Raw genomic sequence first — 258,951 nt, forward strand, 5'->3', positions numbered from 1 at the left:
AGTCTCGACTCCTGGAGAAAATAGCAGATGTGTCCCACAGTACAGGCAAGCTCTTATTGAACAGTTTACTGATGATCTTTTTCCTTTGAGAAATGAGGATTTTCTCTACACTTGTTAGATTCTTGCTCCTTGACTGTCTCGTGCTGTCTGTTCCTTATTTGTACATGAATAAAACCCTAACACCAGTGTTAAAGGGTTATTTTAAACCTTTCTTGACTAAATAGACCTAGTAATCCAAATCTTGCTTACCCAAACAGTATGTGCTGTAAATTCAGGCTATTTTGTATCCATGTACATAGAAACACACTTATTACATAAATGTGCTGGCTGAGACGGGTGTGCAGGTTGCTAGTGATTCTTGCCAATTTTAAGCCCATTGATACGTATGAAAACGGGCAGTCGTACATATCATTTGCATCTGTGCAGAACAAGTACAGAGGTAAATCCCAAGTTAGCACAAAGTCACGTTTCAACATATATTGATTGGCATGTATGAAATACGGCATCTCCCGTCGCAATTCCATGTTTAATGTTCTTGTTCAGTAAACAAAATAGAAGAGATTCAACTATATATAAATATATAAATGTATGCCTAGATCTCTCTCCACACATATTTTTATAATAATGCACACAGTAAATGCACATATGGCAGAGGAAACCACAGTGTGTACCACAGACAATCTAAGAGCAATGAACGGTGCTAAAACTTAAGTATTTAAATACAAGATGAATACTTTCTAAACCCATGGGTTCATTTGTCAGTCTCTGTACTTCAGATATACTGTATGTATAGACACCTCCGTCAGATGGCATTGCACGATTAGAAGAATCTGGAATATTTTTATCAGTAATAAATAAATAACATCTTTCTGGGCACATAATGTTATCAGTATCAGTATCCTTCTCCTGCCCCCCTGTTGGGTGACTTGTTTGAGGTTGTTGGAGGCACAGAGTTTAAACAGTGTTCAGGCAAAATTAAGGAATTTCACATTGCTATACTGTGTGCATAACGACACTGAGTTGTGTGTGTGTGTGCAGAGAACAGACGAGCATAAAATGCTTACTTGTTTTAATTTCTATAAATGTGTGACACATAAGCATGCGGCCACGACTGCCAAAAGTGAAGCTCTCCTTACAAAGCATGTCCCACCCCATGACAGGTTTTATAAAAATTGTAACTGCACATTGCTGAAGGCATGGGCCAAAACATCAAAGGTATTTTCAAATACTGTTTTTAGAGGAGAATATCTCCTAATGGAAATTTACATTTTAAAAAGGGCTTTTTTTTTTCCTAACCAAAATACTTTTAGCCAAATGTTTAGTTAATTGTACTCAGAAGGTGACCGGCAAGTTATGCTGAGATTTTTCACTTGCCAAGCGGGATGTGGATTTGTGCCTTCTTTGCTCTTTGCACGTGCTTTTGCGTGCAGAGATCGTTTAATGCTGTGACCGCACAAATGGCGTATTTTCCCTGGCTACAAACACCTGGTGGGAGGAGGATATCCTGACGGTATTCCGTCCAGAAACACTGCTGTCGCTACATGGACCTTAATGAAACCTCAGTCTCATAACTGCAAATACATGGTGGTATGAATGAAAGTCAACCCCATTCACTTAAATTGTAATTATTAAGAGGGATGAGTGTTGTCAGATATCTTAAATAGGGGAAATAATTTAGGGAGAGATTATATACAAGCATTTACTGAATTTATCTTTTATCATCCTACTTGCTTAACTACTGTAGATAATAGTGTTCTCATAGCAGCTTACTGTGAGATTTCTACCTGATTAAGGTGTTCAGAAGTGAAGGAAAGCCAAGCATTCCTGAAAAAATGAGGAATCAATAAAACATAATAGATGAGTAAAATATAAATAAAAAACACAGTATCCTGACTGAAGCTGAGACGTATTCTAACTATCAGTTTAATGTACAGCTACCTATATTTTTGCTGAATTAAGATTTTTTTCTCTTTTTTTACTACCATGTAGTAATCTTAAACTGTGTCAGTGAGATGCGCTTGAATGCTCTCAGTTCTACAATGTAAAGCTTCTACTTTGTAGTTGACATGCTGTAACCTCCCTTGTATATATTTATTTATTTGTGAGGTTAAATGTCAAATATATTTAGCTCTATAATGACTGTTCTTGTTACTTTAAGTTTCTGCTTCATCATAGAAGAAAAGGGAAAGAATAATTTCTTATATATGTTTTTTCCAAACACCTTGTGAAAAAATTTACTGTAGTTCTATCCTACAAGTACGAGGAAACATGTCAGTGTAATTTGTAATACTAGTCAGTGGAATATAGTGTAACAGGTTTGAAGATGGACTAAAGTGGAAAGAAATATTTTCAAGTAAACATTTTTGATGTTAGTGTTCCAAATATTAAAGTCTTTTGATAGTGAATTGTTGATTTTTTTCTTTTTTAGTGTTTGATGGCAAAAAATACTCAGTGATATTCTGGAAAATGATCTTGTGTTTATTAAGTATGTGAGACAGGTACATGCCTAGCCAAAATGCTGGAAATAAATGTGCGAGACTAACTCCATCTCATCAGAGGAACACATTTCACAGAATATGCTTTCCCCTTTTGTGACTTACTCAACGCCACATTTTCTGAATGCTCTGAAAGTTATGCAAGTTCATTTATTTATGGTAACAGTCATGTCATAGAAATGGAAGTCAAGGCAACAGACAGTATACTGGGATGATCTTTTAGGAGTAATACAAATGAATAACCTAAAACTTGGGAGTTATTTCTGTTTATGTGTTTCTTTCCAGCTGAATGTAGTCCCTCATTATCAATAACTTGATTCCACTTGTAATCATACTTTGATCGCTGTTGAAATATTTTCGTTAATCACTTGATTAATACCAATGTATAAACATAAAATGTAACACACTAATGGCCTGCCTTTAAATGTTTACCTTTAAAGAACATGGAAACATACTGAAATGTGTCAGATCTGCTCCCCTGTATTTAAGATTCATCACAGAAAATGCACAGAATATGAAGATTTAGTGGTAATGGTTTTTAGAAAGCAGTCAGAAAAACCACATGTGATAAGTGGCATTTATTAATGAAGGTGCTGCGTGTGCCTGTGGACGGTCTCTCAGTATGAGTCTGTGGACAGTGAACACTACCTGTGAGCTTTATGCCTTGAACAGTGTGGGAGGACCCTCTGAGGGTTTTTTTCTCCAAGTAGGATCTTGGCAGATGCCAAACTTATAAGGAGTGATTTGCAGTGTTTGGGGGTGGATTTATTTTTCTCCTCATTTCATCACTTTTTAAATACCAAGAACAATTTTATTTTAATCCTCTACTGTTAACAGCTTCCTACTGTAACCCATTGAGTTATGTAAAATGCCACTTCATTTTATTACTTTTGAAAGGCTGATCTATTATCAGACACATCTATGTAACCACAGGGACAGCTACTGAGGTACAGGGCAGCAGTGTGTCATTCATGGAGCCATTATAAGAAGTTGTTATGCATTTACTATATATAAAGACACAAAACCGTATATGGGTCAGCAAATAAAAGGCTTAGAAGTTAATGTCAGCGAAACCAATCATGCAAACCAGTCTGTGGAGCAACCGTTTCATGCCCAGTGCACCAGCTGCTGCTGTGCTAAGGAGCCTTTCCCCTTTACCCTCTGCTTAGCCGATCTTTAGTTACTTGGTCCATTTAATTTTCAGAACTTCTGGTCCAGTCGTGGCACTCCCATCCTCAGGAAAATCATTTGCTGCAGTGCTATGGTCAGGGGAAAAAAAAGAAGAGAAAGGGAAACTGAATGGGAAAGAAGGAAAAGGGTAGTTGTCAAGGCCCGCTGTGCATCTTCTCACACTTTCCACATGATTTCTTGTCTCTTCCCCAGGATATGTCACCCTGACCAGTGATGGAAGCAGGCCATTGGAGTGTGTGGGAACACACTACCTTGGATATTTACGTGCCTGTCAATTAAGGCTGATGTTTTTGACCCTGCAGCTTTAAGCTGAAGATCTGCCATGGTTCTTCAAGGCAGTAACTCCAGTATTTCCATGCTTGGAGATCAACCTAGCAATAATATCTCTGTAGTTCAGGAAGATCCTAATGCTCCTTATGATGAGAAATCAGTCTGATAAGGTTCAAACACCACATGAGAAATAGCTAAATTTATGGAAACCTTTTCTGGAAACATAGCCCTTCCTCAGATATGTCTGCTCGCTCAAAGACAATAATGTTATTGGTCTTAGATTAAGCCAAGCTTTAGTACTCGTGAGGAATGCAAACTGTGGTGATGTCCATATAGATTGTATAACCACAGCCATCCAGCAGCAGTTTGAATGACATGATTTTCTCAAGGTGTGTTGAATGACCTACCCTACAAAATAAATGCCAGCTTGAATCTTTAGCACGCACCAGATAGCCTAAACTGAGCACTTTGTATCCAGATTCTTCTAGTGAGGGTTCTCGTAAGACATAGCTTTAGATAGAAAAGAATTTTCAGAAATCCCAACTGTATTCCATATGTGAAGTGTAGGAGAAAGAGCAAATGCTGATAACTCTGGTCTCATATTTACTTCCACTGTTGGGTTTTTCCCATTCTGGGAGCCCACCAAAGCGAGGGAAGAAAAAGGCTGGGGTAGGGGAGTGCATCCTGCTCTGCCTGATGCGTGAAGGGCTCCCACTGTCCCTGTCATTTTTCATTTCACGGGGTTCCAGTTCCAAGTGGAGTAAATGCAATAATATGCATTTACAAAATTCCAGTCTGGTTTTCCTTTCCACTCACCTGACACGACTGCTAGTGCTTTTCCAGCAGAGGGCAGTGGCATATTGCTAGTTGTAAAGCTGTTAAGTGAAAAATGCATCAAGATTCTCTCACATGCAAGCACGGACGCAGAGATAAGTAGGAGAGTTCACACCAGGTTTGTCTTTTATTTAGCAATCTGTTACATCACCGGATAAAGCAAACACTCTGTGCTCGGGGAAGTGAGGGGAAAGAGCTGTCTGCCTGCATTTGGGCATATTTAGTGGAAAAGCAATACAGTCTCTCTGTATCTTGCTCTTTGCTACATTTTCTCCCTTTTTGCACTGAGGGGATGCAATGGAATTAATAACTGCTACACGGCTGTCAGCTGAACAAACAGAGCCAGCTCACTATTTCAGGCTTGCACACTAGCTTATTCCAGTACTGGACAAATTATTTGATCTGCTCGGCTGCCATCCTGTGACTCAGAAATTCACTGTATGCATAATTGTCCAGGGAGGGAAAAAAACCCAGCAGCCCTCTGTTGACAGTGGCACACAGGCGCATACCTCCCTACCACTTTTTCCCTCAACAGCATAGGGACAGATCTGCTGTCAGCTGGCTCCTCTGCTCCACATACTCTTGCCCCATGGCACGTATTACCAGGTCAGCTTAAGCAAGGTGCAGAACTGCTCGGCTAATGCTCGGCTATACAGCTGCCCCCAAGGCCACTCTGTCATGGGGCAGGACTGGCCAGAAAGCTGCTCCATTGGAAAAATGTCACCATATTGAAATTAAAATGTTTCATCTGAAATTCTGGCAAGATCTTCAGGAAAAAAATTCTGAATCAGTTTGAATCCCTCCATCTGTGCTTGTCCCAGGAGTCTCACTGGCATGTCCCTCTCACCCCACACCTGCACCAGCACCAAGCTAAGGGGAAAAGGGCAGATAGGGTGGGGAAAACAGAGAAGGTCATAACCTGCTTTAGCTTCACCTAGGTTTTTTTGAGAGAGCCCATAGGTGTTGCTGCCCTGGCCGTGGGAAGGAGGAGCAGTGGCAAGGGAGGCTCAGGAACAGTCAGGACTTGGTGTACAGAGCGGGACACAAGACTAGTACAACAGACATCATGATATCATCACTTCTTCAAAATCCTTGTGGTGTTGGTCGTGTACAAGTTCAGAATCATGGCATAGCTGTGTTACTGGCACATTGCCTCTTGGTGAACTTGAATAAGCACAGCTTTGTGCAAGGCAGGAGCCAGCGTGAGTTCCCCGTTATTTCTCTCTGCTCCCTACAACCAACGCTCACTTCCCAGGAAAGCAGACATGCTGGCATGCCTCTCAATCTGGCTGAAATGTCATTTTCTAGAATTACCCAAGGTACAGGATGAGCTGGGCATTATGCAAATACTGACAACACTACCCAGATCACAGAGCTGCAATCAACAATTTAGGACAGTTTAGGGTGCTCAAGAAAGGAGGATTAGCGTGGGAAACCAGCACTTAAAAAGCTTTGCAGGGGCACTGGAGTAGAAGGGCTGAAATACTGTGGTTTCCCATGCAGAGTGCAACTCAAAGAGTCCTCAGAGTTTTGTGTGTGTTTAAAAAACTTGGTGTGGGACAGGCCCAGGCAGAGCTCTGCAGGGCAGGCAGCTCGAGGGGATACTGCTCCAGCAGCCTAGCTGGACTCCAACCCATGGATGGCTTTTTTACCATTTCTTTGGTGTAGCCTAGAGACGGTGGTAACTGTAGAGCAGGATTTGAAATAGTCAGGCTAAATCCACTTGGAGGTTAGCAGGATTTATTTAGGCAGACTGGGCCTTAAAATGGACATCCAAACCAGACCCCACCCCCTGGTCTGGTTAGTTGGCAGCTTTTACTGGAGATGAGAAGCTTACATTTACTTTGGCTACATTAGATGGAAGAGAAGCTGGGGTCAAGCCTGCAAGTTCCTGGGAGGTGGCTCTAGATATTACACTGTAGAGGTACTTCACTGGGTTTTCAAAGAAAAGGGGAGCCTCTTCAAGCCTCACACCACACACATCCAGATCTTTGTACCAGCTTCAGTTAGAGGTACAGTGAAGTGAGTTGGTCATGGTACTTCTAAGGTGGCTGGGCAGAACTAAGAGAAAAACCAAATGCACATTTCATTGCAGAAAAGCTCAACCTGAAAAACATCAGCATAGGCAGAAGCAGCCTGTCCCTGAGAGTGTGTCAGATACTGTTGCTGGGTAACAGTCAGCTGACTTTAATGCATCCCGCTCTTTTAACACATCCCGCTCTTTCATTCTCATTGATTTTTAATGTCTCCCCAAAATGGGTCTTTTTCACTTTGCCTGTTGTTTTCGCTCAAGCTGATGCATGCTGTCAGCAAATAAACAATCCTCTGACCATCTTTTATCCTACCATATGCTGTATATGATGTTTCCTACATTCAAACAGACATCCTCTCACTGCAGATTGGACATAGGGATGGTCTATAACTTTGCCTCCTGAACAAGGCAAAGGTGAAGGATATGTCCTAGCAAAGCACCAAAAGATTTTTAGAAGAGAGGAGACCCTCTATCACTGGAGGTATCTAAGAACAAGCTGAACCTGGGCTTCTTAAACCCACTAATGTGGGTGCCACCATCAACACAGACAGCGGTATCAGATGACACACAGGGACAACCTCCTGCTCCATGATCCTCTTTAATTTCATGTAACTATTTTTACTAACACAGTACATTGCATGAGAAGGAGGATGCTCCCACAATAAATTCACATCAGTACCCTATCTCCATGGCTTATCTTCTTCTCGCCCCCTAATTTCTCAGCTGTAAACCGTTTGCCCATAACAACTGCCTCATCCAACAAATAGCTTCACCCTCCTAAACAAGGACCCCACACTCATCACACTTCCACACTACCATTAATCAGCCCAGTCACCAGCCTCCCCCCACTGCAGCAATAGCCCCCAGCCCTTCACTTACCAAAGCATCTGCTGTAGATTTAAAGCAGAGATGACCGCGACAGCAACAGCTCCCAGGTCTTGAGCAGCCTGACACTGGGACAGTGCTGTGGTGCAGCCAGTCAGCAGTAACCTGCTGCGTGCAGGCCACATGTGTGCTGGAGGAGCAGTTGCAGGCACCGTCGCCACCACCACCTCAACCCCGGGCCCTTTTAGGGGTGTGTGGCAAACCTCTGGGTTAAGCATAAGTATCTCAGGGTTGATTTTGACATAGATAAGTTTGCCTCAAAGCCGGGAGGAAAATCAGACACCCTCCTGAGAACCTTTCTGGTTCCATTTTCCTTTTTCATTATTATTTTACCCAGATTAACATCAAATGTAGGCTTGTGGGGGGCTGTTTACACCAGAAACGAGGCTTCTGACTGGTGCCTTTATGGACCAGGTTAAATTTGTGCCAGAGCTTCAGGTATTTGTTTCACTCCTTAACCTTTGTGCTAAATTCATGCGATTGCCTGTTGTGAGCTGCTACCTTGAGCGTGGGAGCCTGCACCTCCTTTGACTCTGCTAGCTAAAATTGACAGGGCCTTTATTTCCCAGTTTAAAAAAATCCATCCATTACTGAAGATGCTGCAAAAGACGTTTTAGTGTTTTCTCTCAGTGTGGATGAAAAAAGAATGTGAGAAAGAAGCTTCAGGGATATTGTTAACGTGAAGAATTTTGACTCAAAGTGTTGACACTAGCCAGGAATGGCAAGGATTAGCTTCTCAAACACTTGGGCATGCAGGCGCAGGGGCTGCTGTGGTGCTCCCTGTTTAAGCAGCCATTTCAGCAGGTACTCAGCAGGCAGTGGGATGGGAAGGATGTAAGTAACAATGCATATTGGTACCACATGTGGAGGCAGGAATATCCCAATGCACATACACACATCCCAGGCAGGTCTGAAAAATGGGCCATGTGTTTCTTCTCTTCTGTTTTTCCTAAACTGCTGCATATACAATCCATTGCAAAAGCAAAACACTAGCTGCTATTGTCCCGAAGTCCAGGATACAGAAACTAACAGATAGTTTTCCAGGATATTTGCAAGTAAATGGATCAACCCAGTTCCACATTTAGGCATTTAATTAAATGGCTCGATTTTTGTTATTTTTCATACCACAGGAAAAAAAATTTCTCCCTTTGGCAGAGAGTCCTTCCTCCTTAGATCTCAATCTCTGCCTAACAGGGTTTCTGTGCGCACAAACCTTGAATTGTCTTGGCGCATACAAATCACGAGGTTTTGGCTGCCTGATGATAGGAGCTGCGGTGACTTATTCCCGTAAACCAGACATTTCAATGTGTGTAGAGCAGCCCTATGATTGTGATTGGCATGTGGCTACTTTCAACCAGCTTGCTTCTCCCATGGCTGGCACAATGCCAAGAGAAGCATTTTAATATTAAGGTGGTTGTGGAAAAGCAGCAGATGCAATAGCTGAGGAACAAAAAAAATATTGCTTTATGAAGTGTTTTGGCTCATTTACCCGTTCTAAATAATTACCGATGACTAAGTGCCTGAGTTCAGAAAACAAAGGTTGTTTGTCTTGCACAATTTCATTTGTCCGGTTTGGGATGGATAGAGTCCACTGAACCAACACCCACATGTAAGATAGGAAGCTCTCACAGAAGTAGGTTTCTTTGTATCAGCTAAAACAGGACAAGTTTGCTTTAACTCTTTTGCCATACACTTGTGATTTAGTTATTAAGCCACAATACTGAAGGAGAATGAGGAGCATCAATTTCACTCAGGCTGAACAGAACCCTCCTTCTTTCTCTCCCTAGATGGAGGGCTCAGACTGCGCCTAGTATTGTGCATAGCCTCCCTATATATTTTTTGGTTTTCTAGCATGGATGTCCTTTCAGTGGAGCTTTAGTGCAGTGGTTCTTCAGGTCTTGCTCACATATTGTAACAAAAATGCACAAACAACCGCTACAGATTATTCACTTTTCCATTTGATAAGGATCCGTTTAGCTGCCAGGCAGTAGCTGTTAAATTCAGGTAGTAATGTGACATAAATTTTCACTGAGACAGCGGCAGTTTAAAGACATGGGGCTGATGCTTCACCATGTGCAATCTCCTTGGATAGCCTCTCATACCCACAAAGTCTGGCATCTTTTCTCAAGCTCTCAGCTTTCCCTTTTCATAGATCTCAGGGCTTGCACATACAATCAAGTTATTGCTATTGAAAAAGTTTGCCCAATCCTCCTGAGTCATCGGAACTGCCAAGGTGAAGGTTCTTCATCCGCCTCTTTTTATCTCTAACTTGTTTTACCTTACACTTGCCACAAGAATCAAGCTAGCTGCTGCAGTCCTCACTCAGCTGATGCACATTGAATTACTGTAACAAAACCATGTGCCTGAGGCCTGAATGCACTGATTTATAGAGTGTGACGTGCTACTGATGTCTTCTTGTTGTGCCTACGAAGAAGGGTGTAACTAGATACATATTTATCATTTATCACTAGCAATGATAAATGATTACTTGTATTTGCAATGATTTTGGTCATAAGAATAAATTATTTTGGAGTGGTTCAATGAGGCGATTCTATTTGTACCCTTTATATCTGATGATTTCTATATGCAAGTGAAATTATCATTTTTAAAAGGCAGGAACATCAACTTACAAGACCATTGGTTAACACATATGTAGTGTTTAAAATATCTGTACTTTTTCTAGTAGCATGCATTATAACACGTGCAGGGGAAAAAGGAAGATAAATTCTCCATCATGCTGGATTTACCATACTTCTGTCAGTAGAAGAAATGTTGCTTACAAGTTTATGGTAGTGGAGTTTCAGATGAAAACAGATTTCAAAGTCCTGAATAAGGAACGGGGAATTGCAGCTGGTCAGTCACTGCATGAGAGTGAATCAACAGCACATCTTGCACTTCTTTATCTGGAGGGACAAAAAATCATTTGGAGGCACACTTACTGAAATATAAATTGACTGTCTCCACTTGCTGTGATAAATCTATCAATTGCAAGAAACTGTCAGATAGCTTAAGCCAAAAGCAAATTTATAGTTAGGATTCAGGAATGAGCCAAAGCTAAATATCAAGGCAAAGAGCAGCCTTAAATTGTGTCATTTGGTCTCTTGCAGACATGAAACTCAGGGGTAAAAGCCATCCCGAGTCTGGCCCATGAGACTGTCCCCAAAATGGGTGGTGGGTGACTCCTGTGACACTGTGCACCAGGCAAACAGTGCTCTGGGTCGCTGTGCTGGAAGAGCACCGGACGCAAAACAAGTGGTCCAGGCTTGAGTGTTGTCCTGGTGGGACAATTTGTATTTACCACTCAGCGAGGGGCTTGGCACCTGGCCTGACCCCTAAGAAAGGGACCTGCCAGGGCACCCATCTGAGCCACCCTTCCCCTGGAAAGCACGGAGTGAGGGAGAAGGGAGTTGAGCATTCAGTCTGTAGCCTGACATGTGGACACCATGTGCGCCCTTACTGGGGATCTGGGAGAGCTCCTGCGCATGAGACAGGCATCAAAGCACTACGAGGGCACCAGAGCACTAATAAATCCTGAGTCCTGCGAGCCCAGCTCGCTCTGCTCAGTGGGAGTCTTTCTGGAGCACCACAGGATGAGAAGCATTTCCCCCCCCAGGAAACTGCATTACAGAGCGAGACACTATCTCACCTTTCCCTCTCATTCCTGGCCCTTTTTATCTTGCAGTCACTACACCGCTGAAACAAGATCTTCCTCCTGACAGCAGCATTAGGCAAAGCTCAGTTTCTGCGAGTTCGTTAATCCAACTGTCATCTTGTCCTCAAACTCGCCTGGATCTCCTGGTGAGCACTCAGGCACTCGGAGCACACTGACACTTGGCAGTAGACACATGGGCAGAAAGGAGATAGTGCTTTCAGAGCACCCTGCTGGCACCCTGAGAGCCTCATGCTCTTTATCTCAGCCCCAGGCTTCCTCTGTGACCCTCAGCAGTGCTGAGTTTTTCGCTGCTTTCCTTTGGCAACAGTTTAGAGATAGCTCCAGTTAATGGGTCACTATTATTAGCTGGCAGCCCGGCAGCAGGTGCAGCTGTGGGCACAAAGCCCTGCGTGGGAAGGCTGCGGAGCCACAGCGATACTGTCCTGCCACACAGATCCAGGGCTTCAGGAATGGGCAGATGATTAAAAATAAGCTAAATCAGGCCCAGGGCACTGAACAATTAGAGAAAACCCCATCTAGAAATGTAGAGAAATAATCAGCAATAAGCAAGTCACAATAAACAATGTGGAAACCTTTGCCACCAGAAGCCATGCTGCTGGTTGCCAATGCAGCCGTGTCTGTGCTCGTTGTGCTCTTGTAGCCACAGCAGTGTCAGAAATTCAAAAGTGGAAGTTTTCCCTTTCTTTGAGCTGCTTGCTCTCTGTGAAAAGTACTGCTACACATGCTTGGCTCAATAAACACAGTATGGAGCAGCTCACGAAAAAGCACAGCAGGGGGGAAGCAGGGGAAGGCAAATGTAGCTGAGATTCACCAGTGACACTAAAGAGACCCAGACTCATGGCCAAAGGTGTTCCTATGAAATCCGTCGTGTGCCAAATGTTAAACTTCTGTCTGGTGTAACTGGCTTCAAATTCAGGTAAAGACGCGGACAAATTGATGCATAAGCTATAGGGCAACAAAGACGTTCAAGAGAAGTAAGAGAAAATGTTGGAAAACTTTCAAATATTTTTACTGGGATATATTTACAAATTATAACTTTTTAATTCTTCAGCATCTTTTATCATTTTTAAAACAAAATCTGTATATACAGACACTGGCAGATGTTTTCCTTCTATTTACTTTTTTATATATATATACTTTATTACTTATTGTGGTCAAAACAAGGGGAGTTTTTTTGTCAGAAATCAGTTTACATTCCACACTGGTTTCGAGCCTGTGCTTCAGTGTGTTCAGAGGAGCTCCTCTGTGCCTCAGCAATGCCACCTGATTGCAAGCAGTGCCAAGGACAATACATTTTTCCAATTATTCAAGAATTTCTAGGATTTTTTCTGCTTAATACAGGGAAGATCCACTGAAATGAGAATTCCCAGCAGAGGATCTAATAACTCAAGGCACCAGCATAAGTTTTTTCTGAACTCATCCGGCGCAGAGGTCTAACAACTGCGGACATTGCTGGCTACAGTGGCTGAATTAAAAATAGTTTTGCTGTCCTTTGAATGGGCAAGTAAGGTTGAAATAGTCAGTCTAAAAGCTGCCTCTACCTCCTACTGCCCCCTCGGGCAGTCTTCTGAATGATCTTGTCTATTTTATAGGGTTTCATATGTCTCTTTGCATTCAGGAACTTTGTCTCACCTAGTATCTACAGAATGTTGTACACACAAAACTTAACTCCCAACATGCCTGCAAGACATCCACCTGCATCCAACTTCCCCATAGCACTGGGGTCCCAGGGGAGAATCTGGCTTCTGTGTCAGCGAGATCTGCAAGCCACTCTTCAAGCTTGTCACCCCCAAAATACTGTTTGTCTTGTAAACCATTCTTTGAGAGTTGTGGGGGGCAAGTCAAACCCCTGGATGCTACCTGCTGTTGGATAACTGTTGAGCTCAGCAATATTGGGACATCCTCAAGAAAAATAAGAAAAAAGAAAAAAATAAATCCATGTGGAGGGACTGAAGGATAAATAGGTGCAGCTGAAATGCCTAATCAGTTGTAGCTGCAAGCTCACCCAGCTTTGGAGCACTTGGCTGTGAATAGAAAGGGCCTATAGCTACCTCAGAGTCAGTCTTTGTCTCTTTTTGGTAGTCTTAAAGAGTATTAGGCAGGCAAGAAGATTCAGATGTCTTTGTGATGTTTATTGCTCATGTGCAACAATCTTGGTCCCTTCACTGAGTATTTTTTCTATATTTACCTGGGCATTTTAGCATACCAAGTAGACTAGACTGTGAAGACAGGCATCTAGGTGTCAGAAAGGATTTACTTTTTTCCGTGCCCTGACCAGTGCCCACAAGAACACCATGCAAACACACAGCAAGGTCACACAGAGGTGCAGCACAAAACTGTTGTGCTTCCCATCTCCTATCTGAGCATTTCATTCCTCCAAGCCATTGAGTTTACCCTCTCCCAGGTTTGCACTCTGGAAAGTATGAGAAAATAATTGACTCTTCTCTTTCCAGAGCCCAGGAAAGACGTCTCTAGCAAACAGGCAATCGCTGTACGCTGGCTCAGCAGCAAAACCAATAACTCAGTGAACACTGGCAGATAACCACTGACAGTGAGCCATAAAAGTAAGAAATGGTTTGGTAGATTGTACATGCTGCTTCTTGTTCTATGTTTGGCTGATGAAGAGAATTCAGCCTCTAGTATGATCAAAACAGCACATACTACAATGTCAAACTGATCAGAAAAAAGTCCTCCCAAAAGAATAAAAAGTTTGTAATTAATTTTGTTGTGGTCATGGATTTCAATTCTTCGCCTTCTGGCCATTCAATCAAAGGGGTTTTCAACTATTTTGGTATGGAACTCTGAGAAAAAAGATATTTGCAGATCCTAGAATTAAAAATGTCTATGAATCTTTCTACAGGATACAATCAGTGGATTTCTCCAGATAGGCAGGGGGCAATTCAGTTACTACATTTGCTACATCTTCTACCATCAGACTCACCTAATATTTATGCTAAATACCTCTTACATTAAGTAATGTTTACTGTCTTTTGGCACTGTTTGAAGGATACACAAAAGCACAGGGGAAACTACCATTATACAAAACTCCTACCAAATTCTCAAAATAGTCTGAAAAAAATAGAAATAATTTTCTTTAAATACCGGAAAATTAAATAATAATACCAATAAGTTGTCTTATAATTGTTTTCTGCTTCTTTGAACAGTTAGATGCACTTACGTTTTGAAGCACTTCTCTGCGTACATGAGGATCCGAAATGGATACTTTCATTTTTAAACGCAATTAAGACAAGCAAACAAGCAACCTCAGCTTCAGTTGGCATAAATCAGCATAGTCATACTGGCAGAATTACAGTGTATGCTGAATTATTTCAGCTAATAATCACAGGTTCTTCCCATACATCTTTGTTTCACTCCATTTATCTCACATGCTACTTCTTTCCCAGCCCTGTAATAAATTCTAGATAATTAAGATATGAATGCTTACAAAGCAACGTGTTTACCCTGGGACAATCTGAGCTCTTTGCTTTTAACTACAACTGATGCCGCTACAGGATGGAAAGTTTGTCACTGCAAGATGTCTTCTCTTAGTGTCCATAAATTTAGTAAACTTTCTCAAAGCTTGAACAGTTAAGGTCTCACTCTGATCTTGTAACGCACCACAACGATTGCAGCATAATAGCAGTGCCATATGACATCAGGTTAGGTCAGAATTAGCCCCACAGGCTTCAGTGGCCTGATAAGCACCTGCAATGGTCAACCACACAGTCAGGAGCGTCAGCATCTCCATTTCTACCTCTCTGCTAGGCCTGCCTTGGTTTTGGTTGTCTTACTCCTCTTCCTCCTTTGCTTGTCTCAGTCAGTCTGGAGGGCAAGGTGGGTGGGGAAAGCTGCAGTCCCTTTGGTGTTTGCCTCTACAGACCTGCCAGCAGGCACTGTGGGCTCTGTGTGTTATTTTCTCGGTGGGAACCAGAGCTATTCCTTCCTCTCAGAAAAAAAAAAAAAAAACAACAAAACAAAACAAAAAAACCCAAACAGTCCAGATCTCAGACTGGAAGAACTGAAGATAAACCAATAGTCACAGATTTCTGTGGCCTTGGCACTCAGGTTTTGCCGTTTTTAGGGAGCTTGTTCTGGTTTTGCTTTCTATTTCACCATTGTTGGTCCAGGAGCACACCTAAGCGGTATAAGAGGCCTCCTCACAAAGTTCATTTTCTCAGCTTATTTGTTCTGTAACTTCAATTTGCTCGTAGCATTTTATAGCCACAAGTAATGCAACTGTTCAACTGTCTCTTCATGTATAGTTGCTAAAGTAGCAGAGCAGCGTTAAGTGAAAGGCCTATTTTACATTAGCCATAATCCCTCTTAAACTGAGTGTTTCAATTTGTAATTTCCTACCCTATACTGCTGGTGCTTATTTTTATTTAACCTTCATGTTGAAAATATCTTATTTCAGATATTTCAGCACAGTAATGATTCTACATAGGTTTAAAAATTCCAATTATAATATAATTTTAAAGAGTCCAATACTGGTTTATGGGCTGGCTCACTGCACCTTTTTTTTTTTTTTCTTGTTCTTTTATTCTTTTATAAAAAGGAAATTCCAGTTGTGAGTTCACAAGCTATAATAGAAAGGAAATAGATATCAAATCTTTGTTCTGGGCTCAATAAACTACAAATGAAATCTACAGTTTATGAAGGGGAATTCTTTCCATAGGGTTTTTTTTTTTCTACTTCACCAGACAGAAACAATTTTCTGATTTATTCTTCCTCCCTTTCCAGAGGTTCTGTTTCAGCAATAGACCAGGTTCCACTCACTGTCGCACAAGAATCGCAAAATGTTTGCAACCCTTAATCTTATGATTTATGCAATGTAATGCTTTTCAAACATGTGCAGCACATTCCAGTGTAAAACTAATGACAGCATCTAGGAGAAGAGCCTGCAGGAGAAATAAAAGTCAAGATACAGGAGAAAAGATGACCCTCGCTTCATGGTACTGTCTGGACAAGAGGGCACAGCACAGTACACGGTATCTGTTCCACTGTGGCTCTTCATATGCAGAGAGTGGTCTGGGGAAAACAGAATATTCTTTGTCCCTGAGGCATCACTCCTTGATGCCACCTTTTCATGAAACACTGTGCATGGACTATAGCAGAGGGAAGGGGAAAGCTAGGACATTTCTAGAGGACAGCCCTGAGTGAGGTCACGGTCCTCAAGTGGCCAGTCCCTCCCACAACCCTGCTCCTTCCACTGTCAGTGCTGGTGCATAAAGATCACTGCCAGACAGTTTTTGGTGTAGGACAGCTTGACAGCATCAGCCTGAAAGGCCCTGAACAAGGCAGTGATGATGATGCTTTTCACTTCTGTCCTCCGGAGAACCTTGAGCCTTCTGAAAATGGCACAGAAAATAACTTCTTAAAGCACCAGGGGAATTGAATAAATGCAAGAGCAATACAGCATCTGTACAGGAACACTTAGGAGTACTGGGAGAAAGAAACAAAGAAAAAAGGTTAAAACTTTCTGTGGCATTTACATAAATAGAATATAATAATCCATGCTAGATTTAGCCAGACTAGTATTAAAATTTATTTCTTGTCCAAAGCATAATTTTTGTCTGTGTCTCACAGGCTCAGAAATGAACTCTCAGAAGATTTAAAACATGACTTTTATGTATTTCCTAAAACAGAGGCAATCAAGTATTTACATATGCTTATATTCCTGAATCCTATCACCTTTGCAATGTCATCCACATTTCCTCTGCTTTTTTGATTGCCTGGTGTGAATGACACAATTTGTATGTATTGTCCTGTAAGTCTGTCTTCTGTCAACATTACAGTACTAATGGTTCAAGCATTTTAAGATAAAAATGTTCATCACTGAGAAGATAAGAAAGCAGAAAGCATTTAAAGTGGGTTCATGAAGTCTGCATTTCTTCCTATTTTTTCAATCAAAATTTCTAATCATGGCAAAATGCCACATGGGTTCAGACTGCAAATTCATCCAGTTTAGTATTTTGTCTCACCAACAGAAACTATCTGCAGGTACTTTGAGAAAAAGTATAAAAACCAAGCCATGACTGAAGCGATTGCTAGTATCTGATTTTGAACCCATTGACTGGATTTTTCATTTCACCCACCTCCCCATGCAGCACTTTACATTTCATCTATCATTTTAGTCCCCAGTCACCCAATACTGTGATATCACACTCCAGCTTCTTACTGTCATCTTTCCAGTTGAGTATCCCAAATCACCTTCAGATTTCATCACCTCTCTATTTTCCTCACAAATCATGTACGGGTATATTTAACAGTACAGCCTGCAGTAATGCATTTGTCATGGGTTTATATTAGTAACGTCATTCCAATACTAAAAGTTTTCATTCTTTGTCTCCTAGCAGTTTTTTTTTTTACCTCGAAGGGGCTTCTTTCCTAGTTGGAGGGGGTTTTAAGAGTTTTTATGCTTTTTAAGACCTCTGGCTAATGATCTTGCCAAAAGCTTGTAGAAAGTCCATATATACTACATGGATCTACAGATATTACTTACAGAGGACTCTAACAGCTCTATGAGGCGTAACTGACTTTGAAAACATCCATTTTTTCTGTTCCTTCCTGTACTGTATTATCCAGTATCTGTTTATTCTACTCATTATTAGTTTTTTTATTGATTTCCCAGAATGAAAAATAAGACCCATTGGTCTACATTTTCCAAGACCACTCTTTCAGTTCCTGAAGTTGCCTTTGTCATCTTTCATTTCCTTGGTATTGCTGAAAGTTTAAACTATGTGTTATTGCCACAGGTAATAGTTTCACAATTTTATGTTTGAGATTCTTTAGAACTCATGGCACCAGCATCATCTAGTCCTGGCAATCTGTAAAGTTTGTCCTACTTCACCCGAAAGCCTGAAATGTAAATACCTCCAAGAAATTCTGTTACAGTTTACATTGTAGCCTGACCTGAAAAATATGTGGAGATTTTTTCTGTTTTAACAAAGTCTTTCTCGTGGCTTATGTGTAAGGCAGTACACTCTCTTGCCAGCAAAAGGAAAACGCATCGTGTGTTTTTCTGAGATCCTCCCTTCCTTCAGACCGTGCTTCCATACATAGATGGCATCACCCAGCCAGCAGCTGGCCACGAGTGGTGCACAGGGGCAGTTCACCTCTGGGCCCCTCACTGTGTCTGGCCAGCCTTCTGTCAGTGGCCAGCACTTCATGGCATCAGAAGAGGAATAGTTTAATGGGCTTCTCTATTCATCTAATATATTTTTGTTTGGGGCTACAAAGTATACAGGAGAATGCCAGTCATTTAGCATTACACACCTAAAGATCTGTATGCAACCTATACATGCTGCTGCTCCAGCCACAGCGTGCACCGTAGCTTCAGTAAAATCTGTGTCTGTCAAGGCCTGTAATTGGTGCTGCCTCGTAGGTATTCGCAGCTAACTAGGTACTGAAGGAATCTTAACAGCTAATCAGAAAAAAACATAATTTAGGCATGCTCTATGGAACACTTAAGGTACAAGACATCAAGAATGATGGCATTTGAGGAGCATATGAACAAAGCTCTCATTTTTAAATGAGAAAGGGAGCCTTCTGCTGGAGCTGCGCCATGCATTCTGATGCAATAATCTTCAACTTCTTATCAGTTAAGCCCGGATTCCCCCTTTCCATGATCATGGCTCCTGAAAAGCAAGAGAGAGTAATAATTCATAGATATGAATTTAAGTGACGCTAGATGAGCCACCAGAAAATATCATGAGGGAGCCCTCCTGGAGTGATAACTCTGAACTAGATGGATGAACAAGATCTTTCCATCTCCAACTTCCATCTCTTAACTAAGATTTTCCATAGTTTACTAAGAGTGCTAATTCATGGCTTTCCCCCACTTACACACTCTTCTTTAGAAAATCTAATATTGACTATGTCAGGAGAATAGATGTCGGTTTCCCTGAATCTTTGTCCTCATTCAGGTTCATGCACTCCCTCTTCCTCAAAGGTGTGTAAAGCAGTCTGTAGCTTGACTATAGTTGCTAACTATGCATAGTTTTGAACAACATGAGGGAGCTCATTCTAGACTTTTTTCAGCTCTTCTCAGTATTTTCCCCAACTTCCTTATCATTTGTCAGCCCAAAATTATCTGGCTTTATTTTTAATTGTCCTGCAAACCCCCTAACTCAGGGAGAAGCAATCATTCACAGCTGGTATATTCCTTAGTGTCTTTGCCAATCAAAACATACAGCTTGCCATTTACTGGTAACACAGTTATCATGATTCAAGCCACTTGGCTTTTCTGTTAGGTCTCTCTGGCATGTAAAGGAAAATTCACACCAGTGAAGAAGCAAACCATCGAGTCATTAAATATTTATTTGAATATTTAAATCTTTGGCTGCAGAGAAGTGTCTAGGGAGAGTTCCATCTTTAACAAGGGGGCTTACTGAAACCACGCCTGCAGACAGCACTCTTGCAATTTGCTGACACATTTGCTGAACACCTCTCCATAAAAGAAAGGTGGAACTCTGTATTACAAGAGACACAAAAATATAAAAAAAAAAATCCTTTCTAATTTGGGACTGAAAGGTGATGCTGGTGAAACAGGAAAGCAAATTGCCAATGATACCACATGTGGTGATGAGGAAATTACTCTCCTCTTAGTCAGGCAGACTCTGGATAATAACTGGAAGTAAAATGCAATGATCCAGAGCCTGACTGGAAGTAGAGTGTGACCTGTTACGTCTCACACATTGGGCATTTTCAGACTTAGACAATGCATGTTCTTCAGGATCTTTGGGCTAGAGCTGAAGCTTAATCCTTTTCAGAGAAGCTGTGTTTGGAGCACAGTCTCAGCAGCTGAAAGACCACTTGACCAGTGTTGAAAGACCTACAGTACCTCTACCTGTTGCAAGTGCTGCCTGGTAACATGGTCCCTCCTTATCCCTATTCCTTCATGTAACTGCTGCAAGCCAAGGCAGTATCTTTCATGTGCAGTCTTATGACACTGTCTCCTGCCACGAAGCAGAAGAGACCTTGCAGTTATATAAATGAGTTAAAAATGAGAAAGGTAAAATCAAGAGCATCTACTAGATGTGCAGAGCAAAGAAAACCTTTTTTTTCCTTCTTTCAAGTGCAGCTATTGTATCATAAGAATTATTACAATATTAAAAAGAGAACTGAGAGAAAATCAGAACCCAGACAGGAAATACAGTGGAGGAATATTTTTTGATCCTTCCAAATGATTTCATTTTGAATGAGGTCTTAAACACACAAGGGCAGGCAAAAACCCATCAATTTTACAGTTGTATTTGTTTAGCAAACCAAATGGGCAAAACTCCTAAAAATAATATGTTCCTAAGGGAGGATCAAGTAAATCAGTCTAATGCTTGGAAAAGGAGGCAGTTTATTCAGAATTGGGAAGGTCTTCTTAGGAAGATTTCACTGGCTTGTCTAGATGAAAAAGAATAAGATTGTGATGACATAAACGCCTTTATTTTTTTCCTCTCTACCCATGTAAGTTCTAAAGGAAATTTTGTTTCTTATATGACTGAATGTTATAAATTTGTCTGTACAAATCTGAACTGACATGAGTGACAGAGGTCCCTTCCTGTGAAGTTGTACAAGATTCAAATCCCTTTTCCTAATGAGCATCTTCATATTAATGGCAAGGAAACAACTCTAATAGGAGAGAGCCATTCTCTGAAATAATCAATACCCATTGGTTACAGTGCTCAGTTATTCTTAGAAAATCAATCCTGATTTTCTAAGAAAATAGACCAGATGTTGGTCACTGGCACCACTGAGTTCTTGGTCTCACAGCTTACATTGCCCACAAGAATTGTCAGTTTTGTGTTAGACTGATTGGTCAAATAAAAAAAAAAAAGCACTATATGCAAGGACTCATTACCACACACTTAATCATATTCATAATGTCAGGCTGACACAACTGCATATAAATGCAAATAATGCCTTTCAAAAGCTAAGTTAAAATTTTTTAAAATCCCTCACTTAATAGAAGAATTTTTATTTTATTTTATTTCATTCTTGGCAAAAGTCTAGCCTTTAGGAGGCCAATAAATAAGTAAGTTTAAGTAAGTTAAATAAGCTTTCAGGATCTCCTTAGTTTCTTCATCATTAAGGGCATAACAAATTAAAATTGGAAATATTCCCCACTGCCCTAAAACATCTCATCAATCACAGACTTGTGTTTGTGTTGACATCTTTTTCTTTTCCCTCCAAAGAAAAGAAGTTGGCTAAACAGACCATCTGCCTAGAGCCAATCTTTCCCCCAAAGGAATCAGTGAAATGAAACTACTGGTTTCCAACAAATATTTGTGAGAGGGGAATAGGAATTAAAAAAACCCTTTAGCATAAAAATTAATTGCTTGGTCAATTTAAACACTTGCATAAGCTCTCCTCTTTCTCCAGAATGGCAATAATTACAACTTTAAGCCTTTTGATAGTAAATTTTTCTCCTTATTGCCTAAAAATTCAGATTAGGGATATAGATATGTTTACTACATATTCAACATATGTCATAAAAGAACTTCATCCCTGAAAATAATTTTCAAACACTGAGGGACCCCACTGGCAGAAATGAGCAAGTTTTATTCCATTTATCCATTGCACATGAAAGAGAACTAAACTCAATTGGAGAATGGAAAGCAAGGCTTAAGATAGAATGTATCTAGCTGATTTGAAGGACCAAATCCTGCTATGGGACTTAAGATCCTAAACCTTACTGCATTCTTCTATAATATGTTTTTAGGGTTAATAAAAAATATAATGTAAAAAATTTAGAGAAGGACAAATCCAGAATATGATGCCTCCATCTTTGTGCAGGAAAACAATAGGAAGTCAACTAAAAATCTTCAGTTGCCTCTTTTGAGAAAAGAGAGGACATACTTGCAGGCAGCACTAAGCACAGGTGAGACACAAAGGGATAGAGACTCTGCCTATCATTTTACATTTTCTTAGCTTTTGCCAGTTACCAACAGAGCCTCCAAATGTCTGCCCCTGGGCAGTGCAAGGCTCCCCAAGTCTTGATCATACTGAGCTTCCCAGCACCCACCTCATCCCCAAGCCTTCTAGGGTTCACAAAAGGGTTCACCCAGTCAGCGTGTGCCTGCAGGGAAACACGGAGGCATCCTCTCCAGCTTTTACTCAGTTTGGCAGTTAAAGCACATGGGAAACATAAGGCCGTGCTTCAAGGTCCTCTTGGTTTGGACGAAGTGAAGACCATTTCACCTGAACTGAACTCAGGCCCCATGTGAGCCATCCTCCCATTGCTCCAGGTTAGGAAGTTTGGGGGTTCTATATCTGATCCTGTGCTTTCCACGTCCAGTCCAGCAAAGTGGTTCATTGCCTCCCTCATTTTCTTTTCTCAAATTTGTTCCAATAGTCGGTTTGTCCTGTCTCAGTCTCCTTGCTGTTGTCGTGGGCTGCACAGTCCACTCATAACCATTGGTTTAGATTCAACATGCAGACCTGAGGATGGAGGGAGATTAATAGGGACAGACGTTCTCTGCTGCTGCTGTCAGTAGTCTGGTCCATGCTTCTGCTTTCTCTGCCCCACCAGTGCCACCTTCATCCCTTCAGTCCTTGCCCTGAAAATCCATCTTAATGGAATGGCTGTCAGGGAGCTGAGCTAACATACAGGCTTTCACTTATGAACTGAGTGCCCCATGAACATTTTATATTTAAAACTTTTGTCTGCCGACCCAATAAAGGCTGATGTGCAGAGGATTTGGTGAGGTTTGCTTATTGTGTACAGTGAGAGAAACCAGCACCACCCAGGGTTCACTTTCTTTTTGGCCAGAAATTTAAGCACAAATAAACCTCCAGCCACTGATAAACTTACTGAGAAGTTCTCCTCCACGTATCAGCATGTCCTGATAAAAATATCATAATTTCCAGGGCCAAGTATTTGGACAACATTATATTCTTTTTTTCATCTGCTATCGAAGAAAGGGGCCATCCCACTGCTCTGCGACATGAGAATGCACACCGTGTCGTTCCTCAGACCAAAGGATGTTAGTCTTGCTGAAGAGGAGGCCACACAACAAGTGTTTCAGACACAACTGAACTGTCCTACCCACAAGTAGACATCTATAATTTTTGTCTTTTCAAGGCCATATGCATTTGTTCTACAGGGAGTAATGTCACTTCTCATGTAGTTTGACCAAGAGGAGGTTGACACAATAATCATAGATAGCTGAAGGAAACCTGAAGGCACTCAGTTGTAGCCTGCATCTCAGAGCTGCTCTGGTGTTTGAATACTCTGTGCCTGTCTCTCTAGGACACACATCACACCCGTTTTCCTTGTCAGGGAGCACATCCAGACAGCTCTGGCCAGCCAGTACATCAAGGCAAAAGTATGAGTGGGTTAGTACTCAAATAACTGTTCCACCATGTAGTTTCATACCCTGATCATTAATTCTGCATGAGTAACATATTGCTGAGCTGTCTATGCAGCATATGACCTTGTCAGGGTCAGGTGAGTTGAGATTTCCAACCTTATGATCAGGAGCAAGCAAAAAGTGGTTGCCTTTCTGGCTGTGCTTTAAGCCAGCTTTGCTCACTTCAAAATTTAACACTGAGCATACCTACCTGTATGTTCATTTCTTTAGGCAGTATCTCTTCTAACCTCCTAGGATGCCCAGTGGCTTTCTTTGGTTCAGTCATGTTGCGGTCTTACAGCTACAAATGGTATCACGTGACCTTTTTTGGACACAAGTTGAAATACAGGAAATTCCAATGAAACATAAGAAAAGCTTTTTTTCACTGCATGGCTGACAGAACATGAGAAGATGTTGCCCGGAGAGGTTATGGCATCTTCATCCTTGCACATACTCAAAACGTGACTGGACATGGCCCTGAGCTCCCTGCTCCAGCTGACCCTGCTCAATTGAGCTAGATGATCTCCAGAGGTCCCTTCCCACCCTAGCTGTTCCAGGATTCTGTTTCACGTGAGCCATATCATGCACATAGGACACAAGAAAACCTTGTGATAGCCTTTCACAGTCTACAAAGGTCATTAAGAGTCACAGTTAAGGCTTTGCCTCATGTTTGGTATTGGAGCTGAGGGCTCAGCTGCAGTTACATACCAGAAGCAGCTTCTTAGGGAACAAGGATGGAGGACTGTGTGGCAGCACTGTAACAAAAACATGAAAAATCTTGATGTAGTGATTTTGAAGTCTCTACTACATCAGAATGCAAAGCATATGTTTAAGAAGTTTTAAATTAAAAAAACTTATGGATATTCACTACTTCAAAAAAAGGTTGATTTGTTTTTTCCAGACTGTTTTCCTGCTGCCATCAGTGAAGAATGCATTAATGAAAACAAATTTCCCATGGACCTTTGATGCCATCTGAAAGTAAGAAGAGAAATTGCTGTTCCTATTCAGATTTTGGTTTCCATGACGCAAGCTGTCACTGGCAATGATGTTATACCATTACTTCCACAGCGTATATTTTTCCAGCACTCACATATCCTGACTGGGTTGTAAAATTTGATTAATTCCTTCTGCATCCCATACAAAAATGTCAGTCACTTGCATTATGAGAACACAATGACAATTCCTTGCACATTGTTTGTGCTTCTATAAATGAAATGTAATTTCATTTATACAGCACTCTTCAAAATGTCCACAAAGATACTGGATAGTAATTTCATACACAATACAATATTTACATTATTCTAGGATACCTTCTGTAATGCTTGATTTTCAATGGACTGAAATTATTTGCTGTATTTTTTTAATTGTAAGCAAGTATGATCACCATTATAATAAAGAGCAGCAAATTAACCCCACTTACCACCTTAAGATGAGGAAAATATCTGGTAAACAATGTATTACCAAAGTCAAAGGAAACAGCTTTCAAATAGACATTTGTAAGTAATTTGTGTAACTTCATACTCATTAGCAGTAGTATAAAAGTTGAGAAAATCTGTTAAAATATACTTTGATAAATACATTTTCCCACAGCTGTGTTTTTTTTCCCTTGCCTACTATTTTTGATGGCTCTGGAAAATAATTCCCTTCTATCTATTTGCATCCTCATCTGTGAATCAGAATTGCTGATAATACCAGGATAGACTTTGGAACAAAGCTCATTAAATATTGCTAGCCTAAATCTGCAGTCCCTAAATGACTAAAATTTCTTTTAAAATTAACGTGAGGTTGCTCTGTGAGAGGTTTTAGCATTATTATTGTACTGCACTTTTCTTCATTGTTCCAGACACCATTAAGAATGGTGCACAAATATATGGGGAAAAACTGCAAAGCATGAGGAGAAAGTCCCTGAAAGCCACAAAAATACTGGTGATGCTTCACTCTACAACTCTAATAATCCATATAATGATAGAAATGTTGGTGGTTTGGAGTTTTATTGTTAGGTTTAGCATACATATAATCAAGAGTAATTTTTCTCCTTTTTAAGGGAAATGATTGCAGAAACAAAAGCGAAAAAAAAATCTAGAAATGATGTTATCTTAGCTATAGAGAGAAATAGTCCTTTGCCTCACCAGAATACGAAAGGTGACGAATGGGGCAGGCCCCACACAACGCTGTTAGAAGTAGAAAATGGGGAAGGATGAAGGACATGTTTATAACTTTACCTGGAGCACCCATAGCCTGCAGCATGCCCGCTCCAGTGGAGGAGAAACAAAACTTTCCATAGGTTTCTAGTGATAAGATGCCGACATTCATATAAATAGCCCGTGCCATTCCTTAGGTAGCATAACCTTTAAGACCTGATAGTCCTGATGAGCCAGGGTGTAATGCAGTCACCATCTGGGACAGTAACCTCTCTTTTTGCAGACTGTGGCTCATCAATGATGGCGTGCTTTGGTGTGAGGGGCCTCCCGATGCCAGCCCCTCTGCGGTGCTGGATCCAGCGGGGCCTTTGGAGCCCCAGTTATGACTGGCACAACAGGGATATGTCGGAGAAGAGCCTGCTGCGTGCCGGGGACTTGCTCACATGCCTCGGCACAAAACCCTGGCTGTGGGGGTAAAAAAGTCGTACTGAGGCTGAAGCCCCAACAGACAGCTGGTGGAGCAGCCCAAGGGAACCTGTGTACCCTGATCTGTTCTCAGAGCCAGGAATCTCTGCCCTGTCCAGCACCGGACCTTGCAGCCACCTGGCATCACAGGGAGGGGGCTATGGGGGCCATAAAGGCACCATGGACCTCTCCTGCCCTCCTGGCAATGTCGGATACCCTGAGAGGGAGACCACAGAGTCACCGCCTGAGGTTTTCCCAGTAGTTTTAAGACCTTCCTTGGACCACGTTGCACAGCCCTTAGACACAGTCTAATATGGGAATGTGGGTGTCCCTCTGCTGTCCTTTATCTTCTGCACTGTTGCCAGCTTGGGAAGCCCAGCTCAGATTGCAGTATCGCAGTCCCTGCAAGAACAAATGTTTTGTTCTGTGTCCTTTACCCTGGAATTGAGGTTTAAACTGCTTGGACACTATTTAGGCCTAGGGAATCTGGGCCACTTCATAGACCCGTAACTTACATGCTAGGCAGTGCATAATAAGAAAACCAGAATTATTTATGAGAAGAACAACTTGAAGTTTATTCTGTTTGATGATGCTTTTATAAAATGGCATGTTTTCATGTTTTAAATAATTACATGTATTTTCAATAATTAAATTACTGGACCTTTTTGTTCAATATACAATGCAAGAACTTATGTTCTAAGATGTGAACAGTTTGTTGAAAGTGTCTCTGTTCTAGAGTGGGCTCTTCAGTCCCAGCCATTACATTAAAAAGTAATTCTAAACCAAAGGAATTTGTCCCCCCATTCATATACTAAATTTCCATGTATGATTACTTTACACAACTCTGGAATTCATGGATGCCAGATTTAAAGTTTCATGGAAACTTCATTTTCTAAGTCACAATCTAACTGTGAGTTATCACAATGCCACAAAATATCATATCATAATTTGGCTTGGTTATGTCAACATTTTCTCTCCAACATGAATGACTAAAGAATCAATAGACATAGCGATCCACACCCTTTTTGAAGGGAAGAAAATCTTCCATTTTAAGAATATTGGTTGTTTAAATTATTAGTGGTTATATGCACTACCACTACACATAGAAATCTTCTAGTGACTTATGGATGAAATTTTATGTGGCAATCAATGTTGTTTTGTTTTCACTGTCCATGTCCTTCACATTCTACTGATTAATTAACATTAACTGGATAATATAAACAAGGGGGTGTTGTTTCTAAAAAATTATGTTTGCCACAGAATACATCTGATACACAGGTCTAGTACTCAGACAAAAATACCCAAAATATACATTTAATTTAAGGAGTTAATCCTTAAATTAAACTCAGGGAAGATACAAAAACTTTCTGGTTAATAATTAGAGCTTCCAATTAGTTCAATGCTACCACAGATGCTGCTTTATAGTAGATGCCGTGATGGATTTCAGACCATGTTGAAAGACATATAATAGAAGTTTATTCTGAAAATGTCCTACTGATCAAAAGGTCCAAGGCACAAGAAAAGGAATTTAGCATTCAGTATTTTTCTAACTGAAAGCTTTCAGAGATTGATCCAGAGCAGGTGAAAGCATTTGATGTCCTTACACTGACTGCAGAGGAGTTTGGATAAGCCTTTAATTATGGGTCATCATAGCTAAGATTTCTTTCAACTGAAAAACAACAGACTGGGGAATTAGAAGCTGAAAATAATTTGATTCTGCAGAGATTTTCTATTTACTTAAATAGGAAAATGCTGTTAGTAAATATTTACTTTTGTATCATAATACTTTCACATTGTATTACATCCCTATAATTCTTTTCACTTAAAAATATACAACTGCTTGAAAAGCATTAATCAAACAATAGAATAAACAATACAGAATCTCACTGTCTGCATCAGAGCCAAATATCTGATCTGAAAATTGATTGTAAAGATGGGGAGAAAGAGTTGTAACTAATTTTTTTTTCAAGTTCTTGAACTGATGCCTAACACATTTTGGACGTCAACACTAGTTTTGAACAGTTTTGGCTTTATGGTTACGTAAGTATGTTAAAAAAAAGAAAACGCACACTCTGCTAAAAAGGCTGTACATAGATTGAAAAATGGTATCGAAAGTTGCCAAATAATAAAGTCTTGGACCTTTTCTGCTTGGCAAGCTCACACATAATGTAAATTGATTTTTATCTGTTTGGAACAATTTCAGTTATTATCACTTTTAACAGTCACTTTACTAGATGGATCAATTTACCAATACCAAAAGCCGCTTGTGTATTGTTTGTGCATTTATTTGACTTCACTTTTAAAGATCTTCTTCTAACAAGACACTAATGAAAGTCATCTGTATTATGCAGGTGCTCTACAACGGGACCTGATGGGAAACAAAAGTGAGTTTCTGTGGCAGCAGGACAGCCAGCAATGCCAGGGCCTCAGGCACTCTGCCATGGAGACAGGTACCTGCAAGCCCACAAACATTCCTGCTAGCTGGAAAATCCACTTTTGGAAAAAAAACAGCCCTCTCTTTTTACCCAACTATTTAAAATAATGGCTGGCCACAAGAGTAACCTCTCTAGAGTAAGTTTCTCGAGAGGAATGAAGGTTTAGCAGAAACAGTGAAAATGACCAGGCCTAAAGACCCAGAAAAAGAGTCTTGATCAGTCCCTTCAAACTTACAAAATATGACAGTAGATCTTTACCTGTCCACACACTTGGTCTGGTACATCATAATCTCAGATATGATTTCTAATGTATAGTTTGAGGAAAATGGATTTGATAAGTAATGGCATGTGATAAAGTGAGTTTGGGGTTCTTTTTGCAGTGATTGCCATTGGAAAGATACCAATGTCTATTTGGATGAACTGATTCAAATTTTCATTAGGAAAATTCTAACACTCCTAAGATAATTAATTCCTTATCTCTCTCCTTTCATCACAGAAGTTAAGAGACTGGTAAGGAGTGATACCAAAATTACTGATTAGCCAGCAATAGTAGAACCAAATGACCCAATTGCAGAAGACATATTGGACATACGATGTTGATATAACAGTGTTTAAAAACCCAGTGCCACTGCAATTTCCCTTCAAACAACTTTCTGATTAAGCCAACTCACTGGAAGAGAATGCAGAAAGAACTGGGCACTGGTTTCCCAAAAGCACCTGCCATTGCCAATGGAAACCTGGCTTCTGGGAGCTTCCCCTTTCTGAACATCTCTGGACGTGCTCTCTCAAAGAGTACCTCTGGCTACCAGAACTCATCGTGTAACTTCAGAATGCGAATTCCCAGCTAAGGAATTGCCAACTTGCATTTTTTTTAGGTATGACCTGCTAACAGTGAAGCTTTTAAGGAGAGCAGAGGGTGTTCCTTAGTGTTTGATGCAAAGCATATGCTTCTGGAAAGACTCTCATTTAGAAACAGCCCATATAATCTAAACCCCCACCCTCATTAGCAGTAGATTTGCAGATGGCTTTGTTGCAAAAAAAAAAAAAAAAAGAAAACTAAAATTATATCTTATAGTTGAGTTGCTATGATGGTCTAAAACTTGCATTCATTGTACTTGATTCTTTATACACTCACTTCAAAGTACCTCTTCCAACTTCACTGGAGTTACTGCAAGGCTTTAAAATATGTGAATGCTAGGAGGAGCCATCCCAGTCTACTGGCATGGTGCTACAGAAAGATAACCCTGTGTTTTAAGATGTTTATTTCAAAGGGAACGTGTATGAAAAAAATTTTTAGCAGTCTAATCTCAGTCATTTCCATGAGATTATTGATGGATGTCTCTCACTGAGCATTGTAAAAAACAAAAGGTGCTGGCAATTTTCCTGAGAAAACATAATGCAGATCCAAGGATTCTTAGAAAATACATCTGGGTTAAAACATCTGTCAAAAACAAGTGAAATGTAACAGGTGATTCTTCAGTCTTGCTGAAGATGTGAATGTGCAGTGTTGAATTACAGAAAGGAAAATAGAAATGTATTTCATCTGTAGTAAGTTAGACTGGGAGCCTAGATCATCAAGTAACTCAACATGACCAGAATTTATGCAATGGGCAGTTCAACTGGATCTTGAACAGTCACTGTGGTGAGTAATGAGTTTTGAGCTGGAACAAAACAAACTGTTCTCAAGCAATTTCTCTTGTTCACCTGCCACAATTTCCCATTCTCTTTCCCCTACTCCAGGCAAGCTTCCCAACAGATTCCTTGTATAATTGTAGGTGCTATTGGTAGAATTCTCTCTATCAGATTCAATGAAAGTTATGCCCTTCACTTCAGAATAATTGGGATTTTCCCCTGGAAATGATGTTTGGATTACTGCTGCAATTTATATTCTTGGGCTGATCTGAGGTGATTGTTACTTCTTTTCTATGTCAAGGGGAAATATTTGCATAACAAAATTATTTTTATTGAAAGTGCATACTGCATTCTTGCTTGCTAAAGTATTTTTTAATTTCTTTGTGCGTCCAGTTGATGAATTTAAAGTGCACTGGTAAACAGAGTTGTAGAAAGCCACAAACAACAGCAACGTAGCATTTTGACCTGGCACACAATATACACAATAGGTCACCCACAGTGCAGATGCTCTGCCTTACAGTGCTAAACTGAATGGGACAAGAAAATGGCATGTGTTCACAAAGCAATTATTTGTGCCTGGCTGATTCAAGCTGACTGCAAAATGACTCTCTCAAGCTCTCTGTCAAGGCTGAGTACCGGTGCTGTACAATACAATGCAATATCTGGATAATGAAGAGCAGTATGGTTAAGAAGAATAAGCACAGAGATGGGAGTTGAACACTGCTAATTCCCATTTGGACTTGGATCTTTGTACAGCTTTTGGCATATTTCTTCAGTCCAGGCCTTAATTTCTTCAATGCAGAGGTAGCAGTTTTCAGCTATTCTATTCACCCAGTTGTCATGAGGAACATTTGATGCTTGTATCACACTTTGGAGGCATACTCACTTGTTTTATTTATGGTTTGTTGTTTTGTTTTGTTTTTTAAATAAAGCTTATGCTCAGTCACACTGTGCAGACTAGAATGTTTAAGTACCTCCTTGCCATAGTATGAAATATGTAAAGAAGACATCACACAGTCCTCTGGAAACCTGCCCAAGATTGGTCATAATATGAGTTCTCATGCAATAACTGCACTTCATGGGAGGCAACCTGAAGGGGACTGAGCGTTCTGTACTCCAAAGCTGAATCGAGTGAATGGGCCCCTTCTCCCAGTGTCTCCCAGCTTCTGTGGCTAGGAGAATGCCATGAGAACTACACAAGGAGATTGCTGCCTCTGTCTTGCATAGGCCTTATAAAGATGTGATAATCACAACATGCTTTATAGGGATCTGACAAATACACTTACCCATGTGCACATGTGACGATGTGCATACATGGTGAGAGAGAGGATCAGCTGGTCTTTCTGAAAGCACTGATTTTCTTAAGCAAGCCTAGCAGAAGATCTACCAGAAAACATATAGTCCTGCATTCAGATTGTGTCTTCATGATCTACACACACACTACAACAGAGGCAGAACAAACCTAGCTACTCACTAAGTCACCATTGCTGAAAACATCTGTGGAAAAATTGTATCTGAACGTGACTACCTTCTAACATAATGTGGCAGATATCAGGGGAGTTGAACTGAAGCTGAATGGTCTATCTCAGTTCTACCATTTCCAAAATTTTGCATGCTTGACTTTGCATTCTTGGTGTTTGAAATAATTTGCTTAGATAACATTATCTAGATGATTCATAGCAACAGACCCATCATCCGTATTTGTACTCAACATGTTGCCATAAGTGCTAGTTACAGGCAGCACTCGTTGCCTTACACTCTTACTTAAAGGTCAAAACAGAAGGAAGAGCATTATAATGTTCTTGCTGGCTGAAGTCAGATTTTATACTTTGCAGCTTCATTAGATGGCATTGCATCACAGGATACAGACAAGCAAAGCCTGAATTGATCCTACTTGACTGAATTCTAAATGAATGGAAAATGACTACATGGTTTGCCAAGGAGCAGCAATAATGGCATGATAAATCTATGATTTCTATGAAGATTTATGTCTTTATAGCACTTCTTTTCAGTTTATGTGTTTCAGCTGTGGTCATGGAACTTGAAAAATGAAGACCCTTTTGCAAGATGTTTTTTCAAGCAAACTGAAAAAATATATTGATTTCTCTGGTGTAATTGTAGAGTTTTTCATTTCACTTAAAGAACTGTTCCTTATCCCAAGCACAGAAACCTCATGGTATTTTGGAAGCTTATTTCACTGCAGTGATAATTACCATTTATCACAATGGCTTCTTCATCCCCCTTCTGAAAGAGGTGGGAGCAGAAAAAAAATTGGACATATATGTTGTAGGAGTGTATGAATCCTTTAATGAGTTGATATTCAGGACAAAGTGTTAGAAATCTGGTCTCGTGGACTTTACGTCAGTAAGATTTTGATTTGTTCATCTCACCTTTAGTTCTGATTTTACCCTACCCCATAAAATCTCATAGGAAGGATACTCTTGCAAAAAACATCTCCAGAGATTCTAAGAAACCAGCTTATTCGGAGGCTGTAGGGAAGATATGACATCTCAGTTTAACACTGTGGTCATCATAACAATTTGAATTTCTAAAGGAGTTCTGTGCAATAGGGAATGCACTGTATTTTTTGCACAATTGCTTCAGTGTGTGATTAACAGACAATTTCATTCTCTTTCACTTCCTTCCATATTATTTCAGGCAAACTCTGAGCACACAAAGTAAAAATAGTGTCCTGAAAACAGTTTTATTGAACACAACAACTGGGAGGGTAACTCGCAGAGAGTCATCTAAAAACACAGGTCTGTCTAGGAAAGGGCAGAATAGCCCTCTCTTTTGACAAAACATTTTCAGATAAAATCCCACCATTTCTCTCTCAAGGTGGAGAACAGTTTATTCTGGAATACAGGAAACAATACTTCTCAGCCATTTGGCATGGCAGAGGATGGTTTGGGAAAAATCAGGCATTAAGGAACCCTTCCATCGCCAAAATTAATGTGCTTGCATGTGCTGGGATTAGAAGTTCTACATTTTGTTTGCTGGTCTCTCTTCAGATATGTTTTGACCAGACTGGGTGAAAAGAAGGAACAAGATGTTGTCTTATCACATCCTGTGGGTGTGTTTTGAGTAGTGTGGGGTTTGTTAATAGAAGGTTAATGTTATCTCTTATATTAAACTGTCCTTTTTCCATTTGAGACTAGTCCATCTCCAAAGCAGATTACTCAACTAGCCAGACAAGTCTAACCTTGTGACGTGGTTGTATGCTTATAAAACAGAATCTGAGTCCACAAATCTGGCTATGACTTACAAAGTTTGTGTCCAAGAATAAATGAAGGGGTACCATGAACAGATAAGAACAATGCCTGCTCTGGAGGTGGAGAATAAAGAGCATGCCGAAAGGAAGGTGTCTAAGAATTACACTGCTCAGCCCTAGCACCCTGGTCTTTTTCAGAAGAGAGCCTGAAGAGGAGAAAGGAGTACAAATAGGTCAGTGGAAAAGAAATGAGAGTCATATAGAAGTAAGAAAAAAGGTTTTGAGTTATTAATAAGCAAGAGCACTAAACCTTCAAACTGCTGTAAAAAGTGTTGTTTTTCTTAAATACGTAAGAGCAGATAGAAGTTCAGTACTAGTAGGGGTTGGCACCAGACTGAAGGAATAGGTTTTGCTTGTAGAGTAATTTTGATTAGAAAACAGGTTATAAATTTCAGCCTAATTATAATAATTATTTTGGGCCTCTGTTTCAGCACTCTTCTGATAGCATAATTCAATAATGTCCATTACAAGAGCTTATTTCTGTGGCATTTGCATTTGCAGCAAAGAAGTCTTGAAAGGTTTGGGGCTTGGATTTGATTCAAGCAACAATCCAAACATCTGAAAGATTATCACATCTTTCTGCATCTTTCATTTCTTGAAAAAGAGAAAAAGCCATTCGAAATTTCACAAAGATAACCCTTCTCTGAGATTTTTGACACTTCTGATTCTGCTCTTAAATGAAAAACTGGAGGGGGAAAAAAAATCCATGTCAAATACATTAAAATATATAAATTTTGCTTCTTTACTTTTTCTGTAATTAATTCAAGTGAATGAACCCATTTTCAGTGTTGAAGACACAAGAAGATGTGGGCACAATCATCTGAAAAGACCCTGGTTGTCTGAAAACAGGAAGAAAGAAAATGAGATAAGGAACACTTATAAAGCAGGGCAGGGTGGGAGGTGTTAAGATCTTTTTCTACAGTAGCTGTAGTTCAGTCGTAAAAGAGAACCTTATTCAGGACTTTAATAGCAGATCAAAACCACTATGGCCACATGACATAAAACTGGATCTGTTATGAACTCACTCATCAAAATAGTCTGGTTATTCAGCTTGGTACTTTGGTACAGCCCTCACTTCACTCTGAGCATCATTTGTCCTCCTGCAAGGAGCCTGAACCTGGTGAAAAAGTTCAAAGGCAACACACAATCTGTATCATTTTGCACAACAGAAATTCAGCTGTGGACCAATGCCCAACCTGGATCCAAACCAGGTGCTATGGCAAAGCCCAAAACAGATCAGAAAATGGGAAAATGGACAAACTAAGGAGAAAAATGATTTGGGTATAAAATACAGAGTAGATTGCTAAAGTGGAAAAAACAAAGAAAGAAGTGTTTTCAAACTCTCTAATCAATTCCTCCAGCAATTCCATTTTCCTCCTATTTCTCCATCAAATAACATACTGTCTTGTTAGGAGATGTCAACAAGTCTGGAAAAGCATTACAAAGGTGTGGCATTGAATAGTAACATAGTTCATTTTCAAAGGTGATACAGACTGAAACCAAGAAGAAACTTGCAGATAGCAAGGAAAAGGCTTTTTAAAATAAATGAGAGATCTGTTTTTTTAACAACTGCTTAGCTTTCAAACAGAGCTACCTTTTCTGTGTAATAGAAGCAGAGGCGTATAGGCTCCTGTATTGGGTCTCTGCTAGGGCACTAGGATGCCATACATGTAGGATCGCCCTAGTGTTTCCAACAAATCAGCTAAAGATCTTATAGAAGGGGAAAAGAAGAAGGATAAAGTCCCAAGACCTAGCGGCTGTGGAATTCCATTTTCCCCACAGAGAATATTTTCCACCTTTCCTCATATAAAGAAGATAAAATACATTTGAAAAAATTTTAGTCTCTTATTATATTAAGTCATTAATATAGTATTTTTCCCCTTGCCTTTCCAAACTGGAGCTTCATCAAGCCTTAAAAAAACATTTGAATGATAAGGTACCAATGCATGCCACCAGTATATTAGCTTTACCATGGATTAAGTCCAAGTCTTGAAAGTTAATTTTTACTTGGATTAAGGTTCAGTGGCTAACCTATTGCAGCTCAGTTTCATAACAGGCAAAGTCATTTTTCATGAGAAATCCCTAACATTGTTTTCTTACTATATTTTGGAGATGTGTACTTCTCTTTTGCTGACATTATGTGAAACAGGAATGATTGAATGGTGAATCAGAGAAGCTGGTATTAAAATATACATTTAAAAGTTCTGGAAATAAATCCTTCAATACTTGGCTACAGGAGTCTGCCTGTGGTAGTGGTACACAACACCAATCCACAGAGCAAACATCTGTGCCAAGTTGTTTCATGCCTTGCTGGTGAGAAGGTGCTACCAGCGAAGTGAGATGTATTTCAGCATGACTAATGATTACAGGATCAGACCACCATTTATGAGATCAGACATACCTCAGCCTTGCTGGAACACTGAGCCACTGGTGATGGAAGAAAAAAAGCGCAGAGATCCTGGTGGTCTCCCACCCAGCAACCATCACTGGGGAAGATGGGTTTAGAAAAGCAGTATTGAGGCTGGGCTTTTTGCTGTTTTCTCCCTCCTCTTCTCTGACAGCAAAGACACTATGAATCATGAAGACTGTTCTGCTAAAGGTTTTCCTGATAGACAAGTCTCTGGCCACCACATTTTCCCACCCATAAGTGATTCTTCTGTGTTCCCTATCCCTACTCAGAACCTCCTTCCCACTCTCTCAGCATACCTCAAAACCCTCATTACCAGGCATCCCTTTTTTCTCCTCTGCATAGATACCAGATGGGCCTTTGGATGTCATTATGCTGACATCCAGGTATCCCACTGATCTCCCTTCTTCCTGTCCAGCCCTTCTATCACCTATCCCCAGCTCTTTTTTATGTTATTCTTTGTGCAATACACTCTTTGAATATGTGGGACTGGAAGGAAAAAAATCCTCAGCTGCCTATCTATAAGGAACGTTTCTCCTGAGCTGCCCTGTAATGTCCCACAGGTCATTAACCATGTATCCCTCCAGCAAGTTCCTGCAATATCATGGGAAACAAGGGATGGAGTGAAGAAAGAGCCTGTACCTCATCCTCTGTTGTTCTGTACTCTGCATATTCTCATAAAACCACGTGTCCTTTCCCTGTGCAGGACACACTGCTCTTGTCTCTAAACAAAAGCTGCAGTGCAACTCAGCACGAGGCAAGAATCCTTCTGGAATGCTAAGATATCTGGCATTACTGTATGAATCTTTGTGATACCTGAGTTAGTTTTTTAATTATTTCATTTCTGAATCCATAGTGATGTCAAAACTGAGAGGCAGCCTTTTGGGAATTTTCATCTAAAACATCACTTTTTTTGAAGACAGTGTTTCCCTTGACAGTGACCAGGATTCCTGCCAGCACAAACACAGACTTTTTTTTTGATTGGACAGTCTGTGTGTGATCCAGTGAAATGGATGCTGTAATCCAGAGAGAGGTTTAAAACATCAGCTATTGTGCTTTGGGCATTTTTGACATCTTTCAAAAGGAGTAATCTTGGGCTTAGATTTTTTTTACTTTTTTTGTTAATATATTCTAGGTGATGACCTGATTGCAAATTCTGGGCAGAAAAAAATGCAGAAAGGTCTTGCTAATTGTTTGAAAGAATTTTTAAGTTACAATTCCTTCAATTCTACAGTAAATAAGAAATATTAAGGTCAAAAAAAAAGTCAGTTTCAAAGGTGGAGGGCTTAAGGCACTTACAGTTCTGTATACTTCAAAATTTTCTGGTGATTCTGGAACAACGATAAGATTCACAGAAGTGAAGCCAGTAAGGGACTGTTCATGTGATGCATAAGGATGGCAAAGTCCATATGGCAATGGTGAGTATTGATTGATTTGGTGATTATTGCATCTTTTCTGGTCAGGAAAAAAAAAAAAAGATACAGTGCAAATTCAAAACCTTAGCAGTGTAAAAGAAGTAACAACATTATCTGGTATGAATACAGTCAGGGACTTCGTTACTGAGCAAAGTGCAGTAAATATAGTCCAGAAGTAATAATAAGGAAATATGGCTGGAAAATTAAACCAACAGGGGTGCTGAAGAGAGCACTAAGGAAACTATTGAAGCATAGCCTGTTCCATATAGGGTGAAAACTAGTTTACTCTTCCCAAGCTTTGTAGAGTTTACTGATTCACTGAATTAGGTCAGAAAATATATAGTTAGCTAAAATATTTCTTCTTTAATTTGTATTACATTAAACAACATGTATGTATTTCTTTTAGCTAGCATGTTTATTTTGTCAAAGGTTTTTTCTGGGTTACATTAATTTATGAACAAGACTCCCATGATGCTTGAGCACTTATGTTAACTGGCTTAACACAACCTTTGCATGACCTTTGAGCTTGGAAAGTATTTTTAAAAAAATTTAGCAGTCTTTCTTAGGACTTGTCAGAGATGATTCATGTATTTTGCACTTTTACATGTCTGCTTTTAAAATTTGCCAGACAAACACCATTTATGAAGATTTGTGTGTCTGGTACTTCAGTACTTCTTCATATAAGATAAACAGATGAGATTATCTCCTTCTTATAATGTCCTATAAATGGATATAAACATATATACATATATATATATACACATCCACACATACACATATATATGCTGAGCTTGCTCAGTTTCAGTTACTGACAATCCGTAAGTCCAGCGCAAGACTTGCCAATATATACTTAATGCGTTATGGACATCAATCAATAAGGCAATTGAACTACATAAGGTTAATTTTCTGGGTTTTTCTTCATACTAGAAATGACAGCCCATGTTATGGTGATTGTCTGACCCCAGCATATCCAGGCTGTAAAAGGTTTTCCTACTGCTGAGCTGTCTTCCTGAAATAAAAAATTAAAAATATTTTCAAGATTATTATAATACATGACAAACTTATCACCTGCCTTGCTAAACCACCCAAAGGTCTAACCATCTCCACTGATGGGACACACATCCTATTTCAAGACTAAATGTTTCTGTCTCCAGAGCCTTCTCATGGATCTAAATCACACTTAGGCAATATCTTACCACACTGCTATGTATGTTTAACAAAACACTGAAAGCAGTTTGACATATATAGTCTTGATGTAAGTAACTCTAATGTGTTATTAAGGTCATTTCTCAGCCTTCTCTTCAATATGTTGATGAGACTGAATAAATATTTACACCATGCAAAGTGCACAGTGCAGAGACCCCTAACAGATGACCATTGCAAGCACCTGCATGGCATTTGTGCTTGATGGAGGTAACAGCACAAGCTCACAGAAATCTAGCCACATCTTTGATTCTCAGCTCGTTAGTCTAGATGAAAGCATGCAGTGTTATCTCTATGGGGTCTGCATTTGGAGATCTCGATGTAACGGCTAGGTCAGCAGTACAACTGAGCAAGTTCCTTCACTTTACTATTGGAATCCAGGTTTGATCTTCCAGCACCATACCATTTTTTCAGCTCCCTACAATACCTCTACAACATTTTTTTAATAATGAACATTTTGAACAGAATACAATAATCTACACATAACCTACCATTTGACAAGCAATTGAGCCTGAGAGAGATCCCCACATACTGATGTTTCTCACAGGCTACTTGTAAGACTAGAGGAGGGTACCAAAGCATGGCAGGGCCCTGCACGTGACCAAACATCTCAGAGGGACGCTGTCATGATTTGAGCCCAGAGGGAAACTGAGCACCACACAGCCTCTCACTCACTCAGTCCTCCCCCCTCAGGGATGGGGAGGAGAAAATACAACAAAAGGCTTGGGAATTGACGTAAGGGCAGGGAGGAATGACTCACTGCTTATGGTCACAGGCAAAAGCCAGACTTTCTTGGAGAAGAAAAAGTACATCAATTTAGTTCAAACACCAACAACACCACTTAATTTACCAAGCAAACAGAGTAGGACAGTGAGAAATACAACCACATCTTAAAAACACCTTCTCCCCACCCCTCCCTTCTTCCTGGGCTCAGCTTTGCTCCTGATTTCTCTACCTTCGCCCCACCTGTGGTGCAAGGGGCAGGGAATGGGGGTTGCAGTCTGTTCACCACATGTTGTCTCTGCCGCTCCTTCCTCCTCAGGGGGAAGACTCCTCACACTCTTCCCCTGCTCCAGCGTGGGGTCCCTCTCACGGGAGACAGTCCTCCACAAACTTTTTCTGACATCAGCCCTTCCCACAGACTGCAGCTCTTCATGAACTGCTCCAGCATGGGTCCCTTCTGCATGTCGCAATCCTCCCACCAACAAACTGCTCCAGCATGGGTCCCTTCTGCATGTCGCAATCCTCCCACCAACAAACTGCTCCAGTGCGGGCTTTCTTCAGAGTCCCAGCCTTCTTTGCATTCAGTCACCTGCTCCAGTGTGGGGTCTTCCACGGGCTGCAGGTGGACATCTGCTCTGGCACACCTCCTCCCCACTCCTCACCTCCTCCTTTCTTTCACTGATCTCAGTGTTTGCATAGGTATCACTCTCACATCTCCTCCTCCTCCCAGGCTCCCCTTCTTAAATATGGTATCGCAGAGGCACTGCTACTGTCACTAACTTGCTCAGCCTTGGCCAGAGGCAGGTCTGACTTGGAGCTGAGGGAGCTTTGAGAAGCTTCTCACAGGGGACCGCCGCTGTAGCCCCCTCCCCTGCTACCAAAAGCCCCACGACATACACAAACCCAGCACAGATGCAAAGTGACAGAACACCCAGCAGGAGCAGGACAGAGTGGCATTTATAAATGTTTATAAGAAAAAATTAAGGTTAGATAAGGGGAAAGATATAGAGTTTTACATAGTAGTATAATCTTTTGCTGTACATACTTTTAATCCTTAATGTTTTGTTTGGAAGATACTGTTTGTGTGTCACCAGCAATTGATGGTGACAGTGATTCCAAAAGGAAACTCATCCATCTCCCACACTCAGATCAGTTTTCCATGTCAACAGGGTTTCAAATCTGCTCAACACTTTGTCATAATAATTTTTCTTCTCCAGTTTCCATGCAAAGAAATATGTTGTCACCCATGGCTTCAACTTGGTGATGGAATGAAGTCAACAACAAGATGAAGACATACAAACACAGATCCAGAGTCTAGAACTCGGTCACTCTCTTCTGAGCTTTATTCTTCTTCCTGTAAAACAAAGAAATGATTTTCCAACAGATCATGATCTGTAAAGGTGACATCCACCATGGAGCATTAGTTATTCAGAGTCACAATAAAAAGTCATTTAAACTAAGAGACAATAGATGAAAAGGCAATAGAACTATTGTATTTACTACTGAGGGTGCATTGTGGTGGTATAAAAATTTGTATGATAATCATGCAAGCTGAAATACTGGACACAAAAAAACTCTTCAGGCAGAAGCCCTTTAGGACTGATTTCCCCTGCAGTAGAGTAGACCCACAGCATCCCATAGCTAATGCAGCTATGACAGATTTGGTACCTGGGTACACAGTGCTAGATGCTCCCAGGAAGATATAGCTCAAGTCTAATTTGAATAGCCATAATTTAATTGGCGCTTAATAAATCTACTAAATCTACTGGAGATTTTTTTTTTTTTTTCATTTACTTGAGAAGCATTGTCAACTGAAATAAATCACTTCATCCTGTTAAGCCATTTCACAGCGAATATGCGCAAAGGGGAGTAGAGCCCATTTCAAAGCACTCAGCAATCAACCAAAGTGACATCTCTCTGACAGGTGACACATTCCTCCTTGCAAGTTTCGGAAATTTAACACAGTGTGTAGACTCTTGTTCAATAGTTATGTAATGTTCACAGCTCCTAAGGGAAAGACTAGGATATCACACAGAAGGAGAAGTTCTTGTACACATAAAATAAGCCAATATTCAGATTCTGTCAATATGAGTTGGTGTCTGTTTCCTAGTCTATTGTAGGAAAGAAAAATTATGCACACAGCCTCTTCTCTGTCATTTCTAGCCTCCCCCTTTTCAGCCAGTCAGCAAGGCCGTACCATATGCAGTGACCTGGATTAATAATTTATTTATGGCAATTGTTCTTGTATTAAGCAGTCAGAATGCTTAATCAGTAAGGTTGCTTCCTTCCACAACATGTTTACTGTCTGAATTAAATGGATCATAAAAGGAAAGGACAAAAAAAGCATAGTAAGCTTACATAGTTTCCCAATAAAGCTCTGATTCTCAAAGGCATTTAAGCATCTAATTCCCAGTGAAATAAGTGCCTTCTACTACTTACAGATACAGACTAAAGCTTTGGCACAAGTGACAGAATCCACACATACCTTTTTGGACCATCAGAGTAGCTCTCTTTTTAGTTTTTTAGTCAATGGGAATATAGTCAAGGAATTCTGAAGAGCAGTTTAAATGAATCAGATGGGTGTTTGTTAATATAAGCTCAGCAGTTCCTGCTGGAGAAAAGCAAGTTAAGAATGAATAGATGGAAACACTATGCCTCCAAAAGATGCCTTCTTCATATGATAAAATGTTCTCCCTAAGCTCCAGTTTGTTTCCCATTTCTGACTTCAGCATGGACACTGAGTGAGTCACTCCAGTTCTGCACTAATTTTGTCGTCCACCTTTCAGTTTACTTAATGTAGATTTCATCTCTCTCTTGGCTGAAGTGTCAAGCTGCTAAATAAATATCAAGACAGTATTTACCATGAAATAGTGAGAAATAATTAAGAAAGCCATTCTGTATGTAGAGGAAATACTCTGAAATCTGCAACGTGACAATGGGTCCTGAAAAACTCTTTTCAATTTTTTTTCCCTGGAGTCAGAGAAAAAAAGGAGCTCAGCCTGTTGTTTGGGCTACTGAAATCACATTCAGAATATGGAGTTAAACTGATCATTAAAACAGAGCACTTTAAGAGGAATAAAACAAGCAGTGGGTAATCAGAAGTCTTCTAACATATTAGGTACAATATTAGAAGCTCTTTTGTATGTTCCCATAGGCTTTATTCAGGCAAGCCAACTATTTGAACTGAATTTGTCTGCTTAGAATTATGTTTGATTTCACAGAGGTAGAATGCCTGCAAGACATACAGGCATATGGGATTCAGATGACTGCAGCTGTTGTCTTCAGGGACATTATTTTTAACCTTTTGGGCCATTTCAGCCTGGAGCAGACATGGATCCAGTGTTCCACAGAAAATGCTGGCACTTCAAGCACAGTGGCACTGGCTTGAGGCTGGAGAGTTTATTCGGAAGACTGTGTGCCCTTCTTTGCTTGATAAATTAGTGTTTTTATTTCCAGAAATAATATAAATTTCCCAAGTAGCTGATAAATATTCCTAAGTCAGAAAAGTCTGCGATGTGGAAAGGACTTTAAGATGCATAGGAAACTCCCTTTCTTCCCATGAGGCCAGCAGCCAGGAGTCCCAAAGAGGAAGCTCTCTGGGGTTGAGTTGTGGCTGCCTGATTGCTATTTGACCAAGGCTGTCAGGGAGGGTCTGCTGGCTTCCCGCATGCCTCAGTTTGTCATGTTTTTACTGGACTCATCATCTCTTTGCTGGCTTTGACTGCTCTGTGTTGACTGGGCAGACACATCGGGTCAAAGAGTTGCTTCTTGTTGACAATGCCTGGTTTGGTGCAGTCAAGAAGGAATAGCTAGACCGCAGCTTGGAGTTATTGCAGCTATGGCTCCAGACCTATAGTCAACATGAAATGGGGTGTAACTGCTCAGAACTTGTGGCTGACCTGCAGAATAAGTCACCAGGCCTCCGATAGCAAGGAAGTCAGAGGAGCCACCATGGAAAGGACAACAGCCTGCTGTATTGAAAAGGCCCTTGTGCCTTTTCCCAGTCCTGATAAATGTTTTCCATGTGTATGGGCACCACAGTGCTGTTCTCTCACTAAATGAAGGCACATGGCCAGCCCAGTCCAGCCTGAAGACCACTGACCAGGACAGTAGGCCAGCTGGTGTGGCTGGAGTCATCCAGGGCACCAACTCCACAGATTACAGCTGTGACAAATAAATACACTAAATTCACAAAGAGTGATTCTCCACATCAAAATAATGAGTTCTTAGGCAGGAACAAAGACTGAGATTTCCAGTGATTGAATTAGGTGGATAAATAAGGGAGTTATAGAAAACAGAGCTGGCTGGGTCACCTAGTTCATCCAACTGACAGCTCAGGACATCCAGGACAGAACTGCTGATGTCATAATGAGTTTGAATTAACTCAGTATAGATCAGGCAGATGAGCAGAGAAACAGACTTGGAAGAGTTAAACCTCAGGAGCAGCCAGGCACTCGAAAGATTTACTGTAGGTGGAATTTCATTACACAGAGAAACTCATGGCTAGAATAAGCTGCCAAAGGAAACAATAGAAGCTACTACTTTACTTTAAAGACTTAAGAAAATATTTAAAAGAAATAAATATTTGGTAGTACATCTGCCATCTCAAAGGATACCTAGCTTCCTTTCATCCCTACAGTATTCTCTATTCCAGCTGCAGGATATTTTTCCTCATTACACTGCTAATACTTTTTTTTTTTTTTTTTTTTTTTTAAGGTTTAAAAGCAGCATCTGCTACATTTTAAGTTGGTTCTCTATGCTCACCCAAGCTACCATTAGCCCCAGTCCCAGCAGAATGAATATAAAAGCAGCTTTACTCTGCCTTTTGGCCTCTCCTCAGCTTGAGGACAAAGAAAATGGCTGTGTCACTCCTCCCAGGCTATTTCCCAGCAGGCTCAGAGCTGCTCATTGCCTGGCAGCTATGGAGTATAGGACACCTCAACATCTGCTCCAGGCAGGAGAATACGCTGACACCTAGCCATCCCTCTCTGCTTGCAGTTTGACCCGTAATAATGGAGTTTGGCTTACTTGTTCTGCTGACAGGCAGTGCATAAGGCACTTCATGGGACCCTCTAAATCTCTTAACTTCAGCTGCAACAGCAAAAAAGAGTTAAAAAAATTCAAGTTCTGAATTTGGAAGTTATGATTAATTTCTGTGTGGGGAAGGAGAATTATATATGTATTAGTTTCACCATGTGAGGAACATATTTTTGCCATTACCTAAGTAATGAAGCTCCAAGGACAAGAAAAAGGAACTTGGAAGCCCTATTTTTCCCATTTTGATCCAACAGCAGCGGGGGTCGGTGCCTCCTATGTCAGCTTGTTATAATGAAGAGTTACTAAGAGGTTTTTCTACTTGTCAGCTTTCTGACAACTCCTGAATGTGGTAAAGGTGGGCTAAGAGATGATTAGTCACCACCTGCCTCTAACAAACAAGTTCTCTTGAGTAACTCATGTGAAATGTTTAACTATGAATAAACTCATTTAAAGTGCCAGCTCTCCTGAGGGCCATCTGATGGCAATCAGGCCCTGTTCTTCTTCCCAGGAGGTGTCTTGAGCACTGACCCACAGCACAGCTCCGCAACCACAGGCTCCTGTCCTGAGCGCCTCTGGATGCCAGTGGGAAGAAAGCCAGGGGAAGTGGCATGCAGTTTCTGCTCAGTGCATAAAAAGCATTTTGCATTTTGCTCCATATCCCATTAGGCATATTTGAATAATTCAAGAACATTGGGTGTAAGGACCTCAACACCGTTCCTTCACCCCAAGCTGCTTCCCCTGCAAGGGGAGCGCGTGCATCCCTCCTGCGTTATGACAGCCACAGCTGGGATACTGCCTGCAGCTGCCCTTCAGTGCTACACCTTGCTTCCTGAACGGTGCAGGGATTTCAAATGCTCTTCCTGCACGCTTTTGTGTCACTTGTGTTTCATTTATACATATTATGAATAGGAACAACAAAACCAATATGTATTATTTTATTACTTACTGTTTCCCTGTAATCCCCCTTCTACCGTTTTAATTGAGTTCCCAGCCTTGTGCTTTCTGTCAACTACACTTTTTCTCTTCTTTCTCTCATCTGCTTTATTTAGCCTCCCCATTCCCACTGTATATGTCAACATCAGCATATATTTTGCCCCCAAAGCCTAACATTAAATTTGTAGAGCACCTGCACGTGTACTCACACACACACAAAAGTGTGGAAAGATACAGCAAAAAGAAACCTTATGTCTGAAGAAGTCACTGCAGGTCTTTAGACTTCACACTTTTCTGACAGAAAATTGCTCCCTAATTTGTTACTTTTGTCTAATAGTAGCACACAGTCCAAAAGCCAACCAGCACAAAACACCACAGTCTGGGCTGCTAGTACCTGAACTAATTCTTTTGCTTGTTGTGCCTTGGGCTGTATTCAAAAACGAGTTTGGCAGCATCCTTTTGTCATTTAATTTGGAGTGTCTCATTCCTTTTCTCTGCTGGACTTGTCTTCTAACACATTTCATAAATATACTGGGCACCAAGAGAAAGTTGGCAACATTCATTCAAAAGACCTGCTTGAAGAGAGAGCAGATGATAGTTGATGCCTATGTAAGATGATGAAGAAAAGGCCTGAAGAGCAAACATGATGATAAACAAAAGAGTAAGTGGAATTAGCTGTAAAACCCAGAGATTAGCTGCAGTTGCTGAGACATCAAAAGCTCGATGCACCACCCTGCACAGCGATAACATAGCATCTTCCATCCACATTCATCTAAAGACTGAGGTAAACATTACTGTTGCCACTTCACAGGGAGGTGGACTCTGCTCTCCTCTAGGAGGACTTCTGGGACTATGTCCCCTTCCACATCATCCTGAAGTGTGATTGTGGGCAGCTTGTTATGTTTCCACTTACCTGTTGAAAAATAAATTTTGTGTAGTGTTTTCATTTCTAAGGAGCTGTGGGATGAGCTAGCAGGCTGCTATATAAACACCCAGATGTGTACTTGAGAGATGTAAACAGAGAGGGGAACAGTATTGTAGATCAGCTGTCAAATCAAAGATTGTCCACGTAACATTAGCTGAGAGATTTTCTTAGGTGAGAGAAACAACTGCCCAAGCATAGGTACCATTAAAGGAAGTCATACAGTAAGACAAAAGCGACACAAGTTTCTGGAAAACAGACAGACCAGAACCAATATTGGAATTGTAATAGAGACTCATATCCAGGTGAGTCACAGAGAGTTTTAGAACTTTTGAGAATAAGACCTATTTTAGCAAAGTGTATAGACCCACTGAATGTATGTTTGTTCATCTGACACTGGGAATGAATGGGTCTGCCCCTCGTCACTCTGATTTTTGATTCTCTCCCATTCACTTCTCATGTCTTTTCCTATACAATACTGAACAAAAACCACCTTCAAGGTGTTCACTTCACACTTCTCAGGGATCATATGGTTTCTTTTAGATAAAAACACTAGGTGATTTACAAGGGACAAACAAGTATCAAACACACTCATTGCATCAATGCCAATTCCTTTTGAAGCATATAAGCTGCTGTTTTAAGTTTCCACACGTGCTCCAGTCTGGAAGAGTGTTTTCAGATCATAAAGGAGAGTGAATCAGCTAAAGAGTAACTTATATCCTTTGGCAAAGACTACAGGTGCAGGATGGGTAGAAGCAGGGGCAAGGGGCAGAAAGTGCCATACAAATTTCTCCATCGTGCCTGGGGAGATGTCCGGTTTTATGCTAGCCCAGTCCCTGAAACACTTCCTCATGAAATATAGTTTGCCATCCATTTTCTGGGGAGCACTCTTCCTTGATCCCCACAGAAGTGTATACTAAAAACTTGGTAGTATAATTTTGCCTTTATATAAATTATCATGTCTCTCTCTAAAGAATATTTTCAGTATTTTCTGTATTCATTTATACAATGGTGTGGGGTTCCTGGCTGCTAAACTGGACTTTGCTGTCTGTGTTTAAATTCTGCAGGATGATTTATTTTTAAACAATCTATGTTGTATTCGTTCTATGATACATTGAGGCAGTTATTCATTTAAAAGGCTTTGGTTCCAGTTTTTCCCCCAGATAAGCAGACACAGCTGCCATTGAACTGTAAGGGCACATGAAAATGAAATGATCCTGACACCCACTCCCCTGTAATCTGTCCCCCATTATCTGACACAGGACAGTCAAACAATTGTTGAGTCCTCTCTGAGATTAATCAACTCTTGTTTTAACAGGCAAAATAGCCTGAGTAGCTTTTTCTGAGACTGGACTTTGTATTTTCTAATACAGAAAAATAAATCCATTCTGCTCATAGAAAACCGAGATTTTCTATGGTCAAAGAGATGAAGAAATATTCCTTGTACCAATTAAAACCATCTAATTTGCTGATTTGCTGAAAGATTCACAGATATGCTAGATAATCTTAGTAAGAGTCCACAGAGCCGTCTCTGAAAAGATGTATTAAATAAAACAATGAAGTACCTTCAGTGCTGGTGAGGGAGAATAATTTGTGCTTCTGCAAGCACAAATAGCTTGTAGAGTGAATGAGGAGCCCAAAGAGGGAAGGAAGAAGTAAATCAAGAAAATCACAGCTACACTGAATCCACAAAAGCTGTGCAGTTTATGGACACATGATGATTGCCACAGAACTGTCAATTATATTCACATTACCAACGATGCTTTCAACTATAAAGTCCTTATCTCAGTCCCAGTGTCAGTGAACTCTTTATGACAGAAGACAAAGAATTTTTTCAACACAAATATAAACTATCACATTGTCCTTCCCTACCAATACTTCCAAGGAAAAGAAAGAAAGGAAAAAAAATAAACAAAAGAAAGAAAGCCACAACAATCTGCATAACATTTTTGCTCTCTTCTGTCACTAGGAGTGAAAACTTTATGGAAGACATAACAAGTCTGCAGGGAACCTTGAAAAGGAAATAAAATTTAGAATTTCTTTGTATTCTATACATTAATTGAACTGCCTGAAGAGGAAGAACAGATTAAAAGAGTGGGTTTTATTGATGTAAAGGAAGGAAAAACCCTTGTTCTAAAGAAATTCTAGTTTGCAGATCAGAAGTCATCTTCATCTGACTGGAATTAGTACAGCTTGGCTGGTTGACTGAAACCAATACTACCTCAAGCAGAACTAAATCTATTATTATTGTTGTTAATTAAAAACTGTTGGTTTAAAAAGTACTTAATATAATTTCCCTGTTTCTTTACCATTAGAATATCTAAAGGGATTTCATGTTTCAATTAGAAATTTAATTTTCTTCAAATGCTTTTCATGTCTTAAAAAGGACTGCAGGAACTTAAAAGTAGCCACTAGATGAGTCTAGGTGTCACAACTACTATCTGTGAGCCTAACCCAAAGCCACAGACTTCAGCAATTTTTGCATCAGACTGTAAAAAGGACAAATCAGGATACAAGAACTCTAACCTAATCTAAAAGCTAAACCTCAATGAATACAACTGACTCTACACTATACAGTCTTATATGAATACTTCTATTGCCATACTCAAAAATAAAATAATCACAATAAATGTGCTAGAATACAAAGGTCTCTTTATTCTTCAGCACCCAACTGTATGCAGTACACAGAGGTAATGAATCCCTAGACCTTGATGCTAAGTTTTTAAATCACATGCCTACATTAAAAGTGTGCTATTCACCTCAATATATCTGAAAATTGCCAGAAAACTGCCCAAAGGTGGCAAACATGTAAACAAGGTCATTTTATTTCTTTTCGCAGAACGTCTCTGTGAAGCTGATTCAAAGTGGTGTTCTCCTTCACAGGTCCGGTTTGCACAGCAAAGTGATCCAAATTACATGTTGTGCAATTCCCAAGTTATTCATGTTCCCAAAAGAAAGTTACTTTTTGCCTTTTCTGTTTGTTTGCAGGTATGCTCAGAATGGTGAGGGAAAGATTTCTTTTTCTTGTGCAAGGAGTAACTGGACCCAAGAAACAAGCTGATGTGTCTGTGCTATGATAAGACATTTCCATGGCATTTCTCTAACTAAATAAAGAGGAGGATGGATGATTTTTCATTAAAAAAATCAGTGTGTCCAATCCAAGACAGGTAAGTAGTGATGGACCAAGTGTCAAGTTCTTGGTGGATTTTGAGAGACCTTTAAAATCATCTCAATTCATTATTGTGGACACAGTTTAAGCAATTGTGGCAAGAGAAACATTGCCAGATCAAAAACCAGTTTAACAACCCACAGGAGAGACCCTTTTAGAGATGAGTGGCTAGCTGGAGGGAACTGGGGAAAGGGGATAAGTGAAGAGGTCTGCTCTTCCTCCTTTCTTGTTATAGCTGTTTTGTGGATCAATGGAAAACCTTTTTCAAGTCTTGCCAGTTTGTCATTTGTCAACCTAAGTAAGCAGACCATTTAAAGAAACGTCATTGCATTGCAGGAGCCCAGGACTCACTATGTTCTGCTAGGTCTCTCCAATGCCAAGATTAACACCTGCAGTATGAAAAGTAATATAACCACTACACTGCATGTTGGCATTCCCACAAGCCCAATACAGTCTCTCTCTTGGTATAGCCAAGCGCTCTTTCTTTCCCTCCATCTCCCTCTCCCCAAGAAGGAGAGATTTTTTGAAGATTCAGAGGTAAAGACCTTCAGCTGGTGCAAACTGGTGTGGCTTCTCTGACTTTTTACACAAGATAAGGAACTGGTGCCAAGAGCAAAGAGTTATTTTCTGTAAGGAAGCAGGAGAATATAAATTTAATCCTCACACTCTGTTCCGCTGAAGCTGGCATGAGCAGCCACTGCTGAGTGACTGCTGTTTACGTGTCCCACTTCCAGCTGGTTTTATGAGCATATGTTATATCTACAGGAGATCTGTGTAGGGAGCGGAAACAAAGACACTATGGAGCTATCTGTCTTCATCGACTGGAGAAATGCTTAAAAAAATTATATTTTTTTACACATGGAATCAGGACTGCGCCAGTGCTGAGGAATGAGTTTCACAGGCAAATCTGAGGACCAAGGAGGCACCACCAGCAGTGAAACTACAGCGGTTCTGCTTGGGATGGTTGAGCAGAGCAGGGATGTCCTAACTCTCCCCTGTCAGGAGCCGGGGTCCTTCCATGGAAATCTCTCCATCACTTCACTATGGGCAGAAAGGACCAGAAGGTGTAGACCTTGAAACTGCAGGATCTGCCCGGATGGAGACCAATCACACCCTGCAGCTTGCTGTGGGACCACACTGACCCCAAAGTCCTTGCAAGCATCAGAGCTTGGTCAGCGGCTTTAAGCAACCTCCCTGTGGAGCTGCAGATGAGCCTGAGAAAAAAAGTACTTTCACAGTCGCTGAGGTTGTGAGCAGCCAGCAAAAAGGAATGTATTCTACCTCTTTCCAAGGTCAAAGCTTGTCCTCAGAAAAATCTCAGTCAGACCTTCACAAATCATATCAGCTGTTTTTCTTTCTCAAGCATTTTGTTACACGCTAGTAACGAGATCACTTAAGATTTCAAAATATTTCATGAAGAAAGGAAACCTTTTGTTTTCAATGCTGTTTGTCATCTGGCAACCTGTTACTCTTTATTGTGAGCATTTGATTTATGTTGTGACAGCATGAAGCACATGATGGAAAATAGGTAACTCACTGGGGATAGTTCATTTTCAATACAAGAGATCCTGCATACCTTGATAAGTCCAGATCAGCAGTTCCCATATTTCTTCAACTCTTATTCTCCTAAATCAGCTTCACAGGGACACAGAGATAAATCTTAAAGCAGAAAACGGTATTTATGTTACGTTCAAACAGTTGAAGACCACCACTGTGAAGCTTTACTAGAATAAGGAATAAGTCCTGCTATCTGATATCCAGCAGATTTTAGGAAAGAGCTTAGCTGAACTTATTACCCCAATGACCAGCTTTAACATTTGTGAGCAGGCACATAAAGCACATTTTCACCCCTTCCTCTCCTCCCTGACCCAACAGTGAAAATACTTTCAAGCTTTTCTCACACAGAGCTAGTTCAGGATTTTGAGGAGAGCTAGTGAAATGATTCATTGGGCAAAAACTCAAATGTAAATGCCTTACTTTAGGACAGATTTGCAAATGCAACCAGGGAACAGTATTCAAATTCCCAAATCAGTGCACTAAAAGAGTGCAAGGCAAGGAGAAGAGGCAGTTGCTGTTTTCTGACCTTGCTTTCCACTTGGGGGAAAAAACCCCAGTGCTTCCAAAAGACACAGAACTCCCACTCTCTATTCAGAAGATTAACGTAAGAACAGTTCTGACATATGTAGAGAAAACTTGCCAGATTTATCTTCTGTACCTTTCTAGTAATTGCTTCCAGTTATGTAGCATGGCTGCAGTATCTTGAAAATGAAGTCAAAACTAGCAATCAGTTCAACAAAAATCATCTCTAGTTAGAATGGTTTGTTACAGAATCCTCTTGCAGCAAGATACACATATCCTTTAAAATCAACCTAGATAAATGAAAACCCTGATCCAGGTCTTGCTTCAAAGACCTTTGAAATCCTATATTCAGGGCCTTTCAGTCTGAAATGCTTTCCCATACTCAGCGTATTTTCCTTCTTCTTAGGAACAACTCCAACATTTCTGTCTACACCTGCAATTATCTGAAATAAAATTCAACATGGAAAACTCATCTAGAGGGGAAGTATGTGTTTAAAATGTCTAACTCAGGTCATTCAAACACCAAATTTATATTCTCTAATATAATTATATAGTCACAGGGGACCAGACTTTTAAGATACTTTTTGGCATTTAGAGATCAAAAGATCTATTAGAAAACACCATTTGGCATCCAAATGCCTCTAAAAATGAACTCTGGCATCTACTTCTCAGTGAGCGCGGAGGTGATGCTTTTGCTAAGCAGGTGGCATAACTAGTGACCAAGGGCTTGATTTTCTAGTGCCCATAACTGACTTTCTCCAATGAAATGCATCTGAGACAGAGGTTCACAGTGACAGAAACCAGCTATCAACCTCTGATACATCAGCATTAGACTGTAGCTCAGAAGAGCTTAACTCTGAAAGATTATACATCTGTTAAACATCTTGGCATTTCTGAAAAGCTGGCTGAGCTGATTGTATTCTTTGGATCGGCTTCTAGGTACTCAACTCTTTTAACCCAGTCTGGGCAGCATGCTGAATATAGCTCATCTTCAATGAGATATGCTCAGATACTCAGGAATCTGATGGCAAGATGTGGGCCAAAGGAAAATAACATATCCTGCATTTCTCAGTAATTACTGAGAGGGAAAATTAAATACTTTGGAACTCTGTAGTGTTCATGTACTTCTTCCCTTTTCTTCTTTTTTCACGTACAACTTGCATGTAAAAATGTGGGCTGACATTCTCTCATGCTTCAGAATATAAATCACCTGTTGATAGACTCAGAAAGAAAGTTTCTCTAACAACAGCTATATGTAAATATCCTGTCAGGTTTCTTGAGCTGGAATTTGATGGTCTTATTAAAAACAGGTGAAGGGGAAATTTATATTATAACTGCTCAGCGGTGGTAAATTGTGACTAGGGTATGATGTGGCACAGAGGGAAAGAAGGCCCAACTGCAGAATGGGTTAAACTGGCTGGCAGTAAGAATGTCAGAGACAGTATGACTTCATGCAGAGGAGTGAGGTTTCCCTTGATGCTGAGGTAAGAAACAGACAAAGCATTGTCTTGTAGCTGTCCTGGAATGCAAGTGCCAAGGAGTCACCTTTGGGCAGCAGAGCTGGACTAGACAATGGGCTCAATGCCAGGCTGAGGCAACTGACGCTGATGCTTACAGGATTGGTGCTGGTGCAAGTGCATATAAGCTATCGGTTGGTGACACATGTTTGCAGACTCCTTGTAGATCCACTTACAGTGGTAGGACTCTGTCCAATGCATCATTCATCAAATCTTTATATTTAAGCACAAACTTGTGATTAATTTTCCTTAAGGGAGACAATGTGAATTCCTCAGCAGGTGGACACAAGATTTGTCCAGTTTAACAGCTCACATCTTGTAAGTCAGCTGATGGCCCTCGATCCAGCAATGTCCTTCTTGCACCTTTGCACCTTGCATACTCTGATGAAAAATGAGTTTTACTTAATCTTTGCATACCCACCTATATTGAAATCATACTCCATTCCATGTATTTTTATGGTGCTTAGTTAAAGCATGTAAATGGGAAAACACTGTCGTGATGAGAAATATGGAGAACTCATTAGGTTAAGACCATCATCCTATTTGATTTTCCACACATAAATCACTATATTGTTCATTTCTCCAGAACAGAACTTGAGTTGAGAGCTCTTAGATTGACCACAAGCAACTTGTAGAGGACAGGTGAAATCCTGGTCTTGCAACCTAAGCAAAAATACACACCATGTCGGGGAGGCCAAAATGTTACCATTATTTCAATTTCCATAGAGTCACCAATCAACAAGTCTTTCTTTTGTCTCTCTACTGGGGATTTTTACCCTGGTTTTCAGGACTGTGCCTTTAAAGTGCAGGGCAGAAAAATTATACCTAAATACATGAGAGTGAACTAAGGGGAATTTACACTACACTAAAGACTCTCTACTTCCCAGTGTCACCACTCTCAAACTCATCCCAGAATGAATTAAATACCTCCTAATGACATACCTTCAGTGTGTGGAAAAAGTCAAGAACCACATAGGTATGTGTCAAAGAAATTGCACAAGCACCATAAAGGGAGATACCTAGGATTAGTCAGTAGGAAGCACCAAGCAAGCCTGATGGTAGAATTTAGAATATCTGAACATGATCTTTAGAAGCATTAAACTACAAGTTGCCTACTTGACTTTCAAAGGAAACAAACAAGGGACACCTAGACTCTAGAAAATTCACAGATCAGCTTGCTCATCTGAATTTTGTGACACAAACAGACTCTTAGTCTTTGAGAGCTGGAACTGGTGAAACCTCTGTTACCCACATAGTTGCTCCCATCATCTGTCTGTACTAGAGTAAAAGGACTCAAACTCTACAATGTGTTACATTACTTCAAGATTTCCATCTTGCTGTCAAACTTGGTGTCAAAATTAGATGTACACAGATTGCTTTTGATTGTCCTTCATTACAGGGAGCTGGGAGAAACTGAAATGAGCAAAGTGTATGTCTTCAGACAACATAAACTAAAAGCTCAGACCTGTAGTAACTCAGTTGCTTGCAGTCATCTCTCAAAGCTCTTCACTATGATGAGACAATTTATTAAGCCAAGGAAACCCATTACAGTATGCTAGCCATTAAAATAAGTGTCCAGGATATACATTAATGTAATAAAAGACTTAATAACAGTTTCGTTTACTTTGCTGTACCTTAAATAATCATTTATAGAAAGAACACTCCACATCTGCTCTCTAGCTGTGCAGAAGAGCCAACAGGCAGGTGGGTCTCTCCCCAGTGGGACCACTGCTAGTGTAGTGCACATGCATTTTGGAAACCACAAAAATACAGGCAGGTTGGTGTGGTGTTAAAGAGATTTTAACACAGCTGTATAAACCCATAAATGGATGATTCAGAAGCGATTCAAGCAAAATATCTCAAACCTTTGGAGAAGGCCATCCCCTCAGTGTTTCCTGTATGTGAAAGGATAATTTGGGTTGAATCCTTTACACAGAAGGTAACATCTTAATCTTATCACTTGCAACTATCTACTGGTGACTGCTGCCTCTGTGGCCATGACCATATCTTCATTGCAGAATCAAGCCATCTGCCTTACAGTTAATGCCATTTGGGCTATCCTGGCTGGAGTGAGAGCACACTGTGAAATAACACCTGTACTACACACAGAGACTGCCTTGCTACACAGAGAGACTGGATTAGGAGCTGGGGAGCTGAGCTAATAAACTGTAGTTAATGTTCCCTTGTGAGCTCACTAATTTGAGTCAAAAATGCCACCCTGCTTGAAGTAAGGGGCTTCTGTGTAGAAAGGATTTGCAATGGTAGTAACATACAGGATATAACAGCAAAAAACTCTGTGACAGTTATTATGACCTTTGAAGCTCCAGGGAAAAATATGATTAATAAATTATATAAGCTTATAAAATGATCTAAACTAGAGATTATGTGATACACTTCTCTGAGTGTCACTCAGAGACAAGAAGTAAGGAGGAAGTACCTTTACACTGTTGTTAGACATCTGCAGATGTGCATCCAGCTTGGGAAAGAAAGGGGGCTTGGCAACCTCTGTCCGTGAGATACATCCACGTCTGCACCAGCCTCTCTGTCCCAAACAGCACAGATCCATGATGACATCCACTCCCTCCTTCTTACATGCCTCGGACACGAGAAGCCTGAAGATGAGAGCCTCAAGGATTACCCTTCTGACCTTTTCCTGCCCTAGAAACCGTATACTTACATACAAGTACAAAGAGGTTTTTCCAAAAACGTGTTTCAACATCTAAGTCTCCTTGTATACAGCAAAGCCAATTTTTAATACTGTTCTCTATAACTGGGGCCAGAAATATTTCTGTCTTCCAGGACCAGAAGTGAATGCCAGAAGACACTAGGAGTTGCACCTCTGGGATACATTGACAATCCAAGTTTCACTTTAAATTAAACCAGCAGACGAAATCCCATAGGACTATTCAAGTCTACACAGCACAATAATATGCACTATATAGAGCCCTGAACTGATGCCAACTGAGTCCAGAACAGAAGCAGAGCGGGGTACTTGGGGTGGCCAGCCCTAGCCTCCTGCTGACGGCGCAGTGCTGCCACAGCACAGCAGTTTCCAGACCTAATCTAGCATTGACCCCACAACTTCGGGCCAGGATCAGAGTACAAAGGATTCAAAGGATGCAGGATCAAACCCACTGGGCCACTTTTGGATCACTATACCTGTGTTGTTTCTTAAAATTCCTGAAAAGATTGTTTTTACCCCAGATACAATATCTTGCTGACCTGGTATCAATACTGCATCTGTTTGCAGATAGAGGATATGGTGCAAAACTGCAGGTTTTCTAGAATTAAGACATGCAGGGAATGCTCTTTATGATCTTGAGTGAGGCCTAAGTTGTTTCTAGGTTGTGATTAAAGCATAAGACAGTTCAAGAACAGGAAAAAGTCCAGCAATCTTGGTATGCCTACCCTTTCTTCACTTAAATTTTTATTGCACTTTTTTGCTTTTTATCATAACCCTCACCTCATCTCTTGTCCAGAAATAAACTTAGGTGATTCTTAAGATCATTTATGATCCTTGCTTCAATTTCCTTTCTTGGTAATTTATTCCATATGTCGACTGAAATTTTTGAATTCTAACATTCTCAACATTTTGGAGCAATTTATAAATTTTAGGTGTGGCCACAGTAGTGGAAGTCTCACCTGAAAAGGGAAAGCAGGATCTGATATCAAACCTTCAAAGTATGTTTTTCAGTTTGACCTGCTTCCCTTTTGTTCTCCAACATATGAAACTTTTTGTAATAGCTGTTGGCTATGATGAGCCTATGGCTTTTTTTAAAACCACATGACCGTTCAGAGGCAAAAATACCAATTCGGTAATGAGAGACGTTATGTAGACGCCAGATATTGCAGGCACAGTCTTGGGTTATTGTTCATGTTTCCAAGAGTAAAACGTAGGTACCGCTAACACTTTCTCATGGAACTGTATATTGTTACATCAGTGTAATTTAGAGGCTGCTTCCTCTGAAGGAAATGCAAGATTAGGATTTGCAGATCTCTTCACTTTCCATGTCTCCAGGTCTAATCTCTTAAGGTAAAGTTGGCTCTTGGGTTCTCAGTAAAGCTAATCCAAATACTTTCAGTGATATTTTTTATATCTAAAATTACCATTCTGCTAAACCTAGAATGTTTTGTTAATCAAAAATGTTTCCTATAGCCTATCACAGAAGAATGAAGAACAGTCAAAAGTGTTATTTATAAGGTCTTCACCTTACCAGGAGCAGCTATTGTTTTCCCATATGCCAGGTTAATGCCAGGTTCATCTTTTGACTGTTTTCTCTCCTGCTTCTTTGCTGTTTGTTATTGCTAAAAGACTCTGAAATTCCCATTTTCATTCCACCACATGTGGACCAAAACCAAATTTCAAAACCTCAGAAATACTCACCAAAAGAAACTGCTGTATTCTGGCCAGGGGTAATCAGCAATCTTCACTACAAATACACTTAGCACAATAACCCTATACAAAAGAAGGGGAAATCTCACAGAGAGTGTAAACATTCTGATGCTTGCAAACAAGTCCCAAATGTATTTTGAAATACATTCCTTCGTCATTGCTCGGGATGCTGCCTAATAAGTTGACAGCAAGCCAGTGACAGTCTAGCACAGCAAAAGTTTAGTGCTTCCTTTTTTGGACATTCAAGTATTCCCTATTGTTTTGAAACCATTAGTAACGCCGCTTCTTTGCCTTTGCCATCCAACAAGTCCTTCTCTAACAGTGACTCACTCAGGTTCTGGCACCATGTAGGATAAGGGAGAAGACTTAATAGAAAACGTTTGGTGACATAGATAGGGGGAGAAGAGGAAGGAAGACGAAAAGCAGAGTTCTGGCTCAGTCACGTTTTTTCTAATTTGTGGAGTTTTCTACTGGTTTTGGAAGCTATAGATGCTGGGGGGTCACCATACAGCATTCCCCGGATATGCAGAACACTGAAATCACAGAGAGCATAAGTTAGTGAACACCACTTTATTTCATGTTGTTCCTATTAAAAAGATCATTTATTTCAATGGTCTGTGTTAATTTTGTTCTCCACGATGCATGTTCGATTACTTCGCCGTCTCTTGTACCGTAAAGTTTCATAGTTACAGAATACTGGCGCTGCTGAGCAACACTGTTTTTCCAGGGATCTACCAGCCAGTTCCTAATCTGTAGTGATTTCACCTGACTGGGATGGGCAAAACCATTACTCTTCAGATGAGACATGACTTTGTGCAAAACTCTCTCACATGAAAGGCAAGAGGGAAACTCCGGCTGCCTTTTCCTGTGCCAGTATTTGTCTCGGTAAATTTTAATTTTTTTAGAGCTCCATAGGCTAGCTGGCATCTTTTTCCTCTGCAGTTTCAGAACTTTTGGCAAGTTAGATGGATATGACTAAGAACACAGACTGCCTTCAAGAGTTTACCTTCATTTCTTTTCATATTTTCTCCATGTAGTTAAAGAATTTAGCTCATTGTCTTCTGTTCCCACTTTGGTTTCACATAGGACTAGCACTTCTGTGTTAAAGAGGTATCTCTAATCTGTGAATTGAAAGACTCTCCAAAATACTGGTGGGACAAAATTTTTCAGATAATGTGGACATGGTTCTCCTTCTTGATATAGTGCCAACATTTTAATGAAGTCCTGTAGCTAATGGAGTAATATAACCCTGACATTAACAATCTAAAATTGATGCAAGAGGAGAGTCAGGTTCTGTATATTTTATTAGCTCTTAAAACTAAACCAGTAAAAGTAGTTTTGAAAAGAGACAGAGAGGTGAAGAGGTCCTAATAAAACTGAGAGGAGACTAAATTCGGTTTATTTCTCATGTATTTCTTGACTATATGTCACCTTGAACTCCTGTGAAAAGTATGCTTTTGTGTACTATTGTAGCTTTTCTCATTTCTCCTCTGCAGTCCCTTGGGACACCCTCTTAATGAATGCCGGGGGGTGGGGGGTGGAAGGGGGGGGAGCTTAAATATTTTAAATCTATTAAATAAAATTACACTTTTGAAATACTAAAACCATATGGAAATATGTTTCCCCTCATATGGGAATTCAGCTGTTCCCAGGAACAGCCTGGGTGTCAGGAGACCAGAGCAGCATATGAGGAATGTATTAAACAAATGATGGAAGGGGGATTGAATAGCTCGGGGAGCTGGAAAAATATTACATAACTTTTCATCTTGAGTCTACCCCAGACTGACAGTGCAAATGAAAATCATTAGACTCTGAAGACGGTTTGGTGGTCCATGTGGAATCACTTGGTGGTTTCTCTGGAGTTACTAATAGACAGCTTTCGACATCACAGAAACTTCCATACATTTATCACCCTTTTCAGCGATCTTAGTGGAAGCCAAGAATAAGGGTTTAAGAGAGAAAAACATTTAAGCATATGCTTAAAATTAAGCACCTGCTCAAGTACTTTGCTGGATGAGAACCTTAAAAACTGCACTGCTAATACATGTGGTAAAAATATGAAGAGCAGAAAGGAAAGCTGGGGTGTTCATGCAGTACTTGTTCTGGAAAAGATTTTATTTTCATTAAATAGCTTTTAGCAACATCACATTGTATTTTAAAAAAGGGAAAAGAAAAAGAATCAAGGCTATATTCCAAAGGCTATCTCTAATGTACCATCAGAAAGGAGCAAGTGTACCAGTATTCTGTGCTGTCTCACCAAGTTGAATCCCCTCATGTACTTGCATTTTGATGTAGATTCAATTAACAGATCCCATCATATTTTCCATTTCTCTGCACTGGGCAATGTTACAAATACTGAAGCAACTTCCAGGTAAGTCAGTAGAAGTACATAGCAAAGTGCAGTGCCAAAGATCTGGATTCCTACCAACCAATACAGTTTTGCTAGCACAGTGCAGGCACATCTACACTGCTTCCAGCTTTGAAGCCAGCTGAAATATCACAGAATAGTGCTGTATTGTATGGGACAGATATACCTTCCTCTTCCATCAATGCAGGGAATAGAGCTGCTCAGGGGGTGACTGTGCAGGGCCTCTTCCTCAGTGACAGAAGCAAACTGCTCATCTGTCCCATTTTAAGAGCCTGTTTTTTTCATTTATTTATCACATAACCGCAAGGAAGGCTGAATGCACCAATCCAACCTCAGCAGGGGAACATTGAGCAATGTTGGTCATACTTGCTTCCAGTGCAGAATTGACACTAACGCCAAGCTGAAAAAAAAAATCTAACAATAAATGAAACTTAAAAGTGTTATCCTCCTTATCTCACCCAAAGACTGCACTTAATTACACTCCTGAAATAAAATCGAAGGGAAATAATTAATTAGTCAATGATTATTTTTTGACTGCACTGAAACTTCATCATGAGTATTTGAAAAAGTGTAAAAAGTGTTCTGTATTAAAACAGTTTTAATTTTGCCAATAGATGCAAAATTCTTACTAGCAATGTGGCAGACCATTCCTCTACCTAAACTCTCTTCTTTCTACAAATTAACTAGAAACCGAGGAGATATATTCACTTCCACATGACTGCTAAGTTCATATATTACATTATACAGTTATGAAGTTATACAGTTAAATACACTTGTGATAAGACAACCTTTGATCAGCTTTCCTTACTTTCCCTGACAAAAGGCTTTAAGAAACAGAGAAGCTACCACATTTTGACAGTCTGAAACGCATGGAGATATTGAAGCATGTCTTGATCAGCTGTTTTCATCTGTGCCAGCCGTTAGAAATTACCTTAATAGAAACGTCTCTGCTACAATTTTTAAATTCTTTAAGAATGATAAAAATTGAGAAGGTAAAACAAGAGAACATGTTTATTTCTTTCATTATGTGCTCTTTTTTTATGATACCACTCTAAAACTAGCCTACTCCAGTATTTGCTGAGATTTATGACCTAATGGATTAATTACATGGCAAAGTAAGGAACTGATGACAAATTCTTCAGCCATAAAGTATGGTTTTTACTTAAAAATACATCATGACAAAGCAGAAAAAAAATACAAAGGTTTGTTCAGGCTCACCTTTCTGATTTCACTTTTCACCCTACCTACCAAAGTTAACCTACTCCAATTCGGGCAAATTCTCAAACATGAAAAAAGCTGAAAGCATGGTCTTGCATCTTGTCTTGAAGAACAAGTCTGAAAGGTATTTGAAGACATGGTGGGGTCAGCACACAGTCCTCAGGTCCCTTTACAGCTCTAGGGACTGGAGCACCCCTGAGTAGGTACACGCTCTTCTCTTTTCCATCTCAGCACAACCCGCTCAGCCCAATGCCCTTTAACTTTTTCCTTTTGCACTTTGTTTCCTGACCTCTTCCCTGACAGTGCCCTGATCCACTCACTGGTTTTCTGGACCCAATCTTCTTCCCAAATCAGAGATAATCCCAGACCCAGAATAAGACTTTCTCTCTGGTCCCCATCTAAACTCAGTCTCTCCACACCCTCCCTTCCTGGCTTCCCCTCTCAGTTTCTTCGCCAGCTCACGTGTCCCCACCCAGACGTCCCCAATGACATTCCTCCCTCCTTAGGTCAGCTTCCCACTTCCCCTGACTTCAACTACTCATTTCACTACTCTCCATGTCCTTATCTGCCCTTTCCTCTCAACTTAAATCACACGGTTCCCTCCTGTCCTACTGTCCGGGCTGACCACAACAGGGGAATACAGGGGCAAAGGGCAAATGCTCGGGGTTTTGTGTCCCACCCTCCTTGGCACGGCGCAGTGAGAAGCCGTCTTTGCAAGGGAAGCTCAGCTCTTTTGCTTGACTGCAGGCAAGATCTTTCCCGGCTACTCTCTGCAGCTGCAGTGTTATCAGCCACAGGCACTGAGAGGCTCCAACCTGCTCGCTGAGCCTGCAGTTTTCAAAGCACTTACTTGAATTTTAGAAGTCTGTAATGAGCAGGTATACAGAAATTTTCTTCTCCCAAATCTTGTAACTTCTTGTAACTTTCATGGGGGTTTTAAATGGCATTGGGAATGAGCACATTGTGAACAGGTTAGGAGCTGCTGATGAGAGAGTCATGTAACAGTAGGTCATGCTACTGATAACCCATTCTGGTTTGGTTGGTTATACTTTCTGCTTGAAAAATGTTGCCTGAGTCTAGGGAAACTCTACCAACCTGTCTCCTGCTATATGGTTTCATATGTCCAAGTGTCCAAGCACGTACATAGCCCCAGTCCTCACCAGCTTGTAGTTTATCAAGGAGATACCTAGCACGAAATTCTAAGAGAATCATCATCATCTTCCACAAACACTGCAACACAGGCTTTATAGATTTAATGATAAAGCCTGAAACAAATGAAATCATGCTTAGCCACTGCAGACTAGAGTGCGGGGAGAAATGTGGTTAGCTGAAGATGGGAAGTTGCAAGTCTAGAGTAACGTGATTAAAAGTGTAAGAATGTTAAAATGCACCTTGATTATCAACCTCAATTCTCTTGATTCACTGGAACTACTCCTCATTTACTCTTGTGTAGTGAGGCAGAAATCAGACCTGTGTAGTGTGAGCCTTCTCTTGACAGGCACTATGGACTGTGCAACTAACAATGCTATGGGCCTGGCAAGAGACCCAGGAATTTGTAGACTGCCCTCTCTGCTACAGGTACTCTACGCATATGACCTACAGGTCTTCCCTCTCCAAGGGTTAATAGATACCATGCACCGTGCTAGTATGGTAGTACTAGATACGGCACAGTGATAGTGAGGTAGCAAGCTCATTTTTATTGGGACTGTTCGGTACAGGAGGTATGTACGCTAACTCAGGACTTTTCTGTTCCCCCTCTATTTTATGTTAATCTTTGCTGACCTGAACAAGCAGAGCTTCCTGCAACTGGACTAGAGTTTTCAGGAGAAGGATGATGAAAATCAATAAAGAAAAATTTTGTTCTATAGATAGATGCCCACCCTCTCTTGTCCTTGCTCCAGGTCTTTCTTAAGGGGATGAAGAGGCAGGGCAAGTCCCAAATGAATCAGTTATGAAATATCTTCCAGCAATCTGGTATTTACTTCAGTAATAATGATGCAGAGGAGTGAGGAAGGGGGAGCAGGGTCTAGTGAGGAAGCAGAGACCCTGGCCTCCACAGCCCCGTCCTGAGCAAACTAAAGCCCAGGTAGACCCCAACAGCTTCAGCAGGGAAAAGATACATTCCCAAAGAGGGAGAAATACAGTGGTTTGGGCTGTTTTGTTCCAGTCATGCCTTTCTGGCCTTGTAGAAATACAGGATGGACTCTGAGAAATTAAAGGCTGTTCAGGAAGGAGTTAAACACCAAATACAAGAGTGCCCCTACTTTCACCCAGGACACCATGATTTTATTACACTCTTCTTTGAAAGTTGACAGGCTGCATGTCAAGCACTTTTTAATTTTTTTTTTTTTTTTTTTTTTACTTTCTCACACAGAGAAATTCTCCTCAAAACCTCTTACTTTTAAGCTAAGTGCCAAAAAATGCTCAAGTGCCAGCCAATGACTCATCTTTTAAAAGCCTGGCTTTTGGAAGGTGGTTTTCATTTCAGGAACTTGGGATTGCTTCCTGGATACTAAACATTGTGGGATCAATAATTCGGCTAGAAAAATGTTGAAAAAGGAGGAGTTTAAAAATTTAAACATCAGTCATCTTTGGGGGTTCTGTTAACTAGAGATACGTGGGAGTTCCAAGCAAAGGAAAAAACAGGAAGGCCAAGAGTTTGGCTGATGACTCAAAATGGCCAACATCCACTTTATTTTTTTTTTTAATACTGAAACATATTTTAAATCATTTTAATCTCTTTTTAATAATGGAACCAGACACATACATCACATTGCCTTGGAAAGAGTAAAAACACACTTTTTTTTTTGTACGTGGGTGCAAATGGAAAGCATATGATGACATTCCATCTCTTCCTCCCCTGTGCTGTGTTTCACCCATTTCTCAACACACAATGCAGACATACGGCCTTTATTAGTGCTGTAGTTACATGTCATCATTTTGCCATCATGCAAGCCAAACTTTTGAAGTGTTCTTTTGCTTCTAGGGATTTCCTTGTTTACACACCACATAAAACCTTACTTGCACCACGATAAAGGCGTGTAGGAGCAGAGAAGCCTGTACACAGGTGAGGGTGTCTATCAGCAGGCAGGATGGAGGAAGGGCAGAGATCTGCTTTTAAGACTGATATAAGCATGAATTGTTTCTGTTTGGAGTCAGTACTATTTATCAGCCCCAGCCGGACAGTGGCTGGACAACTCAAGCAGCAGATTTCTAGAGGGAATAAACAAAGTGGTAGAAAAAAAATCTAGAAAGCAGAGGCAAAATCGAGACATTTGTTGTCAGAAACTAAACATGAAATACCTCTTCCCATGCTTGATGCAGGCTCTCCAGCATAGTATTCAGGGTAACTGTCTTTTTTTTTATAAATTTTGCTGAGATCGTTTATTCTTTATATATCAAGGCTAGCAATTATGACTCTCAAAAGTTGCTTATAAACACAGTTCACATCTTATGCATAGGACAATCTGACAGCATGCAGGTGTCCTTGTCCATGGATGTTCTGGGTGAAATATATATATATAGCTATCTGGTTATTCTGGGATTGGTAACATCCTGGACTGACATTGCAATCTGTTAAGAAACAGTTCTGAGCAAGTCTAATGAGACGGTATAGATTTTCCAGCAGTACAAAGGGCTATCAGAATTCTCTCCCACCTAATCTGCTCTTCTGTGTCAAACAGAAACCAGCACCAAATTTTTCAAAGTAAGGTCAAGAGTCCTTGGTTTACAGCAGTAACTGTCACTAGAGAAAAGTATTCCTAACCACTCAGCTGCAGGGTATGTGTGTTTGGCAATTAGACAGCACGCCACAACTTTGGGCCATTTTTATCCATTAGTGTGTTTTGGAGCAACTACTAATGGAAATGTAGCTTATTTTTTCTCCTTATGCAAATCAGCCACAAAACAGAAATTTCTCCCATCCTGTCAAAAAAGCCAACCAACCAACTAAACACTATATCCATTTAGCCATGGTCCACTTTTAGTTCCCAAAAATGAATAGTCTCAAACCATGTTACCAAGTGTCAGAATCCAAACATCCCATGTTATCTTTTTCTATCAGTGTGTTGACAGCTGCAAGTTAGGTAACTTTATTCTTTTTCATTTATTAAAATATATAAAAACTTAGGCCACACAGTTTTCTCTAAAACCTTTCAGTGTGCCACATTGCAAACGCAGCCAGTAACAAGCGTCACCTACGGCCACGGTGCTGGAGGCAGGCCTTTATCTGCAGTGGTGAGCTGGTTCATACACTCGCAGGCTTCAGACCTCCACGTAATTTCCTGCTTAATCACCCTTGCTTGCAGAGTCCAGACTCTCAGGATGCACAGGTCCCAGTTTTGATGTCAGGAGCCGGAGAGCTGCTTAGCTTCCCACACTAGATGGCATGGAAGGACTAAATTTCGCCACCCCCACCACTGTCCGATGGCAAACGCTGCTGTTCGGTATCTTCCAATCTCTGCAGAAATATTAATTTTTTAATTTTATCACCTGGCAGAATTTTATCAGGATAAGTGCTGAAGCTCTTCTTTGAGGGGTTCTCTTGTGACTTTTCCATTCCAAGCGGTGTCCTTGATGACTTTCCCTCTTGACTTTCCAACACTGGCTTTCAACAGCCAGATATACACCCTAACTCTGTACCTTACCCTGTTAAGTGTCAGGTTTCCCATTAGTCCTCCTCATTTCCCCATTACTCTACATTCATACACGTGAAGAAACAGCACTGACGTCTTTGAATTTTTACAATCCACTGACCAGGATCTTGGAATCCTGTGTCTGAAAACCCTTTCATCTCCTCAGAATCACACCACTTTTGTTGTCAGAAATAGTCAGACTCTTGAAGAGGTCAGTTTGCTTCTTACCTTTCTCAACAACTAAGCTGATTACTGCAAGTTATCGAGCCTATAAAGAAACCAAGCTGGATCCATCAGTGCTGACGCTGGGAAGGGCAGCATTGCTCAATACTGCAATTGTACTAGCAGCTGAGCACGTGCACTGCTACAGCCCCGCTGCAGCCCTCCTAGTCCTTACCCCTACCCCACAGCAGATACAGATGTGTAGTGAAGATCATCTCAGTCAGTCAAGTTGTCCATCTGGCCCTAAATCATTTGGATGAGAAGATTTAGAGCATAGTCATTACTTTGTATTATTGCCTCTCCACTGTCACCACAAAACACCTCATTTCTACCTGGCAATTTCCAATACTGTTTGCATGCAACACCATTCCCATTACCTCACCATTCTCACAACATGCTACTTAACAGCTTTCCAGCAAATAAACCCTGCCCATGCACCCCCCCACCCAGCCCATGTATGTAATCTGCCTTCCTCTGCCTGGGGGAACAACAGGGTTTGGATTATCTCTTGAGGTGCTTTCCATTCCTGTTTTCTATGATTCCCTGGGGACAGACTTATCTCTGAGGTAACATCTTGCAGGACTCCAGGGTTACACTGGTGAACGTGTTAAGGCCAGAAACAGGGAGGGGGTGTTTAGCATTAATGGCAGAGGCCTGACTTTTCAAAGTGGAAGATTTTCTCATCATGTGAACTGGGCTGAGTCATTCAGGTTTTGTCAGCTGGAGGTTCAGGAGAAGAAATGTCTCAAGACCATTTACTGTATTTTTTAATCTGATCCTGCAGTCCCAGCTATTTAACTCTGTCTTGCCTACTTTCTGCTCTCTTGTCCTCACTAAGGTTATTTTATTTCCCTCTTCCTTCCTGATCTACTAAGGTGGCACCTTCTCCTTTCTCCTCTGTCTGGTCTGGCCATCCATCGCCCTTGCCAGGGTACAAGGAGAACCAGAGAGACCACCTGTACTAGGGGTAGAAAAAGAAAATGTAAAAAGCACCTGAAAGCAGGCTAAGGCCAAGGAAGGCTAGAGTCAAGCATAAAGCTTGAGTCTGTTTAACCATGGTTTTTGTTCAAGGAGATGTCTAGTGAATGTGCAGTATATTAATGCCTGTATTTCATTGTTTGTTATACAGTGATAAGTACCACTAGTATGTTTCTGTTTCCATGGTATCTACAGAACTTTACTTTCTGGAAGAAAAGAGGAGGTATAGACTAAGGCTCTGTCACCACTTGGCATGTGGCAGCCCACTGTGCAGCACAGAAGGAAGAAGGCAAGACTACCTCATAGCTCCCTCCTGTCTGTGTACTGGCCTGTGATTCAAAACGAAGTGAAAAAACTCCAAGAAACTTCAAGGAAGACCTGGGAACAAGCTAAATGAAATTGTGCCTCTTGGGTGAGTAACATGTGCTGTTACTCAGTTTCACCAGTGCAGGTGTAAACAAGAGCTAAAAATTACACATAGGACACAAACACATGACAATGTGAAACACTATAAAGTTTTAATTGCTGCTTGCTTAAGCCCTTCATAGTTCTCTGCTGGTGAGTCTTGAGTAATGTGGTCATTCCATCCTCAGGCTCATAAAAATTTACTGCATGCCTTCACATGTTCTCCCTATATAGCTCCATTTTATTTCACTGGCAAAATATGGCCAGCTGGAGTTGCAGCTCTGATTAACTGAATGCTCGAGATGCAGAATGCAGTCCCCAGAATACATCATATTCATGGTAATATTCTGACTGTAAAAAAGGCTTGACTTTTTAAGCTGCTCCAGAGATGCAGATAAATGTAATGTGTCAGAAATAGGGACCACCTACACATCAGATCACACTTACAAGGATAATATATGCAGGCATATAAAATTGCCAAGGAACACAAAGCCACCCAGAAAGGGGTACTTCCCCAGGCTACTGACTGGTTTATACCACATTTCACTGACTTTATAAGGCAGCCGAGTGACATTTGGTTTCAGCAGAGCCACCTGAAGGGATGAAATTGCACTGTTCTTGGATGGCCAGCACCAGGGACATGATTTTAAAACATCTTGCCAGAAGACAAAGCCAGGAGCAAACAAACAGCATTGCAAATCAGAACCTTCTTACTTCAAAATCATAAACAAAACCAATGAATATAAGCTTCCTAGTTAAGACAATGAAACAGCTCCATTAATTTTTATGATTCCAGTTCTTAAGATTGCCAAAGCATTTTTAGGGGGAGGGAACTGAAACATTTTTCTGATATTCTAAAAAAAAAAAAAAAAAAAAAAAAAGAAAAGGGGAATAAAAGAAGGAAGAAACACAGTTCTGTGACTCAGAGGTGCAACCGAAATAAAAATCTAAACATCGTTACAAGTGGGATCACTGAAGCCCAAAGCAAAACTCTACATCTTGGAAATTTCCATCAAGTCTTGGAAAAATTCGATGCTTTTAGACAAAGAGAAGCAAAATGAAAAGAATGTCAAAAAGAGAACCTGAGGATGAAACAAGACGGCGTAGTTAAAGCCAAATCTTTACTATTTCTACAGTCCAGAGAGCAGTAAATATTGATTGATATACATCTTAGTATTGTAAACTTAAACTTCGTGTTTACTGCACTTATTCTACACATCTGAGGAGCAGAATACAGGAAGAGTATGGGGCTTCCCATCATCAATGTGCTAATGCCTGACAATTCTTTACTTTTCTCAATAGACCTGAACACTGTTTACATCTGGTTTCCCAGAGTTCATCTGAAGAGCCCTCAAACAAAACTAGCCAGCTTTGCTTAATTCAGATATGTTCCTGTAGTAAGCCTTTGGAAGAAACAGTAGGAATGAAAAAGGTGTAGTGGCACCCCATCTCCCACCTCAGACACATATGTCCATCACTATAGACTGTTTGGTCCAGATGCTCTGTGTTGTCAAATTCTTACCCCATGGTTATTCTGGCGATTGAAACCTTGGATAGTACAAGGGTGTCATGCTTCTGCCAGGTGAGTGACCCAGTCCCCCGGGCATCAAGGAGGCCTTGCAAGGAGCTGCCTGAGGCACACGAGTGCCCAGGGGTTCAGACACTGTGCTGGGGAGCATTGGGTGTCCACTCAAAGCTCTGGTGTGTCCTTTAGAGGCAGATCTGAATCTAGCTCTTCCATCTTGCAGATGAATGTCCTACAAATCCCTGTCCAGTCACTCTAAATTTAGCTGTATCTCCTTAGATACTCCATTTGAAGCTAGTCTACTTGGAATAAAATACTTCTAACAGGCACTGAAGCAGAAGGCAAATGTGAAAAATGATTCACATGTCTGGGAAGTGGATGTTTGGCTTCTAAAGCATGTTGCAGTGAATGTAAAATGCTGCACATGGAGTGGATGTCTGATCAAGAGAGACCAAGGAGCAATGACCCAAGCCTCGCATAGGCACAGTCACCTTGCAGGCAATTAGTAAAAACATTGTCCTGTGTGGCACATGCTCTCAGATTTCTTCAGAGATGGAAACTGAACTAGTCCTCCTAAAGGTTAATGCATGCCTCAGGCTACTGGTTAATATATCCTCCCACAGTAGCTTTTGTGAATCTAGAACTTATTTATTTGACCTGCAAGGACCCCAGTCAAAAACTCTTGAACACATTAGGTGTTCTGAGATTTTGCTTCACCAAGAAACCAAATTTTAAAATTTTTTTAGGTTTTTTTTTGTCTTAGAATGAGGGCGTGAGTTGGCATATGAGCCAAAAAAAATCAGTTAAATGCGCAGCTCTTCTGATGGCAGATTGTTCCCTGTAGGAGGTCTTTGGTTCTTCACATCTCTTGGGTGTTACAGAAGTAGTTCTCAGGGAACTATAAAAAAGGAGAAAGGAAGGTTGTTTGTCATATTCAGAATAGAATGTTCATGTAATCAGAAGAAAATATTGCATTGAGTTCTGTGAATGGTACACAGATACTACGGGCAATTGGAGCCTTATAGATTTATATAACTCGTAATTACTTAATTCAATTATTCAAAGAAAATTACTTCACACCCCCACAAAATACCCTGTATCTTACTAAGGAGACAGATATGCCTGGTTTTACACTCAAGTAATGTCACCTCCAACAGAAGCTCATTTATTAAAATACCAGAATGCTGCCGTATGATGCCTATCGTAACACCCACCTCCCACACATGCAGGGCAGCGTGTGTCTTATAACAAAAGAGGCATTCATAGCTGTTATCTTGAAAGGTAGTAGGGGTGATAAATGCATTAAAGGGACAAGAGAAATGTTCACTTTACCAAAGAAAAGCTGAAATACCTCAGGAGTGTTTTTACTGGAAGTTGTGGTGACTCCACACTTGCTATCCCAGGACCAACTTTCCTTCATGTTGTCAAAAACTTTATTGTAGCTTTGAACTTCACCTGAGTTCTACAGCTACCAAGAACCCTGAAACCAAACACTTCACCCCGTGCTCCCAAAAGGTCCAAAGCTGAATTATTGAGAGCTACAGATTCTTGGGACAGAATTAAAGAAAAAATTTAAAAAGCAAAACCCAACCTTGGTCCTGTTAGGTCACTCTATGCAAAGTGAGATCTCTGCTCTTTCCCTTCTCCATTGATTTTGTTGAATATTTTAAAAAGATAACAGATTTTTAGTGAAACAGCTTAACAAATGACGCTTTAAATTAGAGGTCAGCCCTCCACATTGGCCACCCGAAGTTGTCAACAACCTGTTTGTGCAGTCTGTAGCTGAAGGCGCTCAGCAGGTTTAACCGCTTGCTTAGCTCTGATTGTGTTACTCAGAGCAACCCCTGTCTCTGGTGTTGAAACTCACAAAGCCCCCTGGGACCCAACCCGGGCACAAGCAGCTTCCAAACCTGAACAGCCAGATTTGGGTTTTTTTACATTTTCACATTAGCCACAGGACAAAGATCAGCAGTCAAGAGGTTCATGTAGCTTAGACCTTCACCTTTCCTTTGGTGACTTTAACTCCTCAGGCACAGCAGATGTATGCTTCGTCTCGGTGCCCTGTCCTGACCTGTGCACACAGGAAGCAGGAAAACTTAACATGTGCTATATAAAGCAGCAGAAAGATGCACATTGTGTAACAAATGTCTGTTGAAAAGAGATAAAGAGGCAGCCCGATTTCTTTCCTTTTTTTTTTTTTTTTTTTTTTTTGTTTGCCTGTGTCCTCATTCCCCTCCGCCTGCCCGCCTTGCTGTCTGGGGGAGGTTTCACATTGCATTAGCGTTACCGCCTGTGCCTTGGCAGGCCGTCGCAGAGGCTTCGCCGATGGCCGCCTGGCAGCTGGTGCGGGGAGAGCCTCTGACAGGCAGGACAGGGACCTCTCTGCAGTGACAGGCCCTGAGCCCAAGGGGTGGGAAAAGGTCGAGAGGCAGATCTGCTGGGCAGCGGAGCAGCAACATGGCATTGCAGCTCTTCCCATCACTAGCTACTACTTCCAGCTGCTGAAGGTAGGGTAGGTTTAGTGGCTCTCAAAGCCTACTGTTTTAATGCTGATGATCCCTGGTTCGACCTTGACTCCCAGCAGTGGAAAGGTATCTTTTATTTTCTTTTTTTTTTTTTTTTTTTTTTCCCCCAGGGAACTCCATGGTACTGCGCCATGCCTCTGGTATCTAACCTCATTAAAGGAGCTCATCTAACTCCGCTGTACTGAGGAAACTCTCACCTCCCTCAAAGGCAATGACTCAAGATACTAATCAGCGCAACAAGGATGTCTGAGGGTTTTTCCATCCACTACTTCAGTCTGGGCTATTCTTTTCCTTCCCCCATTACTGCAGCCACAAACACTGCACTCATGTTGCAGAGGAAGGCATCCAGCCGCTTCTTGTGCAGACTGCCTCAGGTATATTTAAAATTACGCCAAGTGCCAAATAATTAAAAGTGGCCCTGAGCACACCCAGAAGAGACTATTTTCTGCTTTTGCATACTCTTCCCCCTTTACTGCTCTCTGTTACTGTTTTCTTTGGTTTCTGTCATCATTTTACCTTTGCAGCCTTTTGGGGACTGAGGAGAGGAAGACACTCCTTCTGAAGAAGACCCTTAAAGGAGATATGGCTCCTACATTTGGCTCTGAAACATAGTCACAGTTGCTGACCATCACGGCTTTAAGGATCACTCATAGGATTCAGAAATATGTCTTAATAAGGCCTGACCTAACAACATCACACAGGTTAAGGTTGCTCTGTTGATATCTCTGGAAATAAAGTTGGGAAGTTCCGACCTTCTTGAAGTTGTGAGTTGTGAAGGGACTGACAGCCACACACAGAATATGCAGATTTTCTGAAAAAATGAGGACACCCCCACTCCCATTGACTTTTGCTGATAGTGCCTGTCCTGGTCTTTCAGGCTTGTACAGCAAATCCTGATCAGGACTTATTGCTAACAACACCGAGCCACCTCCAAAAGGTTATTATTAAGAGTCATTCATTACATTAATTTGCAACCCTCATTTAACGTCAGCAGACCTTTATCTTTCAGCCTGGGGGGTTATGCTAGCTCCTGCAAGCCAAAGCCAAATCATAACAAGTGTCTCAGATTGTAATTACAGGGTGATTTCCAATGATACCAACTGCCTATTTTGTCTCCATACATTTTCAAGGCCAAAGGTTGCCTCCCTATTTCAATTCCTGTGTACCTACACAGGGAAAAAAATATCCTTTAATAAACAAATAAATTATTGAAAAGGAAATATATTATCAATAAATAAACTAGACTGCCTATGTCTGTGCTCAATGCGGGACGAGAGGTGTGGGCTGGCTGAGGCAGGAGTGGAGAGTGCTCTTGGCAGGCAAGGCAAATGCTTGAGCAACTGGCTGCTCTCTCTTTCATTAGGAGGGGAAAGGAGCGACGCAATTTCAGACTTCATTCCTCATTTCTTTGAGGCTGATAAGTTGAAATCAGTTCAGATTCCTCCCACATTTCTCCTCCTCCACCACCACAGTGTGTTAAACCTTCTTGACTCAAAAAATGATGCCTGCTACTCCCTCAGCTCCATCCTGCACCCTTCAGCAGAGGAAGAAGCTTCTTAGGCAAGTGCTTAAATATGCAGCTAAGTGCTTTGCTGGGTCAGGGCCCTCCTAGTTCAGAAAAATATGCTCTTGGAAGGGGTGTTTTAAGAGATTTAGGATGCTGTTTTAACCAAGTTCCTTCATAATCTCTCAAAATACTCCATTAGGTTCTTTTTTCTTTCCTTCCAAAAATAAATCAAGGTGAAATTATATTTCAAGAAGCAAGCAAAGGAACCGAGACATATTTATATTCTGATTTACACAACAGTTAATGATAAGCAACATAATGAAATCCTAGATTAATGGAGGCAGTAGAGTTATGAATATAAGCACTGCTCAAACATTTTTGATGTATGTTTTCTGATCTGGATGAACAGTTATGTTAACCTGAGACAAATATCAGGAATGCAGTAATTTCCATTGAAAATGACATTGTGTTTCACATTATTTTTTTATAGTTATGCAAGTACTTGATAAACACACTGTCGATGGACAACAGGAAAGACAATAATTTTCCTAGAGAAGGTATGCTGAGACCAAGACACAACAAGGAATAATGAATGATTATGTCAGAAAGTAATTAATTTCATTAGTTGTATACTAAGAATTATTACTTTTTCTACAATTTGTCACATACACTCCTGTATTCATATCAATTACAAAATAAATAATTTTTTTTTAATCCAAGCTGTAAGAAAAAAAAGAAAGAGTAGGGCCTAGAAAGTGGAAATAATCACAAGAAATTTTTGATAAATTAACTATAGGCATAAGGAATTTGGTCAGATGTTAGAAACACATCCGACAAGACGATCCCAGACTATTTAAAGGTTGTGGAATGCATCTCTCCCTTCAACAACGCAACTGTTGACAAGCTGCCAAAACTCTGAATTGCAAATCCTCCAACCGTGAATAAATCAAAGGAAATTCCAACAAATAACTAAGGCAGCTTAAACGACTTATTTTGCTATAGTAACTGCAAATTCTCCATGAAGATATATGGGACCTGCCCCAAGTCAAACGTATTTAAGCCACCCTCAGTGGGTATTATGACTCTGCTGGTAAAGACATGTTGTATATAATCCAAGCATGTCTGCGAGGACCCGATCTTGTTCCTGCTGAAAACTGGATTTTGCTGTAGACTCAGTCAGCTAATTAGAGCGAAATGGCCAGTAGGCTGCACTGTTGATCTGGGAACACTATGTATTTTTATTTCAGGGGGTATTTATGTGGCTGGGGAAAATCTTTTCCTCCTAGGGAAGGGACCTCAGGGGAGCGCACTCAAGGAAATGTATTACTTCGAGCAGCACAGCCACAAGGCAGGCTTTAGCATCAACCTGCCTGCTGCCATCCTGAGCCCTGCTTTGGCCTGAGCAGTTAGCAGTTTGGGCCATGCAGAGTGCCTCTATCAGGATGGATGGATGGCACAAGTCAACTGTTTCTTGGGCACTGTTTTATTTACAAAGAAGGTGCAAAGTGCTGTTTCCCTTAATGGGAGGAAGCAACTAGGAGACCCTCATAACTAATGAAAAGAAATGGGATATGCCCAGACCCAGAGGCACATGCTTCACTGTGAAGACAGCCAAGCCCCAATGAACTCTTCCCCTATCCTGTGGGATGATGAGGTGGGTGGACTGCCAATCCCTCATAAACCGACTGAATGACTTTAGGTTCAAAATCATATGTGTGGATGACTTTTTCAGATCTGGTCAAGAAATTTATTACTCTCAGAGTCTCTTGGCTCCTTCCTGGAGAAACTTCCAACCATTTTGTAATGTAGTTGGCTGCTGACAGCAAATATTGATTGCCTACTTCTGCCTCAAGCAAAGGCTTACACACATCAAAATCAAAACAAAACAAAGCAAACCCATGATCCACTGATGATCCCATGAGATACAGCTGCACAAGGGCTGCTCTTGTCTTACACGGATCCTTTTCTGTAACACAAACATCACCTCTCCTGTGCCAATGCTCTTTGCCCTGCCTGCATTTTATCCAGGTCTTTATGTGAAGGGAAATCACTAAGTGACTGCATTGAATTTGCTGTTGGGGACTTTTTTACCAGGATGCTGAGGGAAGCTGAAGGACAGGGTGATGTTAGGCCACTTCCTAATTTGAAGGAAGACATTTTCACCTCTTCAAATTTGTATTGTTCTTAGAAATTATCATCTATGAAATCTACTGTCTCACTTTTTCTTTTGGGTTTGTCATAGTTCTTTTTTATAAAATAAACAATATGTTTATGTGGATCAGAAGTATTGCCCAAACAGGTAAGAATCCATAACCTGTAAGACCTCTGATAGCTAAAATTTAAAACTCATCTGTAAACCTGCACTTCAAAACCAGACTTAGCTGATGGCTGCTTTTTTCTTTTTCCACTCTTTGCTAGAACACTATTGCAATATACAGTTTATTATGTCTTCTGCTTTCTGAGGCAGGGCCACTTTACCACAGCAAATTATTTGTCTGCCAACTATTTGCTTGATCTGTTCACAAAAAAAATGTCCTATTTTCTGGCATTTATGACATAACAGCAAAAAAATACACTGTTCCATCTATCCAGAGATTATTGCTCAAACTTCAGAAGCCCATCTTCCAAATTTCTATAATTTCCCCGGATCTGAACAGCTGCACAACTTCACATCACATTCTGCACCTGAGACTATTACAAGGCTTATTTTGGGTCCCTTATTCTCTAGCATTGCCCTGCATGACTCTTCTCACTACAGTCATGTCATGTGTGAGCTGCACCTGTATTCCTGTGCATTTCAATCCTCAATTTCTTATTCTCATTTTTAGAGTGTCTCGTGTCTTCCTTCTTTGCCCATTGTATTGGAGTACAATTCCCTTACGTGGCTGAGTGGTCTTCACTAAAGTTTTGGGATGTTCTGTCACAAACAGTCTCAACCTTATGGAAGTCCTCTCATGACCTTTTTTTTTCCTCACTGCACCAAATTGATCCACTTGCCTCAAGTTTCTGTATCACTGCCAATTTCCATGGGTTTACCAAGCAAATACAGCGCTTTTCAAAAGTCTTCAAAAATATCACAGCCCAGTTTTACATCCTCCTTTCCTTCATGTTTGTTCAAAAGATAGTTGCCCTTGCCAAGCTTTCAGGGACGGGCTGCTGTCTGACCAGGGGCTCCTTCCACTTCCTCTGGGCTACTGCAGGGATTCATCAGTGCATTGCACATACCTGTGGCACCTCTTCTCACCATCTTTTTTGCTCTGCCTTTGCTCTGACAGGTAAAATCTAGCTCAATACCCAACAGTTGTCCAGAGTCTGTTTATCCTGCAAATCCATGCTGAAATGGTGCGTTCTCTCTTGTGCGCCCATGCGTGAGTTCACTTTTTCTCTCTGAAGGCTGCAAGGGAGACTTAGTCCCTCAGACGAGGATTTCCTGGGATGATAAGGATCTTGAGGAGATTGGTAGCTCCTCATAATTGTTTTAAACCAAGAATATCTGGCATGCACATCAATCTCATCATGTCTGGAGCTGCTGTTGCAATATCTGGCTGAGTGCACCTTGTCAGCCACACAATAGATTGAGTCAGCTGCAACATAAATCCTTGCATGTCCTGAGCCTTTGGGTGTGAGCAAGAGTCCAGACGCTCTACCTATCTTGGGGGTCAGTAAACAAATTATTGAGGAGTAGATCTTCCACCTAATACTGTTTCCTGAGGAGAGAGACCTCCAGGAAAACTACCTGTTCATGAGGTCCACACAGAGCATCCAGGGTTTCATTTTCACAGAGTTTTAGGGGAGAAGCAAACCCTCTGGTTTATGTATTAACTCTTCAAGAACACAAATGCAGTACGTAACCAAATACTTGCAAAAATTATTAGATACATGTGTGTAATTTGGGGGTGGGTGGTTTTTTTTTACCTTTTTTTTTTTTTTGTTTTTAGCTTTTTTTTAAAAAAAATTATTGCATTTCGAGAATTAACATCTTCACTGAGCAGCTTTTGTTCCTAGCCCCTTGGCCTATCCACCCTCTTGGGTGTTCTTGGTAATTCATGTGCATTCAACAGTGCTGGGATTTCCCCGTCTTAAGGATTTCCTCCTGCAGGCTGTTTCTCAGCTGTATAAACTGATCGAGGTTTAAAATGATTCAAAGGGGTACATTGTCCATCCTCTGTCAGATCAGTTTCTGATTCACCCCATTTGATGACGACAGTACCTTGCCAGGTGACAGCATTGCCAAACTAAGTTAGGCAGTAATGAACCAGTTTGACTTGACAGGAGAGAGCTTGTTGCTCAGAATGAGTGCATTGGAATGGTATCACTAATTATCATTGTGAGCACTGTGCTGGGTCCTCCTGGAAATGTTAGTCCAAATCAGATGGTGAAAGGTAGTAGCACACAAAGATCAGGCTTCTGATAAAATGGAGTTTTCCATATCACACAAATGTACAGGATCTGTAACCCATAAATTGTTCTTAGAGAGATTTCCCAAATCATCACGTCTGCTGTAGACACCAGCTGCCTCCAGCATAACAAAATATTACAGTACTTACTCTCTTCTATGTCCTGATTAATATACCTCTCTTGGATCACTAGAGTGCACTGGATATTTAATCTGCCACAAGTACAGTGCAGAGAAGAAAACAGCAAAATAAACGTTCAGTACCATGGAAGTAACCTATCCTCCCATGATATCAAGAAGCTCTTAATAAGAGAGCAGTGACTTATACCTCTTACCCACGACACCAGTAATTTAGAATATTGTTCTAAATTAATACATCTTGGCATTCAGAATACAGAAAAATAAAGGTAGAATTTTCTAGTTTACTCCTGTTCCACGTATACTTATAACCTGAATTCTTCCCCTCATGAGTTACTCTGAAATTAAATATTCTAAACAAAGGCTTGGAGTTTTACTTCCTTTTGAGTGGTTGACTTCTCTGTCGGAAATATTCCATAAACCCAAAGCTTCCAAAAAAGCAACTCACTACAAGTTAGAAATTGGTTTCAGATATTTCACCTGGCCTCATTCTCAGCAGCAGCCAGCTCCTCACGTATAGCTCTCTGTTAGAATGTCTCTTCATCCTGTGAGGAACTGATACCTGAATGGGAACATCGTAAAAAGATCATGTAATAGGAAACAGGAAATAGTACCTGGTATAAGAAGAGATCCTTCCAGCATTTCTAGGGACTTCTTGCTGGTTTTTTTATTGTTATCTCTCCCTCTTCTGGTTATCAGCTTGCACTTTCAAAAATCCTTTGTCCCTAATTCTTGGGAAACTGTGAGCTTTGCCCTTTTTCAGAGCCTTCCTCTGGCCTCCAGATTTCTGTGCTGATGGGAATAAACACTCCAAAGCTTGCAGTTTTTCCTTGTACCTTATTGTCAGCTGTCAGTAAACTGTCACTAGGCTGCTAATAAAGGGCAACCACAAAATTTGTTCCACTAAGACTCCGGGAAAATGTTTAAACCTTAAGCTTGGTGTGACCCCATGAGTTTGTGGCACTGAGGTTTATGATCACGACCGTCATCACAATGTTATATTTGGTGAGGTGGAAACAGATAGATTTTTAAATACAACTATATATGGTTCGTTGAAGCCATGTATAGTCTAAGGGCAGATATATTTGGTCCACAAAATTACAGATCTGTTTTTTATTGCGGTTAATATGTTTTGTACCCATCTGGAAACCTCAGAAAGTCAAAGCAAAACTCAGCTCCAGGCAACTTTTTTCATCTAGCTGCTCCACAAAACCATGTAAAATTAAAAGCCAAATCCTCTGTTGAATTAAATCACGATAGCTCTGTTACAGGATCTACACCAGCAGAGATGAGGTGTTCTCGAGGGCTATGCAGGAGCAGAGCACTCCCAAGCCCTCCCTGTGTACTAGGGACACGCTCACGTCTCTCCCAGGGGCCAGGAAGCATGCTCTGTGAGGAAATTTGGCCTCCAGTTTACAGTAGAGGGTTATCTAACGCATGACCATGGAAACAACTGCTGGGTTTCCTGTGCTGTAGAAATAGGGTTACCCTTTACACTGCCACAAGTGTTGTGCTTGGAAGGATGCACTGTCTGAAACAAACTCTTGGCCAAAGAGGCAGACAAAACCTGTGACTAAAAGAGCTTACAAGTTAAGGCACAGACCATACCATGATTTTAAATATATTTAGTCAATGAGGCCTCTCTGGGAGCATAAAGTTAAGCACACACCCCCAGCTTTGTAGGACCAACCCCCCCTGAAATTTGTCTCTGTGGGAGTTTGGTATAGAGACACGGATCTTCCATCCTCTTGGTCTTTTCTTCTTATGGAGTATTTGCACACAAAACCTCCCGCAGCTCTTCCTGAAGTAGGAAGCCTTTGGAGAGCTCAGTTTTTCCTTCACAACAAGCAAGGCAAGTACAATTAAAGCACAGAAAGTAAAGCCTTTCCCCCCAGGAGCTGGAAGCTCCTTTGCTGGCACTCCCAGCTCTTCTTAGCAAGCACCAAGCATTAGTCATGAACATGAACTCCCCAACCCCCAGCCCAACTGGGGTGCATTTAATGCTACATAGCACAGCCCTTATTCATGTTAATAAACACCCGCTCACTTAAGTAATCCCATTGATGTCATCAGCATGACCAAGAATTGCAAAATCTAGCTGCTTTTAAGTAGCATTGTTATAGGGTTGGTTTTAGTGCAGTCATAATTTTTATCCATTGAGGTTACACAACCTATCTTGTTCCGCTGAGCCCTGTGTTCCCCACCAAGGTGACAGATTATTGTTCCTCCCAGAGGTCATGCAGTCTCCTGAGCTTCCCTCTAACTTCCCAGAGGATTTCTGTGGATACAGAGCAACAGCTTTAATAGCAACTCTCTCCTTAGCTTCAGTCCCTAGTATCACTTTCAAAATTACTGACAGCCAGCTCTTCTCTATCATTAGGATTCCAGATGCCAGCAGAAACCAGGTGCAAAAGAAGGAAGTAACATTTCCAACTCAGATATGCAATCTGAATTCCTAAAGTACAAAGGATTGCATGTATGCTGTAATGCAAATCCTGGGAGGTAATGTTTGCATGTAGTTTGACTTTTCACTAAGAAAATAACGAGGGAGTAAGTGTACATCTGAGCTATGAGTTGAGCTGATTCCCCCTCTTCAGCTCAGCCAGCTTGCTCATATGTCAGAGTAGCTCGTAGCTGGGCAGTAGATCAAACTGCAGTGAGAGACACTGGAGCTGATATGACCGTGGCTGGGCATTTGGGCAGACTTTACCCACGTACAATGACTCCAAATGCATTTCCACTGAAAGAAACAGGTTACTGACTAAGCTTTACTGATCAAACAAGGTGCAATGCTGTGGGATCAGATAACCACTTAGTTGATACAATAGCCTTTTCCTAAGTATAAAAGAAGCCTGCCAAGAAAAGGGCAGCAGTTCAAGTTGTGGTTTAAGCACTGAGTTTTCTAGGTGGGGGACATGAACAAAGCTCCCGGCAGCTCTTGTACATCATGCTGGAAGAGGGCACAGAATAAAGCAGATGACTCACAAGTTCTCCAAGGACCTTGCCCACCACTGAGCGGGGATCAGCCTCCAAGAAGGTATGGCAGGGCAGAGCCACATGACAGCCCTGGATTGTGCAAGCAGACCCACGCTGGAGGAGCCTTGGCAGCAGGATGCAGGGAGAGCTGGGCCTGGGAGAACACATGCAGCAGGGCACCATGTTCCAGAGGGGTGTTCACTGTTTGCTCGTCATCTGGTGTCCACCACTGGGTGAAGTAGGTTGATATATAACCTACACATCAACTGGTGTTTGCACCTGCACTGCTTGCACTGAATGGATGGTGTTACTGTTCAAGGGTATGTGACCATTTTCCTCTACAGGACTTGAATGTGTAAGACACTATTTCCTTTCAGACCAGGGTTAGTAAGGTTTTGCCCAGCAGGGAGCCCCAGAGGATCTATCTTACCTGTAGTAAAAGGGGATGTTATGTGGGAAGGAATGGGATCTTGCTGGCTTACATTCTGACAAAGTTCTTGACATCCTACGTGGTAAACAGGGAGTAAAGGGCTGCAGGAGTTAGGATAACAACAGGAATGGAGTGAAATATGGACACAAGACTCTGGCAAAAAAAAAGAGATACCTAGGGCTCAAGAGTCAAACTCTTACAAATTTATGGGCCTTTGTGCAAAAATCACACTGTGGGTGCACAACACAGCAATGGGTGCACAGGCATGTAACTATGTGGTTACAGAGAGTCCTTGACACACAGCGATGCCAGCAGTCAGCAGGCAAAGAGCTGGGAGCCCTACTAATGGTGCCGAAATGCCCCCAGTCTGCCCACACCCACTGTGGTTCACCACTCTGGTCCTCTCCTGTTTACCCATTGCCTCACTACACGCAGTCGAAGCTCTTGGCAGAAGATGGCCCCTGATGGCTCCCCTCCCCGTGTCAGTTGTCATTTTCTTGGCACTTGAGTTGGCTTGTGTGTGTACAGGCATATGCATGCATGCCCTCCTCGCAGATATGCACAGGGTGCGGTTACAAAGCATCCCTAGGGTTTCTTCCTAGGCAAGGACATACTTCAACTAGCCTGTATTTACATAGGACTTGGAGAACAAGCTAAAGGCCAACCCTGTTTATGCTAAGAAACACACTGAAACCAGGAGAGAAGCAACACTGGCAATCATGTCTTCGTAACTCACAAGAAGAAGGTAGCTTATGGTATGAACTACCTATATGAGTAGACCGAGTGGACCTATGCCATTGAAGGGCTTTGAAACAGACAGTCCGTGCTGGAAAAAAGTGTTCACTAGTATGCACATGTAAATTTTTCACAACGAGGTGGAAACATCAGAAATAACAATATCGGCATTTGCCTAAGGACAGTTGCTACCTTCTTATAACCATTTTTTTTTTTTTTTTTTTTTTGCATCTGGTTCCATTTATGACTCATACTTCCCAAACAAGCCATATGTTGCTGCAGAAGGCCTTTAACTTTGCTTGATTCGTATTGAGCTGTATTCCTGGCTGTCAGCCAAGTAAATGTAATAAAACCACTTTTTCCATCAAAAAATAAAAATGAAATCCCATTTGCAGCGAGATTTAATTAGCACCCAGTAAGTCATTTTGGTGTTGAAAGCATGCACACTCATGTTTTGTTATAGCCTGATTTGCACCTTCAAACTCCATTGTAGCATTTTATTCGTTATAATATGGAAAGGTTTCCTCTCCCCCCCACCCCCGCCTTCATTCCACTGCAGATCCTGTAGCATTTGAATGATGGTAAATTTTTGGAAAATGTTACACCCTCTGAGCTCTTCTCTTTGGATGTCACATTTTGCATCACCTATTTAGAACATTGTGACATTGATGATTTTAACACCCCGAACACCAAGCTGACAACGGTAATTTCTGCTGAAATAGGCAGTCTATCAAGAAACTTGTGTACAAAATCAGGAGCTGGCATCCCATTAAGGCCCACAGAATACAGATGACTAAATCATCGTCACTGCTGATGTTTCTGGAACTAACAAGCCAATGTTGGGGGGGAACAAAGACACTCTATCCTACCTGTTTAAAACAGTCAGAGGCTGTCTTCTTCACTGCCCTTTTTAATTTAATGAAATTCAAAGGTAATGCTCATTGTGGCAACACATTTTTGGCTCCTGTCTCACATTCCCCCAGGGAGGGGGAATGTTTGACACCGTTGGCATTATTTTCAATACCTTAATTTTAAGAAAAACAGCAAACCAAACTGTTGGAGGGTTTAGCTTGTCCCCTTTCCTGGAAAAATCAGGCCGCAGGAGCCAGGAAACTTTGTAAGCTCCAGGATCCAGAATTTCCAAGTACTTTTGGGGAGCTCGCGGGACACTGACCAGCCAGAGCAGCCTCAAGCAGCACATCCCCCAAGAACGGCCTCCCTGGGGCCCCCCACCAGACCCCCTGCCCTGCCCGGCCGAGCCCCCCAGCCGGTGCTGCCCCACCAGCGGCTTTCCCGGCCGTGGCCGAGGCAGCACACGGCTGCGCAGTAGCAGCTAGAGAGCGAGCACAGCCAAAGTTGAGGCTGCTTAAAGCAGCATTAACTCTCACTTGGATTTCTGCATGGAAATCCAGCGGGTTAGCGCAGGGCAATGCTCTAGACAGCGGCTGAGCCTTTGCTCTCACAGCCTGGCAGGGATCCAGCTCTGCAGAGAGCCAGCAAAAACGTTTCACGGGATCCCGCAGAGCGGGGACAGCACCACAGGGGTGTTATCTCCCTCAGCTTCTTTCCACTGCCTGTGTTAATTGATGGAACGGGCAGCAGGGCTCAGTGTAGAGCATCACCCAGCCCCCTTCACCCCCCACCCTGAGAGATCGGCTGGATCGGAATCCCTTCTGCTCGCAGTAGGGCCAGAGGAAACACAGATGGAAAAAACTATTAGACTATTTAGCTCATCTTCTGCCAGAGAAAGACTGCTCCCTGCAGTAAGCCATGCCTTTGCCTTTTTTTTTTTTTTTTTTCAAAGTTAAAAGCCCCCCTCCCTACTGAGTGTCCAAAGAAAACTTCTGAAAGATTTAGGATGAGTCCAGTATGTCTCTCTGTGCCAGTCCCATGAGTTAAAATGTCATCAAGAAATACGAAACAGAGAGGAAAAACTGTCACAAAACTGGTCAAAGCCTCAGCTTTATCATTTACATTTTTCCTGGCAGTAAAAAGGAACAGGCTATTTGAGCCGTGAATGTTCGCTCATTGTTTCATTGATTTGGTTTTTTCCTTCTTTCTTTCTGGCTAAACATGGTTGTTGTAGAGGGAAGAAAGATTGTGAGAAATAACAAATGAAAGTGAAGTGCCAGACGCCATTAAGTCAGTCATTAAGAAGTTTTTAAGGGCCAGATTTTCACATGTGCCCAGACTCCAGCAGTTTCTGCCGAGAACAAGTGCTCAGCACTTTTGAAAACTGACCACTTCATCTAAGTGCCTCAGTCAAAGAGTCCAGCTCTTCAGAAAACCTGGCTTTTCAAACAGTCAGTCTTTCAAAGTAATCTGTTGGCGATTATGAGCAGATATCTATTTAGGAAGAATAAGCACACAGATCCTCTCCCAACCCTTCATTTGCCTTGCAGACTACACAATGCCACTGTTTAGAGGGCCAGTGCCTGGAGGATTCAGGGCATTTACACCACCACCAAGGACATCGGGGACATGATCCTTCCATGGACTGGAGCTGCCGCCTACGGCCCCCCTGCCCTGGCAGAGTGTGGCTGAACCAGGCAAAGACCTTCACTTCTCTAGGAGCAGATGGGAATGAAAGAAGTTGAGACGGCAAAATGCCAGGTACTCTGACATCCCTGCAACTTTAGCAGTGAGATTTCTCATCACCTCATGGAAACAAGCCTTCCGAGACTGCATCTCCTGCTGTTAAAATGAATGTGGAAACTCCATTAGTTTCTATGGCATAGTGTCAGCCTCTTATTTTCTGGCAGGGGAGAGGAAAAGGAAATGCTGTTCTCCAGTATGGAGCCGGATCTGCCTCCACTGGCTTTCTCCACCTTGCTGGGCGTTCATGGGGCTGTGCGCCACCATGCATATTCATCCTGGCTGCTTTGCTTAGCAGTACTCCTGTCAGTTAAGAGATGTCACTCATCAGGGAAGAATGTGAAAAGGCAGTTTATGTAGTAATATTGGTTTTGTTTTTCATTAAGCCGGCTGCTGATCAAGCTCCCCTCACTATGTCAGCTTTAGAATGAATATTCATACAATGCAGAAAAGCAGAGAAACTCACTAGAGCAGAAATTTTCACTGGTTTTCAAAAAATTGTTGTTTTCTTCTACCACTGCTCCCACCAGCCTGCAGTCCAGCCTGCAAGCAGTCAAGATCTTGCAGGTTATTTGTATGCTTGAACAGACCTCAGAGGTGTTAGGCTCCCAGAGTCCCCTGGCTGCTCTGCAGCAGAGGTGCAGCAGCACCACTGGAGATTAGCTTGATGCACACTGGGTGAGGATATTGCCTGTAGGAGATGATTTTACAAAATACAGCAACGCACAGCACAATAGGAGGTCAACCCCGTTTCTCAAAGCTGCAGGGAGAGCAACACCTTGTCACTATGTGCAGTCAGTTGCCAGCGTGGAGAGCCAGCAGTCCCTCCATCCTTTATAGGAACTCCAGTGGTTCATGCTCCTTGCAGAGGTCTGCTCCCAAGGATGAGTTTAATCCAGCTCTGCCTCTAAAGTGGTCCAGCTCAAGATTCTTTTGTATAAAAACATAGAGACATTTCTCTTTTGCTTAAATTCATTTACATGCCTAATAAAGTCCTACACTTATGAACGGGGCACCTCTATACTCACAAATTAAAGAAACTCTTAAAAAGAGTTTTTGTTACCAAGCACAATCATTTGGAAAAGACTTATGTACACACAACAAATCATCTTCTTATAGCTCATGTGGGCATCACATAGGGGCAGAAGCCAGTTGTTTCACAGTGAAAGCTGTTTCTCACATTCCTGGTGCTATCAGTGGTACCAAATCCAGTTAAAAGCAGGCATATTAAAGATAGCACGAACACACGTGACAGATGTAGCATATGCAAAGCCCCCAAGAATAATTGCAGAACAAGTCAAACTATCCAGCACTTTCATCTTAAATTGAGCCTACAGCGAGCATATGTTCAGGGTCTGTGTTTAGTATATGTAATCTGTGTATGAGAAAAGGGCAAAGGGACATCGTCACAGTAATAAACTCAATTAGTACACAGACTGCTGATTTTTTCATGCAGGCAATTTGACTGAAAAAAAAAAAATGGCTAAACTAAAATACATGATGTGCTGTGCAAGTTTTGCATTGAATATCCTGGATTTACTTTAAGGACATTCTTTAGAGAATATTGATTGGGATTTTCAAAGGTGGCTAAATGACTTAAAAGGATAACTCCCATTGACTTGTTCCACCGTGTAGTAGAATAAGTCAATAAGGCTTGTTCTCCCTGAGCTCTTTAGGGCAAAACGCAATAAAGGAGTTGGCTATTGCAGCACCTAATTTTTGGGGCTTGTGCCTCACTCTGAAGCCCTGAACTGTTAAGTTTGTCACCTGGCCCCCCTCTGTTGGACATGCGAGAGTCAGCCATCTCAGAGAGGAGGTGGATGCTAAGTAGGAGGCATGTTTGAAACTGTGCTCTCTAGAAGGCTGCGGGCAGGGAGCTGCTTGAGCTCAGTCCTTGTCCTTTAAAGCCTCCGTCACACCAATCTATTCACTGGCCTTCCTGATGGCTCTCTCCCTGCTGAGCAGGGCACATCCAAAGAGCTTTTTTTCTCGGGAACAATAGACTCAATCTTGATGATCCAATGAATCTTGAATTTTTTGCTTCATAGTAGCAGAACTTCAACAGGAAAGAAAATACTCTTCTACTCCTCATAGGGTACTTAGAACCTCTCCTAGGAGACTGGAGATGTTTGATCTAGCCAGTTTCAACACACATTTTAGGGTTTTTTTAGATACCCAGGGAGGGGGACCAAGTCATTAGGCTAATCTGTAAGAGGTAGTGACAGCACTTGTGAGAAGTATAATTCAACAGGAAGGCACATTTCATCATATGTCAGGTATTTTCAAAGACCTACTCAGTAGGGCAGGTCCCTTGAGGGATTGAGGCCAAGAAATATGTAGTTTCTGGTGTCCGGGTCAGTCTGGGAGAGGAAGAGGCATGAAGCAGTTCTGAGGACAGAAGTTCAGCTCATGCCCAGAAGCAGGAAACAACTTCAAACAAGGAGGCACCTTCTAGGTCTAGCTGCTGCTGGGGTTAAATGGGAGCTGACTGCAGCATTCTTGGATCAAAACTTCTATATTTAAGCTGCTTGACTCCATTTGGGTCTGTTATAGCTAATGATGTCCTTTATTGGTGCTAATTCTTATCCACGCCTGGCAATGTGTCCTGCAGCAGGGAAGTCCACATAAAGGTTTTTAACATGCAGTGGAGTTACTACCCTGAGTCAGAATCTAAAGCTTCATAAGAGGATTGTGCAGGCAGTTATGAGACCAATACACTCTCTGCTTTGCTGACGCAAATAAATCCTGAAGTGACTCTGGTGACAGTATTCTGCAAGAAGGAACTAGAGCTTGCCAGAGCATCTGTATTTCCCTTGTGCTTTACAGAAAAGACATATGGATCTTCATAGAAAATTATAACCTCCTTGAACAATATAATAGGTAATTATATTCCTGACTTAGAAATTCTATAGCACATTGCATATAAAAATCCTCATTCTGTTCTGCAGTTTTCTAGAGGACCCTGTTAAATCTCTTCTTTTTATCCCTTTTAAAAACACAGCACTTTTACACCAGAGACCTCAGAGTTACTCTTCTTGGTCCCATTAGTCCTACGTGCACCCACCACAGCAAGCATCTTGGAGGAAGGCCCTCCCCATCACCCTTAGAGGGGCTGTCAGCACACACAGGTGCCACCAGTCTTGCCCGGAGCCCAACGGCCCCGGCCAGGCGCCGTGCAGCTGCGCTCCCGCAGCGCCGATCCCCAGCCCAGAGGCTTGAGGCGCGGAGCGTTGGCTCAGCACAGCGAGGCACAAGCACGGCCCCATGACACCATTACTGCTGGCAGCCCTGAGGGGGCTGTACCAGGGAAATCATCAAATTATCTGCCCCCCATCCTGGTTGCTGCACCCGCTATGTTGGTTCCGAAAAATTGATCATGCCTGAGAAAATTTTGCCGGACTTGTTTGCCTTCCTCCTCCACACCACTTCCAAAGCGTGAAAAGTGGTCATCATCAATGCCTCTAGGCTGAGGATATGTTTTTTTCAAAGCACTGTATAAACATTAACTCATTAAGAAAATAAAATTAAGATTATAAGTACCCGAAACCTCTTTAGGGTGGCTCCATTGTAACCCAAAAATATCACATGTGATTTCAGTGATACTTGCTCAATGATTATAAAAAAAAAAGAAATGCCCCAAGGCTGAAGAGGTGGATGGTAGATTGCAGCTGCAAATTAATTAAAATAATCAAACAAGCCAGAGGTAACTCCCACAGTAAGGGGGTTGCTTATAAAGGCAATGTTAATAAAGCGTTTACCATCGGGGGCTGCCTGTTTCCCTCTTAATAAAATATCTGCGATTACCTGATTAGCTGATCATTGTGCAGAGCATTTTGTTCTCAGTACAGCCATGCAGCCAAGGAGAAGAGAGAGGCTTTTATCAGATAAGGCTTGTTTATTTTAAATGTGTAACTGACTTCTGCTTTTTTCATGGAAGCATGATCCAACAAGCTGCTCGCCTCCAACTACATACACTGCTTCTCCTCTCTCCAGTCTGAGATGATCCAGTTTTCTGGCATTCACTTATCTTGGCAAGGTTACCATAATGATCTGGAATAAAGGTAGGAGCACTGCAGTGGCTACGAGAATCTAACCTTTAATGGTCAGAAGCAGTCACCGTCTGTTACGGTATTACGCTCGTCACATGCCATCATGCTAGAATTGTGACAACGTACCAGCTGTGGTTCTGCCCACACATGGTATTACTGGAGAAATAAACTGGTTTAGTTTAATAATATCTGAGGAGGCCAAAAGATGATCTGCATTTTTCACTGCTGTTCACATTCTTAAGGGCACTCCTTGTGTGGGAAAGCAGCGCTTGGGAATACAAGGTTCTGGCAATATAATGGAATGCCAATGAACTTGGAAAATCAAAGAACACATGAAAAATAGACACCTCATGCATGTAACTGTATATTTATTTCTTTTTAAAGAACACTCCTTAAATGTATTGTAAGTCAATATACAAACTTGGTTTCACATATTTATAATCCACTAAATAGCACAAAATATAATCCAGGTCGTTGGTTTCTTTCATCTGTGTGTGTTGCCTGTGTGTGTTTGAGTGTGTGTGCACACTGCTGGTGGTAGTGGTAACCCACCACAAGTGTTCAAACACAAGCCCGGGCTCCTCCTGACTTTCTTCTGGAGCAAACCTCACCCAGATGGAGACCCTGCTCTGGAAGACTGTGTCTTTCTTTCCCGTGAATCCCACTCCTTGAAGAGGCTAGGGTGGCGGTGCTCTCTGCCTCACTGGCAGGGCCACGCTCCTCCGTCTGCAGGATGGGGGGACAGGATGGGATGGGACGGGACGGCACGGGACGGGATGGGAGCCTCCCCTGAAGCTGACCCAGACACCGCAGCAGGGAATGACCAGCCGTGGTGTTCAAATGCATGGAAACGCCTTTTCTTCCTGCTCCAAAACCCTCTCTCACACGCCGAGGCACCTCTGCATGACACCTATGCCCCAGGGTCAGCCCTCATGAGCAGGGGACTGCTGGGGCTTGGCGGGGCGCCGCTTCTCCAGCCCACAGGCCAGCTCCTCGCCCAGCCCCGGGCGGCCGTAGGGGCCTCGCCACCCCGCGGCTGGAGGCCAGGGAGTGGGTCGTGCCATGGCCGGACTCTTGTCCCCGGCAGCCAGCGGTGCCCCGGCTCCATGCCCAGCAGCACAGCAAACCTCGCCTGTCCCAGTGAGTTACAGCAGACAGCACCGGGGATGCACCTGCACGTATTTACATGGGGTGGAATGTTTTCCCATAGTTTTTTAAAGGAGTATATAGATCAACATGTTCACATAAGACCAAATACTTTTAATATGTTTATAACTGTTTTATAAAGCTTTGAAAAAACTCACAATAGCACATTGTTTTACTTTAATGCTTTACGGTACTATCAGTTTAAAATCACAATCAGCACTTAAGTTATAGTCAATCCGGCAAACAAGAGACAAAAAAAAATTACAGGAGTTAAGAACTGACTGATACAACCTTTATCTTTTTTTTTTTTTTTAACTAATGCATAAGTGCAGAATAAGATAAGATACTCTAGTTTAAATATCTTGTTTTACAATATACATTTTGTTCTAATTACGCAACAGTAAATCCCATGCTTCACATAGAAAAGCAATCCACAACATTAAGAAAAAAATTTACAATTTATGAAACAAAGTAAATAAATATTAGTATTACAGAATCAGAGCTGTACATAAAAGCTGTTCAGTTTTAATCATATAAAAATATGTTTTAGTGCAACCTCACATATATTGATGCCGTTTTGCTTTACATCATTTAGATCCAAGTGTCCAAAAAAGGAAAGAAATTACATTTATTACAAAGCAGATACACAAATTCTAAAATATGTACAAATTACTGCTAAAAAAATGCTTATAAGAATATAAGCAAAGTAAAGAAAAGGCACAAACATCTGTACAATTTAAAAGTACCAGACCCAATAAGAATTTCAAATTTAGTTTTGGTCAGGCTCATGATGACTTGTTATTTTATCTAATTCTTTTGATATAACAAAAGTATATATAATAGCAAACTACTGTAACTTAGAACAGGCATGCTGTAAAGTTGAATACTTCTTCTATCTCTAGAAAAAAAAAAAGTGGGGTAAATGTACGGGTGAAAGTCTCCATGCATCTCAGATCAATGTGGCTTGCTCTTCTCAGATGACGGATCTTTTCTTTCCTGTGTGCTTGATGGGGGGTCGCTCCTGCTGTGAAAGCCCAACTGCCGGACGTCCCCAAAGCTCTTGCTGTAAAAGGTGGGATGACCTAACGCAGTCTGTGATGTACCAAAACTGTCCTGTTCACCACCGTGCAAGTCAGGATGGGTGGCTGAAGCACAGGTCTGGCCTGGCTCAGATCCACTAAAGTGTTTAATGCTAAAATGTGCACTTTCTAAGGGTTTCTGGTGAGGCTCAGAAGGCCTCTGCAGCTGCTCCGCCCCATGCAGAACGGCTTCTTCTGTGGCGATTCGCAGAGAGGCTATGGCTTTTGTACAAGTCTGTATGTTCTCCTCCTGCTCCCTCTCGGTAGCTACGACACTGTCCTCTGACGTGCTCTGCGTCAGCAACAGCAACGGAGAGGAGGGCGTGCTGGAGGGAGCGGTGGGGTGCAAGCTGTGCGGAGAGGTACGTTTCTCGTGGTGCTTAGAAATACTATACGATTCTTTTGTAAGGATTTCCGCAGTTCCTCTTTGCTTCTCCTCAGAGCCCTCCCTCTGCAGGGCCAGAGTGGACGGAGAATGTAAACCTGAAAGGGCCACCGGTACTGAATGGACCATCTGGATACCCCCAATAGGCATCATGGGGATGGGTGCTCGGATCTGCTGCTGGGAGTGTAGTGGGAGATGACTGAAGACGTAGTCGCTCGGACCTTCGGGGAACGGGCTAGACCCACGGTGCTCCATACCTCCTTTTTCTCCATATATGTTGAAGTAAGGCCCCTGAGACAACCCCCTTCTCTGTAACCAGAAAAAAAAACAAAAGAAATGTCAGTGCTGCTACTGGCGAAATTCTTGTCTGGCGGCCAAACCACCTATCTGCTTTCCTGTCTAACACAACCTCCCATTCATGCAGCACCTTTCATGCAGATGGATCCCAAAGCATTTGGAAAACTCCACTAATTGCTTATCCAAACAACAGAGGAGGTTTTGCTTAGCTCAGCCCTAGAGGGCTCATGCCTCTGAGGTGAAAGGCAGCAGCTATTTAAGAGTGTTCAGCAACAATGCAGCAATTTAGGTCAGGAAGTGAAGAGTATTACATTCAACTGAAACTGCAGAGAGAACTTGGGGTAGATAGAGTTTCATTCCCCAGGAGAAATTTGGCCCAGAGATCCATCTTACCCTCTCTTTTGGCAAACTGTGCTGGTATTGGCAATCTACGCTGGGTGTCAAGACTTTGTTGCAGAGAAATACACATCCGAACACTCCCTGCTCACCACCACTGCTTGGCAGTATGGGAAAAAACTGACTGCATGTATGTATTTTCTGCTTGCTGAAAGATCCTGCTCTGGAGCCCCAGAGAAGGCACTTGCTCCCCATGAGCTTTATCCAATCCTTGATGAAAGTAGACGGGTATTTCCATGGAAGTTCAAGTGCCTCTGTACGACGAAGACACGAATTTTTACAGTCATTAAGACAATGGAACACCACTCTGGTCTATCTGTAGTGTAAACAACAAATAATAACAAAAGCACAGGCACTGGCTGTGAGTGCAAGTGATGATTCAGTTGCAGGGAGACTCACCCACTCATAATGGGATTGAGAAGAATGAGGGATTTTGTAACGGCTAATAAAAAGCAATCTTGCAATATTGACATTTTCAGTGCCTTCCCATTAGTTCCTGGCTTGGAAGAATGAATAGCTCCATCTCCACTCAGTATTAAATATGCCCTGGGCTTTTGGGCTTCTCTTTTTTCATTCTTAACTTTTAAAATTTGTTTTCCATCTGATGATTAAGTACCATTTACGGCTGACCAGAGAAATAATGATGACAGAAGTGCAGTATGACATTTTCATAATTGTGTGTGGGATTTGGCCACACAACTCTTGGGGACTCCCATAGGAAATTAAATGAACAAAAATGCTCATCTCTGCTCTGCAAATTGACCAGACACCTATCAATTGCCCCAGAGCTGTACTGCTACCACAGCCTTGGTGTGGCAGCCTGAGGACTGCGCTGCCAAATGCCAATGTGCTAAAGTGGCAGCACTTCACTGCTGGGAAATCCTAGTTCTCAAGGCATTAAGCAACCTCTTGATCCCATCCCAGGGAACTGGTTTGGGGGGCAATTAAAGATTCTGTTTCTGTGCTACCCAGGGGCTCAATCTCACTGTGCTCAGATGCTTTGTCCTGTTTGATAGAAATCAACGTCGAGACAGGAAGGGTGACCTATAATCAGACTCAAACTTAAGAGATGTTATTATTCAGAGACTAATCTATGTTGGGAATTTTCCTATTCAGAAAGTGAGATACTTGAGTCTCATAAAAGAGAAACTGTCCTAAGAAAGCACAGTGACAGCACGTTATACTGCTGAATAGGGGAAAATTTACAGAATAAACTGCAGTTGCCAAGCCACAAGACATAGTTCACCTACCCTGTCAGTCCTTCCTATCGCTAACCTCACCTCTGCACAGCTGCTTGCCCCCTTTTTTTTCCATCTTTGGTCTGTCAACTTGTTTCTCAGTCATACTGTCCTCTTGGCTGTTTCCTAAGCCCTGATATTTATCACTATTGCATCTGATGTGAACTTGGGCTAAGGGGAACAGAGTAAAAACAACCAATAAATGGAGTAAAACTCATCAAAGAACAAATGTAGTCACACACAAATCTCTAACTGAGAAAGACACCGGCTTCATGTTGCACCCTGACAGTTTCAAAAGGAAATAGAGCAACAGCCTGTCTATGTGGGACAGAGGTGGCTAACATGATAGAAACTGCTATATGCTTCAAGATCAGCAGTATGATCCAATATATGTCTCATATGCCTAATTTTTACATAAACACTGACAGTGTGTGCATGTCCACTGGATGCCTTCCAAGCCTGGCTGAGCATATACTGGATTATCCTTCTCTAGCTCTGGCAGATAAATTTGAAAAAGGGCAACATAAATGGTTACAGGCATTAATAAATGTTCATACCTCTTACCCTGCTTTTATTTTCTTTACTAATATCTAGCATTTTCATACCTACAAGCAGACACACATATATGAATGATGGAGCAAGACTGAATATTAGAGGAGCTGTCTTGTTTTAACAAACATCTTGAAAATCCAATGACTTTATTCTGTTGACAGAGTGAGTATTAGATCCCATCACTGAGCACAGTGCAGAAAGTCGTGGTATCTTTTTGCAGTGCTGTCAGAATGGGTTGCTGCCAGTGCAGGGAGATGAGCTCCTCTCTTTGTCAGGTAACAGGAATCCAGTTCGCTTCCTGTTAATTCTCATTTGTTGCGGTTTAGCATATTTCCCTCTAACTCCAGGTGACATATAATTTCCCAAGCAACAGTATTCTGTAGGAGCTTTTCACTAAACTCTCTGACCTGGTCATAAAGCCAGATTACCACACCTCTGAGCAAAGCCATATCCAGCTTCACAGGTCCCCCAAGGATGAGATAGGGTTTACCCTGTATCTGGTACATCACCCAAAACAGGCTGTGGGGAATGAAGAGGAAGATTGCATTTCAAAACCAAGCACCCTTCACAGACATCCTCCTGGCAGCCTCAGACCACAACTTGCAAAAAGATGGTGGGTGAAAAACAATCTCTTCAATTACCATATCGTAATGTACTTGAAGCTTTTTTAAAGTTAAAAACCAGAAAATGTTGGAACTCTACTGTGAAATTCAGTAACAGAGCATATTACCAATGTGCTTTCTAAAAGACATGATGCTTAATAAAGTGACTATAAATCTGTGCGGACTTCAGTTTCAGGATCAGCTCGACTTGCAGTCCTACTGAGAATGCACCATAGCAACCCACACACACCAGTGGACTTATTTAGTTTACCTGGATTTTAGAAGTTTTATGCTGGCTCTCTGTACAGGAATCCATTTCACTCAAGATGATAGAGTACTGAGTGACTGGGAATGGATTTAATATCCATATGTCTGGGATGATCAAAGGACCTTAAGTCCTATCAGTTTTCAGGAGGTACCTAACTCCCTTCAGTCCCTCGGGATGTATCAAGACAGGCTTCAGACATCAAAATAAATGAGAGCTGCCACAAAACAGTAAGATAAGCAAAATCCACTGCCTCCTAGAAGCTAAAGGAATTGCTAGGGCCAAGCTTGTACCACCCACAGCAAGATACCTTCAGAGCCTCATGGTGTCTAGCCCTGGGACTGGTAGAAGCAGCAAAAGCTCTGGTCTGCAGTAGGAAGTGGTGGGGTGCACTAAGAGTGGGGACAAGCAGGAACAGAGTGAAACAGTTGGTGCTGGATCCCGTGTTCACAATATCAGTATTGTGGGGCTGGAGGTGAAGGTTGCTTCGGACTAACCCTGTGTGGTCTCTTCTCACTCATTTGAATGCCCACTCACCGTTTAAGTGCACCTGCTGCACTCCTGGAGCACATTTTTCAGTTTAATTTCATCTGAAAACAATCCAGGTCACTCATTCCAAGACTGCACTACAACGTGAGTCAAAGCACAATAAACGTGAGAAGAGAGGTGTGCCTGTTCCAAACTAAAATGCTAACAGAGGTGCACTCAGGGTGAACAAAAGCAGCCTTCCTATCTCTGCTCTTTCTTTCAGGACTGATGTAAAGTGACTGAGAAGAATCAGAGCCCTTTGATAATGGCACCAGCCTCCTCAGAAAGAAAAGAAACCTCTGGCATTGACAGAAGAGAAGATCCTGAATGTATGTAGACAGCAATGGGGATCTGCCTTTGAATTTAAAGGTGACAACTTAACTTGCCAAAGCCAAATGTGCACCATCATCAACCAGAGCCTTAGGCTACTTTGGAGAGAGTATACTGTTGCAAGAGTGTATCCTGTTATTAACTGCCAAAGAAAAAAAAGCATATTTTTCAGTAGTTTGTAGGATCATACAAAAATAATTACTTTCCCCAAACTCTTTTCCACTTCCTACAGAAATAATTTAAATTGCTTTCTATGTGATGCTTTCAATGCTGGAGCACTTTACAAGCTCTTTGCACTAGACCACCAAAGCGCATGAACATTCCAGGGGAAACAAAACGAAGGGGAACTAGACCAGCACTGGCCAAAGAGACTAGAGCAAATACATCCATTTCAGTGGAGAAGAAAGAAAACTGGCCTCTTCTGGGAACTGCAGGCACCAGAAGCACAAATCCTCTCTTACTCCTGCAAGAGCTGGGAACCCAATGCAGCTCTCAAAAGAGGATGTAGGATTGTAAACTGGCATGTGCATCACTGATGCAGTTGCTATCCCTGTTTTGATTTCCTGGATTTCACTTCTCCGAAAGTGAAGCCTTTATTCCTTTTTTGTTCTCTGACACTTTTCATTTATAGCAAGCTCAGGTGTCATTTGTGTTCCCACACAATGAGTTTAATAACTTGTGTGTCGCCTAAACTCAACTACTGTGTGGCTGAAGTATATATTCCAGAAAGGCACCAAGAGGTGAGGAATCCATTTTTCCTTCCTTTCTGTCATTTGTTGAGACGGGCAATCATCCTCACTTGTCATTTCCTCATTTAAATTTGGCTGGGCTCCACTTCCAGTGGTGCCTGTATTCAGACTGTACTGAGGTCTGGGCTTCCCTCTCAAAACACTCAATATGGCACTGAGGTACCAATGCTTTCTGTAGGACAAATGATCTTTTACATTGGGTTTTTCACTGCCACATGCCTAATCCTACCTCAGAAATAAGGTAAGCGTTAAATGCCCATCTGGCATGGTGGACTTTCCAAAAGAAGGATCTGAGGGTGCTAAAAGTGCTTACAATGTGTTAAACGCCTTGCTGGAAGGTGTGCATAACACACAAGGCAAACATTACAGCAAGAACTGTCAGATGGCCAAGGGTGACTGTTACATACCCTTTTGCCAGCATCATCACACATCCAAAATCTCTACTGCAGGATGCCAGTGGAAGTGTCTCATGAGAGACATTAGGAACTGGGGCTCCCTGCACAATGTCAGCTGTAGTGTCTCATATAATCCTTTCCATCTGATACTAAACCATCATGACTGTTAAACTGGTGGCTCTTTATCCTCTTCTTGTGCTCCCTTTATGTTGGCAGAACGGCTGGCGGGATTTGTATCCTCCCTCAGCTACTCGGCGATCGTTCCCATGAGAGCGCGGCAGGGTTTCAGCATGCCGTTCCTCAAGGACTGCTTAGTCAGCCACCCCTCTCCACTGCTCTCCCCAACAACCTACCAGGCCACGGAGCCATGTCTAAGGTATGGGAGAAGTACCTGCATTGCTCTCTCCTACACACATGGCTGCTTACGTTGCAGCTTTCCCTTATCCCCCTGAGAAGTTGGGAAGCCATTTTTGGATCTGCCAGGTTGGTGGCATCTCAGCTCTGTTTGGTCTATCCCTGCTCCAGCCACCTTTGCCCAGATGCATCTCTCACTCCACTTCCCAGGCACAGGCAACACATCAGCCTGTCTCCACAGAGAAATTCAACCCAGAGCTATGAAAATACTGATTTTGTGAGCTAAGGGTTCTTCTCCTCTCTAGAGAAGCACGACAAAGACTACACAAATTGCCGAGAAGACTGGCAATGGGGAAGTGGGGAGGAGAGCCCTGCTGGGAGGAGGACAGGGAGGCAGGAGCCCTGAGGCAGCCTGAGTCTGTCACAGCCTGCCAGGGTTGAAGCCGCACATAGGGGCTGGTGAGGCAGGCAGTGAGAGGGCAGCAGCAACATGAAACGTGGAGAAGGAAGCATACTAAATAAGTAAATAGATGCATACATAGTGAGGCCGTTCCTTAACTCTAAAGACCAAATCTATTTGTGGAGAGAGTGTTTTGTGAATGCTAGGGCTGGTCAAAAGTGCCAAGCTGGCAGTTTATGAGACTTGGTTTACTGAAAGGGAACAGCACAGACAGCAGCTGTGCAAGTTTTGCATGTTTCCATTTCCACCCAGACAGTTGCGTCCCTGCCGAAACAGCCAGTTGTGATGGCGCTTTCTGCGGGGCAGACAGCTGCCTGCTCCTGTGACATGATAATATCGTTTAAACTCCAGCCACACAGCCTGATTTTGATGGGCACCCTGATATTCCCAGAGGCTCCATTTATTTTAGAGTTTTTATTCCATTAAACAATACTTCAGTGATGGGCACCTTACTGCAGTATCAGGGCCTTAAACTCTAATCTGGGCTTGGTTCCATCTGACAGTCTGGGAGGTAAAAGGTTTTACAGTGCAGAAATGAGCCCCACATGCCATGTAAGCTTCCTGGGCCGTTTTAAAATAATATAATATAATGTTAGATAGATAGATAGATAAAATAAATATAATCAAGACACGGTCAGTTAAAATAAGCCAGACTAATTTCATTGAAGTTAATGTAGCTACTCAGGCTTGTACTCAGTGAAGATTTGACCCTTTGGTTGACCCTACTGCATCTAACTGAATCACCATCACAGCTTAGTCCTCATTTATTCCAACTTTCTTGCACTGGTTCCAGGACTTCCCACCAAGGCTTAAAGCTTATGCCTTCTTCTTCTAAAAAACTTTTTAAACCACTGTGCACAAATTAGGTAAAAGCACTTGTTTTGACAGTAAGAGTGAAAAATATTCTTTCATACTTACTGAATGCCCCACTGGAACAGGTTCAGACTGTAAATATTGACCCATGGACAACGCTGGATTATGGTATAAGCCCCTCCGGGGAGATGCTGCTCTAACGGAGGCCATATATCTCCTCTCTCGCCTAGGAGACAAATCTCTTCGAACAGACGCATCTTTCCCTGGTGACATTGGTCTCCTTGGTGATAGGTGACGTCGTGGTGACATGTCCCGTCTTGGTGATAACTCTCTCCTCAGCACAGCCTCCTTCCGTGGGGAAAGGTGCCTCATGGGTGACATATCTCTTCGGGGTGACAGATGCCTTCTGGGTGACAAATCTCCTTTTGGCATTAAATACCTCTTTGGTGAGTTATCTCTATAGGGTGAAGAATCATAGCCGGGTGACGACTGTCGACTGGAAGGTGAGAGGTCCCTCGGAGATGAACTGGGATCTAACGAAAGCATGTAATCCTCATCCATGCAGCTAGGTATGTCCAACCTGTCTTTATCGGACTCTGAATCGGTACTCTTACTCTGGAAAAACCTCTGATATTCTGTCATCTGTGAGTCTTCACAGGAGTCGCTTGGTGTTATTAGCTGAGTAACCTGAATGCTAGGTAAGGTGACCAAGTAACTGATGAGGGAGGAGTGTCCCACAGAAAGGGAGCCCTCGGGGGAAGCCCCCTGCGACGCCCCAGCCGAATTCACCGACAGGGAGGAGAACCGAGGGGGCTGCGGGCTGGTGCTTCTTGATCTGGTTTTTGGTGTCGAGTCTCCCTGAGTATCATCAAAATCATCCTCATCTTCATCGTCATCATCATTGTCATCGCCATCCTCGCCATCTGACTCCTCCGCGTCGGAAAACTGATGCTCTGCTGACAGGCCTGCCAGGTTGCTACTCTTCTCTGCCTCCTGCTGCATGTCCTCCATGTTTTCTGAAACAGCCAGAGCAAGTCACGATGGTGAGTGCACACCCCACCTCTTACACCTTCCGCCACATTCATTCCCCACCCAGCACACCCACTGCCATCGCTGAACGCTCTTCATCTGGGATGGCTGCATAAAGCCATAGTCCAAAATCATAATTTTTCATAATAATACCTTAGAACTCTATACTTGAAATGAAGTATAAAAAGCAAATTCACCCTACCCCACCTTACAACTTTGCTTAAATGTTGCCATCTCTCACATCTAAACTGAAAATATTGGGAACTTTGTACGAGAGATGACAACAGGTCATACTTTTATTTCTAGCTCTTCCTCATGTATCTTAATAAAAAATGTAACTCACAAATGGACTGGATTTATTTTTTATGCTTCCTGTTTATTAAAAAGATGCCTCTTAATTAAAAAATGCCCCAAATACTTTTAATATGTTTTCCCATGCCAGCCACTGTGCTGAAGTGCAATGAGTCATTTGCATACTCCAGAGGCCATTCCAACTAAATTAAATCATTCTGACATACCTGCTTCTTCAGTTTCAGCATCATCTACGGATGTCATTGATACTCCAAGCTCCAGGCATTTTTTCATGTGTGCTTTAGACTTCATATGTTTTGTCAGATTTCCTATGGATCAGAAATTAATCTAATTACAGACCACAGCAAAGAACACTCTCCAAGTCAGGTTTTGGTGTATCTTAACTCTCTTTTCCTTCAGATGGGGGTTTTTAGTTTAAAAAAAAAAAAACACAACAGGGCTGGCTCATCCAGCCCACTGCTCTCAGAGCCTGTTTTAATGAGAGTGGGTTTTTATATCTTAAAAAAAAAAAAAATTCAAATAAATTTAAACTTAGGTCCTGAGAGGTATATAGGCATCTCTCCAATTTTCCACATGACATTTAGGTACCCTGACAAGCTAAAAAACTCACTTTCGGATGTTATCTGTCCCTGAGTTCAGAGTTCATGGTATGTACAGACTGCCTGGACACTGAAGTAAGTCCAATGCACACCAGCCATTCAGAGATCACACTCCTAGTTTCACAGTGGTACTTTCCAGCCAAGGGCTCTCCCATTTACTTCACATCTAGGTTCCAAATGTTCTGAATTTGAAGCATTTTGAAGCAAAAGTACCCCACATAAATGATATTTATGGGAGACTTCTCTATGCAAGTTTACTGTCTAGCTGCAATCTCTGAACTGAGCGAAGCTGTACTTACAGCATTCACCTGGGATGTGGGAAATCCAGGTTCAGCTCCCTGTTCTGGAGTACAGATCTGAACCAGACACAGCAGGGATTTGAAATCAGACCTCCCATTTCCCTGAGGGAGCAATCTAACACAACTATTGACTTTCTGGAGTGCCTGTCTTGGTCTGTTTTTTCACAGATAAGAAAACTGGGTTGAGACTGGCCCCAAGAGACCTTTCATGGCAAAGAATCTTGAGCACGAAGCACAAGCTGTAGAAATGAGAATACCGCTCGAATACATTAGCCACTTCAGTCACATCTGCAACACCCAAAGGGGAAAGAATGGCACAAGAAAACCCAACCCGATACCAAGACATGGTGCTTCTTAGCTCAAGTGAGTGTACCCATGCTGCTTTTGGGACCCCAACCGGCATCTCCACATAGTGTGTGTGGCACATGCAACCCGGGGGCAGGAACACTGTGCCACTCTGTTGCATAGTGGAGGTGTGCTAAGAAGCTCACAAGCCAGGCTCTTCTCCTCTGTCTTTCAGTCCCAGCTAGTTAAAAGAATTCCTTTCTCAATACCAGTTTCTTATTGTGCCTGTGTACTGCATGAAAAGTCTAACTTGGGCACTGATGCCTCTGGATGGCCAAATGCTCAGGGTGTACACTGAAAACCTAAGTACCTCTGAAGGTCTGTCCCCTACTGTTCTCAGCAAAACAGCAACAATAGTTATGAGGCTGACAACTGCTCATAAGCAGTAATATACCAGTTAAACTCTTCTTGTACTTTGAAGGCTAACTTAGCCTCTTCCTACTCATGTCCTTCTTGTGCAATAGCATACTACCTCCTCCCTGTTTCTTTTTCTCTGCCAGAAATGCCAGCCTCAGCAAGCAATTTCACATTTCTTTCCATGCCGTCTCTTCTGCCTGGAATGTCCTCTCTGAACACAGCTGCAAAACCACAATCCTCCTTCAAGTCCCTCCTCAAAACCCATTCCTCCAGCAATGTCAAATGTAAACAATGATCCGAGAGCAGCTCACCAGATGGTCTACTGGGACTACAAACGAGCAGCTCCTTGTCTTTATCTCTACACCCCCATGAAAGTTCTCATCTTAAATTAGGTTGATGGGTCTACTACCATCCATCAGCTATTCCCATCTTTGGCAGAGGAAGAAGTGCTGGAGTCATGGAAACTATTACAATTCTCAATCCTCAAAACAGCCATGAAGCTGCACTGGGATCTTGGGAGAAATTTCCTTCAGCTTCCTCTCTCCTCCTTCATGTAAGTTCACCGCACTGGGACCAGAATCTGTTTCCCTTGTCTGACAAAGAGAAGCTAAGAAAATGAGAATGTAAGGCTTATTTGGGTTGTGCTACAAAGAAATGCTACCAAAGAAATGGATTTTTTTTTTCTTTTAAGGAGAGAGTTGCAACAGAAATCCAAATTCCAAAGACTATCATTATCTGTGGCCTCAGGGTGACAAATGGAAGCTTTTTTCTGTGCTGACAAATACATGTGAACACAAGCTATCAGATCTCTATTCATAATTAATGCCATAGTGGATGGAGTGGCCCATCTGGGAGGCATACATTATTTATAAACTTGAAACTGACCCACTGTACAGCCAGTGAAGGCATGTTTTCCTCAGCAGCTGATGCTCTGCTTCTACATTATGTCATAACAAGTGTACTCTCCTGGTAGCATTTAAGTGTTGCTGCAATTAAAATTTGCACCATGTAACAATTTTGGCAGAAAGTATTATTTGTAAGGGTAGTTCTTATGCTACTACATTTTCTCTGCAGACAGATGGACCAGCCAAGAGCCTATAGCTCTTAATGAAGCTATCCAAGGAGTCTTGGAGTCTCACAAAATCCCTGGATCAATTAAACAAAAGAGAAAAACATCTCCTGTGAAGTCCTGTATACATAAACACACCGATTTTATTCTGAAGAAAATTCTCTGCTTGATTGCAAAGGGTGCTTGGATCCCAAATGACAAAATAGCTCAAGATTTGTTTGGGAAGTGGCAAGAGTTCAGCAAAATGGGTCAAGTACCTTTAGTTTTGAAGGCAAAATTGCACAATTTGCATACATAAGGCCGGACATCAGTATGAGTGCGGATATGTTTTTTGAGCATGCTTGGCTTTTTGCAGCGAATTCCACATTCTTCACAAATGTACTTTCCTCGGCCACGACCTCTGACGTAGACATAATCCTCATTTGATTTATACCTGTCAGAAGATAGCAGGCATTTAAATCATATAGACTCTAGGTCACATACATGCACAAACACCAACTCTACGCATTTGATCCCAATCCTGTATATATCTCATCACAGATCCACAGAGGTCCATGGGAAATACTGAATTTTCAGTCTGGAACTCACAAAAAACTATTTGCCTTTCAGGGAATGCACTGGTCCCAAAGTGTTTTCACAGTATAAGACCAAAGGGTTGCAGTATGAGACTAGTATAAACACCTTGTAAAGAAACAGATTAGCTACCATTCCTACAGACACAGCACAACTCCAAACACCAGACTGCAGGCTGGATTTATTTCAGCTAACAGTAGTCTTGTACAACGCAGGCATCTACCACCACTGAAAACAGCATCATTTTGCGGCTCATTTAACTATTTTAGTGTATTTATCCCTTGGGATCAGATAAATCACATCCTGGAAATGCCCGTGTCTCCCCATTAAGCATAAAGGGAACGCAGATGACTAGCAAGGATGTATCCATTTATGCTACAGATGCCTGAAGTTCCCAAAGATGAATCCCTCCCTAAGGGACACCAAGTTGAGTTCACTCAGGTACATGCTGCTTTAGAAATAAAATGGGAAACTTTCAGCCTGCATACTTAGCAGAAAGCTGTTAAAAGGAATTTTTCTTAGCACAGGCGTGAGCATTCCATGCTATTTTTGCTGATCACTAGTTTGTAGTTAGGTAATAAATAAGATATGCAAATCTATGTAAAGCTGTTCATTGCCTTTACTCTCATGATAAATTGTTAATACTGAAATCTGAAAGGGCCCAGGGGATCTGCTCAGACTGTTCTGAGGTTTGAAGAGCCCTGGGCATTCCCTAGAGGGAGAATTTTAATCCTCATTTATCCGAAGTAAAATTCAGAAATTGCAAGAACTGAGAAATAATATTTTTTCTGCCCTCTGTCCTCCACTGCCCTCTCTCTAAGCAGCACAAAGTATGTTCAGTCACCCTGTGGATGCGCAGCCCACAAAATACCCCTGGTACTGACAGTCAGCGCCTTAAATAAATAAGGGACAGTGTGAAAGATTCTGTTGATGTGTTGATAACTCTACAAGAAATAAGTGGCAATTTTGGGGTTACAGAACTGAAACATTTTTCAAGTGTGCTTTTCTTAGATGAACACTTCTTCCATATGTTCAGCTATATCACTGTTAATATAAATACTGAAGTCAATATCTTAGAAATACATAAAACACTGTCCTGGTCTCACATCCATCTTGTTATCTATTAAACACACCAGCTCCTCTTTCAAATGTGCATCCCTAAACTCAGTTTTTTTCATTTCCTTTTCAATAAAGTTGGCCTTCTCCCTTTTTCTTCATTGTTCTGGCACCATGGGCAAAACTGGCATAACAACATTTAATATTTAGCCATCTCTCAAGTAAGTTGTTTTTTTGAATAACATTTCTGGGGTTCTGCTTTTCTGTCTGCCCCATTTCCCAGATTCTCCTTCATACATACATGTCAATGACTCCTAGTCATCTTTCTATCCACTGCTTCATCAAGTACCTCCAGGCTTTCTCCCAGAGACAGAAAAAAATGTCCATTATTGTTTGAAAGACTGCCATTTTATCTTCTTCTCATCTCTCCTTACAGTCTGATTTTGCTTGGATGGAGTCTACCATATCACCTCTGATTGATACTGGTAAGATAAATACTGTATTATAACATGTGCTTTTCTGTTGCTCCATCTCTGCTGTTTCTCTGTCTGACCTCATTCCACTGGCTTCTGTAACCTGTCAGATACTATTGGACACAAAGACAATTAGACAAGATCTCTCTTCATGATTTATATGGACAGTTCTTGGCCATAACAGACCTTGACTCTCTCAGTATGTTTCAGCATAACAATGACTGTAAGAGAAATGACACACACAAATTTGACATCGAAAGAAGGCCTGATCCAAAACCTGATACACCAGAAGACTGAGTCTGTGGTGATTATCTAGATTTCTAGCCTGCAGGAATATTAGATCTTACTATTATCTCATGCCTCATTCAAAGCTTTCAGTAATTTTCTCCTTCTCACTACATAACTTTCATGTAAAGAATACAGTCACTGCTGCTCCGAGCTTGATTTGAATGGGACTCTAGAGTTAAAAAGCATTAACAAACCTCAGAGTCCTGCAATTTATATCCAAAATGTTGTTCTATTGTGGATTTTCAATTGGAGTCTATAACTGATAGCTATAAAAGAGCCAACTGTGAACTCTTGTTGTCAGCTGATAATGTTATTAAGTTAGATGTCAGATGAGCAGGCATGTTGCCCTGTCCCTTCTTTCTTTTCACTTCATGCCATTAGCAACTTACTATACTGCATCAAGTACTGAACTTCAAATTGCTGTTTTTCTTTGAGGAACACTGCTTCATATCCCATCAGGGTTTTGCAGTCACAAATGATGGAAAGCAGATTTTGGGATTCAGATCATTTAATCAGAATCAAGTCACCTGCCAGAGGTAATAATATGGTTGGCTAGCTTCTTCCTTCAAAACCCCCTCTGCTGCAATGCTTATACAAACTGGTCTCGATGGCTTTTGGAGCAGCGAAGCAGTCATGTGCTGTGACATCTACTTTTCGTCTCAACTCCATTCATTCTGTTCCTTCAGCTTCTCACTCATCCCCAGCCCTGTCTATTTGCTTTTTGCCCACCTGCCATACGAGTGCTCCACTCTGCCAGTACAAGGCAGCTACACAACTGCACCTCAACTGCTTTCCTACAAACCAAAAACTGACAACCACAGATCTTTCTCAGCTATGGATTCTGAATTGCTTTCTTTGCAGTTACAAAACAAAATCAGTCAAGAAGCCTAAGCAAATCTACACCCCAAGACAAACCAAAATAAAAAGACCCTGCTGAAACAAGATACCACCACACACACTTGTCTGTTCAGGCGAGAAAATGTGAAACAAAGACAGATAGTTGCTGCATCGTTCAGTGCACTACTTGTGCGTACTGAGATGATACGAATATGAGCTTGATGAGAGTAGAGCAGAACAGAGAAGATCAGAATAGGTCTACAAACAGCCAAGAGCAAGCAAGCACAGAAACCCACCCATGTTAAAAATAAACTTTTGTAAGTCATAAACAAAAGTCTGAAGAGGACGAATTCAATAGTGAGGACAGAAATCATTGAAAGACGTAGTTATAACATCTGAAAAATATGAGATCTATTTGAAAAATAGCTAAACTAATGAAAAGAATGAATCTACCCTTTCACAAGTCACTCCTATAAAATGTATTATAAAATTATGATGTATAAGGAAAGAGTGGACCCATTAACACTACATCATTTCATTAATTGTAGATTTGCAGGTTAAATGTTCCTATTAAGGAAGACTGAACAGATTATTTGTCTCCCCTACTCCAGACTTTAATGTGCGCATCAAGGTTTCTTATGTTTTGTTTTACTCAAAGGATATCTAAACATAGCCAAGTGTTACTAGGAGACATTTCTAGGTGATGAGTGAATTATGTGACTTTACACAAATAGTTTCATAGACCTTATTGGTGTATAGGGAAACTTTAGACGGTATAAGTAGCATGCAAAGTTTCTTAAAGAAGGTATTAGATGGTAGAGGCATTTTACAGAGTGATCTGTTGCATCTCACACTGATCTGAATCCTCCTTTAAACTGCTTTTCTTAACACACTTTTACTCTTCCGACCTCTCATCATGCAGCTTACATCAGTGCAGACTATCTTCAGCCGGGTGATCCAAATTCAGAAATGATACATAGTGAGAAGCTGGTGAATTTTATGCTTCAAAGTGGGTGCGAGTTGAAGCAACAGCTCTTTACATTTCTTGTAAACTTAGGCTCACCTCTGAATTTGGGTCACTCTTGTGTAGCCAGCTTGGCTTGGGTACTAGGACAATGTACAACTACAGAGAACAGCCAGGATAGGGGCGTCTGGGCCAGCATACCTACAACAATCTCCAAAACACCATTTTCAGTCTTTCAGGCAAGAAGTAGGCTATACTCCTTCAGTGTTGCAGGCTACAGAGAAATGGCAACAGTCATTTCATGGAGACTATTCAAGTGGAGCCAAACCACATAATGTTGATGAAGCACAACTGAGATTTTATAGAGTACAAACTCACGGGAGAAGGAAATGGATGTACGAATTTCTCACATCTCCATCCTAACCTGTTTAGTTACGCCAATAAAACAGTGCTGTGAGACCATCTGAGCTTGGTAAGACTGAAATACACATCTTGTTCAGCCACCTGAGTATTCACTACTAACAACTGGCAAATTAATTGCATCATGTCAGAATTCTGTAAAAGAAATTATGTTAATATCTTCTATTTTAGAGTACACTGCAAAGGCAAACAAGTGTCCATTTCATTTGCTTTCTCTAACAAGCTTCATAAGGCTCAAAACAATGTTAATGAGCTTTGAGGTCTCCTTATTCCCACTCTTTGTTATATTTTTCTGTTATCACTTGAGTGATAGATGACCATAGTAAAATTAAACATGATTTTATCAACCATACATGACAGATCTATGGGTTAGGCTTAGATACCATAGATTTCATTGTCATCTTACATTTTGTCTCCAAAATCCAACTTCAGTAAATAATAAAAAATTACAAGAATACGAGTAAGCGTGCCTAGCTAACACATTCAAGTTAGTGGAGGCACACAGAGTCTAAAAATGGAAAGATAACCTCATGGAAGCCATTAAACACAAATAAATGGTATAGAAAATATCAAAATGTTAACCATTTATCCATTTCTTTATGACCTAACGAATGAAAGTAACAATCTCAAGTGAGTGCTTTCACATAGATAGAAAATATAATTGTCCTAATAGCAAAGTAGAGCCAAAAGTATACAAGTAACCTGCAGCTTGTTTTAAGATTGACATATACACAAAAAAGAAGAGGCTTGGGAGCTACAGGACATGGCAGGAATATGGGAGACTGTTCACATCCCAATTAATTCATATTCATTTTCAAATCTCTTTAAAATGACAGGCTGAGCTTGAAATTTCCAGTTGCATTTTCTTACCCTCCTTCAAAGATTTTAATTCGTATCGGCTCAGTTTGTTTGGATGTAATGTCTTTATCTCCATGAATGTCTCCTTTTACTCTTTCTTTTATAATATTCCCCACTACTTTCTTTTCAAGCTTGCTGCCAAACAAGAAGAATGGCTCGTGTTTCATCTGTAGAACAAAGTCAAGGAAGGGTGTTACTGCTGGAGCACACAATAAACGCACACTTCATTTCAAGTACTGTTAACATTCCAGGTCAAAGCCAAACTCTCATTTTGGTGCAACTCTATAAGATGAATTAATTTGTCCCATTTAATTTGACGGAGAATAAAAGAGGGGGCAGCAAGGACAAATTTTTATGAGAGTCTTGACAGAAAAGACAGCATCATATCTTTCCTCAAGAGAAAAATCATGGAAAATAGAGATCAAAAAGCCTTAGAAAGTAATTTATTGCTATTACAGAATTTTCCCTGGCACCATTACCTGATGCTTAGTCCGTGAGGAAGAGTCAGTATGTTAAAGACATTAAATGGATCTGAAGATCCTTACTCAATTTTAACTTAATCTTTACTTATGAATGCACGTGTCTGATACTGTTTGAATCAGGACATGGAAAAAACAAAGGACAAAATAAAAGGAGATAATGTATCAGGCTCTGGCACACATGAAGGGAGTGCTTTAAAAGCCTCACTTTTTACATCTGATGTTGAAAATGGAGACAGAGACAGCAAAAGTAGCAGAGCTTGTAGAAGTGTAAATTGAGGCTCAAAAGTTGTCATGGGAAGGTATGAATTTCTGATTTCCCAGTGGGGAATCTTTTTTTTTAAACAGCACTAACTCATAGTTTAATATTTTCTCATATAAATATATACAAATGTATTTAATTAAAACCTCTTATTTACCTGAGCAAACTGTTTCCATGCACTTGATGATGTCAGTTTACCAGCTCCAGGTCTATGCATAGCAGCCAGAGTGTAGATTTCTGTGGTGTTTTTTTGCTTGGACCTTAAAAGTGCTAAAGTGGTCTTTGTACTTAGCCCAGATGGGTTTGGGTTACATGAACTTATACACCACGAAGCATAAACAGAAGATTTGAGTGTTGGTTGCTGAATGTAATTGGGTTTCGTATAGTTTAAGAAACACCAGCTCACAGTAGTAGTAGTGCGCAGACTTGGGAACTGAAGGATCTGCTGAAAATCTGCTACGTCTGTCAGAAGAATGGTTGAACCTGTGACCTTCCCACTGGAATTGGATGACATCTGGACTAACATCCCAAGAGGCAATTTTTGATGTTTCAGTTGGTCTTCTGGGTGAATTTCTCCTGGTGGCAATGAGGACCTCTGTGGACTCATGCTCATATCTGAAGCTGTTTCATCCACATCCAGTTCTTCTGGCGAGTCTCTTCCTTCAGATGGTCCACTGGACTTCTGTCCTGGTGATGTGGAATCAAAACTGGAAAGTTTCTCCCTGCTCAGTGGGAAAGCATCAGCTGTTGGCATGCTGACAGGTGGGAAATCTTGAGATGATGAGGACGACAGTGGTGAAGAAGATGACACGGATGGCAGACTTTCTTTTGGCTCAGTAGCACAGCTCTGCCTTACTAGTTGAGGCTTCTGCATTCTTGGAAAATCTTTCTTTATATCTGAGTTAGTTAACTCAACTGCACTTAGCTCCTCAACTATCTGCCCATACATTTTTTCTTCTTTGACTCGTTTCTGCTGCTTGGTCTCCATGAAGAGCTCCAAGCTGCTGGCAGGTGAAAGCATTCGTTTGCTTCCTCCCAGGGTAGAAGCCATGTCAGAACTGGAAGGCAAACACAAGGGAATTGGTGGCTCCAGTCCAAGTGGTAGTGTCTGCGGCACTTTCCACAATGGGTATTTTTCTAGCCCTCCATGCTGACCCAACATCTGAGCTATGTTAAATCCAATTCCTTGCATGGTTGCGTTGGTTGCCAATGTTCTTTGAGAAACAGTCTCATCAACTTTACAAATTACAATTGCAGGACTGTTGCTCTGTCCAAGGATCTGGGAAATGCTTGTGTACATGACACTACCATAAGATGGCACATGGGTTTGAATCCTGACGGGAACAACTGTTCCTGGCAAAGACTGTACGGATCCATCAGCTGGGGAGTCAAAATCTGCCTGAAGATGCTGCTCAGAGGAGGTATCTGTTGGTTTAATGCTATGGTCTGACTGGTACTTAGCAAGAGTATTTTTTGAATACTGCCCAGATGTTCCTGAGTAATGCTGGTATGCTTGCTCTTTAGCATGCACATAATCAGCTGGTTTCTTTCCAATAAGCTCTGGTGCATGTTCCAGGTGATAACTTGAAGGAACGTCTGTTTGGAAAGGCTGTTTGACATAAGATTTCTGCAGCTGTTGTACAAAATGATGCTGGAAGTGTAGAGGTTCTGTGCATGACTGCCACAAGACAGGCTGCTGAGATGGGGGTAAGTGAACCATGCAGACAGCTGGATAGGGGAACTGAAACAAGGTGCTATGAAGAGGGGGAAATGGGACTTTTTCCTGATGTGCAAAAAGCTGCTGCTGCTGCTCTGATGGATGTTTGTTAGGAATATAAGGTGCTTGTTGGATCAAAGGAGTCCTTAACATTTCTGGGCTGTCTGCAAGAAGAGCCTGTTGCTGGGCAAGGTGGGATGAGCTATTGCTAAGCTGAGCACAAGAGCCAATAGCCTGTTTTCCAGAGTCGTCTACCTGAATGGGCTGAAGAACAGAGGAAGGGGAGTGATGCCAGGCAAGCTGAGAGGAGCGGAGACCAGCCTGTGCATGTTCCATCTGCTCCTGCTTTATACTTTGTTCTGTGCTCTGATCAGTCTGGGAAATCTCTGGAAAGCCACTGAAGGAAGCCTGGCGAACCAAGAAGCATTTCTTCCTTTCTCGGGATGGAGACAGTGCCGTAGTAGGTGTCCCAGCTGAAGAGGCATGAGACAGGTTCCCATAATCAAAGGATTTACTTCTGATCTCTGGGATTTCAGCAGCATGAGGACAGGGCATCTGCTCAGATGAGCAGCGTCTCATTTCCCTCTGATGGTGATGTCCAGGGACAGAAAGTGAGTAAGCACCAGCTGGAACTGTTAAAAACTCAGACTGTTTTCCAAACTCATCTTGTCTGGGAGGCGTGATGAACTTCATATTCTCTTCTCTTTCAAAGGACATTGAAAAACTCGAACTGTGGGACAAATTACTTTCTTGGCTAGGGCTGCGAGAGAGGCTGGTACCTGTGGACTCAAAGCTGGATTCTCCAGAGGAGTGCTCCATGTCAGCCAGTCGTAAACGCTTCTTTTTGGGTGGTAGCTTTTCAGCTGGAAGTTGAGAAAGAGTTTCACTTCTCTGGGGCCACTGGAATTCTTCAGTTGGTCTCTCCTGCTCTTTACTCTGCACTTCTTTATCCTTCTCAGGCTTATCTGGCTCCTCTGTGACACGAATTTCAGGTACCTGTATGTTGTGCTGGCGAACCAACCTGGGCTGCATATGATATGGCTGAGGCTGCTGGGATGGAGATGGCTTACTGGAGTCAGCATTTTCCATTTGTGGAGCGCGGTCTGGGCTCATTGGGGACTCACAAATCTCACTCTCACATGTTTCAGATGGTGAATAGATCTTTTCCTGCTGGCATGCAATATGTTCTGTAGATTCAGATCTTTCAAATGAGTTTGGCCTGCTCAGCGAATTTGTGTGCTGAATGACAGAGATGACATTTCCAGGAGGTTTTCTAGCCAGTGATTCTGCAGTCTTTTCTTGCTCTGCAGTTAAGGATGAGTCTTCCAGAGAAGCTGCTGGGCTTCCAGACTGCAAGTAAGGCCTGCAGATTTCAAAACGCTCCACATGGCAATGGGCAGCATTGTCCAGGCCTTGAAGGGCAAATCCACTCCTTGGCACTTCCTGAATTTGGGATTTGGGATCAAAGTCCAAAGGCTGAATTCCCCCAATGGTGCCAGTAGTACTGCTGCAAAGCATGGGACTGTCTTCTTCATCTCCAACACTCTCCTCTTTCCTGCGCTTTCTGTTTTCAAAAGTTGTTCCAAGCATGGATGGCATGGCCTGAGACTGTCCAAGTGGATCAACAAAATATTCTCCCACCTTGTTCATCCCACCTAAGGATGGTGAGTCCCTATAGTTCTGCTTCTGAACTTCAAATTCTTCCCACTTTCTGTAGTGCTTTCCACTGGCATCATAGTCATAAAAGGTCCTGTCTCCTTTCTTGTCTTTTAAGGATGGTCCTTTGTCACTTGCTGTCTGTCTGCTGGAAGCAATAATGATATTTTTCCCTGGTCTTCCATGATAGTCCAAATCTGAGTGCCCCTCCTGCACAGAGGGCAGTTCAAAGGCAGCCTGTCTTCTCAACATCCTTTGGTGGGATATCCCCACTGTCCCGGGGTAAAATACATCATCCGAGCCAGTCATCTTTTCATCAAATGAATGGCTTCCTCTCAGAGATGGGGGAATACTTAGGCTGTTTGCAGAAGAGGTTGGCATGGAGTTACTTCTAATAAGAGGAGAGGAATCTACTGGGGGCTCTAGAAGGAGGGGCACGTCACCCTGATGACTGACTTGGTACAGGCTGGATTCACTTTTGATGGACGATGTGGTGGTCTGGAACTGCCTAGATTCTGTATTGCTGCCTGGATAAACTTGTGTAGATTTAATAGTGCTCAAACTACTGGAGTCAATGAGTTCTTCTTTATTTGGAGTCATTTGAGAAATATGTTCCTCAAGCATCTTGATATCTAATCTGTTATTTAAAAGAGGTAATGGCTCTGTTTTGCCCTTTCTACCCATTAAACTGTGCTCCTGATTTGTTGTGGCTACTGTTAGTGCTGTCCTTTGATTAATCCTATAGAACTTTCCAAAGATGATCTCTTCATAAGACTTTGCATTAGTATTTGGTGGGCTAATTTGCTGCTCAGCACTTTCTGAGCGGGAAAAATAACCAGAATCAGTGCTTCCTTTACTGTGTGGGCTCAGGAGATTTAATGACTGCTCAGAATCCTGCCCTTTTTTCTCTGACAGTCTTAGTGCAAGTCGCTGTTTAACTGTATGAGAGTCATCAGACTTGGTACTTAAGGATGGGTTTTGCAACATATCAGAGCCAATATATGGTGAACTCTCACTGGGTAACTGAATTCCACTTTTAGGGATAATCAAAATGGGCACTTTCATTGGCCCCACCAAGGACTCTTCCATGGAGGAGTGAAAACTGCTCCTGCTAGCAATGTCTAGGGGGAGCTGTGGGACAGGGCTCAGTTTGTCGGACCCTTCCACTAGGAGTGGGGTCTCCTCATCAGTGTCTGTGCTCTGCTCACCATCTGAATGTATTTCGGCTTCCACATCAATGTAACTGGCATCTAGGTCCAATTTAGAGACTGCTGACTCTGTGAAAGGTACCAATCCTGCTTTAATTGCATGGGCATGTGACTTCCTGTGCTTGTAAAGGTTGCTCTTCGTCTTGAAGGAGAAACCACAAGGAACACAAGGGTATGGTCGCTCCCCGGTATGAGACCTAATATGCTTTTTAAGTACACTAGGTTTGGCACAAGCCCGATTACAGTAAGGACAAATGTATTTGCCAGGCTTTTTGGGTTTGTGCTCCTTTTTGTGAGCATCTTCTGATTGTTCTAAAGATTTCTGTGAATATTGGCTGTATGCAGGGTTCAAACTTGAAATCTTCTTCCTGGAGAAACCTCCGCTATGGCTATGCATATGAAAAGGAAATAAGTCCTCTGAGGCAACTGATTGCAAGTGGCTAGGAAACTGCCACGGAGGGCCTTCCAAGCTCTGATGTGGCTTTATGTTGTGCAAGAAGCCTTGTGGCAATGAATGCTGTGGGAAAGAAAGTGAATGTTGACATGAGTAAGGACTTGGACGATGCTGTGGATATTGCTTCTCCGTGACTTGCTGTGCAGCTTCATTCGATGATACCAGTTTCCCAGAACTAAAAAGTTGTGCTGATGCTGTGTTTCCTATTTGCTCGTGATCTATTTGTGGTTGCCTCTGTACTTCTTGATTGCCAAAAGTGCTCATCTTAATAACAGCTGAATGTTCTTGCCTCCATCTACTTGGTACTTTAGCAGTTTCTCCAGACCTTGAGGTAGCTTTTTGCTCTATAGCTGTATCCCCAGAGTCCATTTTGTTACACAAGGTCTTAAGTGCTAGTTCACTTGAAAGCTGTGCAGACACATGGAGTGTGTCCAAAGCTGTGCTTTTTAAAGTTTTGTTGCTCCCATTTTTCCAGGGCTGTTGCAAGTTCACAGACTTTTCTTTCTCTTTGGAACTTTCCACGCAGTAGTCTATAGGCATTAGATTTGTGTCTGTACACTAACGTGAGTATGATACAGTTCTGTTCATGGCAGGAACTTTCCTAAACAGTTTATTATACATTTGCAAAGACTTGTTATAGCATTTGGACATTTTCCATTGTTACTAAATACTGAGATGCAGAATGACCTAGAGATATTTGTGATCTAGTAGAGCAAAGTTCTCTTCATCTCTTCCATGGTGACACAGCTATCTGTACGGAAAAATCAAAAACAAAGAAAACCCCCCCACCAATTAATGTAGCCATGCTAAATAATATTGATGCAGTCAGCTGCATTTTATTGAGCCTTACATGAGAAGTATTGAGGGACTTAAGCAAAGTAAACTACATTTCACAAAACTCCCTTTTGTGAGCAGACACAGTACAGACTGGCCCTGAGATTGTACACAAGCATAATCACTGGTCAGTAAAAGCCCTAGGAATAGAAAACAGAGATCTACACTTTCCAAATTAAACAGTAGCTTTGGAAGACTTTCTAGGGACAGTTTAAAGGCTCGATTCTCAGAAAGTCCACTACCTACTTTCAAAGCTCTTTCAGCAAATCACTGCTGAAAATAGAGTCCTAATGCCATTGGTGGGAATGACCTTAGCCAGTATTACTCCCTTACAGTTCAGACATGCTCTTTAGTCACCTGGCCTGCCTCTAAAATCAGAGGACAGTGATCAGTACTTCCAGCGGAGAAATCCTTCCGTATATTGATTTGTGCTTCAGACATCGGGGATATCTACGCACATCCAGTATGGAGATGACTGTTTCTTACTCTCGTCAGGGCAGAATTCCTAGGTGACTACCTTGGAGTATATACCAAATTCTACGATAGCTAAAGTGAGGTACTTCTTACCTTGTATCATCTACCTGATTTTACAAGAAGGTTTTGATCATCCTTCTAAACTATGTTTAAACATTCAAAAAAGAGCCATCAAAGAAACATCCAAAACAAAGCACTATTGGTGTCTTTCCACATTTCCATCTTCCAGTCACTATGAGAATGTCTTGCTGAGGTAAAACATGTATTAGATAAATGAGCTGTGATGGTGTTTAGTATTTGAGTTTTCAATGTTGAAACATTTCCATCCAGCTATATGTGCACTTTTTATGCTTAAATGCAATAGGTTTCCACAATTCTATTATAAAGAAGAAAAGCTCAGAGGTATGATTTTCACAGACAAGTACAGCATTTGAATTTGAAGAGCAATGTAGGCTTCCTGCTTCATATTATACAAACACAGGACATTTTCTGGATGAAGCAGTAACATTCATGATTCTACAATAGTAAGGAAAAGGGTAAAAAAAGCAGTATTAGAGATAGTGGATTATTTTTCATTCCGACAGTGGAAAAACTGAATTTGGCTTGAAGAAGCAAAGTGCAGGAAAACACATAGATAATGGGAATATGTGATTTTCAGTATAAAACAATTACCTGCATCTTCTAGGCATCTAATAGGCATGACCATCTTCAAATTTCCTGTAGAAAAAAAAAAAAACAGAGTCATAAGAAATTCTTTATATTAAGTATAGATGTTTATTCTTTACAGCAGAGGCCTGAAAACTTCATTTATCCATGTCCTGGAAAAATTTCATGTTGTGTCTTAGAGGTCTGAGAACCACATTTTGAAGAATATGAGCTTGAATCTTTTTAAAATACTTAGGTTTCCAGTGTGTGGGTGAATAACTGCAGGTCTAAACTAATTCACCTTCCTGAATTGATAAAAAGAGAGCTGCCAATGTCATGTTCATTCCTACGCCTTTGTTAAGCCTAGATTATCCCTGAATCCCATTGGCAAATCCCCTTTCAACGCCTCTCTCCAGCTAATACTTTTAAGACTCCAGGCCTCTCATTAAAAGTTTCAGGAACCAGAACAAAATCCTGGGGAGGGTGTCACCACACAGGTACAAGAAAATGTAGTGAAACACAAGTAGGGTTCCAAATCAATTAACACTCATGGGATACTGCTCAAGAATATATGGCTGCCTTCTCAAAGAAAAAACCTACAGACCAAATATACGGTTAAGACTTCTGTGACTGCCATAATTTGCCACCTGTCTGACCGTCACCAGACTGCAGGCTGCTCTTTGTGTTGCCAAAAAGACCGGCACAGAGATGACGGAGCCTGAACATCATCTCACTGCCCTAAAGAGCATTTCTCCCACCAAAGGAGGACTCTCCCAGTTTTCAAGAAATCTTATCTTGCAAACAGATTTTGGCTTTTGTTTCATTAAAAAGGATGTTTTGTCAATTATGGTAACAAAAGCTACAATTACGGCTTTTCTTTATGGTTTTTATTTAGGACAGAAATCAGAGCATCTCTAAAGAACAGATCTTTAGAAATAGCTGGAGTATTAGCTTCAGAATATGGGATATAGCCTGCTATAATGATCCTCAATTAGAAACTGTCAGAAGAACAGCTAGAGCACTCATGGTTTCTCCACTGAATACAACCAACAGATGATAAATTGTCCATAAAAGAAAAAATAATCAAAATTTGAAAAATAATTTTAGTTCTTTGTAAATAATAACACTTTCAAAGAACAAATGGATACTAGTAAAGCTCCATGACTTGACATAAGTAGAATCACTACTGTGCCGCCCATTATCAATTATTTATTTAATAGTACAAATAACATATCAGTAGTTAGGACAGCAATAGTTAATGGACTGTTGGTTTAGTCTTAAATATGGATAACATTTAAAAATTGGAACTATAGAGAAATCCCCTATAGTTCAAAATAATAGCAAGCTATCAAATACAAACCACAGTGTTTTAGGTCATAGTGTTATTCAGATGCACTAACGGCTTTTTAAATAACTCTCTTGTCTAATTCTCTAAAAGAAAAAAAAGAAAAAGTAATCCAAGTAAAACCTTTTAAAATTTTCCTAATCTGCTTCCTCAAATAAAAAGTGTCACCACAAATGGAAAAAGAAATCCTCGTGCCTAAGGATTTCAGAAGTAGTTACTACTGAGCAGCTCTGTGAGTGCCCTATGAGGAAACGGCAGGTAAGTGACAAACCATTTTCAGTAGCTGAGCTAAACTGAATCTCAGGTCAGTAATAATGCCAATAGATCAGCACGGATGTAAAGGAAAATGTGTATCTTGAGAAGCAGAAACAGGGACGAGAGGGAGTTTTCTCACTGAGAGAGCATAAAGTTATTAGCCATCTTCAAAGAAAAATACTTTTCTCCTTATTAGGCAATTTTGCAAATGGCGAAGAAGAAACTTCTAGAAGATGTGAGTATCCTTTCTGTTCCATATTTTCTCTACCAAGAGCACCTTTTGACAAGAAATCTGACAGTCACAGAAATGTGACAGCCATGGTTTTACTTGAGCTGAAGATGATACTAATATATTTCCAACAATTTTGTGTTCTGGACTGAGACCTCTGTTACAGAGTTCAAGTCATTCTGTGGTCCTGCTATTTTCAGAACATTCTATATAATTTTTCAACCTACACTATGAAACAGGTATAGACTAATTACAGGGATTATTGATGGCTTAAGTTTGGTCAGAGTCACTCTCCTGGGGAAAATAAATCCCTTTCCAGAACCAACATAATCATTTCTGGTTTGATTTGAGCTGCCATCCACCCCGTGTCAAAGATGGCTTTAATATTTTCTTTCTGTTTTGTTTTTTTTGGTTTGTTTTTTTTTTTTTTTTCCCCTCCCTAATGGGAGACTGGCCTAACTGGAGAAATCTAAGACACTGCAAAGCTACTTTTCATTCTGTCTGTTTTTTCCAGTCAAGCCTCTATCTCATCTGCCTCCATTCACAGCCTAGTTTAAGCCAACAACAGACTTCCATTCTTCAACTGATTAATGTTTCTCCTTTAGAAAACACTGTAAATATAGTTTTCAACATTGCTCTTCATCAAACATATACTATTAAATAGACAGAAACTCCCTAGCATATTTCAAACTAAGGAACGAAGAATGATAAAAAATGCAGGTTTTTTTAATAACTTTGGCATGGTTCAGCTCCACTGGAGTGACTAAGAGGAGCCCACCTACACAGATCAGAAGCCATACGGGACTTGCACTGAGCACATCGTTTGACAGGAGCTGCAAAGTCCTGCCTGGCCAGGGTCCAAGCCAGGTTTCCCGGTAGGAATGTGGCCCAGGAGCCAGCTCCCCCAGCCACACTAACTGCACTATCTGCTCGCTTCAAACTGGGACATTTTACTTCTGTGAAAACTATGAACATGAGATTACTGGGAAACCATGAGCTGTATTTATGTCAGATGCACCTACTAAATCAAGACTTTTAAAACTTTCTAGAAAGGAGCATTATCCTGTCACTCCTTTTGCTAAGGTGCCTTTGTGAGCTGCATGCAGGGGATGTATATTTGGTTGATTTGCAGAGCTCCAAGATTATTCCTTCCTTCCTTCTTTTTTTTTTTTTTCCCTCTTTTTTTCAGACCATTAAAATGGTTACACTCAACAGCTTTAAAATAAAATTTGGCAAAATACAACTTTTACTACTTCTCAATTTGTAGCTCATATTACAGTTCTTGCAAGTGAACAAATTGGAAGCTTATGTCTTCCAAGCTAAATCCTGAGTGCACCATACAGAATAAATATTGACTCTAGCGTAAGGACTAAGGGTCAGATCCAGCCCTGTTTTAAATCTGTTCTGTCCAGCTCTGCCAGCACAAAGCTGGCCTAAAACCACAGTAACTGGCCCCCAAAGAATTTGTATTCTATAGGGCAAGCATTAGCACAGACAAGTTGCAGTGGCTCCTATGAAATCCTTACATTCATACACACACCTCTGCCAAGATCCTTATTAGGCAAGTCTAGCTCATGCCTGGGATAAACCCAGCAGCCAAGCAGCCTCACAAGAAAGGGAGGCCACCTCTGAGCTCTTCCCCACCTGCAGCTGAGAAGAAAATTGCCTTGGCCATTTGGGAAGAAAAACAGCACACCTTTGGCTTGCTGTCCTACTCCACATTTCCCTCTGCCCTGCTAATAATATTCCCCAAAGAGCTGTTTGATGTTGACGTCCCAGTGGAAAAAACAAAAGACTAGGAACCCCAATAAAACATGGATTTGCAGCTTATTCTACCAAAGCCAAGTCTGAAGAAGAGCTCTTGACCAGCATTCAGTGTGCATCTCTGAACTGAATGATTTAACTGGCATGAAGATCAATAAGCATTTGTTATCCTTCTTTGAAGGAATTTATTCGCGGGCTGAGGATGTTATGTAGCAACATAACAAAACGAATGCAGTCCTTGGGGAATATGGTTCTGGCATTTTATACAAATGAAAAGAAAGATGACCAACTGCAATTGACACCACACTTGGGGTCTTTGAACTGCCCTTACTAAAAGATAAGAAGGAAGAAACACTTTGTAATTTCCCAGTTTTGTGAAAAGGCTTGCCATTCTTGACCACAGAGGTTCTCTTTGCATTTCCAACAGCCACTGGTTAGGGGGTCCCATCTGACTGTGGTTTTGCAGCTGGCCTTCTACCTGTCTATTTGTACACCTCTAGGAATGACTGTAAATTCCTATGTCAACCACTGGCACTTGGCAAAGTCTTGAATTACTGGGAAATGCAAGGATGCCTATGCTTTTGCTGAAGTTTGGCAGGAGTTGTAAGACATCCTTTTACATATGCAATTCCAAGAAGGCAGACCTTTTTAAAACAGGCCAGGTGCATTTATTTTAATCTACTACTTTCTATATTGTAATTGCTGTTGTTACCTCTTCACATTTGAAGACACTACTACTCCAATTTGTTCATTTAATTCCACCCCAGATGTTCTGCCTGCCCTCTGGATTTCAGTGCTTTCTTGAATGTATTGCCATTCTCCAAAACCAGCCAGAGAATCACAGTTTTGAAAATACTCTGACACATTTGGAATAGCACTTTTTTTTTTTTTTTTTTTAATTTGGGCAGCTGAACCAATCATTACAATGTATTTTTTAAAATGTCATTTAAAAGTACTAGCTGACACAAAACCAAATACTGCTCAGAAAATACATGTAGTACACTGTGAATTTACTATTAAATTATCAAACAAACTCTGCTAAGCTTACTCGAGGAGAAGCTATAGGGCAGAATCTGTTCTCCACTGCTATACTGAGTAAACACTTGTGCTCACACGGATCCCCCAAGAAGCCAGGAGCTGAGGAGACTGAGAGCATCCAGTTACAGATGCATCAAGGGTAGATTACAAACTCACTGTGACCAAACACAAGCTTCAGGCTTTTACTCTCAGGTTTCTATGAACACACACTTGTGTTCCTGGTAATTGCTGGTTTCAAGGGACAGAATCTGTGCATGTAAAACTGGAAGTGGTATAAAACCTGGCATCCTGATTTGTGCAATTATTATTGCAGCGCTTGCATTAAATCTGGCTCATAATCTATTCCAGAATCAAAATCACTGAGAGATGGCATATAACAGCACATATTAGTTAACTGTAGTAGTATTGACTATTTCATTCATTTTAAGGCTTTACCAAACTCAGCTTAATCTTGTTAATTCAGATAATTCAAACTATTATCTGAGACCATTATCTGAGTATGTTGAAGAAAATAACTGAAATCTGTCTGCTTAAAAGAATGCTGAAGCCAACTAAGAAAACAAAAAAATAACCAAATTTGTTGTATTGTAACACCTGTTAACCTTAACTGTAGGAACTTATACTTGTCTCAGACATTTCATATAAATGTCAGTGGGTACATGCTATGAGGAAGAACAAGACTCTTTCCCTCCTCTGAATGTGATCTCACCAAATCAGAGATCAGGCACACTCTACCCCTTCTGCAATGACCTTACAGAAAAATCAGGTATGAAACAAGAGTCTCTCATTTGACTTCAAGGAGCTTTGAACAGATACGACGTTTGACTCAGAGCAACTAAAAGGAGACAAATCACCCCAACAGTAAGCAAAAGTAAGAGACAAATTCTGATCTACATTATCCTGGTATGAATCTGAAGCAATGAATTGCAAATCCAAGGACATAATTCCTGATTTATTCCTCATAAAAACAAACAGAATTGAACATTACTTAGGTTTAGGGTCTTACCTCCTACATACTAAATATCTGAGGTTATTTGTTTCAAGGTGAAAATAAACTAATCCATCACATCTAAGATGTCTACAAAGAAATTCATAACATAAATTGCACTAAATGGTAGTACGACAACACGGTGTGATTTTCTTTAAGAGATGCTGGCTTGCATCATAAATACTTATAGCACAGCTGCAGCAAAACACCCCGTTTTTTCTATGTTAAGTATCTCAAATATAATTTTAAATTGCCACTCTCTATAGAAAAATAGCACCCCCAAAAAACTTAAATTCAAGTTGAGTGTATTTTAAGAAGCCATAGAAGAAGACTACAGGAGAAATGCTTTAACACTGACCTTTTCACTATAATGACAAGGATTGCTCACTTAAAGTACATCACTATTTCCTGTTTCAGCATCATGCACAATGTACACATTGCTACCGAATGGAAAAAATGTATAAAAAAAGCTTTCACATTCCCGAAGTCCAACTGAACACAGACTTATTTCCACAGGATGACTATTTAAAAAAAAAAAAAAAAAAAAAAAGAGAGAGAGAGGAAAAGGTTCCCAGGAGCCAAATTAATCTTAAACACTTCCTTTATAGGTAGAAGTTTTGCAAACAGATCACAGTCTTCTCCTTAAACTGAACAAAAACCTGCTATCAAAGAGATGCCAAAACAGCCAACAGGACAAACAATCTTGTCAGTCAATTAGGAGCTAATTGATCTCTCTGATCCCACTGGTTTTACAGGAGCAGGTAAACATTTTGTTTCTAGTTGCCTAACCTTGCTGTGCACAAGAGTCTGTCAGAGGTGCTTAAGCACATCAGATAATACAAAATCTACCTGTTCTGGTTCACCATCTTCTGATGTGAACATTCTGAATCTATACAAAAGCAAAAACTCAGGATTATTAAGATCTGAAACTAAACAGAATTATATAAACTGCTAATCTTCTCACACTGCTACTCATTTCCTTGGGGAACAAGCTAAAGAATGAAAACAGATGAGTAGAATACCAGTAATATCCCACATGGACCTTAAAATATGATGGCAAAGCAATGGCAGATCTGACAGACAGCATTTCCACTGTTATTAAAATATCAAATATTAAAATATATTTTGGCCCCCCCCGCCCATTTTCTTTTGAATTATATTATGCAGTGACTTACAAGTGAGAGCAGCTCCCATGGAGAGAAGAGTCAGAAACAGATACCCACAACTAAGGTCTCTTTAAACACTATTTTGTGTTGGCTGAAGTTAGGTTTATATGATATCTAATCTCATTGGTTCTAACCTACAGAAGAATGAGTTTCTCTCAAGGGTGAGTTAAATATTAAGTTAAAAGTATTTACTAAATACACATTAACAATGTATAGTAGTATCCAAAGTGGTGCTGAGATATAAATGAGCTCTTAATTCTTGGGTTGCTCTCTTCATCAGCAGAAACTCAACTCTATCCCACTTTCTTTGAGCCACAGCAATTGAACAGAAGGATACTGTGCCAAACCATAAAAGTGTGAAATAGTTTCTGATCACTATTTGTAGGATTACCTTTTTTTTCAAGCCTGCAGTGTAGAAAAGAAATGGAGCTTTAGCCCTGCTGTTGGCCCTGATCTATTATTATGTAAACAAATAGGCATTATGTAGCCCACAAAAGGCTAAATACCTAAAATCTGTGAAAAGCAAAGGCTCAAACACTAACCAATGACGCTTTGTGATGTCATTGAGATTGCAATGAAAGTTCTGCATTTGCAAGAACTGGTGAAAATTACCGAGGTTAAAGAATTTTTTCCCAATTCAACACAAAGAAATGTATTAATTAGAAAGGGAAATTTCACATCTTATAAAGGACATTAATTAAACTATGAATTTAGAAGCACTTGTGAAAGATGAAGTATATGCAAAGAGCAAGATTCCTGTGTGGACGTGGTTTGTGGTTATTTCCAGATTTATAAAACATCATCTACAGTAAGAATGGTAAGAACAGTGTCACTGGAGGGTTCAAATTACTGAAGTTGTCAGATATAACAATTTTCCTAACTGAAATGGCATGCAAAGGTTGAGATGCCTTTGTTTCCACACAAGAACAGCAACCTTGGGCAGCCTCTGGGGAGAACAGACCTGTGCTGGTAAGTCCCTGCTAAGATACTGTACAGCTTTACTTCAAGTTTTCCCAAGGAAAAAAAAATAAATCAAAATTTGTGTAAGTATTGCATCATTTTTAGGTACAAAGTAAATATTATTCTGCTGCCAAACGGAAATATTAGGCAAATATCAGGCCTTTGCCTAGCATTTTCATCTTAGAGGGAAAATATGGCTGAATTTTCTGGGAATTGAGGCTTTTTTAGTTTAAAAGTTACGCAATCCTAATTATGCAACCATGGCAGATTTTGCAAACAGCTATGCCTCCTTTCACACTGTGTCAAGAAGAAGCCACTTGCATTTCACATGAAAATATCTGTGTCGTTCAAACACTTTCTTGAATGAGCAAATGCACTGCCTCTGATGGACACCCTCATCCCAGGAAGAATTACATAGGAAGACATTTATAGTATCTAAGCTTGCATTTGTTTTTCACTCACACCAATTATTATACAAGCTTATTTTAAAATCTGTCATTGTTTACTAAGCCCTGTGGTCACCACATGTCAAAACATAAACAGATGCATGGTAAACATCAGTAGCATGTTCTTACCATTTTTTTTTCAATTTTTTGTACCCAAAGTAGAATGGGTCTTTATGGCAGTTTTATTTCAATCCATTCTGAATACCTTCTACAGTTCATCTGAGAACAGCTATCGAGCCCTAAATCCTATATATCACACAGATGTTACAACAGTCACTACTCTGAAGCCAAAATGTTTTGTTTTGACTAGTGACTACAGACATTTTGCTGTAGCAAATCTGGTCACTTAGCATTGCCTAAAGATTCTGAACACTAAAGTGGTAATATTGGATACATTAATTAGACTGCACATTTAAGGATGCTGCTTTCTTTACAACCCTCAGGATGCCTAGCAGGGGAAAAAAAGAAAAAAAAAAAAAAAAAAGACCTCTTTAAAATTACTCTGGCCATATTTTACAGTACTTCCTTCTTTTTATTGCGTGAAGCATTGGAAGTCAGTATGTATAATATCCAATTGCATCAGAACCTCTTAAAAAATTCAGTAAAATATGCATATGCTTTCTGCTGCGTTTTGTAGGTATAGATGAAATGTCACTCTTTGCCGTTAGGTTTCTTTCTACAAAACACAAATCAACTGTGTTTATTAACATGAGCATCACTCTCCTGAGCAAACACCTCTGAAAAGATGAAGGTCTACGAGTATACCTGAATCTGCATATAAAACCTCTGCTATTCCACAGGGCTGTGCCGGTATTTGAGGGATAGGACAAGCTGACAGCTCAGTTAACAGAGTCACGAGTGCAACACAATAACACTCAAAACATTTATTGGGAAAGACACTGATCAGGTTTCATTACATCTTTATAGCAGACAGACTTGGACCAGGATGCAATATTACAGGGCATTCCTAGTACAAACAACAACTGAAAGTTTCAGGTGTGTATCTCACTTTACACTAGCTTTCGAAAATACTCCAAGGAAACCTGCAATATGAAACCATTATCCTGTACTTAGTAAGTGGCACAATTGGACACCAAATCACTCCTATCCAGTAAAAGTTGGAGTAAGGACAGCAAAAATCTTAATTTCAGTCACCAGGCAAGAGCTCAGTAGGCTCTAAGAGGACATTTTCAGGGCTGATGGTCTATCGAAAGGGAAGGCAGCTGCTGCTCAGCTATACTACAGAAAACCCCAGACAACTTTGTACAGGGTCCTCCTTCTTCTGCATCATTCTTGTCACATTCTACCAAATTTAGTTTTCTTTCCATTGTCAAAAGTGGAAATGAAGTCAGCTAATGATTTGGCCCAAAAGTCTCTTGGGTGCTTGTGATACACCAGTGACACTTGTACACTACAAACAAAAGAAAGCATCACCAATGGACAATCATAGAATGGTTTGGGTTGGAAGAGACCTTTAAAGATCATCGAGTTCAACTCCCAAACACCCCCTAGTCCATCCCACAACATCCCCCTTACAGACAGGGAAATGAAGACATAGAGTATATGCACTAGCATGTTTGCTAAGCTGCACTTTAATTAATTACTAAATGTTCCTTGGGATAGTTCCTAAGAATCTGAAAAACTGTTGTAAACCAAAAGCATGTAGGCTATTTTCCTTAAGACTAAAGTGCAATGTTTTAGCACTCAGACCACCTTAGACAATTAATCAACTTGCTTATTCAGTTGAACTCTTCCCCCTACTTCTCTCTTCCTATCCCCCTCACAGGATTTGAGGACACCCTGTTCGCCTGGAGATGGTGAATCACTACAAGACAGCAGGCCCACTCAGTTCCTCAAAAGACACAAAAGGTGTAAAAATAGCTCATACTAATGAAGCAAGTACAGCGTCAGCAGCCAGATGAGCGTGGGTGATAAGATAAGGGTCTGTTGTTGCAAAGGGCAAATTATTAAGAGAATGCTTCTCCCTCTCTCTCTCTTTTTATTAAGCTTTGTTCTTCCTTCACTGAAACCAGTCCTCTGCAATGCCTGATAAATGACACCTGACAAGACTGACTCCTCCTATAATTGCAAGTTTCATACCGGCGCAGGAAACGGTGCTTCACTACGAGCTGAAGGTACAGTGGAGGTGTCACTAAAAAAAAATAAAGAGAGGCAAAAATAAACCCTAAAAATAGCCAGGACTACCCATGGAGTATGACTGTGTGGGTATATTTAGCTGGTCTAACACCAACTTTTCTTGTTAAAAACACAATCTTACCTTTATGCAAAACAACTTCCTGTTTCTAAACATAACTTGAGAAACTTGAGGGGGGAAAATTCAGATTTTGAAACTGTCTCTTTTTCACTGAGATTATGAAAAAATTAAATGTGAAGAGACCAGGCAGATATTCTACATGGGTTTTGCATTCTGACATCCCATACCAAGTAGACGAGTTTGCTACGAAGACATCCTAATACAGCCCATTGGACTAGGAAATAGATTCAGAAGCAAAAACAGAGCTGTACAGCAAACTTCTCCGTGGACCTGAAATAAGACTGAGAGCTGAAGTAAGGGAGACACATCCTATGCCAGTTCAGCTGCCTGAGCCAGCATCGCCCTTGAGAGAAGGCTCTGCCCCACCAGAAGCAGACACACAGGCCTAAAGACTGAAGAGATGCCAGTTGCACTTTTACAGCCCTGTTCTGCAAGTCTCATCTACTGTGAGGACAGTTTCTATCATTTTACCTGCACAAAGGAGCTTTGAGGAAGGGTGTAAATATAACTTAGTCCCATGTAAGACACTCCTGTGCTGCCTAATAAAGTGGTATGAGTATAAAGGACCATCTGGCCAAGTGATAGAGTTTAGTATCTTATGAGCAATATCAAGAAGTGCTTCCAACTACGTATCTGAATTTCTGATTCCCAAATACCTGTACTTACAGGAATTAATGAAAATGCCCTTGAAGTGCTGGCGCTGCAACTGTGTGTGTCAGCTGGCATGCAGACTGCAGTGAGTGGAGATCGGTGCTCAGACACTATGTGCTATCTATCTGTCTGTCTGCTCCCCTCAGCAGCAGCCAAGGGGCTGCCTCACACCCAGGAACAGGAGGGCTCACGCCTAGTCCTGGTTCACCTCCACACCGCTGGCACTTGCCAGCCTTGCTCATGTGCCATGCTGACCACACTTGAGCCCACTGCTCACCCCACCTTATTGTGTCGGGGGTCCTGAAACTTTCACAGGTTTAATTGCAGCAGGATAAGCCACAACTATGGTCAGCACAGATGTTCAGCAATCTGCCTCTCCAGGGAGACTTTGTACTTCTGCACAGCATCAGTTTTGCTCCCCCTAACCCAAAGGGAAAGCAAGCCAGGTCCCAAGGACTCTCTTAAGAATGTCTGCAACTGTTTATAGTACATTACTGCAATATTACTACTGGAAGTAATACACATGCCAACTTTCTAGTGCTCCACATGAGCTGTGAAAGGAAATGGTCTTTTCTACAATTATGATTTTTATATTTAATATTGTAACTCATTTGGCTGATGCTTACATGAGGGGTTTGTTTCATTATTATGTAGCCTTCCTGTGTGGCTACAAATACCTCACATCAATCGTTCTGGGGCCAGAGTTAAACAAAAACACATAGGTTTATACCAGACCTTTTCTCTCATTTACAACAGGAAGAAAAGCCCACTGTAGTACACTGCCAACTTCACATGAACGATTCAATGAAAATGATTACTCTGGCATTACAATTTTTATTTTATTCTGATTTTTAAATTAGAAAAAAGTAATTGAAATTAATAAGTTTATATTTAACATTAAATCCAGGGGGGAATAGAGACCATGCTCTTTTCTTGATATGCTGTGATTAATTCCCATTGATGCAACCATTTGTTCAGCATCATAGTTTTGTCTTTTCGTCCTATGCCTTAGCAGTAAATTTAATAGTCACTGATTTTTTTACTAGAATAGATAAACATTGTGATGCAAGACAAATCAGCTGATGATATTATTCTTCAGACAATTTAATTTTCATCTGAAATGAAGAGTAAATGTTATTATATTAGAGGAAATATGAATGTAAAAGTAATTATTAGTAGCTTTAAATAGTTAAGACCATACTCTGGCAGTACATTTACATAAAGTTAATTGGAGACAGGACCGCATACCCTAAACCACTGTGGGGTTCTTATGTTATAAAGCTAAAAGCATAGTAATCAGAACCTCAGCCTATTCCCCCCACTCGGATCTGGAGCAGGAATTCTGTTTAAGTAACAGTAATATATTACCTATCTTTTTAAGACTTCACCTATTTAAAGCAAAATGTACAAAGGAGAAGATGAAATTAAAAAAAACAGCAGGAAAGCATATGAGAAAAATGAAAAATTACCTTCATGGTACACTTAGGAAAGTAGTTTTTATTACATGGTAGTTTTCAAAAGCATGTAGAAAAGACTGGTGCCTTTTCCCCGAAACTTTGCACCCTGGGTCTGCCCACATGGGTTGGCAGAGCCCAGCAGCTGCCCCCTGGCTCCCCACAGGCTGGGGGCACTGGCAGCACTGCCACTCTGTCCCAGGGGGGCTGCGACGGTGAGGCGCTGCCTCGGACCCCTACACCCACATAGGCCCCGGCCACTGGGCTTTCAGTGTCCCCACAAGAGGCAGCTTTAACTGTGCACAAATTCAATTTAAAACCAAGAAACAGTCTGTCTCAAGAATAATTTGAGGGAAAGAAATGGTAACTTTTCAGCCAGATTCATCGGCTGGTGGGTTTGCTGTGCAGGGGCACTGCCGGCAGATGGGGCAGGAAGGGGCAGTCACATGCCATGGCAGCGCAGGTGACCACATCCAGCCCAGCCCTCCTCAGCACCACCTCCCTCCTTCCCTGGTGGGGGCTCCAGGGCTGCCGTCTCACCTTCTCCTTGCCTTCTCTGCTGCCCCAACCATGATGAGGATCTTCTGGACAGGTACGAAGCCCACCCATGAGGGGTTCATGGATACAAAAATTATCTCTTTTCAGTGCCACATACAACACTTGGTCATGATAAGGGCAAGATAAGAAGCAGAAGTAAAACAAAACAGGGTGGTAGCTCTTCTTTTCAGTAAGTTCCTGCTAGGAGCTTTTGCCACAGGCCAGTGTTTAAACTGTGGGTGTTGGAAAGTTATTGTCCTGAATGTAAATAAGTCGCAAAATTGCGCCCCCACAAGCACATGGCACAGGTGGGATGGGAGAGGGGACACGGTGGTTGCCTGCACCTCGGGTGGGACAGCAGTTCCCTACAGTGGCACTTTCCACAGTATGAACGTCTGCAGTTGGCAACAGTACCACTGATTTCACACCCTGGGTAGGAGCACCCCACCACAAGCAAATGGAAGCAGCGGGCACCAGCGCAGGATAGGAGGGGAGGCTGCAACAGGAGCCATGGGAGGCAGTAAGAAGATATGGTGTTAAGTAACGAGGGGCTGCGCTACCTCACATCTTCCTACACCCTGCCACAGGTCGCTTTTCCTGCTGCAGCCTTTTCCCTCCCACCCTTGCACGGTGTCACTTTCACCGGCGTATGCTCCCCTCCCACTCACCAATGTGTAACGTGCACCATGATTTATGTCACCTCTCCAATCTGGCCTGGCATCTCTGAGGTGCGAGCAATAGATGCAGTCTACAAAAGGTTAGGATTAATGTTTTATTGGCAATTACAGCAGGCAAGAGGCTCAGCTCATAATGCAATTTTTTCCTTGTGAAGACCTGTAGGAGGTGGGAGCAGGTTGCCATGGGCCTGGCGCCTGCTGCGTGCTGACATATGTCCTCGCTGCTGGGCGAAAGGGCAGGTCCAATTAGGTGTCTTGTATTATTAACGTTCTGCTGCTTCATCTGTTGATAATGTATCCTCTTCTCGGCCTCTCTGCTTGTGTAATGCACCGACATCTGCGGGGGGCACTGCTCTACCCGGGAAAGCTCAAGTGGAAATCTGGTGGAGGAGATGGGACACCTTCCTTTTGCAGGCCCAAGGAAGGGGTGGAACAGCTGAGAAGTCGAACAGATCACTGTAACTAGGATCCTCAAGCTAAAAGATGAGAAATACGAGATATCTGCTCTGCCGGCAGTAATAATTACAATGTATTATTAACAAAACTCAGGTTTCATCATTAACTTGACTTGGGTTTCACAAGTGGATCTCACCCTAATCATCCTTCAAATTACATCCAGTGTTTCCCTCAGAGCTGAACCACTACCAGCAAGGAAGGCTACTGGTAACTATTACACCGAAGATAAATCACAGGTAAGAATTAGCTATAAATACCACAGTCAAACAGGTGAAAAAAATTACACAGATTTTAGATTGCCTGAACCCACAGTGATCTCACCACTTGGATCTGATTCTGCCAGAAAGATGGAGCCTGTAACTTCAAAGCAGCTGAGAGGAAAGGACTCACTGTCAGCCTGTGCTGCATACAGCACAGCTGACGTGACCCTGCTTCTGCGAAGGATTGACTCCACTCCCCTCAAAGGTGTTAGTAAAGTCACAGCTCCTTTCTTGGATCTCAAAACATGAGAAAGGCCACCTACGTGTTTGCTATAATGAAGTAGCCAACTGTCTCAGTCACGACCCAACTGCTGCAGCAAAAGACCCTTGTTTGATTTTGTTCCTCTACTAAGCTCATCATCAGAGCAACTAAGATCTTCAAAAGCTTTTTCTCAACCTCTAAGTGTGAGATGAAAATGCCGTTTTAATTGTGGATCAGTGAGGTCTGCTTGAGTAAAATAACCCCAGTCACTTGGATGCAACTGCGTAACAAACACCGCTCTTCTAGCAGGGAGCCTAATTGCTCTGCTAGCACCAACAAAGAGTTGCTGGTTCATTACAGCAAGCTGGAGGAGCTGCCGTTTGCATCTTCACAAGCTGGGAGTATTTGATCGCAAAACAGCTATGGATGTTTGATCCAGAATTCAGCCTCTGAATTCTGATCAGCAAAACTTAAAAGCAAAGAAGCTATCAGTCCGATATTCCCAGCTTTCTTCAGGGTAACAATTATTTTTCTCCTTGATCTGTTCAAGGATGTCAAATCTAATCTTAAAATATGATTTGGATTTTATATTCTTTATAAACCTGCTTAGCAAAAAAAATAGCAAGAACAGAACTGTGAATCAAACTGCAATTTCACATGACATTTGGAGGATGCTGGCAGTTACGTTGCTATCCTGCAGCCTGACTGCACCAGGACCTTGCCAGAAAGTGCAAAGGGCAGAGGAAGGTCAGAAAAAGGCCAGCAGAGGCCAAAGGCTGCCACGCTTCCCACTAGCTGCTCAGAGCAGGTTGGGACAGCAGGCAACCAGGCAGATGGCAGAGGAAGCATACTTCCATCTTGTCCAATGGGGAAACAATTTGCTGAATCACACTGAAGAGGAACGTGGCAGCTAGTCTCGCCGAGGCAGCCGAGAGCTCTCTTTGCCTGCTGCAGTGGCCCCCATGTGCTGTTTTGCACCCCTGCTGCCCACACGACTGTGCTCAGGTTTATCTGTCCCCATCCTCCTTCCCTCATCATACAACTCAAATAACCACTGCCTTGCTTTATGCTTTAAGAACATGTATTGCTGTTTCTTCTTCCTTTGCAACCATCTTTAGACTGAACACTTTCTGAATGGAAAACACAAATCTAATTTCAAGCAGATACCTGCCTCAGCAAGTCTATCAAGAGCAGCTTATTTTCTCCAACTCAAACTCCACATGTGAATACATACAAATACAGGCTCAGACATATCTGCATAAAGAGGTCCATTTGCCTGAGTGTTTGTTAACGAATGCTTGGCAGTCAGAGGGGCACCACAAGTGCATCCAGTTGCATTTTTTAAAGAGAAGGTTACTTCCACCTCTAGGAAAAAAGCCTTGCTGAGGTTGCTTATAAAATGCACCATGAATGGATTCAAATCCAAATCTTAACACTGACATGAAATTTAAAGGAGTAACTTCCCCCCCCCCCCCCCCCTTTTATGCAGTTTGGATCAGCTTGTGGGAAAGTTAACAGCAGGAGACTGTACATGGGATGCTCTCAGGAAAATCACTCAAATGCAGTGCTACACAGTGTACTGAGGGCTCAGGTAGGTCAGCTTCTTGCATAGCCAGGACCATGCTCTGCTTTTTACCCAAGGTGCTCATCAGGATTGGACTCCAAAACCTTCTTTTCTGACAGGTCATAAATTAAATAACTACAGCTGGTTTGTAGGATCTCTTTCCTTCCGCTAGCAATCTCACATAAGAACAATAAAAGTACTGACACTATAAATTAGTTCTAGGGGTATCTTTTTAATCACAAAGCTGCTGCAACATATTTCTTCTCCAGCAGCAGTAACAGTGAGTTCAGGAAGCACAGAGCACCTGCCAACATTAAAAGAAGAGCACATCTAAAACCACAGGTCCCAGTAGTTGACATGCTGCTTGTTACAGGAATTTCATCTATGCTAACACTCTGCTAGAGCAGTCCAGGTAATAACAGCAATAAGAAACAACAAGGAAAAAGTTAAGGAGCACTAATATAAATGAGACAGCAGTTCACTGACATTTTTAAGTCCCACTAATGTTGATCCACCCATGAGCAGGTCTGGATTTATAGCAAAGGAGTAAGTGCATGACTACCCCTCAGAAAGTTCCTATTTCAAAAAGTGTCTGCATTGCCTGAAAATCAAGATCATACTGCTGAAATTCCCACTTGTCCAATACTTTCTGTTTCCTCCTTGGTTTTCTTTTTCTCTCTACAGTGAACTGAGCTGCTCTAAGATTATTTTCCTGTGATTTTCAGCAAAAGTCGATATAGAAGAACTGTGGACAAGCACTGAGGTCATCAATCCCACGAGAGACGTAGCCTTGGTCCCCCTTGAGAAATGTATACAATGACAGCTTGAGTGGACTCTGAAGCCTAGCTTTAATTAAAGAGAAGGTGAAATCAGATGAACCTACCTCTTGCTCAAATACTATTCTTTCGTCAGTATCCCTCTGTTCTCCAGAAAAATGGTCTTCTCCCTGTTGGTGACCATTTATGCACGCACGGGATCCAAACTCTTTTCCACTGTGTCCTCACCACCTGCATGTTGTCTACCTCTCTATTGACAGCTTCCAATAAAAGCTTCCTTTAATAGAGTTGTCCTGACTCACAGGTGGGGGGGGGGGGGGGGGGAGGGAAGCTGACCTCGCTGCAGCATCAAGAATCTCTGACGCATTTTGGGAGGCTGTGGTTTCGGGTCTGAAAGAATTCAGCCTTGTTTTTGACTAAGTTTTACATGTTCAGCTTCTAAAATATCACCCTATAGCTCCATGTCCGTTTGCGACTCGATGTCATTTAGTGGTTCGGCTTAGCACTATTCAGGGCTTTAGCCATACGCTTGGCAAATTAGCAGTACTCACCAGCAGAAGAGAGTTTCTCAGAAACACAGCCACCCAGGCTCCTGGCTGGCTCCACCTCTTGTCCACCCACTCCCAGTTTCAGACATTTCGCATTCCAAAACTGGAAGTGTCTATGTAACATAAGGTCACGTTATTGCACAATGTGCTCTGCTCCTTTCTAAGAGCCACTGCATCCTCAAAAGTACATCAACTGTAACAGCAAGAGAGCTGTTTACAGTGAGTTTCTATCTGAGTGGGAGTATTTTCTCCAAGAATCTTACAACAAGGACATGAAGTGTATGACTCTTCCCTACATTTGGTAAAATTGTTACCAAGATGGCATTTATTTCATATTTCCACATCAGCATTCCTTCCCCTTTAAGCTGCATTTTGAAAAATTGAGCATTAATTTTTACCCTTCCCCAAAGTATTTCTGTGCTGGATAATTTTAGGACATGCTAAACAGAACAATTTCTGCCTATCTTAAATTTAGAACTGAGGCCATTCGAAGCTTTTGCAATGCAACTGTGAAATATAACTGACTGTCACCAATGTGCGTTTTGCTAATATTTTTTGTTGCCAAATGAATAATTGCTATGATCCCTCCTTCATTTAGTCTTTAGATTCTAACAGGTGAATGAAATCTCCATTTCAATTATAACTGGAGAACACCACCTCTTTTAGTATAGGGGATTAAAACTGATGTGGGCTTTATTTTTTTCCCCAAAGGACAGTACACAGGTGGAAATGGTGGTGTCACATTGTGTCTTCTTTGAAACTGTTCGGCTTTGCAGTTAAAATTAAATCTTGGCTGTTAGCACTGAAAGGCTATTAGGTGTTCCCTTGAATGCCAGTGAGTTATATTGGTATCTCTCCTAAAGTCAATTTTGGACATATTTAAATAAAGAATAAATGACCAGTCCTTATGTGCCCTCTCTTCTTTCAATTCAGATTCATCACCTTTGTCCTCAGCACCACCGGGGCAGCTGAGCAGTGGGGAAGCAGAAGTGTTTGGGGCCAGGGGGTCCTAGCACCCTCTGATGAGACCAGGCATGGTGACAGGGCTAAGGGCTAAGGCAGCTCTCAAAAAGCCCTCCTGATTTCACAGCCAAGCGAGCTCTTTGTAAACTGTCACTCCCATCCTCCCAGAAGTGAAAAGGTTCAGATTCAGCAGTCAGCATTCAACAATTTGATTCAGGCCATGCAGTGAATTATGATGGCCAAAACAAACCAGTGACAGAGTAAGAAAGAGAGGGAAATTGAATCCTATGAGATGGGCAGAACAAGGGACAGAGGAGGACTTTTGCACTTATCTGCCTCATTAGATGCACTGGCAACGTGCTTTGCCGTAGGTAAGCGTAGCCTGGGATTTTCACTCTGACTCATTCATTCGGAAGATGTAACATGATTGAGAGTCAACTGCCCTTCATCCCATGAAGAGATACTTAAAATGGAGCTAATGGTTTAAAGTTACTTAGCTCCTATTTGTCTGTGAGCAAGTTAAAGGTTAGGCTGTAATATTTAACCACAACTCCCGCATCTGTCTGAGAAGCGCAGAGGCGGCTGCCTGAAGGAAAGTCAGACATCTGCCACGCTGCTTCCTGTGTGCACCAGGTGAAGAAATCTGCGCTGGCCTTCAGCCTCATGTAGATAGCGAGCTTCCTCCAGTGCAGTGGCTGTCACGCAGCATGCTTTCTGGTACAGCCCACTTCCTTCTGGGGGACATTTCCCTCAGGGACAGCAGGGGCTACTGCTCTGCACATGCCACCAGCTGCAATCATCAAATCTGCTGGCTGGTCACCATGCACTATAGCCAAAGGTTTAGTGCTTTAAGTAGAACTGGCTGCATCTCTAAATGAGAACAGGATGAAGAACTGATGATGGATAGCAAGACAAAGAGAAAGATTCATAAAAGTTTGGAGACACAGTACCATAAAGCGAACACAGCATCTACTATTCAAACTGTTACTTTAAAAAGTAAAAGTGGTATGTGCACTCATTGTTTTTTAACGTTCATCCGTAAGAGGTCACTGTGTGATACAATGAACACTTTGGTGTCAGCGGCATTCCTCTCCCTTCCCACATGCTCAGCACCAGGTGTCCAGTCACCTACAGTAACATCCCAGCCACCACCCAGCTGCCTCTTCAAGGGACAGTTCAGGCAGGCAATAAAGCAAGACGTGTGTGGGAGTCCTTCACTTTGATCGTGTGACCTTAGCCAGGTTTACAATCACTTAAAGGTACTTACTTTTTATTCCTCATTAATCTCAAATGGAATCCAAGAGCTTTACAGCTCCCATAGATGTTTTAAACAGACAGTAAAAAATACACAAAAATTTAGGAAATGGAGTTTGAACAGCAAAGGTATAAGCTCACAAACGGCCAAGGCTCCTCTGGTTTCCCTGGGTTTGGGGCCTCTATTTTAGAATCTGTTTCACTATGACATTGTATCTTCAGTAGTTAATAGATTTTTTTACAAGGGTGACTAAAATACAGTGTGGGACACAGAGGACTGTCAAGGTGGCCCGCTCACATGAACTTCTTAAGCATAAAGTTTTTGTACAGCCATTCACCATGACACAAGAGGGAATAACAGGCAGATGCAACTTAATGGCAACTAAAACTATTTTAGCTCAATTCAGCTGATCGAAGATCTTCATGGAATAAAGTGATTTAAAGGGAAGTATTTCATTCAGAGATTTCCATGGGAAAACAAAACCAAAAAAAATAAATATAGCAATATGGAGATTTTCCAGTGGAAAACTTGTTCTTGTGGAAATTCCTCTTTCAATTGACAAATTGTTTTTATGGGAAATTCCTAAGCAGCTGTAGGCACAGCCCTCATGCTGAGAAGTTTAAAAGCAGCTCATGTCTGACCCAGTGCCCTCAGATTTCCCACATCAGATAAACTGTAAGAGCAGAGCCCTCATCTTTCACTTACTCCCATGCATACCCTACAGCACACAAGCGGTCCCTCCACAGGCACGACAGTATATTGACTGCAGTGGCAGTATGCACATGTCTACAGATGGGATGCTTGGAAGATTAATCTTTTAATGTCCCAAATCAAGATTAATTACAGGCTCTTATATATAAGCTGTCCCTAATGCTCTGATACTGGTAAAGCTGTTGTTGGCTTCAGCAACAGGTTTACCTGCACTAGGGATTGCCAGCTTGGGAGAGTCTTAAATGTAGCTCCTCATGGTAGACTGCACCAGAGAGAAAACTTGCAGCTGACTTTTATGTGATTAGGTGAGTGGTCACAAATCATGGATGTAACTCCATTGTTATTAATTGTTTTACACTGGCTTAAACCCATCAATAAGAACTACATGCTCCACAGCTAACATTACAGAGAGTAAGACAAACATTTTCAGTGAGCTGGCTAAGGGTCTTCTAAATTTGCAGGGGCACTAAGTAAGTGTCTCCTTTACAGAGTGATGTTAGAAAAGCTTAAACCATTCATTACAATGCATCTTCCTTCTATCAACCACTTTAGCATGAAACATTGTACTGTATAAACAGGATAGAAATCATATTTATGCCAGGGCTCAAAGTACCTCAGAAAGTCAGAGGAAAAGCTGTTACAGTAGGCAGGCTTGCTTGTACAACCCCTCAACAGTCCAGAAAGGTACCAAGCACCTAAATCATTCATCTCAACATTTGCAGCGATTCACAGTATTTCTGCACCAACCCTGTATTTTCACACTAATACATTTTTAACACAAAATGAAATGTAGATCCCAGTGAATAAAAAAGTTAATTCTACTGGCTTTACGGGACTGGTCTTCACAACTTACTCTCAAGAGAAGACAGTGCCTCTTTCCCTTCTACCTTCTGTCCCATATAGCCTATCCAACAGTAGAGCAGATCCAGCATCCCCCAACGCAAGCCAAGCTGGAGGAGCTCAAGCATAGCAGAGCCGTGGCAGGAGCGGGAGCCCCAAGGTGCCATTGAAGAAGCTGTCAGCAGCTGGCCGCCTGCCAGGTGCTGCGGGCTACGAGGTGAAGGAGTGGACAAAGGCCACTGCTCAGCTGCTACAGTGACCTTCAGCTATGCTGATCTGCCACGGGAATGCACTCCCTGGCCATGCTCGTGTTTCTAAACTGCATGCCTTCTTGGCTATCCACAACGCTATTGTACACAAGTATGATACCGAGTTCGCACACATGCACGGCCCATGTCTGTACTACACAGTAGACCGACGAGTTCCCCTCCACTCCTGACCACAAAGTGGCCACCCAGTTACAGCAGGGCTCCTGCTGCTCTGTGCCCAGGGAACGCAGCAGCCACACGTGCTCACTGAGGCGTGCTGCAGGGCTGTCAAATCATACACACGGAGATCGAATTTCAAGCAACATGAACTTGAGAGATCAGTTTAAAAATCCTGCCTCTCTCCACCTAAAGGAGTTATTCTTTTGAGACATCACAGCAGTAAAATACAATCACGGGGAAAACCTTACTGATATAAGCTTTCTCACTGAAGTGACAAGAAGGGCATTTATTTTCAGAGTCAGACACTCAAAGGAATATCCCACATGCTAGATAGCATAAGCTGTCTTTTCCAGTATATAACCGATATTTCTACTACACTGAAACACATGTGATAAGAGAAGAGGGCCCAGGCTCTTCTCCATATTCTCTGCATACCTGTTACTATCACACAGCTGCTCTCAAGTCTACAGTTTCCTGTGCAGTACAAACTGCATACCACTTCCCCTACGGAAAAAAAAAAAAAAGAAGCCTAGCTCGTTCTTAATTGACGATGGAAATACTGTCATATTTTCCACTAGCCAAGCTTGAAACCATTACTGAATGAACCTTCATTAATTTTTCCACAACATTTTGCAGAAATGTCAGGAAACAGCTGCACGAGAAATGCTTAACTGTCCTTATCACTAGGGCTTCATTGGCTAACTTCAAATTATACAGGTTTTCTTCTTTCAAAACTCTACATTCAATGATGGTTTTTATTATTCTTTAGTTGACTGTCTCAATACACTATTTTCTCTTCAGAAGTATCTGATTACACAGGTTCAGTGGCACACAGACATTTTATGACCAGTGGAAGGATTTGTACAGTTTGGAGCTGCATACTTCTAGGAAAAGATTACTTCCTGCAGATTGCTCAGCTGTGTCTTTCTTGGATCAAATTCAATGAAATTCACAACTTGCAGTCAAATTGTATTTGCCAGTCAGACTGAATTCATTACACTGACATAAACTCTTCTTGCTGCATTTTCTTACTTTTCTCTCCTGTCCTACTCTTTTGCTTTCCCTTTTTCTCTCCCCACACTCTCATCTCTTCTTTGAGCTATACCATGTGTCCAAACTGATCATAAATGCCCTGTACATTTTCTGGCAAAAAAAAGTGGAACAGTATACGTCATCATTCCAAACATGCAACCACCAAGATGCTAGAAGGCTTCGTACAAAGCAAGAGTGCAGCCATCTGGAGATAACTGCTAGCATGGATCTGAGATTCCAGCTGGTTGAAACTTTGCAGTCCCAGAACTTTTTAGTGAAGCGTCAGTGAGCAAGACTCCGCTCGCACAGATCTGCACAGGGCACTGGATATTACGCAATTTTTCAAATATGTAAATCCTTCAAATTTCTGGTAAGAATGCAGCCAACAAAAAGCAAGGTTCACAGGATTACTTTTAAAAACTGACAAATGCTGTAGAGTTCCTTGTTTCTATTTTGAAATACTTAATTTAGCACTACTACAGCATGGCATGTTACAATAATTCTGCATCTATGTCACCGGCAGATTTAGAACTGCAATTGTTCACTCTATGTCTTCATTGAAGCTGTAAGCCTTGAATGTGTAACCTTAGGATATTTTTAGGCAGAGGGAAATACAGATGCAAACAGGTATATATACATGTATTGGAAGTTACATAAAACGAATCCCATCAAGTGTGGTTCACTGTTGATGCTGTTACCACATCCTACTCCTAACAAAAGGTAGATTACTTGCAGAAATGATACAGCCACATAAATAGAGGTTTATCTAGGCATTAGAGAGCAAGAATCCTTCCTGCTGCCTGTAATTCAAACTGATCTACATTTCTTGCTTTTTAAATGGGTCCTTCCACAGCAGCTTGCATTGCAGCACAGAATCCAGGTAGAGCTCTGCTCAGGAGGAGCCAGCCTGGGCTAGGTCAGCTCCTGAGCACCTCCACTGCCTTCCAGTGGGTACCCATATGCCTGGCAGGTCCTGGCCCACAGTGCCAAACATAGGCCAGCACTGCTATAGCATTGGTGCAGTGCCAGCTACAAAAAAACACCCCTGTTTTTAAATTAGTCTACCAAGCTATTTGCTCAGACAGCAGAAATTGCAGTACACTGTATTCTACTTAAAATACACATGAATATATATGGGTTCTATTTACAAGATATGAAATACTGCCAAAAGTATCCAATTTTTTTAAGGATTCAGTTTTATAATATGCAATGCTGAACTTCTCCTTCACGATATCCTTATCTGTCTGTGTTCTAGTTCAAAAGCAATATCTTGTGGTGCCTGAGGATTTCAAGGACCATGGCCTTCCAATATATGGCCGGTTAACACACTGCCAGCTACCCTATAGCCATCTATGACTGCACAGGAGATGCATGAAGCACGCCTTGTATATGGGGAAAACATGAAGCTAAGTTGTTAGATTTCACCAGACAAGACCTTATTTTTATCTTTCAGGAGGGGCTCTGAAATCAGCAGAGGACAAATACTGCACCCCTAGTGCACCCCCTCACCCACAGAAGGGTGTCACAGCTTCCCGAGTGGACAAGGGCTGGCGGGCGGCAGCTGCAGCAGTCGCGGGTGTTCTTTCTCCACATCCTGCCCGGCTCTGGCCCCCCATGCCCCCCAACCACCTGCAGCCCCAATGGTACCCAGGCCCTGTGGCAGCAGGGGCCGCTGGCAGCAATTCAGCCATGGCAGTGCTCTGTGCCCAGGGACTGGGAGCCTGGAAGTGGCAGAGCCCCTTTCTGCCTCCTCTGGATGTTTTCGAGTCTCTTCCCTCCCACCCCAGGCTGTGGGAAAACAAGCAAATGAATGTGTGTTGGCCCACCACCCTGCTCGGCCACCTCCTGGCTATGGAAGAAGAAACGTTTGAATTCTCTCTGACTAATAGCGGGACAAGAAACGAGTGCTCTCGCTTCCCTCCTGAGTTTGCACACCTTGAACTCAAACCACCTCAAAGCCACAGCTGCCTCCTATTCACACCATCCGCAATGAGCAGCAGGATCTAGGGGCAATGTCATCACAAAAAAGAGAGACCTTGAACTTGCTTCACCCTTTGAATAGTCATTTATATTTGAGCAAAGTGGATAACAGCTCTAGGGTAGTGGCATTTTATGCTCGTTCGGCATTCACTTTACCCAGGTATAAACAGCAAAAGGTTTCAGGCAGTAGAGAATCGGGACTAGTAACTTCAAAGGATTCTCAGAGCCAAAATAAAGCAGCTAGTCCTCCACACCATGGCTTGTGCAATCTCCGTCTGCTGCAAGAATCGTTCCCTGCAGGGCGCTGGGACTGCTGGTTTGGCAGCATTGCATGCTCCAGCCTTCAGAGAAAATGTGCCCTCCTATCGTCCCGTATCTAGTGGTGGAATCAGACTGCTAGCTTTCATCTCTAAAGTAGACAGCAATAGGGTTCGGTTTCCTAATGGGAGCCTTTTATTAGCTCACACAGTGTATTTACTACCAGTAAATATCAGTATTTAGTGCTTGCCTTAATATCCTTAGCACACAAGGTAGTGGTACATATTATCATAGTTACAGTAACATTGGTCTGAACTATGCTAATTGAGAGCATCATTCTAAAATTGAACTGTTCCAAACAAAAAAGTAAAGCGTGCCATTACTCGGCTGACACATTATCAGGATGAGTTCTCAGTGTACAAGAGAGCCACAGCAATAAGGGCCCAGTGCACAGAAGTACCATTAAGTTATACACTAATGAAACCTGAAAAATTTATGCTAAAATGCCATTTCAGAGGATGGCCACCATGCTCTTGTGTATCAAAGTTCTCAGTTTTCCACTTAAATCCTGCCTGGTGAGTCAGGATGTGGCTAGGTTTCTGTACTGCAGGAGTATTCCATTACTCCTGCTTATAAATTTCACACACTGTTAATGATTCCCAAACTGGCAACAGAGCTCAGGGGTACATGAGGACCGATTGATTTTCCTGCTGAACTTTCAACATAAATTCCACAGGACCTATGGCAGGGATGGATGATGCTTTCTTTTTTGCTGACATGTTCATTGGTAACACCCCTGCTGAGATCCATAAGGTCACACGCTCTCACCCACCCAGGTGATCGCAGGCTGTACAGAAAGATCTTGGTTAGCTCTTGGAGACTGTCGAGGGGAAAAAGTGCAATGCAGATGCACACAACTTCCACTGCCAGGACTTGGAGAGGGATCCATAAGAAGAGATATCCCATATAGCACCACCCTGGGCTGCAGAATATTTGGGATCAGTTCCAGGTTTGAGCAAAGGTTCAAGGAACAGCCCACCTCAATTTAACCCTCTCCACTCTTTCCTTCATATATAGAATGAAACATAGGTCCAACTCCATTTATATAGTTCTGAAAAGCCTGAGTGTTTTATCTCAAAATACATTCTGCGTTTTCTTTGAACACCTTCTCCTGGGGTCATATCATCACATGAGAATCTCCAGTGTCTTCCTTATATGCCTAGCTCCTATGGTGGCAGATAAATATTGGATAAGTAAAAAAAAAGTAAAAATTTCTCACTATTTCAAGCCAGTCTCATTAAATTCTGAGGGCTAAAAATTATCTGACCACCAAGGATGTGCCCATACAGAGAAGATTAGAGAAGAAGAGCTTCTCAGTGTCTCGGGTCTCCTCCAGCAACAAAAGTAACTCTGTACTGCACGCAGGCACAACTTTGAGGCAAAGTCAATGTGAAACCTGGCCAGACTGTGACTACCAACCCAAATAAACGTGGAGCTGCAATGAGTAGCCAAAATCAGACCTTTTCTTACAAGATAAACTGGCTTCAAAACTATCTGATGCCACAGTAAGACTGCTGTTGGGTATCCACTAACTTTGAGCTAGCTTGCGTGTCATACTACAAAGTCAGCACTTTCATAACTGCAGTTTCTATGTGCCCAGTGTTCAAGACCCAGAGGAAAAAATAAACCAGTATTGTCAATGGAACACTTGAAACTGCAAGATAGTGAAGCAAAAATCACCAACTTATACTTTAGGAAAATTTAAAAATGAAAAAAAATAATTTCAGATATCAAAACTCCACTCACTATTTCTTCTTGTACAAGTCAATTTTTTTGTTTATTTGGTTCAAAAACCATGCTCCCTGGATGCTTGATGGAAGAACTGGATAGAGGAAAGTGGCAAACCAAATATGTGGACAAAGCAAAGACAGTACTTTCAAATGAACAGAAATATAATCTGCCCCCAAAAATGCCTCTGATTTCAGCAAGAGCTGACTTCAGTTGTAACAAAAGGACATGTAATCAGTATTTAAACGTGAGTGACTACCACATAAAGCCTTCTGAGAATGAAAAACTATCCACTCGGGCCCACTCCCTCAGTTCACTCAAACTCATCCATTGTTTTCTCTCCTACCTGGCTGCTGCCATCAAAGGTGCAAGTGAGTAATGGTTCCAGTCAAGGCAATTTGGTTCACCACTCCAGCAAATGTGGCTGTTGACTCTCTCCTCCACCTATTTGGAAAACAAATATGAAAGATTTTTAAGGATTGTGGTCGATTTAGCCTGTTGTTTGATTTTATAACCTAATTGACATTATGGCGTTTACTACATCAATACGTGTAGAGCTTCAGAGATTCAGTCACAATCCTTCTCGCTACTCCGGTTCTTTTTCCCTCAGAGCATTGTGGCACTAGCAATCAACAGCTGTCCTGTGGTTTCCAACTTGCTGTGGGCTAGAATACACATCGACTGATATATTCTGAGGTCGAAACAATAGACACACAAGAGCAAAAGGTGCACATAATGATGTATTTTCAAACATGACGTATAAAACACAAAGCACGGAAGTGCCTTTGTAGTCTATTTACCTTTAGGGCTTGCAGTTCCAGGTTTTCTGACTAATTTCTGCCTAATTTTGAAAAGATCATGCCCAAATCAGAATTTAAAGCACATATTTTTGAATTAAATGCAAATACTTTTCTGTTATTAAATCAGAGCACTGCAATTGTCTTTCATTCTGCTTCTTTCCTGTCTAGCGCTGTGCTGTGAAAGTGAGATCACATCTAAAAATTCCTTTCCATATGATGCCAGTCTGTTTGCGAAAATAAGTTATTAGTGTACACTCTGACAATCACTCATAAACCTTACATCTCTCTTCACATGTGATGGTACTCTGGGAAAGACCACAAAAAGGCACTTTCTGTATACAAAAGACCTGCTGTAGGCATGTGTGCAGGAGTGCATGCACGGCTGTGCATGTGTGGCACAGAGCACCAGGAGATGTGTTTGTTAATGTGTTAGACGCGTTAGACAGCCACAGGCTGCCCTATTTACACCTGCAGGGAGGGGATTATTGAATAAATGGAGGCTACCCTTCATCAGGGCATAGAGACAATGCACTAGGAACTGGAGACTCATTTCTAATTTGCACATAATAGAGCTGGCTGAAATGCCCACCTCATTAATAACTGAAACAAACCTTCAGTGATCTTCTAGTGATCCAATGGGCCTGGCTGTTCTGATTTTGTTGAAGACCAGCCTGAACACACAGACAACCACAGAGCACATTTTGCCCAGGGCACTTGCTTTCACGCTTCCCTGTGTCCCTGAACATCCACACGTGAGATGCCACACCCCAGTTGATGTGACAGGGATGGGCGATGAGTGCAAGGCATCCCAGGGTGGATGTGCTCCTGGACAAGTCTGCATCCCAGAGGAGCACAGTCCCTGCAGGAAGGGCAGCTTGTGTCGCCCCTTCTCCTGCTCTTTGTCCTGGCCATGATGCTGAGCCCATCTGAGGTCACTGTCTCAGGGCAGTCAGGTCACTGCAGTAGGTGAAGGTACCTGTTCCTCAAGGGCTTACACACATCATAGCAGAAGAGCATGCCAGAGGACTTGGGACAGGAAAATCTCAAACATAGAACACAGATCTGGCCTTGTAGATCTGTGCCCGTGGTCTGACCATACTGGCACTGAAGACAACAGCAAACCTCCCTCTGCTTCCAGCAAGTGCCACAGCTGCCCATGCTGCCCCATACACAGGGCACAGCCTCTCCACCATGGAGGGGGCGACGCACAGTACTTCCACCCCTAACAGAGTGCAGATGTGAGCTGGTAGAAACAGGTTGACAAAAGCTGAATGGTAAAGCAGGCCTGGAACTGATTAGCAATAAAAGGCATATGCTCTGCTTTTTTTTTTTTTTTGCTTTTTTTTTTCCCCTGTAACGTTTGCTATCAGCAACAAAAACAAATAGCAAACGATAATGTGTTACTGACCAGCAATGTCAACAGTGGTCTATACAGGCATCTGAGTATATAAAATAACATATGCTCTGGCTCCAGACCTTGACTCTTTATCACATCAATGTACAGCTTTCTAGGAAATTATCTGGACGCGGAGCCAGGAACCACTTTTGAACCTTTGAACAGACAGGGCCCAATACGGTTTTAATCTATGAGTGAAACCTTGGCACGGCTAGACTCAAGGGCAAAACTCTGTTTTTAGCAGGGCCAGTATTTCATTTGCTACTTTTACAACTGGCCTGAGAAAAGTCCCAGTCGAAAAACAAAGCAAATCAATAAAGAAGTGATGAGTCCTTATTCTCCCATCCTTCAGCAGGACCTAGGGGGACTCTGAATTGCAGCATCTTCTCCCTGGTGTGGCATGATTACCTTCCAGCCCCCAAGCAGGTCACCCTGTGCTTTCATAGGCATAACTGACTTTAGCGATGTTGGCTATACTTGCACACAGTTATTTTTAATTAATGTGCATTGTGAATCAGTTTATTTAATCCACAACCCAGAGACACAGGTCTTTATTCTCATTTACACTAAATCTTCTCTATAGCACCCTAGAAGGAGCAGAGGGGACCTTCATGAAGAGAGAATGAATCCATAAGTGAAAAAGATGTAATTTATAAAACAAAATCATGTTGCTGCTGCTCCAGCTTCATAAAGAGTACTTAAAATTAATTCCATGAGGAACACTATATTCAATTTTCCCTAATTTTTTTTTTTAGTTCTTAACCGATGGGAACCAGCATCTTCCCTCTCACTGTGGTAACCTCACTGTCTCCAACAGCATTCCTCAAAGGATACCTTAGCATCTGATCCAAGCGTGAAAGACTCCCCCTGATTTCAGTGAAGGCTGGATCGTTTTCTTGAGTCTTTAAGAAGCTTAATTGTTACTTACAATTGGGTAAAATATTATCCAGAGCAAGATCTGGTAAAGGACAGTATGACTTTGTTTAGCCAGTACTACTGCATCTCCTTACTAACCTGCCATCTTATGGCAGCACTGGTGCTAGAAAACAGGACGTGGTGTGAGAGGACAACCTGCAGAGTCTCTAACAAACCCAGATAATGCATGTGTCATCAAACAGGATTTTACAGCCCAATTAAAACTCCCAGAGGCATTGTTGTGATACTAAACCCAGGAACTCTTAATTTGTTTTTATCACCACATTAGTAAAAATTTGTGCAATCCTTGTTTCTTTGGCAGCAAAAGTATAAATGAACATGCCTTCACTGACTGCCCACCAAACACAGACAGCAGTGCCACCACTGCTGCTGAGCATTTGCTAGTGCTTGGTCATATCTGGTCATGACTCTCCTAACCTGCTGTAATTGTTTGCCAGCTGTTGAAACTAAGATTAAACAAGCACATCAGAAGGGAAATGAGCGTATGAGAACCATGGTATGTCTTACTGCTTGGAAGAGTTCTTTTCAACTTGAACTTTGTACGTCAGACACTTGGGGAATAGCCTTTTCCACAGGACCTGGAAACACACAGGCAGAAGTGCTCTGATAATGACTCTTACACCATCTGCTTTTGAAAGACTGCGAGCTTCTCCCTTGGAAGCTCCCGTAACCATTTTGTAATTGTAAAACTACACCTTCCATGGTGAAACAAAAATGTAGCATAGGCAACATTTCACCATAAAGATTAATTCATTTCATGGATCAACAGGAAGGATGACTTTGGTTTACATCTTATACATCTGTTACACTGACACTGTAAGGTTACTTACGGGTAGGGGGGTGACAGGGAGATTCCTGTGCACTTTACAAGGTAAAAAACATCAGAAATCTCACGTGTATTTTAATCAGAAACTAAAGTTTAAGCAAAGCAACTGGATAATATTTATTTTAGTGCTAATTATTCAAATGTTCTGAAATAGCACAATAAATGGGTGAGATTGCCTCAAGAGTGCAAAGGGCAAGTAAAGCCATGGCCGTGTTACACCTGAACTGGCTTGTAGCCAGTAGCATTCCAGCATAGACTGCACCTTACCATGGTTTGGGAATTTACCTAAAGCCTAAGTTTGACCTGGTCTATAAGAAAGACAAGTGACATGTAAATGGCAGCCAGGTTCTAGGATTGCATAGGATAATTCCTATCAGAGCCAGGCAACACAGGTAGAAAAACATGCACACTTCTGCAGCGTACACACCACCACTGTATGAGCTTGAATTCATGGTTGGTTACTCAAAGCAGTGAGGCTGTATAAAAATCTCCCACTTCTTCTCTATGGGTTCAAATGTCCATTTACAGATGTTTTCTTACTAAATACAATAAATTGACCCTGCAAGCTTCTGTACTGTGGTATATAGAGACTGTGAATCAAGTCTGTGTGGATTTTCTCTTTGCCCACTTTCTCCTTTTCAAACACAGAAAGTCTGGAGAACTCTATGAATTACAGTCTGTAATGGGAGAAGTAAGAAGTCTAAAATTTGCTTGATTGCAGCTATGATGCATTAAACTCCAGGCATCAATCTCAACCTCAGTACCTCTTCTCTGAATGGGCACTATTTTACAATTACCACTCTCTAAACAAAGCACAATTTATTATACACACAATTTGATAGCTACAGGAGCTAAGACTAGAAGCAAAAATGTCTTCCTACTTGAGGAAGGTAAAAGCAATGTCATACTTTAAATTGACTACACATGATCAATGGCAGAACACAGTCATCTGAGAAATGATGTTCACGTCTTGATCAAATGCAATCATACCATATGCAATTGAATTTGGAAAAAGTGGAAGAAAATTATTCCCATTACTTTACTGGTGTTCTTAATGTGTTCACACAAATCATCTGTGAATAGATGAATTAAAATACTTACAGTGTCTCTACCTTTGCCCTCTTAATTCCAGGTCATTCTGGCAGCTCTCAATACTGCAGAAATAGGTTTTCCTTAGTTTGATGAAATAAATGTATCAAATCTTGAACTACCTCCAAAGTTAAAGGTCTATAATTTATTTTTTGAATCAAATGTCTCTATGCTGTAAACACTTTTGTCTTCATTACTAAAACAGAAAGACATTTGAAGCCTAATTTATTTTTCAGTATTTATGTGGGCTTTTTCCCACATTTTTCTCAATGGGAGTGTGATAGCCCATTTAAATTTTGTTTATTGACAGTTTTTCTTCATTTTAGTATCCTGCATGCTAGCACCATGCTACAGATCTGGACCAAGAAATCTTTGTAAAATTTTCATTTATTGAAATTTATACATGCATGAATTTATATGCATACAGACTTGTGTGTCTATACATAAATAAGATATATATATACGCATATATGTATATGCATATGTGTGTATGTATACATATTATATAAGTAAAAATAGGCATATCCACTAACATGTGTGTGCTAACGGAGCTGGTTTTATTGTCTCTCAAGCTCTGCGAAAAGTTAGCAATCAGAACAAAATTTACCTAGAAGATGTATCATGCCAAATGACTTTTGGAACTTCACCTATGAACTTTGACTACTTTTCACATAGGTGATTCACTTTATTAAAATCAAGTACACAATTTCTTCTTTGGATCCTCCTTACATTATCTCCTCTTTACCCAGAGCCCATTCTGCGCAGGATCTTACTTTGATGCCACTGTTGGAACTATGATTTTGGGTTACTTTTTTTTCACTTCAGCTGGGAGCTAAATTAGCAAGAGCACATCCCCCTAAGTATAGGTCCATAACCTCACTGCAAATAACAGTTTATACACTGCAAGCTGAGATCAGTGCCCTCACTAACCAGTCTTGATGCTTTTAGACAATGGTCAGGCTGACAACTGACACAGTGTCCATATACGCACATTGCTCAACCCATTTGCCTAGCCTGCTGTTGCCAAGAGAAGAGGGCTGTTTGTGCAGGCAGCTGGCAGCAAGATGCGAGTACCTCTTGGCGATCCTCCGAGAGTGGGCAGAGAAGGCGAAAACATCAGGTCTCAGCCGAGCCCAAGACAGCATTTCAGGTAAAGCTCATGCTCTATGCAATCCAAACAGGCTTCAGCAAAATCACCACAAGGAACCTCCTACACCGAGTGCCTTGATTTTCTTTCCATATTTGAATGACTACCCTGATATGACACCTGTGTGTTGGGAAAAAACCAATACAGCCAGGTGTACAGTGAAGAAACTGAGGCAGAGCCACTCGTGGCTGCCAAGCAGGCAGGCTGCAATGCAGCAGGTGTCCTGTAAGCCAAGGACAATCACTTGAGCTGTCAAAATTGTCTCCGTCTCCACAGAAAAACCATCATGAGTTCAATCCCATGGCAGAGCAATGGCAACAGTACTGGACAATCTCAGCAATACATGAAAGCTAACTTGCCCCTGAGAAGCTGGCCACTAGTCAGACATGCAGGACACCAGCAGGGAAGTGTGATGCCTGGAAACAACAGAAATTTGTCAGCGGGCAAAATGATCTAAGGACTTCAGGTCTGTTTACAGAGTTTTGGTTGTTGTTACCTGCAAAATCTAAGCCAATGTTCTCTATAAAATAAAACTAAGACCTCAGAGGGACTGGTGTTAACGTCAAAGCACAGAATTCATTCAAGGCACACTGGATTTACACCAGATAAGCTGAGATAATTCTCTGACACTACGCTCCTGGTTGCAAAGACAGCTTGTACAGCACAGGATATGTTACTTGCGGTTTCAGGTTGGCAGCCACAATGAAGAACCATCACTGGCAGCTGATCATTTGTCTTAAAAATCTGAATGGGCCATCAAGACACCTCTGACCACACACTTTGTCAGCACTTCTGCTGGGTGCTGTGTGACTTCTTTACAAGGAGACAAGTGCTCCACCTCCCTATCCCTTGTTATTGTCACATCTAGAAAGGGGCTGTTTAAAGTGTCCTCCTTGCCAGTGCCTCCACACGGGTCCGCCAGGTCTAAAGACAGACAAGAGAAAGGCAGCAGTGGAGTCTTGGGTCCTCCTCAGGGAGACAAGATCTGTCTGCACTGATGTCACTCTGCTCTTGGTCTGTGCTCAGTAAGTCAGTAATTTGTCATGAGCGTGGGCCCTATCCATACATGGCAGGCTGGAGGAGGAATGACCTCAAACTCCGCTTCTAATCCAGGGGGTGTTGCCAAAGCACAGTGTTTGAGTTTGATGCATGAAGCACAGAGGTATTTTCAGCTCCTGAATCACACTTTTGGCTCCACAGCTAACTTGAATTTCTCCTTAGTTTTGTTTGCAATTTTTCACCTTCTGCAATCACCACTGACTCTCAGAAAAAGAAAATAAATTGTTATGTTAAAGGAAAAAAACCCAAATGGTCATAAATACAAAGATTTTTTTTTAAATCACTTTTATTTTAATAACTTCTATTTTATTCTCTTTCATGTGTGGAGAAGTGGAGTTAAACAAATTACTAATAGATCGGTGGTGCATCACAAATGTCTGGTTTCTTTATTTCACATTCTAAAGATATGCTACTAAACACTGCCAGTGAATGTTTTCTAATGATTTTGGTGTCCAACACAAGAATGAAGCGGTCTGAAAAATGAGGCAGTGCAACAGCAAGCAGTTAGCCTCAATACAGCTACAGGAGAGCTTTCAGCTATATATTCCTATAGCTGAAGCAAAAATATTTTTATATACTTGTCCCATGAAACCATATCGACTCGACCACAATTCACAACCATAATTTGAAACTCGCAGTAAAGAGAAAGCAAAACCTCATTTTACAATACAAAGGGACTAAGTTTAAATTGGCATATCCTGCCAATTACAACTGCATCACCTCTCTGCCACTACAGCCTGAGCCTGCTCTCACTGAATTCAGCGGGAAAGCTCCAGCAGACATATTACACCTCAGTCACAGCTAAGCAAGTCATTTAAGCATATGCTTAATTCCATCTCTAATCAGTAAAACCAGTTCAGCAAAGCATGTGCCCGAGTCAAAAGTGAATAGGTAGCGTGCATCCTTCTGAATATGGGTTTTTCACAAACTATGTTGCACAAAACTGTCCTCAATTTCCTTTAGAGCTTATCATGCTAAAAGAAGGTAGAATTCAGCTGTTAATCAAACTGTAACTTATGCATGTAAAGTACTAGTATTTTTAACTCATCCATAGATTGGTTAAGCAAAAACAAATTTTAAAAAGCCATGGGAAGTATCTTTGAAATGGACACAGACAGACATACCCATGGATTGCAAGGGAATGCAGAGGTGGAAGGAGGTAACACAGAGAAGATGAGGTAAGCTACCACAGGAAATCCCATCATTCAGAATTGATGATGAGCATCTCTGAGCCTTTTCACAGAGTGAATTGGGAGCTTTCTTATCACTGGAAGAAGAGTGGAAAATAATGGGCTTTTGAACTTCTCTGTTTCCATTTCCATCCCATGGGAATGAGGAAAGAGTAGGGATAATGAACACACCACTTTGATAAGGAACATGGCTCTTGATGCACTGAAGTAACTGGACAGCCTCTAAAGACATCTGAAACCTTTTCTTTTCCTCTTTAAATTTCCTTTAGTCTGCTACATTAATCTAACAGAGACAACTTCCAGGCAAGCACGGATCCCCAGGAGCATTCCTTGACTGCAAACTAGTGGGGCTGTAACTGGTCACAGGGAATTTACACTCAGTAGCAGGCTGCACTACTCACCTGCCTCTGCCCTTCTCTGCAGATGAAGAGGCCTTATCTACCTTTTCATTTCATGTCAGAGATCAGGCATCAATTACAAACACCACACGGATGCCCTCAATTATGCCCAGGTGCCTGAGGCTGCTTCCTCCCAAGCAGGTCCCCCTGGCTGAAAGCTGGGGAAGACATGGAGAGGGGAGCACTGAGGGCCAGGCTCTACCTGTTTTCTAGCTCCTCCAGGCTGCCCTCTTGGTTTGTTCTCCGTTTGAGATTACAGTCTGTCCCTGCCCCAAAGGCACTGTGAGCTGTAGAATATAAATACTTGCAGAAATTAAACAACTCCAGCAAAATACACATTATGCAAACATCTCCTCTTCCCAGATGACACAACATGGAAAACCAAGCAGAAACAAAAACCGACCAAACAAAGCACAGAGGCATTGTGGAAAAAAAATCATTTAGCGAAGAGCTTCTCTGCTCTCCTTACAGCCATTAGGACAGCGATAATGCTGAAATGGCTGGTCAGCCCTGAAAATTGGATAAACTGAGACACAGAAGAGACAATTGAAAGCAAGGAGACAGACAGCAAAAATAAGTGAGACAACAGATGGAAAGCAGAAATACAATGTCTAAACTGCTGCTGTAATTCTGCTAGTAAAAAGCATGTCTGAGCGTAGTTCAACTTGCTTTCCTATTTTGGAGAGGGCAAGAGTTTTCTTTTTACAAAACCCAACTTGTTAGCAAAACTGCCATGGGTTCTCCCTAGATAGTTTGTGGGACAGGAAAATTATTTCACTCCATACCTAGGAGTGAAACAACACTGGTGTCCTAATTATCCTAGTACTGTTGGGGATGGAGAGAGGGGTCACATCATTAAAATCTATATCCACAAGTGCAAGAGCTGTGTTTTAGTTGCTGCTGCCCAGGGGTCAGTCACAGGAATTGTGAAGAGCTCTCCGGTGGCAGCACAGCTTCCTTAGCCTTTCTCCTTTACTAGCATGAGTATTATAATCAGGCAGGAAAAGGGTAGCTATTGTTCTAGTACAATTTTTATAGACTAATTTGGCAGTGTATGTAGAAGGGGTTTAGTATAGTTTTGATAACACACTTAGTATGGAAAAGAAAGATTTCCACATTGGCCAAAGAAACAGTTGTGGCAAGACTACCTATTTTTAACATGGTTTATTCCTAGCACTATTTCAGACACAGCATTTTCTCTCCCATCTGTTGACACAGTTGTTCTGTTTCTTTAAGGACACAGTTGTCTGTCTCTTGGGGAAGAAAAAACCCAACACCTTCAATAGTTTCAAAGAAAAAACCGAGACAAACCGAATCAAACAGTGATCTGGTCAAAAGGTAATGCTGGCAAAGCTTTATGACCGAAATATAGAGCAATTCTTCAGATACCTCTTAAAATTTACATCACGTTTTGGCCTCTGTGGCATTTTAAGCGCTACTGTGGATTTTTAAAATTCTAACTAAGATGGTTTATTGATCTAAGGAGTCTGACTGCAAACTTGCCATCAGAGCGACATATCAGTCTGCTCAGGAGAAATGCTGCCACAAAAGCACAGACCAAGATACAAGCCCTTTCCTTAATAAAGGAAGTAAAATGTAATGAGAGCATCAAGGGGAAAAAAACCCAAAACTCAAAGTCTGATAAAAATTAAAGTGGTAAAACAGGACAAAACGTTAAGCAATCCTTCTGAGACATGGGTTGCCAGGCTGTTTTCTCTGATTTTTGATGATAGGGTTTTTTTTCTCATTGGACCACTAGAGTTCATTGTTATGATCTCCCTGGCAATCTGAAAACTTTACCTCCTCTCACAGGCATTTCAGGCAGCTTGAGAGTTTGTAGGTGGAAACAAATAAAACTGAAGCATGGCTGAGGTGGGACCTCTGCAGATCACTAAAGCAACCTCAATTCTTGTAGGACAGCCTCTTTGCTGGAAAAGTTGCAGTATGAAAACCTGATATATTAAAGGTCAAGACTCCAATACAGAGCAGACTCATCCATATTGTGTTTTAATTTCTTTTTACGCTGAGAGGTACCTAGGCACCTGAAGAGGTGACAGAAAGATAAATCATGCATGACAAACTGGAACAGAAGACAAGGCTGTATCCAGAATAGGATAACTCTGCTGGTGCAGCTGTCCTAGCAAACTGTACTGACAGTGTGTTCCCATCACAGCCTTCATTCATACCAGCAAAATCATGTTATTTGCTGGCACAGCTTTTTTCCTGAGGTCCTTCTTTCCTCATCCAGCAAGTGAAGTAAAGGTTTGTCCTAAGCATATCCACAGTGAGAGCTTTTGTGCCAGTCAGGGATCAAGTCAAAGGATCAAGCCTCTTTATGCCTTTGGTCAAGACAGCTATGACAACAACAATCTGTAAAATAGGCATGTTATTCCTTTGACTGGAGTGAGAAGCCCTTCATAAACACTTCAATACTGGCTTCTGCCACTAACTGGAGTCTTACCATCTCAGCCACTTCTGCAGAAATGCAGAGAGAAAATGACTCACCACACGTGCCCTGATGGGAAAGGTTATGGTATTTCCACATGTAAAGGAAGTCTCCAGCATGCCTACAGCTGACCCCAGCTGCTGCTCCACCATCGTTTTGGAGGAGAAATCTCACCCACCTAGCCCTGCCCACAGCAGCAAGGCTCAGCCCAGGCTGAGCACTCTTCCCCAGAGCTGTGGGAAGAGGGAAGCAGACAGTGAGCTTGGTGCTGGTGCTTTCTGCAGGCAGAGCCTTCTCCCTGGGTGGAGAAGGGAGGACCACAATGTACAGTGACATGGGAAAAATCATGCCAAAACAAGTGCCTGGGACTAGGTGGGCAGCTTTAGGAAAACAACCAAATTCACTAAGTAATCATGAAAATCACAGCTGATTTGAGATGTATTTTAAAAGAAATTTGTAGATCTGCTTTCAGGAGCTGTGTGAAAAGAAATTTTACAGGTATGCTATATGTTATGACCTACTGGTCACAATCACCCAAGTGATTTAATATTTTAACACTGATGTCTATTATTTTCATAAGAGAACGGGAGGTGACTTTAACATGCCCTTGAGGAAATTAAGATCAGTGAGGTATCTGGCAGCATATTCATACATAGTTTTCAGCCTGTTAAAAAGGGCTCACCTGCTTACCTGCCTTTGGTTTAGCAACATCTAGAGCTGTGGTTCTTGGCCACTCAAGATTCTCTAATTTCTTTACAAGACATGCAGTACACATTTCTGGAAGGTTGGACCTAATCCAGACTACTATGGTTTCCATGGACAGGAAGCTTGAAGTTTTGGGACTGAAACAGCAGGAGGCTGAAAAGAAAATTGAGGACCTGGAAATGACAACTGATGGACCTGATGCAACCATCACCAAGAACACTGCAGCTCTGAAAAATGTAATCAATAGCCTGGAGAATAATCTCAGATAAAAGGATAGGTTTTGGAGGACAAGTACAGTTACAAGACAGGTTCTAGTATAGTTTTGCATATGAATTTCAACCAGCTCTCCACAACATCATGTAGGAACAACACAATACAAAAGCCTGTGGCTATCCAATCTACCCCAGCATGTCTCATTTAAAGGAAGACTGCTGGTGGCTAAGATCTATGACAGAAGCCCTCTTCCTCTAGCTGTGGAAGCTGAACTTACTCCTGTCCCCACTTGCTCCTCACTAGCTGGAGGCTCACGTTTCCTACCTCAGTCAATGTGAGCCCTCCACTGACCTTCAACCCAAGCCAACCCAGATGGCTTTTCCCAGTGTAAGAAACAGAGCACTTCCACAGCTCTTTCCACAAGTACAGTGGTGGAGTAGTAATTTCTAGATAGTAAATAATGATGATCCATGGGCAATGTCATCTTCAATCTTTATGACCCCCTGCAAAGGCAACACCTGTCCACTATCTGAGATTTGCAGCACAGATGAAGAGTTACAGAAAAGGCAAGATGGAAAGTTTCAGTTTTCTTATCACTGCAGTACTAGCTGAAGAAACTAAACTTAAAAGCTCTAAGTAACAATTCTCCATGATGCAGTACTTGACAGAAGACTCATTACTTTAGGGCAGACACACAGCTTTTATCCTGAATTTTCAGGACTCATGAATGTTGCTGTGGGCAAAGTGCTACCCTGATAGCCTTCTGTGACAGCCAAAACAACAGATCAGAATAAAAGAAAGACTCTGAAACAGTGTACTAAATTGATCCCTCTCTAAACTACCTTTGTTTACCATCCCCAGAAAGGTCACTAAAAAGCAATATATTTAAAAGAAGAAAATTATTGACCTTTGAAACACAAATGGCAATGCAGGTGAGCAAAGCCTTCACTGAATTTATTCATGTCTGTGTCCAAAAGTCCATCCCTACCACTAAATGAAAGAAAGAGACCTTATGGCTGACTTAGAGACTGTCAGGTATTAGCTAAACCTGGTCTTCTGAGGGTGTTTCCTATTAACAGGGAGTATCTTCAAGGCCTGGTTGCCCCAGGAACCAGACAAACGAAAAAAATGGGTTTAAGCTACCTTTGCTCTCTCTGCTGTGTTCAGCAGAGCTTTAGTGCAGCTGCAAGCAAAAGACCAAGGACTGCAAGGTGGCAATTTCATCGAGATTTGTCCCCTTAAAACCTCAAGGTTTGATTCTATGTTAGGGCTTCTACTCAAAAATTAATAAAAACAGGAAAATGCTGAGAGGCCACACTGACTGTAGAAAGTCCAGCTGAGGAAAAACTGCCCTAGGAAAGGAGCCAAGAAAGTGCATGGACCTAAAAACACTTTCAGATAACACAGTCAACATGCTAGGAAGCAAAAATGTTTCTGCCAGGAAAGCAATGCCACTGCTAAGAAACTAAGAAATCAAGCTAAAGGCTTCTTGTGAGGAATAAAATGCACAATGAACAGTAGTGATCATTCAGAAAGTCAGACACAATTAAAGACTAAGAAGGTGATAAATTAGAGGAAAAAAAGGACAAAAAAGACCCCTACTGAATTCTACATCTCCAAAGAGTTATTCACATTCCCACTTGAGTGTTTCCAGAGACGAATACCACCAATTCTCATTCAGGAAGTTACAACAGATATATTAAAATTCAGACAATTATTTCCCAAACCGTTATCATGCTGTTCCAGAACCTTTGTGACCACCAGAAACCACTTAAATGATAAAAGAGCAAGCACTCAAAGAAAACAAGCTATTTTTCTATCAGGACTCCTTCACAAGAGATGAGCAGAATTAGGAGACCCCAGGAAAAGGCTCCAGGCAGGCTCACTATACCTAGTATGCCCTTAGGATATGTAAAGCACGTCTCACCACTTCTCTAAGGATTTCTTACTAATACACCAATCCTATAGTAGCTTCAGATGGGATTTAAAGAAGATAAGTAAATGGAGTCAGAATTACCTTTGTTGGGACTACTCCTTTTCTTTCTGACAAGTGAAAGAAATCCTTAACTTGAACTGCAGATCTAGTTTTGGCACCTATGTTCCAGTGCTTTCATATCGTTTCATTACAACTAGTACTGGCAATGAGCAATAAAGTCCCCAGTGGGTTTGCACATCATCACAGAATCATGATTAGAAAGCTTGATCCAAGTATCGTAAAAGTCAATGGAACTTGATCCAAGTATCGTAAAAGTCAGTGGAACTTGGATTGAGCCCAAAGAGAAATTATTTTCCCTGATAAGGGTGGTTAGCTATACATTATGCTTCTTCTGTTGATAAAAGTGAACCTTTCCCCATGCACTGATTTTAATTACTTAACAATAGAATCTGCTTTTGAACAATATAGTGTCATGAAAGAAATCATCATGTGGAATAGAGAAAACAAGTCTTCTGTGCCCTAGGATCTATTAAAAATTCCACTGACTACAGTAACTATTAAGGCTATCATACTATTACCTAAAGGTATGCACATACGCATGTACACACACATGCATTGGCTTACTGATCTGTAGGTCCTCTAATTCCTTTTCTGGGAACCAGCACTACGATGAACATTTGTAGGAGAGATGTAGTTCATGCGGGCATGGGGACAGAGTATATCTCACCTCCTGTGTAATATTATTCTCTAAAACTTTATACATTTCCCATCTTTAAAATATGGATACATTTCTGTGGAAAAAAAGTTTTAATCTAAGAAACAAATGTTTTAAGAATAGTCTAAACATAAGATATTTTAATTTTAACACAGATTTCAAGAGATTATTCATAACCACAAACGGACTTGGTAATATTTCTAGCTTACATGCTGTTCTTAGTACAGAGGTCTTTTTTGTCAATAGGGCTGTAATAATTCATACTAACTGGAAGAACAAGTCAATCAGACATGAGCTGTACCTGAAGAGAAAATCACAGAAGCACTTCTGTTGGAAGCCACCTCTAAATGGGTCATCCTAGATCATCTATAATAGACACTTACCTAGTCTAGCCATGACTGACTCCACACCCTCCCATGGCAGTTTGCTCCACTGACCTAAATGTGCGTAGCAGTAACCCCTTTCCAATATTGAACAGTCTAGCAAAGTATTCCCTGCTGCAGCTTAACCACAGTATTTTCCCCATTTTCTCTTCAATAACATCTGAAAATACCTTGCCCTGCTCTTTCCAGCCTTTTTGCATATGCGCAGTTAAAGCTCTGATTTATACTTTCTCCAGACTCAGTGTACCTAAATTTCTTGTCTCAAATACTCCTTCATCTTGATTTCGGTTTTTTCCATCTTCCTGAAGAGTCCTATGAATTGACATTACCTTTGAAATGTTTGCACCAAGTCTAGTTAGGAATTTATTTTATAATAAAAAGGCTTGAAGTTACAAATATGTCATCACACATCTCCCTGCTTTATACTGGCATTTGTTCTTTCAAATTTAATATTGTTCTCCCAAGAAACACCCTGAGAAAATCACACATACAAGATCAATATGCATATTAATGAGATGATAGCTGGAATTTAATACTGCTGTTCTTCAGGATGTGCTCTGTAATTCCAGGGAACTTCTGCCCGAACTTGAACAAGGAGTGCTACCTCCTTATTTAAACGTATGTTGCCTCCATTAGGTATTGCTAGGAGTGAAGCCACGTCATCACCAAGACTACCTGAGCATTTACACGGAGTGTCTGAAGGTTGTCAAGGTTACACTGAGTTCCAGTATCAGGAACTTAAAAGCAGCTTCTGATATGCCTAGTCAGGCTCCAGTCATGGCAAGGGCACAATATACTTTGATTTTCAAAAAACATCCTTCACCTGATACATATTAATGACTGTGACACCCCTGTGCTCCCAACAGAGGAGGTCCAGGAGCACAGGAGAAGCTGGTGGCCTGCTCACGCTCACAGAGACAGTCTTTGGCTCAGCTGTCTGGAGTCACACACTGTGCGTGCAAGGCATGCGCTACCAAACACCCACTTGTCCTAACTCTGCCAGTGCCTAACACAGACCCCCCTGAGTGATTTCTGAGCAACCCATAAAGACAGACTCAGGTGGTCAAGCTCTCCATCCACAAGAGAACACCTGCACCAGTTTCAATACCTGAGGATTCACAAGTATTTCCAGTCATGGATTTAAAATACAATATCCATTTGGTACATCATTGTATGTATACATGTATGCACGTGAGCTGAAATAGAATCTGGGACTTTAAATCAATTATTTGCCTGTAACATAAAACCAGTACATTTCCCCAATGAAAATATATGCCTAAAGAAAGTGTTAAAGAAGGGGCTCTCACACGTGAAGAGCAGACTTCTTTTCTCTGTTTTGACTAAAAAATGGGCAGAGAGTATCTGAACGACTCACTCCACAGTTGCTTCAAATAGTTGCAATATAATACTCATTTAACTTGTTTTCAGAATCAGTACGAGGAAGGTTTGGGCTTTCTAGTTTTTCACTGCTTCAACAAAGAGAGGACACCACTGCCGAGACTTCCTCTGCCTACTGCCAGCATGAGAAGCTGAAAACACACTTAACAATAGCATGGCACGAGCAATTTCTATATTAAAGAGAGAGCTGTAAAGTCTGATACAAACAGACAAGCGTTAAGTTTTCCAATATGCAGCTCAGAAGACAGGCTTATTGACCATAAAATGAATTATATAACCCAACTTGCATTATGTCACCTGAGACCTTGGTTAGGCCAGTACCTTTTTTATATATACATATATATATTTATATACATAATTCTTTTCCCCAGACAACTGTCAAGTTAGACTCCTTATATAACACTGCTGCAGTGCTAATCTGAAGCATAATGACTGTACTCATTATAGTGTTATTATGAGTTCTGGGGTGAAGAGCTGTCAATAATTTTGATTTGCTCCATATAAGGTAAAACATTGTCTTTGTTGTAAAGGGAGTCCCAATTATATCTTTTTGAATCAGTAATTACAATAATAAACAGATTAAGAGTGGTAACCACAGGTCTTCTTCCAGCAAGGCACGAAAACACGTGTCTCAGCGGGTGCGCAGGAGAAGGAGACATGGTGTTGCAATCTAAACTGCTGGATCAGGCCTTATTATTCCATCCTCTGCATCCTTGAGCGCAAGAGGATGGTACAGAATACTGCAGTGCTTATGGCCAAATAGATTCAATGCTTTCTATATAAAAGAAAAACCTATACACAGTGAATTTTCTTGATTGTTCATTCTAGCTTTTCTTTTTTGTTGTTTTTACTGTCAATTCAGTGCAGCCTATTAAAGACTGTGAAAAGAAATGGCCTTCAGCAGGGATTGATATTCCAATCACACAATCTCAATTTCATCCAAAAAAAGAGCTACTGAACTGGTTCTCCAGTTTTCAGATAAGTCAGATCCAACTTTTAGATGCTGCCCTTACGTTGTGAATGAATTCCTATTTAATATACTGTAAGATAAACTGATGCCTGTGCTGTTAGGTTCCAAATATGCTACACCAATTTGATAATAACAGTACAAGTAAGTCTCTAACACCTTCCTGTCCATTTATATGGAAGGGTTTTGGCCATCTTTTTTTTTTTGAAGACCTCTGATCTAAAGATCTTTTAAAGGCCTCACCTCTGGTGAACCGGACAGAGGCTTTTGTCGCTACAAGTTTTTGTAGGAAAAAAGCAAAGATGTTCCTTTCCCAGGATTTTGGTCTAGTCCTGAGCATCAACATCCACTGGAGTTTCAAATATAAACTAAATTCTGTTCAAAATACTTAGGTCTTCATCCTGGTTTATTACAGTTATTTGCCTACTGGCTGCATTTGTAGCCCCAAGGACCAGCAAGGCCCTGTTCACTGCAGGCTGATGGATCAGTAAAAGATCAAAGACCTCTGAAATGCTCCCGGCAGCTGCCTGTATGGCCTGTATGCCTGCTCACTCATGCTCTCCCCTAAAGCCCCACGGGCTACTTCAGCTACTTCAGCTCGAGGCCCAGTCTGCAGGGTCAGACCCCTCTGCTATCTGAAAGAGAGGTTTGAATGTCTAACATTGATGTGTAAAGGCCACTGAGGCTTAAAAGAAAATGCCGGAAACAATACGAAACGCAGGTAAGCCTATTTGAATGCGTTATCAGGGATTTAAATTTTTTAACAAACTAGGAAAAAAGAAGAAATTCTAAACGTAAGGCTTCTGCTCCATCCTCATCACCTTCTTGTGTTGAAGCAGTTCATCTGATGCAGCAAAATACAAACCAGATATGGTAAAGATATCCCTGTTTCCCAAGCTCATTAATACAATGCACTTCCATTTCTTGGCTCCAACCCAGAGCCTTCCAGAGCCCCCTCCTGACCCTGGTCCTTGCGGGGTGAGCCAGCAGCTCGTACCCTCTGCTTTCAGCCAAGCAACATGGGTTTACAGCTAGAGGTGGGAGAAAGGTTGCAAAGAAAGAGCAAACCTTCTCCTGACCGTGGTGTCCCGACCCATCCCCACCGCTCTTCCAGTGTCACCCAGAGCCTCCTCTTTCGGGCTTAGCCCCTACCTCCACTGCCCCCTGAGCTCTTCTTCTGGGACTGGCACAGGCTCCACTCCCCAAGTGAGACGCTGAGGAGTGATGACCAAGAGTCTGTTTCTGCACTGTCCACCTCAAACCATAACTCTAAATGTATCTTCCAATTCTACTCACGTATTTATAGGCCCCTGCATGGGGACATATTATTCTTTCAAAAATATTACAGGAAAATGCTGCAAGAGATTGTCATAAAAAACCTCCATCATAATTTCATTAAAAATTAACAAAAAGAAAGCATTAGTGTTGTCCTGCCAACTGGGGGTGGGGGGGTGTCTCATATTATTAAATTGAGAAGGGCAGCAATGGAAAGCCTTTTTAGATTGGTGTTTCCACTCTTTCCTCTTTTGCTTGCTTCAAAAGTCCTGCATAATTAATACTGTAGTACTTAATAAATGCTTATGAACCTACTACCTCTCTGCTCTTTCCGTTTAATTAGGTGATTGACTTCAGACATACTATAAATTATGATGACAATTTAATTACTTTTTTAATGTGCACACTTAAAAGATTTATAAACAGGAATAGAGTAGTACAGTGCACTGAAAACTAGAAATACTGTGAACTGGAGAACGCACAAAGTAATCCCATCTAAAGTATCTTCCCAGTGTCTGAGCACCTGCAATGACTGGAAGATACAGTATTTACAGTGTCTGGTACAATCACAGAGAATTGTGTATTTCTATCCAAATGCCTGTGTATGCACCTTTTGCCTCTTTTTTCCTTCTAGCACTTGCATTATCTCACTCGACTTCATGGCAGGAACCTAAAGCGGTTCCAAGGAGTAGTCAGGCTATGGACTTCAGCACCTCTTAGGTAAAGTGTGCGTAAAAAGTGGAAGACCCTTCTTTGAAATGAATCATAAAACTTCTGCCTCATTTCATCATAACACAGTCATTGTCAAAATCTGCAGGGGGCCAAAATCTGCCCTGGTATTCCAGCTGACACAAGCAAATTGTTAAAGCAGATTTCATCATCTCATGAACAGACCCTTCTTGGTCAGGAGACAGAAATGTCCGTCTGAGAATATTTCACACTATCGGCACCACATACTGCAACAACTGAAGTTAGCTCTTCTGATATTGTTGTTATGCCACCTAGGACTCATTCCCCTGCCACTTACAGGAATGTAAATTATAACTAAATTCACAAAGCTAAGAGAATTGCATAAACAACAAACTGAATAAGAATCAGACCCTGGTTTTCACTTCAAACCAGTGCTTAACTAAAAATAATATTTTTAAATTTAAATAGTTTAAGATACTAAGAGAAGAGTTAACCTACCTAAATATCCAGACATTTCTAACCCTCGGTTGGTTACTGAAAACAAAGAAATCATGACTGTTTTCTGCAAGTTACCTGTCATCAACATAGAGAGATGACAGCATTTGTTTTAAATCACACTGTACGCTATATTGGTGAAACTTTCTCATGTAAAAAAAGTCATTAAAATTTGGGCTAGAGAAGACGCTTTCCCATCTGGGAGCTGAATCTGGTTTGGTGTGACTATTCCTGTCTGTTAATTTAGCAGTATAAAGTATAACTGTACATTCTTGGCATACCTACTGGGGATGCTGGCATCTCTGTAACCAGAACTGCTTTCAGAGAGGGAAAAAAAAAGACTGGGCAATTCAGAGTGCGCTAGAAAAATGATGGGCAATTCAGTGTTTTAAGCATCACCTGTCAACAGTGTTGAATAGTCAAAAGGGAAATAAATTTAAATGTAATGCCAAGGCACAGTGCTGTGATAATTGTCTCTGCTTTTCCTTTTTAATACAGAAAAAAAACCCTGCAGACGCTCATCTCATTCACACCCAGTGAAGCTGAGTGGAAAGCAGATCAATCCTACAGCTTCCTCGTGTGTCTGTCCACCTTGGCCAGCCCAGAGCGGGGTCAGAAAAGGTACAGGTAAAACAGAAAATGCCAGGAGGCTGAGTGGTGAGGTAAATCACAGGGAGCTGCTTTGATTGCAGCTTCCGTTCTCGGAGGAGCTGCGCGGGGCTGAAACAATGGCTCTCCTATGGAGCTGCGTCTCATCTACCTCATCTACAGCTGGTGATGGATGATGGGTCAAGAGGGCAGCAGACTTTGGGTGCACAACCCTTAAATACTTTATCAAAGATGGCAAAAGGCCATGTACTACAATAACACAGCAAATACTTCCTCTTGCTGTAGAGCAGACAAATTCCTTCCTCTCTGCTGGCTAAATCTGAAGCTTTTGGTTCACGGCTCAGAGTGTGTGCAAGTTCTATATTCGTAAAACATAAGCGTAAAAAAGCTGTGTTTTTATTCCTGAGACCGTTCAATTGTAAACATTCTCACAGAAATGAAAAGTCAGCCCTATCTGCGCTGAAATCCAATGCAGTCATAAATATGTATTTCTAGGGATTTATAGGGTTTATAGACAATAAAAGAAGGCACATTTCACTCATTTTAAAAATTGAAACTGCATAGTAAGAACAGAAAAAATCTGTAAAACTGTAACTCATCCAAACTTTTCATACTGAAAGGATTTCCTGAAAGAAAAACATACTGATTTTATAGAATTGAAAAGTTCCACAAAAAATAGAAATTTTGTCCCTGGTTTAAATTAAGATTAACAAAAGTAATAGGCCTTGTGATATAACAAAATACTTCAATACTAACAGTTTAACAGTATTGTTATGATACCCAGTGAATTATAATTTAACAAGACATTTGAGATGAGTTGGAATACCTTTATACCATCAAAATATCTTTATGTAAAACAAAACTGAACCATTATTTTAAATGTTCTGAAATAAGATATCTCACTGTGTAAGAGCTGTCAAGCTGTCCTAGGTTAGAGCAGAGGTAAAGTATTTCAGAATCTTCTGCCATTTAAATGTTCTTCCAACTAGTTTTGTCTTCTGTTCCTCCTTAGCTGCTTCTCTCTCTGTTTTTCCCCCTAGATATCTTTAAAACGATCTTACTGCTCTGAATTTGACAATATAACAATGCTATAACGGGACAGAAAGCTGTGGCCTCATGTTTGGTTTCTAAAGGCAGCGGCAAAAAAGAATCTCTGAAGAAACCTCCAACCAGCTATGACCATTTCAGCTCCCTTACCAGTTGACTAGAGCATCAGCAACAGAAGATGACCACTTTGCTGCCCACCCACGTGACCCCAGAAGCCAAGATAATGCTATAATAACGTTGCCAATCAATAGCATTGATTAATGGCAAGTACATCTAATACTGGCTCATAAGTTTCCCATTTTGGAGGCTCTGAGGAGTCTGTTCACATCAAAGTGTTGAAGCGACTGGCGCAGGTTTTCTGGCAGCACAGTGCAGGCAGCAAGGGCAGCAAGCTGTGCCATCCCACCATGGGTGCTGCAGCAACATGGGAAACCTGCACCTTCCGCCTCTGGGCACGTCAAGGCAGAAGAAGCGGGTGGTTTCCCCCCCAAAGATCTTACTGCATTTTACGCTACAGCAATGGATTTGCATAATTTGAATCAAATGACGTACTACAAATCTCACCATTGATTTTGAACTTAAAATGCTTCAGAACTGAGCAAAATAAATGGTGCTTACATTGAGAAAATGGAAGGTCTCAGGGTGGAGGTATCTCAACTTTCTTATAGCCTTACTGAACAGACTACAAGCAGGCCTGTCATCTCTAACTGAACCAAGTGTACCAATTGACAAATAAGTGATTTTAATTAATAGCCATAATGTGTACTGAAAAGCTCCTAAAGCAATAAAAGTTTTTGCACAGCCTCTATCACCCAGAAAGCAAATATACATATAGGTAAACTCACCTTCTGAGTATTTTCATTCCTTTTTCAGAGTGTGAAGCTAAGACTGGCATCAAACTGTGTCATATTTTTAATGAGATTTTCATCTGAACTGAGAGGCACTTGAGGAGCCACAATGATGTCCCAGAGTAAAACATTTTGATTATAACTTTTCTGCTACACCCACCTCCAGCACTCTGCTCCCTTTTATTCAGCCAGGGAAAGGAAGAGATTGGGAGCCATATGCAGTCAATCTTCAGTATGTATTTGTGAACAGACACAAAAGAGATAAATGCTGATGTGCATAAATTCATATTTTATCGATATCTATTCTGGTACTTACTGTCAGAGTAATTTACTCAAAAATTATTTTGAAGGCAAACACGGGTTTAAAGAAAAACCCAAATCCTTAAAGAGGCACATTCCAATCCTGACTTATTCCTTTCCACAGCAAGTCCAGGATCCCGATGGTGTGAAGAAGGAGGCAGAAGCCCACTCTCTGGGTTTATCTCCCACAGCCAAAAGGGAAACAGGAGCAAATAACCAAGAACCCAAGAGAGTTGCTCCAGGCCACTGCCGAAAACAAGTCCCCCAGGAGCGGGGCTGCTTGAGCAAGGGTGGGTGTACGGAAGCACTGAGGGTCCACGTCTGAGCTGCTCATGCAGAGGGCAAGCGGAGCTGATGTTTTTACATGCAGTATCTTGTAATGACAAAGGCTACCAAAATTACAATGATTCACTAGTTTTGCCGCCTGTAGCTGCTGCACCTACAAATACTCACTTTCACTTCTCAGACTTACTCAAATTATCCAGCCCTCATGGGTCTGCGAACCTAAGCTGCAAGTCTCAAAGCAGAAGGTGATTTATTAAAAGACTGCTGGTGCATCTGACCGTGACAAAATGGTAAAAGAAAAAATTAGTGAAACACACTAAACATTTCTAAACCCCAGATTATGTTTGGCCTGGATCCAGTGGACACGTCTGACTTAGCTACTGACTCCCCTATCACAGATTGTTATCTCCCCAAACTGTGATCTAAGGCCACCACACAAGAAGAGCAGGAGGACAGCAGAGCAAAAGTATCTGTGACACTCACTTATTCCATTAGTCAGAAATTGAAAATTAAAAAAGCCACTTCAAATGCTAACAGAATACAAAAACTCATCACTTCCGTCCAGAGGAGGGCAAAAGACCTTATTTGTAAGTATGGATCAGAACACGTGCTATGAACTCTATTCACGGCTCTTAAATAGCTATGTGTCCCTGGACTCAGGCGAATGGTTTTGAATGTTCTACGCTTTTTCAAAATAAGTAATAAAAGCACATACCCACCTCACAGAACAGAGGCTTCATCAATGTTTTTAACTCACTCTCAGCTTCTTAAGTAGACAGTCCTGCAAAAGTGCACAGTACCATTATTTAGATTTGATTTCCTTTAAAGATTTTTACTCCCGTCTATTTCTTGTGGGTTTTTTGCCAGGTAGGAACAATCGTGGATGCAAAATCAGCATCTCTGCCTGGAGGCTGGCTCAGGCTCCTGCCTCACATATATTGTACATCATATTCCCACATATTCCACAATACATACCACAAGTCTATGAACAGGTCAGTAGGACACAAGCCAAGCAATGTACATCTAAATCTGAATGCGGAACAAACAAAAAAAGTGGGTATTTTTATGATCAAAACTCTTTCCTAAGAGCCTCATTTCTTCCCGGTCACACAGTCTGGATGCGACATGTAAGAAACGGCTTTCTGAGGCACTGTGGTGTCTTCTGAATCACTGCCATTACCCGAGAAAACCCCAGGAAGTGGTTTGGATGAGAAGCTGGACCCGACTTGCGTAGGTATCAGCTGATGTCAGAGTACACACAGCACAAAGCCCTAACAATACAGACGTTGTGAAACCAGGAATAACCTTCTATTATCTCCTGCAGTTTGGGAAATCATTTCTAACCTGGTAACTATAGAGCTTAGGAACAAGTCAAACAGTTAATTATTCACTGTGCGTTTCATAATTAATCTCTGTTTCAGGCCAAATCTTCGTATGCCCATAATAACATGAAGATCTCTAGTAAGGGAAACAACAGCATGAGCTTTGGGACCTCCTTCTGCAAAGCAATTAGTTTTTCCATAAACAGTTACTATTTAGCAAGGACAAAGCAACAAACCCAACAGCCATCTGTGTAAACCAATTTAAAAGGATGGTGATCTCATAAAATTTTTCAAACTAACGCTCTCCCTTTAACTTCTGTCACCCCATCCTGCCCCAGCAGATGCTGGGTTCGAGCAGGTCCTCGGGCAAGCACAGTGCTTCCTCCTTAGGGAAAGCTGCAGAGCTACTTCAAAGCTGCAGAGATTTCAAACCTGTGAAAAGAGCATGTCAATGAAAATACCTCGGCATATATGGTAAGCAGGACAACCTAACCGGCAGCCCACGCACCCCAGAAGGTGTTGCCACAAAGGTCTGCACTATCTTTGCCGTCTGAGCTTCCTAGAGGTATGAGCTCAAGCACGCATAAAGGTTCAGGTCATTGATGATAGCACAATCCCTGATGAAATGTGTTCTTTCCTATGACCTAGAGAGAAGTCAGCACAAGCACAGATGGCAACCACATTAGAAAGGAAGATAAACCTGACAGCCTTATAGCAAAACTCAAGAATCCACACATAGCACAGCTATTCTGTATGCACCCAAGGTGGCCACAGCATCCACCGGAGCCTTCTGCCTCTTTAGACTCGAATCTAATGAAGCTTCAGGCAAAACATCCAAAATAAAATACCAAGTGAAAGACCTACAAACAGCTGCAGGTAATAAACATCCAAGACCATGTCTTGCACCAGGTCACTTGCAGAACTGCCCTTTATTCCATTTACTGAAATCAGTCAGAGCCACACAAGAGCTGAGAGCAGGACACGCCAGGAAGATGTTGGTGATACCAAACCATTGGTAGCACAACAGAAGGAAGTACACAAACTTGTTTACAAACATTTCAGTATCAAAGAAAGTAACTGAAAGAAATGTATATTCTCTTCCCATTTCCAAGCATCACAACAATGTAACAGTACATTGGCTTTATTTAAGTGGTGGAAGGAAGTGTTCGCTTGTCCTTTTTATAAAGACGATGTTTCTAATCCATGGAGTGCAGACATGGTGAAAATTACCTCCCACAATGCCAAGGCTTGTTACATTGACTCTTTTTCTCTTTAACTGCATTTCCAGTCATTACTTTGCTGTTTCCCTTACGCAAAGCCTGATATTTGTGTGCCTGACAGTTGTTTGCTTTAAAATAATGGCTGTGAGGCGAAGGTAACTTGCCCTTCTGACCCAGGGCATAATTGTACAAGTGTTTGTGCAATAATAACCTATTGTACACATAAAGTGACATTTCTCTAATTGGCATTTGCTGAACACAAGGGCACCCTCTGCAAACACGGTGGCTTTTTTATTGGCACCGTCTTTAATTATCTCACTCTCCCTAACACAGAATCTCCTTGCTATCATTAGAGAAGAACAAACTGCTCCTCACCACAGCCACAGTAATACTATATATTTCATATTACGTATCTGTGAACACTATTAAAGATTAGCCTTAAAAGACAGAGTAGTATTAACAGCTGTCCTGGGAATTTGTTACAGAAAAGAGAACAATTCTGACCTTTGAGTCCATGCCTTTTCGATACGCTTCAGAACAAAAGTTCAAGCTGCATCTCATTTCAGTTTGTCACATCTTGTTGCGTGTAAAAGGGAGGACAGAAATTTGAGAGAGGCCACGCTGGTGCTGTTTTCCCTTGCCTTTAAGTTCTGCTGTGTCAACTGATGGTGGCACAGGCAGTGTATTTCTCTGATTCTTTTGTTTTTGTCTTTCCTTGGTCACTGCTTTGAGCTCCTACCCAGACATCTCCAACAGCTCTCCTGTTGGATGCCACGTTACATAAAAATTCAAAAATGGCTTAGGAAACATTTAAATCTGTGCTGTCTTGGCAAGTGGTTAATCCTCGAAGCAAATGCTACTTACACACTGGAGTGACTGCATTTCCTAGCCTGCTGTGGAGATGCCGTGCCTCTTCTCGTGAGGCTGGAAGGAATGAACAATGCTTTGTAACAAACCTCTGACTTTCCAGCTCTACTATATAAGCATCTTGTTATCAGTTTTTATAGGGAAGGAAAATGGGAAAGGAAATTCCTGGAAGAGATTACAATTGTCAAACAAGCTTTTGATATCTTTTAAACAGCTGAAGCATTAATTTTTTGGCGGCGCTGTCAAAAGTCTATGAGGGCTTCCTGGCTGCAGTGGAAGAAATAGTACATTTAGTTCAACTACAAGCTGTACTTTTTTGAAAATCCATACGAAAACAGACTCATTATTCATTTTTCTGTTAATATGTGTTTTTGCCCTGCAGTTTCAATGATATTTTTTGTAAGACCTTGCAGTCTCAAGAAAGAGAGAGCAACTTAGAGCTAATGCTTTAATAAATTCTTGTTTATATTATAGTCAAACCAGAACAAACAAAATAAAGCTACAAATGACATTTTTATAGGAAGTCAAGAAAAAGATTCATGTGTCTGAATATTTTAGTTACAGTATGGTAGGCATGATTATTATTTCCTGTAAAGCTAAATTGTAGCTTTAAAGAACTGGAAGAAGGCTACTCTGGGAATAGAGCATGGATATGACTTGAGCCTCCAAAGAGCAGCTAGATATAAATATCATACAAATTTAATGCAAAACTTCCTTCAAGTATTCTGGGAATTTCACAATGGAGCAACAGCAAGATATGGCCATGAAAAATCAGTCTGGAGTCTTGAAAATACCAACATGTTAGATTTCTGCAAATGTCTTCCTTTGTGGTAGAAAGTGCCAAAAACTTTCAGGAAGAAGGCTTGCAGTGAGACAGGCAAGAAAATTACCTTTTTTAAAAGTGATCACAGAATGCCAGAAATTAGGAAAAGGAAATGGCCAAAGTCTATTAGATCATCTCATATACAAATAAGAAAAATCTATGTAGTATATTTTACAATGTTTTGTCCAGGTCATTTTTGAGTTACTCAGAATCACCAGGTCTTCTGGTTTCCATCAGGAGAACAGACCTTCACCATAATGATTTTTTTCCTGGTAGTTAACCTAATATTCCTTCTACTCACTTGCACCATTTCACTCCTTTATACTCTTTGAGACTGCGATTCCCTTTAGGTGATCTTGGCTTTGATGTTTTTACCACCATGCTATCTAATTTAATGTCAATCAGGGTATAAAATGCTAAACTAAGAAAAGCAACTGATCTTCTGTTTTGCAACCTTGTAACCAGTGGCAAGCTTCTGGTGGAATGAGACCTGAGCTCCTGGACAAGAGTCAAGCGGGTAAAAAATCACCACCGTTCTCATTTAAAGACAGACTGTATTTCATTGGCACATGGCCCTCATCTTTACAGAGGATTAAGATCTACTAGCAAAGCAACCTCAGAGGTTCCTATTCTCTTTACTCATGTGATGCTCCATGATTTGGTTACACTAAGAAAATCTGGTTACTATTACTTCTCTCTGCACATTAGTGAAAGAAGGTTTAAAGTGTTTTGTGTCTCTTAGTTGTCATAACCCCATTTCTGTCTCATTCCCAAATTACAGATTTACAGATTAAGATTTCTGGCTGGCCTTTGTATATGGAAATGGAATTCCCTGGAAAGGAGGAAGGAGTTTCACACTGCAGATTGGTATCCTGCCTCCCAACCAAGAGACAGCAGATGTCAGGACCTCACAAACTGACTTTGTATCTTCTCTGTCCCTGAACAAAAAGATAGTCACAAGCAGTATGCAGAGCAAACCCCAAACATACATTCACTTCACTGCCTAAAAGATAAATAAATGTACAAGAAGAAAAATCTTCAGAGAGTCTGTCCTTGAGTATGTAAGTTTGTGGAAACAAAATGACTACCTGATAAGGAATTTCATTTTTTAACTTAGTTGCTGTTATGTCTAACTAGTAGGGTAGCAACTGGCAATTGTGCTTGAGAAAAAGAAAGGCTGAAAAATTTCTGGAAAACTCCTCAATGCTAAAGGCCTGTCTGCAAAGGGACAAAGTCATGACATGAAACTACAGACATTTGGCAAACTCCACAGCAATCTTGAATTAGTGCCTTGTACTGCACACGTTATTAGCTATTGCAGTATCATGTAAATCCTTCACAACAGTGATATTTTTGAAGTACCAGTGTACTGTCAGGTGTCCTGACATTATCAAGGTTCCTGGGAATGTCAGTGCATGGCATTTCTTTCTTGCCTCCTTTACACCAAGTTTCCAAGCCAATCTGAACTCCCTGCAAAGGGCCAGGATGTGTCTCAGGAAGACTTAACCTGGGTTGAAATGGAGCTTCTTCCCTCGCTGTCTCCTTGGGGTACAGGACCTCTTTACCCAGAATAACCCTGTCCCTTCCCCACTCCTATCTCAGGATTTACGTACAGCTTTGCATCTGAAAATAGGAGGCTGGTAGGGAGCACTTGTGGCTGCAAGCAGATGGACAGGGACTCTGCGCTGAGTCACTGGCAGCACACAACTTGTTGAGCTGTTTGAGGTCCTGCACAAAAAATGCTCACTTTGTGGCACTAAAGAGAAATACTGCCAAGAGCAAAAATCCCTACAGGAATTACTGTGCTGAGTATATACAGGAAACAAAACAGGGGACGAAGAAAAGATTTTGCCACAGTTTACAGGAGCTGGTACCAATCTACTGACGTAATGTAAAGGAGGTACCTTCCCATCTGCCACAGTACACAGGCTTCACCTGTAGTAATTTCTTTCTCCTTCCCCACGTGCAAACAAATGGGTGGATTCCTTTCAAACTAACTTGATGCCAGGGTAACATTTACAAATCTATTAATTTACTGACAGCCTGGTCCTGGATCTCCAACAGTCTTATGAAAGTCACTGGCCACCCGCAGGAGGGACTGAGCTGATGAGCAAAGTTTTCAGGACCAAGGTCATCAGGCACAGAGTGTGCAGGAAGAGCTGAAGTGTTATCTGACTCATTCATTCACATTATTGTACACAATAACATCGAAAAAGATAGAAGGCTCTTCATTTATTTTATCATTTGCATTAAAAAATATTAAATAGCACAAAACCAAAATACCAATACCTTTTTCCACTTTGCTAACTTTTCTTTACTCTGTATTTTCCTTATACTATTTCACTGCATTGCTTTTCTTCCTCTTCACTCTTTATTACTCCACTCACTACAAACATCAGCAATGTTTGTGAGTAACTACTTATTTCACCCTGCAGCAAAATAATGTCTAAATGGCTAACCTATATTTCTTCCATGACAACTGAAGAAACAAAACCCTGAACAAACCAGTGAAACTATCCAAGCCCTTCCTCACACAAGCTGATCAAAATTGGAGTTTTCTAGTATCGAGGAACTGGTTCATCGATTTCAATGGGACAAACACAAAGATCACCCCGAGAGATCAAGTATTTATGACTTTAGTAAGAAGATTTTGAACTAACACAATCAAGAGACACTATGTGCCCTGAAGTAGTGAAACCACTACTTTGCCTCATATTTCAGAATACTTTTACAGCTTATAGCTGGCTCACAGTAGCAACATAACTCTACTTGCTAACTCTGCTAATGACTGAGCAGCACTGCCTGCTCCATACAGTCACTCCTCAAACAAGATAGTGCTGTCAGAAGGGAGGGCCATGGGCAAGGTGAGCTTCGTATTACCTTTGCTGTTCTGCCTATCCCAGTGCACCTCTTTATTCTCAAGAGTATTTAAGCACTGAGAGTACTTTGTCGAAATTATACAAAACTATTAAATACCAATTCATTGTTATGACCCTCCACAAATATCCTGACACTACAGCATCTGTACAGTGTCCAGTCATAGATTTAACAGGTAGGAGAGAAATGAATTGTATTTAATCTTTAAAAAAATTTCAAAATTAAGCCCCTGATATTGCCGTGTCAGATTCAGTCTCTGTTTTCACCTCCCAGGTATGGTAATTACAGTCCTGTGCCCACTGAGAAGTAGCTGCACACTGAAACACCAACACGCTTTGCTGGAAGACGGAAAGGTCTGCCAGTAGACTTATTACAAGATGCAGCAGCAGATGCTTTGACTTCCAGTGAATGTGCCGTATCCCTTGCTCACACCTACTTATTTTAACTAGATTAAATACCTGGTTAGCTATTGTCCAGGGCAACTGACAGGATTTTAAAGGTGGCCACTGAACAGGTGAAGGCTCTTCTGGACAAACAAGGCTTTAGCCACCGCAGACATTGCTCCACAATTCAAGCTGTGCAAGCAGAACTTGATGCTTGCATTGACTGTCACTTAAGTCAACAGAGGGAGTAGGCATATGAACCCAGGCATCCACCTGGTGTGACTTCACTGCAGAGTCAGCACACCTACATTAGTTTGTCCCCAGCACAACACCTCTGTCACAGCTCACAGGGAGGTACCTACACACAGTGCCACACGTCAGTTTGGACTTCATCCCTCTGCCTTGCAGATAGCCCCAGTTCCAAGCATCAGGAAATGGCAGGCAACTTGCCAACGCTTTTTCCTAGCAAGTAACGACCATTTCTGAAATGTTCTGAAGGCCTGCGGAGCTGTTCTGGAAAGTTGGTGATGCTGAGCTTCCACACAAACACTGCAAATGAAAGCTACCCTAAAACACTATCAACTACCCTAAAATACAATCCTCCTAAAACCAGGGGAAAAGGGGGTCAAAATTAGCCAAAAACTCATTCATGTATAGCTGGGCATAATGATTTCTAGAAAACTGTGGCAAACAATACATATAGCAATACCAACCAGTTCGCAAACATTACATTTTCTAAGCACAGTACCCCAGGAAAATTCACTGAATTTTAATGGAAATTACTCAAGATTCATCAAGCTTTTTGTGCTTAACCTTTTACAGATTTTGAATTATATAACTAGTTTGTCATGAATCACAAAGTCCTACTGAAGTGACTGAAAAAAATCCCCGAAAGATATAGAAACAAAGAGTATACTCGTAAATCACAGTTCAATGAAAACCTTTTCATTCCCTCCTCTCCCTTGATCTTCCAAGCCTCTTTTTAATTGCCACTTCTCTTCCTACTACTTCTGTCGGATGCAGTTCTTAGCCAGCACTCAATTAGACAGAAAGCAGATGAGGAAACCTGCTTCAGACCCGGCGTGTGTGTTGTACCAAGCACCTGTCTCCAAGGAATGGAAAGGTATACATAACCTGTATGGCTCAGAGTGAGGGCAGCCACACTACGCCAGCACATGCACTGCCACCGAAGGCAGTTTTATGTAAGCACTGTGTCAGCAGATGCACAGACATGGGTTAACTGGCTCCTGCAGGAAGCCTGGTTTCATTCATTAACTACGACCTCTGGGCTAGTACATGCGGAGGAGGAGACACACAGGCAAGTTAAAACGAAGCTCCTGATTTCCCTCTGAAAGTTTTCGAGTCTCAAAATTCTGCACAAAACCCAATCTGCTGTCACCTGAGTGAAAAACAATAGTAGCCACTCAAATAAGTAAGACCCGCGTGAGAGTTTGCCAGCCCAGCCCATGCAGAGGGCCACCTGCCAACAGGAAGAAGTGGTAAGGAGGAATTTGGATCCAGCTGCTATCCTCCCTCAGCCAAACAATGCCACGCAATAAACAGCATTAAGGACTTTTCTTAATCATCAATCACACCAAGAGGATCCATGTCTGTCATTTTACTCCCTGGTTGCCAGGAGAAGGGCTTGAGAGACTTCTGAGCTCGAGTTCACAGAGAGCTGATCTCCTGTTTCCTATCACAGCTGTATCAAAGGGACTGAGCCTGGGAGAGAAAGGGAAGAACAGGGGGGAAAGAAGAAGAAATTACAAAGTGCCTTGCCGTGGGGCTAACTCAAGATGCTAAATTCATCACAGGTAACCCTCACAAAAATCTCGTAGCTGTCTTGCAGCCCCATTTCACATGTCAGCTTCTGACAAAAAGGCAGAGTGGAAGGAGAAAGAGGGGATACTTTAGTATCTGCAGTCCTTATTTTCGTAATACGAACTACTGAACACCAGGAAATGAACTATGGCCGCATGCTCAGTGGGTCACTGTGGCAGGTGCAACTTAACCTTAAAACCACATAGCCTACTGCACCTTCAGATTTAGCCCAGATAGCACCTGGGCTAAGCACTCAGTAAATCCGCTCGCTGCTCACGGGCAGTAACAAAAAGGGTTAAGAAAATCAGGCTGTAGCTGAAAATTCCACAGCATTTGCCTCCACAGAGCTGCAAACTGCACGTCTCCCTGGGATAAAATGGACCGACAATCTGCCCTAAAGATCAGCCTGTTAAACACATTGAAACGCCACTGCCACCGGCGGAGACGTATGGCTGGAGAGCTGGGGGGAGTTAGAGCATCGCGGTCGCTTGGCAGTCCTCCGGAGCAGCCGCTTCCCCAGCGTCCGGGGGAGCGTACCTTTTGACTACGCGCTGGAGCCGGAATTCACCGCCTTGCAGCCGAGGAACCCCCCTCTCCTTCCTCCCCGCCTCGGCCCCCAGTGAACACCCAGTATCTGGGTACTACCTGCATTTATCAGCAGAGCCATCCCGTGTCTTCAGTCATTCAAGGAATTTAACAGCCTGGAAATTCCTGTTGTCCATTATTTGAGGTCACAGATAAAAGCTAAACAGCAGCCGTGACTCCCATCAATCATAAGTCACTCACTGATAGAGTGTATGGTAGGAGACCTACTGATGTAAGCTAGTCACCAGAGAAAATACCCACTGATGACGCATATCCAGGCACAAAAATAGTTACAGGGCCCCCAAAGGGATTATTCAACAGCCTACATTTAGATATTCTTACAAGAGACCCGCAGTCAATTTGCTGCTATTAGATGGCTGGGGAACGTTGAAGTTTAAGTTTCCTCAGCAGACATAACCACAAATAGCTGGTTTAAATAAACTACTGCAATTACAAGCTGTTTTGTAAATTTTAACACTGCATTATAGGGATTAAGTCTAAACAGAACCACTGGCTACAAAATGCTGTATAGCCTTTGCTCTTACTATTTACCAACTCCTTCGTTATATTAGCCAGCAATGAAAAGGGCAATTTAAAATTAATTGATAAATGCTCAAACTAAGTCCCCTGTGCTACCCAAGAGCAATGTTTGTTCTAAAAATAAAATCAATATATGTGAAATGGTGCGGGTTATTTTGGTGACACTTCAACGCTATCTCCATCAACTTCTCTATAAAATACTTTTGGCTTAATTTTTACCCCTCTTTGGCATTTGCCTCTCTATTACTCAAAAAAAGACCTGAATAGTTATTTTTTCTTACACAAATCAAAAACAGGCAAAGGTAAATTATCAAAGGCATGCAAAATCATGTACCATGCACCTGCTCTGAACAGGGGCTAGAAAGATGACCCCCAGAGATCCCTTCTAGTCTAAATTACTCTGATTCTGTGCAACTGGATTTTTTTTTTGGCATTCGTAACAAGTTAAAAACTTAATTCTCTAAATTAACCAATTAACTGGTAATTGGTTACACTCCTGCCCCCTTCGACAGCTTCAGGATCCTTCTCATGCCCTCACAGCAACCAAACTTACTAGGAGATAACTGAGCCTACTAACACTGCTGATGGCAAAACACTGACAGTGCATTTCTGGCAATATTAAAATCTTTATTTTTTCAATTAACTGATTTTAACAGCCAAGACCCCTTTTCAGAAGCAATTTTGGTGCTTAGGAGTCTAAAAGTTAATGACTTTCTACTGCATACCTAAAATCTAAATATAGGAAAGTATTTTATGATTCTGATGCCTACTTCATTGACATACTTTTGGAAAGCATTACCTAGCCAAACAAACACTCGAAGATTTGTAGCATTTACCCTGTAAATTAAGAGAAAGAAATATCCCAGGATACAAACTTCTACCTCACTTTCTTCACCTGTGATAACATTGTTAAAAAATAACACCAAAAATTTTTAGCACAACTGTTTTGCAAAGCCCTCACGTTTCCCTCATGCATCTATATGCTGGCAGTCCACATGGCCTAATTTAACAGCCCTAGGAAGAAATATTCATTGGTGCCCTCTAGCTGATTATCCTAGCCAATTTGCTGCAGACATCTAGCACAGTTCTCTCTTTTCTCTTCCTGTCATTCCCAGGTCTTTCACTGGTGCCCACTCAGTGCAATGCCCTGGAATAAAACAATTCGCTTCCTACAGAAGATATGACAGTCAAAACATTCAAATCTCCTAGTACTCTCAATTGTAGGAGCTCTTACAATAAATAACACAAGTGTCATGAAAAATAGAAGAGATATAAAGGTGTATAATATGGAATCACCAAGAACCTGTGAAGTGGCAAGTTTGCAAATTCCATGGGAAAATATAACCTGCAATGTTTCACATGAAACACACGAAGCCTCTCATCCCTTCAGAAGTATTATAATCCCCCCTTCGTCAGGAGCCTTTAAACAACTTCTAAGCCATATATTATGTTTTGCCACCCATTCTGAAATTCACGTAACGTTAGTCAGCGATGGATCACACAGTTTCACAACTCACAGCCTGGGACCTCCCTTTCGCCATCACGCAAGCCTGAGCCAAGTGGAGAGCTTGCCTCATCTTTCACTGACATCTGTGGAAGAGATGTGCGCCCCGTTCCACCCACCCCCTTCCCTCTCCCCCCAGCCCCTCCCCACGAGGGCTGTATCAGGTACGACTGAGGTACACGGCCCCATGAGCACAGCGCTGCATGGCTACTGCAGGGACATGCCTGAAGCACTGCTGCATCCTCAAAGGTGCAAAAACCATGAGGCAGGGATACTAGCACGTACCCTGGACACTACCTCTAGTATGACAGGTGAGGCAAACAAAACGATGTCTAAATCCCAATCAGGAGATCCCCTGGCTAGAAGGAATTCCCTGATGAGGAAGAGCTGCCCCAGGAGGTACCATGCCTGTGGTGCGGCGGCCTCAAAGGAGGAGCCGCACAAGGTGCCCGCTTGAGCACAGGCTGCCAGGACGGCTCTTTGGCAACTCCACCAGCGAGTGCATCTGCTGTGAGTCACACCACCGGCCACTCAGAGGACATGAGAAGTGGGGAGGCTGCGTGGAAAGCAGGGTTAAAGCTCTGTTCGCTTCCTCCTTGCCCAGCTGCACGAGGCAGAGGCTGGCCAGACTTGTCTGTCTCTGTGCATTTAGCCACAGAGATGTCCATAGCACCATATCAACAATTAATCAAAGTAAACATAGAAGGGAGACCAGGATCTGAAGCTCAACGTAAATACTGTGAGACTGACTAACTTTTAGGGCTGCATTCGTGATTCTCAAAAGGTCTGTTTATACCTTTATTGGGAAGAAGAAAGCTGCAGCATACACGCTCTCATTTCTGTGTCTGAGCAGCAACTGTAAAGCAGTAACTGCTCAAATGTTTGGGAAGCACCAAGCTGCTCCTGCAACATCCAGCTGTGCTTGGAAAGTTAACTTCCCACGTGCCATACGCCTGTTGAAACACAGAATATGTTAATCACAGTGGTCAGACATTTTGGAAGGGTGCTGGGGCTCTGTTTCTCTAGCGCCTTACTACAATATTACAGCTAACCTTACTTTCACACATCCCCAGGAGAAGGACACCACAGGCTTGGTCAATACTTATTAAGGGGATGCAATCCAAATCTCTACATCATTAAAAGACCAAGGGGTTGTTTGAACAAGGAATAGTCAGAACCCTTTGTTCACGTAAAGCAGGCATTTTACTTCATTTGAAAAGTGAAATATTTGGCAGTTTCCTTTTCCTCTTTTTTTTTTTTTTTTTTTTTTTTTTTTTACAGCCAGCTGTCAGTTCTGTCAGTTCTCATACAGGAGACCTAGCACGAGGCTGATTTGTGCAACTACTTCTGGAAGCCAACAGAATTTTCAAAAGCCTGTTTTATTGAAACACAAAGGAACCCTCCAAACCCTTGTACAGTATAGGTGCAGATGTGGGAATGTGACAGATGGGCAGTGAAAGTGTAATCTATGGGGTAAATGGAGATGTGGAAAAATGAGAACCTGGTAGGAGCAGCTTTTACTGTTCCCCACAGTAAAAATGTATTGCTTTTCAATAAAGAGAAAAAATAATGGAAACGGGTAAATGACAGTATAGGAACCATGACAGTAATAAATGTACCCATCTAAATAAGAATAAAATAGTTCAGAGAAGTCCTGTTGTAACAAAGCTTCATGATAGCTTTAAAAATGCCATATTTGAAGTAGGAAGCTGATGAATTCTCTCTTACTGACCCAGGAGTACCCAATTACAAATATACATCAATGTGGCGTAAGAATATTGTTTATGAAAAGAGACTATTAGCTTTCCAAACAGACAGTAAGTGAACAGCCCAAACTAGCAAACTATTTTTTAGAAGTTTCTAGATCTTCTGAAACAAGGGGAAATATTGGAAAAGATGTTTGGCTCACTGAGGATGGAATAGCATGGAGCATTTAGTCACCGTGTCATACAACATTAGATAAACCAGGACACTGATGTCAGAAACATAAAAATAGTCACGCTATTCTCATTCTGCCGGCACATGAATCTCTTAGGGCTTTTCTCCCAATGCTAGCATTGGCAAAACAGGTAATATTGACTATAACTGAAAAGCAAGATTAAAATATTATAGAAGTGGAGGCTTCTGAAACTACATAATGATTTTTCTCTATTTGGAAGTAGGAATCTGATACTTCCCTTTGCATGCAAACACCCCTGAAGAAATCTAAGATGAAATCTAACAGTGGATGGTGGTGGTGGGAGTTGTGCTTATTTTAGATATTTAACATGAAAAGCAACATTTTTATTTTTGGAAGTAAGTACACTTAAAGTTAAATTTCAAATTATCACTACCTATTATATAGTCTAAACTGGTTACATTTGGTAGCACAGTTAAGAGTAACTTACAGGGTTTATGTCAGAGTTTTAAAGCAAATCAAGCCATGAAACTAAGGAAAGCTGTTGCCTGAACACCTGGAAACAGGTTTTCTTGAAGTGAGAAATTAGCATTTCACAGCAGTAGCCTCTTCTGCAGATGCACCAAAAGGATCTGAGGGTTCTTCTTTTCACTGTACTCAGTTTGGGTCTGTTAAATAACTAGCTTGTTTACAGTTGAGTCACTGTAAGTTGAGGAAAGTGTACTTTCTTATTCCAAGATATTACTTTAAAATATTTTTGAGTTCTGTTCTTTACCAAAATTCTTTAAAAGTATTTTTACAATATCATGATGAAAAATAATGGTAGTCTCAGCAGCCTGTCCATATCATATGTATGCCACTTGACTTGAAGGGACCAAATAAAGTTAGCCATCAAAACATGACAGGTTTATTCTACATATATTTTTCTACAGTGACTGCATTTGTGGATAAGGGAAGAGAAACTGATGCCATCTATCTTAACTTCTGTTAAGGTCTTCGACACAGTCTCACACAACATACCTGTCTCCCTACACTGGAGAGATACAGATTTGATGCATGGACTGTTCAATGGATAAGGAATTGGCTGGATGGCCACATACAGAGTGTTGTAGTCAACAGCTCAATGTCTGGTGGAGATCAGTATCAAGTGGTGTCCCTCAGGGGCCCATATTGGGACTGATACTGTTCAATATCTTTATTAATGACATAGTGGGATTGAGTGCACCCTCAGCAAGTTTGTGGATGATACCAAGCTGAGTGGTGCCATTGAGAGATGGGATGCCATCCAGAGGGACCTTGACAGGCTTCAGAAGTGTGCCAGCGTAAACCTCATGAACTGCAACAATGCCAAGTGCAAGGTCCTGCAGTATCAGTAGACTGGGAGATGAATGGATTGAGAGCAGCCCTGAAGAGAAGGACTTGAGGATGTCTGTAGATAAAAAATTGGGTATGAGCTGGCAATGTGTGCTTGCAGCCCAGAAAGCCAACTGTACCCTGGGCTGCATCAAAAGAAGAATGGCCAGCAGGTTCAGAGAGATGATTATCCTGTGAGACCCCACCTGGATACTGCATCCAGTTCAGGGGTCCCCAGCACAAGACAAACGTGGATCTGTGGGAGCAGGTCCAGAGGAAGGCCACAAAAATTATCAGAGGGATGAAACACCTTTCTTACAGAGAAAAGCTGGGAGAACTGGGATTGTTTAGCCTGGAGAAGAGAGGGCTCCAGGGAGACCCTATTGTGGCCTTTCAATATATAAAGAGGACTTAGAAGAAAGATAGAGACTTTTTACCAAGATCTGTAGCGGCAGGACAAGGGGCAACAGTTCTGAACTGAAAGAGGATAGGTTTGGATTAGACATAAGGAAGATATGTTTTATAATGAGGGTGGTGATACACTGGAACAGGTTGCCCAGAGCAGCTGTGGATGTCCTATTATTGGAAGTGTTCCAGGCCAGGTTGAAGGGGACTTTGACCAACCTGGTCTAGTGGAAGGTGTCCCTGCCCATGGCAGGGGCGTTAGACTAGATGATCTCCACACATGCCTTTCAAGCCAAACCATTCTGTGATTCTGTGATTCCAGAGCACAGTAACTAGGAGTACCTAGGAGATAGTGTGACACAAAAAATACAATGACTGCTAACAAACTATTCTGAAATCACATTTATTTCAGTTTGAAGTTTGATTGCAAATCTGCACAATCTTTGATTGTTCACAGGTGCTGCCAATAAAAGGCCAGTTCTGAATGTATAACCATTTCTAACTCCATCTAGAAAGGGAACACAGAGAGTGACTTGGGGCCATCAAAAGTGGAGTGTGGAAAAGGGCAGCATAGGAAACACTGCTGTCCTTCATCTTTATCTTCTCAGCATCCATTCTTGATTACCGTGATGATGTAACATAGTACTCAGGTGCGAATAACCTTGCACATACAAGATATGATCTACACTTTGAGGATGCAGTTTCATGCTCTGGCAAGGTCAGTCCAATGGTGAACTGCAACCCCAGCCATGGCTCCTGACAGCTCTAGAGTTTTCCTGTGCCCATGGGGAGCCAATCCAAGGTTCCATTACAAACCCCAGGCTACCCAACCACTCACTGCCCCATCCAGCTGCCCAAACCAGTTCAGCATGGGCTCAGGCAGGATGTCACAGAGGACAGGTAGCAGAAGCAGCCCCTCCAGGACATGAAACCACAGTCAGGACAGTGGGAAACCCTTCCTCAATCCCCAACCACCTGCTTGCTCCAAGTTTCAGCAGCACTGGAAAGCCATGGCTGCAGAGAGAAAAAACGACCTCTCAAAGTCAAGGGGTGTTTTGGATGTTGCTGCTGACAGCTTCAGCGAGGACCAGCAGGCAGCCAGCAGGACCAGGGAGGAAGTCAGGAGGAGTGAGGAAGGTCTAAAACACCCCATGCAAAGCAGAGAGCCCCACCTCCACTGCTGGAAGCCTGTCTGTTGGCCCCCACTGCCACCACCCACCAAAAGGGGAACTGGCCCATGGAAGGTGAATTTAGCTCTGTGTTGATTTGCTTATTAGGCCTGTCCAAAACCAAGTATGTCCGATGTTTCAAAACTGCCGATTTATGATAATATTTCAAAACGTTAGTCCATTTTTTTCCTTCATGCCAAAGTATACAGCTGAAATCCATGAGTGGTTTCCTCTAAAAGAGGTGCCTTCTCTTCCTGTTGCAAGATTTTTTCTTATTACTCAACAGTCAGCAAAAGAAAGCAAGGATCAAACTCAGAATGTATTCTTCAAAAATCAAATTTATTGATAAAAGCACAATTATCATATCACATTGTTTCACCTTTTTTTTTTTTTTTAAACAACACAGATAACAATATGAAATCTTGTAGAGACTCTCCAGGGATTTCTCCTCAAACAACAGTTTCTCACATTAGTTATATTAAAATTCCTCTCCCTGGGATTCCCTCAAACCACCAGCTATAACTGTTATCTCTGGAATATGTTAAACTGAGAAGAAAGCATTACCTTGTCTAACTGGTGAAAGAAGAGGGGGATTTCTCTCTGCTCTTATGGGAATGCCTACTGCAATAAAAGTTTTTGGGTTGCTCATGCTTACACATAAATTTGACTCTTTGTACTGACATCTCCTTTTCTTATGAAAAGTTCAAAAGTTCAGTTACCAAAAATCTGATGTTTTACCTTGTTGCACAACCCTCTAGATTAGTTAATCAAGAAATTAGAGGACTACAATGCATTGCAGTACATACACCGCATACAGTATTATGAACTGCTGATAATAAGCTTAAACAAAAATGCCAACATACAACTTATTTACGATTTTAATAATTTATAGTATACATAAGCAGCCTATCTGTAAGAAGTTAGACTTAATCTCTAACAGACTTCCTGCTGCTGTGCTGCCAGTCTCTCAGTACAACTGTGGCTGTTCTTAATTAAATAAATAATTTACCCTGGAAGATTTCTTTGAGTACCAGCCACAAGCACCGGGACTGGGTGAAAATAAATCACTGCCGGCGGCGTGCCAGCACTCCTTCCTAGAATCTACGGAAAATGGTGATTTCCCTACAGTGAACATTTTGCATAACCATTCTGTACAGTTTAATTGATCTCTGCCATAGCATAGCAGTAAAACCCCTTCCATTTCTGTGTATTTTAAGAGAGTACTTCATGTTCTGTTGACTTCATTCCCTCTATATTTGGCTGACTTTTTCCATCATTTGTGCAGCTTCTTGTATAGAATCACCTGCCTCTTTATTTTTTCTATTTAGGGTTAAAGTCCTCCTCATTATCATCTCTTATGTCGCTGACCCAAACCCATCCTTCAAAGATGGCATGTTACTGCTTTGAGTCTACAATAATCCCCTGCTTTGATTTCCACCATGCTCCTATCAACTTTACCAAGCAAACTCAAGTTACTTCCTCCTCTACCCATCTACTTTTATCAGTACACACAAAGCCAGCTTTTAATGTTTAACATTTACTGCACTATACTGCTATTTAGGCATCTTCATAACTGCAGAAAAAATGAGGAAAATTCCCATTTTGTGCTGTGATATCGATCTATTTTAAAATCCATTGCAAGATCCCACAATAAATATTATGGTGTGACTTCAATACCTGACAGCAGTGTAAACATCAGCAAATTTTCATGGGCAATCACAGGCATCTCAATTATCCGAACACTGTCTCAGTTACCAAAAGGGCAGCCTGACCTACTGTATGGTCAATGTCTTTCTATACACTAGTGATTGTAGAAAGCTTGCACAGAAAAATGAAAGTCCTTGGGTGCTCCTTCACAGAAAATTTCTCCCTACATTTTTGTGTTCAAAATGAAAGATGTGAAGCGACTGCACCTGTGCACAAGAGCTCAGTCAGTCTGGGGGTTCAGACTCACCACTACCTGCCCCATGTCCCAGAGCTGAAAGGTGGGCTCCTGGTCTCCCCAACAGATCAGGTTTCAGTCACTATTCCCCCAGTCTTCAAAAATATTTGTTTTTTCTTGGCAATTGGCATGTAGCACTTCTGATGTAAAAACATGCCAACATTTCAAGAAAAAGCAAACCACCTAGATGGGGCTGCCCCACTGAGGAAATAACGAAGGAAACACATTCTTCTCTGCATACAATTTACCCTAAGGCACATAACCTCCCAAGTGCTACCAGTATTTCACAGCTCTCAAAACGCTGTTTGACCACCTAACACTTTTGGTCAACTGGCTGACCCAGAAAAGCAGAAGAGAAACAATGGCTGCTGCAGGGAGGCCATGGCAAGCATGGCTTGAAAACCAGCACGCCTCTGTGTGGGAAGAAGTCCCTCACTGGGCACAAAGAGCGTTTGCTATGGCTTGCCCTGGAACGAGTGATGCAATGAGGGTCGGACCACAGAGGTCACGAGAAGAAAGGAGAAGGAAGAAAGAGCACACCAAGGGAAAGAGCTTTCTGCTTCTACTGCAGTTAACTCCCCTAAATTTCATCCCTCCTCCTGGCTCCCCAGTTTCCAGAAATAACCTATACAAAGGCAAGAACTGCAGAGGCAGGGAGCCTTAAAAGAGCTGCAGCTGAAAAATACAAAAAGGTGGTAAGGGAATTTAAAAAAAAAAAAAAATAGACACGCTCTTTTTGGAACAGAACTGTGACATCTTTTAGTGTGGAGGTATATCGGCAGAGATACAGGTCGGTAGCTGGAACCAGCATCCATGAGGTCTCAGGTCCTGGGGGCTGGTGCAGGCGGCTCCAGCAGCAGGGCAACCAGAGGGGATGGGGTGGCTGTTCAGCCTCTCCCGGGAAGGCTGGCAAAGGCTTGGACTGGTCTTGGCCATTTCTGCCCTCACGTGCTGCAGCTCAGCAAACGGTTTCTGTTTAGGCAACCACACATTTTGTATGTCTGGTATCAGAAGATGCTTGACATTTTTCCTTAAAAGTAAAGGCGCCTTAATGTGAAAAACATCTCTTAATGACTAAGAAGAGAGTCAGCAGCGAACGTTTGCACCCAAAGAATGCAGTTCCTCCCACATCAAAGCAACCTCTTGGAAAACTGATTATAAACAAATTAACAAACAACTAGTATGTCTATCCAAAATAATTGTTTTACTGCTGGAAAAGAATTAAAGACTCACAGGACCTGAAACAAACACTGAGAGTTAAATTTGATTCCTAATGGCTGGACTGGACACCAAGGTGAAGGAAGGACAAAAACCTCCTCCTGTCATGCAGAAATGGCTGCCCTGCTCACACTGCATCTGTAGAAAAGGTGATTTTTCCTCTAACATCTGAGAAGTAAATTCAGGTATAGGTTCAGAGATTTGAGGTTACACAGACATCAGCCATTTATATTTCCACCTCAAACTGGCTTTGACTTCAGGTGATTCAGCCTTGTATTACAGCACCCCACAGCCACTTTAATATTTTTGCTTCTGTTTTTCATCACTGATCAAAATAAGCAAGTATCAGCACATCTCTGAGTAACTACAATACGAGACAGGAACACCCCTACTCACTCCACCAAAGGTGACACACCTGTGCTCACTGTCAACAGGTCTGTTTTCACCAACATTTCCTTCTTGTGCCTCTTCACCACCTGCTTTCTCTACAGCAGGAAAAATTATTAAGGTCTTCAGGTAAGCTCGGGTCCCCATGCTTTTACCATAACAACATTCATCTTTATTGGAAATACTACCACATACTGCGTTTTTTCAGATGCGACTGCCCAGTGAGAACCATGGCCCTTCCCGTACAACAAACCACTATGTGAATGCACATTTCTCCACCTCTGCAGACATTCATTTCTTCTCTCCTAGACAACAAATTTAACTAAATTTCAGTACTTACATTCTCACAAGTCGCGAGAAAATTTGTATCTGGCTCTGAGGAGGAAAGACAGACCGATGCCCTGAGCTCAGCCCTCAGGTATTGCACGGCCACCCTGCAGCCTCCTCACTGCTGGCAGCCGTGTAAAGGAGGTGGGTGAGAAGGCTGGAAGGGAGAGGGCTATGGGAGAACACACACTGGTACTGCTGCCCACAAAATAACCTATTTCAGGGAAAGGGTATTTCTCACCTTTGTGGTTCAGGAGGAAAGTTTAAAAATATAAAGCAAGTACAGCCCAAGTGTTTAGAACACAGGAAGCAGAAATGACAGAAATGATTTGGAGGTTTGGGGCTTTGGGCAGGGTTTAAATCTCATAATTCCAAATCCTCCTCTTCTCTTTCATGCTTAAGTAACGATTTTCAAATGGCACAGCTAGCAGTGCCCATGACTTATTCCACAGCAACCTTCTTCAGCCTCCTATCATGATGAAAGTCACCGCAATCTGAGAAAACATCCCCTGGCAAACAATGGCAATAAGTGGGCCAAGCCATGCCTCCTTCAGAGAAGCAGGAAAGCCATTGAGGGAGAAGCATTTTTAGGAGCGAAGTTGAGGAGAGTGGGAAGGAGACAGCTTCACACAGCCTTAGCTGCTTCTCCCAGTGGAGCAAAGACTGAAAAGGAAAAACACCACAAGCCTCTCATCTTCTCCAGCTTGCCACAAAAGAGGGGTGTATTTTTCTGCAGGATCTGGTGAGTCTGACACTGAACTTAGCTCAAGTGACATGAAATGTTAATGTTTAGGAACAAAGTAGGTGGAGAGGAGGAGGAAAGAAGACATTCATTATTTGATGTTAGAATTCATTCAAAAGCTTCTTTTCACAGCCAGAACTAAAATTTCCATTCAGCTGTTTATTTCTGGTAGCCTAGATAGCTTTAACAAGTGGAAGAAGAGGGATCTAGACAGAGCCCTTATCCCTGCCTGCATGGCAACAGCCCTTCCTCAGACATCTTCAGAGAGAACCGGACACGTTTTTCTCACTGCCAGTCTTCAAATGCAGGATGGGCAATTTTCCTCAAGGATATTCATACTGGCTTTAGGCTTCTTGTCAAGGTGCACAGAAGAGATCTGCCTCCAATTATCCAATCTGGTGCCTGCAGCAGCCACCCAATGTGGCTCCACTGCTCCCCACCAGCCCCCAAAACCTCCACATGGAGAATGTCATAAGGTCTTGCTGCTACAAACTTAGCAGCTACTATTTAAAATTGGCTGGACCAGTGTATGAAATTAATTCATGTGTGTTTTCTGTATTTTTTTCTGTTCATGTCAATCTGAATTCTTCTCCCTCATCACTTTGCTATCCTTTCCCATTTCATGTATTTTAATTTTTCTTGCTTTTTTTTTTTTTGTCTACAACACATCTGAAAAACAACTCTTCTCTCATAGGCACCAGAGCATCATCTCTTTCCTGTGCTGTGCTCTTCCCAGCCCCCTGTTGTTTTTCTGCTTGCCCTTCTGCCTTTGCTGTTTCCTCACTCTTCCTGTCCTTGATTTCTCTCCTCCTTCTCTTCTTTCTTTGATGTTCCTCTTGGTGCTTTCTCTTCATCCTTCCTGCCAAGCAGAATGTGGTGCTCCACTGGGAAGGTGCTTACAAACAGCAGCTAGCCTGTTGGGAGGGTTATACCAGGTCAGGACACCTACACAGGAATCCTTCACCTCCCTTACTACACTCTGGCTGGAGTGATTCCTTCTCTTCATTCAAGGTTGTAAGCACAGTCCCTCTGTCAAAAGTCAGGAAAACAGAAGTGCCACATAATCTGGGAAGCCTATGCTAGTATTTAAGGAGGTACGTCTATTTTTTTGCTTTGAAGGACTGTGCAGAAACTAGAAGCCACAACAACAAATTTGGGGAAGTGTCAAATGCAGCATTAGCAAGTGGCTCAGGCTTACCAGTGCTGCTCTCCCTAAGAAAGTGGCTGTTTAAAGATGACACCTTCTTACTTTGCAGTTCTGCTGCCTCGAGGATGAAATCCATCCCTTTGCACAATGTCAAGACAGGGTCATTCAATAATTTCAATTCTATTTATTCTCTTAGAAAAGATTTACCCATGTTGCACTGGTCTCCTGAACAGGGACAAATTTCCCCCAAGTAGAATCTTAAAGACAGGTTTCCCATTTCAATGAAAGCAAGCCCTGTTTTTAAGAAAAAAAATATTCCTGTTGCTAGTCAAAAAAAAAAAAAAAAAAAGGCAGATAAGAGAGAGACAAATTTTATTCCTCCTGGCACAGCAAGAGGAGAGCGGTTGACCAACTTCCAACTACAGAACTATATTCTCTCCCCACTTAAACAGAGAAACCTCACTGAAATCTATAGGCCAGATCCACTGATATGTTCTGGCTGCTTTGCCTGTTTTAGCAATGCAAAGCAGCTGTAAATCCAGTTTAACTTGCCAGTTTCTGTCGGCTTTACCGTGCCAGATTAGCACTGCTCTCAGTCTCAGAAATACCAACATCTGGAGGTTCCCCCACCACCCAGTCTGACTTTAAACCCTGGAAATATGCAATTCATCCACCCATCAGCACACCTGGCAGGACCAGCCTTAGGTAGTTCTTCACCCTGAGCAAAATGCATTTCACAATCTCCCATCCTACTTTTCACGCAACCAATAGAACAGATCAAACAAAATTCACGTAATGATCAGCTCTCAGTTATTTCTTGGCCAACTGCCCAGTTGCTCCGGAGGGTGACTCCTGACCCTGTCTGGGAGCAGGTGCCTTCCTAGTGCAGGTCTGCGAATCTGAGTCAGCTGGCAAAACAAAACACACTGTTTCCTCATACTTCTATATTTCTTTGGATGTCAGGAAACAGCTCAGTCTTGTTTCCTGCTCCTCAGCCAGGGGAGGTAGAGGAAACTGGAGGTGGATGTAGAGAAAGGCAGAAAGAGAGCAGACCAAAAAGATTAAGGAAAATAATAAAAAACCCCAAACACTGTTTCACTCTGCTCTGTAAAGAAGTACATCTTGGAAAAAATACTCCCTCCCGCCCCCCCCCTCCGGCAAGTCTTTCTCTCCAGGGATATACAACAGTCTCAGGCAGTCTCAGGAATTAATAGCACTTTCTTGCAACATGCAAGTGCTGCTGCACTTAGTCATTAAAAAAACAAACAAACAAACAACAAAATAGCCTCTTAATTTGCTTTTTGCCTGAGAAAACCACATGTAAAAAAGAATCGGAGAGAAGGGGGGGGGGGGGGGGCGGGTGTATTCACGTCAGTTCTGATTTTCTAAGAACAAAGGCTTTACTTTGTATATAAATAAATAAACAGGAAACATTCGGCATCTCACTCCCAACCCCTCACTCTGACTGCATTAATACATACACCTTCAGTACAATTGGGCTCTTCGTGTTGCCATGGAACTGAAACCTTTTGCAGTTTAGATGGTGATGTATGCCAGGAAGCATACTGTTCTTACACTTCCTATAACAGAAGCAAAATCACTGCATAGCATTAACTCCCTTAGTATTTAAGGCATTTGGTGTCTTTCTTGTCTGCTCGTCTTCACACAGAGTTTGCTTTTTCTATCTTGCCACATGCAAATGAAACACATTTGACATAGCTATTCTCGTCTTCATGAAGTCAATAGCTCACATGCTGAGCACACTGTAGAAGGTCCACAAGACTTCGGACTTTCCTTTTTTAATAAGAGGCTGTTTGCAGGCATGCAGCTGCGACAAGGGCTGGAGAAACCATACCTATGTGAAATGTATGTGGGTACATTTATCAAGGTAGCATTTAAGCATATTTTTGAAACCTAGTTAACATATTTATTGCTAACTCTCTTGACACTCGTTCCGATTATTCTTTCGTACCCATTTGTCCAGACAACTAAGTTACAGTATAAAGTTCCTGCAGCAGGCACCAAATCTTTCCACACCTGTCTTTCATAACCTAGGCTAGTGGGATTTCAATGGTGAGCAGAGCTTTGGGCACTACAGAATAAAAATCAGCCAGTACAACTCTATGTCATCTACTGTGATTAACTTCAGCAGAACTGAGCTTTTTTGCCAAAGCTTCTGAAAATGGCTGTAGACACACTGCAAATACGTAGATTTTTATGTTCAAGGCATAAAAAGATCATCATAATAAATAAATAAATAACCATTCATGTACGTAAACATTGGATCTGTACCTGCAAAAACAGCTGGAAGCCTGTCCATGGTCTAAAGCCAGCTTGAGGCCTTTTTGCCCAAAGTTAAATATTTGCATAGTATTAGGCTTAAAATTAAAGCAATTTCTGAAAAAAACTTGCTGACTTGTGTATACAGAAAAACAAGAGGGAATTTAGCTTCCTTGCACATGGGGGAAGATTCTTGGGATGCCTTCTCCATCCCATGAATTCCTGGACAGCAGAGAGACAGATAGACTACTAACCAGGGAATTCCCCTCTCGCTTTCTGAAGGATTTTGTCCGCGGATTGGAAAGAAAGGCAATGACCCAGGTAGTTACTTTATGAAGAAGGCGTTTGTTGCTTAGATGCCTGCCCCTCGACCACCTGGTAACACTCCTTCCTTTTAGCATTGTTCCCAGCACAGAAAAGGTCCATTCACCCAGCACCTCCGTTCGAGCAGCTCTGCCCGGTCCTGGTGCCACAAGTGGCCTCCTCCTGGCCAACAGCTCCTGGGGGCTGGGCCAGTCTGCTGGCCGCTAGTGGCCTCCAGCAGCTACCTGCCCCGGGGACTGCTCATAGAGGGGCTTTCTGAGGCAGGATTCGGCCCCCAGCATCCCCAAGCTTGCCAGCAGAAGACACCAAAGCTCCACTGTCTCTTTGTCTGGGCCAGAGCAAAGCAGCTTGTCCTCCATTCCTGGGTGCCTGCGTGTGCACGCCAGACCCTGTGAGAGCCTGCATCTTCAGGTCCCCTCTCCTGCCCTCCACTGAGGGAAGAGCTACACTAACAGAATAAGCTCCTTCTCCTCCTTTCACCGGCAGCAAGCATCTGACAGTCGCACATCCCCATCGCTGCATCCATTACCTCGGGTTCACGTAAGGCTCTCCCCATCAGTTTTCTAGTTACAGGAAAATGTATATTGTGCTGTGATGAAAGGCCAGTGCAATGTCAAGAGCATTAAAAGGACTCCAGAGACTGTTTAGAGTCAAAAGGGAAAGGATTTATGATGGTTAATAAAGTTAAATCTGCCAGAATCCTGCTTATTCTTTCCAATTGCAGGTAACCAGATCTTATAGGAAAAATTATTAAAATGTTGCAAGTTATTACTTTCCCCTCTGAAAGAAAACCTACGTTTTGCCGTGAAGCACCTGACCAGGAGAGAGCCCTGCTCACCGAGGCGCCTACACTGACACCGAGGAGGAGAAGAAGAGAGAACTTGTCACCTGCCCATGTCCTGGGCGAGCAGCAAGGACCACGGAACCAACAGATCTCTAGCACATGTGTAACCTGAACGGTCCCTAGAGAGTCTGCAGCCAGACCACACCTGCGACACGGGCTTCTGGCTGACAGCTGGTTTGGGGCTGGGACTTCCACCCACCATCAAGCACCGTGCAGTGTCATGGCAAGGAGCACGGGCAGACGGAGAAGGAAAGCTTCCCCCTCTGTCAAGACTACACATCCACATGGGAGAAGGACGAAGCAACGAAGGAAGAGGACGAAGCAAAGAAGGAAGCTCTTGCCTCTCATGCCCACTCTGGTGTCACATATGCACCTTCTACTGAAGAATGCAACCTAACTGGACTCCATAGGACTGCTCTGAAACTTGTTTTAAATGCTTTATAATCTAACATGCCCCAAACTTGACATAATTTTACAGTATGTTAATAATTTCCCACATTGAAATAACACCACCAAGAGAGAGCAAAGGAAAGTAAAGGGCCAAATTAAAAAAAAAAACTATTGGGAATTTTGTATCCCTATCTAAATTACATGCACTTTATTGGATCTCAAGTTTTTATTTCTCAGCCGCTTAATAATCACAAATACATTATATATGCCCTTTCCATTTTGTCATTCTTCCACTATATTACATCAAAATTAATTTCCTGTGGAAGTGTGTAATCTTCTCAGCTGTGACTGTCTCAGAAGCTTTTCTGTAATAAGCAGAGCCTCATCCTCCGGCAGGCCGATCTTTTATGAGCTATGCTCCTGAAGATTAGTTTCCTGAAACATTTGCAAAGGAAAAACAAACACGAAGACCTTCACTTCCTTCTGGTTCCTGCATTCACAGGTCAAAGGAAATTTCATTTTGATTTGGGTAGATGGCAAATCCGTGAAGGTTATTACTGCATATCAGAAGCCTCACAAGGTGTGAGACACAGCATCCCTTGCTGTACAGCTCATTAAAAGCACAGCAGCGAGATGGCTGCTTGCTCTTTGTGCCCAGGGAACATGGAGATCTGCAAGCGGTCACCGCTCTGACAATCACCTCTCCCTGCCACCTGCCCTCGGCTCTCTGAGAGGTCCCCTCTACCAGAGAAATTCCATTCCACTAAAAAAGTGAAAATGTCAACCAAGACGCATTCATGCTTTTCATGACGAGATACCTGTGACAGCAGGAAAGCAGACCAGATGGCCTGCTGGGTCCTTTCCAGACCTGTGTCCCTGCAGAACGTAAAACTCATCTTCTTCGAACCAGCCTTCCATTACCAATGGTCCCACACACACCAAAACAAGTTATTTACAAAAACATATATCAGCAAACAACTCTTAAAATATAAAAATTAATCAACTCAGAAGAAACAGGAGCAACAGAGATTATTATTCCTATATCCCTCCTGAAAAGGTGCTTAGATATGGATGATAGAGGAGACGTCTGAACAAACGCATTAAAAAGTCTGCAGAGGGTCGTATTGAGGGTATTTGGTCAGCAGGGATTACTGAGGGTAGCAACACAGGCATGCTAGAAGCCCCGCCACAGTGCAAGCAGGATCAACACTCTCTCACTTCAGTGGGAGATGTCACCTCCAGGAGCTTCTCTTCAGACTGATCCAGAGTCCAGCCAGATTTGGAAACCTCTTTACCATTCAGCACACAAGTCACCTGAGTTGTGAACTGCTCTCCCAAAACACAGTAAACTGATCGATGAAGCATGACCTTTCTCTCCCATTCTCTGTAAGACTTCTATTTTGCTTTCCCTCTCTCACATCACTGACATAGCAGCAAATCATTCACATTTCTGACAAACATTGTCTTCAAGCTTATATATAAAAATAGAGTACATTAAACCCAGATATATACTTCTGGAGCAGTCATCTCACCTCATCACTTCATAACTTCTGAAGCTAAACAAGCACTTTCCGAGTCCTCTTCTAGGTTATTTTGACAATCTGTTTGCTTGTAATTCTGTTTTATGCTTTTACCTTTAATACTTAATCTCTAAAAAATGGCTAATCGGTAAAAAAAAATTCCATGCAGGGAACATCACTTAAACAAAAGTCCCAGGTGTTAGTGCAGTGCAATTCAACTCCCATCAGCATGCAGAAACATTTTTCCACCAGCTTCAGCAGGAGTTGCATTGGGGCCATAAATCAGATGAAGATGCTCCATGCATCAGTTATTTGGTGTGCTACGAACTGCTTCAGAACATAAAACAATGATGTTACCACTCTCATAATACCAGTTTGTTCATGGTTTTACAGGACCTGAGTGTGTGTTAACAATTTCAAGCCAGAACAGTAGAAAAGAAAAACATGCCAGCTGTGAGTGACCTTACATTTTTAGCCTCATAGGCCATAAATTAAATAGCCTTCCTTCACTAGATGTTGGTCTCAGTCTTCAACTCCTTATACAGGGTGAGGAAAAAAGGCTCAATATATAGACTTAATTCCTATTGAAATCTTGGTAAAAGAGGGTGGGCGATGTGAAGCTAAACATCAAGGGAATAACTGCCATCATCTGGCTGAGTTTGGTAAAATGGGAGTTAATTTACACTTCTTTAGGGGTTCACTGGTGTGTGAAATTAATCTAATTTAGATTGACCAGAAATTGAAAATGGAATGAAAGAGAAAAGCAATTAAAGACCTTTCCTAAATGCAAAAATAGTACTGCTTTACAAAAAGTAATACAGTTACAGAACTCTTCACGCTACTGCTACGAACCCCTCCTTCCTGAGAAAGGTAAGGTGTATCTACATATCATCACCTTATCAGTATAACTTCAACCAAATGAAACACCGTTAGAATGTTTCTACCAGTATCTGTACATAAATACATTTTCAAGTTAAAGCAGATCACTGTACAGACCAGGCCTAGCAGATAAACATCTGCTAAAATGGCTCAGTGTAAATGATTGCACATGTGGCTTATCATTTACTTCAGTGACTTTTAGCACCTTCATGTTATTGTTTCTGTGTTGTTCCAACAAGCAATGGTTAATGTAGGATGCAGACGTTCACATACCGTATACTTATGAGTAACTGGTTCCCAGAGATGTGGCAGTGATAACATTGTCATTGTATGATTCAAAGTAGCTCGCTGTAGATCACATATCAGAAGAGGGTCCCACCTGAAAACAACAAATCCAGACAGTAAGTTCATCACATTCAGAGGTTTACATCAAGCTCTGCTAGCACATTTGTGTGTTTTCACATACTCCTCCTCTGCACTAACATGGTCTGTGCTCTTCTCAGGCTTACAGAAAATATTTTGCTGTTCACAATGGCAAGCAAAAGTGTCCTGCTGTAGCCAAACTGGTTTGGCGCCCAGCTCCATCCCAGATTTCAGGCATGCTATCAAAGCAATGAAAACTAGTTTTCAATGTTAATGCAGAAGCTGTAACTGTCTGGTGGACAGATACAGAATTTCAGATTTCCCACTGGGTAGGTCCTTGACAAGCACTTAATTCCTTTCACTAGCACATTGTCAGTTTAGCTCTACTTTTTTCTTTTTTTTTTTTTCCTTTTTGTAACATTGAAAATCCCTGGTGTTAGAAGACATCACAACATCAAAGCTCCCTCATGAACTATTCTCTCGAGATAAAGGGATCTTAAGAAAGCATTTCTTCCCTATTGGCGATTACAATCACTTTATTTATAATCACTCAATCATTTTAAATCACTAGATAGACAAGTCTGGTTTTAAATATTTTGATATATATTGTAGGTAACCAATGAAGATACGGCAAATGAGCTTTGTACTAGCATCACTGTCTCCAATGGCAAGACACATGGCAGCAAACAAACGAACTTTCCAGTTTAAGACCTGAAAGTTTTTTCATACTCAGACTAATGGTAATATCACAACTGATTGAAACAAACGAAGGTTTGGGCAACCTAAAAGTCTACCGCACTAAATTAAAAAAAACTCTCTTGGACAGTGTATCCCCGTAAATAAGTGTTTGAAACAACGATTAAGAAATTCTTGCTTATTAATTGTATTGACTCATCCTGTGATGCATGAGGATATAGATAAAGCTATAAACAGAGTTACTGATACAAAAGTCAGATTAATTGGGTTCTCTTTATTCTGAAAATGTGGATAATATGACTTTACAGGCTATTCAGAAATACACCCAGACACACACACATACAGACACACCCACAGCAATAAGAAGTCACATCAGAAATAAAGCTGGGGTCATATCTTTTTAAATCAAATCTCCCCAGACAGAAACTGATCTTCCTCCTGCTCTACAAGCTGCATCTCACCCTAGGGAAAGAGGTTTTCAGGAGGGAAGCCTGGTAAATAACAAAGAATTTTAAAGAAATTATGTTTTTAGATTTTAGCCACAGTTTAGATTTTTTAAATTACTCTAATGCTTCCTTGATTCTTCATACCTCCGAAGTGGCTTAGCTCTTTCCCTTATTACACTTCATTGGCCAGCCACAACATCATGCAGTTCACTAGCACCATGTACATCTTTGTTTGCTGCCACCTAAGCAAGTCAGTGTCTCCTGTACTCTGTATTTGGTCTTCAATAACAAGCACAAACCAGTGTAAATATTGTTATGAAGAACATACTTCATGGTCCAAAACCAAAGAAAAAATTATTGTTAAAGGGCTCACCTCCCATAAGTACCGTACTAATATGTAACATCTAATGTTTGCCGGCTCTGAAACAGTATAAATACAAGCTGACAAACAGAATCTGCACAGAGTAGTGGACATATATGTTTCAGTATACATATACTTAAATGCCAGACACCAAGGTGGGTTACTGAGCCACAGCATGGGAGCAGCAGTAGCAAGCAGGATGGCAGAGCAGTGACTGCTAACAGCACCCAGAGGCAGCCCCGGCTGGCGGAAGGCATGGTGGTCCACCATGCCCCATCGCTGGGATTTCAGCAGCATTCCCCTTCACCAGGGAGAGCCCTGTCCCTCCTGGCAGGCAGGCAGCACCTCTAGCTCTGTGCTGGCAGGGTTCCTACACTGCCCAACTGCAGTACATTGGCCGTGGCTGAGGCACCAGCTCACTCTCTCACCTGCCTCCGCTCGGTGACCCCAGCAGCGGGTCCCTCCCTTTCCCTCAGAGCCATCGCTGGCTGCTCAAGCAACAGGCGGCTCACCGGGAAACCCGTGGAGGCCTGACACCTGCTAATCTTGCTTGGGGCTGCCGGTAAGTCAAGTCCACATTGGCCAAGACAAGGAAGACTCAGCAAAGGCACCCTGGCAAGGCTGCACCACCGGTCAGGCTGGGAACCCAGCGAGAGCTGAACCAGCTGGCTGTGGGCACCCTCAGTACAGCTAAATGCCACGAAACTGGCAGCGCTTTTGACCTAACAAACAGAGAGCAAACATGTGAAAACCACTCACCTGCCCGGAGAGTTCTGCCAGAAAGAACATGCAGAGGGTTCACCAGTCCCTCATTTTCAGAAATGCCAAAAGATGACCAGGTATCTGCATTCCCAGATACACAGGTACAAAAGAAAACATCATCTAGATTTCATGGAGAGCTTTAACTTACAAGGTACACTTAGAATTTTTAAGGAACATACATCCCCAACTCTTCACACCCAAGCTTGATGTTATAAAAGTTTCCCTAAAACAGACATTTTTCTGAGTGTTAGACAGAACCATTCTGTTGAACTGCTTAAATTTTGCTTCCTAATAACTCTGACTTACCTGCAAAAGCAGTTTCTTCTCAACCCATTGAAGGCTTAAAAAGAATCTTCCCTCCCACAGAAATTATTTGTAACATCCTCCCCACAGAAGGATGCTGCTAAAACATGGCCAGCTGTCTCCAGCAAGAAAATACAGTAAGACATACAACTCTTTCTGCTTGCAGATTTATTTGGAGACATTTAATCAATCTGTCCCTAACAACTGAACCTAACCATTTACGTTGCATCACTTCATTTACCTTTTGAAAAACTACGAGAACTTTTCAGGGGAATAATTTATTTAAACATTTCTCCTTCTCTTTTTCTTGCTGCCTGTTAATGGTACTCTTGGAAAATGAATACTCTAAAACAAAAGCCCTAAATCACCACATCAATCAAAAAGAATGACCACAAAGTAACTACATCATGAACAGAAATATATCACAACACATGGAACCAAGTAAAATGCAGTCCTTCATCTGCAGTGAATCAGTTCAAACCTAATCCAGGTTGGTAGCCATCACCAGCTACCACTGCCTTCCTGCTGTTCAGTGTCCTGTGAGAAATGAGTCTGTAATTCTCCATTTGATTCCCTTTTGCTCAGACTCCTTCTTTGACCCAGCCAAAGCCACGGTACAGATTTTCAAGGCCACAAGTCATGTCCCGTTTTCAGTGCTTACTGCCTCTCTGCTCACAGTTGAGATGGGGAGATCCTGGAGGTCAAAACAAACCATTTCTGGCAGAGCAGGAGGGCCTAAGGAGCAGCTGCTAAGAGTCAGCTGAACTACTTGTGAACCTGACAACTTCCAAGAGCTTTCACAAAGATCTTTCTGGCAGAGACGTCCCAGTGCCTTTCCTTTGGTGAGAAAGAAACATCAATGACCCAAAACCACACTTAGAAATAGCAAGTCCTAGAAGACCCTCTTTAAGGCAAAGGCAAATTCTTTCTAGCTGAAGCAGAAGCATGGAAGCCATCGCGAAATCTGAAAATGGAAATTATATGGGAGGTATGTGGTTCTGGCAATTATGGAAATAGCTAGCGTTGACAGGAATACACTGGGGACCCAGCACTTAAAATCTTGGTGGGAGAAAGATTGAAAACTAAACATACAAATCAATATAGTCTCTGCAGAAAGAGAGAATTGTAAGAAAATACACACAGTTCATGACCAAACTGTATTTTCTATGGCTAGACAGTGGTAATCTCCAGTGCCATCAATTTAGACCTTCATTTTCACAAGCAATGTTGTAAGGAAATGCAAACAATAGGCACAATTAGAAAAAAATAATAGAAGCTGAAATGTAATTTTTGCTGTTTACTTTCACGTAAGTGTGCCATCATTTCTCAAAACTGAGCCTATCAGTCTTATAACAATCCTAAAACCATATTTATACATATTAAACTACAGATAAGTTACTCTCTCACCCCAAATAAGTCCTTTCTTACAACAAAGTACAGCACTGAAGAAGCAAATATGCAGTCTTTTGCATTAGAAATGTTCACATCAACAGAGCTGAAGAGGCCTTACAAACCCAGGTATTTAGAAAGTGCCTGTAGAACCACCACTGTGCTCTAGGACTTAGCAGCATTTTGGCGATTCTTTCTCCACCTTCAATAAACACTAATTGCTCATTTGAAAATGGACAAATTATCTAAACCAAATGTTTAGATTGATGAGATACAGCCATTGAATTGTTTACGAAAATCAGGTCTAAATATTAAGCTTTAAAAATTCCCCAAGTACATATAATTTATTATGAATTTAAAAAAACATTACAACTTCTAATTTCAAAAAGATATGCCTGTGAATAACCTTTCAGAAATATGTATTTTTAAACGAAAGAAAAAAAATGTAATGAATGACCTGAAAAAACTTTCCTTTCCTCCCAATAAATTTAAGGAATTAAGAAAAAAAAATTACAGTCTCAAGTCTTACTTTCCTGGAATCTCTCTGTTTCAGAAATTTACCATTATTTTACTAAAAATGAGAAAGCTGGTATCTAGTTCTCTCTGACATCAGAAGCTACTTTACAGACACGACAGCACTTGTATACTTTACTATGCAATACAAAAAATGGATAGATGAATCAACTGCCTGTAAAATATGTCAGACTGACATCCACCCAGACTGAAGCCCTCTTCTCCATACAGATCAAGCACAGCGCACAATGATGATACAAGCTTCTCCTCAAACTGTCTCCCCACACACTCCAGCTATACTCTGGACGGAACAAGAGCAGTAGTTTCTCAGTAACCAGGAATTACGTTGCTGACAATGGCAATTCAGTTCTGTGCCTGTAATGTCCAAACACAAATAAGCCTCATCAACAAGTAGGAGGGGAAGTGGAAAGAGAACATGAGAAAAAAAATACAGCTGCAAACAGGGGATAAACTGCAGCAAGAGGTTCCACAGTGATTCACACCGACCTGCTGTCCGTCAGCATCAGGGGACTCAGAAACAGCAGATCTGAGGCAGTCTCTGGCACAAAGCTGCACATAAGCAGTGAGGAACATGCCAGAGCTGTATAAAAAATAATGCATGAAATCCCAGACAAAATTTTTTTTTTTTTTTGCTTTGATAACCTGCACAGAGGGCATTTAAAATCAAAAAATACTCATTGGATTGTCTCTGGCATGATACACTCCACCAGCACTACTCAATTAATCAAGTGTATTGTTATTTTTCACACTATAGCTTGCTTTGACCTTTCTCCTTTTTTTGACTAATTTTTTTTTAATTCTGCCCCTCATTTTCATGAATGTTTGTGATCAGAAAATATATTGAGAGTGACAGACAGTAAACATTACTGGAGGCTGTTGCATTTGGACTGCGATGTGGATGACCACTTGGAGGCTGGCATATGAGCTCAGAGTTAGAAGGTCACTCGAATACCCATCCCTCCAAAGATCAACACTTCTGAAAAACAACCTCCAAAATCATCTAACACCAAGAGTATGTCACAGTAATTTCTATTTCTATTCCAGACACAGTAATAAAACTTTCATTTCAAAGAATAAAAAGTGACAGTAGATGCTGGAGCTATGAAAGCATGGGAAAAAACACCCTGTTCCCTAACATCACAAGTACAGGTGAGAGACACAGAGAAAAAGACAGGCGGAGAGTCAGTCTAAAAAAGCACAAAGAGATTTGATCACTAATCAGAGACAGAAACCCATCTGAGAGTCACAACTGTCTCTGCAGGCTCTGAAAGACAGAATTAAATGGATTTAGTACTATAGCCAAAAATGAATTTAATTAGCTGACATTAAGCAGGATAAGTTTGCGGTACCATGTTGCTCTGACAGGCTGTCTCCAGAAGGGTAAGTGGAAGGTAAAATCTTATTTTTCAGGATGAGATTATGGCCGTGTGTTGAGACAGAAGGTAACAGCGCGTCTGCTGAGGGCAGCTTAAAATTGGTGCTGGACATTTCATCTCACACTATAAAAGGATGGTATGTGATAGATGAGCCAGAAGTGCGAGTTTCAGATTCTGCACATTTATTCATATGGCTGTTCAGCTTCATCTCTTTCTGGTGTTGCTACTTATGTAAAGAAGAGAGACACAGTATAACCTGACAGGAGTTTTTTAATCCAGCTTCTCTCAGTGAGAGCCATCCCCTGGAGTAACTGCAATACCCGAGGTGCAATTTCTTTATTTTTGTTTGTCTGAGAGCATGTTGGTCCTTAGTTGGAAAAATTAGGTCTGTGCAAGAGGCAGTTTCTGTGCTAACCTGGCAGGCAGCCAGATCTACTGGCTGCTGCACACCTATCATCTGTTTTATGGGGTCACCCACAGCACCCCTGCTCTGCTCCCAGCATCTACCAAGACTTCTGCCTTTTTCTCTGCCTGGCAAGCAACGTACATGTCATGGTGAAGCCTGCAAGAAGAGCAGCAGTGATTGACAGGGAATAAAGTAGACCAGAACTATGGCTATAATCTAGAGGCTGATAGTGACAACTGAAGAATCAATGGTAAAACACACAGGAAATCCAAATCAAGCGTCTCCCCAAGGATGACTTGGAGGAAATGGAATAACACATTCCAAAGCTCGAGTCCCATCCATGTGAGATTTAACAAGCATTGCCTTCTCATGTCTCCTTCTATTTAATGATAGTTCTGGGGAAAGGCATCGCACTGTCAGTGCTAGAAATTCTGCTTACTTGCAAAGCAGGTACATGCATCAGGGCATGATGAGGGAAGCTATTGCTCACATCACTTACATTAATGTCTCAGATCTGCCACACCAGAACCAAGCCAGATTTACCAGGATTTGGCCATCCTACTAGAAAATCATTAGAGAGGTGTTCCTCCATCACATGACACAACTGCACAGCCATATAAGCTCTCAATTTAGGCTGGCAGTGCCCTTCTTCCTCCCCCGACTCCTCTCACCAGGACCCTATTGAGGCTGCGTGACACTGTGTAGCAGTTCACAGATTTTAAGAACAACACACCGCATTCCCTTCTCTAGCACCACATTAATCACTACTTTAATGACTTCTACTGATAAACCACCCTCCATACCTAACCATCCTCCCCAGCGGCTGCATCTAGAGCAATAAATTAAACATGCTCTTTCCCATACCCTGCCAGTGTGTAATCCACTAGGCAGAGACAAAACCACTGAGAACATCAGCTGGCAGTTACGGGTGAAAAACAGCAGAGAACAAGAAACCCCAGTTTCACTAGCCATTTGATGGGTGACCTTGAATCTCTCAGTCTATGTTTTCTCATAGTTATAGAGAATAATGGTATTTCTTTTCAGCTATACTGAGAACCACAGATAGAAGACACTACTTCTTACTGGTATGTATCTACAGCACCTATTAAAATACACAGCTACAGAAAAGAACTGCCTTCAACTAAAAAAACATAGCTACAAACTGAGAACATATGATTTTGTAGTATTAGTTCTTAATTATTTCACTCTCCTCCAGGAAACTCAAGTCCACAGCTGAGCACAAATAAAGACACAAGATCTTTATGATAAGAAAAGCAAAACAATGGCCTGACATGACCTAACGAAAGCACAGGATACTACCCCCCCAGGGTAGAAATCTCCTTATTCCAAAACTTCCTTCCAAGTGCTATGAATACGTTACTAGACAAAGAAACAAGAAATTCACTTTTGCAAGGCAGTAACACTTTTTAAAATAGCAGCATCTGACATTATTCCATAAATCTTCCCTGAAATCAACATGCTTTATGTCAGATGGGACCTTTAAACTTCATAATAAAATAAATTCAGGTTTGAACCGCAACACAAAGATACATGTCATAAACTTTAAATATGTCAAAAGCTTCATTGGAACAAGGTCTGCTGAAGGTTTAACATGGAGCTAAAGGCTCACACAATATCACAAGATTGACACATCTCTGTGCTGCTAAGCGATGTACAGTGCTGGGAGTGCTACCAGCTCATAGGACTTGAGAAACAGACTGAGCTCTTTGCTGCCGCAGACTTTATATCTGACCATGGAGGGCATCTCACAATCTGTCTCTGTCTTTGATCCCTGTGATGACATTTCTTTCCTCTCTTCATCTATCAGATACTTGCATCATAAATTCAGTGTGTTTGAGGACACAAAGACAAAGAAGGCTACATCTTCATGGAAGCTTTTAGATGTTACCACAGGGAAAATAATAGTCACCGTAATAAAAAAAGAATCACTTATATCACACAATTCCAACATTTTACCATCTTGACACAGCTTCCTATCTGGAAAGTATTCTCAAAGGAATAAATTCTGCCTTCCTACCAAGATCTCTTTTGTAGCCTTGTTTCCTATGTAAAAAAAAAAAAACAACACCTGCAATCATGCACTGTGTATAATGTCATGCCTGTGCCTGTCTGTCTTCCCCCAATAAATTTCTCTGAAGACATGTAACAAAGAGATAGCAATCTCAGAACTGCTCAGTCACCAGAAGCTCCTTCTGATTCCAACTTGTGCTCAAAGAGACGAGAGACAGCATCTGCATTAAGGGAAAAACCTTCCATGTTAAGCCATAAGACAGTGCAGAATCCACAGATAAAATAGATGCACTGAGATGCAAAACCATGCTGAAAGATGAAGTTCACAACTACAAGTGCACCCATATGGCTAAATAAAAGTGGGAAAGGAAAGAAGTTTGAGCACTGCAGCACACTGCTTAATATCTTGTGTTCGGTGTGGTTTTGGACCACTTCAACCACCTCCTCACGAGACAAGTCTGACATCAGGAGGCAGTGCGGATGTGACCTAGCCAGTGTGACCTGGCCATGAGTTTGAGGGCCAGTCCTTTGCCTCCTTGTACACAGCAGCCCAAACACAACCAGGGCCTGCATCCAAAAGACAGGCACTTACTGGAAGCTGGGGTTCATGATTTCTGCTGCATAGCGGAAAAATTGACGCATTTTCTAGTGCATCTGGTGGGTGCAATACTGAAGGCACAGAAAACCAGAGGGAGTAGGAAGGTTCTCAAGCACCTGTGCGTACCGTTGCCTCAGAGCAGTGCCTTGCCGACATTCTGTCCCACCACTCTTCCACCTTTGACCTGAATTTGAATCTCAATGCTGTAAGTCAAGACGTATAAAAGCACCGACTGGGCAATATCCCTGCTAGAGCTCTTTCTGGAGCTTTGCTGCCCAGCATGCAGCTGCTTCAGACTGAGTGTGCCCAGCCCTCCCCACAGTCCCCTCCCTCCCACCATGTCCTTCCACACCGGGCACTCCCAAATAAGTCTCTTCTGAGTCTCGTATTATTGCCACGAAAATCTACTACTGCAGACATCGGTTTGCTTCCTACACATCCTATACACAGTACTCATTATACATTTAAAAACTGTAACCCGAGCATACTTCCAAATTTTAGAGCCTTTACATTCAGGGGACAAATCAATAAACAGCACATACAGCTTATTTTGTAGAAATATGTATCACCCAGAAAGAGCTGTGAAAATGCTGGCTGCTTTACAGTTCTTTACCCACAAATGTTCAAGACTGAAATTCACTAACAGCAAGGTCTGTGACATCTCTAGGCTTCTTTGAAAGTATGAGGTAAATACTGGACAACATACTATTGTACCAGAACTCCACAGCTATATTAACCATATCTTCCTTTTAGTGGTCTAAAGGAAGATTTATCCTGAGACCCTCCTCCCACATTCCAGCAGCATTGCAACATGGGTCTTACCAACTGCTTGTCTAAAACTGAACTACTCTTATTTAATGTCCTGTTAAACAGAGGAAAACAGTGTTGCGCTCTGATCCAAGCATTTAAATTCAGGAGCTAGCTATTCCCTTGCTGAAGTTTGAAATCTGTAAATTGTTCTCTGTGGGATTATCCCTAGCCCAAATCTTGTCCTCAAAATCTTTCTATATGCAGAGAAACCTTCCATATCAGGACTTTCCTCTGAGTGATTCACCTCCCTTACCTAACCCCAGAAATAGACATCCATAAAACTGGGAATCTGTGAATGGACATCAATGGAATCCTCTTGGACCACACACTAATCTGTTAAGCAACGGCTCCTGCCAAACCCTCCCACACCAAGTTTCAAACCCACACCAAGTTTCAGTTTCAAAGGGGATGGATTCAAATGAATCTCTGGAAACACTAAACTGTTGAAGAGAGACTGAGGTATGAGTCTAGGATTTAGGTAGTAGAAACAGAAGTCCTGACAAAATGAGCTGTTTAGCAGATAATTAATCACATGTAGTGAAGGCTTCTGTGTTCTTCATACTGGGGAACAACTGAACAAGACTGGTCAACTGCTAACAGATGCTGCTCTAATACTGAGCATGAATCCTTACAGGGGATTGACAAGGAATAGACACAGGTGTCAGCACTGAATCTCCCATGAAGAGAGGTCTATGGCCTAGCTATCCAACCATCATGAGATGGACAGTTTGAGTCTGTGATCCATATCTCACTAGGAAAAGGCTACAAAACTCCTATCACCTGAGTGTCTCCCATGGAGCTTTCCAGGGAGGACACAGTGCAGTACTTGAAAAATCCTGAGGCTCTCAATGAGAAGCTACTGCTTTGAAAATGGTGGGAGAAAAGCCACAAAGCTGTAACAGATGTAAATACACACACACACACACACACCCCTGAGTACTCATTACAGTTGCAAAGAAAACCTTGCAAACCAAAGCTGATATGATATTGTCTCTCTAGTTCTGTCACAACTGGCTGTTTTACCAAAATGTAACAACTAAACAAGACAGGTGAACTTCACTGCTGCCCTGTGGAAAAGCAGTGTATCTGCCAAGAAAACTGCTTATGCTGCTGCCACTGCAACACAGAAAATTGGTATGAGAAGCAGGTGAATTATAACCAGCAGCACTGGAATTATAATCTTATTTTGCTGTAAACAAACAAAAAAAAAGCTATATTTTGTTACACACCACTTATTTGTGTCACAAACTATATTAAAACACATATAGACACGGATGATACTTCAAATATATATGTGTAATGAAAAATATAACAAAACAACTTTTAAAGTAATTTATTACTTACTCCCACACTTGATAAGAAAAAACTATTCTATCAATTTATCAAAAGCATCTTATTTTGAAAGCAGCCATTTCTTTCCACTACCAGTTTGTAGCATCCTGCTTCCACTTTTGCAGTTTAGGCTACTCAGAGTTTCATCTGTTGGTGAAAGGGAAAAGATTTGAGCAGCTAGAAGTAAGTGCAACTATAACAAATGGCTTGTAGTTGAAAGAGAGATGACAGCAGGATGGAACACGTAACCAGAATATTTTAGATGTCTAAAATTTTTCCTCCTATTGATATAATATGGACAACAGATGGGTTTTTAAATGCAGCTCTTGGTACAACTTTGCATGTGAGAAGGAAAATAATTTGGAGTTCACGGGAACAGGAGCAGATTGTTCTGTGGATCCAGTTGGTGTCATTCTACAGCCTTAAACTCTCCTGCAAAGTAGTGTAAGCAGAACAGCAGGAGTCCCAAAATTCCCCATGTTGGCTCCAGCTCAGTAAGTCATATCTATTCACAAAGTATATAAGCATATACTTAATTCAGGAGCATGTGTAGAACCCACTGATTTCACTATGACTTAGGAATCTGCCCAAAATTAAAGTCTCACTTAGGGGTTTTGCTAATCAAGCACCAGACACATCTGGCAGATATTCATGGAATTTACTTTTTACTGTGTCTGTATGTTATGTTTTCCACCTGCTGTAGCATCTTCTCCATTTGCTAAGCAACACGCTCACCGAACTGGCCAAGATGGATCTAGCTGCATGTAGCAGGCATCCAAGCAACAAAGGACAGGACAAGCAGAAAGGACTGTGAACATGTAGGACATCTTCACGAGTACACCAGAAGCATCACTGACGATAGAGGGGAAATAAAGACAAGCAGTATCAAAAGCCTAAGATTGATCACTTTACTTGGATTCTTCCTGTTTAAGTCTTAAACTAGCAAAAAGGGGGAAAAAACCCTGTGGGAGAGAGAAGACAAGACCGCTCATGGTCTGCCTTCTCTCACTGGTGAGGTTCAAGCCTGTCTGCTGTGACAGGGGCAGCTGGGAGCGGGGGTGACCATGGTCCTGTGGCATCGCCTGCTCTTAGTCACCAGACTACAGTTGTGAAAGACTATCAGTTCTGTGCATGTAACAATGATGATTAACATTTTCTCAGAAACATCAATTAGTGAGAAGTGCATGTAACTAACAAGTGGATGTGCTAAAGATTACATGTACAGTGTAAAACTAGTCCCCCCCGACAGGTCTCCTCAACACTCCCATCACCGCCTCTAATTCCCCTACAGACATTTACAGAGCTCAGTCACAATATCCCAGATCAGGAGGAAAACCAGAGCACCTACACTTTCTTTAGATGCAGAGGGACAGACATCACCTGGCATAAATTGTGGGGGCTTTTGGTTTGCCCACGGCTTTGAGCTGATACATGCCTTGCAAAGGTTTAGCACAGGCAAAGCTGAGAGTGTCTCTGCTGGTTGAGGAAGCTCTGGTGTGCCCTATAGAACCCAAAATATTTTATAGTGTTCCCAGCAGCTGTTTTAACCAAGACTTTGCTCAGGCAGTTACCCTCTGAATTGCCCAGGTACTCAAAATGCAAATTTCACAAAGTTGCACAGACTAAAACCGGCAGGTTCTGCATTGCCCACACGCACCTGCATATATCTCTCCACTCCACTCTGCAAAGCTGCTACTCACTCTAACACTTGCTGCAATACAGTGTCTTACATTACAAATTGCCACCTTGAATTTTACCAATTTGCTTGGAGGAAAATTTACCCTTTGTTTTTCTAAACACAGCATCTAACATCTGGATCCAGGTCTACACACACTGTCCTTCTCTATTGCCTTAGCTGCTGACTGTAGCTTAGTGGGGCTATTTTTGCCCTTAAGTAAAGGAGACAACTGGACTCCAAAGCAGTATGTAGCTTGACTTCTGTGATGACCTGAATGATCTTTAATAGCATAAATACTATGAGCAGAGGTGCTCATAGTAAATAGTACAACTATTGACCATTCTGAAAATGGTCACTTAAAACCAGACACACACACACACACAAAAAAAATTAACGTTCAAATCCCACAGTCAGTTTTAGCACAAAACTCCTATTGGCTCCCTATGGATTGATAACAGACTACAGCATTTGTCTACAGGGTATCTCCATAAGATAAGGAAGTGGAACTGACATAAAGAGAATACTGCACAACAATGGTCTTTCTGTGCCCAACTCGTATTTATGAATATAATTCACATGAAAATCAGCGTAAGGTGTTGTGAATCTTACCCCAAACTCATGAACTGTGTAGCAGAACCAGGAATTGAATGCATGGGTATTAAGTCCCCATGTAGCCTGCTAGTCAATAGACCGTATTTCCTTAGGTAGAGAATTACAGTAAATACATAAAGTCAGCTGTGTACTGTTGAGCTTGTGTGATCACACATCACAGACAGTAAAACATGCCACCATAAACTAAAAGATACATTCCATGCATATGACACTGTCATTTCCAGTTTTGATGCAACGCGTTCATATTCCAAGTGCAAACGCATGAATTAAAAGCAGTTTTACTTGTGAAATACAATATACATTGAAGCAAGGTGCATTATTATATTATTATCACTTTTTCAGAGTGTCTTTAAAAAATGAGTATAAAAAATTGTCATTACCATTTTGAAACTATAAGAATGACACATCAAGCAGAAATGAAAAATTTCCTTTCTCACTAATGCAACCAGGCACCTTACTGCAGTATACCAGCAAAACTGACTTGCTGCAGAAGGAACTGAACTGGCATGACCACAACAGAAAGGACTTTAATCTACAAGTGCTGCACTGTGGAAAGCAACTGTTCAAGCAAACATGTTCCATGCAGATAAACCAAATCTTTCATGCCGCACTTACAAATTCCATTCACAAAGGAAAGTCTCTCTACAAACATCCCCAAAGTTTGGAAAGGTTCAAAGCCAGAGTCAGCTGAGGTAAAGAAAGACAGCATACACATTTTTGGATGGTGAAATAAATTCTCTACAATACAGAAATGTGTTGTATCAGTGCTTCCAAAGAAACACGTACCATGGCAACACCCCTACTGTGTTGAACTCACCTTGGTAAGAGTGATGGTGCATTCAACCCACCCCTTCAACTAGGCTTGTCTACGACTGTGTAAAAGCTTTGGTTCTCAGGCCCACAACCAGCAATCGTCTGTCTCTCCCAAAGCAACAGCATGTTCACATGGGGATAGGCTGTGGGGCAGCACACCTGCAACAAGCACAACTACAGAAACCAGGCAAACACTCCAAAGTTCATTCCTGTGACAAGGAGCTAAGACCACGTACCCACCCAGGTTATGCGTTGTACAAATTTCAGTATTACCCAAGGTCTCATTTCACGCAAACAATAGCTTTGGGGAGGCTACAAAATGTTCATGTTTCAGCAAGACAATCTGAAGAAAGTGTTGCCATTGCACGGCTCCAGAGATCATACCAAGGCACATAGTGTAACCAGAGTTAAGAGAAAGTAAGTCTGCAATACCGAGAAGATTTTATTAAAACTCTCCCATCTTAATCTATTCAGATTAAAACTTTGTTTTATCAGCCTAACTGTACATTTGTTTTTTTCCTTGAAAAAATGCTTCAATCTGCTAAGAGAAGTCTTCTTGCAGATGGACTGGTAATGAAATACAAATAGAACATTAAATATGAAAAATTTAATGCACAATGTATTTTTCTCCTTGACTAAATCTTAATTTGCACCTAGTCACTCTCATGCTGAGCATCTCATGTAGTTAAATAATTAGTGTAAATTAAAATTCACCTTTTTTTAACTGGCAAAAATGGTGAAACTGAGTTGGTAATTACTTCAAGTTTTGCTGCTATATGGGAAGAACTTGATAACCTGAAGACATTTCACGGTTTGAACAGACAAGATACACAGGCTTTTACCAACAGCAAGGAAAACGGAACTGGGGACCTCAACTTGCAGGGCAAGAAATCCCTCTCTGTGGAGCCTTATGACGGGGACTATTAACCTCTGAAGATCTATTCAAGGACATCAGGATGTGAGAGTTTACTCCTGAGCAAGCCACTGCCTGCACACACACAGATGCTCCCCCTCCCTTCCTGTGCATCAGTGCCACACGTGGCAATTACTTTCTTTCACCTGGTAGCCACACACTTGCCCTACTCTGCTCACTCAGATCACACTGATTTCAACAGAAATTCCACCAGAAATCAAGGCCAGCCCACACCTCCCACACAGATGACGAACACACACACACACACCCTCCTCCTCCCAGGCACCAAGCCCAGCAGTGCCAGTCTGCGTGGCTCTAGCCCACGCCTGCCCAGCCACGGCTCACACCCCAGCTCGCACCCTCAGCCCACCCCTCTTTGCCCCCCCAGCAAAGGCCTGGAGGCATAGGCTCTCACCAGGCAACTTACCACAGCAGGCAGCCACAACAAACCCCTCTGCAGCTACACTCATCTCAGACCCTACCGAAACGTGGGGTGAAGACTCCTGTGCGCCCCATGGTGCTCCCTCCTACATTCCTGGCCTTACAAGTCTCAGCTCTTAACAAAACCACAAGGACTTCTCATCCAAAAGAGTAAGGGAAATTCAAGTAAAGGACACTTGAACCCACCTAATTAACCACATCGGAAAATTGCACCCATGCTACTCTAGATAGCAAGTACAAAAATTTCAACAATTTTGTACAATGCCCCTACATAATATTCATCTGCATCAAGAAAAATCATGGAGTTGCAGAAAGGATGTAACTATTAGTTAGCCAAAAGCCACTATGGAGTCAAGAGTATTGGAGCAGATACAAATAGAAAGCATTTGATGAACCCTGTATTTGGTCACCATCATGCAGGTTCAGGAAAAGGTCTTTCTCCACCTACAAGATCTTGGTGTCCTTATGTGCCACTACTTAGATCTCCAGCTCTAAGCTTCTGCTGCTGCAACAGTAACACATGGCTACAGAAAACTAAGTCAATTCAGTACAACAAATGAAAATTCTTCCAAAGACTGAAATTTCTTTTAAGTTTTCATAGAAAAGCAAGTTCCTTCTGAAGGATGTTGCACTGACAGTCCAAGAGAAATCCTGCATTTGTTTGGAAAATAAGGACATAATGACAGCAACATGGTCCACTTCCTTATAGTGCCTTTTTGACATCCCTTGGCCATGACCTGAATGGCCTCCTATGTGAGAAAATACATGTTTCCGTCTGTGCTTGTTCATCTCCTCCTCTCTGTGCCGAAATTATCAGCAATGGTGCTAGCTACAGAAGCAGCTTACAGATGTAACTGTTTCTCATTATAACATCTCAGCTGTTGTCTGTACTAACGCATAATCAGCCACTGTGTGTACATACACACGTATGGTAGTATGTAAGAGAAGACCATAAATATCAGTACTCATAATTGAATATTTGTTGTTAATAATAGTAAAATCTCAAGATACAGTAGTTAATAGCCCTATGCCACCGTTTACTGCTATTTCATTTACAAACGAAAGGAAGGAAAAATACAGACTCATTTGGTCAAAATGAGAGGGAGCAGAACAGCTTGAAGGGGAATTCAGGAGCACTAAACCACTCCTTTCCTAAAAAGTCATTATTACCACTCCTTTCCTAAAAACCTGTTACTCTCACGCCTTTATTTCCTAACATGATTATTTAATATTTGTACCCATGCCACTAAAGCAAAAGGTCATCCCAGGCTTAACAGCTCAGCATGACTTTGAAGATCAAAACTGAATAGCAGCAGAGAAAATTGTCAAAGAAATATTACTAAAGGAAGATTTAACTTAAAATCAATTGCTTTTATTCTAATGCATTCATTTAATCACTTGCTTCCCCTTTCCATAAACTGGTTGTAAAATATCTCTTGAGAGAGAGGACTATTGTATTGCATACATACTTAATAACCCTATAGGGGCATATTTAAAAGAAGAAAAGAGATTTGCATAACACTTTATAAGGGCAATCACAGCTCATCAAGCTATTTTCTTTTACAAATTAAATCAGTCCCATTTAAGAGATGTTTCCCATTTATTATTTTACAGTGCTTTTCCAGAGGAAAAACGGGGGGGGGGGGGGGGCAAAATTTGGCATGCACATATACAAAACCCTCCAAGAACTGCACATGCCTGAGCAAATTCTTCTAGCTGTTAAACATTCCCATCCCAAGATGTTGTTTCAAGACACATCCTTATAATAAACCTTATCTGTATGACTGAGAGTACCAACACACAGTATTTAATTTCAAAACCCAGTCATATCCTATTCTGCAAAGGTTGAGTGCCGCTATTTCTTTGCCTATCTTGCTTTTCCCTGCTTGCAAGCATCTCGCCAGGCATGATTCATGTTACGTAACTCCAGCTTGTTAAAAAAACCAGTTATTTAGCCAGGTAGTTTGATAGACTAATGAGACAAATCCAAAACTTGCTTATTACAGAACCCAGACAAAAGTTGCTCCTCGAAGAATATGCCTATGCAACATTAAACAAATGAATAAGCAACTGCACCAGCGCTGTTTACATTCAAAGTTAATTAAATCTCTCAAATCCAGGATGCTGTACTCCAGACTACTCAGAGCCTCTTCTCATGCCACAATATGCAAACTCCCTAGTGATTATGCTTTTTATTCTTTAAAAGTGACCCTCCCCCCCAATCATTAGAGAATAACAGCTGAATATTGAATCAATTAATTTCACTCACAAGAGCACTGTATTGCTTTAATGATTTGGCTGACTTTGATGAGATAAAATCCTCCTCCCTGAGTTAGCTGCAAAACGCTTGTGTTTTCTCAAATAACCATTCTTACTCATACCCCTGTTTTGGTTACAAAGCGTAAAAGCAGCAGCTGGAGAGGGTTAAACTGGTTTTCTGTCAATGCTCTGCAAGAAGCAAACCTCCGTATTCCATCAAGGGAAAGAAATCTGTTCAGGCCCTGTATATTCAGCATCATTCAGTACTATTGGGATCATATTCCAGGATCTTTCAATGCCCACCTGACAGTGTGTCCTCTGTATTATGCAAGTGATGTGGTCTCCCCAAGGCAAATCATCACCTGACCATCCTGGTCTTTGCAGCTGAGCTGTATCCAGTGACATGCTCCATGGAGCAAGCCATTGCCACATAACTGTATTCTCTTCTCAGTCACTTCTCCGGGGCGGGGGGGAGGGGGGGGTTGTGGAATTAAAACGCTGGTATTTCTGGCATCACCACCACAGCAGAGCAATGGGGAGGCGACTGGCTGTGCCGGCGAGGAGGCAGCAGCAATGGGGGCCCTGTGCGAGCATCGGCTGGCTGCTGAGCTCAGACCTGAAAGTAGGTCTGAGCCCGCTCGACTGCAGGGGAAGGAGGGGAGGGGAGGGGGGGGGGGGGAAGAAAAAAAAAAAGGCAGCACTTTCTCAGAGCAGGAAGAAGGGGAGGCCATGAGTGTTTCCTGTTGTGCAGCTGAAACAAGCAAAGACGTCATTACATTTACACTCCCTCAGGGTGTCAGCAGATTGAGGGCCAAAGTTCAGTCATTTCCAATGCACTGCAAGGAGGGAGGTTTTGGAGGAGAAACCAGCAGTGGCTTTATTGCTAACAGCGTTCTCTGCACTTGCATAGCAAAACAGCTAAGCAGCATGTCACCAGGCTCAGCTGCAAAGTATCGTATGTGACTAGAAACAATATTTGCTCAGGAGCCGTGCTGCTCTTGTTTTTCTTGTACAGCTTGTGTAAGAATATTACTCCAATATAGAAATGCACTAAGCTCTCTCTACAGCCTATACTTCTGCAAGCATCTGGAAATCAAGCCTTACGTATTTTTGGATCACATGGAGTAATACATGTTTTGTGAATGCATTTGGGGCACAACTGGAATGTAAAACTACAGGATTCCCTTGTAAGATATGGCTGACAACCCAACAAAGTGAACACAGATGCCTTTTTTCAATTTCACCCCCGCCTTTCTGAAGCGGATAACAGCCCAGCTTAAGGAAAAGGGTGACAGCACAGGAGTTGGGTAGTGGCATGTAGAAGTTCAGCATTTGGTAACTCACTGTTTCACAGGCTGTCCATCTGATCCTAAGTAAATCATTAGTATATTTACATAAGATGGCAAGCTTAGGAAGAACCTGGATTGCAGTCCTACCCACCATTACTACCTTCTTAAGCTAAATATTAGAAAGATTTTTTTAATGGAAAGCATCGTTAAGATTCCAGATGAGACCATCTGGGAGGTTTGAGTCTCCACCACGGCAAGTTTTAAAGAGCAGTGGGAACAAGCACCCATAAGAAATGGTTTGGTTGCAGCTGATCCTCCCCTGGGGCAGGGCGATGCACTGGCTTACAGTACACTCACTGATGAGACAGATTCTAAAGCCATTTTTGTTAGTCTCTGAACAACATGTCAAAATACAGTGATCAGTACAGTCATTCCACAATAATCATATCCCAGCAACAGCCTCTAGTGTCCAGGATACTAGACTTTTCCTCCATATACTGAATGAGACAGACTGGGTAGCAGTGCTCCACTTGATAGAAGCTGATTTTCAAATAAAGGCATTTAATTCAACGAACCTCAGTGAAAAAGATTACAAGGATTTTGGAAAATGCTTTTCCAGATTCTCATTTCATACTACCATCACTAGCTGAAGAGGAGTATTTTTGCTGTGTTCCTGCAATAACCACCCTGTGGTCACACCAGGAACTGAAGCCAGCCTTTCAGCTCTAGTAATTCGAGGTGAAACTAGGGAACCACCAGTCTGAATCTTGAAGTCATAATAAATCGTAACTTTCATGGGACATATGCAGTGAAAAACCCTACCAAAACTGGTCATTTTACTAAAAGAAAATCAAAGATAATATTTTTAACTATTTATAAACTTCATATTTTGGATATACTGTTAAAAACGTATTCTTCTGCAAAGATATGAGGTAGTTCGTTTGTTTTCTGCCCTTTCCTTCAGAGCTAAATTTTTCAGAAACAGCTTATCTTGAATATGCACTGCCCAGTTAACATGAAGAAACCTCTACTGCTTCTTGTTCTGATGTTAGCATGAAGACTTAATCCTGAAAGTTGTCAGTCTGGCACTAATTATCAGGATGCTTTTCAACATTAAAAAAAAAGCAGACTAATGAGTCTTTGGTGTTGGCAATGATCTGCAGTACACAATACACAATCTGAGGGAGAAAATCTGATTTTAACTGTGCATCAAATCGAAGAATCATTAATGACAGTTTGGATTAGTTCAATCAGAATAAAGTAATAAAAACATGGCCCTTAAAAATGTGGGTGCTGGATCAGAATCCAGCCCATATCATACACTCTTTCTCTTGAGAGAAGAAGGGGACAAAACCTTCAAAGAATCGTAAGAACGCTTCCACTGTGCACAGCATCCTAAACAACATGTAAGAAAGCCATTCGGTTTTTCTGAAATCTGACCATAAAGTACCACACTCACTCAGAATAAGCTTGGTCAACTATTTTTAGCCCCATATCCAAGAATGAAAGAAATGCACCCACACACAATTTGTACTTTTGACCGTACTGAGACAACTGCCGCATGGCAGAGCCCCAGCACGTGGCCAGGCTGTATAGCCATTCAGCACTGGCACACAGTATTGCAATAGGCATTTTTCATACATATATGGCTGCCTGCTACAATACACTGTCTGTTAAAGAACAGAAATAATAATAAGGAACAGCAGTGTTTTCACACACCCATCCACATCCTGAGAGTTAATCTTTAGGTAACTACATCTTACTGTTCCATTAGCTGAAGTATGGTATTCTTCATCTCTGTCATGGTTTGAGGTGAGAAAGTGCCATATGTTCTCTACAGTATACTTTGCATCTAAATATGACCCTAATATCTTTAAAAGAGCTATATCTGTTGTGTTTTTTCATTTAAAGTTCAAAACTTAAAGCAAAAGGACAGATGCAAACTGTAAACTGGCCTCAGTGTCAGTGCCTTTGGTATGCTGATGAAAACACATGCTTTTCCACCCCAAAATAGAAGTAGGTTGCGGTAGGTACAAATACATATGGAAAACAGCTTTTAAACAAAGTTGGCTACCTACAAAATATTTAACACCTTTACAAATTTCCACAAACTCAGTTATACTTTTACCCTTTACAACCCATCTGCGTAATACGTAGAACAAGGCCACTTTATTGTATCACTTGGGAATTTAAACTACATACAAGGTTTTACAATTCTTTCACTTCCAGTTGAAGGAACATTGTGCAAGTGGAAAAGCCATTACCTTGAGATTTTTTGTTGAACTGTCTAATCATTAAGGGAATTCTCTCAAGCAATCCTATAAACAGATAATTAAAATATCCAGTGCCACTTTTATCAGGAAAACAAGGCAAAGATGGTAAGGTGCAAGCTGCCAAACACCTGGATAGCAGGTAATTATTTATCTTCAAAATATATGCAGCAAAAAATTGAAGTTTGGGGGCTTGTTTTTCACTGTGAACCTGGTACCTAGCCTAAATATGGCAGTACACAGGATGCTGCATGAGAAACTGTCCACTGCTGAAGGACACAACCTAACCACCAGTAAAGTGGCATCAATGAGAAATTCCTGATGCTTCCCCCATCATCTGTCTTTTTATCTACTGCACTCAGCTGCCCCATGCCAAGCTCTCCTGCCTCAGGAGGACTCTGCCACCAGTGCTGGTCTCTCCCCCCACATACCTCAGGAGGTCTCCAGACACAAAGATGTTCAGCCTCCTGTTCAGAAGCTACTGGAAAAACACTACATTGCAAAGAGAAAAACACTACTGCGATTATGCGGTAAGGATTGGGTTTAGGATGAAAACATAAACCTTACATTTCAAATGGGATGATCCCATACATTTCAGATATGTGCGAGTGTCCATAGGCATATAGTGTGAGAGTGTGTGTTGTGTGTGTATACATATGTACATACATACACTCCTGTGAGTGTAGATACATAAGATATATGGGTCTATATAAGATACATAAAAAGTGCAAAATAATATATGAAAGCGATATGGCTAAGTGGAACCAAAACCCTGTGATTGTAACTATCTTCTATAAATAACAACTTAGAGATTCTTTGGACAAAACACATTAAGTTGTGGCAGCTAAGTGGGGAAAAAGGCAAGCCCTTATTTTGGGGCTTGCTCAAGTATTTATATTTTATTTCAGATGTCTAATCAAGACAAAGCAGATCTGAAACCCATGTTTAAGAACCTGCAGTTTTCAACAATAGGTAACCTAATTTTGAGAAACCAAAAGCAATTGCTGAAATATTTATTGAAATTGCTTTCATGGAAACAATGAGAAAACACTATAAAAATGTTAAAAATATTAAAACAACTTGACTGCTTCTGTATCTCATGAATTCAGCAAGATCCTAGGCAACAATAATATTTAGAATAAATATTTTTCTTATGGGAATAGCATTTTCACTCAAATTGACCAGATGATATCAATTATAAAAGAAACAAAGATTAGATACAGAAAACACATCTACTGACTTAAAAACAAAACTGTACTCGAGTGAGTACAAAACCTGTTTAAGACATTTACTTTTACTTTCAAAGATCTTCTTTCATAGGCTTTTTTCCCCTTACAGTATTTTGAACTAATTTCAATCCAAATGACGAAAATCTGTACACTAAAACTTCAGAAAGCACACACTACTCAGTGTAAAATACCGCACACATATGCAAATATAAAGATTAATATATCAAAGGCAAATCCAATACTGATTCCAAGTTCTGCATTTATGGTATATGACCACTTTAAAAAAAAAAAAAAGACAAATAAATAAATAAATAAAAATCAGTGATACAAAAATACAGTAACTTTCTACGTAATATACCATCTGTTCCACCAGAAAAACATGCTGCAGCAAGCCACAGGGGCTACAGCTATGAAAAGCCCTTGTAGAAGAGCCAGGCACTGTAATGAGCAGTTTCAGAAGCTGTGGAAAACGGTACCAGCCACCACAGTAAGGAGGCAGCCTGCGACACGCTCAGTGGGAACTCGCTGCCTCCCCATCCCACTGGCTGGGGTGACCCAGCCTGCCACGACATCCTCAGAGAGCTCCCCAGATCTTGCAAAACCAGGGTCAGAAGTTTACAGCATACCAGTAAAGCCGAGCAGCACCAAGGAGCAACTGCTAGTTGTTTGAGGTTGTGGTGTTTTGCCATGGCTTTTTACGGGAAAGTTGTCTCCAGTGTTACAGACACAGTAAACTGGATTTCCCCAACAATTCCACAGACCACACCTCCACCAATGCTGCTCTCTGCTCTTCTACTACCAATGTGGCATCCACACACAGAAATAGTTTCCGGAACGTGGGAATGGGCACCCTAGTATGCCTGCTACCCCTGAGGCTCATTAAAAATAGGAGCTGCTGTTGCATGCCAGATGCTTGCTCACTGTTGTGTGCCTTACAGCAAATGAAGGGTGAGTCTTCCAGCCACTCGGGCAAAGAGGCAGGCAGGAGAGACCCAGATCAAAGAAGTACTAAGGGGTGCTCTGTTATGGTTAGGAAGGCCAATTAAGGTGTGCATCCCTCTCCTTCCAGCTGGCAGAGTCTCAGGTACTTGGGATTATGTAGTAAGAATTTACTTCTGCCACTTCCATTATTATTCATTAGGTGTGTGTTAAAAAGGTATCCTACCTTTCCAGCCTTTGGTTGCACTATCACACCAAATACAGGCCTTTAGGGCAAGGTCTAAGTTCTTAAAACCATGGTTGGAAAGGCTTTGCTTTTGCTCTCCATCACCATCCACAGAACAACCGATGGAATCACAGAACCCTGGGCAATTAGGAGACCATACCTGGACTGGAGGGAATTCATGAGCCAACACATTATCATAGCTCTCATTAATAAAATAATAAACTGTGCAATTACAGTGAGTTGTACACATACCTCAGGGTATGCAGTAAGGCACAAATTTAGAAATGGAATGTTTCCAACAACCAACAACTTAAACAGGCAAGGATCCTTATCAAACAATTAGGTTACTCAAGCACTACTCCAATAACTGGCCCTTTTTGCCCAAGGTTATGCATTCTAAAACCATATTATAAGTTCTTGTTGATCTGGGCTTTTTCCTTTTCCTTTTTTATTTTGCTTGCAGTATATAAAAAAAGAAAATAGCTCATCTCCCCTCTAATCAATCCATCAGATGCAAGATTATTTCAAAATTACATCTAAAAACGGGGAAGTGCAAACAGAAACACAGTTATCAGTGATAAGCCAATTCAGTTTGGTGTCACTGGGCTTCAGATGGAGGACTAGATACATAGGACAGGTGGGTTACACTAGAATGAAACACACTAGAACCTTGCAAACCTATTGTAAATATTTCCTTGTATATTTTTTTATGCTGAACCATACCAGGAGCATGAAGAAAAAAATCTCTGAAATTATGCCTCTTGAAACAAGTCAAACTTCATTTCAAAAAAATAAAATTATATCATGCACAAACTGAAATGAAATGCAAGTTTCTCAAATCCTAACAAGCAGTTCCAAAGCCAAATAATGGGATTTCACTGGGAAAACAAGCATACAGAACTGGTAAGGTACAGTCCAGGCTCCAAGCTCACGAACTCTGCTGGAACTACAGTGCCCTCAGGAACCCAGCAAGTTCATGTCTCAGACAGATTATAACTACCCAAAAAACAAAAAAAAAAAAAAAAAAAAGCAAAGCTAAAACCACAGCTCTAAGCCACTGTCAGTTCCAACACTTGTACCTAAGACTTCATGCATTTTATATTCAAATCACAATGAAAGCACCTTGGGGTAGATAATATATCTTTACTCTTTCCTTCCAAATTACCTTATACCATCTGGCAATGTAACAATCATTTCTGTTGAGAGTGCCTTTTGTTTTATATCTTCTCTGCCTGAAGTATCCAGAGGCTGTTTCCATGTAGACAGTTTTTCCAATATTCTCACCTAGTGTTACTATACCCAACGAAGAGCAAACCTCGCATGCTGAAGGTTTCCATTTATAGGATGAGACAGTCACAAGGAGCACTATTTCAGCAGTACAAGTCCTGTCTACAGCTGATGGCAAAATCCTGTCCTCATGAAAAAAAAACAGTAACAACTTCCCATTCTGCACTTTTATTGAAGTCAGGATTTGATCCAAAATGACAGGGTTGTCATTTTATTCACAAGAGACGAGGCAGTTCAACACGGTAACACAAGCTGTGCCAAGCACAGTTTAGTGTCATCTTCTCAGCTGTGGGGCACTGATTAGAAAACTGTGAGATGAGGGCAAGATGGTTTTGCGCTTGACACCAGAGAAAGTCAAGCAACAAGATAACAAGTGCTGGCATGATGCAAGTGTTTTTTATGGTATCTTTTATTTGCATAATCTTTTTACACAGGTAGTCTGTTCATGGATTGACTTTCTGGTCATATTTCTACAGCCAAGAGACCTGGCACCACTACTTCAGCCATGGAGCTGAAGTGGGTGTCCTATCTGAGGCGTGAGGGTTAATGAGCACCACGCACAAGTTGACTGTCATGCATCACCAGTGACAGGGCCTTAGAAACAATCCTTTACCCTTCTGACTAGACTTGAGTGATACAGTTATGTCCTTCAGAAACAAAAGGATATAAAAGGAACTCAAAGTGCTTCAACTTAGAAGGCAAACATCTTCAGGGTCCAACAAGACATGACCTTGGCTGAATCAGTTACAGGCAATAAAATGGGACATGCTCAGTTACTGACTCTGCTGGCATCATCGTATCAGCAATGTACCAGGAACACCAAATAACATTTCAGAAAGATCACTGCCCAGATTCTGATACCCACTGCACCAGTGAAACCACAGCAGGTCATCACAGAGAACTAACACAATTTTTTACCTGTTTAACAAAATGTAGCTGTGTACATGCATCTATACACACTTGTGAAATAAATACTAATACACAGAAATGATGCAAATAAGTTTATTTAAAATATTTTCTTTAATATTTAAATAATAGCAGAAGTTGAACCTACACTGAATCTAGGACAAACCTTCCTCTCAGCGACAAACAAGCCAGACCTGCAACCGTGAGCTCTCATGAAGTTATTCCAAGGTATATTGTACTGTGAAGCAGACAGAACATGACTGGAAGCAAAAGCTATGATCACATAAATGTACATAAGTGTATATGTATATACTTATACATGCATTCTTAAATATTTCTTCATGCAATATAGAAAAACCCCTCAATTTTCTGGTGTAATCTGTTTATTTTTATGGGAAAACATCAAAGCAGGAACCAAAAAAAAAAAAAGCAGTTTTGGCTGAGATTAACACACAGGTGTAATCCCATCATCAGTATGTGACACTGTCTGAATTATGTAATGAAACTGGAAAGCACAGCACTCCATTTTCGTGTGTGTGAGTCTGTAAATAGCCACAAAATCTATTTATTACACTCTTGGCTTGCCAGACAACCCACTTGACTAAGACAGAGTTTGTTAAAATTGGTTTCATTTATTCCCCTGCTTGCTAGTTAAGTGGGTTGAACTATTGACCAGTATCTAATGATACTGCAACTAAATTAAATCAAAACAGTGCATAAGCACTTGTAAAGAGAAATACCTGCAAGCACTGAGCAAGGTAAGAAGGCACTGTATTCTGTGTGTAATAATCTGTGGAGACGTCAAACAATGGAAGTTAGAGGATGCTACCACTGTATCCAAGATGGTGCCTTCTATCGGATCTTAGTTACTCATCAAGACATGATTGTACAACTTGTGGCTGGACAGAGGTTTTAAGGGCTGTAGCACTGAAATTTAGGTTGAGGACTTAGGGAGAGACTTGATCTGACAAAAAATAACTTCTTGTAGGCAATTATAACCCACTGTCAGTCACATTCAAACCTCCCCTCCCCATCTTATTTATCTTCCCCTCTAGGCATCATCCTCAACCAGCATACATCCAAAAATGTTGATTTAGCATCCTTGTTTTCTTCTTTAATTACTAAGGCTGTGAGAGAGAAAGACAATTAAAAGGTTTCTCTCATAGTCACTCCATTTGTGGAAAATATGCTGCACTGAAGCTTTGGAGAGGTGTGTGCAAAGGAACTCCATCGTCCCATGTGTCTTTCTCTTTCCTGCCATGCAGAGGGTGATCTAGGGAGCAAGGGAAGGAAAGTCAGGGTATATCTACTGAAAGGTACTTCACCATTACTACAGAAGAACGAGCAAAGACGCCAGACACACCACTGTAAAGCATCACATAGAGGACACAGACCAAAACTAAAGTAGAGGTTCTTCCCCTTGTACACTTCGCTTTTTACAAATGGATGTGTCTGGGCCAACCTGCCATCATGGAAGGTTCATGTTAATGAACTATGGATGTGGAAATCTGTACGACCCAGGCACAAGACAAGCATTTCCAAGGTGGTGTATAAACACACCTTGCTCTTGCTCCAAAAGAGAAGTTTTGGAGGATCTGATATGCTTCCACTTCCTTGTCTATTACTTTCACACCTCTCTGACAAGCTTGTTCATATAAGAGCAACATACACAGTGATGAATTTTTGTCCACAAAGTGAACACTATAATTTAATGGAATCACTGAGCAGCTATATGGTAACAGTTTTCAACTATTAGTGAGCTGAACAAAAAACAAAGCAGAGAAAATGAAGGTACTATACGTCATCCTTTTGTCTCCCAACTTTCACAGACCAAAGTCTTGTCAATAATAAATCAGACCAAAGAAAGGTGCTATGGGAGCCTTCATACTACTGTGTATCAGTTCCAACTTACAACCTTACTCCTTTACAAAAACACAGCTGACTCAAAACTGCCCTACTTACTACTCCAAATTATGTAGTTTTACTAACGCATGGCTGATTCTGAAGTTTTTCACCAATAATTAACATTATCCACTACGATAAAGTAGGTCAAAGATGAGCACAATTTTTATATTTTTTTCATTAGTAATTAAGTACATCAGAGATTAAAAAGCTAAAAAATATATGACATGTATGAAATACGACATAACTTACAGACCAATTTTATTGCTCTCTCCATCCCAAGATTTTACCACTATACCAACCTATCGCAGAGGTAGCAACACTGTATTTGGCATCACTCTAGCTCTAAAACAAAACGCCTTCCTGTGAATTTGGATTTCACTAACATCGTTTCACTAACATAATTTCCTTCATATTATATAAAGGACTCCTACCCTTACCACGAATTTCTTCAGATGTATTAGTAACATCTTGCTAAGCCTGTATCGAAATTCAACTGGACCTCATAAAATTAAATACATGTAGCTTACCCATTATTTAAGCCTTAAGAAAAAAAACATTCTAGCCAATCAGCACTGTGAAAATATCCACTAACTTTTAGAAGAATTTTGCTAGTATTGTAGGACCAAGCACAAAATGATGGAACAGGCTACAAGCTCTGTTTGACGTAATTTTAGTAAGAATGTTGGAAATTATATTCACACAGATTTGCAGAGATTTTGAAGCAAAATCTCTTTAAGAGCCTGGTATCACATTCTCTCCATATCACACAGCATCAAGAGGCCCAACTTTATGGTCTCAAAGTTGCCAGTTAAATCCTACCTTTACCAAAGTGCAGAAATTTTCATTGACTTAAAACAGGATAGGGAGTTTGGTTGTAGGAGTCTATGAATGTCCAGCCAAAGACAAAGACATTTTTCACTACAGAAATATTTTGTCTCAGACAAATGCAAGGAAAAAAACCTTTCATAAGCACCTTCAGAAACTGCGTTCATAAACATAATTGATTTTAAATTGGAAAAAGTCAAAATTAGTCTATCCTTATTCTTACAGAAGACTATGAATTGTACTCGATTCTCTCTTCTACACAGTTAACAAAATAGTTTTAGAAATCCAACTCTCAAGATGAATCAGTGTTCAGAGGTGTCACAAAGGACTCAGTTAAACACTGCAAGCATGCACAGACATCAGTTAACCAGGGGCCTGCATTACACTCCAGAGCATCTCTTTTTCATTGCTAATGCTTGTATGGAAAGAAATAAAATCACTTTCAAACCCCACATAAACTGAAAACAGTTAGAGCAAAGAGATATTTTCCAGCTAAATGAACTATTTTAGCTGTCTTTGAAAGACAAGGAACATGAAACTCCACATACTTTTAGGACTTTTGTGAACAGACTACACTCAAAATGAACTACACTGAGCTGTGAAGACTGTTAATAGGTGCCAGCAACTTAAGTCTTTGTTGAATACTGACTTTGGTCTAAACTAAATAGTTTTTGCTCTGAGTTCTGTCACATCTTGTTGACAAGAAAGGGTAGCCCCAGTTATTATTTCATGTTATTCTTTCTTGACACACTACACATGTTTTGTTTTAATGTGAACCACAAATACAAAATACATAAATATAGAGATTGGGCCATTTATCTTGTTTAAATGAAAGAAACAATATGCAAGAAAACCTCACTGTCTAATAAGACTAATTCTGATAATCCTGATCAGCCCTGTTAAACATTTTTAAACATAAAGCTCCTTTCTGCCCAAGCACAGATATTACTCTATGGGAAAACTGCTCATTAAGTAGTATTATTTCAACAAAATTAAGCATTCTGCTCTACTAAATTATTTGAGCTTATATTACATCCTACAATGTGTAATTAGATATTTCTTTCAGCTTTTAAAATCGCTTATTAGAAAACATCCAGTATTACTCCATATTCACAAATCACTTGATAAGGAGTACACCCAAGCTCTGATAGTCCACCACCAAGCCCAGCAGAGGAAAATTCCAGACACACTACGAGGGTCTGGGGAGGTGGGGGGCATCAAATTAGACCAGTCAAGCCAGCAGCAATACTAACCTCTGTAGCTAAAAAAGTCTAAACTTCACTATAAATTACAGAAAACAATCTGGGTTTTTTCTGCTTTCTTTTTTTCATGAGCATTTTCTTATGAGGGTCAAACCCTACTTTACTACGCTACCTATAAAATGTCACCTGACACTATAATTTCAATTCCCTTTTGCTCCTCTAGTTTCCACTTTTCTAACAAACCCAACTATACATGCAAATTATCTAACTGCTTTTCTTTGCATGGAATTTTCAATAAACCACTACCTAAAACAGAAACTTTCTGTAGCAATCAAACCTTGACTTCCTCCTGTATGACACAACAGCAATTAAAGCATGCCTTTCAAAAATACTCTACATCCTTTGACAGCTTACATGAATCAGAGATTTTAGCCAGAGCTGCAGCAGTTTATTACAACTTAATTGCAATGAAGTGAACTTAGGTTTTTAAGAACAGTGATACTCTCTACATTTATACTTTTTTTTGTGTAGGCTGAAATTTCTTGCATATTAGAGTTGCATTTTTCAGACTCCGTAAATATATTAGAACTATCAATCACAAGAAAACAGAAAACAATAAAATAATTTTCTGTTAAAAAAATTGAGATGCAACAAAATAAACCCAGGTGTGCATGAAGTGGCCATAAACCCATTACCAACTACATTATTACATTACTCATGGTTTCTATGTGATTTTTAGAAAGAACTTTGCTGTTGCGACCAAGTCTACACTGTCAAACATAGAATGTGCATAAACAAACTCAGAAAAATGGATATAATCACTATACAAACTAGTCATATCATCATAACCATGTACCACGTATTGGATGATTACATCCACATTGGTACACTGTATTACTTTAAGAACACTACCATCTAAGCGGTACATTTTTTGGTAGGTATGCCCTGAGACCCCCCCATCCAGAGAAGGAGAAGAAAAAGAACACATAGTTTTTTGCTTACTGGTATATAAATCTATGACAAAGTAAAAGGCAATATTCAGTTTCAAGAAACAGTAAGAGAGGCATGCCCAGGGCAGAACAAGGAAATACAGAAACACAAACAATGTTGTGACCATAAACAGTTGTGGTGCACACTCCGCTGCTATTACCCCGGCATACAGAGAACAGAGAGCGACCGTTTTGCAGATGAACAAAACATGCCTGAAAGACAAATGAAAATAAGCACCCAGAATCCACAAAACTTCCTCAGAGCAAGAAGAAACTGTTATGTTTAGACCACATTAATGAGAAATTAATCACAAGACAATCAAAAAAAAGAAAAAAGAGACTTTTAATTTGACAGGCAAAGCTGCATATGATACTTGTACGTCTTCTGCTTATTTCACATTGGGGATTTGGAAACACTGCATCAGATTGTTTCCCCTACCCATACCCTCTCACCCCTTTTCCGTGGCTGATAGCTTTGTGAGAGAGATTTCTGGGGACAAATCTTACTGGGGGCAAACTACTCCTAAGCAGTAATTAGGGCAAAGTCAATTATTTAGTTTATGAACAAAAGTTCAGAATGCTAAAATAAGAGGTATGTGGTGCTTCCCACTTGCTATTCCAGTAAAAAATTAAAAAATAAAAATCAGATGTTTCCAGAGATCAACATATTCTTTAAATTCACTGATGATTTCTTAAGGTCCAAGTGTGGGCTCACTAGTCTTACAATTTCACTTGAGAATTAAAAATATGGCCCCAATGAACTGCTTTTTAATATCTCCTGCTGAAATAGAACAGTTGTTGCAATGACTTATAAAAAATGTCTAAGCCCCAAAAAGAGAAACAAGAAACTGTACAAAGCTGCTATTTCCTATTAAAATGGCACAGCCAGCTTGAAACTTTCACTCTTCTGCAATAGTGCTGTGCTACTTTAATTAAACATAGCATCCAAAATTACTGATTGAAACATGTAAAAAATACTATTCTCCATTTTCCATCTAGCTTACACTTCACCTTGCTGTTTCTTCACTTCTTCAGGAACTGCTAGGTAGTTCCTTGTACTGAAGGAAAAACAAACACAGTTAAATTAGTTACTTTAATCTGTAATGTACTACTTCAGAGATGCTGTTTAAGAAATCTGTTAAGAAAAAATAACCTGCCTCTTTAAATAAAAGAATTTTTAAAGCAGTTTCCTCGTAACTTATCAGACCTTTTTCAAATAACAAAGGTATGCAGCCTCTGCACTCAACACTTCTGTATTAGCAATTAACTCTTGCTGAAGACTTTAACCCATCAGATCTAATAATAATTATGCATTCTTCCTGCTAGAAGGACCAATAATTTAAAACCATGCACTGTCAGGTTCACCTCTTCTCAATGACTGAGGTAAGATGAAGAAAACATTTTCCTCTCTTTACCCTCTGTGAAGGCCACTGACATGAAGAACCAGCTTTTGGTGGGCCTGATTTATGTTAGGACCTAAACCAGGCAGAGATAGTTAGCACTCAGCTCTGGCAATTTATCTGGAATTCTTACGCAGAATCAAGTGAGAACTACATGGAAGTAGTCCTTGCTGAGCTCTACTTACAGAGCTTATGGATAACTATCAATATAACCGAACATAGCTTATTACAAAGCCCCACTATACTCAAATATGAAAGACAGCTTGCCATATTTCATAATACAAGTCACAGAACTGTGACTTGTATACTCTACAGTAATACTCTTAAATAGCAAGCATTTTTCTCTTAGATGGGTATTTCACTAAGTAAACTACTTCTACCAGACAAACAGCTCCTATATTCCCATTACCTTACCTGATACGGTTAAACTTCAAAAGTAGTTAACAGTAACCGTCCCTGCTGATGACTCCAAAAGGATGATGAGAGGGACATACAAACTGGTACCCATTACTTTCACTTTTGTTTAAATACAGTTCACCTTAATTATGTTAAAAACAAGCACCTAAATAAGTGAATAAACAGGGAAGTTTGGCAATAAATAGATAATAAATAATAATATAATAAATATAGCTCAACAATAAATAACCCGCTTTAAAAACTTCCAGCTTAGTTACAAACATGCCGACCAGTGTCGCAAGTTTACCCATATAACTGAGTCCAGCCAATGGTATTAGAAATAGTTAAAAGACAAAAAAGAATGGCCTTGTAGGGTGCCACCACATAAACTAAACATGATATACTGCCAAACACTCAAGCAGACACATGTACCATTATTCAGCAAGGACCACATGAATGCATATGGCTCTCTGTTTTGTCTTCATAGTAACATGAAGGTTTGTAAACAGATCTCACATATGAGGCAATCTAGTCACTTGAGAATCTAAAAATCTGCCTTTGTAAAGAAGCGTTCTGCACTGTTGCCACACAACTGGACTTACATACACAATTAAAAGTCCTCTACATTTGTGCTTTGGAACAAGTGCTGCTCAATTTTATTCTTATCCATAGTAGAGATGTTTTAATGTGCCACCTCGACCAGGATGTATATAACTGCTATGCCAAATAGCCATTGGAAAAAAATGTCAACACAAAACCCTACAAAACGTTAAAAATTTTGACTGTCCTATCAACAAAAGTAATGACACCCTGACTTTGTACCATATCACTGCTGCCTTTGCACAACTGAAAGCCACAGTAACCTTAAAGGTATTTACAGATGACGGTAGTAACTTTTTAAAACTCACATAGAAAAAACCCTCTCAGCCGAACCTACACCACTAACTTTTTTTTTTGAAAAATGAGGCAAAGAAAAAAAACATGAAGAAAGCTTCAGATAATCCATACCTGAAGTTTCAGGAATATCCCCTTACTGGAAGGTTAAGGAAAGATTTAACATCTAACCACAAATAAATGTAAGCCCCACGTTACAGTGAATCTATCTAAATACAGCCACGTGCTGCCAACCTAAGAGGCAGAGACTCTCCTATCTTTAAAAACAGATGCACTTTTTTAGTATGTCTGCGTATCATTTTCACTATCAAAATACTGAGGATTCTGCACCGCGGCCTCATAACCTGAGGACCAAATTCCTCTGGTAGTCAGTAGTAATTCACAACAACAAAACTCAAAAACTGGGCCCACTGAATCTGTACCTTGTTAGACAGGTAGCTCTTTCAATTTAATAACTGCTGTAATTACTCGCTGTCCCCAGAACTCCTGATGATGACCGGAGCCCCCTTGTGCTAAGAGCTGCACGAAGGCGGAGCAGAGGTGCTGCCCGCACCCACAGTACCACAGGGGAGTAGAACGACACAGCCCTATCGATGAATGGCTTGCTTTCGCCACCCTGACCACTTCAGTTACTGCTTTCATAGTATGGATTTGTTAGATTGGGGGGGGGGGGGGGGGGGGGGGGCGACGGGAAGTAACACCCTTGACTAAGTCGGCATAGGCATAAAACGTTTTCTATATTATTTAATAATGTACAAAACCGGACAAGTTTTATATTACAGTTTACTTCGTTTTAAAATGAGAAGGGAAATTAATTACCGAAATATTTATTCTAAAACTCGTCAGTATTACTATTAGTATAAAAGGGCATTTAAGAATTACTGTCATAAAAAAGACCTTTAATGTTTAATTTCTGCAGCTACTATCTGAAATTTAAAAAAAAAAAAAAAAACCAAAAAAAACCCAATTCTAAACAACGTTTGACCATCACTGCCAACTAATAGGAAAAACAGGGAGCTCTTTTTCTGGGAAATTAAGCTGGGAGGACTTTTATCGTTGTCCCGGGGCGAGCCCCGGCCGCCTGCCCGCAGAGACAAGGCGCGCTGGCCGGCGGCCGGCCGAGACCCCGGGCCGAGCCGGGGGGGCTGAGGCGGCGCGGACCCCGCCGGCCTCCGCACCCGCGGGTCGGGGCTCTCCGGGGCACCACCTGCCGCGGAGACATCACCTCCCGTCCCGGCTCCGGGCTCCCTCTCACCGAGGGGAAGGCCGCGTCGGCCCCCGGCACGGAGGTCGGAGCGGGCTGCGGGGCATCACCCGGCTAGACCGGGGCTTTCCCCTTCCCCGCGCCGCTCGCCCCCAACAGCAGGGAGGCGGCGGGCAGCCCGCGGCGACCCTCCCTCCCTCCCTGGCCGCCCGGCTGCCCCCGCCGCGCCGTGCCGGTGTGAGGTATCCTATGCGACAGGCGCGGACGTGCCGCTTACATAATCACCGCCGGCCGCACACGTCCCCCGCGTTACATAAGGGACCGGGCCCCCGCCGGCCCCCGCCCGCGCCTCCCCCGCGGCAGCCCCGCCGGCGGGCGGGGGAAGGAGGGAGAAGGGGAAGGCGGGAGGGCCCCGGCGGCGGCCCCGGCCGAGCCCTTCGTTAACCCCCTTCCTGTGGCGTTTACACGTCATGGAACATTCCCGGAACGGGCCAACGTCCCACCCACTTCAGGGAACAGTCACCGCGGCGCAGCGCACACACGCACTCACACACACACACACCGGCGGGTCTCCCCGCACAAACACACACACACCCCCGTGCGCTCCGACCCCCCGCGGCACCCCGCGGGGACGTGCCGGCAGCCGGAGCCATCCCCCCCCCCCCCGCGGGGCGCACTGCCTGCCGCCGCCGCGCCGGGTGGCCCGGGGCGCCAGCCGCCCCCCCCCCGTGGGGTGCCCCCTCCCGCCCCCCCCCGCAGGGCGCCGGAGGCCGCGGAGAGCGCCCCGTCGGGGCGGCCCCCCCGCGGGCGCCTCTCCCCGGCGGTGACCATGCCCATTCCCCGCCACGGGAGGGGATTACGCAAGGCAGCCTGCTCCTCATCTGCATACACTTACAAGCTGGGTATTCCCCACATTTCCTAACGGCGTGTCACCGACAAAGGCCTGGCCCCGGCCCCGGCCCCCTCCTGCGCCGGCTCAGCGGGGCGCCGGGCCAGGAGAAGGGCCGCCGGCCGTGGTGCCCCGGGGACGGTGCCGGTGACCGCCAGCGCCCAGAGCCGCCGCCACAGAGGTGACTTACCGGTCCGGCCGTTTTACAGCCCCGCCGGCTTCCCCCGCCGGCGCCCTCCCCCGCGCCTCCCGCCGCCTGCCCTCCATTTACCCCTGCAGCCCCGGGGCCAGTTGCTGGGGCGGCACTCGCAGCGCTGGCGTCAGACACCACCCCCCCCCCGGCCCCGCTCGGCAAAGAGCCCTCTCAGCCGCGGCCCGAGACCCGGCCCGGCGGCGCCCCCGCACCGGCGCCCCGCACCCCGCCGCCGGAGTTGCCCCCCGCCGGCGGCGGCGGCTCGGCGCGGCTGTCAGCTGGTGCCGGTGACAGGGGACCGGCGGCGGGCGGGGAGGGAGGGAGGGAGGGAAGGGGAGGGGAGGGAGGAGGGGGCTGCCCGCAGCAGGCGCTGCTGCTCACCTGGAAAGTCACGGCGGAGGAAGGCGGGGAGCCCTCCCGGTGCCCTTGGCGCGGCGGCTGTTGCTGATCCCGCCGGGCGCTCGTGTTGCTCCTTGGCTAAGGGCTCGCCTGGAGTGAGGTGGCTCGCGGTGCTTCTTTTATATATAAAGACAGACAGCGATATTCCAGCGGCCAAGGGGCGCCCGTTTCACGCGTTTATCTTAAGGCAGGTCATTGCTCTCCCCTCTTTTTGGACAGGCTCATCACCATCATGCTGACAGTGGCGGAGGGGCTGGTGTTGCACGGGGGGGAGAGGCGGAGGCCGCGGGAGCCGCCGCCCGCCCTGGCCGCGGCGGGAGGGAGCGCTCCGCGCTGCAGGCGGCTCTGCCGGGCTATTCCTGGCACCACTTCCCAGAACAGAAGTTACGGGGCGGCGAGCGCGGAGCGAGCGCGGGGAGCGCGCCGCCCGTGACGTCACCGGGTCCCCCCGCGCGCCGGCGGCGGAGCCAGCGAGGGAGGGAGGGAGCGAGGGAGCCGGCGGGGCGCGACCGGCAGCGCCCGGCCGCGGGGTGATGGGCGCCGCCCGCCCCTCCGTGTGCGCGCGGGGGTGTGTGTGTGTGTGTGTGTGTGCGCGGGGCGGCGGCGAGGGGAGCGCTGCGCCGCGCCGTGCGGCCGGGAGCGCGGGGCGGAGGCAGGGCTGCGGAGGGCCAAGCCGCGGCCTCTGCCCGCCGGCGGAGATCGCCGCTCCCCCCCCCGCCCCCCCGCCGAGGGAACTCCCAGGAGAGCCAGTCCCGGCTTGCCGCGCGCCCTCCCGGCCCGAGAATTTCCTCCGAGGACGCGGGATCCTCCTGCCCTCCCCCCGCCGCCTCCCTCCCCCTCCCGCCGCTTCCTCTTTCTCCCTCCCCCGGCCCCTCCGCCCCCTCGCTCCTGCCCGGCCGCGATCACGTTATCTGTCAGGGAGAACAATACAGCGCCGGGGCTCCCCGCGCCGGCCTCGGCTCCACCGCCTGGCCGCCAGGCGCCTCAGACGCCGGGCACGGCTCTGCCCCGACCCCCCGCTCTCCACGTAGCACGCGGCCCTCTAGAGGGGGCCGCGCAGCACACCGGCGCGGCGGGCTCGCCGACCCGGAGGACACAGGCGGGCAGCCCGCCCGCCGCGGCCGCTCCGCCCGCCCCGGGTTCTGCCGCAGACACACGCATTTATTTTAACGGTCTCCCGCCGCCAGCGCCGCGGCGAAGCGCCTTCCCCGAGAGCGGCCCGCGCCGCCGGGGAGGTCGGACGGTCGGTGCCGGGCGAGGGCCAGCGGCGGCCACCGCCGCCACCTCACGCCGGCTAACGGCCGCCCGGGGCTGGCGCCCCCACTTCCCCCCGCCGCCGCTCACGGGGCCGCCCGCAGCCAATGAGCGCCCGCAACGTCGGGCGGCGGGGCGGGGCGGGGCCGGTCTCCCTCGGCAGCTGCCGGCCCGCCCCGGGGCAGGGGTGCCGCAGGGGGAATACCCTCCCGGCGGGGCGGTGCTTGCGCTCCCCGGGAGCGGCCCACCGCTCTCCCCGGCCGCCGGCCCACCGCCGGCGGCCGCAGCCGTCGCGGAAGCCGGCCCGGGTCCTGTGCCGATACCCCTGCCCCGGATCCTGCTGCTAAGCCCGGCTTTGAGTTAGCTCAACCCGGGCGAGGGGACGGGAGCAGCCTTTGTCTTCCTTAGATTTGCCGTGGCTGCTCGGAGAGGAAGGTTCATGCGGCTGGTTCCCTCGCCTCGGCGGCGCGGGGGCCCCTCCGCCGGCTTCGCCTGGCTCAGCTTCGCGGTGGCCCAGGGGCGCGCTGGGGTTTGGGAAGCGGGTCTGCTTTTCGTTTTCAGAGCAAACCAGTTTTCTTCTGGGGAAGCCGCATTTGAAGGCTGCTGTCAGGCGATTGGAAGGGATGCCAGCTCGCAGCGCTGTCACCGTGACAGGGGAAGTCGCAGTAGCACCTGAGATTATTGCTTTGATTCGCATGAAGAAAAAAAAAAAAATCTCGGCCTCGTGGATGAAAGAGTGTACACGTAAATCCTGAAAGCAGTAGTTCTTATGGCAGGTGTCAGAGCAAATAAAGCCATTATTTCACCATTTTAGTAGCTAAGAATTTTAAGTCGTTCCTGCAGCTTTTAGGGACTGGTAACAATTCAGCGCTTGGGGCACAGAATTTATTAATAAATACCCTGTTCTCCTCATACGGTCCTTGGCCCTTGTTGACTTGGGTGGCCTCTGAGTCAGGTTCACAGGGTTTCCTTGTGCTCAGCCCAGGAGGTGCAGGAGAGTCTCAGGATTTCTTGGAACATGCCTCAAGTCATGCACAAGCATCTAGCTTGATCATAATTTTACAATAACCGACTACTTCTGTTCCATAAAAGGCTTGCTCCAGCCATCGTGGTCAATACTAAAGAGGACTAAACCACAGCTAGCAGAGAGTCGCTTGCTCCTTGTTAAGTCCGTGAGCGTCTGTCTTTTGTTTTCCTGGGTTTCGGTGTGATTCTGTCATTCCTGACACCAAGTATTGTTTGACTGTAATTATTCTGTCTAAGTAAACATAGTGACCTTGGCCTTCTGATCTTTATTTGAAGTCATGTCAGAATAAGTCAATGGGAGACAGGAGTGCTTAGGATTTGTTTTAAATTGAGGTTTTCCCATCTTGCCGCTTGCCACAGCAGCTGCGTTTACCTCTGCCCTCAAATGACAGCGGCCAGTATCTTCCCCTCTGGGAAGCTGCGGGCTCCTGACCAGCACCTCTGACTTGCGGTATGCCCAGCCTTGTCTGTGTCTCTCCTGCCTCTCACAAGACTTCAGAAGTTCATTTTTATTGTAACAAAGACCAGCCCACAGAAGCTACTGCAACAAGGTTCAATGTTCAAAATAATTTTGAATTATTTTGACAATTATTCTCAAAGCAAAGGAAAAAAATGTTTCTGCACAACACTTTTCAAAATAAGGGTCTTCTTCCAGTGATGTTGGTTATCTCAACAAGTTTTGCTTTGTGTCCTTGCCCACATTCTCTTAGTACTGCAGCACGTGAGCCACAGCCACTTCCTTCACTGTGGCTCCAGAAGGTACATGCTGGAGTTACAAGTTTTGGGCATCTTGGTGTTTCCAGGGAAGAGACTCAAGCTACACATGTGCTCAGAGTCCTCGACTGTTGTACATAATTTGTTTGGCTCGAGCCCTGCAGCAGGTTTTGACAGACTTCACAACTTGCAGCTGCAAAAGTCCTTAGCCTGGAGGAGACACACACACACTCCCCCCAGCCACAAAGGCAGGGAGGTCTTTGCGTGGCTCCTTCAGCCCACTCCCCCTTCGTGCACCATCGCAGGGAATGGGTGTAACCAAGTGCAAACCTACCTTCATCCCCAACCGATGCCCCTTTTCCCTCCCACGGGGAGCATGAGGCAGGAGCACTGTCCCGCAGAGAGACTGCAGCTGGGATGCCCACATAGTTTTCCTCACAAACTCTTGCCCCTAATTCCACAGAGAAGCAGCAGACATCTGAATCACTTTCTCTCACCTACTTGTGACAACAACATAACTTAATAATGATCTCCTTGCAACATAGCATCCTATCATTTCCCTCTAGATTTTTTTTTTACATTTACATGCAGCATTTAATACAACTATCACTCTAACTAAACTGAAAAGAGCGCTAAGGAAGCTTTCAGGTGTGAGATTTACAGCTGTTAGGCACAGATTTTGCAGATTCTTCAGAAAAAGAAGTCATTCTCGATGCTTGGAAAGCACCCTGGCCATCACAGCTGCCACTACTTGCAAGCACAATATAGAACAATATTCAGCAATGATGTTAACAGTTTATTAAACACCATAAATTATTCTAAATTCTTGATTTGATCTCAGAGCATAAAGAATCCATCAGTTTTGTAAACTGTGCTGCTCCCAAAGTAGATAATAGTAAGCATTACATAATTTTGCTATAATAGTACAGTTGAGTTGAAAATGTTAAATAACTATTCCTAAAATAGCTAAAAATTTCAAAGCAATTCATCCTTTCTCTAGGATTTGAGGAAAAATTATTTCGTCCCCAAACCTGTACCCGCAACCTCTTCACAAAGCTGTTACAGATAGAGCTGCACCAAAAGAGAAAACTCCTTTAAATAAAAGGATTGATACTACCTATTGGTTTCAGTGTGAGCAGTGTAAAGCAAAACGGACCAAAAGTATCCAATTTTCTGAAAGTCTCAGGGGGTAGGACTGCAAAATAAAATTAGTGGTGTTATTTTGCTGTTTAGCATCCTCTTTCTTAAGGTTTGATTAAGTGAGAAAAGCTATGGGAAACTGTCTAGGCATGGCTTTCATCATAAATAAGCAAATACTAATAGTTTCCTAGCAGTGTTAAAACGCATCGTGCTTATTTGTGTGGGAGCTTCCTTTCCTTTTCCTTCACTCCTTTTGCCAACTGCCAGGACTGCTATGTCTCTTGTTGCCCGTGCCCCTACCGCCCCCACTATACTGCCTTTTCTAACCCCCCAGTTACATTCGGCGCTCCTTGTGCTTCTCAGTAAAACTGCAAGGTACTTGGAGCTGTCTTTCCAATGCTGGAAGAGGGGTATACTCCCTCATCTGTACTCCTCCTCTTTGGAGGACCTGCTCCTTCTCCCCTCATGAGCGAGAGAAGGGCCCTGAGCTGGATGCTGGGGTGATGAACAGCTAGTGAGGGTGAGGGTGCCTGCCACCAGCCCCTCCTCAGGGATTCCCAGAAAGACTGAGGTGGCACCCCCAGTGGCTCTGGGGCTGGGGACGAGGGTAAGAAGGGAGACCAAGCTCGTTCAGAAGACTTGATGAGAGTCCTGAAGGGGCTGCATTTGCCTCCTGCCTTACTTTGGGTGCTGGACACATCACAAAATCAGCTTGTAGAGCAGTATTTAATTCAGGTAACTGAGGGGATTTTTATTTTGAGAGATACCTACCTTCTACTGCTCTTCTTCTCAGAGATAACTAGCAGCTATGTTTCACATATAATTTAATCATTTGATACCATAAACGTATTTGCAGCCACAGCATTCCACTTTCCCATTTGTACGGGTTGCTTTCATTTTGCTCAAGTGCCATGTTATCTTACGAGAAAAGAGAAAAAGACATTACTGGTTCACCCTCCCATCACCTCTCCCTGTGCATTCCTTGAATCCAAGCTGCTGTATCTTGTTTTTCTACTCTCCCACATAAACAAGGGTAATCTTTTGTCATATGGGAGTGTGCCCATGACTCCTTCAGAGAACACAGAGAAATCACAGGGAAGCACTTCTTCATCCACAACAGCTTCAAGCTCATACGGTATCAAATGGTGCAAAGGAGTAAGAAGCCCAGGTGGTTAGCTTGAACAAGTCTGTGTGTAAATAACTCTGGCAGAGGGCCCAAAGGAAGGGGAGTACTATTTGCCTGGTAATGAACAAATGGCTCTATTTCCTGAAGGAAAAATATTTTTCAGCTATATTGAGCTTTCCCTAAAAAAAAAAAAAAAAAAAAAAAAAAAAGAAGAAGAAAGAAAGTAATTTTCTCCGCATAAAGTATTTCCAGATGCAGAACTAACATGCTGTGTGTATCAACAGCTTGATAATAACATGTCATCGCTTGACCTTGGAAGGGGGGAAAAATGAAAAAGGCAGAATTTTCTGAAATTATTCCATTTCATGGGAACATTTTTTTAAGCCCATGAATTCTGGGAAAAGATTTTTAAATAAAATTTGATTATTTTTACTCATTTCCATTTTTTCACAGCTAATTAGCAATCTGAATAGGAAAATCTACAGTGCTGACCAGAAACTCAGCCAAGTGATTATGTGAACTTCTCGTGTGAGATAAATGAACCCTGTAAGTGCTATAACCAGATGCTCTTTGATCATCCTTTTTAATATCACAACCCAACTTTTTGGAAGATGCTTACTTTCAGGCATTTTGAAAAATTATTTTGCCTTGCCAGCAAGTGGGCTATGTTATCAGGCACTGGTTATTTCCCTTTAAACAAAACGTAATCTCTTCTATGTATTTTGTATACTGTACTCAGTTCTCTCCCCCACCTTGCCCCACTTTTTCTAGGAACACCTGAAGTAAGAGCCTGCCAAAGACATGGCGTGATTTAGCAACTTCTGAGTTATATATAACCCGAACAATTAAGCAACTTAATTTTCTAAAATTGTACCTATTTATATTCCCATTAGACCTGATACGATAGCCTTTCATTTAGCATTCTTCTCAAATAGGGAACTTTCAATTTTCCATCATCTTCCAATTCAAAGTGCTTCTTGTGGAGAGAATTTCATGTACAGGCTGGAGGGAGACAGAGGGGCAGACCACTCTTTGTAGTGAGTAGTGACAGCTTGAAAGAGTAAAGGAGAATATCTTGGCATCTCAAAATGGCAGAGAGCACTTTGGGTAAGAAAAATGACATTAACTAAGTTGCAGCTGCTTAGAATTCGGCCATATCATCCTATCTCCTTTACTTTTCTGGCACATGTCATGGGAACCTTCCTAACCACTTGGGTTGCCCTTCTGGTTTTGCATCTCAGGAATCTTCCCACAGGCCAGCGCCCCAAGCATCCTGCAAATATTTTTCCTTCACAGCTGATTCAGAGGGAAGTGTGCCACCTACTGAAGGACCTCAGCCACTTTCTATATGTCTTGGACTTCTTTCCCATTCCTGAACTTTCCAGGCCTTCACACTACTGATTTGAATTAGAAATTAGTCTTTGGTTTATGAAAGTTTGTAAACTCAGCAGTTGAAGGTCATGAAGATGGACATGATCAAATGCAATCCAGGCTAGTTCCATCTAATTCATGTGTAAGCAGTGTAATTTGAGATTAACATAAATCCTCTTCTGAGAGCAAGTATAAGTATTACCTCTCCATTGCCATTTTTGCCAGAAGTGGGATAAATATCAAGAATTACCTATATAACTGTAAAAAATATTTGGTCTGGGGATAATCAGTACAACACGTGGATGTATTGGAAATACTGACATACATAGTATTTGCAATTTAGGTATTAGGTAGGCTTTTTTAACAAATGAGTGAACAACTTCTTTTACTGACAGATAGTAGTTACCTTTGATAGTGCGCTTTGTTCAGTCAATCATTCAGTTGAACAAACTCAAAGGAAACTTTAGATAGTTGTTGCCATAACTTGTTTGACACACCTAGAGAGTATTCTCCGGTTACCTGTGTCTCATGCCACTGAGTTATTCATGCATAGTAATGCATCATTTTTGCTAACAAAAAAAGTTGAAACAAATGCCTTTGTTGTTTCAACTGTTGTAATAGTGGATCATAAATAAATATTTTAACAAGACTGCTTGTTCTTATTAAAATCTGTGGAACTGGGTAACGGGAAAACTTAGTTTTGAGGCTCATCAGAGCCCTTCACTTTGGAGTCAGTGATTTAGATTCTGCTCATGTACATTACAGTAGATAATCAAAACATCTAAAATTGTGATTAGCTGAAATTAACACATATGTCTTTAAATCTTATCACACTACTGTATCAATGTATTTGTTCCTAAGAAATATTGTTCTCAAAAATTGTCATGAAGTATTTAATCAAAACTTCAGCTGGAAAGTAAAGAAATAGTATGTTTTAGACTAAACAACTTAATGTATTTACATTTTGGAAATGTATATAATAAAAGTTTGAAATGTTGCTACCAGTTTTGTTAGTCTTAACCAAACTGTCATACGGTACCTTAAAATCTCTGTAACACCTGAAACTGTACCATTCAAGGTTTCACATATGTAGGAGATAGAAGGGAAATAAAATTCATTGTCAGCAAGCACAAAACAGGGAGAGATCTAACTCTAGACTTGCCACCACAGTCATGGGGTCTATACTAGCTATCACCAAGCAAAAAGAGAGGTCTGGAAGTCATTGCAGACAGCTCTGCAAAACTATCAGCTCAGTGTTCAGCTGTGGCCAAGAAGATGGAGCAATTATTGGGAGTTATCCAGAAACGAAAGGGATAAAAAGGCAATAGAACTGTGTAGATCTAGGGTGGCACATACCAAATGCACTTCTGGCCATTTTCTGCCCTCTGTGCTCCCAGTGGGACTGCTCGGCTGGCTACCTCCTCCGGCAGGCAGGCAGGCAGGCGAAGCACAAGCCAGAGGTGGCTGCGGCAGTGGCAGCCCTTGGGGAGCAGGTTTTTCCTATCTGCGAGCCGTTCCTCGAGCTCCCTGCCCTTCCACTCCCAAGACACGTGTGCCACTGCTGGGGCTCTCAGAGGAAGAAGGGTTTTGTGGATTACAAATAGTGGCCATCCCTTTGGTAGCAGCAATTAAATTACTAATCAGGACAAGAGGGTGAGCCAGAAGTGAACACTCCCTTTGATATTCTCGATATCTAAAAAATAATAGGGTGCCGTCCCTCATTCCCTCCCTCCCTCCCTCCCTCCCTCCCTCCCAGAAAACTCCCAACTTTAGCAGATTTAAAACAAGCAGAAAGAACGACGGTTAAAGCATGCACCTGGGGCAGAAGAATGCTGTGGGGTGCCAAAGTATGAATATCTTTAAAACAAGATTCGCCTCATTAGCTGTGAGATAGTCCATTATCTGCTATTAAAAAAATGGCCCATACACATGTAGATGCTCAGGGGGTCAGTCCCTAAACCACTCGCTGCTGGCAGAAGTGGGTGTATCATGGAAAAAGTATAGGAGACAAAAAGAGGAAATTCTTTCTCTAAGCAATGTAACTGGCCACACTTTGAAGACAATAAATTATACTGAGCTTTCATTTGGCTGCAGTAGTGGCAGCTCTTACCATCCTAACAATTTATGGGGTTTTTTTCAGTCACAATTAGTGTCTCTTTCTGCAAATGTGTGACTACTTTGGGGCTTCATGATTTTCAGTTTCAAAGATTATACAGAAAAGCATTCAATAAAATTTCAGTTCATCCTTAAACTGTTTTTCTTCATAATGAAAAAGACATTGCAGAGCATGCTATGTTTTCTGCTTTGAAAACAGAAAGGCATTAAAAGATCTCCAGCAGGATACTGATTTGTCATGATGTAACCAGTTCTAATAGCTAAAAGATCAATATAAATTCTATTTTCTGAATACCACGAGTTTATAAATGTGAAACACCCAGACAGCAAACTTTGTATTAACTGATTTTTTGAACTTCTAATATTTTTGAGCCATTGTCAGCTAAATTAGGTGTTCGGCATATGTTTTGCATTTCAGAATCCATATACCATTCATCTGTAATAAAGAGATATGAAAGGGATGTGAGTCATTAGTCATATTCAGGAAACATGTTTCTGAAAAATTAATACATGACCCTTGCCAGTAAGTAGCAATCTGCTACATATACAAAAAAGGTATGTTATGAAGCTGTATATTTTAATGATAGTCTTTAAATGTTAAAATTGTAAACTGTAATGGAAACAACATTTCTCTAATGGAATATTTAATATCAGTTAAGACCCACTGAGGACTGCACAGTGATTCTTACATCAATGGCAGCTGGGTAAAATTGCATAGACTCAGTATAGTACAGCCAAGTCTGAAGTCAATCTGGTATGTAAAGGTATACTTACTGTTAAGTGCAGGAATAAACCTAGTTATTTCAGTGATGTTCTCTTGGGCTTAAAGTTAAACAAATGCTTAAGCGTCCTAGACTTTACAATCCTGTGTCCTCCATCCTTTCTCATAGACAATGACATTTCTTACACACCTTTAAGAGAAGTACGATTTGGCCCCAGTCAGTACACCGATAAAACACTTTCCTATTTCCAGTGACTGTGAGTATACATGTACATGATTTTCTTACTTTTTGAGAGTTAGTGGATTTTTCACATGGCTGAACACTACCAAATTCAAGCAGGTTGCATTCATTGGATGTTCATTAACAATCTTAGTTGTGGTCTCAGTATAATTATGAGGAATCGCTGGAGATGGGAAAAGAAAAAAGAGTCAGATTGTCTTTTTGGTCAATAAGGACACTGACAGACTGTTTAAAAAGCATTTTTACCCTAAAGCTAAAAATTGAAATTGCCAGTGTAATAATAATAATGTTTTGTCAAGGAACTAGCAAGAAGCCTGTTCATATGGGGAAAGTTAATTGGTGGATACCAACATGTATAAATAGAGATTCACTCCTGGGCTTACAGCATGGCCATCAGCATTCCTGGTTCAAGGTCCCTGAACTGTAAAAATGACTAAAAGAGCAAATTAAAAGTTCCATGTCATCTTCATTTAAACTGTAATTATATTTCAACAATCCAGAAATTTTTGAAACTACAGAGAAGTTCGCTGCAGCTAACCTTGTGTGCTATGAGCGATGGATATGGAAGCCTAACTCACAACCATATAATAAATTAAAGGCCATCTTTTTGTCATATTTTCTCTGCCCTAGGTAGGTGTAAAGGTCTGTTAAATAGTTTAGGTGAAATGCTTTTCTTTCAAAAAACCCAAACTGCATCTTCAGTTTCAGAGCAAAAACCAAAATATGGCTAAAGACAGTTGATTATTGTAGGCAACAGATGTTCCTGAAGTGTAAATTAACGTGGATTTTGGTCAAAAGAAAAAAATGTAAAAAATATTCTAGCAGACATATGTAGTAAGAAGGTGGGAGGTGTTGTGGGGGAAAAAATTACTGAATCTGTGAGGTCAGATATATCGTCAGACAAATTAAAGGAAATAAGAGCAGAACAGTCTATTAGAGAAGATAGTACACAGATCAGAATAGGTGACTGTGCTGGCAGTAAACCAGCCTGACAGATCTGCTAGTCCTCTTCAGTGCTATTTGTCCATTACCATTCCAACAGGACTTCAAAGACTGCATAGGCATTACCCAGTTAGTTGAATATAACAAGATACTGCCTACATACACTGTACCATTCAAGCTACTACAGCTGAAGAAGAACATTTGTGGAAATCCTAACAAACATCTAAGTCATGAGAAAACAGAAAGTTTCAGCTTCAGTGAAGTGCTGTTAGTGCAATCAAGAATAAAACCTTCTTCTGATTAAAGAAATAGTTGGGCCAACAAATCAGGTAGCTGATGACCTAAACTTGTCTACAGTTTGGGATTTTTTAATTACACTGTCTCAAACTGACTAGCTGACTTACAGTGCAGTACTTACAAGCTTTTTATTTCCCTTATCTGCCTCTCCAAGGCCACAGGAGACAATGCAGCAATTAGAAATGTTGCAGAAGATTTTCCCTCCACACCATAGGTTCTGATGGCAGAACAGGCTGGTATGGAAATCTGAATCTAAACTCATTTAAAGATATTTGGACTTTCTAATTTGGTCCTTACTACTTTCCAACCAGACTCGTATAACACAGAAGACCACAAAGCTACAGCTATGCTAGTCAATGAACCAGGCTAGGGCCTGTTCTCTGTCCCTGAGGACTTGTATCTTTAATGCCTTGCATCTTTAATGCCTTCCCAAAAGGCACACATGCTACCTGGCAGGAACAGCCCTGAGCCCATGCTATTCCCCAGGCTGTGGCCAGGTGTATCAGCAGACTGCTGTTTGGCACCCATGCCCTGGCCCTGCGTTACAACGAGACAGAGAAGACCTAAGAGAATGAAAAGATGAGCAAATGAGAAATGAGGTACTTATTGGCAGGGAGTGAAAAAATAAAGTTATGCTAGATGGGAAGAGAAGAAATACTGAGAAGGAAATAATCTCAGTTGAGGAAGCACTTAATAATGTGTTTTAAGTTAAAACATATGCTTCGCTATTTTCTTACCGATAGTCTGTGTGCCTCAAGTTAGTTACATACTTGAGCAGCTTGAGGGGCTCTGCAGTGAAGTTTCAGAAGCTGCTTAAAATGATATAAGTCCATGGTGTCACTGGAAGAGATGAGCTTCCCCTTCCCAATGTCCCTAGACCTGTTGTTCCACCAGGTCTCCTCTGCTGGCATGAGTACCTGTGCAAGCTGCACTGTCAGTGGCACCAGCAACACACTTGCAATGGGGGCTGGAGGATGCGGCCAGGAGAGGAGAGGCCGAAACTGGCTTTTTCAGCATCTGCAACTGAGCTGGATACAAGCTGAAGACACTTGTCAAACCGCACTCTGTGTGTCCTCAGCCACTCCACTCCTTCTCCTGCAGCAAAGCTAAACAGATTTCAAACCTATCTTGCATGGGCTGCCTGAGCCTTCACAACCTTCTTCTGAAGTAGTTAAATAAGCACCATATCTCTGTGCAGACATGGTGTAGGAAACAGATCCATCTACATGACTGGAAATAAATAAAAAAATATTAATTTGCATTTTCAGAACAAACATTTCTAAAAATTGTAGATTTTTTTCTTCCTGAAGAAGTGCCTGACAGATGGTTTGAGTGAGGAGTGGTGAGGCACTCAGTATCAATTTCCTAGTGTTCTGTCAGCTATTTACAGTTTCTGTTGCACACATTAAACATTGAGAGCACTTCTCCTTCATAAACTTCAACTTTAATGTATACGAAAAAGGACCTTTCATATGTCCCACATTGATAACACTGTAATGATATTGCTTAAATTATTACTCTCCATCATTCAATGTACAGTGCATATATAGACTAGTTCATTAGTCAGGAAGAGACAATAAAACAGCACTAATCATTTAAAACCTATTAATCTGAATAGCACCATTAGCATAAGCCATACTTTATTATTACCAAATTAAATCCATGAGAGTACCCTGAGTATCCAATCAGGTTAGTAATAAATTGACTAAATCTATCTACACGAATGACTACTGCTTGATGGAATGCATTTTGTATCGGTACACATTAATCTGATTTAGTATGTTGTACTGTTATTTATAACTCCGATAAACTGACTTTTGTAACATGTAAAGCAGCTAGATGTTTTATGAAAGAATAGTTAAATGTTTTCACAGGTTCTCTGAGCTATTTTTTTTCCTCTTTAGGGGCTACAAGATATTTTCTAACATATCACAGTTCCATCAGTCAGATAATCCTTGATCACTGTGAAACTTAACTACATATTTTTGCCTTCAGGTTTTACAGGACTTAGTTTAAAGAAAAACGACAATGAAGACCAAACATAAAATATTTTAAAAAATAGGATGCTAAATGGATATTCTGGATGACAAGACTATTGCATTGTGATTGTTCCCACAGAGTCAGAGCCCTGCTAGCACTGACTGAACATGGGTGTACTAGTCTGTTGGGACAGACTGGGATTCAGACTGTTCCTCAAAAAAGACTTTAGATATTTAGAAGGGACAGAATAAACTCAGGAGGTTTTTAAGAAGAAAGGTAGTTTTTTTAATTATTTAACAGAAACTTGTATTTTTATCTTTCCAAGGACACAGATATGTTTTTTTATCCGTTAATTGACTATTTTAAAAGCCTGCTATTTCTTGTAAGTGCTAATATGCCAAGTATTGTATATATATATATATATATATGTAATGCATGGTAAAATGTAGGATTCAGTTAAAAGTCAACTCTAGGCTCCCCCAAAGATTTTGCCAGTAGAGGCTGTCTCTTTATTGTGGCTATTCTTGCTGTAGTGTGTGACTGCCTGTAAAAAGATTATTCTCCCAAGTCTTCTGTATAAGCAAGAAAATAGGCCTTTTCTACAGATGGGAAGCTGAAACTAAAAGATTATGACTTAACTTTGTAGCTGGCAGGCAAGAAAATCAGGAGGAGCAGACCTCCCTGGTGCTTTCTGTGACCTTTCTTACAGAGTGGATGCAAGTCTTCCTTTTTGGTGCATTTCCACCACATATGTTTTGATGGGATTTGTATACAGGATGGCAAGTGGAATCAAGAACTTGATTCTATTTATCAGAGGTCAGATGTCAAAAAATTGCTGTCATGTTCAGCAATTGCCTCCCAGATATCTATTTTTATAGATACACATATAAAAACTACTTCCCAGTGCTCTTTCCTGGGGCAGTAGAGCTAGGATTTCACACAGAAAAAGATGGGATATGCTGCTTGAATCCCAGAGAGAGATTTCTCTCACTTCCCTGGACTTCCCTTATGCCGTTGGGGAAGAATGTGGTAGGATCAGCATCAAGTTTAACCGGCCCTCAGTATCAGTCCAATATCTTATTCCATAGGTGGGATTACAGGCAAGGAACCAGAACAAATACCCAAGGTCAAAGGACATCAGAAGTCCACTGGGATAAACTAAGTCACAGAACTGATGGGCTGGCATGGGAAAGAAGGGACTGTGCCGCTTCCATTTGCCAACTGCTCCCATTTTTCTGGTATCAGCCACATCTTGGTACTCAGCACAAGATTTCAAGATTTTTCTTAAGGCTGTTGTGCTTTTCCCCTGACGTAAGAGGATATATGACTGACTCCTGTCCGATAAACTGACAGGGTAATAACTTATATAAACAAATCAGACTTGTTGACAGTAAAGATACATGGAATGTGTTGTTTGAAGGACATGAATAGTTGCTGTTGTTCAGTCTGAAATAACTTTGCTCTCCTGAATTCAATATGAAAACCTGCCAAGAAAAGTAGATTATCACAGCTGAATGTAGCTCAGAGTTATAAGACTGACAATAAGATATGCCTACTACTTTAAGTTGGCCTCTTACTGCTTTTTTCAAGGTTCAACCACAACAATCATTCTTCTGAAAGTCAGATTGTTTTGTGTAATTTTCCTACGTAGCATGACTCAGTTGCTTAAAAGTCTTTGAAATTCAAGAAGGAAAGAATCTAATGGAACCAGAAGAAAAATATACTGAATTTTAAATCTTAGGGCATCTCTGAGGCTCACCTTTTTTCCCTTATGCGTGAAGAAATAAATATAATTTGAGAATAAGATGTCATTTTCTCCCACAAAATGAATAGATGAAATAAAAGCGAATACTTTTCTGACAGTCCTTTGAGGAAATAGTTTTTGCTGGTTAAACGGAATGGACTTACATTCTGACCTTTTTGACTACGTTTTTGCTACAGTCAAATTAGTTTGTGCATCTATAGAGACAGAGACATGCCTACTTCGTTTACTGTTTCACATTTTAGTCCTCTTTTAAGGCAAAAGGACATCCAGTGATCAACTGAATTACATTATTTAAATATATTTTATGGTCTGTGCAGCAAAGATAAATACATTCCTTGGTTTCCCCAAGTGAGGTTGCCCTGGGGTTGAGCAGGAATCCTATAAGTTGTGGCTCACAGCATGATGCTGCACTTCATGCCATCCTGAACGGGAGGGGGAAAGTTGAAGGGTCAGTGGGAGCATCGGTCCTTCTCCAGGATCAAGCAGGATCTTGACTCCCATGACTTACTCTGAGGTGCACCTCCAGGCCCAGACTCCCCAGCAAGAGGAGCTGCTCTGGGAGCAGTCGGTGCCCGTGCCCTGGTGACAGAGCCATCCCTGGAGCGGCCACGGCCAGGGCGTGCTCCCAGCCCCATTGGCTTTCTGCACAACCACTGCACAGGCAGCCCACAGATACAGTCGATGGCCTGCACAAGCCTGTTCGTCATCCCCTGGCAGGCAGAGCACCACGCGCTCTCAAGGCTGGCTCCAGCCACGCTTGCAGGCAGGCCTGCAGGACCACAGCTGAGGAAGCAGGAGTCTAGGCTGGGCAGACCTAGCCAGCTGGTCACGGGCTTGACCTCCTGGTGAGGAAACAGCTCTTGCAGGGGAACTTCGCTGCAACCAGAGCAGGAACCTTCTGTCTCATCTGAACAGGCAGAGATTTTGCTCGTGGTGCTGTCAACAGCCCTGATGGGGCATATTTTCCAGTTAGTCCAGTCTATATTTTCATAAGAAGGGAAATCTTCTCTGGACAAGGAGGGTTTTGTTACCAAGGGAGGAGACGGTGTCAAGTATCAGTTCCACTGGCCGCGTCTGGGGAATTCTCTTAACCAAGGAAGAACATTAATAGGAATCCAAATGTTTGCTTACATGGCTTAATGCAAGTGAACAGTGTGACTAACATGACCTGTATCTTCACCCAAGGCAGCCTTTTTCTTGCATAAAAAAGTAATTTGAAAAGGTAGCTTCCTTTTATCTCTGTGGCAAGGTTGTTCAGTTCTTACTGAACTTTTGTTTAAGCCCTGCCAGTCAAGCTTTAGCTGTACAGACTGGGAATTTTCTCATACCACTGGTGAATTATGTTCTTCCAGCAAGCAATAACTGTTTAATTTTCAATAACAACATTCCTCTCTATGTTTGATTTAGTTCCAGTGGTACACTTTGAAACCTTCCTAATGAACTTCAGTTTTAAAATCTAATATTCTCATATTAACAGCTCTGCAAGATGCAAATGCTGGCAAAAAAAAGAAGAGTCAGTTTTCTGACTAAAAGCCGTTCAAAAAACTTAATTTTCGATTGTGTCCATAGAAAAGACAAATGGATTTGGGACGAAGATGCAGTACTTCTTCCTGAACAAAACCCTTCTAATAGAAATTTTCCCTGTGAGGAACTGAATCTGGAAGAACTGTCTCAGAGTATGTGGAACTGAAGAAATATATTAAATTGGATCCCTGTATTTCTGTTATATATTTACACTAACCTGACTGGTTCACATTCTTAGCTCCTCTGCACTACAGCTGTAAGTGCTGGAGACCTCCTGAAATCTCTGGCCATATTGCATTGTTCTTGGCTCTGACATACTAAGACACAAATGAGCTTTTGCTATGTTCTCAATAGAGCTATTTTTAAAGGACTATTTTATCTGCTAACAATCTTCTGTGTGCTCAGGAAAGTCACATGTGCCCATCCAGGGGGAAAATGAGTTTTGTGTGCCTATGTAGAAATAAGCAAGTAAAAAATGAACATTGAATTCAGGAAAATGCATTTTTAACAGTCTTGAAATTATTTGAAAATATTTGTTCAAATTCTTGAATACTTTTAACTGCAAGGTGCTTTTGGGAAGCGAGGAGGATTGTATTCACAGAACTGTAACAGGAATAATGGAGGTTTTTCTTGCATCATTCTTTCCTCCTTTTTTGGTTAGTATCTTAAGTGTTAAAATGCTTACCCAAGATATGAGCAACACAAGTTCAGTTCTTTGCCTGAGAGAATAACCTAACTACAGGGTTAAAAAGTGACAGGTATACATGAATGAGGCAGAGTAGAGTCAAACTAGCTGTCCCACTATCTTTACGTGAGCGCCTTAATGGCTAAGCTATAGGGTAGTTGAATTATCTACTGATGACACTTTTTCCTTCGCATAAAACAATAAGACCTCAGTCCAGCTTCAGAGATGAAACCTGACCACTAATCTCCAAAATAAAGAGTATTTTATTATTTATACAAAATATACCTTTTTTTTATAGGTATATATTATATTATTTATACAAAAAACCCTTCCCTACCATGTCCTCTAGCATGTTGGAGAGAGGAAGAAGTGGGAGTTGCAGATTCGAATCTGTTCTGCTGCTGGGAAGAACTGAACCAAATTTTCTCATAAACTTGGTTTAACCCCTGGATTATTTGGGGAAAAGAGTCCATCTTTTTGTCACTTGTGTCCGTCCTTTCCTCTGCTCTGCCTCACCCATTGTTCCTACAATCTAGTGTTTCAGATCAAACAAAAAGGCTTTTCATATTTAAGTTATTCGCATATCCCCTCACCGACCAATATTTAGATGGTAATTTGCTATCCTCTTGCAGCCACAGACCTCTCACTTTGAACACTAGGAACTGGGGGAACCATGCAATACAGGATAGCAGGACTTGAATATTGTAATACCCATAAAAAAATGAAATGCAATAGGCTATCAAAAGTAAGAAGCATCTTAGAAACATCACCCAATAAACACAAAGGCACTGTGTAAGGAAAAAATCAATTGGACTGCTGGAATCTACAATGGAAGAATTTTATTTTACTAAACGATATACATGTATTCGTAACAAATCTATATGTAAATACTGTTGATCAGTACATAATGACTCTTATGTTCTTGCCCTGATCTATCACTGCGCCATTCTTAAAAACATCCAAAGCACATAGAATCACAACACTCACATCAGTCAACTACTGTGCATCGACAATACTAAGGCATACTGCTGTGTCAAGCAGATAGTATGTTCATAGCTCTAATGTTCATAGACCTTAGCGAGGCTAAAACTCTGTGTTCCTCATCTCCTGTGTACTTCATCTCCTGCCCTGGGCCTTTGACTTCTTTTGTTTGTGGGACACACGTTTGACTTCTGCAGCATCTCTACTTTGCTGATCTATCTTTGCATTGTGTGTGTGAAGAAGCACGCTTTTTTTCCCTGTTTTTCTGGTTTTGACTGAAACCTGTGACACAGGTGTGCTAGTAAGGTGCGTCCTTTTCTAGGTGAGCTTCAAACACTGCACAAAAATATAAGAATAAAACGAGCCCTTGTTTCAGAGCAGTGATCCATTTAGCCCAAGATTCTCCCTCCAACTGTGTCAGAAGATACAATTTTGGGAGAGGAAATATTTTCCAGAAATTTACTACCTCCTTGGTAAAGTGGTGCTTTTAAAATACATTTTAAACTAATGTTCTAGTTTCATTGAGAGTCTCTTAGTTTTAGAATACATCATTTTCATGATTTAGAACATACATTCCTCAGCCCTCTTCTTGCCTCGGTGAAAATTCTGAGGTTTTTTAGTCTCCTAGGAGTCAGCTGCTTTATCTCCTTAACCATTTCACCTGCTTTCTCTATATCTTTTCTGATTCCACCATGTCTTCTTGAGCTGCGGTGGCTGGAGCAGGACATAGTACTTACAGTGTGGGTGCACTGATACCTTATAAAATGGCAATGAATTTCCCATCTTGTTCTCAGTACTCTCCCTGATGATGTACACATTTTATTGGGTTTTTTTGGCTGCTACCCCATATGAACCCAGGACTTCAAGGAGGTGTCAATGGTAACTCCAAGACCTCTCCTCTGAGTTATAACTTTTCAGTTCACATTGTGCAGACATGGAGTTGAGATCATTTTTCCGTAGTCTGCACTGAAGCTAGTATGATGCTTGTCTTCTTACACAACTTACCAAGTTGTTTCTGGTGTTCTTTACTATTAGCATTGCATTTCATTGCCCAAAAAGAAGTCTTGGAGAATTCACTGCATACATCCTACTCCATGTCACTGATGAAGGTGTTGAATAAAACTTTAAATCACTGAACCCTGGTGACTGACCCCATCCTTAGTAGTGATGGTTGAACTCTTTCATTTCCCCAACCCTTTCACCAGCTTTCAGTCCATAAAAGAACACCTCCTCTATCCCCATGGAAAATTACCTTTGTAATAACCACCGGTGTGAAATCGTGTCAAAGATCTTTTGAAAGTCAAAAATATTAAGTCCCCTGAATACCCTTTATCTACGTGCTTATGGACTGCCCTCAGAGAACTTCAGCAGGTGATTGAGATGGCCTTTCCTTTCACAGAAGCCATGCCGTCTTCTTCCCAACAGGGGATGTTTATCCATGTGATCAAGTATCTTACACTGTAAGATATACTCTACTATCTAATTAGGAATGGAGTCATTTGTTGGTCTGTAGTTCCACAGATCTCTTTTAGAGCCCCTTTTGCAGGTGGGAGTTTCACTGGCAGTCTGGCACAGTTGGCTGTTTCTACACATTTTCGAGACAACTTGGCCAGCAGTTCTGAAATTTCGCGTTTGAGTTCCTTCAAAATCTTGGTTGAATGCCAACCTGCCCTGGTGACTTACTGATATCGAATTTGTCTATTATTTGGTTTAATTCAATTTGAATCCCTGTTCCTACAGCTACAGGAAATGGGAACAGAGACCTGAAGTAACTTGTCTTTGTCCCAGTCAGTTGGACAAGGCAGTAGTGATATGCTAAATGGAAATCTGTGGAAAGAAAAGGTCTACTGATAGGTCTACTGATATAGGTCTACTGATTCTGTTTATCCACAAGTAATCTCTATTGTGCTAAAAACATTGGATAGAGTAGTGATAGCAATAATAAAGGTAGCAGTGAGGCACCTTTTGATTTGCACATCTGCCATAGCAATGCCAACCTACTTATGAGATGATAAAAATGAGCTAAATTAAGAATGATCAGGGAACCCCATTCGTGTTATTGAAGCATCATACAGTAAGTGCAAGAGACAGGTGGCATAAGTGCTAAAACAAGGATGGAGAGTATGTGCTGCAGGGAATCAATCTACTGCATTAACAGCTAATGGCACACTCAGTGTTTATCCATTATTTATCACATAAATGAGTATGTACTGTCTAGACTGCAGAGGTGCTTTCATAACAGAGTGGCACTGATTACTGAAAATTAAGAAATGAGAGCTGATCTTAATAAATGAATTGAAAATTAGCAAATGGTAACAAACTCCACATGGTATATCTGCTCAACATAATAACACTGGGGTTTGTTTTGGTTTTATGAAAATTATCTGATCCATCTCTGTAATTTTAGAGTTTAGAGGATAATGCAAAACCTGGAAAAAAGGCAGAGGAATTAGGATGCAATCACTTCTTGCCACTATCACATACTTTCATTTACATGTACACTTTAATTCTGATCTGCTTTTTGTTTTGCTTTCATATTCTGTACATTTATTTCTTTTCCCTTTCAACTTACTGACACATTATTGAAAACTAAGAATATCTGCTCGCACTGAGAATGATGATGTTACTCAAAATGTACTGTGTTCCAGTTGTGGCCCAGAAACTACACTCTGTGCATTGGTTTTAATGTTTTAATGATGCCAGAACACTGGCCTTGAATAAATAAGTTACATGAGCTCAGGCTTGATCATGTGTCTTTATCAGTGGAAACTGTACCATTAAATTCAGAAGAAGAAAGGTCAAATTTTCATCTGAGACCCACTGAAGATGTTAAAACTGGACACAAATTTAGATGGTTAACTCAATCAGGAAACTGTTTGTAGACTAATTCTAATAAACGTACTACAGGGTTATTTAGGCATGTTAATTTATTCATGAAAGATAGGAGAACTGTATCAAAGTGGAAAAGATGTAGTACTTAAGTGTTCCCGTATATCAAACATCTTGAAAAGATGACTCCTACATTAAGATGATTCCTTTCATAGAGACTTAGGTAACCATTTAAAATTTATACTAATGCTGAATGTTAGTTGTTTGCATTCACCTGCATTACACCCTATCCTCATCACAGACTAGTATTTCCCAAGAGACACATCATTTTATTGCAGTTAATAAGGTTTTAACTAGGTGTGTTGGCCCTGAAAGAAACTGGTGGACTTCTTCCATCTGAACCCATTGTATCTGTTCAGTTCTACCATAAGCAGCAAGCTGTTGTCCCAAAGTGAATCCCTTACTCGGATAATAGACACACTTGGACATGTTTTCAATGACAAGGTGAAAAATACGGAATTTCCTCAGCTTCCATCAGGAATGTCTGATATTTTAAAAATCCCTCTCCCCAGTCATTGCTGGAAACATTCATGATATCATTTACTCTGATCAGGACATCTCTTATATTAGGATACCACCAACAAACAAACAAACAAAATCCACATAAAAAAACCTCTCAAAGCTTGGACTGCTTAGGTTAGAAGAGAGAGGACATTTTTGTGATTAACCTAAACCAACCAAAATTACATAGAGTCTTCCAAGGATTTAGATTGGGTTCTGAATCCCAGTGTGCCATCCAGGCTGCCTATAAATGATAAAGCTGTTAGGTCAGTGGCTGCATGAGGACATGCAAGACTTGAAGATGCTAGCAAATAGTTTATATTTTTTTCCAAATGTTCATAAGCAGGATTTATTCCACCTCCATTCACATGAATATTTTGGCAAAAAGTTGAAGTCTTGTGCATTTTCAATTGTCCCTGGCAATTGCCAGTTACTAACTAGTCAGATTTACCAGCTAATACGCTCCAAAAAGGCACCTAAAGGCTTTCAAAGGTATCCTAATTATCATATTTACAGTCTCCGGGATTAATTCCAGCAAAGACATCCTAATTCAGCCTCTTCTTCTGGTTTACTCGATTGCACTTTATTAGCTAGTAATCATTCTGCTACATCTTGTAATAATGCTGCTTCACATCTGCTTAAATTGCCGTCTTTTCACGATACATCTGTGAAGTGTATACAATTGTGTTCCTTCTATAAACAGAAAACAAAGTGACTTGTGGGTAGTCCATTCAGTTAGTGAATCTGAGATTCAGGGGCAGGAGCTGTTGCAGACAAACTTCTCCCAAGGATATTAAGTACTAGGGTTTTTTTGCAACACCCATTATTCCAGGGTGTCCTCCGCAGTGATTATGTGCATTGTTGCAACAATTCTGTTATTCAGGAAAGCAAGGATTACATTTATTTCGGTCACTTGTAGAGAAATTACCATGATGTAGCTGTCTCAAAATAATTTGGTTTTTATTTTTGTTCCAGCAAGTGGGTAGCGATAATCATAATACAGAAAAAGGTGGTTGTGAGAAAGTCCAAAGCAATTTCAATCTGTTCATTTACTCACACATGCATTTGTGGCAATTTATCTAAGAGCTCAAATATGCAATAGTGTACAGCTAGTTTCTTCCTGAAGGTTGGTCTAGACCTCCTGTTTCTCCCTTACTTTTCTCCTTTAAAGCATATTATCATTCTATCCTCTGCAATTAATCTCAAGTGATCATCAGACTATAAAAATATACAAAGCTGAACAAACAGTAGAGAAAGTTATTCATGCTTGTTTCCCTAAACCCAGTTTGTAATTCATTTTTTGTATCACATCAATATGTGTGTTTGTCTCCCTTTTCACTTACATTTTCAGGTTTTTATTGTGCTTTATTTTTTTTTCCAAGCTGATTTAAAAAGAGGCTTTTAGTTATGGAAATACAGACACATGGCAGATTAATAAGTGAGGAAATTACAGGAATAGTTTTCTGTCTATTTTCACAGTGGCTTTGTGTGTCTAAGAACAAGATTTGAAAGGAGGCTGGAAGAGTATAAATGAGTGAAGAAGAAAGGGATTTAATCCATGTGTATAGCCATGGAGTGAACTAAAAAAGAGAGAAGGCAGAAAAAAAAAAAGGATACTCTGGTGACAAGACCTTGCCCAAAGATTTCTTGTTCATGTTCTACTTTTCCCAAATACAAATCAGCTTTGACCAAACATTCTTAATATGTGGAGGAAGAAAAAAAAAAAAAAAAAAAAAAAACAAAAAAAAAAACAACCACAAAAGCATCAGTATCCAGGAAAACCATCCTATGGATCCATCTGTAGTGCAATATCATCACAGTACGGTAGAGACCCCCTGCCATTGTTAGCCCAGAGAAACGTGAGCCTTCAGCAGCAGATTGTATTGAAGGGAAAGACACATACTGAAAACAACAGTTTCTACAAGTTGTGTAAAAGACATTTTGAGGATAAGCACTAGAATAAAAAATTAGATAGAACAACAGCTTCCAGCTGGTGATGGAGAGAGCCTGGTTGCTGCTGTATTGTCTGGCAGATAGTAAAAGGCCAGAAGCGTGGCGTTCTGCTGAGAGTCACTCCTACCAAGAGAGGGAGAGTTGGCAAGGATAAGCATCTCCTTCAGGGGAGCTAGCAGATGACGGTAGGCACCTCCAGGTTTGCTTGGCAGCCCAAATGCAATACAAGCTTCTGCAAAGTCATCGAAGCCAAACTAGTTAAAGAACAGGCTATGCCCAATCTTTGAGATGGGTATTTGGTTACTATTGTCCTTGCTAGTCAGTGCTGTCTTTCTGCTAGAGAATGAAACGCCCTCTGTATTCTGGCTGTGTATTAGGTGTGTATTACTCTTCTCCCTTGATCAGGTAAACCTCACTGCAGCTGAACCAGAAAATCACTCACCCATTCACAATAGAACATATTTCACATTTACTCTGTTTTCCAGTGCTGCCCATTAGAGTTAGCTGTCACAGAAGAAAAAATCTGTTGATTATTTAAGAACTGTATTTTTTAATAAATTAAGTTTCCTCAGAAGTCCAGGGTGCAACTGGGTGAAGTATAATTACACATTTATAATTTTAGAATAAATGAAGAAATAGTTCTTGCTGAGATGAACTTTCAATCAGGACATAAGACAGGAAGATTAAATAGTCTAGTTTATGGATGAGAATTTGTGATAGAGTTAGGGTGCAGACAAATAATTCTTCAACTTTTGATCGGTGATTTAGGCATAGAGGTTTGTTCCCATTCAATTCATAAAACATACATATTAAGTCTCCAGCACAAATTAACAATTATATAGCTCTTTTATGCAAGCAAAGTGGTGTGGGGCACCTGAATCATTCCTGTTCCTTGTCTCTCAACCCACCTCTAACCCTTCTGCCCAGGTATTCAGAGGAGGTAGCATGGTGATGCACTTAGGGGATTTAAGCCAACAGAGAACTGATTTTAACAAGATAATCCAGAAAGTTGAGGCAGACTTGGTGAGCTACTCATCAGTCATTTATGTACCTCCATTTACACTGCAACATCATGGAATGGTTGAGGTTGGAAGGGACCTCTTGAGATCATCTAGTTGAATTCCCCTGCTCAAGCAGGGTCAGCTACAGCAGGTTGCCCAGGACTGTGTCTAGACGGGTCTTGAATATCTCCACAGATGTACAGTCCACAGCCTCTCTAGGCAATATGTTCCTATGTTCAACCATCCTGACAGTAAGCAGCATTTTATGTTCAGGTGGAATTTCATGTGTTTTAAAGGTACTGTTATGTTAGGACTGTCTTCTATCAAGAGGGTCTAAGAGAAGGGACACACTCAGTACACAGTTACACGCAGAATTAAATTTTCTGTCTTTATAATTACTTGTGGAAATTTTGTTTGTCTTCTTTTGTAAATTTTTAATGAATAAGAAGCTGACTCATATTTCCCCATGACAAGCAGTTCTGCTTTTTTACTGTTCCCTGGTATTTCTAAACAATACTCCATATCCAGCCTGTTCAAAAATTTGATGATAGGTAGATGCAGTATAAGGGGTAAGTTCTTAAAACAGGACAGCAGGTAATTTATAACCTGTGCACTGCATGTACCTAAACCACTTCCCAAAGGCCACATCCCTCTGTGAGACTGCATGCTACAGCAGAAGAATGTTTGCTCTGGTTTACATGGGGCCCCATCATCTGTGGGCTGGTAGAATACTTGGTCAGTACTGCCCTTCTGCACCTCAGAGGCCTGTTACCTGCCTTCCCTTCCTGCACTAACACTGACCCTTGTAATCAGCAGAAAGTGTATGAAATTAAGGTATAAAATCCTTACCATGAAACAGCTTTGTTGCACACAATGTATCTGATTCAAATCTGAAGAAAAGTTAATCTGCTTACACAGTCCCCGCTTCACTACACATTCAAAACTCCTGATTTGTACAGTAAGGCTTTTTCTTTATAAAATCATCGCTTTAACTTAACAGGGAGGATGAACACAGCAAGTTTTATCTGCTCATTTCTTCTTTATATCAAGAAAGTTCATGGTCTTTCAGGAAAAAGTAACGTTTAACTTGCAGAGGGGATAAATTAATTTCCAGCTGCCCCAAACTGTTCCACTTATCTCCTGGTCATCTCTGCTCCAGCTCTATTTCCCACTGTTAAACACATATAGATATATATATTGTAGAATACTCAGTACAAAATATGCCAAATTAGTAACTTCACCGTTATTCTTAAATGTGAACTTGAAACTAAACTGGCAATAGTCAGTCATCATACAAACAAGTAGTTCCAGAAGTCTTATTAAACACATTGCTCTTTGTACCTGGTATAAATGCAGTCTTTTCATTTTTATTATCTTTTTTCCCCATCCTTCAATTTTTATCATTTATATCTCTTCAGAGTAAATGAAGAAATAAAAACTTGCCTAAACTTTATTAGTAGTATTAACAACGGGCCCAGTTACAGCAGATAACTGTCTTTACCAAAGATTTTCAGTTGAATCCTCTGGTATTGGGGCCATTTACTTCCCAAGTGACAGTTCATCCAACTGAAGAACTATATATTAAATATATACATATCAGTGGAGAACATTTCTAAAAACTATTCTCTTAGGCACAGGCAAGCTTTTTCTCAGTAATTTCCTGTTGATTTTTAACTTGCAATGTTTCAATAATTTCACTTACGTTCATTGCAAGAAAGCTTAATTTCTGCATGTCTGCTTATGTGGGAGTAACACTCCTGCACATCCAAGTACACTTACCTTGGCACAGTTTGTACTTTCTGCCTCAAATACTAGAAATTGCAGTATCAGGTGCATTGCCATGAAGACATTGTGATGAGGCAGTATTACCAATTTCCTATGAGTTCAAGAATGCATAATTATGCTTATTGCTTTGGAGGCTTGTGGCATAATTACTTGTAAACAACTCATCTGCATTTAGAGCAATTGCTTAAGAAAAGGCACCTCACTGGTCTCAAAACATCTCTCAAAGGTCATTCACCAATATTCACAAATATCTTTAATATTCACAAACTATAATGCTGTTCAGAAATTCCAATGTTATTCCTTCCAAAAAGAAAAAAAAACAACAAGAAACACCATCACCAAAATACTCTTTAGTCATTCTTATCAGCTGGCCTGCATAGAAAAAATGAAAACTTGGACTTCAAGAAGTCACACTTTATTCTGACAAGGTGCCAAGTAACAAAACCATCATGACACTCCTTTTATATTAACAATTGGATGGGAAACCCACCTTTTCAGCTCTTTTTTCCAATCAATTCTCTGACAGATTTTTAGACACCTTGCTTCCCTCCCCCCTCTGTACTAGACAGCATTTATTAACATGTCCTGTCCTGGATGTACCAGTGCTTTGGACACTCTCTCCTTTCTAAAGCCGTTTCTCATCTCTATTGAATGATGAGTATGACCCACGTCAAACTTCTACTTTCAAACGAACTTACAGTATGTGTCTTATTCAGTTGAGGCTTTTCATAATTTGCATAAAAGAAATATTTAAACATCAGGATCTGAAAAATCGCAGGCTAGCACTAAATATAATGTTTTACATGTTTATGCATTTAATCAAAAACCTGAAATGTAAACATTTCACAAAGTACCAAAAAGTTGCAGCCATATAGCAATACAAAGGGCAGATTAGTAAAAATTTTTACTTTACTGAAAAAAATTAAATCCAAATGAAAATAAAATCCACTGCAAACTCATTTCAACCACAGTCACAAAAGACTTTGCCGTTTGTCTCTCAAGTCCACAGTAGCACATAAAGGCTAATGGCAGCCCACAATCTAATTAGCCCTTGTTATAATACTGGCCAGAGATTCAACAGATACTTCTTTAGAAAGGACACAGACACAAAGAACCCACCCACAAAGGAGTTATGTTCCTTTCAAAGGTCTAGAAATGCGTAATAAAGAAGAGTCTTTGACCAGGAAGAAGCGTGGCTGAGCCTGGCATGTTAGTTAGCCTGCCTTGAGATTTTCTTGACTGAAAGAAAAAAAAAAAAGTGGAACAAGAGTGTTTATACATTTTGCTTCATTTAGATTTCCACCTTGGGTTACAAGGCTGAGTGAAAGTTTTTCTTTGTACGAGGTTAAGATTTTCTGTGAGCTTTGCTGAGATTTCTATGGAGGAGTGCAGAGTAGAACTGAAGAGTGTTCAAATGGGGCTCCAAAAAGCCTGGGTAGTTTATCACTTTTTTAAAAGTTTTGAGGATGCTCTAACCCTGGAGAATGTTTAAATACATGTGACTAAAAGGCAAACCGAGAATGGCAGTTATGTTATGTTCAGCGAGTGTTAATGTCTGTGGTGCCTTATTAGTGACATAAAGGGGACCCAGGGAGTGAGTTCCTGTATGTCATAGGATGAGGTGCAGCTAGAAAAGTAGGGGACAGACTGCCTAAGGCTTAGACAGCCCCATACTCTTCCTGTCAGAGGCTGATCACAAGACACAAGGGCATGCATGGGTATGTAATCAAAAGAGCTCGGCACAGACTAACTTGCCTTTGCAGAGCTTAAGCCTCAAGTCCAGCAAGACTTGGTGCCTCTACAGTAGCACTAAAGTTCAGATGAGTGTATTTTAGAAGTAAATCTTCTCATCACCTGGACTGATATTGTGCTCTGGTTTATAACTCGACAGAGTTTCAGAAAGCAAGCTGGACCTCTTTTGAATAAAACCAAACCAGAAGATGTGCCCCAGGGGTTCACTTAATGCACTACAGCCACTAACGAATAGTCAGTCCACAGGTCCAGAGAAGAACTATCCTGAAGTGAAACCTCCTGCAGTAGATACAGTAGAGACATCAGGTCCTCAGCAGCAACTGTGGTGCTTTACAGATCCACCTGTATCGGGTGGATTTATTACTCTGGTCTCCTGATGTATTGCAGACCATTACATTTCACTCAGAGACCTCTTACACCAAACCTTGACACGAAGCCCTTTTAGCCTGTAAGACTAAAATATGTGCCACAAACACCAGAAGGGCCCAACTGCTCCATGTGCTTGCTGGGGCTGTGAACTGATAAATAGGTGAAATAACCTAAAGGGTCTGGTGGGAAATGGATGCTCCATGCTTCTGGAGGGTTCTTTGTCCATGCCCGACATAAAATTCCTCTGCATAAGCAGAGACATTAAACCATGCTAATTTGATTTACGATAGCTGCTAGCGTGTGTTCTCCTAAAAGCCCTTAATTTTTGCAGAGCTTGAGCACAGTGGATACTAGACGGAGAGGCTTTGACTCTGTGTAATAGAATAAAAGCAGGGAATGCATTGTGCAGTCATTGATTCTTTCTGCCTTCCAGTAGCTGAACTATGATGAAGCACCCTATTGTTCAAATATTTGTTTCAGAAGACAGATGTATGGAGACGGTGTTTGTAGAAGTGGTTCTGTCTA

General features: G+C 41.7%; 1 protein-coding gene across 7 annotated transcripts; it reads right to left on the reverse strand.

Moving 5' to 3' along the window:
- Nucleotides 1–89,406: 89,406 nt before the first annotated feature.
- On the reverse strand, nt 89,407–231,067 carry HIVEP2 (HIVEP zinc finger 2). 7 transcript variants are annotated; one of them, XM_074896459.1, is made up of 11 exons: nt 230,277–231,067; nt 194,003–194,108; nt 165,683–165,744; nt 142,157–142,254; nt 114,992–115,036; nt 108,134–113,762; nt 107,248–107,402; nt 102,024–102,199; nt 99,304–99,405; nt 97,862–98,772; nt 89,407–91,086 (listed from the first exon to the last, which is right to left on the reverse strand). In XM_074896459.1, the coding sequence occupies exons 6-11, from the start codon at nt 113,549–113,551 to the stop codon at nt 90,268–90,270; spliced, it is 7,581 nt and encodes a 2,526-aa protein (XP_074752560.1). In that variant the 5' UTR covers nt 113,552–113,762; nt 114,992–115,036; nt 142,157–142,254; nt 165,683–165,744; nt 194,003–194,108; nt 230,277–231,067; the 3' UTR covers nt 89,407–90,267. The 7 variants fall into 7 exon arrangements, with proteins under 7 accessions (XP_074752560.1, XP_074752561.1, XP_074752562.1 ...); XM_074896460.1 differs by having other exon boundaries at nt 165,679–165,744; XM_074896461.1 differs by lacking the exon at nt 230,277–231,067 and adding an exon at nt 208,042–208,077.
- Nucleotides 231,068–258,951: the final 27,884 nt, after the last annotated feature.

This window comes from Athene noctua, chromosome 1, assembly GCF_965140245.1.
Source record: "Athene noctua chromosome 1, bAthNoc1.hap1.1, whole genome shotgun sequence".
Lineage (NCBI taxonomy): Eukaryota > Metazoa > Chordata > Aves > Strigiformes > Strigidae > Athene > Athene noctua.

Excerpts from the sequence above, each read along its gene's own strand:
- HIVEP2 (XM_074896464.1), bottom strand. The coding sequence starts at position 113,551 with ATGCCTATAGACTACTGCGTGGAAAGTTCCAAAGAGAAAGAAAAGTCT. Across the intron at positions 98,773-99,303 it reads TGCTGAAACTGAAGAAGCAG|AAAACATGGAGGACATGCAG; the intron begins GTATGTCAGAAT and ends TGGCTGTTTCAG. Across the intron at positions 91,087-97,861 it reads CTGTTCCAGTGGGGCATTCA|AGAAGGGGGTTGTCTCAGGG; the intron begins GTAAGTATGAAA and ends TTCTGGTTACAG.